Genomic DNA, 288,358 nt, shown 5'->3' with positions numbered 1-288,358 from the left:
CATATTTCCATAAACACGTAATTGTCAGTGCATAAATAAATATAGAAATATATTGATTACGTTACCTTGTTGTGCCAAGCATGCTACCTTGTAACTGAAAATGTACATATATCATCTCTCAAGGGACTCCAATTCCTTGACAAATCCAGCCATAACTAAAAATCAATAATTATTCTTGCATCATGCAGCATTAGCTTATGCCTTTATTCATGCCTTTACAAGATTAAAACTCAACATATGATCTCAAATATCAGCCTTAAGATAACAACCTGTCAAATACATGTTCATGAAACTAGCACATATCCACATAATGTTAGAAAAAATCAAGGTTAAGAAGACTTCTTGTATTCATGCAAAGCACTCATTCATTTGGAACTATGGTTTCCAACATATCCAAATGAATTCTTACCCAATTCTTTTCTTTTACCTTTTTCCTTGCTACGATTGAGCCTTATTATGTGCTATCACATCACCCAGCTGTTAGTTATATAAACGAATCAACTGTTACCTTGTCATGCTAATTACCAAGAATGTTGCCCTACAACTGTTCACACGCGCAGCCGCATGTTCTAAAGATTAAGACATCATGTCTATTAATTTGAAATCGACCTTTACCAAGACTAGTAACCACGTCATAGTCTGCAATCAACTCACAATCATTAGTCATAATACTACAACTAGCACCCACTTGCACTCAAGTGCATATAAGTTGTCTCAACACATATTATGTTAGTACAACTGTCTTAAAACAAAATCAATCTTCTTGTAATCTTACAGACACAGGTTCATATCATGCAATTAATCAAACATTCAAACCACATGTAAGCAAAACCCCTCACTATCCATGGTCCACACTAAGGTAGTAGGAGGAAGCTGCTAAAATGGCCAGATCTCAAATCTCCAATTATGGAAATGGGATCTTCAAAGCTCTACTAAACTTAACCACACTTGTGAAAACTTGTTTTTCATTTCTCATACATTTTGTACCTGAAAACATGCCACATAATCATGCCATTTTTTCGATTTTGTATATTTCATGTCAGGCCTCTACAGGGAGTCATGTGAATTATAGTCCCCTACTCTTCTTTTCATCCCTAATATTATACTTATTTCAAACATACCATGTTAGATAAACCAAATATAAGACATAATCAAAACCATACCTCAGTGTTGCTCAGGGAAGGCTATAACATCTGCACAAGTCAATCTAGATTAGTATGACACAATATCAAAAGTATATCTAATTGTACCTGAATACCATAACCATGACCATCTGCATAGGGTAGTATTGATTAGCATAATACATATAACATCAAGGTTTTAACTTCAATTACCATAATAATTATTATGTGTATGAACACAATGCATATAACATCAAGTTAATTACATGCATGACAATCTGATGCATGTGCATCTGAATGCATTGATCAACTAGCATATGTCATGCATATAACCACACAAAAAATAGAATGATAGACATGCATATAAAAACCATTAACCATCATAATTGTGTGTGAAACATACAAACCTTTATAACGATCTTGTTTTTACCTCGAGATCCAGTGTTGTAACCTTGCTCTGATAATCTGCATCTCCTGCTCTATCTCAATAAACATATCAACACCATGATGACACAAACTACATAATGACCACCATGATGCATGTCTGACATACTATGCATGCATAACCATATACATTTAGTCCATCGAGTGCAAGTCTTTGAACCGTGAAGCTATGATACCACTTTGTAGCCTCCTCCCACATTTAGCAAATTTCACAAGCCTGCCATGCAAAACATAAGACAAGTGTCACTATGAAATGACCTGACCTCCAAGATCTAGTCATGGAAGTGGGGCTGATATACAGACAACCTACAAACATCCCTCAAGAACTAGAGCCTACTCAGGGCCCTGCAAACCACCTGAGGTAATCAATCCTTGAGTTGGGGCTCTTTTTCACTACCTTGAGTCAACAACCACACCCACAACACTGCATGCATATGGTTATGAGGCTCCAACCACATGCATAAGCCTGCCATCATGCGGTTATGACCTTCAAGCCTCAATTTTTTGCCTGCAGTTCCAGGATTTGTGCCACTTTTCAGGATAGCCTCCAAACCACTACCTAGAACCACCTGTAACTTTCCAAAATCATAATTAGCATGATGAAAATGGAAATCATCCAAAATTGAAGCAATAAATTGACCCTTGGATGCCTAATCCACAATAGAAATATCGTGAAACACATGGAAAACATGTAAGCTACAGATCATGAATGCATATCTGATCATAAATTGATAGTAATCATCTGAGAATCAGCAAGAAGGTTCTAAGCACTCTCTAGCTAGCTGCAATAACACTTGTTAGCCCATGCATTCATCAACCATTCATTAGCTTATCAGAACATGAAAAGAACCATATATAGAATACATCATATAACCAGCATAGAAACCATGGAAAATCAGCCATAATATCAACATCATAAACAATACAAGTGTTCATAAATTACAATAGTAAATAGATCTTATTAACATATGAAAATGCCAACCAAATCAGGGACTTCCACGTACCACCCGACCACAGATTGGGTTAAACCAATTCTCTCTTTCATCTAATCACCCCCACGCCATATTCCAAGCATGAATGTGGGATATTATGGAATAAACCAAAAAAAACCATCCAGGGCTTCTAGAGGCCAAACCATCTCAACCTCAACCACAATGATTCCACCTATACGCTTTGAAAATCACTAACATCAGCCAGATCAGTCTCTACCCAAGTTTTCCAGGGCCCCGGGAACTAGTAACTCAACCCATAACCTTCCATGGCTCCAGAGTGTCTGTTCCAACCGTGGCTACATGGACTAGTAACTCAACCCTCTAAGGGCTTCAAAGTGTTTGTTCCAACCCATAGCCATAAGGAATGTGAGCACCAATCAGCAAAAACAAGTGGAAAAACCCACAACACCATGGCTATCCAGGAAATGTCAAGGCAAGGCTAAAACCCACTGTCAATCTAGGCAAGTCTCCATGCCAATAACAACACATAACCAGAGAATCACATGCATATACCATGCATCCAAAAATTAGCAAGGAAATCACACATGCAACATGTTACCTGCCAAGCAATCCAACTGTAATTTTTGATAAAATTGTTACTTGTGTTTTCCTGCTTTTGTTTGCCTTATTTCTCCAATCCAATTGAATTCCAAAGTTCTCCAAGAATGCTCCAATATTTCTTTAAGTGTGCAAGAGTTTGAGAAAATGAAAGAGGGCTCAACTCCAAAACTATCAAAAGGCTAAAACCAACAAAAAGTTGTGAACTAATCTTCATAAGCCTTTTTATCATTAAGGCCTTTATTTTCTTCATTTCCTTTCATTTTTCCTCTAATTTCCTTAACATGCAAATATGTGTCCCCTCACCTTGTTTTTCTCCTATTTTCCTTCATTTTCATAAATAAATGCCAATTATTTCCACTTTGTATTTGCCAATGCCTTGGCCAATTTCCATAGCCATTAATAAACCGAAAGTGATGCCCACTACAATGTTTGCCGACCTTTTATCTTGGATTATGTGTCCCATGACCTTGGTCTTATTTTAATTACATGGAAAATCAACTAAGGGTTGTTACATAGACTTAGTTACTGAGTCTAGGGAGATCCCTCTTGTCCATAAGAGAGACTGGTCTTGTAACACACATGAACTATTGTAGCGAGCTCTAATTCATGGGTGACATAGTTATTTTCATGCTCCTCAAGCGTCTTGGATTCAAAACAGATCACATGCTCCTTCTAAGTAATAACTCCACTCGTTCTATCTTTGCAATCATCTTTTCATACCATAAAACCTTCATTTGGGGTCAACAAAATTAAGAATGAGTGCATTAATAAGGAATTATTTTAACAATTAAAAGATATATCATTGCATTGGTGCCCATTCAAATTAAATTCCTTCCTTTTATAAATATGTAATGCAATAAAAAATCTTGGATTTTTTTTTTTATGAATATTATATAGTATGCAACAAGCCCCATGAATGGCCTTACATCAATTAGATTCTTAGGTGTAGGCCGCTCCTTAATAGTTTCAATCTTTTCTAGATCTATTGTTATTCCTTCCTCAAAGATGGTGTGCCCAAAATAATGAATCTGCATTTGATAAAAGGAACACTTAATTTCACATATAATTGATGCTCTCTTAGTACCATTTGTACCAATCCCAAGCACTCTTCATGCTCCTTCTCTAACTTAGAATAAATAAGAATGTATCTAGGAATATAATGACAAAATTATCCAAGTAATTTCAAAATATTCCATTCATTAAGCACATGAAGTCACCTAGTGTATTTGTTAGTCCAAATGGTACCACTACAACTTCACAGTTCCCCTACCCACTTTTGAAAGTTTTCTTATTAGTGTATTTATCGTGTATCCTTATCTAATGGTCGCCTAACCTTGGATATATCTTCAAAAATATATTTTCTCCTCTCAACTAATCAAAGAGGTCATTAATCTTGTTGAGGGATATTTATTTCTCACTTTGACCTTGTTTAGTTTTCAAAAATCAATGTATAGTTGCAAATTCCTATCTTTCTTCTTTAAAAAGAGTATTGGTGCTTTACTTGGGTGTATAGATCCATTCTTTAACAAGTATTATAATTAAATTTGCAGCTCATTCAAGTGTACACAATTTGCATGGAGTATTAGATACTGAATCAATTCTAGTAATCAAAATAATATCTCTTTTTGGTGGTAAACTTGATATCTTCCTAAATACCTACATACTCCTATAGCATTAGAAAGTCCTTAATATTTGGGCTTATACATTTTTCTATCTCTTCTACATGAGCTACATACAACTAAAACCCTTTCTTAAATCACATCTTTAGCTATAAGAATGAAATCTCCCTTATAGAAATGGGTCTAGGAATGCCTTTCACTATCATCTACTTTCCTTGTTTATTAAGACAAGTCAAAGTCTTATTATGACAATCTAGGACATCATAATATGCATCCAATTAGATTGTTCCAATAAAAACACTATGTGAACCAAGAGGTATTTATATGTTCATGTAAACAATAATGTTGACGCATCCATATCTAATGGGTAAAGCCTTTCGCAATGTGATTAGATTTCCTTTTATTTCCAGTAGCCAATTGAACCAACAATGAATTCTCATGCTTATTCTTTTCAACTGAAATCATTTAACCAAATTAGGTGCAATATAACTATGAATTGCTCTTAAATCTACTAAAAGTGAAATACATTGATTGGTAATATTAAATTCAATTTGTTCAAATCTCCCGTGGGTACGTAGGTTAGTCTTAATATAGAAAAAAAAAATATTAAATTCAATCTTAATCATGTTGGATTGATGCTTTTCATGTTGATTTTCTAAGACGTCATATATTCTTGGAATGTTCCTACCTACACCCTCTATTGTAGTTTCCTGATGCAAGTTGTGCACATTCCCCATTTCCTTCCTCTTATTAGAAGTATCTCTAGAAATGGTTTCCTTTACATCCCTACAATTTATTGGGCACCTTATGCACTTTCCCAAGTATTTGTCTATCTTAGACCTACACTGAGCTAGATAGCTCAACCGATATGCATTAGGATTATTCCTAAAGAAAGGAAGTTGAAATCCCTTCTTTCTTCACTATTGTTTTCCCTTTTTCCTATCTCTTGAATACTTCTAAAAATATACTCTTATTTTGCATTGACCATACAAGTATTTATCCTTCATTATCATCTCGTCAACAATATTAGGGTCATCAAACTAAATTTTATCTTTGTATAATGTAGGAAACCCACTTAGGAATCTATGTATGTTTGTATTATCAATTCAATATAGCTAACATACCTCAAGATCTTGAAAAAAATATTTTCATATTCTTCCATAGTCATATTTCCCATCTTGAGCTCAAAATATTCCTACATGTTCTTGTTATAGTAATGCTTAGAAATACATTATCATTGAAGATACTTTTCGAACAATTTCTAGGAACTTTTCCTCTCATTCATGTTCATAAGTCATGTCATCTAGTCCCACCAAATATAAGCTTCCCCTGTATATTGTATATACAGTTTTGGCTTCTAGTTTGGATGAATAATTATGAAACTAACATTGTTACCTTATTTCTAGCAACCAAGCTTCAACATCTTTTCACATCTTTTTTTCACCATCAAAGGTTGGTGGTTTGACCTTTCTACTATCTCCTTGCAATCGGTTTTTCTCGTACCTTCTCCTTTGTTTCTTGAACAAAGTTACTTCTAGGTTGTTTTGATATTCTTTGAATACATATGATTTCCTTTCTAAATGTGCTAGTGAGTAATGATGACTTCAAGTTCTAGTAGAACTTCTTGAGTGCTTGATATTCCGTAGTTTTCTCCTTTTCAATGAACTTTTCCTCCTTCCTCATACCTTGAAATTGATCCATGCTTCATTTATTTTTGAAAATTATTTAAGATATGTAGTAATTAATTGTTGAAATAATTCTTCTCCTATTAATCCTTCAACATCCTATCATTATCAATTCTACAATTCTATACCTCCATATTTAAGATCCTTAAATATTCTACTAGCTCCAATGACTCCATTCTCTTCCTATGCTAGTTAGAATCTATCATTTCTATGCTAATATTCATGCCTCTAACTTCTTAGTCATGGATTTTAGGTCTTTATACATCCACTATGTTTCCTCTTCAATAATATTCTTCAATTCCATTCTTTATTTTCCCTTGTTATAGTTATGGCTCTACAAGAAGTGTGCATGCCAATAAATGGTTATATACATTTCAATTTTTAGCATTTTCTTTCAAATGTTGGTAAACAAGCACTTCATTAGATTTATCAAACCAAGGCTATATGTTTCTTCCTCTTCCCAAGTCCTAAATATTTCTAAATAAATTCTCCAATAACTAAGTCATCAAATTATTCCCCTCTAAATTACCTTTCCAATGGTTACACCCATTTCCAAATTGGGCTTGTAAATTGGGTATGGATATATACACTCCTTTCTCCTCATGAACATTTTTTTAAACACATAGCCCATAGACGAAATTTTCCAAAAATATTCATAGACATAACTATGAAATTAAAGCATTTATTTATTTACCCCTCCACAAGTTACATATCTATTATAATGACCTTCTAATTGGGTAATTTTAATTTACTCAATTCAACATCTCCAAACTTAAAATATTATTTTCCCAATTATTGTTATGGTGAAAATTTGTTAAACACTTATCACACAAACTAAAAATATTCATAGATACCCTACTTCTAGCGCATATAGGCCTCATGCTTTAACCAATATCTTTTATACCATTTTGTAATATACCCAATACCCTTTGTGCACTTTACGAATATGGGGTGCAACTTTTGAATACCCAAATTCATGCCAAATTACCAAGGAACTAAACTCATTGTACTCTTGGTAACAATTTACCCTAAGTATGCATGACAATACAAATTTATGCAATATAATTGTAAATATTCAAGTATTCATGAAACCATGAATCGTAAATGTAGCTTAACATGAGCATTAAGAAGAAAAACATGAAACTAATTTAACGATGACATAAACCATAACAATTCACAAATACTTTTAGGAACACATTTATTTGTCAATAGGTTTCTAACGATTGTATGTAGAAGAGGGAGTTCCACCAAAACATATGCTCCCTACTACATAAGGTCTCACTACAATAGAGTTCAACCCAAAGTTAATGCTATGAATCCATGAGGATGCACTATTCCTATTGTTGGATCTAATATCTCTTCTCACGGCTCAATTCTCAACCTTGTGGTCAATAATTACACCTACAACAATTCCCAACCCACAATGTCTTCCACGTCAACTTGCAAAAGCCAAGGAAGGGGTTCCTCTTCTCTCTTCAATATCCCCTCAAGATATCTCACTTATCTTCAAAACTCTAGCACATACAAGCTAGGAAATCTCACTTCTAGGATTCCATGGAATTATCTAAATTTTAGTGAAGTTTCTCAATGACATCCTATACCATTCCATATACCACAGTTATCACTTAATTTGTGATTTTATCTTTCACAATTTGAACTAAATAAATACATAGAAATTCACTCAAGGAAAAATTTAAAATGTACTGAGGTAGGATCATATGGATTACCTCCCTAGGATAATGAATGTAATGTGTCCATAATAATGGAATATGCCTACTTTGTAATTAAAAGAAAACAATATAATAATAAGGGTTATTTGGCATAAGACCCCTAAGAATACTCTTGAGAAAGTATAAATACATGTGTATCACTATGTTGGAGACATGTTGGATTGCATTGTACTGTAGCAAGCATGGCTTGTGGAGTGATTCATTCCTTAAGGATCATTCTCTCAATATTATTGTGTTGTTTATGGTGAATTTCTTGGATACCTTTGGTGTTTTAGGGCTTACCTTGGAAGATTTATAGTGGATTCTCTCTTATATGTTTGGAGTTTTACTACAAGTGATATCATAACTCTTTCTTGGACACAAAGTGGGAGAAATTTTGGGTACAAAGTGGGAGAATTATTTTTCCTTTTGTTGAATTTTTAGGAAAAGAAGAGGATGACAACAATTGAATTTATCTCTAAAACTTTTAGTGAAAAATTGGGGAATCTAATTTGAGGACTAGTTCCTCTCAAAAAATACCCAATTTTAAAAGGAAATGTCCAAAATGGAGCCTAGGAAGTGAAGTTATCCATTTGTTTTATGGTTTTTTCAAGTGATGATCATGAAGTTTACAAATTATATGTACTTTGATAGAAGTCATAGATTTGAATCAAACTACTTCCAAAAGACTTAGAAAAGCTATGGCACAACATAAAATTTAAGACATACAACACAAGTTATGATCATTTTACATCTTTACCATCAAACCCTAAGTATGTAAGGCACCTCTATTGAACATTAAGTGATTCTCTTTGAAACCTTAGTTCAATTTTTTTTTTTTTCAAACAAGATATATTTTACAGGAAAATATGATGGTCCTAGTATTGAATAATACATACCAAAAAAAAAATGAATTCCAAATGGGGAAAGAACTCAAAATTGTTGGTATGTATGAATTTAAAAGATGATGCATTTATATGGTTGAAAATAGTTAAGAAAAAATATGTATGGGACATTCAAGATGAAGAATTTGAAAAACTATTTCTAGATGGGTGGTCTCATGTTTTGTAAATTGGGTTTATTTTGGGTGGTTTGTTATCCTCCCCACCTAGATTGAATCCTTGCCAATGACATGTTGAGATCATATCAAGTATATTGTTTTAAGGGCTTTGAGCCTTCTTGTTAGACGAAATTGAGCCCTAAAGAATATCTTACCCTTCCTTACAAACTAGAGGTTGGGGTGATTGGTTACATGGGAAAAAAATTGGTCTCACGTTGTAAAGAAGGATAAGAATAGAGCTAGGGATTCATCTTCATAGAAATAATTTATATTATAGGTTCATAGATGCATTCAACAAGAGAATTTTATTGTTTCCCTTAACCCTAGTTGTAAACATAATTTCATCAATGTTAACTTGGCTAAAAGATTGCAAGTTCCCACAAAGAATATTCAATGAACACGGGTTGAGGATAAATATATCATTTTTTTTAAGATTTGAATATTTCCATGGATAAATATTAATGCATTTAGATATTTATGCTATACATGGATGATGTGGATATTTTTTTGGGATATCCTTTGGTGGAATCATTTAGTACAATTGATATTAATGTTTAAAAGAAGGTTTTGAAGCTTTTGTACAAGAAAAATAAGATCAAATTGTAGGATATGTCTTTTCATAAGAAATAAGTGCCCAAGGATCCACATGAAGAAATCATTAAAGAGAGAATAATTACAATTCCTAATGGCATATCATATGAGGAGTCCCTAATTGAATCAAAAGAAGATATTACATATGCGCATGAATAAAATTCGATAGGAGGGCATGAAAAGGAAGATAAAGCTAACTACATGTTGAAGTGTCAAAGAAAGAAGAATCAAATTAAGAGTTCAAGATTGAGTTAAAATACAACCCTATAGAAGCACTTAAATAAAAACCCCGCGAAGGAGATAAAAAGGAAGTATCTAATGAAGTAAGTGTATCAAAGGAGCTACATGTTGAAGAATCAAAGGAAGAAGATCTGATAGATAAGGTTGTTATATATCACCACCCACACCACTCGGAGAAACAAAAATTAGCAAGACTAAGTGTAAACAAACCTACTGTGGATCAACAAGGGATCAAAAAGGTAACTGGTATGAAGGTACTGTTGAACCTCTATTTTGACATGATTTCACCTACCTTTTTTCTCCATGATTACCTATATTCATGTCCAATCCCTATAACAACATTGTCCATGCACACACATACATCAAAATTTTATTCCTAAGCGTGATAAGGTATAATGTCAATTAATTTGTATATTTCCTTTAATTTCAATATATTAAGAAGATTTAAATGATGTTTTTGTTGATGATGGTTATTGGTGAAGTTTAGTTCCTACTAGCCAAGTTCAATCCTGGATCTTATGTTACAGAGTGGAGTTTCTCTTATTGTCATGGCATAATTAAAACACGTGTTTCTTATAAATTAGAGGCCCAATATGGTTCATGTCATTGCATTAATGCTCAGGTCATTGTAAAGAAGCATGAGTCAAACTATGGTTGAAATCCGTAACAATCACAAGCATTCTGCACTACTTCAGATAGGTAGATTTGTGGCTTAATTTCCACATGAATGGAGATAAATGTTAATATTATAGAACATGGTGACTCACTAGTTGTTATCAAAGATTAAATTTAGTTTGGGAGTAATGGTCGAATCTTCACCAACCACTTTTCCAAAATTTTAGCAAAAATTTGGTACCAAACAAGAAGTCAACTTTTGCCTTGAATTGCGTGCAGTTGGAGGAAAACCTAGAGATTTGGAGACATGGGTTTTTTAATAATATCCCCAATTAAGTCTCCTATGAACCGTTTTTTTAAATTCATAGTGGATTGAAAGATCCGAAGGTTTTTCTAAAGGTGATATTTCCATATTTTCGGTACTTACCGATTTTCTAAAAATGCCTCTGTGAAATCAAATGACCAACTAGCTAAATATGGGATTGGTCAGGATGGGAACGAATACATCCAAATATTTTCCACTTGATATTTGTTATCTTCTCATGATTGTGATGGCCCAAAGAATTGTATATTTTTAATTTTGTCACATTGAATTTTGTAATTCTAGATAACAGTTCGGTTCTTGTTTATAGAACAAACTATATATTTGTATGAAGGATGGGAGCATAGGTTAGGAAGTAGAGAACAACACGTATCGGTGTCTTATCAAATGTAATTCTTTTTTTTTTAAAGAAATATAATATTTTTGAAAATATTTTGGGGTTATTCATACAAGTTTATCACTGAGCACGTTACAACATCCTACTCCTAAAGAAGGCAGGCCCCCTGTGACGCAGGTAAGTTCCCTCTGAGGACAGAGACAACCCCTCTAGCCCTAGAGTGGGTCTAGTCATAGCAAGACAAAGACAATAGCTAATTCCTTAAATAGTTATTGTTGAAGGGGCCTACCTTATACCGGTGTTTGATGAAGTCTTTGTCACGTCGCCTCAGCTATCGCTTTCTTCTCCTTAATGAATTATTCACCTGAAACAACATATGAAAATGACAAAACACATAATAGAGCACAACAACGAACTATCTACTTATAGAGTCAAGGAACCATAAGCTATCAACGTACATTTCATACATGATATAGGAAATAACCATTGATTGTATTAATATAAAAAACAGTAAAGCTTACAACCACGCCTTGATGTCGCAAGCTTCCTTGAAGGGTCCGATCAATGTGTATCCATAAGCATTCACTCTCAAAGGTCTCCTAGAAAGGTTGATGACTCTCTCTCACCCAAAAGCACAAGTATGAAACTAAGGCAATCACAACAAGGTTTCCTTCTTACAAAACCATTTCACACTATCAACCCACAACATGAAAGGTTATTCTCATACCTCACAAGTTATTGCTAGGCTATCAGCAATCCAAAATGTTAGCTATCAATCCAACAAACCAAGAACTAGCTAACTAAGAACTAGCTAACCCCCAAAACTAGTTGATCATAGTCATGGAGGATGCTTTTATAAGAGGAGGAGCCTCCATAAATGAGGGGAGAGGAAGCTTATCTTCAAGGGAGGTCACTCAAAAGGCGGAACCACCATCTCAAATGAGGAGAGGCAAACTTGTTTGACCCAACAACCAGCTCCATAACCATCTAAAAGTATTATGTTTGAACCAATTCGCCATATCTGGGTTGTCGCAGGTCAAACACTAAGACTCAAAGACGACGTCACAAGGCATCAGTTCATTCTGGGCTATCATCACAGGTAGGATACTGATGACCTGAAACGATTTTGAAACATGGGTAAAAAGGGGTCAACTTCAGGATTAATGAGCTTAGGTAATCTTCTTGAGTAATATGGAAGATTTGGACACATATTTTGGTATATGAAAAAGAGAATATGTCATTTAGGGACTGACTCTATCTAGGATCAGGGGATGCAGGGGTCGGTGACAAAATACTGTGTAACACCCCCCTTCGAGGAGGTAGTGCTACATGTTTAGGTATTAGCTTTACATTTAAGCTACAATTAGTTTTCCTCATGTTTCTGCATTTCCTTTCTTAACAAGCTTATGATTTCTACCTTTTTATTTTTCATCTCAACTTATGAAAATTGATGGAAACATAGTACATGTTTGGAAAATGATCTCAATGATCCTATTACATTACCACACTTGATCCAACTGAGTCCCATCTAATCTTCAAATCTTGAGAGAATTAATTGTGGTCTCTTTAAATTTGTATGCGAGTTTGATTTCCATCTTTCTTCAGTTTTATGTTTTCCAAACCTAGCTCTAGTCCTGCACATATTGTGCTTGTGCCTCATAATCTTACGAGCCCCCAAGTTGACAATTAACTGTTGGAATTAATGTGCAAATATTTTTCCCAACATTTTGGCATTGTTGTCGGGGAGGTGCTAAAGGGATTAAAGCATAGTTTTTTTCACAAATTTTCTGTGTGATCCTAGTTGCACAACAATTAGAGGGTGGAGAAAGAAGGTAAGAAGTGAATGAAGAGCCACACATCCACTTTGGTTTTGGGTCACTCCAAAATCTGGTTGTCTCTAATTGATTTTCTAGTTTATTTTTCATATGCATAGCATTAAAGGTAGGATACAAAGCTTTATTGTTCCCTTTCATGCAAGTGTGTTTTTCTTTCCTGTCAATGTGTTTACCTTTCCTGCAAGTGTGTTTGCCTTTCAAGTAAGGCCACCCATATCAACAGGATACTTGGTGACAACAGGGCCTTAGTAATATGATGTGTCCAATCCATGCCTTCTTTTGAATTTGATTTTGTGAGGAGTTTTTATTCTTGATATGTAGAAATTTTGAATAATAAACACTTATTCACATAGATTATCCCGATTATATAGTATTATAGAATACATTCACAATACATAATCTCCTCTATGTTGATCATCAATTTAGCAGCATTAAAAACAATGAAACATTAATCGCATGCACACATTAACACAGTATGTAACCCGGGGAAAGCATACAACTGAAAACCCCACACTATCTGTATATTATAATGATTGAGAACATGTAACAATAGATAGTACAATACTCCTCACAAGTACTCAGTACTCCTGTTACACACAAAACTAGCTCAGATCCGAACAAGTCACAAGTTCAAATCTCCTCCGCTGCTTTGCCTACCTCCACTGCACAATACTAGGTGAAAATCACGTGAGCATAGGTTATAATTCCTTGGTATTGGCCCACACTGCACAGTCCTCATTGGCATAACTCAATCCCATTGATTGTGCAAGATCTCATGCACAACTATAGTCACAACTGATATCAATCTCAACCTCTAACCCCTGTCTCCACTGAACTGTACATGCAGTGAATTAACTGATGTATTCTTCAGTTGCTTTATGAGTTAATAATTAGTGAATTAATTAATATTTAATTCACACAACTCATCACTAGTGTATTCTTTAGTTAGACTAAAATACAACTAGTTCAATCAAGTCAAACTGAACACAACTCCATCAACTCCACAATCAACTCCACCAAACTCAACTGCTTGAGTTCTAACTGAAATCCTGCATGCAATGGCTCAACTGACCCACAAAGAAAGCATATTTCCTTCTGAAAGCTGCATGTGCCACATCTGTAGCTCAAACTGAAGTGCTCCAAGAGGATAAGATAATTTTTATAGTCCAAATATTATTATGAGACAATAATATTCGACTGTTCTATTTTTAGCTTGGCAGTCTAAAAATAGAAACCTGCCTATATGTCTAAACATAGAAGTCCATCTATTTTTACCAACATGACCAATCATCCACAAATAACATACTGCAACTCATAGACCATGATCCATATGTCTAAAAATAGACATAGTCTAAAAATAGACTTTGCGCCAAAAATAGCCTCCGGGCCCACTTAGTGAAGGCGACTTCTTTCCACTAAGCTCCATCATCTTGTTGCATTCACAACACTCCCTCTCAACAAGATATGGATTATCAGCAACACCTATCCTGCCTCGGTGGTATTCGAATTTGCTCCTGGTGAGCGCCTTCATCAAGATATCAACATCTTGATCCTACGTTGGAATGTATGAAAGTAACATGATTCTCCACTGCACACAATCTCTGATATGATGGTACCTGATGTCAATGTGCTTAGATCTATCATGAAATACAGGATTAGCCGAGAGTTTAATGCAACTCTGGTTATCACAGTAAATCACAATAGGCTCGAAGTAAGAACCGAACAAACCGACCAGGATCTTCCTCATCCATAAAGCCTCGCATGCAGCCAAACTTACTGCCATATACTCGGCCTTTGCTGAACTGAGTGCCACGGATCTCTACTTCCTGTTGTACTAAGAAACTGTTGTCGACTCAATATTAAAGACCCCTCCTGATGTGCTCTTTATGTTCATTGGGCTCCCTGCCTAATCTGCATCCATGAAGCCACATAGCTTCACCTCATCCTCCTGTCTGTACCACAATCCATATCCCGATGTGCCTCTAAGATAACGCAATACATGCTTTCCTGCCTTCCAGAAGAGCTTGGTTGGCTTAACCATAGCTTGTGAAAGTTGGTTAACAGCATAGCGTATATTGGGTCGTGTATTGACCAGATACATAAGCGACCCCACCAATTGTCGATAAACAGTGGCATCCACTTCTTCTGCTGAAGTGGCATCCTCCTTCCTCCAACCTCCAGGAAGAGGAGTATCAACAGGCTTGCAGCCATGCATGTTGAACTTCTCCAGTATCTCCCGAGCATACTTACCCTGAGAAACAAATAGTCCATCACTGCGCTGCCAAATTTCCAATCCCAGGAAATAATGAAGGAGTCCCAAGTCCTTCATTTCAAACTCCTTAGCAAGATCATCCTTGCATGAAAGTATCAACGGCTCATCACCTGTTAGAATCAAATCATCTACATAAAGTACAATGATAAGCAACTTACCCTCCACCACAATCTGGTATAGGTTAGGATCCGCCTCACTCTTGGAGAATCCAAGTCTGGTGAAATAACTGTCTATCTGTGTGTACCAAGCACGTGGTGCTTGTTTCAACCCATACAGCACTCTCTTGAGCCTGCACACATGCAAATCGCTCTTGAATATCTTGAAACCTTCGGGCTATTCCATGTACACCTCCTCCTCAATGACTCCATTGAGGAACGCAGTCTTCACATCCATCTGATGAATGTGCCACCCCATTTGCGCTGAGAGAGCAAGAATCGTCCGTATGGAAGAATACCTTGCGACAGGTGCAAAGGTCTCCTCATAATCGATCCCCTCTATCTATGAAAAGCCTCGGGCAACAAATCTTGCCTTGTACTTCTCCACACTCTCGTTAGCTGCCTGCTTAACTTTGTAGATCCATCTCGAACCCACCATAAATTTCCCTTTCGGTCTTGGGACAATCTCCCATGCACTGTTTCTGACAATCGAATCATACTCTTCCACCATGGTGTCTACCCATGCGGGATCCTCAACAGCTTCCTCGAAAGAGGATGGCTCAGTCATAACACATTTTCTCATAAGATCCATGTATCCAGTGTACCGATCAGGTGACTGTCTTTGCCTGCGTTGAGCTGTAGGTGGTCCTACAACTTTCTCTGCATCTTGAGCCAGTCGCTTAGCTTCTGTCAAGCGCTTTCGCCCTCTGATAGTTGGCGCTGCATGAGTGGTCTCTTCCACTCCATGAACCTCGTCCTGTGACTGATCCACATCCTAAAGCTCATCCTTAGGAACTAATAGCTCCTCATCTGCATGCAAGTGTGGCTCCCTCTCAAGCGAACACTTCATGGCTTTCTCCTCCTAAAATTTTATATCCCGTCGCACAACAGTCTTACCACTGTCTGGAAAATACACACGATAGTTGTGGGGCGTATCAGTGTACCCCACAAATATCCCAACCTCTGGATTTAGCTCCAACTTCTTCCTGGCATCCTTCGTCACATGCATGTAAATGTTAGCACCAAAAATCCTCAAATGAGAAAGATCGAGCTTCTTACCAGAATAAGCCTCCTCGGGTGTACTCATGCCAAGTATCATGTGAGGACAACAGTTCTGCACATATACTACAGTATTGCATGCTTCCACCCACAAGTGAAGGGGTAGGCCCTGATGATGAAACATCGCCCGTGCAGCACCCACGATCGTTCTATTCTTCCGCTCAGCAACCCCGTTCTGCTGTGGGTTATGGGGAGCTATGAGCTCTCTTCGAATCCCTTCTGCACTGCAGAAATCCTTGAACTCGCCAAAGATGTATTCACCACCATTATCGCTCCTAAATGCCTTCACCTTCTTCCCCGACTCCTTCTCGACCAGTGCTTTGAACTCACAGAACTTTGAGTATGTCTCGCTCTTCTTCTGCATGAAGAAGATCCAGCACTTACGATAGAAATCATCAACAAAGATCACATAATACCTGTGTTTTGTTGTCAAAGCTATTGGAAAGGTCCACACAGGTCTGTGTGAATTCTCTCAAGGCTCGTCGTGGCGCAACTATCCTTCTCGTGAAAGGTGGCTTTCACAAACTTTCCCAAAATACAGCCCTTGCACTGATCTGACTGCGCAAGAGTGCCTTTAGGAAGCCCTGTAGTGATCTGTTGCAGTATCTTCAAGGATCCATGGTGAAGGTGACCCAATCTCCTGTGCCACAGCTCGCCATCATCCCAGCTCACCAATCCTTCTGCCTTGCATGCCATTGTTGCGCAGCCATCTACATGCAACTGGTAAAGGTTCCTCACTCGAACCCCTATCTTCCGGGTTTCTCCAGTTGTCTTGCTGCACAGGAAAGCCTTTCCCTCGCTGAAAACAACATCATATCCCTTGTCTTCTAACATCGCCACAGAGATAAGATTATTATTCAATCCTGTAACATGCATCACTTCCTTCAATACGAAGGGTTTACCAGACTCCCTCTCAAAGGAAATGGTATCGATACCGGTCGCACTGTATCTACCATCATCGCCCATCTCGATGTGCACTCCAAGATCTTTGTCCTCCAGATCAGAAAACAAATCTCGATCTCCTATCATGCGAAAAGACGCACCATTGTCCAAGAACCACACTAATCCCATCACACTTGAAACCAAGCCTGCAATCAATGAAAAATCAAGCTCAAACTATGCGGCTAGAGCCTCCCCTGCTGCAGATCCAGCAGCTTTCTTGTTCTTCTTCTTCTGCGGACAATTAGTGGCATAGTGTCTGTGCTGGTGACAGTGAAAGCACTTCACCTTGGACATGTCCTGCTTCTTGCCTTTTGCACCGGACTGAGAAGCCTTCTTGTTCTTCCCCTTCTTTGCTTTGGCAGCCAAAGCACAATTTTCTTCATCAATTCCCTTTGATGAAGATCTGTCCCTGGTATTCCGCCTGATCTCCTCCTACACAAGATCTAACCAAAGTCTTTCCCATCCTAGCAATTTCTCCCGATCATTGACATAGTCCTGATAGGAATGTCAACTCTTCGGAAGACCAAGGAGAGCCAAGCTCACCAAGTCCTCATCATCGACAGTCACCCCCACACTTCCTAGCTCATCCCTGCACTGAGTGAACTTCGTGAGATACTTGGGCATACTGTCTCCCTTCTTGCATTTGATGTTTCTAAGTTTATCTTTGAGCGCCAGCTTCCTCTGATCGCTCTTGCTTTGGAATAGATCTGTTAATGCTTTCCACATCAAGTATGGAGAAGCCTTTCCATGTAGGCTGGACACAATGTGATCCTTCACGCCCTCCAACAGAATCCTTCGACACTTTTCTGTCTTCTTTTGCCAAGCATCAACTTGCACAGTATCAGTAGGCTTTGGGACATCAGCCTCTATGAACTCCTTCAGCCCGTTATCATCCAACACTGCCTCCATCCTGTCCTTCCATGCAATATAGTTCGAGCCGCCCTCAAGAGCATACTCCAATCGCAATCCATTGAAAGACATTGCCACGTTGATACCAAGAAAACACTGCTGCAAATTCGAATTCCACCAGCTCCAAACTCAACCTTCTATGATCTAGAATTCGTGAGAACAAAGTATTTCTCATATATAGATTGACTGTATGGGCTTTTACTGGATATCTCACCTTCCAAAGGAAGGATGAATCCAGAGGCTACCTGGCCCGATTACAGACTCTGCCTGAAGAAATAAGATGTAAACACTTTTTGAATAATAGATCTGATGATCAACAGCTCTGATACCATGTAGAAATTTTGAATAATAAACACTTATTCACAGAGATTATCCCGATTATACACTATTGCGGAATACATGCACAATACATAATCTCCTCTACGTTGATCATCAATTTAGCAGCATTAAAAACAATGAAACATCAATCGCATGCACACATTAACACAGTATGTAACCCGGGGAAAGCATACAGCTGAAAACCCCACACTATCTGTATATTATAATGATTGAGAACATGTAACAATACATAGTACAATACTCCTCACAAGTACTTGGTACTATCTCCACCTGTTACACACAAAACTAGCTCAGATCCGAACAAGTCACAGGTTCAAATCTCCTCCGCTGCTTTGCCTGCCTCCACTGCACAATACTAGGTGAAAATGGCATGAGCACAGGTTATAATTCCTTAGTATTGGCCCACACTACGCAGTCCTCATTGGCATAACTCAATCCCATTGATTGTACAAGATCTCATGCACAACTATAGTCACAACTGATAGCAATCTCAACCTCTAACACCTGTCTCCACTGAACTGTACATGCACTGAGTTAACTGATGTATTCTTCAGTAGCTTTATGAGTTAATAATTAGTGAATTAATTAATATTTAATTCACACAACTCATCACTAGTGTATTCTTTAGTTAGACTAAAATACAACTAGTTCAATCAAGTCAAATTGAACACAACTCCATCAACTCCATAATCAACTCCACCAAACTCAACTGCTTGAGTTCTGACTGAAGTCCTGCATGCAATAGCTCAACTGACCCACAAAGAAAGTGTATTTCCTTCTGACATCTGCGTGTGCCACATCTGTAGCTCAAACTGAAGTGCTCCAAGAGGATAAGATAATGTTTATAGTCCAAATATTATTATGAGACAATAATATTCGACTGTTCTATTTTTAGCCTGGCAGTCTAAAAATAGAAACCTACCTATATGTCTAAAAATAGAAGTCCATATATTTTTACCAACATGACCAATCATCCACAAATAACATACTGCAACTCATAGACCATGATCCATATGTCTAAAAATAGACATAGTCTAAGAATAGACTTTGCGCCAAAATTAGCCTGCGGGCCCACTTAGTGAAGGCGACTTCTTTCCACTAAGCTCCATCATCTTGTTGCATTCTAAACATGATACACAAGAACCCCCAGACACCAAACACTAATCCATGTACAAGATAAGGATTAAAAAGATCAGCAAGAAAGATCAAGACAGGTTGGAGGAAGGATGTTACTTGATGAAATCTCCCAAATCTTGGTAGAAGTTGGACATATTTCTACAACCTAAGAAGAATAGATCTTGATAGCTATGAGGCATATAGCAGAGAAAACATTCCATGGCTGAAATGAAGAGGAACATATCAAGCAACCATGGAATATGTTTGAAGCAGAAATGGAAGAACTTCCACCAAGCACAACATCAGATCTTGTATACAATCAAGAGATCAACTATCAAGTTAATATGGTAGAAAAAGAGGTACAAGTCAAAGGAGATGAAGAAGAATATCAGGAGAGTTATGATTACATTGAGGAGTGGCTCCAAAAGGTATTCAAACCAAGGCACCACATCATCTTTCAACAAGTCTTGGCACCATCACAAGGAGATCAATTGGTTCTTCATGTTCAGGTACATGTCAAAGGTTATAATCTAAATCTGAATGTGAATTATTTTATGACCTTGTTGTGTACATGGCTCCATTGGAAATTCACCTATACTTGATTTTTCTTTTTCTGCTTTTTCAAGTAGGGTAGGGTAGTATAATAGTGGAGAAATGAATAAGCCAAGTTGTACAAGGCAGCCTAGCAGGGATTTAGTAGGAATATTATGGAGACAGGTTAGAAGTTGTTTATTTTTTCAAAATAATCACCATTCTTGATATTAACATCTATGGTTAAAAAGCTTGACAAAGTGAAATAGATATTTGAGTCATTGATCACAAGAAGTACACCAAGCTAACATGAAAAAGGTATAGGAACAAACAAACAAAAAATGTGACACAGGTACAGGAATAGGAAATTGAAATAACAGGTACTGGATCAGAAAATAACATTACTATGAGTATCAATGATATATCAAAATGATAACTTGAGGCATGGCTCTATTTGTTTCTTTCTTATTTTATTGAATGAAAAGGAAACAAATATTATAGAAACGATATCTTGCATGTTTATGGTCTGACCTTATTTGATCCATTCACTTCATATCTTGATGTTTCCCATCCTTACTTCTAATCATCATTTATCTATTTCCTTATATTAGTCTCATTTTTTCTACTTTTCCAATTCATATAACCATTAAGCCCTCATATATCAAAATACATGGTACAAACAAATACCCTGTCACATTTTTCTTGTGCAAATTCTAAGAGAGGGTTACTAAGAGTCCATGGGAAAGCCAAAGAACGAGTGTCATGAACCTAAGAGAAGTTCCCTGAGTATAATTCATGCAAGCGAAGGTTAATGGTATAGGGGTGGCATATTGTTTTTGCAAAATTCCAGGGATTCAATGGTAAGGTCGCCTTTCAATTGCAAGATATTTTGATGGTAGAGTGGCATGAATCAGATATCTAGTAGTAATAGTGAATGAATGAACCATTTCTCTAATTTTACATGGATGTCTTCCTTCAGACAGAAATCCAACACCTACACATTCGACGTTTAGTACTAGCATTTTCCAATACCAAAACATGTGGATTTCATCAACTTGAAGAAGAAATTTGGTTTAAAAACAAGGTTATTGACACGCAACAAAGCCTCGAATTTCTCAAGCCTGAGCATCATAATGTTAATTAGGAAAAATGATGCCTTGTTCTTGGATCAAATCAATGACGCATTATTTTCTTTCAACCTTCAAAAGCACCTAATTTGTGAGGGAATGTATGTTACTACATTTTTAGACTGATGCTTCGTGAATTTGATTCAAAGTAGAAAAACAATTTCCCATATTTTCTATTGAAGAACTTGCAAAAGATGTTACAAAAAGTTAAGAAAGAGGAACATCAATGAGAGAACATAAATCTAGGGAACTTGAATATTTTGGTTAGTGGATGATGACAGTTCAACAATTTTGACTAAAATTTTGGCTCATACTCAGAAGTTTTGTTTGCATGAGGACATGCAAAATGACCAGTGTGGGGGAATGTTGAGCCTCTATTTTGACATGATTTCACCTACCTTTTTTCTCCATGATTTCCTATATTCATGTCCAATCCCTATAAGACCATTGTCCATGTGCAAAAATACATAAAATTTGTAGTCCTATGCATGAGAAGGTATAATGTTAATTAATTTGCATATTCCTTTAATTTCAATATCTTAAGAATATTTAAATGAGATTTTGCTGACAATGTTTATTGGTGAAGTTCAGTTCCTACTAGCCAAGTTCAATACCAGAGCTTATGTTACAGAGTGGAGTTTATCTTGTTTCCATGGCATAATTCAGACACATGGTTCTTTTGAAGTAGAGGCCCAATATGGTTCATGTCACCATATTCACGCTTAGGTCATTGTAAAGAAGCATGAGTCAAACTATGGTTGAAATACGTAACAATTACATGCAATTTGCACTACTTCAAGTAGGTATATTTGTGGCTTAATTTCCACATGAATGGAGATAAATGTTAAGATTCTAGAACATGATGACTCATTAGTTGTTCTCCAAGATTCAATTTGGTTTGGGAGTAATGATCGGATCTTCACCAACCAATTTTCCAAATTTTTAGAAAAATTCTAGTACCAAACAAGAAGTCAACTTTTGTCTTGAGTTGCATGCAACTGGAGTCAAATCTTGAGTTTTGGGGACAATATTTTTTTCACAATATCCCTAATTAAGTTTCCTATGAATTGTTTTCCAAAATTCGTTGTGGATTGAGAGATCCAAAGGTTTTGTCTAAAAGTGATATTTCCATTTGGAACTTACCGATTTTATAAAAATGACTGTGAAATCAAACAACCAACTAGATAAATATGGGAATGGTCAGGATGGGAAAGAATACATCCAAATATTGTCCACTTGATCTTTGGTATATTCTCATGAGTGTGATGGCTCAACGAATTGTATATTCTTAATTCTACCACGTTGAATTTTGTAATTCTAGATAACAGCTATGTTCTTGTTTATAGAATAGACTATATATTTGTATGAAGGAGGGAGGATAGGTTAGGAAGTATAGAACAACAAGTATCAATGTCTGATAAAATGTAATTCTTTTTTTTGAAACAAATATAATATTTTCGAAAGTATTCTTGGGTTATTCTTACAAGTTTATCGCTAAGCAAGTTAAACTAGCTTGCTCTCAAAGAAGGAAGGGCCCCTTTCGAGGAAGAAATGCTACATGTTTAGGTATTAGATTTAAATTTCAGTTGCAATTAGTTTTCCTTGTGTTTCTGCATTATCTTTCTTAGCAAGTTTATAATTTATGCATTTTAGTTTTCATCTCAACTTATGAAAACTGATGGAAAACTGAGATGACTCTAGGTCAGCTAGTCATTCCAGAGCATCTAAAATGTTTTGTTTGTTTTTAAAGTTTTTCGATGACCAATGTTATGAATAATTTGAAAACAGGTGCTTAAGCCTTAACCATTACTAAGTTGGATGAAAGGGCTGCTATTTGTCTAGTTATAGTTAATTGATTTAAAATGAGTGAATAGTTGAATCTTGATGAAATACAACTTGCTAAATATTTAGACAGAATATTTGATTGGTTAAGAAAAGACTACAGGAAAATAATGTTTCCTGTAGAACAAAATATATTTAAATGAATGCAAATGGGTGTGACAATTAATTGATATAAACGAGTTTATAATAACATATAGTCTTATAAACTAGTCCCTAGTTATTGTTTATAACTTCACAGGGGATTTAACTCTGAATGATACTCAGTATGATCTTACTCAGATCTCTGCATAAAGACTTAAATATATGAAGAAAGACATAATGAAATAATCACATAAGAAAAACTTACTAGGAGAGAAACTATAAAAAGGAAAAGTAAGAATTATTTCTTTAACTTGAAGCAAATCTCCATCTCGGTTACAATTCTGTTCTCAAATTTCATCCAAGGTTTCAAACCTTAATAACTCGAAGGAGGAGTTATTTATACAAAAATTTCTTCTAGATATTTCCAAAACAAAAGAACAAAAATAGTACAAAACTATAGGAATTTCAAAACTGCTAAGTGCTGACACTATTCTTTAGGAATATGTTGATGATGTGGTCCCCAAAAAGTGCTTCCCATCTATCTTTTAGTTGTTGATGAAAGTTAATCGATAACTTCACACATGATCCAATCTGTCTTCACTTGGTATAGCAATATTTATCAATTTCCTATAAACTTCATCAACCTCGGTGTACTTCTCAAAAGTGGGTTTATTTACAAAAATGTGTTTAATCCCATGCTTAATAGTCAAGTCAAAATCACCCAGATGCGGGTGATTAGAAGGTCATTAATGTAGACAAGATAGGTAAATGGCAGGCAGTCGAGCCATATGGCCACCTGCGTCTCCTCTCATGCCAATTTATGGCACAACACTGTCAACATGTAGGCTCATTTACGCTGGGACTCAGATCGAGACAGCTGCAGCGGGCTTAAAATCATGGAGAACACGGACCAGAACACTTTCTCCCCCTCTCTGCTTAGATGCTCTTGCCCCCCCCCAGGTGGAGGAGCTGAACTCACGCACAGTCACTGGGCATCGTTGTTGGCTTCTTAGTTGTGTGGATTTGGGAAATGGGTTCCATTTCACCCAAACCACACAATGCATCCTGAATTCTGCTTCCAGGCTTAACAACAACAATAATCCCAGAGTGAATCACTCCTCACCAGGCCTTCATTCTGATTTTACCTCTGTCTTCCCAGCCCAAGACTATAATCGCCATTCTGCTAGCCACGCCATGACGCGAACTCGCCATAGGATGAGGAGTAGACGCGACAGCAGTCGAGGCCGTAGCACTTGCCCGTCCATCCCTGAACTGGGGACCCCTTCATCCACCCCCTCTTCTGATCAGTCCAGTGGTCATCTCACTGGCCATTACCCGCATACCCGCAGCGGCAGAGGACGGACACAGAACTCTGAGGCCAGAAGAATGAATGATGCCTTCCAAATGACTGGCCCTCTTGACCCCTCTTGCCACACTACCCAGTTCCATTTTCAGAGCACTTTGAATCGCCCCACCATTATCGCTACCATCACTGTGGTTTTCAGCGAAGATTTGAGTCAGCAGGAGGTGCAAGCTACTCGGACTCAGGGTACTGAACCAGAGGAAGAAAAGACCTACACCAGAGGGAAGGCAGAGATGACGTGCGACACGGGAGCTGACGAAAACATGGGAGCAGGCGAAAAGGCGAAGATAGCCTTGCTCAGGCGCAAAGCTGGACATGGTAGCACCCTGCATGGCGAGGATTTGGTTGGCGGCCAGCATGCAGTCGTTGGATGCTCGAGCGGCACGCAGGAGGTAGTTGGCAGCCGGGGAGGCACGTCCGCAGCGGTGGTGGAGGGGAATGACAACAGCTGTCGTATCGAGGAAGAGTCGGTGGACAGGGTGGACTACGGCTGTCGTATTGTGGAGGAGCCTCCACCAGATGCCTAGTGGGCCCTGCTTGATAGTTGTGCTATCCAAGTTCCAACTTGTTGTTTTTCCAATGACTTTTCATTCCACTTGTTTCATTTTGGCTGAGTTACACTCAGGTCCCCTGTATGGGCTTTTTATGTTTTTGTTTAAGATCTGGGACCCCTACGTGGGCATTGATTATGGCTACTTTCGGACTGGTTTCCCCTCGGTGGGCAATCATGCTTTTTGATTTTTGATTTCATACTGATATAACTTTCTTCAACACCGCAGAGGCCGGAGCCTCGCTGTACTTTTACCCCTTTCTTTTTTAATAGATTAGCCTTACTTAGAAGAAAAAAAATAGTCAAGTAAAAATCTAAATCTTCTAACATTTGTTTCCCTGTAATATGACCCTTTATGCCTGCAAAATTTGCTTTATCGGTTGCTATAGTATAAATCTTTAGGCATTATTCTTCCAAATTGATCAACCTGTCATTTAGGGCCACTAATCCTGGCAGTCCTCTCTGATTGAGTAAATTAAACATAAAATGAAACCTTTGAACAAAACTCTTCAAGGTTTGGCACTTAGTCTCTAACTGAGTCATAAGGTTCTTTTTTTGCAAAACCTTCTTGATCTCCAAAATGGTTTTTGTTCTGTCCAGAATTTCAATTTGCTCCAACTCGACCCTGGTTTTTGAATTAATAACTTTTATCATGTATGTAGCTTCACTTGGTTTGTCTTTAAGAAGTTGCTTCACTTCATCAATAGCTATCTGACATTTGTTTATAAGTTCCTCCTGCTCAAAAATAATTTGAATGGAGGGCCATACTTCAGTTATGGCCTAACTAATATCTTCCAAATGCTTTCCTTGGCTTGGGCCAAGGTTTGAGCCATTAATGAATCACTCTGAAACTCCTCTATTCTTTTGTTTAACCCATGGGTCTTCTGCATTTCTTCAACGTACAGAGTGTCATTTTTTATCTTTTGAGCTTCCAGATTTTTTAATTTCTTGAGAAGCCTTTCATTTTCTTATTTTTGGTGAGTCAACTCCTATAAGAGTTTATTCAAATATCCTACAGTTGATGTAGATTTTGTTGTGGCTGATGTCGATTCCCCTATTGTTCTAGACGCTGTAATAAGAATAATTGTGATGGGAGTTACAGCTAATTGAGTAAATTTCCCTTTTTCCTTAAGAAATTTCTCAATTTGTTCCTCCATAGTATTTATCTGTACATTCTGCTCAATGATCACTTTGAGCATTTCTTCCTTCTGATGTTCACTTTATGTTATCTCTTTGGTATGAGGGTCCTCTGTAGAAGGCAATTTGAGTTGCTTCCTCAATGTTGTAATATCTGTATTTTTCTTTTTGATAATATCTTCTGCAACTTTAACATCAGTGGGGTCATATCCAATTTTAATCACTAAGTATTCTAATGACCTGACCTTGTTATCCTTTGCTAAATATGATGTCTTTTCAATCTCAAATTGTGACTGCACATCTGATAGAGAAATTCTGAGTTTTGACGATGCAATAGCAGTATTAGTAATGGTAGAGAAAAGCACCTCACCAGATTGCCTATGCATGTCCATTTGATCAATTGGGTGTATCTGATTAGCATCAAAAGAAAATGCAGTCTTCTTGTAATCAGAAGAAACCTTGGGAAATAACATTGTTACCGATCAAATGAGAAATTGAACTGGTACCCGTTTTTTTGAGGTAGCAAAAAATCACCCGATTTTGAAAAGTGGTGATGCCAGAATACACTTTTTTTTTAGCATATTTTTGGCACTTTAAATTTTCTTATGTATCAAGTATGAATATTTTTTTCTTCAATGTTAGTAATTTTCATGTTGATTTTGAAAAGTGTTGATGCAGCATCAAGGATAATTTTAGGGGCGAATGTTCGCCCTTTGGCGAAATTAAGGGGTTTTAAATTTTTAGTGGGCGAATATTTTGTATCATAGTACATTTTTACAAATCACCTCAAATAGCCCACCTTATTTTAAGGGAGAGGGTAAAAAAGGTAAATTTAGCCCTTGAAATTGGGACTTACAACCTTCCATTCGCCCATTTTCAAGAATAGGTTTTATTTAAGTGAATCCTATGGGCCAAATACCATATTTATAAAAGAGGTATGGTAAATTAATAAAAATATAAATAAATGAGAGGTATGGTAAATAAATAAAACATTTTTTATATTTACTTCATAAGTCACCTTATATACATGTAAGGGTGTAAACAAATAAAAATATAAGTAAAGTGGAGGTATGGTAAATAAATAAAACGTCTTTTTATACTTACTCAAAAGGTATGGTAAATAAATATAAATATAAATAAACTAGACGTATCGTAAATAAATAAAACCTCTTTTTATATTTAGTCCATAACCCTCGTTCTATTTATGAAGGTTCAAGAAAGAGGTTTTATTTAAGTGAATCCTATGGGCCAAATACCATATTTGTAAAAGAGGTATGGTAAATTAATAAAAATATAAATAAACGAAAGGTATGGTAAAAAAATAAAAAAATAAAAAATTATATTTACTCCATAAGTCACCTTATATTTACGAACACTCAAAAAATGGGTTATATTTAGGTGAAACCTATGGCCAAAATACTATGGGACAAATACCATGGACTAGATTGTTATTAATACCATGCAAAAAACCATTATTAACCCTAATATTAGAATTAATAAAAATAAAAATGGCACATGGTATTGACCCATGGTATTCACCAAAATGGCACATGGTATTGACCCATGGTATTCACCTGGAATGTAGCCTATTTAAATGAGGGAATTAAACCAACATGTAGCCTATGCTAAGATTCACTAGGACTTTACAAAGTTTTATTATTTAGTGAAAGACTCGCCAAGATCTTACAAGATTTTATAATTGAGTAAAATATTCGCCATGCCTGGTGAGAGATTCGCCAAAAATATATATATACATATTATATTATTGATAAAATCGCCTTCCATTTTTCCTATATACCATGGAGATTCGCCCATTTATTATATTTGTAAATTTAGGGGGGGTTCTTAAAATTTTCCCTGTGCAGCATCAACACATTTTTTTAAATGTTAGTGATTTTCATGTTGATTATGAAAAGTGTTGATGCAGCATCAACACATTTTTTTAAATGGTAGTGATTTTCATGTTGAATTTGAAAAGTGTTGATGCAGCATCAACACATTTTTTTAGAGGGCTTATTTTTGACATTTTAAATTTGTTTATGTATCAAGTGTGAACATTTTTTTTTATTAGTGATTTTCATCTTGATTTTGAAAAGTGTTGATGACCATCAACCCTTTTTGTTTAAAGGGCTTAATTTTTACCCTTCAAATTTTCTAATGAATTAAGTGTGGATAATTTTTTTAAATGTTGGTGATTTTCATGTTACTTAAAAAATAAAAATAAAAATAAATTATATATATATATATATAATCAAATACAAAAAATATATAAACAAAAAACCTATAAAAATGTACAAAAAACAATAAAACATGACAAAAATAAAAATAATAAAAACGTGTTAGTAAAAAAAAAGAAAAAAAATAGTAAAAAAAAAATTAAAAAAGCATAAAACATAAAAATAAAAATAAAAAAACATGACCAAAAAAAAGCATAAAACATGTTAGTAATAAAATATAAACATCAAAATATTGATGATGATGATGATGAGGATGGTTAACATCCACTGAGACCAAACTTTGGTCTATCGAACCTAAAGAAACGAATTATTTAGTTTGATTTAAGATTTTATTCCTATGCTCAAAAAGCTTGGAGAGAAGCCTTCCGAGCTCACTATAATTTTGACATCGTAAAAGGCTAGGAAGGTCAGTATTGCAACAGAGATTTTAAAACTAAGATCTAATGTGGTTGTACGCGGGGCACTCTACGAGGAAGTGATTTTCATCCTCGATGTTCGTATTCTCACAGAGATGGCAGAACCTTTTCATCCTCGATGTTCGTATTCTCACAGAGATGGCAGAACCTTTCCATCCATGGTGTTTTAGGAACTTCCCAACGACCCGTTTCACTATGGAGCTCATGAGAGTTCATTCTAATCTTGGCTATATTATTTTTCTTCTTTGAGCTAGTTAAAATAGAGAGATACTTTTGATCTTCTAGGGTGGGGTTGATGACCTCCTTATAGTATCTTAATTTTCTTTTAGCTTCAAATCTTTCTCACATCACATTTTTTCTATAAACTTAGAAGTAACAATATTTGTAATGTTATTAATGTTTTGCAATGCAACATTCTCGTCGATCTCCCAATGGTTTAACCAGGCCCTGGTGTCTTTATACCAGCCTCGCTTGAGCCTTAGGTGGTTTTGGCTGGAATTTAAAGCTAGCTTAGGAAGTCTATGGTCTCCTATGTTATTGAATTTGTGCTTGTACAATAGAAGCCTAGTCATAGCTAGGCTCTCGATAGGGGAAATACCCACTTCTATTAGGAGAATAGGATAGGGTGTGTTGCTTTTAATTTTGAGGTTATACGTTATAAAACGCTTCTGGATTTGCTTAATATTTCTCCAAGATTCTCTAGAGATGCTACAACCCCAAACCTCACATCCATATAAGATAACAAAAGTGACTAAAGTTTCAAAGAGGAGCTTCTTTCTATCCCACATTACGAGGTTTGTCATTTTATAATTATTTTCAAGACCAAAATAAGCTTTCCACCCCCCATTAATCATTTTCTCAATGCTATAGTTCCAGTTGAGCTTGTGATGAATATAAATTCCTAGGTACTTGTAGGAAGATACTTCCTCCAAGTTACTATTGACATACATAAAATTAGCGGAAGTGTCCTTCTTGGACTTGATAATCATAAATTTTGTTTTTCCAGTATTAACAATCATACCCATGGTAGAGCATAAATCCTTAAGAAGTCTAAGTTGCTTATCAACATCAGATGGGCACCTTGTGAGAAGAACGATATCGTCAGCCTAGAGAAGAAGGATGATGACTATCCCAGCTAAGATCGTGCCAGCACATCCTGCTTCCTCTAAACAACCTTCTTGCTTGTCGATGTAAATGCCAAATAGGGTAGGGGAGAGGGGGCAACCTTGTTTAACTCCGATATTACATTTAATATCTTTCGACCACCCCTCATTACTCTTTAACTTGGAAATTACATTCTCGTATAACCTTATAGCGGCAGCTCTCAACTCAAAAGGAACCTTTAACTCTTCTAATATATTCCATAGGTTGTTTCTAGGAACCGTATTGAAAGGCTTTATAAAGTCCACAAAGCAACAAAAGGGATTGGATTTATCATTGCGGCATTCCTCCACAATGATCCTAAGCATAACGAGGTGGTCTGTTGTTGAGTGTTGCCTTCTAAAACCCGCTTGGCCTTTAGCCCGCTTACCTTCACTTTCAAGCCCTATGCTCAACTTATTTTCCAAAATAATACCATATAACTTGGCTAGGAGAAGGTTGATCATAATTGTCCCATAATTAGAGGGGTTATTTGTATCCCCACTTTTAAAAATAGGGATAATGAGGCTTTGAGTCCATGGTTTAGGGAACCCTTGCTTGACCGCTTGATTGAAAATCTTGTGGATGTGGAGTATGAGGACAGGACCTCCAATTTTTAGGATTTAAGCCTGGTAACCTTCAATGTCCCTAGCTTTCCCATTAACCAAACGATTAATCCCAAAATCAATGTCTTCTAATGAGAAAACTTCTTTTGTAGTGAGTAGGGTTTCAAAGTTATCCATGACATTTGGAGATTCATAAAGCTTTTTAAGATAGGAATTCCAGTCGTGTAAAGAAATTTAATTACTATCTTTAGTTTTCCTAGTTAGAATATGCCTCCAGAATTTCTTAGGAGCTACCTTAGAGAGGTGTAAGATATTCTCTTGTCTTTTACGAATATACTGCCTTTTTTTCCTTTTAGTTAGGGCTTTGTATATTTTTATCTTGTCAATTTTAAGAGATTCATCAACAACTTCCTTAATTGCTCTCCTCGCACTTTTACAATCTTTGTCATACCATGGGTTGGTTTTGCTATTTCTTTTATTACTTGAAACTTCAATTGAGAACTTGTTAATAGAATATGAGAGGGTTGTAGTAAAATTATGATAGAGTTCTTCTATGTTGTCTATACTAGATAAAGGAATCAAATTAGTTTTTAATTCATTTAGAAAGAGATCTTTTTTATTTCTATCAAAGATTAAGTTCTTTTGGCTATAAGTATTATCTTCTATGGGATCTCTATGCATGACAAAATTGAGAGTTATAAGTAAAGGTCTATGATCAGAGTCAGGCTTGTGGTCATTTAAGATGTCAAAATTTATTATTTCGTTATATAAAGGGAGATTGGAGATAACATAGTCTACCACGATTCTACCAAGCCCATGGATGCAGGTCATCTGGCTAGAATTGGGCCACTTCTTTAGATCGTTGCAAATTATGAGATCCTGAACACTACAGAGCTTGACTAGCTCTGACCCAAACAAATTCTCTTCGCGGTCTTCAGAGCTCCTTTTGAACCGGCTAGCCAGAGGAAGATCATCGTCTAACCAAAGCGGATTAGGGTTGGAATGATTTCTTAGAAGGATAGCTTGGTTGCTTGAAGTTCGAGCATTAAAGTCACCCATTAAAAGGATATTACCTTCATTCCTTAGGCTAGAAATATCATTCTATAAACCATTGTAAGGACTATTTTTATCTAGATTCTTTTTCTTATAGAAGTTAGAATTGATGGGGGGAATAACATATTGCTATGTATGTATTTTTATCATAAATGTCCGTAATCTCTATCCAACTATATTGGTTGTAAGGGTCATTTTTATAATTCAAATACAAAAAATAGATAAAAAAGGAAAAAAACAAAAACAAAAAAAAAATAAAAAAATGTAAAAATAAAAACCAAAATAAAAAAAAAATTGAATAAAAAATCAACAAAAAATAAATAAATATCAAAAAATAAATAAATTAATGAAAACTTTTAAAAATATATATATATAATTTAAAGAAAAAAAAAATTGAATGAACAATATAGATGGTCTCAGATCTCGCGCGTCGCTGATTCCTCTGCGAGTTCCCTCCTCCAACCCTTCTCACAACCATGGCTCCAGAGGGAGGCTCTGAGCCTCCTTCCTCCCTCCCCCCTGAGCTCCTGGAATTCAAGCAACTGGTGGGCGAATGCAGCAAGTGCCCAATTTCAGCCTCCCAGCAGAAGTTCCTCAAGAAGATGGAAGCAATCCCGACCATTGCTCTTCCAGCTGAAGAACCCTATTGTACTGCCCTGAATATTGCAGAAAGAGGACTCATCGGCTAGTTCACTGGGTTATGGCCATCACCAAAAGCCATCGAATTGTGGGTGCAACGCAACTGGAGACCGCTAGTTTCAAAAGGAATAAAATGCCACTTTGTCGGTAAGGATTATTTCATTTTCATCTTTTACTGCATTGAAGATAGGAACCTCATCTTTAGAAACTGGCCACACTTCATGGGTCCCCAGGGTCTATACCTGAACAAATGGACACCGGACTTCGATCTAGCCCAAGATTTGTCCTCAGCTATTCCTATTTGGGTGCACCTCCCTCATTTACCCTTGCACTGTTGGAGTTCGAAGACTTTAGAAACCATCAGAAACACCCTTGGAAAATACATTGACAGAGCAGACAGGAAGGGACAATACTCTTGTGCCAAAATTTGTGTCGAGGTTGATCTGGAAGTTGGGCTTCTAAAAGCCATAAAAATGACAGTGGCAGAATGGTCTCATGTGCAAGAATTGGATTACAATCAATTTCCCTTCAAGTGCAGGCATTTCCATGGATATGGGCACTTTGCAAGAAACTATAAAAAGAAAATTGAAGAAGAAGCAGAGAAAATGAAAGGAGACCAATGGACAACGGTGCAGAAGACGGCCTCATCAAAGTAGCACAGCAAACCGAGAGGGAAAGGGGCACAAGCGGGAACCATTGTGCCATCCATAGAGCTACAGCCGGAAGGGGCAGTACCCCCTAGAACAGACCTTCCCTCAAATTCCTTCGCAGCTCTCAGCACACAGGAAGAAACCCCTGTTACGGAAAGTGATGCAGAACAGCAGGCAAACCCCTCATTAATTGAGGAAGGAAACGCAGGGGCCTCCCCTGCCCAAAATGACTCCCTAGAAAGAGGCTCTCCGCCATCCTCTTATGAAAGACATGATAAGAAAGAAGCCCTCGGAATTGACAGGCTCATCAGAAGAGGAGACATTTGAAAAGCCCTCGTAGCGGGCAGGGAGGAAATCCCTCAAGGAAGCAAGAGAGGAAGAAGCAGAGAGGCAAAAAATGCAAGGAAGTAAGTCCAATCTAGAAATGTCCATAAGTCGAAATATCAGAGCACGGCCACCAAAGGGAGGCCTCTCCTCCACTACCCCAAATAAATAATGTGTATAGCCTCTTGGAACTGTAGAGGCCTTGGGAACCACATGAAGGCAACAACTATTAAAGATCTCATGAAAATAGAAACTCCAGAGATCCTCATGCTCCAAGAGACAAAAATAGAAGGGGAAGCCCTTCTTGAGTTAAGCAGAATGAACTGGAAGACCAAAGTTGGGATGGTTGTAAGTGCAAGGGGAACCTCAGGAGGACTTGCCATTGTCTAGATAGAGGAATTGTTCCAGTTGGAGAATTCCTTCTAGACTCAACATTGGATTTACACTGAGCTTCGACATAAAGCACGTAAGCTCACTCTCACCCTGTTTAATCTTTATGTTCCTATTCTTTACCTTGAGAAAAAAGAGTGTTGGCAAACACTTATCGATTTTGTAGACAGCTATTCTCCCATGAACATTGTAATAGCAGGAGATCTAAACATCGTTCTTGACCCAAAAGAAAAAAGAGGGGGTAACAATAGCAGAGATCCATTGCTACCCCTTGTGGAGGACATAATTTAGCAGTGGGATCTTCTTGATCTTAAACCCAAGAAGGGGAGATACACTTGGACCAACAACAGAACAGGGGTAGCCCACATCTCAGCCAGGCTCGACAGATTCCTAGTGCAGAGCACTCTTTTGATGGATAAGAGAATAGTATCAACGAGAATCCTACCAAAGCTCACCTCGGACCATAAACCCATCCTCTTACAACTAGATGAGGAAGAAAACCTGGGGCCTATACCGTTCCACTTCAGCCCTTTGTGGATAGAGCAGGAAGGGTTTATGGAAGTCATTGACAAGGCTTGGTCTATCACGGTCACCGGGTCACCCAGTTATGTTTGGGAGCAAAAAATAAAAGCAACCAAAGCAGCTTTGAAAGAGTGGGTCAAAACACCTCCCAACACCTTCACCACACATAGAAAAGAAATTGTCCAACAATTAGCAGATTTACAGTTGGAGATGGAGGACAAAGACATAACCACACATGAATTGGAGAAAGAACAAGTAGCCCAACTTGCTTCTTTCAGCTCTTTTAGAAAAGAAGAATAATTTTTTAGGCTTAAGTCCCGAAGCCTATGGTTGAAAGCAGGTGACCGAAACGTAGCTTTCTTCCACAAGCAGTTCAAAGCACGCCTCTCCCAGAATCACATCTCAGAAATCACCTCATCAGATGGGACACTCGTCAAAGGTTTTGCCCAAGTTTATTTAGCTATTGAAACTCACTTTCAACGGTTATACACAAAGGATGGAACAAGAGACGAGGCAATTTCCAATGACTTCCTCTCCCAGATCCCTTCCTTGGTTAATGAGGAGAATAACTCAAATCCTATGAAGCCCTTCACCGAGGAAGAAATTAGGAATGTAATTTGGGACATGGAGCCTCACAAAGCCCCAGGCCCAGATGGTTTCTCAGCACACTTCTACAGAGCTTGTTGGGAAATAATCAAATCTGACCTACTAAGAATGGCAAAGGCTTTTCAGAAAAAGGCTAAAGTGGGAGGCAGCACCAAATCCACCTTTCTCGCCCTAATATCCAAAGAAGTGAATCCGGCTACCTTTGACAGATTTAGACCCATTTCGCTATGTAATGTCTCTTACAAAATTCTTGCTAAATTGCTTGCAAACAGAATTAAACCTCTGCTAAGTAAGCTCATTTCTCCCAATCAAGGAGGGTTCGTAGCAGGAAGACATATTTTGGATAATGTGATACTTGTTCAAGAATCCATGAATTCCAGTCATCAGAGGAAGGAGCAAGGGATGTTGATCAAGTTGGATATGACCAACGCCTTTGATAGGGTAAAACTTTCATTCCTTTACAAAGTTCTACTCTCCTTTGGATTCAGCCCAGCTTTTGTGAACCTGATCAAGGCCTGCACTGACAAACGATGGATCACCTCGCTGGTTAATGGCTGACCTGCCTCTTATTTCCAAACTTCAAGGGGGATAAGGCAAGGATTCCTGCTATCTCCCTCTATGTACATAATAATGGTAGACACCTTGAGCAGGAAACTGATATTGGAAAGAAACAAAGGCACTCTCTCAGGCATCCGACCGACGACTGGATTAGAACCAATCAACCATGCCTTGTTAACAGAGGTTTCTCTTATGTTAGGAGGAGCTTCCACACGAATAGCAAAGGAATTCAATGGGACCCTACATAGCTTCTGTATCATTTCAAGAGCGCTTATTAATAAAAGAAAAATTGCAGTGTACAGTTGGAACACAGAGGAGAAAACCACACTCTGAATTGCTATAATTCTGGACTTTCCGAGCTATGCTTCCTGGGACAAAATTCAATACCTGGGACTGCCTTTAACTCTAGGAGCTAACCGAGCCTCACTCTAGGTTGAAGCCATCAACAGGATCAAAACCAAGATAGCTGCTTGGGGTGGACAGTGGCTTAACTACGCTAGCAAGTTAATCCTCATAAATTCTGTCCTTTCCTCTCTCCCTATCTATCAGGCCTCCTTCCTCTTGGCCCCAAAGACAATCACAGATCAGATTTCACAGCTGCTCAGAAACTTCTTATGGCAGGGATGCAAAGGAAACGAGAAGAAATTTCACTTAGTAAGTTGGGACAAAGTGAAAAGGCCAAAGCTAGAAGGAGGTCTTCAGATTAGAGACCCTGGCCTGGCCAACATTGCCTTAAGTGGCAAAATCCTTTGGCAGCTCTACTCCAATAAAAACCACCCAGTCAGCCAACTACTCTGGAATAAATACTTCAAAGGAACCTCATTGAGAAACCTCCAAGCGAACAGAGTTCCCAAAGGCACACTGCTTTGGAACCTTTGCAGAAAAGGGCTTGCCACGTTCCAAAACCAGCTTTACAGGGTGCCTAGAAATGTAATAAATATTATGATATGGCAAGATAAAATCATGGGCAATTCCCCCTTTGAACTCATAATGGAGTTAGCTTATTTCCGTGCCTAGCTCTCCCAACACAAATTGCACAGTCTAACCGACATTTCTACTTGGGACAGCCAAGGGAACTGGGAAGACTGGATCTTCCCCAACCTGTCAGCACATTTACTTCACCAAAAGCACCTTCTTTTGGATAAGTTGAAGGGCTCGGCACCAGTTAACCTACATACATCAAATCTCTGGAGATGGGGGAAGACATGGGTCTACACCCTTGTGCTTGGCTTTGCAGCCTTGCAATCCACACAAAATCAAGTTCTTAACCCTTCCATCTGGCAGTGCACATGGGACGCATACGGTGTACCCAAGGTGAATTTTTTCACTTGGTTACTTATCCATAGGAAAATGTTGACAGGTGAAAATCTTGCCCACAGAGGCATTATAAGGTTGTATTGGTGCATTTTGTGTAGATCAGCATCCGAAAACATGGATAGTAAGTTGCGCCTTTGCACAATCGGTATGGGATCTCGTCCTACATGGTCTCGATGCACCTGCACCTCTCCAGTGCACAGTCGTGGAACTCAGATCTGGCACTCCATTCCCAAGTTCATTTGATGGAAGCTTTGGCTCACTCGAAATAACTGGATATTCAACAATGTAACGTCCTCTCCCTTGTCTGTGGTAGCTAAAGCTAAGGCGTCCTTGATGGAAGCTCTAGGGAACTATCCCAGCAAGTTAGACGATACCCTGATAACTGAAGAACGAATCTGGCTAGGAACCCTTCTTGTTTGGGTCAACAAGAAAGTTCTTGCTCGCCCCACATTCAATCCTGCTTGGCGCATCAAAACACCAGATGCAGAGTTCCAAACCTAGTGGAAGAAGCAGGGAAAGGTAACCGTTTTCTTCGATGGTGCCTCTAAAGGTAATCCAAGGATCTCTGGTGCAAGTGGAGTGGTCTACTCTTAAGATGGCTCCCGTATACATAGCTACAACTGGGGGCTAGGACAGAGCACAAACAATCAGGCCGAAATTCTCGAGCTTCTTAAAGGTTGCCAGATCACTCAAGAGCATGGACACACAGCTCTTCAAGTCTTCGGGGACTCAGAGCTCTTGATAAATACATTAAACTCAGAAGAGCACCTTAGCAATATGGCTCTCAACAATACTCTCCAGAGGTTGCGCGTCCTGCTAGTTTTTTTTACCTCTTCCTCCTTCTTTCACATCCTCCGCAGCTCAAATAAGGAGGAAGATAACAAAGCCAACGAGGGATGCTGTCTGAATCAGGGGTGTCTCAAAAAAAACTTAGATGATCCCGTGTGGATCACCATTCCATAGCTCAGTAGCACTGCGCCAAGAAAAATATTCCCCGAGCATCCTTTGGATCTCAGTGATCAACGGTCCAAATTCAGCATCAAATGAACCTAATAGAACTATCGGAACCGACCGATGGAGCAAATCAAGGGTCATCGCTCGTGAAAGAGCGCAGAAGTTAACGCAACGAAAAGGTGGTTTTTTAACCTCGAGTGGTTTTTTAGGCGACATTAGCAGTGATAAGTGGTATCGTGAGCTTAGCTCCAATTCCACTAAGTGGAGGACACATAGCAACAGCGGAGTGTGGGGAAACCGCCTTATCGGGTGGTTAACCCACAGGTGTGTTATCGACTCGAAACAAACGAGAACCGTCGGATCTAACAAGAGTAGATCAATGGCGGAGGTTCAATATGCAAGTTGGCCAATCGAGGATCGGGGTTTGGTAGCGTCACGAGCTTTTGCGAAGGGCTGATGGGTGTGGACCCGATGTGGTTATGTGCGCGAGCCTAAAAAGATTGAAGTCCGACAGCTCAATCGCATATCGGATGCGAAGGAGGAGTGTTGTAAAGTGAGTCGCGAAGGTGCCGATTCCCGATTGCGATTAAGGTGGAACCTCAGAATGTGTGTCAAGATCGTACTAAGGCGAAAAGGATTGTTTTGCAAACATTTCCTTTATAATGGTTTATAAGGAATTAGCGTTGACGGAAGGCTTTATGTGTTATTTATATACATCCAATTTTAAAAGCCCCGATAAGTATTTAGGGGCCTTAACCATCGGGGGCCAATCGCATCGCTAAAAGACTTGGTCTTTGTTCCAACACCACCGACAGCTCTTCTCCGATGCGATTGCTTGGGGATCGCAATTCGCACCCTTTTGTGTCTTAAGGCGCCACTTTGTAAACTTCAATCGCCGATGCAAAGTTCTTTCAAGTCTCAAAACTTTGAAGGAAAGATTGATAGGCGTAGAAAGGTTTATTGAACTTAAGTCTCCTTGTAATGTCGGTTGATTAGGCTAAGGCCCAACTATTGATCTATAAATATATTAACCGTTCTTGTTAAAAAAAAAAAAAACAAACAAACAAACAAACAAAAAAAACAAACAAACAAAACAAAACAAAACAAAACAAACAAACAAACAAACAGACAAAACAAACAAAAAAACAAAACAAACAAAAAAACAAACAAACAAACAAAAAAACAAACAAAAAACAAAAACAAAAAAAAACAAGCAAACAAACATTTTCTTTTAAGTTAAAAAAAACAAAAAAAAAACAAAAAACAACAACAACAAAACCACAAAAACAACAACAACAACAACAATAAAAAAACAAAACAAAAAACATGAAATATTTACCAAATAAATAAATTAATTAAGAAAAAAAATTAAAATTAAAAAAGAATTAATTAAAATAATAAATTAAATAATTTAGATAAACAAAATTAAAAATAAAAGATAAAATAATATAAAAATTTAAGAATTACTTTTTTTTGAAATTAAAATTCTAAAAACAAACAAATAAGAGAAAAAATTAAAAATTAATTTAAATTAAAAAAAAAAAAAACAAAACAAAACACAAAACAAAAAAAAAAAGAAACAAACAAACAAAAACAAAAACAAAACAAAAAAACATCAAAAAACAAAAATTGAAAAAAAAATCAAAACAATTTAAATAAATTAATTAATTATAAAAATTAGAAAAATAAAATAAAATAAAATAAAATATTACAAAAAAATAAAAAATTATAATAATAATAATTGAAAAAAAAAACATTAATTTTTTTAAAATAAAACAGTTAAAAAATAAAATAAAATAAAAACAATCACCTGACCCCTCACTCCCCCCTACTCACCCTAGATCCCCCGTCACTCTCCCCCTACCCACCCTCGGCCCTACCCCCCTCCCCCCTCCTCTCCCCCTCGGCCCTCCCTCACCCCCCTCTCAACCCTTCCCCTCCATCCCACCACCCGACCGTTCCCCTCCCCTCTCCCCCCACGTTGCTAGGAGGCCGCTGGCTGGGGGCCCAAGCAGGGAGGGGAGGGTGGTGAGTGGGTGTCGGGGGAGGGTAGAGGGGGTGAGCGACAGGGGGGGGGAGGGGGCGGAGAGGGGACGGGTCGGGTGGCGGGAGGGAGGGGGAGGGCCGAGGGGGGAGGCGAGAGAGAAGGGAGGGAGGGCCCAGGCTGGAGGGGAGGTGGGAGTGGTCGGGAGAGGGGAGAGGTGAGGGATTGGGTGATTGTTTTTTTTTTTTTTTTTTTTTTTTAATTATTTTTTATTAATTTTATTTTTTTTTAATGTTTTTTGTAATTTTAATTTAATTTAATTTTTTATATTTGTTTTGATTTATTTTATTTTTTTAATTTGTTTTGAATTTTTTTTTGTAATATGTTTTGAACCCTTTTTTTTAATTGTTTTGGATTTTTTTAAAATTTTGTTTGTAAATTTATTTTTATTTTTTTATGATTTTATTTTATTTTATTTTATTTTATGTTATTGCTTTATTTTTATAATTTTAATTAAAAATAATAATAATAATTCTTAAATTTTTATTTTATTTTATCTTTTATTTTTAATTTTGTTAATTTAAATTACTTAATTTAAATATTTTTTTTATTTTGATTAATTCTTTTTCTAATTTTTTTTTTGGTAATTATTTTAAGCCTTTTTTTCTATTGAGATTTTTATTTTTTATTTCTTTTTTTATCTTTAAAAAAATGTTTTTAGATTTTTTTTTGTAGTTCAATTTGTTTTTCTTTAAATTATACGGTTTTTTTTTTTTTTTTCAATTTTTTTATTTTTACGAGTTAATTTTGGTTTTTTTCAACATTTTTATAGTTTTTTTTTATGTTTTATTACTAACATGTTTTATGTTTTTTTTAGGTCATGTTTTTTATTTTTATCTTTATTTTTATATTTTATGTTTTATTTTTACATTTTTATAGTTGTTCTGCTTTTTTGTTTGTTTCTCTTTAAGTTTTAAATTAAAATTTTACGCCTTTTTTATTATTTTTTTATTTATTTTACATGGTATGGTTAATTTTTTTTACATTTTATAGTTTTTTTTTGTCATTACTATATACTTTTCATATGAAATTTTTTTGTCATGTTTTTATTATGTTTTCTTACTTGTTACTATTTTCATTTTTTAATTTTTTTCAATATTTGAATTTCTGTTTTCTTTTGTATTTTTGTGTTTTATTTATTTATTTTTTTTCAATATTTGAATTTTTGTTTTCTTATGTATCTTTCAGATATATATATATATATATATATATATATATATATATATATATATATATATATATATATATATATATATATATATATATATATATCAGGGTCTCTGTCGATGTTTGTCTAGCAACCTGATCCCACTATGTGGAATTTGATAGTTGATTTTAAATTTTCCATTATAATGAATCGAGTCTACCGCACAATGTGTTAATTTCATGGTTGGTCTTTAAGTTTTCATTATAATGGGTTGAGCTCACCTACACTGCGTGTAGATTTGATAGTTGATTTTTTTTATTTTATTTTTTTTTGCAATGAATCAAGTTGTCTTAGGCTAAGATTTTAAAATCGCTATACATTTAACATTAAAAAAAAAATACCCTTGGTATAATAACTCTTTCATTCAGGTGTTTATTTTTAAAGTTTTTTAAGTCATAAACTTTTTCTATAATGTCATGCTTGAAATATTTTGAAAACTTGATTTTTTTTGTAGTCATAATCTTTGGTTTTAATTGCATGGTTGAAAAATTGTCAAGATTTTAATGTTTTTCTAAGTCATGATATTTTGTCTTCAATGCTATGGTTGAAAACATTACAATTTCAAAGTGTTTTAGAGTCAAGATATTTTATCTTTAACAACATTGATGGAAATAGTGGAATTATCAGACATGATATTATCTTTAACATCATGTCCGAGAATTGTTGGAATTTTATAGTTTTTCAAAGTCCGAATATTTTCTCTTTAACTCCATTGCTAAAAAATGTCAAAATTGTAACCCGGTTTTTTTTGTTATTCCACAATAAACAATTTTTTTAAGGGTGGTTTTTCATCCATTTTTTCAAAAAAAAATGGCTCGAGTACCCGTTTTGAGGTAATAGTTTCTGTTTCATCCGTAACTATGTTAAATGGCACTTGAGCCTGTAGAAAATCCATTTGCATTCTACCCTTTTCGTTGTCAAAAGCGATCAAAAACCTGTGTTGCGAAGTAGAAGTATGCTTCCAAAACTGTGCATAAGCATTTTCCTTTAAAGCTTCATTCTTCTGCTTAATTTCAAGGAAATTAGTGAAGATGTTTGGCTCCTCTGTTTCACTTGCTCCTACAAATTGGGTGATCTCTAACAATTTTTGTGAAGCTGAAGAAGAAGATGGAGTAGTGATTGTAGGTTCTTTTGTCCCTATAGATACCTATGAATCATCCAAATTGATGATGATATGCTCCTTCTGAGCCTGAGTAGTAGTAGTGCCTTTGGAGTCAATCCTTGATTTCTTCTAATAATGTATGAATTCCTTTTCTCCAACTGTTGATGATGAAGATCCTTCTCTGGGCCTCTTGTCTTGCTTGGTTTGAGAAGTAGGAGTCTGAAGAGTAGGCAGTAAAACCTGTTCTTCTGCTTATTGAAGTGTATTCTCCTCCCACTATTCTTGATTTCTATACTTCTCAATCTCTAGTCTTGGTGTATGATTATAAGATGTGGTTTTTAGTTGCACCCTTAAGTTTGAGATAATACTGAATGGGTCATAAGACCAGGTGAAGCTCGCTTGAAAACCCATATGTTTGAGTATTGCATCTGCTTCTAAATACGTTGATCTAGTATTACAAATAAATGATCCTACTTGTGCCTTTATCTTGAATTGAGATCTCCTCTTCCCTGAAATAAAATGAAGTTCATCCATATTAATCATTTGCCTAATATATTCTAGAGATAATATTCTCATTGGAACATATTTGGGCAGTTTATATGGAGCCAATTCGTAGCTATATACTCTAATCTATTGATAAATCTGGTAAAGATACCAGTGTGATGTTCTAACTTGATCATTGAGATGCATGATCCTTTTGATTTATGTACTGATCCTGGGTTCACTCTGGCTGCTGAGAAGTTGTGCAACTGGGTGAATGAAACAATCAATCAAGTCTGAAAATATGAATTGAGTTGAGTTCTTCCTAATTAGTGAGGTCCACTGTGTGACTGCTTGATTCACTTTTTGATCATCCTGCTTATGTAGAACAATAGGTAACATGTCTCCCTGCTAAAAAATAAACATATGTACTAGCACAAAGGAGTATTTAAACACTCCTTCAGTAGTGATGAATGATATTCATCAATTTCTCATGCATAGCTTCAGCCAAGAATTGACTGTAATTATACATGAAGGCAAGTTTGTTTTCTTTAGAGAAAATGGCCAGATAGCCTAGGATAGCTTCTTCTACCCATTGATTTGTTTGGTAGCCTAACAAGCAAGAAACTAGGTAAATGATGTATTTAGCTCTCTCACGGAACATGGATGTTGGATAAGGAGGATTCTTTTTAGGGAGATCAACATCTTTAGGGAGAAAGATCTCAAAAAAATTGAGCTCTTTGAGGGAAGGTGAGCTTATGATATAGGTCCATTAATACTGCAGTGGATAAAAAGCTAAGGGAAACATTTTTAGGCATCAGAAGCATTTTGTTAATGATTTCTAGGGTGATAAATATTAGAATGTCTCCATTCTAAGCTACCACAGTTCTCTGCAAGGGGTTATACTAAGCTTGGCACCACATGATTAGATCAGGAAAAGGATAGGTTTGAGGGAACATGTACAGAGGCAAAAGGGATTCCCATAGGTTTATGTCATCTTCAAAGTCAATGTTGGTTTGTTTAAGCCAATTGTGCAATTCGAACATGTCGAATTGACATTCTGTGTCTGTGATTTTAAAAGAGTGGTCAGCTAATGGGATGTGGTATAGGTCTAAGGCATCAGAGGCCTTTGGATTTCCTGTAATGCAGAAGAACTAGCAGATGATTGTCGTTCTTCTTAAGAGTCATGATAATAGAACTGTAATGAAGGATAAAAGGAAAAGGAACAGGGATACCTTCAGATGACGTGTATTGTTTGTAGGCTCGGCAGTGGCATAAACTATAAAAATAGGAACAATGAATTGAAACAGTGAAAAAGTAGTTTAGGAAAGCAGGCATGATTAGGTGAAGGAATTATATATAATCAGATTAGCTTACCATTACAGGAAAGTTGTTACTGATCAGAAAATTGGGCATTTAATGGAGGGAGATCAGCAACGGGAGGCAATAAATCGGTGGCAACGGATAAGCGGAAACGGATCGGCTACACGCAGCATACAATGGTTGGAAGTGGAAGGCGCGGGAGATGTTACCGTTAACGCGTATCGGGAGGAGCGGGAAGATGGATAGGTGAATTTCAGAGGGGGGGCATACCAATAAGCAGTAAGGTGTGAGGGGGGTGCGAAGCATGGAGGCAGTGACATGTTAGCAAGAGGGCCACGCAGGTAAAATGACTTTTCGCACCCCCTTTCCGTTATCACATATCATGGTGAGGGGGTGTGAAGTGGCTTCCCCGTTGTTGATCTGGGCGGGAAGCAGATCGTCGTCGCTTATTGCTCGCCTTTTAGCACTTGACAACAAATCACCTTTGACGTATATGACCTTGATTATAAAACATATAAATATTTATTTACAACAAATTAATCACCGTTTAAAATGTAATTAAATGCTAATAGAGAGTTGATCTAACTTCGGTGCATTTAGACTAACAGCCCTTATTTTCCTAATTCACTAATTAATCCTAATATAATACAACTTTGGCCAAATTTTGAGGATATTAAGCCATTAATTTATCCTATTTTATCCTATCTTCTAATGTTCGACCAAGTTTAAATAGTTTTGTGAACTTATTCACTAATCTAAAACATAAATTTAAATGATTTGATCAAGGTTAAATGGTTTGATCCTAATCAGAAGAAAAGGCGCATATAAACAAGTTGCGCACAAACCTTTATTTATTACAAATGCAATTTATTTCTATGAAGTGGCATTTAAACAAGCACACTTATACATTTTTCTTTTATTTTTTCTTTTGATGGGGTTATATTTCATCTCTTTTTTATTTTCTATTTTTTCATATTTCCATTTTTTCTTTATTTTTTTCATACCCTCTTTTATAAAATAAAAACTAACTTATCAAAAATAAATCATGTTACAACAGTGGCTCCAACTTGGGACTGCTTCCTCTTGCAGGTTGCAGAGAACTTGCAAATCCATGTGCCTTCTCCTCATGCTAATGGGGTCTGTGTTGAAACAAATATATGTTGCATGTAAATTAAACTCTCTGATATAATACAATGACAAATGAATGGAAACCTCTCAATACTAAATGTAGTGCTTCAAGTATTTCCCATTGATAGGCAATGAGGAATACTCTCCCTCCAAATTCTATAGAATGAAAGTGTTATTACCCTTAACCTCAGCAATGCTAAAAGGACCCAACCAGAGGTTGTCAAACTTGCCATGTTTCCCTTTGTCTTCTCTTCTAGCATCCCATCTTAGTACCAAATCACCTTCCCTGAAATCTCTTTCCCTAGCTTTCCTATCAAACAAGATTTTCATTTTACTCTGATATTTCTTAAGCTTGTAATGAACTTCATCTCTATCCTCATTTAATTCTATGATCTGATTTATTCTTCGAGAGAAGTCATCAAGCTCTTCATTTGACTCTTGTAAGAACTTCGTGACAAGAAAAGCTAAATGTGTGGGAAATATAGCTTATTTACCATAAACAAGCTGAAAAGGGGATTTACCGTTGATCTTTTGGGTGAAATCATGTTGGCCCAAAGTGCATTAATGAAATGACTGTTTTGATTCCTTTTATGATCCTCTAATGTTTTCTTTATAACTTTAACCAAACTTTTATTTGAGGACTCTCCCATTCCATTTCCCTGTGGATAGTATGGAGTAGAATGATGCAACAAGATCTAATATTTCTGACAGAACTCAATCATCTTAGTACTACTAAATGGTATTGCATTGTCTGTCGCTATTTGCCTGGGGCATCCAAATATAGACAATATATATTCTTCAATAAACATGATAATAATAGTATCAATTTCATTTCTTACTGGAATGGATTCTACCCATTTGGTAAAGTAATCTGTAGCAGTCAATATCCTTCTGTGTTGATTTCTTGATGGAGGATGAATTTCACCAATGAAATCCAATCCCCATTGAAGGAATGGTGCTCAGAATAATACTAGAACCAATGGAAGAGTTGTTAATCTCTGCTTTCCAGCAAAAATTTGACACTGTGTACAGCTCCTAACCTTTTCTTCCACCTGTGCAAATAGAGTAGGTCAATAAAACCCTACCTTTAAGATATTGTATGACGTAGCCCTCCAAGCATAGTGCCCTCCACAAATTCCTGCATGAAATTAATCAATGATCCCTTGTGTCTCATTTTCTATTAAGCAAAGTAAAAGGATGTTAAGATGATCCTTCCAATACATATTTGAATTTATAATACAATAATTTATAGTCTTCAACTTCAAAGTTTTACATTGATTTTTGCTGAATTCAGGTGGACATTCAAATTGTCTAAGAAAGTTCACAATATCAAAGTACCAATCTGATAATAAAAAAATTTCATCAATGTGAATTAGAATTGATTGATCTGTTGCAAAAGGTTCTTGTGGATTCTTCTCAGTTGGGCTCTCATAAGGTTCTTGTGGATTCTCCTGTGTGGGGTTTGCAGAAGGTTCTTGTGAGTTCTCCTCGGCTGGGATTTCAATATCTTGCAATTGGATTCAGCAAGGAGCTTAGTCAGGCCTTCACCTTTTACCAGCTTAGTAGTCTTGATGATGAGATCATACTCTAAAATATTAGTTATCCATATCCCTCTCCTTCCATCAGTATCAGGCTGAGTTAAAACGGTTTTGATAGCACTATTGGGTACATAGGCAATAATAGAAGAGTGAAGGAGATAGACTTTAAATGCTTTCAAAGCTTGAACTAAAGAATATGCCTGTGCGTCATACTTTAGCCCAACATCTCTCATAACTTTTCTAAAAAATGCAATGGGTTGGTCATCTCCATATTTATTCTTTTGCAAAAGAACAACAACTAAGGTATTTTCATAAGCAAAAGAAAATACATTGAAAGGTTTAGAGTAATCTGGACTGGCTAAGATGGGGGCTTATGTAATGGCCTTTTTAATCTGATCAAATGCATACCTAGTAGGAATAGTCCATTTAACTTCATGGTTCTTTTTCAACATATCAATTATGTCCTTAACTATTTCAGCATAATTAGGGATAAACCTTCTTAAAAAATTAATTTTCCCAAGGAAAGCTTGAACTTCCTTCTTGTTCCTTGGTAATATGAGTGCCTGAATTGCTGAGACTCTTTTAGGATCAATGACTACTCCTTATTTAGAAATGATGTGGTTGAGCAGTTTTCCTTCTTGGAGTGCAAACAAAGACTTCTTGGGATTAAGAGAAATCCCAAATTTTCTGCACCTGTCAAAAACCTTTCTCAAATGCTTTAAATGCTTTTCATCAGAATTGGAAAAAATAGTTAAATCATCTAAATAAATAACAACAAATTTGTTGGTCTTACCTACAAATGCTAGGTCCATAGCACGTTGAAATGTAGCTCCAGCGTTAGTTAACCCAAAAGGCATCCGGGCATACATGAATGTGCCCCAAGGAGTTGTGAATGCAGTTTTTTCTCTATCCTCTGGACTAACCATAATCTGATTATATCTAGAAAAACCATCTAACATGGGTATTCTATGGGCTCCTGAAACTTTCTGAAGTAATTCATCCATCTTAGGTAATGGATAATTATAGTTTAGGGAATATTTATTCAAATTCCTAAAATCCACACATAATATAATCTCACCGTTCTTTTTTCTCATTGGAACAGGATTGGCTACCCAATCAGAATATCTCAATGGAAGTATGATTTTAGCATCAAGTAGCTTCTTAAGTTCTTTTTCAATGACAGGAAGAAGGACATGATTAATTCACCTCAATTTTTGTTTGAAAGGTTTTGCCTCTGGTTTTAATGGAATTTTATGCTCAATAAGAGATGTACCATATGTTTTTTATTCATTATAAGACCAGGCAAAAACATCTTTGTAGGCTTTAAGGAGGGCTAAATATTTGCCTTTGGCTTCCATTGACAGGGGTGTAGAAATTTTAACATTTCTAATCGCTTCAAAACTTCCAATGTTATAAATTTCAATATTTTCCTCATGTGAATCATATAGTGTATTTTTGGGGACATCATTATGAAAGAGCTTCTCAAGAGGGATTAACCCTTTTGGAATAAAATTGTTAGGCAGTTGGATAATGTTACGATCAACAATTTTAGAGTCAAATTGTGGTGTTTGATTTTCGTTGTCAAGTTCAAGATTATCAAGTTGTTCTTCCTCAACTTGTAGGTTTGAGAATTCATCAATGACTTGCAAAAAGGATTTTAGTTGCTCGTCATCATCAAATATTTTCCAGTGCTTAATATTGTCAGGAATATATGGTCTATACTTGACTTGAATTTGATACCGGACAATCATTTTATCAAGAACTTTAAAGGACCTTGCAGAAACAACCAAGAAATCTGCATGCATGTTTTGATCTCTAGGAATAGCAGTAATTTTGAGTGTTGAAAATAAATTTTCAATTGAATCCCAAATCTAATTCCTATAAGATCTTAGTCTGGGGTGCTTAGTTCGACATTGATTCCTAGCTTGTTTGACAATAAGTTCAAAATCAATGTATACACTTAAATTCTGCACCTTAAGACTTCCTGCTAACTCCAATCCTAGCAAAATAGCTTCATACTCTACTACATTATTAGTTACATCGAATTCAAGTTTGTATGATTGGGTAATGTTTTCTTTATCTGGTGAAATTAATACAATTCTAGCTCCTGCTCCTTCCTTTGAGCAAGAACCATCAAAGTACAATTTCCAAATATCAGTTTCAATGGTTTTAGGTTGATCAACAATGTTTTCAATAGTAAGTTGAGTATTTTGTGAATTATTAACTGATAATTTAAAACACCCAAAGTCTTGGTCAACAACATAAATAGGATGATTCCTAGCTTGATTAGATTTACAAACAGTATTCATAAATCTAACTTCTCTGTATAACCTGAGATGCTCACCCCCATATACCAGAATAGTGGCATAAGACATATCCATTTGTAGGCTTCCTCCTAATTTAGCACAACAAGATCTTGATAACAACATGCCAAATTTGGGAGGGATGTCAGTGACTACAATGTCTAAAACCACACTTTTGACAGGGATCTGAGCTAAGGTAACCACCAAATCTTTAATAAGTCCAAGACAAGGTACTTTCTTGGAGTCAAAAGTGTAAAGATCATGGTAAGTTCTAGTGACTTCTAATTGCAGCTGGTCCATGATTACTTTAGGCATCATATTATGGGAAGCCCCAGAATCTAACATACAATTATATAACAGGAAATCATGAATTTTCAAAGTCACATAAAAAGGTGGTACATTCTCATCTATCATGTCAGAGCTACGACCAAAAACTACTAAGGGTTTTTCATCCTGTAGGCTTTTCATGTCCCCTTCAGCATCCACACTGGATGGCTGAATCCATTTAGAAACTTGGTCCTCATACCATGGGTTCTTTGACAGTTCAGCTAGGGGAATTAGTATTTTAACTCTTACCAGTTCTCTTTCAACATTAAAAGTAGTCAAAACAGTTTTATCAATTTGGCTTGTTTCAGCTGTTTGATTCAATGGTTGAATGATTGTTGTCTGGGTTTCAACAAATTTAATTTTAGGTTCATTTACAATGGGAATTTTTGTAGGTCTACCAGGCCCTGACCTAGGTCTTATATCATGTCTCCTATTAAATTTTGTAATCAGGAATTCATAAAAGGCCTGACATTTAGAAAATTGATGGTCTTCTTGATCTTGAGAAGACTGATTTAAAGAGTGAGAAACAATAGCATTATGTATAGATGAATGATCTAGATTATTTATATCTTCATAAATTAAAGGTCCAATGTCATCTCGTTGTTGGTTATCAATCATCACAGGGGGTTGGATTTGTTGATCAGTGTTTGGTCTCATCAAAATTTGAGTTTGAGGGACTCTTCTAAACTGATTTTGTGATCTAGCAGCAATTTGTTGTATCGTTCTAGGCTGAGTTTCAATTTTAGAAATCCTATTAAAAATATTTCTAAGTAATGATGTTATCTCATCTATCTTTTGATCACCGTTTTTGGTTTTTAAGGAAGACCCTTCTTCCTTAGCTTTCATTTTTCTTTCAACCTTGGCTCTGAGTTTAGATGATGTTGATCTATTAGCCTTAACTTCTATAGCATCAGTTTGCATGTCTTGTAAGGTAGGGGATGTCCTTTCCCTAAGCATGACTACAAATTCATCATCGAAGGCTTTGGAAAACCTAACTTTTGCTGCTGTAACTGGAGGTTTAAAATCAGGAGGCGTCTTATGATAAATTTATTGAATCGTTTAATGAAATCTTCCACTGGTTCTCCATGGTTTCTTTTAAGCTCTTCAAACTATGTAAGATAGTAAACTGGATCCTTTTTAACACCCCACTAATTCTTGAATATGGTAGTTAATTCATTCCAAGAATGAATTGAATTAGCTCTTAGTTATCTAAACCAAATCCTAACGTTTCCCTCTAAAGACTGAACAAATAATCGCATATATACATCCTCATTTTGTATGTTCATATTATCTGCAAAATCTAAAAAGGAAGCTTGATGATCTTCTGCAGACAAAACAGTTTCCCCATTAAACCTGGGTAGGTATTTCAAATACCCATCAAGAAAATTGTTGAGCTGGTTGGGAAGATACAAGGTTGCATACCTAGCTTGAATAATAGGTTGAAAGACTATATTTGAAGATAAAGAAAAGATGATTCAGTAGAAGAGGTAGGAGATGATGTAGTGGAGGATGAAGAGGAAGATGGTGAATCTGTGGGTGAAGATGGAGGTATAAAAGTAGGAGGATAAGAATGGGAAAGTGGAGGATCCCTAAAAGTTTTAAAAGGTGTTTTAATAACTAACTTTTGAACCTCTGTTTCAACCTATTCTTTATTTTCAAACAAAGGGTTTGAATATACAGAGAAGATTTCTTCAAGTTGGGCAAAAGTAGATGGAAATGTATAATGAATGGGGGAGATAAAATCAGTTAGCTTTAGCTCCGGTAAATGTACATATAGTTCTTCCTCTGACTTGGGTGAATCTGAAAATATTTCAGGGAGTTTGTATGATTCCAAAGATTGGACTAAGAGAGCTTACTGCAGATCAACTCCTTTAGAAAAGTTCTAAAACCCTAGGTGTTAGATCAGCGAAATCTAATTTGGATGGAACAGAACTAAAGGGATCAGAAGCTGAAATATATTCAGGTTGTAATGGTACAGAAGAAGAAGCAGAAGCTTCAAGTCTCCTTTTAAACAAGGCCTCTCTCACCAAACTCTCTGGATTAGATAAAGGAGAAAGAATTTGAGAGTCAGAGTGAGATCCAATATGTTTTGAAGGATTCATCTTGGTCTAAGTGAGATCTAGTACGTTCTAACCTACAATTTATGTATTCACCTTAGAGAAAAAGTCCTAATCATTGTCCTAGGGAAAATAGTTCAATTTGCGCTTCCCGGTAACGATGCCAGTCTGATGTTGTCCTATGAGATGACTCTAGGTCAGTTAGTCATGCCAGAGCATCTAAAATGTTTTGTTTGTTTTTGAAGTCTTTGGATGACCAATGTTATGAATAATTTGAAAACAGGTGCTTAAGCCTTAACAATTACTAAGTTGGATGAAACGGTTGCTATTTGTCTAGTTATAGTTAATTGATTTAAAATGAGTGAATAACAGAATCTTGATGAAATACAACTTGCTAAATATTCAGACAGAATATTTGATTGGTTATAAGAAAATAATACACAATAACAATGTTTCCTATAGAATAAAATATATTTAAATGAATGAAGATAGGTGTGAAAATTTATTGATATAGAGGAGTTTATAATAATAGATAGTCTTATAAAATAGTCCCTACTTATTGTTTATATATTCACAAGGGATTTAAGACTAACTGATACTCAGTATGATCTTACTCATATCTCTGCATAAAGACTTAAATATATGAAGAAAGACATAATGAAATAAGCACATAAGAAAAAATTACTAGGAGACAAACTATAGAAGGAAAATTCAAAATCCTTTCATTAACTTGAAGCAAATCTCCAGCTCGGTTACAATTTTGTTCTCAAAGCTCATCCAAGGGTTCAACCCTTAATAACTTGAAGGAGGAGTTATTTATACAAAAAGTTCTTCTAGATATTTTCAAAACAAAAATACAAAAATAGTACAAAACTATAGGAATTTCAAAACTGCTAAGTGCTGGCACTATTCTTTAGGAATTTGTTGATGATGTGGTCCCCAAAAAGTGTTGCCCAGTTGTCTTTCAGTTGTTGATGAAAGTTAATCGATAAATTCACACAAGTGATCCCATCTGTCTTCACTTGGTATAGCAAGATTTACCAATTTCCTGTAAACTTCATCAACCTCGGTGTACTTCTCAAAAGTGGGCTTATTTAAAAAAATGTGTTTAATCTCATGCTTAATTGTCAAGTCAAAATCTAAAGCTTCTAACATTTGTTTTCTTGTAATATGACCCTTTATGCCTGCAAAATTTTCTTTATCAATTCCTATAGTATAAAGCTTTTGGAAATATTCTTCCAAACTGATCAACTTGTCATTTGGGGCCACTAATCGTAACAATCCTCTTTGATTGAGTAAATTAAACTTGAAATGAAACCTTTGAACAGAAACCTTCAAGTTTTGGCACTTAGTCTCTAACTAAGTCATAAGGTTCTTTTTCTGCAAAACCTTCTTGAGCTCCAAAATGGTTTTTGTTATGTCTAGAATCTCAATCTGCTCCAACTCAGCCCTGGTTTTTGAATTAAGAACTATGATCATGTCTGTAGCTTCACTTGGTTTGTCTTTAATAATCATCAATAGCTATCTGACATTTGTTTACAATTTCCTCCTGATAAAAAATAATCTAAATGGAGGGCCATACTTTAGTTATGGCCTAACTAATATCTACCCAAATGCTTTCCTTATCTTGGGCCAAGGTTTGAGCCATTAATGACTCACTCTGCAACTTCTCTATTCTTCTTCAACGTACAGGGTGCCATTTTTTATCTTCTAAGCTTCTAGATCTTTAATTTTTTTGTGAAGCCTTTCATTTTCTTGTTTTTGGTGAGTCAACTCCTGTAAGAGTTTGTTCAAATCTCTTGCTGTTGATGTAGATTTTTTTGTGGCTGATGTCGATTCCCCTGCTATTTTGGACAGTGTAATAGGAATAGTTGTGATGGGAGCTATAGCTAACTGAGTAAATTGCTCTTTTTCCTTAAGCAATTTCTCAATTTTTTCCTCCATAGTCTTTATTTGTACATTCTGCTCAATTATCAGTTTGAGCATTTCTTCCTTGTGTTGTTCACTTTCTGCTATCTCCTTGGTCTGAGGGTCCTCTATAGAAGGAAGTTTGAGTTGCTTCCTCAATGCTGTAATATCTGCATTTTTCTTTTTGATAATATTTTCGGAAGCTTTAACATCAATAGGGTCATATCCAATTTTAATCACTAAGTCTTCTAATGACTTGACCCTATTATCCTTTGCTAAAGATGGTACCTTTTCAATCTTCAATTGTGTGATAGAGCAGTTCTGAGTTTTGACAATGCCATAGCAGTATTGGTCATGGTAGAGAGAATCATCTCACCAGACTGCCTATGCATGTCCATTTGATCAATTGGGTGTATCTAATTAGCATCAAAATAAAATAGTCTTCTTGTAATCATAAGAAGCCCTTGGAAATGGAACTTGAGCCTATAGAAAAGCCATTTTCATTCTACCATTTTTGTTTTCAAACGTTGTCAACAACCTGTGGTGTGAAGTAGAAGTCTACTTCCAAAACTGTGCATAAATATTTGCCTTTAAAGCTTCATTCTTCTGCTTAATTTCAAGGAAATTAGTGAAGATGTTTGGCTCCTTTGTTTCACTTACTCCTATAGATTAGGTGATCTCTAACAAATTTTGTGAAGCTGGAGAAGAAGATGGAGTACTGATTACAAGTTCTTTTGTCCCTATAGATATATGTGAATCATCCAAATTGATGATGATAGGCTCGTTTTGACCCTGAGTAGTAGTAGTGCCTTTGGATTCAATCCTCGATTTCTTCTGATAATGTATGAATTCATTTTCTCCAACTGTTGATGATGAAGATCCTTCTCTAGGCCTCTTGTCTTTCTTAGTTTGAGAAGAAGGAGTCTGAAGAGTAGAAGGAGGTACAACCTATTCTTCTGCTTCTTGAAGTGTGTTCTCCTCCCACTGTTCTTGATTTCTATACTTCTCAATCTCTGGTCTTGGTGTATGATTGTAATTAGGTGTGGTTTTGAGTTCCACCCTAAGTTTGAGATAATACTGAATAGGTCATAAGACCATGTGAAGCTCAGTTGAAAACCCATCTGTTTGAGTATTGCATCTGCTTCTAAACTTGTGGATCTAGTATTACAAAAAAATTATCCTACTTGTGCCTTCACATTGAACTGAGATATTCTCTTCCCTTAAATAAAATGAAGTTCATCCATATTAATCATTTGCCTAATATATTCCAAAGAGAAGATTCTCATTGGCACATATTTGGGCAATTTATATGGAGCCAATTCACAGCCATATACTCTAATCTCTGTATAGTTTTGGTAAAGATACCAATCTCTTGTTCTAACTTGATCACTAAGATGCAGGATCCTTTTGATTTCTGTACTGATCCTAGGTTCACTCTAGCTCCTGAGAAGATGTGCAACTGGGTGAATGAACAATCACTGAAGCCTAAAAATCTGAACTCGGTTGGGTTCTTCCTAATCAGTGAGGTCCACTGTGTGACTTCTTGATTCACTTGATGATTATCCTTCTTGTGTAGAACAATATGTAACCTGTCTCCCTACTAAAAAATAAACATATGTACTAGCACAGAGGAGTATTTAGACACTCCTTCAGTAGTGATATTCATCAATTGCTCATGCATATCTTCAGTTAAGAATTGACTGTAATTATACATGAAAGCAAGTTTGTTTTCTTTAGAGAAAATCGACAGATAACCTAGGATAGCTTCATCTACCCATTGATCTATTTGGTAGCCTAACAAGCAAGAAATTAGGGAGATGATGTGTTTAGTTCTCTCAAGGAACATGGATGTTGGATAAAGAGGATTCTTTTTAGGGAGCTGTTGTGGCCACCAACAACCCCCCTCTTTGTTTAGTATTAGCAATAACACTAAGCAAATGGGGACCCTTAATAAAAAATTCAAAAAACATTTTATAAAACTTTTTTGTATTCTACTCCTTGAAATTATGTCGCATCGCGTGGAGAAGATAAAACACCCCCTTATGAGCATAATAAAAACTGCGAAGAAGCGACACGAAATTCATCGCATCGCACACATTAAGAAGCGCTCTTAAATGAAAATCTTAAAAAATCTCCGACAGCCGATGTGCGACGTCGCATATCGCAATATCGCATAAGCAACACACAATGATTTAATGACTCACGTGATCTGCGATAAACGCGATCTGGCGATATCTGTGATCTACGATAAACGCGATCTGCGATCTGCAATAATCCGATCTGAAAAAATTTGCGATGACACATCTAGGTAATGCGATGACGCGATGCTGCTATTGCCCATCACAAATTTCCTCGGCTCAACATTCAAAAAAAGCTGTCTATAAACCAAAATTAGGCGCGCGCCTTAAAAGAAATTAATGAACATATGCCAAAGTGTCAATGAAGGACAGTTTTGTGTTTTTCGAAGAGTCAGTTCACGATGGGTGTCATGATTTTATACATTCATAGAGGTTAGAGCTTTCGTATCAGTATTTATTATCATTACTCTTTTCCTTTGCGTGAACTGCAGGAATGAAAAACAGGAAATAATATGAAGCAATGAGCAGGAAACATCTAAGGAAAAGGGGAAAGCGTCAATGCTCGGAGGATAGACAAGAGATGCCTTCATGAACGGATGTCGCATGCAACAGAACCACAGATTCCAGAGTATCACTCAACAGATGCTGAGGTCGATAGGTGATTCAGCATTCAGGGTCAGAAAGCTCACAAAAGCAGCATGTTTACAAAAAATCCTGAAACTTCTACCTGGTAAAGGAAAAAAGGCGCTAAAGAAGGAAAACGCACCAAAAAAGCTCAGATCAAAGAACAGAGGCAATTTTCGATGCGCGATTAGCACCTAGGGCTAATCGTGCATCACTAAGAAAATTGTTCAAAAAATCAAAGTCCCTAACTTGCTTAGTCATTCTCAATTCTGGAAACTGAAATAGCAAAAGCAGAAGCAGTTTGAGGGAAATTTGGGTTGTTGCTAAGTATATACGCAGTAAATTCGCCCAACCAGAAGATAATTCTCAAAAATATCTTCTAGTGTACTAAAAAGTGGTGCCAGCGCTTGCCATTTCTGTTTGCATAACTCAAACAAAAGCAAAAGGCAACCAGCCAACTCTTCCCAGGCGAATGTTGAATGCTCGCAACATTTAAGGAGCAAATGCAGAAATAGTTAGGAATTAGATTCAGTTTTTAGAAATAGTTTTTCTTTAGAAGAAGGGCGGTCATTTAAACCGTATCCTAAATTTATGTAATTAAGTTAATTAGTTAGCAGTATTTAAACCCTTCTCATGCATTTGGAGAAGGGTCCAGAAATTGTCAAAATACTTGTCCTCAGAACATGCACTTTTGCACCCTCGGAGGGGGTCTTTGATGAATGGATGGATCAAGGTTTATTAATTTTTGCATTTGATATCTGCTACTGATGTTGCACTTCTGTACTCTTAGTATATGTTAGAGTAAGGAGAGATAAATCATTGTTGCTTGAAGCTTATGAGTAGGATCAGTCATAAATGGTACTTTTATCTCTTGACCATTTCTGCTTATATTCTTAAAGTGGTATACAGTTTTAGTTGTTTATATGTTATTGCATGAATGTGTGAGTTACCATTTGGCACTTTTGTACGGTGGAGCCATTTATTTATGTCTGATATATGAATAACTTATTATGCGGTATGTTGTTCACAACTGTTTTGCCTAACTTTTTATGCAAAGTCGTTCATCTTAATTTATTTCTATTCTTATGATAGCTGAATGATCTTTATTACCAGTTATTGTTTGAAATCTCTTTAGATCGCATAATAGAAGAAATACACCCCGGGTTAGCATAGATTAGATGTGTTGTTTTTCATTAGATTACAATAGCATAGATTTAGTTTAAAAGTTTGAATTAGATTAGCTTTAAGTATTCTTAGATCAGCAACATCCAACTCTGCACACACACACACCCTTAGATTGGGAAACTGGTCCCATTATCCCTAGTCGGACCCACTATACCAAACAGATAAGGAGCTGCCAACCAAGGTCTGGACCGGGTGGGTATCCCCCTTGTTGTCGACCCAATTTTCGGGGCTTCAACATATCTGGCGCTAGAAGGAGGGCCCGAACTATGAATGGCACCTAAATCAAAATCTAGATACCATTCTGAGAGTAAATCGCCCTCATCAACTCCCCCGACTTTCTGGTTACGTTTAAATCCAGAGTCAGAAGTCGCTCGAGTATTAACCACTGCTACGCACCCTAATATTTCAGACCAATCTACCATTGAACCCCCTGAAGTTCAAACTCTGATTCACAAACTCCAGGGATTTTCCATTTCTACTCAGAGGTCTGATAAATCTCAAAGCAGTGTGACTTCGCAGTACAATCCTGCTCATCCCCTGACCAGATTAAAGAGTGAAAAATTTGGCATCCAGCCAACTGAATTGCCTCTCCCCACCAGGAAAAGAGCGAGGAAAACACCACAAGGGTCTGACAGTGAGACTCTTTCATCTACGTCGTCCATTTCAACTCCCTCACCGCGAAGTCAGCCACCCACATCTTCATCCCAAACCATCATCCATCTGCTTACTGGAACTCCCACAACCCCTCTTCAATCACCTACGATCATAGTGTACTCATCCTCCCAGCCACAGGGATCATATTCTGCACTTTCATTCACTAGAAACTCAACGATGGCCCAGTCTCCATGGAATAATCCTGGGGTAGTTTTAATGCCTCCACCCTTGAGTCAAATACCGGCCCATCCTGAGAAATGGCTACCCAAATTCAATCCAGAAGCAGGCATGCTAGCTGAAGAACACATAAACAATTTCATGCTTTCTGTCAATCTCAACGGAGTTACTAACGAAGATGTTGTTGTTCATATTTTTCCCTATACAATGCAAGGAACATCCGGGTCATGGTACTTTTCATTACCCTCCGGGTCTATCACAAGTTGGGACATTTTCCAAAGTCAATTCCTTACCAAGTTTGGTGATGATAGATCAACGGCAACATTAATCAATGACCTATCCAATCTTAAAGCCGAGGCTAGAGAACCCATCAAAGATTTCAATTTATGGTTCAATAAGATCCTCAACAAAATTCCCATTGCTTCCCAACCCAGCGAAGAATTACGATGTGAATGGTATATTACGGCCTTACCATCAAACTTAGCAATCTTCGTGGATAGGGCAAATAAAACAACCTTAGTTGAAAACTTGACAAAGGCGCTAGTAGTAGAGAAACGCGTAATAGCCCTGGAAAAGAGATCTGCGATAGAGGAACGCAAGTCTTAAAAAGTTACCTTCAAGGAAGACTACAAGAAGAAACAAACGAAAGACCCTTTCGATTTGGAAGGATTGCAAAAAGTATTAAAGACCATGTCCAATGAGATGATTGACATAAAAAAACAAGTAGCAGAAACTTCTTCGAAAAAGCCCTACAAAGCTTTTAAAAGAGGTCCTTCGATGGATGTGAAACCACCCAACGCTATTTCAAATGTCGAATCCGAAGAAGAGGAAGAAAAAGAGAATACCACTGAAGGGCATACTGATGACGAAGAAGTTGTGGAATTACAAGGAATGTGGGATTTCATCCTCCCACAAGAAGAAGATCAAGAAGCATTTCCTATTAGCACACAAAGCAAAAATCAACTTGATCCTCCCCAAACTACCCCTAAGCAGAAGAGCACAAGCTCTACAGCAAAAGATAAAGTCGCAACAAAAAAAACGACCACTAAAGCGACTCAACCTAGCCCGGTCCAATTAGATCAAACAACTCCATCAAAAACACTAATAGTGTCGGATGAAATGGAATACAACATTATTGACGACATGAAAAAGACTAGGGCTAATATTACCCTTTACGAATTGAGCAAATTGAAACATCAACAGAAGATAATGATGAAAGAATTACATGTCGTGCCTATTACATCTTTGCCTACAGCTGTAGCTTCCCACAACATGGGAAAACCTCCAACCAACGCGATTAATAAGATTGATCCTAATGACATTGCCTTGATTGGAGGAAGATCAAGGTCTCACACTCCCCCTTTCCTTCTCACTTATGAAATTTTCAATAAAAATGTGCACAATTGTTTGGTAGATTCTGGTGCTTCAACGAATATTTTACCCAGATCAATATGTGCCAAGTTAAATGTTCAACCACAAAAATCCGCAGTGCGCATAGTTCAGCTTGATCGATCTCAAGTCGAAGTGATTGGTGAACTTAATCAAGTAACCATAAGATTGTCATCCAACCCAAAGGTATGTCAAGTTATTGACATTCTAGTGGCTGATATCCCAGAATTCTATGGCTTGATTCTTAGCAGGGATTGGTCCAAAAAACTCCATGGATACTTTTCAACCGACTGGTCACACATGTGGTTACCCTATAATGGTAAACCGAATCAAATAAAGGTTGAACGAGAGTTACACCAGAAGTACATAGTAACGGAATTGGAGGGAGAAAATGAAGCAGTAGCGTATAACACCAGTATCATAGGCAATTACTCGGTAGATTCTTTTCTCGGCAATTTCGATGCTCATACATCACCTTACTTAGAAAATTCAGTTTTGTCCCAAGTCGAAAATTTTTCCCAAACTGATAATTCAAAGTGTGTTAATTTTGTAGATAAACCTGTAAATACATCTTTGTTTTGGAAATTGTATTTTGATGGCTCTGTTAGAGTCGGTCTAGTAGCCCTCCACCAGAGATCAAAGCTCTTTGCATTTCATGATTAGGTGTCCCATCAGTGTGATCATGTTGCATTCCGTTAGGCATGCCATAATCCCGGTGGAGGGAGTTTGTGCCTTTTATTCCCCTCTTGTTTGGCACTGCTGGTTCAGGTTTGTTTAAGTAAATAAAACCTTCAAAGGGTCATTCATCTTGCTTTAAGTTTCGTGGTCTTAGGTCTAGGGTTGAGTCCATTTTTGTCTTGAGAGGTCATAAAGGACCAGCAAGCCAGAGGGATGTTCTTCATAAAGCATCATTTCAACAATTCTCACTATTGTACAGCTAAATTTTCATCTTGTTTTCAAAAGTTTGTTTTTGAAAAACAAAGGTCATTATCTCGTTTTTTGTAAAAATTCTCAAAATTTCAAATTCTCCAAATGTCGAAGTGCAGCCTTGGTCACCTTTGCCAAAGCACCTTAGAAGCTATCCCTTCAAAAAATTTCAGAAGAAATCATCATTTCAACCAATTTTTCAAAGAAAAGAAACCAAAAGTCAGAGCCAATTAATTCAAAAAAGTGTCAAAACTCAAAACATTATAAAGTGGGTTTTGGGCAAGTAAAAATCTAAAGGAAGATTATAAAAGCACATCACTCTTCATTAGCAACTCATTTGCCTCTCACAAGCTAAGTGAATCCTTGCAAAGGCAATTTTAAGAGTTCTTGACCAAATTGGGCAGTTTCAGAGGCGCGCTACGCGTCAGGGAGGGCGCGCTACACGTCAGGGGGGCGCTACGCATCAGGCTGCCTTTCTCAGTGTTATTTTGCACGTGTGCTACGCGTCATAGGGGCGCTACGCGTTGGGTTTTCTGCTCAACAAACTGCCAGCAAGCTATCAAATCGACTTTTCTCTCAAGTAAATTGCAGGTAGGCCTCTCCTCCATGGCTAGATTTGGTTTTGCAAGATGAATGAGAAAATTAATATGTTTAAATGCCATGAAAATGATAAGTCAAAACCCTACATTGTTGTGGAAGATTTAAAGTCTAAATGGTGCTAGGGTTTCAAATTTTTTTTGCTGTCCAAGGTTGCCCATTTGTAATCTCTCTTTTCCCTCATTTTCATCACCATTCTCCTTCAATTTTTCTCATGAAATTTCATAATTCTCCTCTCTAAAATTCCTAAAACCTACTTAATTCCCAAACCCTACTTCACTTTAAAATCCCACAATTTTGTGATTTCCCATGTTGCCTTCCCTAAATTCCTTCTTTATGTTTATTGTCCCTAATTCCCTCATGTTCCCCTATCCCTAACAATTCCCTTGTATTTATGTCCCCTTGGTAACAACATTTGAAAAAGTCAAACAACAGTTAATTGGGTGCAAAGTCAGCAATACATTTCAGCCATCTTGCCTTCAAAACCATGTCAGAAACCGAATCAGATTATCAGCAAAGTTATGACAGTGATTCAACACCAGAGGTAGAAGTGCCAAGGAGGCATCATAAGGGTGGTAAGGGTGGTCGGCATGTCAGGGAGGAGCCCACTTCTTTGGCTCAATTTCAAGCTTGTCCACTTGCAATGACATGTTTTCAGTATCAATCATGCTTTGGATATTGTGAGAGGATCTCACAAATTCAACACCATAGAGAACTAGTCCGCTTGTTTGTCCTACATTTGCACAATGGCCATGTGAACCTTGCAGGAGTGGATTTCACCCTATCACCTGAAATTGTTGCTCAAGCCACCGGGATACCAAATGTTAGGGAAGAGAGGACCAAGAGCAGGTAGCTAGACAGATTTCATTATCAACCATACATCAAACCCGGATGCATGAGACACCTAACTGTTGTTTTTCCTTTCAGATTCCTAAGGGATGAGTATGCACCCTTGATGAGGCTCATTATGCGCTATTTCACTTGTGAGGGTAGATTTTCACGTTTATATTCGTACCATATCCATTTGTTGATGCATTTCACCCGAGTACGAATGATGAACATTCCATTTTTCATGTGCCGAAATATAGAGAAGATGGTGACCGTAGTGCAAAGGAAGAACCTCGCACAGCAACACAAAAGTATATATCATTATGCACTGATCGAGATCATAGTGATGCATCAGTTGGCACAGCAGGGTATTGCTTGGGAGGATTTCATTTCTCGCAACTTCTTTATGGTGCCACAACCACCTCCTGAGATTGTCCATGACGAAGGAGGGCCTTCACATCAGTTTGACATTCCTGAGCCCGAGCATGTCAGCGCTCCTCCATATGTTACATATCAAAGAGGCCACAGGGTCTTATTTGCATCTGCACGGCGAGTATTATCTCCACACCAGGTGGAAGGGGTCTCGCCTTCTTCATCAGCACAGCGAGTGTTATCTCCACATCAGGTGGAAGGGGCCTCGCTTTCAACAGCAGCACAGGTACAAGAGAGAGGCAAGCAGCCCATGATTGATGAAGGGCCATCAGGTGATCCAAACATAGATATTGTTGACCTTGATATCAGCTCTCCTAGCTTAGAGCTAAAGGAGATCATTCAGCAACAAAAGGTTGAAAATGACTTGTTGCAGCAAAAGTTGGAAATGAAAAATTGGACAATCACATACTTAGAGCAGTGCAACAAACAGTTGGAGGATGAGCGCACTCTTGATGAGTTGCGGAGGATCCGAGAAGACCGGAACTTGGCTCACAAGAGACTCGGTGATTTGACACCTATTGAGCAAGGGTCTATGCTCATTCGGGTGAATACCCAATTAGAGAAGTTGCTAGCCAAGGCAAACAGGGACAAAGATATGCTCCGCCACATGAAGAATCATTATTGGGCCCACATGCATGTGTGCAAAGCAAAAATGAAGGTACTCAAAGCAAGCTTGGCCAAGGCACTAAAACGGAGGAAAAGCCCCGATCCACTTCAGATTTTGGTTGAAGCCACCTTGAAGGAGAATAGTGCTCAATGATACACCTCTAGCTCAAATTTCAGGAAATTTGGAGCAATTTTGGTCAAATTTGAATTTTTTTTGCTAAAAACAGGTTTTTGCCCTCAACGCGTAGCGCGCCGCGTGCTACCCTTAAGTTGGGGAGGTCCATTTCACAAAAACTCAGAATTTGTGGATTTTTCATGACAAAATACACTTTTTTAGCCACTTCCAAGACATTTCATTGAGGTTTGGGCCCTCAAAAGGTCAAAAAACAAGCAAAAAATGACCTTCTGCCACTTTTTGGACACACAGGAAGCAGTCTTGGGAGATTGCATTTTTGGAGGGGCAAATGGCCACCAAATTGAGAAATTCCACTTGGACTGGGGAGTAGACATCTAGACCTTTCCAACAAGCCCACTTGTGCCTCATTTGGATGTCGGGAGGTGCTCCAAAAGTGGGCTCAAAGGCGCGCTACGCGTTGAGAAATGGCGTGCTACGCATCAGGACATTTTCTCAATTTTTCACCTTCAGCTCAGGAAAACGCAACATTTGACCAGTTTTGACTTTTTGGTGGGATTTTTCATCCTCCTTGATGTAATTTATGTAATTTTATGTTGACAAGACACTTTTTTGCCTATGCTAGAGGATTCATTCATAAAATAACAAAAAATTAATGAATGAATTGGTTCCTAACTTATAGAGGCAAGTTGTTTTGATTGCCTAGATTGTAGTGCTCAGTTTAGAATTGGTTGAAATAGCTCCTAGGATGATGAGCTCGACCCCTAAAGGCAAGGAAATGTGTTAGCTTGCCTATATTATGTACTTTCTTAGTCATTTTCATGGTTGGACTCTTGAGGGATAAGCTTAGACTGTTTTACACTTTGTATCTCTGCAATTTTGGCAAAGGAAAGACCAGGGTTTTGCAGCACTATTTGGGATTCCTGTGGTTATTTGTGTTGATGGTGTGTTTCTCTAATGTACTTGTAAGTTTGTTATGTGTATCATTTTCTTACTATTCTCTTCTGCAAATTAAGTAAATGAAGTGTTAAGGTAGAATTCATGGTTTCTATGCTCTGCCTTTAAGTTTGCTTAATATCAATGTTTTCATCTGTTTAAGGGGAACTCTCGATGGTTTCTTGCTATCCTTAGCTCCTCACCGGTCATATCCATCCATTCACTTATTTCAAAGGCATCAAGACAATCTCCTACCTTGCCCCAAAAAGACCTCTGCAAAAACTGTGTCTCATTCTCGCACCCAAAATTGCCGTGCTCAGTTTTCCAACAAAACCCTAAAAATTTAAAATCAATCTTTCCCCATTAGTTTACTAGCCTAAAATCAGTGTTCTTTATTGGTCATCTCAGCCCTTTGAAGACCTTTTGCCGAGATAGACCCGGAGAGAGCCCTCTCCTGTCCCCGTAGGGCTAGCTACGAGGCTAAGTGGTTTGATGTTGCCTTGGATTTTGTCTTTTTCAGCCTGAGGCCAAATTCAAGTGCTAACAGGCTCTAAATCTAACGAAGGAGCAGGAGCAGGATGCGTTCTGATTAGTCCAGAAGGAAATATGACCATGCTTACGTGCAGACTCGAATTCGATTGCACAAACAATACAGCAGAATATGAGGCCTTGGTGCAAGGCCTATACAAAGCAATCGGGTTGGACGTCAAGTATCTTCAAGTCTTCGGAGACTCTGAGATTGTTGTCAAACAGGTACGTAACACTATTCATTGCCTATCAAGTCATTTAAAACACTATCAATCTTTGGTGCAAGATCTGACTGAGCATTTCATAGCATTCAATATTTCTTCAATCCCGAGACTCCAAAACGCAAGCGCAGACCTTTTGGCTAACGTAGCCTCTAGGCTTATTCCCTCCGAAGAGTTTAGTCCAGATAGATTCTCAATAGAATTAATCTTTAGACCATCCATCCCTGACAACATTACAAATTGGAGAGTATTCAACGACGATCCTGATATTGTAAATTTCCTCACTTCCGAAGGATCCTACTCCAATCAGATAATTGACGAAGACCATCACGATCGACTAATACAACAAAATGGCATTGATAATGCTATACCTAAATCGGTGGTTAAGTTAGAAGACCTATACGATTTAAAAAATCGGTTTAAAAGGTCTACCAATTCACAGCTCTACAGTTCAACTCTGAACTACAAATTAGTAAACCTAGGAACCGACGATAAACCACAAAACATTAATCTAGGCATCGGCTTAGCCCCTGAAGAAAAACTAGCGTATATTCGTCTTTTGAGACAATATAAAAATTTCTTTGCCTGGAATTACGATGAGCTGAAGACGTACGACAATTATATCATTCAGCACACTATTCCTATGATTGACAACGAAAAACCTGTCCAACAGAAACTGAGAAAGATCCACCCCAATTTAGAAAATCAGATAAAAACCGAGCTAAATAAGTTGTTAAAAGCCAGAATAATTTTCCCCGTCAGACATTCCAAATGGGTCTCCAATATGGTACCCGTTAGAAAGAAAAACGGAGATATTAGAATCTGCATCGATTTTCGGAATCTCAACAAAGCCTGTCTAAAAGACAATTTTCCTCTCCCACCTATGGAGCTGATATTACAGGAGGTAGCAGGCTCAGAACTGATGTCTTTCTTGGATGGATTTTTAGGATATAATCAAGTGCTGATACATCTCGATGATCAGTTGAAAACCACATTCATAACTAAATGGGGCACATACGCATATCGGAAGATGCCATTTGGTTTGATCAATGTCGGTGCTACATTCCAGAGAGCCATGGACATCGCATTCAAGGGTTTAGTCAATAAATCCGTAGTAATTTATTTGGATGATATAACAGTGTACTCCAAGAAACGAAGCGACCATCTCAGAGACTTAAAACAGATCTTTCAACGATGTTTAAGGTATGGGATTTCACTTAACCCAAAGAAATCTTTTTTCGCACTAAGTGAAGGGAAACTTCTAGGATTCATAGTGTCAAAATCTGGTATTCACATCGAGCCTGACAGAATCAAAGAAATTTCTGAAATATCCCTACCTCATAATAAAAAAGCCATGCAATCTTTCCTTGGTCAAATCAATTTTGTAAAGAGATTTGTCCCAGATTTTTCACGAATTGTGTCTCCTTTACAAACCATGATTAAAAAGAAATCAAATTTCAAATGGGGTCAACATGAACATGAAGCATTCAACTTGATCAAACAAGCTATCATTAATGCTCCATCTTTAGCAACCCCGAATTTTTCAGAATCTTTTATCTTATACACATTTGCCTCAGAGAAATCATACGCTGCGATTCTAACTCAAGCAAATCAAGAAAAAGCGGAAGCTCCAATCGCATTTTTTAGCTCGAATTTACAAGGTGTTGAACTCAACTATTCAGACATGGAGAAACAGGCATATGTTGTTTTCAAAGCGGTCAAATATTTCAGACCTTTCTTACTTAAAACCCATACTAAGGTCATAGTACCGTTTCCAGCAGTAAGAAATCTTCTAGTACAGAAGGATGTGGGTGAGAAAAGAGCAAATTGGATCACTGCTTTACAGGAATACGACCTTGAGATCAAGCCAACAAACATTGTAAGAGGTCAAGGCTTCTGCAAAATGTTGGCCGGAGCATCGCAGATTTCTGAAAATTCATCTGAACAGGTACAACTGTATGAGGTAAGCCTAAACGATGCAGAATCATTATATGCTGACATCATTTATTACCTTAGGAACGGATATGCTCCATCACACCTAGATCACACTAAGAAAAGAGCTCTGAGATTGAAAGCTAAACAATATCAGCTCATAAATGATGTTCATTTTAGAAAGAATTATGATTCTGTTCTTCTTATATGTCTTGAGAAAACTGAAGCTGAAAAAGTTTTGCAGGAACTCCACGACGGACCAGCAGGCGGGCACTATGTTGGAGATGCTACTGCACATAAGATCTTACGTGCAGGATATTACTGGCCTACGTTGTTCAAAGACTCACACTGTTACGTAAGGAAATGTCAAGTCTGCCAAACAACTGCTGGAAGACAAAAGAAGCCGTCCCTACCACTACAGCCGGTAAACATCGAGCAACCATTCAGTCAGTGGGGCTTGGACATAATAGGTGAGATCGTTCCTCACTCTTCTAAGCAGCATAGATACATCCTCACGACAAAAGATTATTTTACTAAATGGGTAGAAGCAGTTCCTCTCAAGACAACTAATTCTGAAAATATTATTGAATTCATAGATCAATTTATAATCACTAGGTTTGGATTGCCAATGGATTTAATGTTTGATAATGCATCATACTTTTCTGGAAATGCAATGACTGAGTTTGCACTTAAAAGAGGGTTCAAACTGAAATATTCGGCCAACTACTATCCGCAAGGTAATGGGTTAGCTGAGTCAACAAATAAAAACCTAATCACGATTATTAAAAGAACAGTTGACCAGAACCAAAAGAATTGACACAAAGCTTTGGTAAATGCTTTATGGGCAGATAGAATAACGAAGAAAGCTTCAGTCGGCACTTCTCCCTTTAATTTAGTTTATGGGAAAGAAGTGGTTCTTCCAACTCACTTATTCATCCCCTCTTTGTCTTTAGTACAATACATCGTTGAAGTATCTACTTCCTCCATACAACTAAGACAAATGGAAATAATTAAATTAGAAGAACAATGAGAACAAGCTAAGAAAACCCATGCTCATCACCAAGCACTAATAAAATCCTCTTTCGATTCAAGCATAATGACCAGAAAAAGTTTTCAGATGGGAGATTTAGTTTTGAAATGGGATAAGGCTCATGAAGAAAAGGGCAAACATACGAAATTTCAAAAGATGTGGCTTGGTCCTTTTCAAATTGTTGAAGTCATAGGTCCATCAACATTTGTGTTGCGGGATTTAGCAGGTAGAAGGGATTCTTTTCCTGTTAATGGACAAATCCTTAAAATATAGTTTCCATAGAAGATTATTCTTCTATTTTTGTAGAATAGATTTTCTTTTCTTTTTCATAATAAAACCAATTGTGAGTGATTACTACAGGTATTTGCGGAAAAGACACCAATTCTCTTTCAGTTTTTGAGCTTTCGCTTGTATAAGTAGCAAAAAATTTTGAAAATCTGATTTTTATTATTGACAGATACAGTTAAAAACTTTAGCCTAGAGATGATACTAGTTTCAACTTCAAAATTTGATGAAAGCAACCTTTAGCGAAGGAATTGTTTTATATCAGCACAATGAAAGGTATCAATAGCAAAATAAGGCTTCTCTGTAAGACCGATGTTTTCAAACTCTATTATTGTCGTCCAGAGCTTTCTTAAGGAAAAACAATGACTTCCTCCCCGCTAAAGAAAATCGCAGCATTCAGAGGAACAATCCGAGAAACACTATATCTCAAAGAATAAGAGGTCTCATCACGAGCTGGCTTATCATGATCACAGATATTATAACTTGCTGACTTTGCCAATACTGTCCACCAAAACAGGGCAACGACTCAAGATTGTTGCAATCAAAAGGCAAGGGGTCTCATCACGAGCCAGCTTGTTTAGCAAAAGTATAAATCAAGTGAATGGTTGTGTCATAATTTTGGCTACCAAACCAAGACATTGTTCTTTGAGAATAAAAAAGGAAAGAGTGTCGATGTGGATTTTTCTTCGAAGGTTGTAGATAGCCTTAAGCAGGACAAAGGATCATTGCTGGGTAACAGATAACCCTGTCGAGGCTATGGACGCCTGCTGGCCGCAGAGGCTCTACCTACGACAAATGAGCATATTTTAAAGCCAGCACACAGAGAAGACTTTATTTTATCTTTAAAAAGACCAAGTAGTGGCTGATATAAGTACAAGAACAAGCCTGAGGAAGCAAACAATTAGAATAGAAAGAGGTTGAAACAAAATATCATTGATAGGATAAGGCATAATGTACTCTATCTGTCCATAACAAAGCTTAGATTTATGAAATTTTTTCTGTTTTGAAAGTTTAGAAAAATTCAATAGAAAAGCAGAGATAACTGGTTCTTCCAAGTGAATCGCCATTGTTGTGGCCACCAACAACCCCCCTCTTTGTTTAGTATTAGCAATAACACTAAGCAAATGGGGACCCTTAATAAAAAATTCAAAAAACATTTTATAAAACTTTTTTTATTTTACTCCTTGAAATTATGTCGCATCGCGTGGAGAAGATAAAACACCCCCTTATGAGCATAATAAAAACTGCGAAGAAGCGACGTGAAATTCATCACATCGCACACATTAAGAAGCGCTCTTAAATGAAAATCTTAAAAAATCTTCGACGGCCGATGTGCGACGTCACATATCGCAATATCGCATAAGCAGCACACAATGATTTAATGACTCACGCGATCTGCGATAAACGTGATCTGGTGATATCTGCGATCTGCGATAAACGCGATCTGGCGATATCTGCGATCTATGATAAACGCGATCTGGCGATATCTACGATCTGCGATAAACGCGATCTACGATAAACGTGATCTGCGATCTGCAATAATCCGATCTGAAAAAATTTGCGATGACACATCTAGGTAATGCGATGACGCGATGCTGCTATCGCCCATCGCAAATTTCCTCGGCTCAACATTCAAAAAAAGCTGTCTATAAACCAAAATTAGGTGTGCGCCTTAAAGGAAATTAATGAACATATGCCAAAGTGTCAGTGAAGGACAGTTTCGTGTTTTTCGAAGAGTCAGTTCGCGATGGATGTCATGATTTTATACATTCATAGAGGTTAGAGCTTTCGTGTCAGTATTTATTATCATTACTCTTTTCCTTTGCGTGAACTGCAGGAATGAAAAACAGGAAACAATATGAAGCAATGAGCAGGAAACATCTAAGGAAAAGGGGAAAGCGTCAATGCTCGGAGGATAAAGAAGAGATGCCTTCATGAACGGATGTCGCATGCAACAGAACCACAGATTCCAGCGTATCACTCAACAGATGCTGAGGTCGATAGGTGATTCAACATTCAGGGTCAGAAAGCTCACAAAAGCAGCATGTTTACAAAAAGTCCTGAAACTTCTACCCGGTAAAGGAAAAAAGGCGCTAAAGAAGGAAAACGCACCAGAAAAGCCCGGATCAAAGAACAGAGGCAGTTTTCTAGGCGCTAATCGCGCATCGCTAAGAAAATTGTTCAGAAAGCAAAGTCCCTAACTTGCTTAGTCATTCGCAATTCCGGAAACTAAAATAGCAAAATCAGAAGCAATTTGAGGGAAATTTGGGTTGTTGCCAAGTATATACGCAGTAAATTCGCCCAATCAGAAGATAATTCTAAAAAATATCTTCTAGTGTACCAAAAAGTGGTGACAGCGCTTGCCATTTCTGTTTGCATAACTCAAACAAAAGCAGAAGGCAACCAAGCGAATGTTGAATACTCGCAACATTTAAGGAGCAAATGCAGAAATAGTTAGGAATTAGATTCAGTTTTTAGAAATAGTTTTGCTTTAGAAGAAGGGCGGTCATTTAAACTGTATCCTAAATTTATGTAATTAAGTTAATTAGTTAGCAGTATTTAAACCCTTCTCATGCATTTGGAGAAGGGTCCAGAAATTTGTCAAAAAACTTGTCCTCAGAACATGCACTTTTGCACCCTCGGAGGGGGTCTTTGATGAATGGATGGATCAAGGTTTATTAATGTTTGCATTTGATATCTGCTACTGATGTTGCACTTCTGTACTCTTAGTAGATGTTAGAGCAAGGAGAGATAAATCATTGTTGCTTGAAGCTTATGAGTAGGATCAGTCATAAATGGTACTTTTATCTCTTGACCATTTCTGCTTATATTCTTAAAGTGATATACAGTTTTAGTTGTTTATATGTTATTGCATGAATGTGTGAGTTCCCATTTGACACTTTTGTACGGTGGAGCCATTTATTTATGTCTGATATATGAATAACTTATTATGTGATATGTTGTTCACAACTGTTTTGCCTAACTTTTTATGCAAAGTAGTTCATCTTAATTGATTTCTATTCTTATAATAGCTGAATGATCTTTATTACCAGTTATTGTTTGAAATCTCTTTAGATCGCATAATAGAAGAAATACACCCGGGGTTAGCATAGATTAGATGTGTTGTTTTTCATTAGATTACAATAGCATAGATTTAGTTTAAAAGTTTGAATTAGATTAGCTTTAAGTATTCTTAGATCAACAACATCCAACTCTGCACACACACACACCCTTAGATTGGGAAACTGGTCCCATTATCCCCAGTCGGACCCGCTATACCAAACAGATAAGGAGCTGCCAACCAAGGTCCGGACCGGGTGGGTATCCCCCTTGTTGTCGACCCAATTTTCAGGGCTTCAACAGGAGCTCAGCATATTCAAGGAGAAATATCTCAAAAATTTGAGCTCTTTGAGGGAAAGTGAGCTCATGATATAGGACCATTAATACTGCACTGGAGAAAATGCTAAGGGAATCATTTTCAGGGATCAAAATAATTTTTTTAATGATTTCTGTGGTGATAGATATCAAATTGTCTCCATTCTGAGCTACCATGGTTCTCTGCAAGGGGCTATACTTAGCTTGGCACCACATGATTAGATCAGGAAAAGGATAGCTTTAAGGGAACATGTACAGAGGCAAAAGGGATTCCCATAGGTTTATGTCATCTTCAAAGTCAATGTAGGTTTATTTAAGCCAATTGTGCAATTTGAACATGTCGAATTCACATTCTGTGTCTGTGATTTTAAAATATTGGTTAGCTAATGGGATGTGGTCCAGGTCTAAGGCATCAGAGGCCTTTGGGGTTTCTTGTAATGCAGAAGAACTGGTAGATGACTTATCTTTCTTCTTAGGAGCCATGATAACAGAACTATAATGAGGGATAAAAGGAAAAGGAACATGGATACCTCCAGATGACGTGTATCATTTATAGGCTCGATAGTGGCATAAAATATAAAAATAGGAACAATGAATTGAAACAATGAAAAAGAAGTTTAGGAAAGTAGGCATGATTGGGCGAGGGAATTATTTATAATCGGACTAGCTTACTGTTACAGGAATGTTGTTACTGATCGATAAATTGGGCATTTAATGGAGGGAGATTAGAAACGAGAGGCAATAAATCGGCAGAAACAGATCGGCGACACGCGGCATACAATGGTTAGAAGCGGAAGGCGTAGGAGATGTTACCGTTGACGAGGTATCATAAGGAACAAGAAGATGGACAGGTGGATTTCGGAAGGGGGGGTAGCGTTAAGCGGTAAGGCATGAGGGGGGTGCGAAGCATGGAGGCGATGACATGTTAGCAGGGACCCCGCATGGGTAAAACAAATTTTTGCACCCCCTGCCGTTATCACATATCATGGTGAGGGGGTGCGAAGTGGCTTCCCCGTTGTTGATCTATGTGGGGAAGCGGACCGTCGTCGCTTATTGCTCGCCTTTTAGTGCTTGACGAAAAATCACCTTTGTCGTATATGACTTTGACTATAAAACATATAAATGTTTATTTACAAAAAATTAATCACCATTTAAAAGGTAATTAAATGCTAATTGAAAGTTAAGCTAACTTCGGATCATTTAGACTAGCAACCCTTATTTTCCTAATTCACTAATTAATCCTAATCTAATGCAACTTTAGCCAAATTTTGAGAATCTTAGCCCATTAATTTATCATATTCTATCCTATCTTCTAATGTTCGACCAAGTTTAAACAGTTTGGTGAACTTATTCACTAATCTAAAACATAAATTTGAATGATTTGATCAAGGTTAAACAGTTTGATACAAATCAAAAGAGAAGGTTGTGGCATATAAACAAGTTGCACACAGACCTTTATTTATTACAAATGCAATTTATTTCTATGAAGTGGCATTTAAACAAGCACACTTATACATTTTTTAAATTTTATTTTTATGGGGTTTTATTTCATCTCTTTTTTATTTTCTATTTTTTCATATCTCCATTTTTTGTTTTTGTTTTTCATACCCTCTTTTATAAAATAAAATCTAACTTATAAAAAATAAAGCATGTTACAACAGGGGTCATCCAGATTCTTCTGTATTTTCTTCATTTCATCTTCTAATATTTTCAATTCAGTCATAACCCTGGTCATTTTATCAACTAGATCTTCTGAATCTGGTTGTACTAGAATTGTACAGACATGGGTATCCATCCTTTTTTTGCAAGCTAGCATTCAGTTCCTTCAAGGTAGCCACTTCATTGTTCCTCTCCAGTAATTCTTTGGTTAGAATCTCTTTTTCTTTTTCAACCTGGGCTACCTCTGGGGCCATAACATGTTCAACTATAGGCAACTTTAATTTCTTCCTCAACACTTGGATTTCTAACTTTGCCCCCTGCAAAATCTTCTGCACAACAAATCTATCCTCAGGATTTACCCCAATCTTGACAATTAATTTCTTCAATTCTTCATTTTGGGTATACAAGGCTCTGGAGTTTTCCTTTTCTAGCTTCAATTGATTAATTACCTTCCCCAATAAGGCCTCTATTTTTCTTGCTGCTAGTGATGTTTTTCTCAAATCACTATAGATTAGTTCTCCATTTTATCTTTGCAAATTGATTTTGTCAGGCAATAGAATATCACTTGAATACACAGTTAGATTCATAGTTTTCAAAAATGTTGCTAAGGAGACAGGCGAAGTAGAAGGATGAGAAAAGGACAATTTAAGTTGATTCCTTTCCAAATCCATGGCTGATAACAACCTGGTGTGGTACTCTGATTTTGATTGGGCTTCAAGCTGAGACACAACATTTTCCCTAATCTTCTTATTCTTTTCTTCAATTTGACCATATAACTCCTTCAAAACAAAAACAAAGCTATGTTGATTGTATTCAGGAACAAGAGAAGAAGGTGTGCATATCACTTCTCCCAATTGTAATTGGAAACCAGCTACAGTAGAGGAACTTTCTACCAGAGGCTCAGACTCCTTTTCTTTCTCATGTATCTTTGATTTCTTGGAACTATGAGTAGTTTCACCATCCAGCTCAATGATCTCTTCAATTCCTCTTTTTAATCCTTTTTCTGCAGGATGAGGAGTTTCAACCTCCATTCCCTTATGTGCTTCAGATTGACCACCATTAGCCAACTTTTCAATTTCTGGTCTTGGTTCATGTATATAAGGAGCATAATAATTCTCCACCCTTCTCCTCAAAATAATTTGATGAGGATCATATGGCCATTTATCTCCTTGCTAAAGATGCATATCTTGAAGCATTTCCTCAACTTCTTTCATAGCCTGTCTATTATTAACAATAAATGGCCCAACAGTTATGAGCAACTTGAATAAATGTCCCTTCTTTGCTGGTACAAAGTGAACTTGATCCACATTCAAACTTTGTCTAATGAACTCTAAAGCAAACAATCTCATTGGTACAAAAGAAGGAAGCATGTAAGGGGAAACCTATGCTCCATATAATCTAATCTCAACATAATCTTCAAACTGGAACCAATCCCCCACTTTGACATCCTTGCTGAGTTGTAAAAGGGATTGGGATTTTGGCAAGATGCATGGTGGAATTGAGTTGTTTATAATTGAGTAGGAAACTGACATAAAAGAGGTAGTGAAATATGAAAATCCCTCATGGTCAGGGTGAATTCTTATAGTATATGTCTAGTTTATCATTGATTGTTTCTTTTTATGCAAATCCATTATGTTCAAACCTAAATGCATGAATTTCTCTACATGGACATAGAGGAACAAGTAAATCAACAAAGATGGAAATCTGAAACAACCAGTAAGATTCAAATTTGACAATTGGGAATTCACTAGACCCTCCCAGAAATCTGGTATGTTAAGAGTCACTCTAGGCTGCATGACCAAATTAAACAATCCTATAACTACACGATCAATAGTAGAAGTATTTTATGTCCCAAAACCCTAAAAACTACTTGCAAAACTGGTTGAACATCTTCAACAAAACTATCTAGGGGGAACATAGTTGGTTCTAAAGGTAAAACATGTCCAACTGGCATGAGGTGGAAAGACAATTTAGCATAATTTCCTCCAAACAAGTTTTGGAACTCAGAAACTTTCTCAAAAAAAGAAGTATAATGTTATGAGGGTGGAAAATCAAGGGCCTGTTGGATTAACAAGGCAGAAACTTGGAAAATATTCTCCCCCAATGAATTCATCACAAAACATTTCTTAGGATACAAGGAAGAGACCAACCAAGTAATAAATTATGGATAGACATATGTTTGAGGAATAATGGTAGAAAATAGCCCTGATTTTACAACTACAGAGTATACAGGGGAGTTTAATTGGCCAGCTAAAATGTCTTGATAGAGTTCCATCATGTTCAACAAGCAGATAGAGTCAAAGATGTCTCTTTTTGTGTCCATAAGGGGAATGTGGGTGGAAGAACATGCCATAGAAACTTTCTTTGACATTTTGAATAATTGAGTGGGGTAGACACAACGAACAAATACCTGGAAGTTTTTAGATGACATTAGATTGCAAATTGATGACCTGGCGGATGCAAGTGTACTTGGGCATGCTCCAAAATGAACAACAAATAAGTGAGCTTTTAGCGTAAAAACAAGGTTTTATGGGTAAAAGGGAAAAAGCGAGGAAAAGCGAAATTAAATGAAGAGGTGATGGGTGTACATGATGATGACATGGATGACGTGGATGATGTGGCATTAATGACATGATGGAATGGGGTGACATGTCAAGTGACATGGAAATACCACATGTGCTTGCCATAGATCTCAATGGCACCCCCTTACCAATCACGGGAGCACCCATGGTGGTAAGTGAGCCCATTAGAGGGTGGTGTTACAAAAGATCTCCGCCATCGATCACGAAAAAGTGGTTTACCCGCTCACTTCTTTACAGAGGAACCCAAGGAGATAACGGTCACGCTTGTTGTGATGTCAGGTTTCTCCTGTGGGGAAGGCCCAACACCACTGTCAACATCGCATGCCAAATCTGCTCGACATTTAATTTTTGAAATTTGACTCCCATTGGGCCCCACCAAATCATATACATTATTGCGATCTTGCACTATCTCAAGCGAAAAGCAATTCCCCTTTATTATAAAACAAATCAACCTCCTATATAATCTTGATTTTACTTCGTGAGATTTTTTTACCTTTTTTTTGAATATATAATTTTTCTTTTCACATTTGGGACATAGTGAAAACGAGCTACAACATCTGGCTCCACCTATGGATAGCGTTTTGGAATAAAACACTAAGAACCACAGATCGATGCCTTCACCTCGGGCATGGATTCATATTATAGCTTAGAACATTACAATGAAAATTACACAGGGTACTTACAGTGGTAAAACCAGTATTTACAATGGAGGAAATTAACAATGCTCAATCGGCTGAAAGTATTGTCTTAAATATTGCCCATTAATAGGTATCTATAATAGTCCTCCATCTAGATTTTCCAGAATGAAAGTATTGTTAGATCTAGCTAATGTTATTTTGAAATTTCAAAACCACAGAGGATCAAACTTGCGATGCTTGCCTCTATCTTCCCTTCTTACATCCCATCTCAAGGCAAGGTCCTCAGGCTGAAAAAATATTTCTTTACCTTTTATGTCAAAAATGAGTTTCATATTTTCTTCATAGTTGATCAACTTGTTAATTACCTATTCTCTATTATCATTCAGTTCTATTAGTTGGTTAATCCTTAGAGTCAATGCATTGGGTTCCTCCTCAGCATCTTGAAAGAGTGCGGCTATGGTTTAGCTAACTGACTAGGGAAAAGAGATGTTACTTCATATGCTAATTCGAAACGTGACTTACCATTGGATCTTTTAGTACACTTTGTTTTCCCACAAGGCGAACTTCAACTAAGAATCCCAATTATTTTTTATTTTCTACAAATGTTTTCTTGAGTATCCTTAACAGAGATTTATTAGAGGATTCTGTTAACCAATTTCCTTGAGCAAAATAGGTGGTAGAATGAGAAAGAATAACATTGTAATTATGGAAGAAATTAATTAATTTTGCAGATTTGAATACTTGGGCATTGTTTATAACCAATTTCTTAGGGCATCCAAATATTCTTTAAGTATTTTCTTCCAAGAACTTGATCACCACGGTATTAGTTGCCTTCCTAGTTGGAATTGTTTCCACCCATTTTGTAAAGTAATCAGTGATTGTTAAAATCAACTCGTGTTGTCCACTGGAAGGTGGATTTATCTCCCATATGAAATCCAATCCCCACTACCTGAAAGGCTCTTCAACAAACACAGGAATTAATGGCAGTGGTGCTAACTTTTTCTTTTCAGCAAAAGGTTGGCACTTTTCACAACATCTAACCAATCTGTAAACATGTGAGAATAAAGTCAGCCAATAAAAACTAGCCTTAAAAATTTAATGTGTTGTTACCTTCTAATTATAATTTCCTCCACAAGCACATCCATGATACTCATTGAGAATCTCAATTGTTTCCCCTTCTGTAAAACAAAGTAGAAAAACACCAACAGGATCTCTCTAATATAACTGGCCATTTAATATGACATACTTTTGAGTTTTTAGTCTCAAGGTTTTTTACTTCACCTTGTCTAAACTAGTTGGACAGCTAAGAAATAGTAAGTATTGAACAATTTTTTTATACCAATTAGAAAAAATATATTTATATGCAATTCTATTGTCTTTTCTGTATCCCTTACCTTTTTTATCATTTGATTTTGATTCTACAATTTCTGAGAAGGGGGGTGAATTAGTATTCCTTAGCAATTGGCACTTTTAAATCTTTTCAGAGCATTAGCTAATCTTCAATTATTATTAATGTTTATGCAGTAATAATAGTAAATAAAAGAACACAATAAGCACGAGAATTTTAGGTGGAAAACCCCCTCCGGGTCAAAATCCACCGAATGCTTTTCTAATAAATTCTTTAATCTTTAGCCCCAACTGAAATGAAATAAACAACTTCCTAGAATTCTAGAAAATAATTCTTCTCCAACTCCCACTAGAAGGACGCCCCAACGCCCTGGTTTCTTCTGTAATCAACTGAATGGATGCCCCAACACCCCACAACTCACCCTAGCACCACCCTACCACCTTGAAGTGTTCACAGGCCCCAACCTGTAGGCGACTTCATTCACTGGCCTAACACCACTCTACCACCCTATAAAGACAAAAATTAAATACAAAAGTGTGGACTCCCATACTAGGGACAATGATCCACGATACAATATGATTTACAATGATTTTGACCTAACACCCAATCACACTATGACTTGCAACCCAACCATGACATCATCCCAATAGAGACTCCTATACCTCCCAATAATACCTTTTTGACTCTAGGAAGATTGACTCTTTTACAATAATGACTCTTCCAATGATGACACTTTTACAAATGACTCTTTTACAACTTTACAATGATGACTCTTAGTCTTGACACTTCTTCACAATATACGGATGGTTGTCATGTCTTCAAGGGATGTCCCGCTACAATGATTCCTTTGATTTGATACTTCTTATCTTGAATTATTGCTTGAAGTTGTACTTGAATCTTCCTCTACCTGCATGCAAAATTTGCCCGATGAAACCAATCCCAAAAACAAGACAAAATACCCTTCAACTTACATCTTCCTACAAAACACATGTAAGTGCATAATAATGAATAAATACAAATTAAAATTACAATGCATACCTGAAGTGTGCTTGTTAGTTTTGTTGTTGACTTGTCGCAGTAGTAGGCAAAGACACCCACTCTTGATATAGTCCTGGACTCTATGCAAGACTATATCCAAAGCTGACCTAAATATACACGCAATAAAAACTTATGACAGACCCTAGACTTGTGATGTACCAAGTTCTAAGTACAACAACATAAGCCATTCTATAAACTATGAAAAGACAAGTAACATGAACTTAAAACATCATATAGATTTAACAAACTTGGTGTAGCATCAAGAATATGTAGCATAAAATGTGTAGTATCAAGAATAGGACATTCGAAAAGCTAATTGTGACATATAGAGACATAGAGATATAACCAAGACATTGTATATACTTACGTTGTCCTGCAAAAACATATGCTAAAGATGATACTCAAAATTCAAATGTAAACACTAATCATACATACCTTGTTGTAGAAGACTCACCCTTGATTGTTGATGTGTGGTCCTTACTACAGTGATCCTTGAATGCATGTATTTTCTTGCGTTCTAGGAGCTTGATATTGAATCTATTATATCTATGTAATTTCGGATCTCTAGGGTCTGAAATTTTATCCTATGGCAACCCTTTGAGTCAGGTTTCCAACCCCACAACACTGATCAAGATTGGGTTCTTCAAGAAAGATTTATGCCCAATCTCCCACGATGACCTGATAATAGATTGGTTCAATAAAGCGAACTTGTACGAAGTTCCACATGTTACTGTTGCGACCTTCAGCTCTGAAAAAACTACTCAAAAAACTATAGTATGTCCCCTTTTTGTGACTACTTATGAAATTAGAATCCAATGCTTAAAGAGAAATTTATGACGATTTTCCCAACATCACTTGTTTGACATGGAATTTGGGAGCCTGCAAAAACCCTAACTGCCTCAATTCATATCTCCAATAATATAGTGAAAAAAATCTGAAATTTGGTCACCAAGATTTAAGATCAAATAGGTTTTAATTTTAGCTTTTGAAGCTTCACAGAAAAAGCGTGATAGCAAAAATTCCACGATGACCTGTTTGAAGCCACAAAATCCCTACTAGAGGAGGATATGAGGGTCATTATTTATATGACCGTTTTGAGGTTAGAGGGTCCTCAATAATTGAATTTTGGAGGGATTTTAGGAGAAAAAAAACATTATTAATTATTGACTATTCAATGACCACAAACAATTATGAGTACCATGCCACAACCCCATATGGTTTTAGCCCACTGACTACGGTTACTAATTTCAAACGAAAATAACTCTCAAACCGTGAAGAACTGGGAGGCATACCATATATCAACAAAAAAATCTCGACGATTAGAATCCATCGAGAATATATTTGACACAAAATAATATGAGTTTTCAAGTCAAAATTCCCTTGCAAGATCGAGGTAGCCCCTAGTTCTGCTTCGGTTGACATCAATGACAACCACTGATCAACAATATCCCCCTTTGGCATTGATGGCAACACAAGTACTCCCCCTACGTTTATGACACCTCTTCCTACTGCATTCTCTCCCCCTTTGTAATCAATGTCAAAGGCTGGGCTAACTCCCCCTGACAATCAATCATCCTGTAGACCTGTACACACCTCCACTCCCCTTTCTACTCAAGTAGATAAGAGAAAGAGTCTAATGAAAACTTGGGAGAATCCCAAGCTTTTGAAGAAGATACTCAAATGCTTCACGAGGTAATCGTTTGGTAAAGATGCAGCAATTTGTTCCTTTGTGCCAACATATTCAAGCTTGATATTCTTTTCGGTGACCTGCTGTCTAACGAAATAATATTTAATCAGAATGTGCTTTGTTTTGGAATGCATCACAGGATTCTTGGAGATACTGATGGCACTGGTGTTATCAAAAAATATGGGAATAGGCTCATCAAACTTTACTTGAAGATCTTGCAAAGTTTGTTTCATCTAGATAACTTATGTACGACAAGTTGTTGTCACGATATATTATGCTTCTGCTATGGATAACGAGATTGAAGATTGCTTTTCACTTAACCATGAAACAAGACAACCACCTAGATAGAATGTTGCTCCACTTGTACTCTTACGATCATAAACACTTCCTGCTCAATCTGCATCTGTATACTCTTGGATAACTTGATCATTTCCTTTGGGATACCAAAGACCATATTCTGTTGTGTCCTTAAGATATCGAAGAATTCTTTTGACGACAGTAGTATGAGATTATTTTGGTGCTGCTTGGAATATTGATACTTGTCAAACTGCCTGCATCGACACATCACGCCGGGAGGCTGGCACATATAGGAGACTACCAATCATGGATCTATACAACATTTGGTCCACATCCTTTGACGAATCTTCTAAGATTAACTTGCAACCTGTTATCATTGGGGTAAGGACTGGCTCGAAATCTTCCATCTGGAATTTTTTGAGCATTTCCTTGATGTACTTGGTTTGATATATGAATATTCCTTTATCCTACTGAGAAATTTGAAGCACAAAAAAGTATGTCATCTCGCCAAGAACAGACATTTCAAACTCGCTTTGCATTTTTGTGGCAAAGTCTTTACTTAATATGTCATCATTACTTCCAAAGACTATATCATCCACATATACCTCGATAATCGTTAGGTTATATTGATCCACTTTCACATAGAGATTGTTTTCAATGCATCCTTTCTGGAATCCTTATTGATGTAAATACCTATCAATATGAGCATACCAAGCCCTAGGAGCTTGCTTGAGACATATAGTGCCTTCTTTAATCTGCAAACATAATTTTATTTGTGTTATACATCAAAATGACTTCCTCATCAGCTCAGAGGGGAAAGACATGATGGTTGAAGCAATGACCAAGTTGACAAGCATTGTTTCCAGGCTAACGTTGCCTATACACTGACAACCTGCTTTATAAAGCTTCTCTGCAAGCCTAAGGGAGTTTTAGTGACCCCAGTAACTCTACTTTTTACTTCGGGGACAACATTAGTGAACCCTAATGAGGATCTAAGGGTCAAAGGAGCGAATTGACTAAGAAATATCCCTTCATTCTCTCCTAAATCTACTCAGAAAAGCAAGGAAATATCAAAGTTTTACATATTTGAGGGATTTCTAATCCTAATGAAGAAGGCAAAAGGGAAAGAGCTCAAAATATTAGCAACATCATTGCTTTTAACTAAGGAAACTCATGGAGAAACTTGGCAACCCTAACCTCGAATGCTACATAAGCAGAGCTAGGGCTATTGTGATAAAGGTCAGATCATTTGAAAGGATAACCTACTTTTTTGTCGAGAAAAGTCTAGGACCTAAACATAAGAAGTTGGTAAGAAGGGAGAGAGAGAGACAAGTTGGAGGGTTAAGGGAAGGTTTATGCAAACGATGGTTGTAATCACTCTTTCGACATTAATATAGAATTGTAGTTGTATTGTCTACTCTGTGGTGTTGGTACTATAATTCATTTATTTGTTTGTTTAATTCCTTTTAGCATGAATAACTTAGTTATGTGCAACTAAATGTCTTTTGTATATTCATGCATTAGTTGTCAAGGTTTTATGTTGTGATGACGCTTGTCTCTTCTATGTGCAGGACTTGTTCTAGAGCTGGCTCAGGGGACTTCCACCTAGCTGCATAGTGCTCTCCAACAAATCTACACAGAGACTCGAGGTAATGAATCTGTTTTGCTTTGATAGTTAGTTATTGAGTACGAACATGCATGTAGCTTTTTGACAGCTGCAGATAATCTTACAGTCTGCCAAGGGTCCCGGGAAGACCCTTGAGGGTTTCTTCATTCTCCATACACCGTGCATTTAATCCTATAGCAAAATTAGCGACCATACTGGGGACTACACTTTAGTTCCCGGTTTACCCAAAAAGTTCCTAGTTTCCTCCTCCTTCCAGACCTTCCTGTACTTCTTCATTCCTTTTTTGACCCATCAGGACCTTGCAACACTCTTCTTTCATTGCTCAGCCCTGGATCTAATCCCCACAGCCCCTTTTTGAAGTGTTTTCCCTCACTAACGCAGGTTAGCATTGTAAACAGAGCTTTATAAAGCTCTGTGGCTACATAAACAAAGAGTTAGTGCCTCCAGTAACTCTCCGTGGCCTCTAGCACGGAGCGTTAGTCACCCAATTTTTGATATACATCTGTGTCTGTGACCTCAAAGGGTTGGGAAAATTGCTTTTGGACTAATAAGGGATCTGTAGCTGTGTTTCGTTTGCAAGATTTGTGTCCTGAAAGAATTTTTTTTAGAAAATGTCTTTTCTTCTTAAAAAATTTTATTTTCATAAAAGAAAAAATAAAAATTATTTATTTTTTTCCTGCTTAGCTCGTTAAGTTCTGCATTATTCAGTTTCAGTAGTTGTTAGAGAGCATTGAAAATTTTTGTCGGTTATGCTAGTGTTGTAATGAATAGGATGCATGGAATGAATATTGAAGTATGAAAGACTCTCCCTTTGTAAAAAAATAGCTTATTCATCGAAATTGAAAATTTACAAGCATTGTCTTTTGCATGATTTGAGTTAGAGTCCCACCAAATATCACACGTCAACAACCCTACCGAAGACTCTAACAATGTACACTTAAAATATACCTAAAATCAATCAGTAACTCTTTCTAGAGCAAACATACAGTAGTTTAGGCTAGGATCTTGGGATGGGCAGTTTGAGTAAACTGCCCAAGATCATACACCAAAACTAGTGTCATTAAAAGAGATAAATCCTTTTGCACTCATACTATCGGGACCACTCCAGTAAAAGCGGAGCTAAATACAAGACAACATCGGATTGTAAGTGAAGGTAGCCCGCCTTCGCTTGCATCTCCTTTGGGTATTCTGTGTAACGGGGATCCCTTCGAGGATATCGGAGCTGAGTCAGGGACTCAGCTATCCTACCCACACAGCATACTGTCTGCAACTATGTCCCCCTCGGTAGTGTCTGTGTTCTGAGGTATCTTTAGTGGCCATACATTTAGGGACTAACACAAGGTGACTGGGGTGGGCTACCCTGGTACCTAACACAGACGTACCTACTCTGTCTTCAGTTTTTGGGAAGGTGCTCATCTTCACGAGAATACTTGGCCCCTCAATCTGAGGTTTGGCCAGCTCTCTCTGTTATTCATTATGATACTAGGTTTCATCTCCAGTGATCGTTGCTTATTAGACAGGGTCATTTCCCTCTTCTTGTTGATTGATTCGCTTAGTTTATTTTTTATTTTTTAGGTGCGAGAGTGTTATCATTGACACTTTAATAAACATCACCGTAAAAATTTATTGATAAAAATTATCGACCACCGTGGCTACATCCGGCCCTCGTCATCAATCTACATGATTGTTAGGACTCCCCCCACTCATTGTGGAGGATTCGTCGAGCTCCAGTGAATTAGATTCCCCATCTTCGGGAAATCAGTCTCCGAGATCTCACATAGAATCAGTTTGGACATCCGACGATTCAAGCTTACCAAAGGATTTCTTTACTGCAGGATTTCTTCCTCCATACAATCCTCTGATCACAAATCCGTTGGGCCCACTCTTGGTTCCCGTTGCATCTGTACCTCCTTTGTCTTTAGTTGGAACACTTCCACCCATCCTATTGATGACTAAAGGGTTGACACTTTTGGTCCCCCACCACTTCCCTAGTCGACAGTCAATACCACACCTTTGATGGCGAACCCTACTATCCCATTTGTCCCAGGTTCAACCCCTAACATGACACCCTCCACGAGTGGAACCCAGTCTATTCTGGGTTCCGCCCCTTTAGTGTCAAACTCTATACCTTCGACAAGTGCTACATACAACGCTCAATATAGCACCCTACTCGCAACCTCAAATGAGTCAAGGGGGCATTGCTTATCCTAGGGGCAACTCTATACCCCAGCCTAACAATCCCTATGGAAATCCACATTAAAATACCATACCCCAAGGCACCTACTATACCACACAACCTGTGTATAATATTGGGAATCACACGATGGGAGGACCACAAGGATCCTCAAGTCGCCTTGGTCCAATTCAGGGGCATCACACACTCTGCCTTTCTTGGAAACACTTGATATCCCCAACTTGTACAAACTTACAAATGACCCCATCTATCATAACTTACTTTGGCCGCCAACCCCACATAACATACCGACAGACATCCCTAAGTTCGAAGGGAAACAAGGGGAGGATCTGCATACACAAATCACCACCTATCATCTTTGGTGTGTTTCTAACTCCATGGTGGGTGATAGTATCCGGTTACGTCTTTTTCCCCACACCCTTACTGGCAATGCAGCCAAGTGGTACATCGAGTTACCATGCACGTCAGTCAATACCTTTGACGCTCTAGCGATGGAATTATTAAAGCACTTCTAGCTACCCATCCGCTATGAAACTGGGACAAAACTCCTCACTTCATTATGTCAGGATACTGCCACCCACATCTCTGATCATATACATGAATGGAGACATAGGCGGAGGTTAGTCAAAGCTCCCCTCCCAAACTATCTCTTAGCGAATTGGTTCTACAAGTCTCTACTCCCCCAAATCACTAAGGATGTCGCCTTAGGTGGTGCGGTCACAGAAGACCAATCCATACGTCGTGCCCAACACTTAGATCTGATATATTCGCAGTTTGGCACTCTATACGACGTAATTCCCAATGCCCCTCGCAACTCCAATGCTCCCGCTACTCAGCAACCCAGAGCGCATGCCGATGGGATTATCGGCGCAACCTCCGGGGCTACTGTAAAACAACTCAGTGGTCACATTGCCCAGATGTCAGTGGACCCCTCTACCAAATCGACTGCTCTTCCTACCACCGCGATCAACTCTGTGCAGTCTACGCAAAAACCTGGTGGTAAGAACAAGAAGAATAAGAAAAAGACCACTCCTTCTGAAGAGCAGTCAACAAAGTAACAAAACCAAAAGCAAAAGCTTGTTGCGTCCCCTGGCGATGGAAAGGATAAACCCGCAAAATTCCCTTGCAAAATCTGTGCACATGACCTATCGTTTCCCGTGTCTTCAGGAGTGCATAGATTTCATTGCTAAAAAGGACACTGGAAGGACCCTCGCTATCCTGAATAATCCTTTCCCCACTCAGCAGGGACAACACCTTATTGCAAACCAACCCCACCCCCGCAAGGGGGCAATGATTGTTCGCAACATCCTTCAGCTAGTGAAGGACCCTCTACCGTTTACACCTTTGAAACGGTAGACCTACAAACCAAAGCCAAATCTTATGGAGCTCTTGTCGCTCATGCAGAGGAACCCTCCTCAAGTCAAAACCCACTGCCACCTAACGATCTTCATATCGAAAGGTCAGTTGCTGACCTTGTGATTCGCCCCCCTAAAGGGGCACTTCGACGCACAATGCACAATACATCTACACGTGCCGCCCAAAACTACAACATTGTAGAAGACTTGGCGCAAGCGTCGTCGATTATGTCGACACTCAAAGTATTACAAACATGTCCAGCACAAAGGAAAGCTCTACTTTCAGCCATTGGTGGTAATGACCCACAGGATTCCATGTTTTCAATTTTCGACATGGAAAAGTGTAAACCTCCCCTTTCTCACCAGCTTTCATTTCAGGTGCAAATAGTTTCGAAAGGTAAAGGTATACATAGAATTGTCATTGATGAAGGTTCTTCTACCTATGTAACCTCGGCTTCATGTTGGCTCTCTTTGGGTTCTCCAACCCTGTCCTCGTTGTCTAATTCCCTTAAAGTTTTCGACGGCCACACTTTCATCCCAAAAGGTTACCTAGATAGCTACCCCATCACCTTGTATGGGAAAACGGTAATTGTAGACATCGAAGTCATAGATAAAAAGCTTGACTATAATCTCTTGTTGGGTCGCAATTGGACTTACACCATGACTGCCATTGTGTCTACTGTCTTTCGCATCATCCTATTTCCATTGGATGGAAAGGTAGTCACAGTGGACCAGTTGTCCTTTTTCACCCCTGATTATTCCCCTCTACCAAGCGGCTATGTACCCTTAGTAATTGATGTACCTGAATCTTACGTCAGTATCGGTACCGGTCTACTAAAGGCCTCTTCCCTGATGGGTTGTTTCCCTCTTCTACCGCCAGCGGTTCCACAAACGGTCAATATGGTTTCATCCATTCCTCACGAACCGACCGATCCTTGGATCCTACCGGCCCCTTCAGACATTGACACTTACGGAGAACAAATGCCGTTGTCACCAACTGAATTGGCCTACCAAGCCATTCAATCTGCATCTGAGTCTCTGGTCACTTTGGTCATGACCAACAGTACCACTGCCCCTCCCATAACTGCTCCTTCTTTCGATCCCCTCAATCAGGTCCTACCTACGGACGAAGCTATTAGAGATATCATGAGTTTAGAAGAGCGACCTTGGGAGGACTCGCACCATCGTGTTTTGATATCTGATTCAGACATGATGCCTCTTCAAATCCTGTCACCTGACGCACCTGAAATCATTTCCTCACCATATACGACTATCCAAACTTTGGACTCGAAAGGAAACATGGGCAATCTTTCAAAGACATTGCTCATCGATATCTCTATCAAGCCAGGCATCATGGAAAATATACATATTGGAGCCAACTGCAATCCTGAGGAAATTGCTAGCTTCACCTACCCTTTTAAAGACTTCTCTGATGTTTTCCCTTGGTCTTATGAGGATATACATGGAACGGACCCTTTTATTGTCAAGCATGAGCTCAAGAAAGATCGAGCATTCTTTTTATGGTATTTTTCTTGCTCGTTAATACGAAAAAACCTCGAGTCTCCTTCTTCGGGCTCGTTAAACTACCACAAAGAAGATCGAGCATTCTTTTTATGGTATTTTTCTTGCTCGTTAATCCAAAAAACCTCGAGTCTCCTTCTTTGGGCTCATTAAAATTCTACAAAGAAGATATGAGCATGTTCTTTTTTGGGACTTTTTCTTGCTCTTGAACTGAAAAATCCACGAGTTTTTCATTGTTGGGCTCGTTAAACACATACGACGATGGTCCAAGCAACTCTTTTTCGCTCTTTTTATAGCTCATTAAACTGAAAAAGATGATTAGAGCATTCTTTTTAGGCACTTTTTTCTCGCTCATAAAACTGGAAAAAAAAATCTCGAGTTTTTTCTTCAGGCTTGTTAAAAACTTATGAAGATGACCCGAGCATTATTTTAGGTACTTTTATCGCTCGTTAAATCGAAAAAACTTGATTTTTGTCACCGGGCTCGTTAAAAATATATGGCAACAACAAGAGCACTTTCTTTTTTTGGACCATTTCTCGCTCTTAAATCGAAAAATCCCCGAGTTTTTCCCTTCCTCGAGCTCGTTAAATCTACGAAGAAGGAATGAGCAGTTCTTTTACCTCTTTTTCCTTGCCCACTAAACTGAAAAAGATACTTTGAGTTTTCTTCATTTGACTTGTTAAAATTCGATGAAGGTATTGAGTTTGTCGTTGCGTGATTCATTAAAAATTCACAACGAATATCGAATTTAGTCTATCTCCTCATACTTGTAAAAAAATGAGGTCAACATCTATTGAGCATAGGTTTCTCTTTATCCAGACTCCATAGATTAACTCACAAAAAAGTAACCGATCTGGGTATACTATTAAATTTTTGTCGCTCTTGGTTAAAAACTATGACAAAGGGACCACCCTGGAGTTGTTCTTTACAATCTTTTTAGACTCTCTAAATGTGAAAAGACCATTGATTTGTCTCATCTGGACTCATTAAAATACACAAACGAGGTATAGAGTCACTCTTTTTACGATCCTTTTCAGACTCTTAAAACATGAAAAGATCGACGAGTTTGCCTATATAGACTCATTAAATTTAATCAGATAGGGCATAGAGTCGCTCTTTTTGCAGTCCTTTTCAGACTCTTAAAAAATGAAAATATCGATTAATTTACCTGTTTGGACTCACTAAACTAATCAGACGGGGAAAGTGGAAAATACAACTGTGTTTAATATTTGAAAGCATGGTTTGGCAGTAGTCGTTCCCTTGAACATGGCACTCCCTCAGATAAACCTTCCTTGTGACGGCCTCTCAATATGAATCTTACCATCCTATGAGTTTAGCCTAAATACCTCGATGTTCTTGCATCTCTATATCCTAACACTCTTTGGTGTTCATGAGTCTAGTGCTACATGGTTAAAACCATTGTCATGCCTTTTATTGTTCAAGGGTTAACCTTTTGTTTCCTCCATCAACCCATCAAGCATATCCTTTCATCATGCCCTCTGTCATTTTGACCCAATGTTGAAAGATTCCTCAAAAAACAAATCATTCTTGTCTCATTTCGTGTTGATTGATGTAGGACACATTATGGCCTATCTTTCGACAGGTCTCTTCCTATCGACTTCAACACTCTATCTAGGAAGACAACCCAGAAACACATTCAGTGCCTTGGTACTTGCAGACATTAGTGGCAGGTCACCTTGTGTTTGATCAAGGGTTCTCATTATTGGCTCCTGGTTAAGCGATTCTACGAGTGTTCGATGACAAAAACATTTTTCACACTTGCTAGATTGTACTGTGCATCTTGGAGACCATCACCATTATTGGTGGCCTTCCTCGCATCTGTTAACAGTCTCCATTATTGACTGGTAATCAGACGATTTCATGCATGTTCGACATCAATGTATATATTCACATGCATCGATCTATGTTGTTCAGTGAAGCGGAAATCAAGACCTTGGGTAGAGGCTTGCATCACTCAGCCTTGTTTCCTCTCCCAAGTTGCGTATATTGTTTTTTGGAGACAGCTCATCAGAATGATCCTATTATGACACTAGTTCCACATTGTGCTTATCGGCGGCCAGCATCGTCATATCTCTTTTATGAGAAAATCACTCTGACATAGCTACTGAGCGTGGGAATGCCCAACTCAGGACATGATTTTAGTTGTTTTATATATATGTGTTGTATCAGGTTTCCCATACCGCCCAAAGCTTCGATCCTCTCTCTCTTTTTGTCAAAGAAGAAACATAACAGTTAAGTAAAGTATTTCGGCCATCGTCGTAGCCTCTAATCTCACACTTTAGGGGGCATCTATTATACAGCAAAATGACCTCCTCATCAGCTCAGAGGGGAAAGACATGATGGTTGAAGCAATGACCAAGTTCACAAGCCTTGTTTCCAAGCTAACGCTGCCTATACACTGACAACCTGCTTTATAAAGCTTCTCTGCAAGCCTAAGGGAGTGTTAGTGACCCCAGTAACTCTACTTGTTACTTCGGGGACAACATTAGTGAACCCTAATGAGGATCTAAGGGTCAAAGGAGCGAATTGACTAAGAAATATCCCTACGTTCTCTCCTAAATCTACTCAGAAAAGCAAGGAAATATCAAAGTTTTACATATTTGAGGGATTTCTAATCCTAATGAAGAAGGCAAATGGGAAAGAACTCAAAATATTAGCAACATCATTGCTTTTACCTAAGGAAACTCATGGAGAAACTTTGCAACCCTAACCTCGAATGCTACATAAGCAGAGCTAGGGCTATTGTGATAAAGGTCAGATCATTTGAAAGGATAGCCTACTTTTTTGTCGAGCAAAGTCTAGGACCTAAACATAAGAAGTTGGTAAGAAGGGAGAGAGAGAGACAAGTTGGAGGGTTAAGGGAAGGTTTATGCAAACGATGGTTGTAATCACTCTTTCGACATTAATATAGAATTGTAGTTGTACTGTCTACTCTGTGGTGTTGGTACTATAATTCATTTATTTGTTTGTTCAATTCCTTTTAGCATGAATAACTTAGTTATGTGCAACTAAATGTCTTTTGTATATTCATGCATTAGTTGTCAATGTTTTATGTTGTGACGACGCTTGTCTCTTCTATGTGTAGGACTTGTTCTAGAGCTGGCTCAGGGGACTTCCACCTAGCTGCATAGTGCTCTCCAAAAAATCTACACAGAGACTCGAGGTAATGAATCTGTTTTGCTTTGATATTTAGTTATTGAGTACAGACATGCATGTAGCTTTGTGACAGCTGCAGATAATCTTACAGTCTGCCAAGGGTCCCGCGAAGACCCTTGAGGGTTTCTTCATTCTCCATACACCGTGCATTTAATCCTATAGCAAAATTAGCGACCATACTGGGGACTACACTTTAGTTCCCGATTTACCCAAAAAGTTCCTAGTTTCCTCCTCCTTCCAGACCTTCCTGTACTTCTTCATTCCTTTTTTGACCCATCAGGACCTTGCAACACTCTTCTTTCATTGCTCAGCCCTCGATCTAATCCCCACAACCCCTTTTTGAAGTGTTTTCCCTACATTCTCTCCTAAATCTACTAAAAAATGTAAGGAAACATCAAAGTTCGACCTATTTGAGGGATTTCTAATCCCAATGAAGAAGACAAATGGGAAAGAGCTCAAAATAATGGCAAAATATTTGCTTTTACCTAAGGAAACTCATGGAGAAACTTGGCAACCCTAACCTCGAATGCTACATAAGTAGAGCTAGGGCTATTGTGATAAAGGTCAGATCATTTGAAAGGATAGCTTACTTGATTATCGAGCAGGGTCTTAGACCTAAGCATAAGAAGTTGGTAAGAAGGGAGAGAAAGAGAGGAGTTGGAGGGGTAAGGGAACGTTGATGCAACCGATGGTTGTATTCACTCATTCGACATTAATATAGAACTGCAGTTGTATTGTCTACTCCGTCGTGTTGGTACTATAACTCATTTATTTGTTTGTTCAATGCCTTTTAGCAAGAGTATCTTAGTTATGTGCAATTAGATGTCTTTTGTATATTCATGCATTAATTGTCAAGGTTTTATGATGTTATTACACTTGTCTCTTCTATGTGCAGGACTTGATATGGAGTCGGATCAAGGGACTTCCACCTAGCTGCATAGTGCTCTCCAGCAAATCTACATGGAGACTAGAGGTAATGAATCTGTTTTGCTTTGATAGTTAGTTATTGAGTATGGACATGCAGGTAGCTTTGTGACAGCTACAAATAATCTTACAGTCTGCCAAGGGTCCCAAGAAGACCCTTGAGGGTTTCTTCATTCTCCATACACCATGCATTTAATCCTATAGCACTTTGTTAGTGAGAAGAAAACCTTCAAGTTTTTCAATGTAAACTTCTTCTTCCAATTCACCATTTAGAAAGGCTGACTTAACTCCCATTTGGTAGACCTTGATTTTTCTCAAGCATGCATATGCGAGAAACATCCCGATAGCTTCCATCCTGGAAACGAGAGAAAATGTTTCTTCAAAATTGATTTTTCAACTTGTGCATATCCTTTGCAGACTAATCTTGCTTTATTCCTAGTAACATGTAACCCTTCCACTGTTTTGCTCCCCTTAACCTATAGTGAAATTGCCATATTATTTAAACTACCTTCCTGTCAATCATAGAATTGTGCCATATATTGCCGCATAGACTCCTCCTCTACAAACATTAAGAAGTCAACAAGCCAAATTGTTCAAAATAGTGAGTCACCTAACAGGCCATCCTGACTTGAGTCATTATCTGAAGCAACTACTAATTCCTCATGACCTTTTGCTTTTACAAATCCTGAAAGCATAACTATTAAATCTTGGTTATCTACTTGGTCTTCCTATACTTGTTTCCTTTTCCATACCTTCTTATTCTTGAAATCTCGAGCCATGTACCAATAGTTATGACACTTGCAACATTTGATGTTATTCATAGAAGATTCTGTTTGGTGTTTATCTCGTGATCCTGCAAATTTGCTTCTAGGATTTTGCCGATAATAGTTGTACCTGTCTGGAACTTCACAATCCCTATCCATATGTACAAAATTGTTACATTTGTAACATTCGACATCATCTCTCAAATGATCAATTTTTTTGATATTATGTTGAGTTCTGGAATATTCATTTTTGAAGGATATCCTGGAATTATATTCATTCCAAACATACATGCGACATTCTGCAGCTCTATGTCCAAACCTTCCACGTGAATAACAATGACCATAAATGATAGGTTGGTACCTGGGGGGAAACCTTCTTCGAGGAATTTTCTTCCAAGGTTCTTCCTTCGAGTCTTGATCTCTTGATCTAGCTGGGGGATCTACCCTTTTTTCATATCCATCTTCTTTAGTTGTCATAGAAGAACTTGACTCTTTTTCGTATTTTTCTTTGTAACCAATACCAGTCTTGTCACTGTATGATCACTGGTTGCTGATGTGTTCGTCCAAAGCCTTTGAACTATTGGTGTAATCTTGAAGATTTTTTCCATTTTTTACTTCCTTTCGCAGAGAAACTATTTCAGCTTCCAATGCTTCTCTCTCCTTGTTTCTTTCCTTTACTTCTTTTCTGAGTGATTCTTCAATTCATTTGTATTCTTCAACCTTGATTTTAAGATTGAGGACATGTTCTCTTCAATCTTCAATTCATCATCAAGGGTGTTGACATGATTCTTCTCAGCTTTGAACTCTTTGATAACCTTGATCACTTCGTTTTGAAATTCAATCTTAGTCTTTTCTTCTTCTTCGTCTCCTTCTTCGTTAGTTGCCTCTTGCTTATTGTGCTTGGCCATAAACAATACTCTTCCATTGAATTATTCTTTGTTATCACTGTCTTCTTTAGATGAGGAACTATATTCTTTGGTGAAGAAACTTTTCTTAAACCATTTCTTCTTGCCTTGCTTGTTGAACTTCCTAGGACCTTTCTTTCCTTTCGTAACAGCCTCATTTTTGTGAGGACATTTGGCTACAAAATGCCCAACCTCATCACAATCAAAACATATTAATGGAAGTTTACCTTTGAATTTTATCGTACCTGTTCTCATTTTCTGCGTGAAGTAGGCAAACTCTTTATCTGAGAATTCTTCTTCATCTTCTTCCTTTTCCTCATCCTTCCAATTGCAAGTTTTTTCTTTTGGAGTATGCTTATCCTTATTATTCTTCTTGGATGCGGGAAATGTTGTTTCTAAGTGAGATTTGCCATCCTCTACTTCAATCCTCATTTCACGTGCCATAAGAATTCCATGGAATTCATCTATGCCGAGATTGGTCATATTCGATCTATCTTCTAAGATAGATGCCTTAGGATTAAATCTTGCTGGCAAGGTTCTGAGGATCTTTCGGACAATAATTTTTGTTTCAAAAAGTTCTCCAAAACCTTCCAAAGTATTTGTTGTTTCATCAACACGCTACAAGTATGCAACAATATCTTCATCTCCCCTCATTTTGAGTTGCTCAAATTTTGCCCTCAAAATTTGAAGCTTTGCTTCGTTCACCTTTGAGTCACCTGCATATATATTTTCAAGCTTTCCCCATACCTCTTTAACAGTTTTGCAACTAAATACCTTAAGATAAACATATTTGATAAGCCCACTGATAATAAGATATTTAGCCTTTGCATCATATACCATATTTTTCTTACCTTGTTCATCCTAGGTCGGTGTGAAGCATTTGTCAATTATTTCCCATACTTTGTATCCTTGCGCCCTTGTTTCTTCAATAATCAACTGAATGGATGCCCCAATACCCCACAACTCGCCCTAGCACCACCCTACCACCCTGAAGTGTTCACAGGCCCCAACCTGTAGGCGACTTCATTCACTTGCCTAGCACCACCCTACCACCCTATAAAGACAAAAAATAAATACATAAGTGTGGACTCCCGTGCTAGGAACAATGATCCATGATACAATATGATTTACAATGATTTTGACCGAACACCTAATCACACTATGAACTGCAACCCAACCATGACATCATCCCAACAGAGACTCCTATACCTCCCAATAATTCCTTTTCGACTCTAGGTAGATTGACTCTTTTACAATAATGACACTTCCAATGATGACACTTTTACAAATGACTCTTTTACAACTTTACAATGATGACTTTTGGCCTTGACACTTCTTCACAGTATACGGATGTCTGTCATGTATTCAAGGGATGTCCTCCTGCAATGCTTCCTTTGATTTGATACTTCTACTCTTGAATTCTTGCCTGAAGTTGTACTTGAATCTTCTTCTACCCGCATGCAAAATTTTCCTGGCAAAACCAATCCCAAAACAAAACAAAATACCCTTCAACTTACCTCGCATGCAAAACACATGTAAGTGCATAATAATGAATAAATACAAATTAAAATTACAATGCATACCTGAAGTGTGCTTGTCACTTTTGTTGTTGACTTGTTGTAGCAATAGACAAAGAATCCCACTCTTGATATAGGTCTGGACTCTATGTAAGACTATAAACAAAACTGACCTAAAGTGATATACAATAAAAACTGATGACATACCCTAGACTTGTGATGGACCAAGTTCTAAGTACAACAACAGAGACCATTCTATCAACTATGACAAGACAAGTAACATGAAATTACAACATCATATAGATTTAGCAAACTTGGTGTAGCATCAAGAATATGTATCATAAATTGTGTGGTATCAAGAATAGGACATCCGAAAAACTAATTGTGACATAAAGATATAACCGAGACACTGTATATACTTACGTTGTCCTACATGCCAAATATGATACTAAAAATTCAAATGTAAACACTAATCATACATACCTTATTGTAGGAGACTTACCCTTGACTGTTGATGTATGGTCCTTACTGCAATGATCCTTGAATGCATGTTTTTTCTTGCCTTCTAGGAGCTCAATATTCAATCTGTTGTATATATGTAATTTTGGATCTCCAGGGTCTGAAATTTCATCCTGCAGTAGCCCTATAATTCCTCTTTCTAACACCATAGTTATGATCAAGATTGGATTCTTCAAGAAAGAGTTACACCCAATATCCCACGATGACCATATTATAGACTAGTTCAGTAGAGAAAACTTGTACGAAGTGTCACATATCATTGTTGCGACCTTCATCCCTGAAAAAAAACTACTTAAAAAACTATAGTCCGTCTTATTTCTATGACTATTTACGAAATTTGAATCTAATGCTCAGAGAGAAAGCTATGATGATTTTCCCGACGTCACCTATTTGACATGGAATTCGGGAGCCTACAAAAACCCTCAATTCCTCGGATCATATCTCCGAACATATAGCGAACCAAGATCGAAAATTCGATCAAGAGGTTCATTAAGATTTCAGCTCAAATGAGTTTTAATTTCAACGTCTAAAGCTTCACATAAAAAAGGTGATAGCAAAAATTCCATGATGACCTATTTGAAGCCACAAAATCCCTACTAGAGGAGGATATGAGGGTCATTATTTATATGAATGTCTTGAGTTGAGAGGGTCCTCAACAAGTGAACGTTGGAGGGATTTTAGGAGCCAAAAAAAAATTATTAACTATTGACTATTCAATGACCACAACCAATTATGAGTGCCATGCCACAACCCCATAGGGTTTTAGCCCACTAACTGGGGTTACTAACTTCAAACGCAAATAACTCTCAAACCATGAAGAACTGGGAGGCATACCATATATCAACGGAAACATCTTGACGAGTAGAATCCATAGAGAAGATATTTGACACAAAATAATATGAGTTGTCAAGTCCAAATTCCCTTGCAATATCGGGGTAGCCCCTGGTGCTGCTTGGGTTAACATCAATGACAACCACTAATCAATAGTAATTTGCCTTTGTTAATATATTTGCTAATCCTTGTCCCTTTATTATTTTTTTTGGCGTCATACTCTTGAATCTTAGCTATCCACTTTCCTCTTCTTCCTTCAATGTCACCGTGTTTCAACGCATCCTTAACAGTTGAGTTTGGTACATATGTAGTGATTTGAGACTACAAGACATATGTTCTGAAAGCCTTCAAGGCTTTAACCAAAGCATAGGCTTGTTTCTCCAAAATGTTATACTTCAACTCAGCATCTCTCAATACCTTGTTGAAAAATGCTACTAGTTTCTCCTTATTGTCCTAATTTCTTTGTAAAAGAACAACTGCAACAGTAGAAGGTGAAGCAAAATAAAAAAATTGGAATGGTTTCTGGTAATCAGGACTTACCAAAATAAGTGCTTCTCCAAAATCCTTTTTAATTCTAGCAAAAGATTCCCTGGATGTTGGGGTCCATTTAACTTCTGCATCCTTCTTTAGCATATCAGTGATTTATTTAACAATCTCTGCATAATTGGGAATAAATCTCCTAAGAAAATTTATTCTTCCCAAGAAAACTTGAATTTCCTTTTTATTTCTAGGTAGAGCTACATTACTAATTGATTCTACTTCCTTTGGATCAACTTTGACTCCCTCCTTTGACACGATATGCCCCAAAAATTTCCCTTCTCTTAAAGAAAAATGAGACTTATTTGGATTTAGTGACAACCCATATTTTCTACACTTCTCAAATGTCCATTGAAGGTGTTTTAGATGATCTTCATATGATCTGGAAAACACTATGATATCATCTAAGTATATGACCAAAAATTTATTATTTTCTCCCACAAAGGCTATATCCATAGCCCTCTGAAAGGTTGCACCAACATTCATCAACCCAAATGGAATTTTTTCATACATAAAGGTTCCCCATGGAGTTGTGAAAGTTGTTTTCTTCTGATCATCTGGGTGCACTGCAATTTGATTATAACCTGAGAACCCATCAATCATGGATAGCCTTAAAGACCTTGTGACTCTCTGCAAAATATGATCCATTTTAGGAAGAGGGTAATTGTCCTTCAGTGAGGCTCTGTTCAGATTTTGGAAGTCTATACATAATCTGATTTCTCCATTTTTCTTCCTCATTGGTACTAAATTAGCAACCCAGTCTGAGTACCTCAAAGGAACAATTATTTTTTCCTACAACAATTTATTCACTTCCCTTTCTATAAAGGAACTATATCCCACTTATTCACATTATCTTGAGTCATTGAAAGCAAGTCGTAAACTTAAAGAGACTTCCTTTGACTCCCTTGACAAGAAGTTTGATGAAATGGAGAAGAATTTTGGGAAGAATACAACTCCTTAGTCTTCTGAAGAAGTTGCATGACTTGCACAAAAAGAGAAGAATCATGCACAAGATTCTTCTAGAGGAAAAGGTGGCTGAAGAGGAAGAGGAAGGAATAATTTTAGAGGCAAGGGGGCAGACATTTCCAAGGAGAAAGGTTTGATCTTCATTGCATATGATGTAAAAAAATGGACATGATGCTTCCACGGGTAAGCTGCCTTGGGACAAAATTGAGTAGGAAAAAAATGAAGAAAAAAGGTAAACACCTAATAAAGGGAAAGGAATAGCACCCGAGTCCACTCATTATGTTGTGGCATAGTGCAACATTGGAGTAACTGAAGACTTATTCAATGCTTCACTTGCTTCATGGAAAGATGCTTCGTTGCTTGGTTCAGGAGAAACTTGCCACATAACTTTCAGAAAATATTTCTTTGAAGAATTCACTAATAATGTTGATGGAGCAGTATACTTTTCAAACAAGTCAAAACTCAAACCATCAGGTCTTGGCACCATTAGGCTCAAACTTTCTGGTCTTCCAGACTTTCTTTTACATGATGTTTTATACCTCCTCGATTTGTAGAGAAACTTGTTGTGTTTGGTCCATATCCGAAAACAAGGATACTCCATTCGCATATTTGATGGCAAGGTTGAGGTTAGAAAAGCATCAGATGTCTCACCTGTCATGACTAGGATAGAAGAAGAAAGTCTTTGAAGCTGCAAGGAACCTCTGCTTGTGCACAAAACTTTTCATATAGTTCTCAATATGATGAAAGTACACTTTCATCAAGTCTTTTATGGCATGCTAGATTTGGACACTTGAACTATGATAGCCTTTGTTTGTTAAACAAAAATGGTGTTACTAGTTTGCCAAATATTCTTAGGAAACTTAAGTAATGTTATGCTTGTATCTTAGGAAAGCACAACAAACAATCCTTTCATGATTCTCAATCCAGAGCACATAGAAAACTTGAACTCATTCATTTTGATTTATGTGGCCCAATGCATGTTCCTTCTACAAATGGTAATAAATATATGATGACATTTATTGATGACTACCCCAGAATGTGTTGGGTTTATTTATTGAAGAAAAAATCTGAAGATTTTGAAACATTCAAGAACTTTCATGCATGGATTGAAAATGATGCACAATCTCATATTGGCTATATTTGTACTAATAATGAAAAATAATATCTTTCGAATGAATTTGAAAACTATCTTCGCCAGCATGGGATCAAACATCAAAAAACCGTGCCTTATAATCCCCAACAAAATGGAGTAGCTAAAAGAATGAACAAGACAATCTTAAATATGATACGTTTGATGATGTTTTTCAAGAATGTTAAGTTGATGTTTTGGGGTTATGTAGTTCTATGTGTTGTGTATATAAATAATAGGTGCCCATCTCATGCTATAAAAACAAGACTTCGTATGAAATGTGGTATGGCCACATTCCTTCGGTGAGGCATCTTAGGGTTTTTGGTTCCACCTGTTATGCCTTGATACCTAAAAAATAGAGAAACAAACTCAGTGAAAAGAGTCACACATGTATCTTCTTGGGGTACTCAAATACCTCCAAAGCATATCGTCTCTATGATGAAGTGAATAAGAAGTTTATAATATCTAGAGATGTGATCTTTCTTAAATCTTCCAAGACCAGCAATGTTGTTGAGCGACATCTTGATCGCTTGGATATATTCAAACATGAAAAGTATTTTCAAGAGTTTGATAATGAGATTCCACATCTTGAATGGGGGATCCATATACTAGATCAATATATGGAATCTCCTTCTGAAGCACTCTCTCCCCTAGATGAAGCTCCAACCACTGATGACACTTTGAGTGATGTGATTGACAGAATTGGGAGACTAAATCTTGATTCATCCCCATCTCAGTCAACTGAACATCTTGGGCCATCTCATAAATGTCCTCTAAAATGGCCTACAAAGACACTTGAAAGTGTTCGTCCTAATGAGGTTGGAAAGACAGGAACAAGAAGCTCAACCAGAAAGAATGGAGGTGTTGTAGATAATCCTAATTCACCTATTGATATGGATGTTTCTTATGATTTTGAACTGAATTTTTCTACATATTTCGAACCGAATTCCTTCAAATAAGTCAATTCTCACGATGAATGGAGAGAAGTGATGTAGAAAGAATATGATTCTTTAATAAAGAATGACACTTGGAAGCTAGTTGATCCTCCATTGTGAACCAAACCAATAGGCTGCAAGTGGGTCTTGCAAACAAGTATAAAGCAAATGGCTCACTTGAAAAGCATAAATCCAGGCTTGTGGCAAAAGGTTTTGCCCAAAATGAAGGGGTTGATTATGAGGAGACCTTGCCCCCACAACAAAATGGGTTACCATCTAGACACTTTTTGTCTTAGCGGAACAAAACTATTAGAAAGTCCATCAAATGGATGTAAAAACTACTTTCTTGAATGGATATTTGAAAGATAATGTTTTTATGTCCTAACTAGAAGGATTTGTTGTGAAGGGTCAGGAACATGAAGTATGCAAGCTTGTAAAATTCTTGTATGGCCTCAATAAAACACTACAAGCCTGGTACGAGAAATTGACTGAGCATATTATGAAACTAAATTTCAAACATTATGATCTTGATTATGCAACTTTGTTTATCAAGAAAGTTGGAAAAACAATTGTATATCTTTTGGTGTGTGTAGATGATCTTCTGATGACAGGGAAAAATGAGAACTACATTGCATCCATAAATAAAGAACTGAGGAAAGGTTTTGAAATAAAAAATTTGGGCTATGTTCACTACTCTCTTGGTATTTAAGTAACCCAACATCCAAAGTTTATATTCCTCTCTCAAAAGAAGTACATTGGAGATTTGTTGAACAAGTTTGGCATGATTGAGTGCAATCATTTGACTACTCCAATGGAACAGAATTTAAAGCTCACATCCACTGAAGGAAAAGAATTTGAGGATGTAACAAAGTATAAACAACTCGTAGGAAGTCTCAACTACTTGACTACTACCAGACCAAACATTTCATTTGTTGTTGGAATCCTCTCCAGGTTTATGCAAAAGCCTTGTGAGGGTCATTAGTCTGTTGCAAAAAGAGTTCTAAAGTACTTGAAGGGAACTCAAGACTTTGAATTCAAATTTTGATGGAGATAAAGAAACCATAGTATCTGCTTCATGTTATGTTATGAGTCTTGGATCAAGACCTATCTCCTGGAGGTCACGCAAACAATCAATTCCAGCAAATTCCACAACTTAGGCAAAATATGTGGCAGCAACTGAAGCAACAAAGGAAATTGTGTGGCTCAGGAAAATTCTGGAATATTTGCAAGAGAAACAATGCAGTTAACTCCTCTTTTGATTGATAACACTTATGCAATAAAGTTGGCCAAGAACCCAAAGTTCCATGATCGAACAAAGCACATCAATACACAATACCATTTGATTTGACATCATGTTAAGGCCAAAACAATCCACCTACATCATTGTTCCACAAATGAGCAAATTGTAGGCATCTTCACCAAAGTGTTTGGAAGGGAAAAGTTTGAAAGATTTAGAATGATGCTTGGACTCACCAAAATCCCTTTAGATTAAGGGGGGGAATGTTGATACCTAATCTTTAGGATTAGGGAAACCTATGTAAATATTGCAAATAGAAAAATAAAAGAAGTTGGAAGATGAAGAGACATTAGGAGATGAAACCCAATAGTCTCCCTGTCCTTTTATATATCCAAGCTTTCTCTTAATGCAAAATAACAATTATGTTTGTGGAGTTACTCTTAGCTTGAAAAAATTGAATAAATAACTAGGAAGGGATAGGGATGACCATGCTCGAGAGGAAGTCGCTTGACTGTTATAGAGTTATTCTATGATGATGGAATTCTTCATCCAAAGTTGGGAATCATCATAAAATTCTCACTAAAGAATCATGTTCTCGAGAGAAACATAGTACTCAATGAGTTGTAGGGGGGAAGATAACAACTTTGTAGAGAAAATCCCTCGAGAAGTATGGCAATACTTCTCTTCATAACAACTTTGTAAATTAGAAGTGGGAGAACTCCCCACACTAGACTCATAGGAATGAACAATATTCAGTTGAACGTCACCTAGTGAGCTCTCATAATGGATGGGAAGATGAACCAACAAAGCACTCAGGGTATTGTTTACAATTTTTGTTGTCATGTAATGCCCATGGAACTGCATTCCTCGATGGTTGATGTCATTATAGTTGTGGATTTCCTGGACTTAGGTCGTAATTTCCATGGCTGGCATTTGCAAAGAATAATTCTTCACATGCGAGAGACTCCAATGTACAAACTAGAAGATCACAATGTAATCAAAGTAGATGTGACTAGAGTGAGGGTTGCGAATGTGTTTAATGAACATGGCATATGTTTACAAGATGGACAACTCCTTATGTCAAGCATGACCTTGAATACCAACTATGGGGGCATGTTGCAATGTCCCTAAGTTAAATGGCTAGGTGGGAGGACGAAAATTCAACCCCCACCTTATCACACGCATAACACCCCATATGGTCATTTTTTAAATATTAAAATTTTATTTATTTTTTCATACATATACACACACACACACACACACACACACACACACACACATATTAAATTGTCTTTCTTGTTGTTGTCAAATCTTACTAGCGTGATTGGATTTCAAGGGTTTCATTCTATAAGGCGACTAATGTCTGAAGCTCTCTATACTTGAAAGGAGACTCTAAAACAAAATCCAATCATGTTAAGGGTTGGTGTGGCTTGAATCGAGTACGATCCCCAGATGATTTTGACAGTTAAGATTCCCTTGGTTCGTTCTTTTTTTATACCATAAAATAGTCTTGCAAGTCACAGAAAAACTAAAAAAAAGAATGTTGTCTCCCTATCTCTATCTCTCTCTCTCTCAAATGGAGATCGATGGTTTTTTTTTCTTTATTTTTTAAATTTAAATGTTTTGATCACAGGTTTGGAGCTCCTCCTACTCAAGTCAGTCGTAGTTGGGGGTTAACCCTGGTTGTGAGTAGGTCATTTGATGACTACTTAAACCCTCCCTTATCTCTTTATGCAACAATATGACATTGGAAGGGTTCATTTATCCTACAAATAGACAACTAAATCACGACCCTTCAGTTGGTGGGTCCCTAGGTGTGGTGTTAGTAGTGCAAGATCTCAAGGGTGGCATCCTTGGTTTTCTAGGAGGTTGTTAAAAAAATCTCCCTCTATATGGCCTTCTTCCTTCCCAATGGAAGAAGCACTTATTGCCTCCATTACCATGGGACTTGAAGCTAATGAAGAAGCATAAGCTCTTTGTGACCTTAGTTTAGTATGTCATTTTGAGGGATTTTGGGCTTGGCTAGTTATCTTCTTGGTTGGATCTCAAACTATTGGATTCAAGTGATTAAAAACAAAGTCTCCATCCATCCATGTGTGAAGAGTTTCTTTATCACTGAGCTTGATGTTGTCAAAGACATGGACCTGATTCCTAATTATGGTATATAGTTTTGGCGAAACTCGAGTCTATGCATGAGGCCTTGGTCTCTCTCATTCAATTATTTAAATAATTCTCTTTATTCTACAACTATTTGGGTGTGTCTCCAAAATCCGCCTTTTTCTTTTGGGTCCATCCTCCCTTCAATTCATTGGATCAACTCTCAAAAAATACCATCTTTCATCTTGTGAAGTTGAATGACATAGCATTTCAACATGTTCTCAAATATGAGTGGAAATGTATTCCAGTAGAGGGTTCCTAGCATAAATTATATTGATAGGTGAAAACTATTGTTTGTCACAAAAGTTGGACTACGAGACTATTTCTTTGGGATGGTACTTGTTTTGAAATAGGGCACATTGTAGCTCCTTGTCCTAAAGGGTTTAAGAAAAACATGAATATCAATGAAAATCAACCTAGTGGGTGGGTTCTTCAAAAGATCATCAGATAACCTCACATCTTACTAACGGGTCAACACAAGCAAAAACTTTGATCATACCTCAAGAAATTCAATAAGAATTGGTCACTCATAACTCAAAGATTGAGTACCTTGATTCCTATGATTGGGAGCAAGTAACTCAAATTAGTTTCGTCCCTTACATATGATGATTTGGGCCAATAGAGTCAAAGAAGTTGAGGCTCAAGAACAAGCAAATCCATTAGATAAAGATAATCTAAGTTTGACAGAAATAGTGAGGACTCTAGTAAATGGAAAAGAAATTTGGTCAAAAGTAAGGAAGAAGAAGAAATCGCTTTCCTCATCTCAACTTATGGTGACAAGAATTCAGGCGCACAATCCAGTATAATCATGTACTAATTTTGTCTCTTTTTATGCAAGCAATTTATGCAAGTTTACTCGTGTAAGAAAGTTTGGAATGTAGTTCTTTTGGGAATATGGCAAGACTGGAAATTGCTTGTACATAGTATTTTTAGAGTGGAAATAATTTGCTTTTCAAATTACAATACTTTGGCCGAAAGCCAATTTTGTACATCTCTATTGTGAGATTTGGCTACAACGTTTTAATTATTAGTATAAATTTCCCAGTTTTGGTTAAAATAAATAAAAATAAAATGTGTGTTTTTAAATTTTACATTTTCCCTCTTTAATTTAATTTTTTTGCTTCATTTTTTTGTTTGATAGTTTATATCTATCCTGAGATGACTCGCACAACATTATTTGGATTCCATGTATGTGTATAAACAGAAGTGCTTTTGTATATGTGCATTTTGGCTTTTGTAAATGCATACACAATAATAGGCTTCCATATACATACATTTACGAGCCAAAATGTGCATATATGAAATCAATATTCCATATATGCGCATATAAGAAAGCAAGGAGAAGGTATAGAGTTATTGATGAAGGCACCCTTGGAGGGGATGTAACTGCAAGCAACACCAACACCTACAACAACTAATTAAAGTCTGTAAGTGTTCCAAGAGCCTCAAGGGTTGCCACCTCAACAAAAGATTGAGTATGGGATTTAGCTATTGTCGAAGTCACCACTGTTGAAGATTGGGTTTTATAGTAAATCTATCATCGAAATAGATGGATTGAAGAAGCAACTGTAATAGTTGTTGGAGCAAGGAGTCATTAGACTTGGTACATGACCATGTTGTTCACCCATCACAATGGTGCCAAAGAAGGATGGAAATTAGAGAAAGTGCAATGACTATTATGGCTTGAACAAAATCATCATCAATAATAGATACATCTTGCCAAGGATTGATGAATTATTGGATAGATTGAAACAAGCCAAGTTCTTCACTAAGTTGGGCTTCAAATTAAGTTTCCATAAAGTGAGAATCAAATCAGAAAACAAGTGGAAGATATTGTTCAAGACAAGACAAGGTTTTTACAAATGGTTAGTGATGCCTTTAAGAGTATATAATGCACTTCCTACTTTCATGAGACCAAGGAATGATGTGCTATGTCCTTTTATTGACTTATTTGTAATAATATATATGGATGACAATACTAATATTCAATAATGCATGGAAAGATCACCTCTCACATGTGATACAAGCACTGGAGGCCTTAAAGAATACTTAATTGATTGTGAATTTATAGAAATGTGAGTTTGGAGAGACATCCTTGATATATCTTGAAAATACAATTGGTGGAGAAGAGCTAAGGGTGGATCTAGAGAAGATTGCATCCATCACTAAATGGCCTAGTCCCACCAGCCTGATAGAGGTCAAGAGTTTCATGAGGGTAGCACAAAGTGGAGGTGAGTTAATCACATGAGAGTTCAAGTTGGAGTTTGAACGCATCTCATCAATATGAGTAGGGGATTACAATAATTTATAATTTGTTTGGGATTTTGTGCTGATGAAATGGGTTGGCTATGGGCTTATCGTTTCTAGATCAAGATTTGTGATTAAATGGCACTTCATGCTTGGTGGGTACCCATGTATTCACTATGAATTGGGAAGTCCACATGAGCCGTCAATGAATTTGCTCACTTTAACTTTTGAAACCTGTCAGTCCTCTTTTTCATAAAAAATTTGCTATGTTTTTTTACTTCTTTACCTTTAAAAATGCCTTTTTCATCATTTACGATGATAATTTCCCATATTTTGCCTATATTAACACTTTCCCAAGGTATTTTTTATTGAATTTTTAATTTTTAAAATTTCATGTTATTAATTGCATTCTAAAATAAAATTGCATATTTTAGTGGATTTCATGAATCACTCTTCGTTGTTATATTTGCAGGTGGTCTAGGTGAAATATAGAACATCGGTTTTGATTATGAGTATCTTGAGATGGCGAGTCTCCTACTTTCTTGTCTCGAAACAACTTCGAGACCCCTAGTTAACATGTGGTCAATGTAGGCACTCTCGCAGTTAAAACGTAGCTTGAGTTACTAAAAAATCCTAGATTCGAGTCATAGAGATCCATGATTTGAGTGACCATCAAGGCCGATTGGATCAAATCTCACTCTTAGAATAGGATGTAACTAATTTAGAACTATATATATATATATATATATATATATATATATATATATATATAGATTTGGCTATTTTGTTAAATTTTTGCATATAAAGGCAAGTAAACTTGGCTTGCCAAAGCATGTTATTAGTTTAAAAACTTATATTTCGACTTGAGTGCTTGGAGTTGGATTTCAGACCTATTATTAGTCACTTTGATCAATTTATGGAGTGCTTTTGATGTTTCAACCTCTGGGTTTAAGTTAAGTGTGTCCATTTAAGCGATGGAGGCCCCCCATCACTCGAGCTAGTACACTCTATTTTTTTTGTGCATTACCCTGGTAAATACTTGTTATTTCATGTTGTTTTTCATCATTATTTCCATGTTTATCTTCACTGATTTCATCCTGTACATTCAACTTTAGATTTGGTTATGAAACTAGATTTTTGTTTATAAGCTTTAAAAGCTAGTTTTGGACTGTCATTTCCAATTGTTCTCTCCTAATTGTTTCATGACCGTAATACTCATTTTCTAGAGCTATTAATGTTGTCTTAATATATTTTTATTAGTTGGGTATTGAGTGCAAGGAAATTAAGCATAGTAGTCATATTCTTTCAATTTAGCATAACAATTATATTCTTTCAATTTTGCATAATAGTCATACTTGTTCGATTTTGCATCAACGGAATACATCATTTGATGGAGATGTAAATTAGTTATTGGTTGAATGTTTTGAGTAAATATTATAGTTATTATAAATTCTAGTAAGATATTAAATACTAGATACTAGATACTAGTCACTAGTCACTAATTACTAGTTCCTAGTTATTTATTTTAGACTTTGATTATATACTAGTTATCAGGGTATACATTGATTAGACATACTTATATTTGATTAGCATACCTTCGGTTTGATTAGATATACTTTGGTTTGAATAGCTTGGATATGCATTGGTTTGATTATCATAGTTATCATAGTTACATTTGAAGAGCTACATGACTATTCCATTGCGTCATCGAATTTGTATTCTTGCTCATAGCCCATGGTTTCCAATGTCATTTCTATTTTTTATTATCATAGATTAGTTGTTGTTTGAAAAATCAACCTAACTGACTAAAGTAACCAAGGCATTGTGGGTTCCATTCACCAACTTGCTAGGAGAAAAAGGCCCAAACCTCTTGAGAACTTTGTCTTTTTGCCTTGAATCTTTCAAACACCATAGTTCCTTGCTTTTGTTTATTGCTTTGCTAGGATAGACTAATGGTTTGAGAACATGCTAGCTAAATGGATGAGTAGAAGACTTTGAGTGACCACTCATACACACTCTAATAGATGGGGAAGGCCATAATGCATTCTCAACCTCTTAACTAGTATTGGGTCAAAATTGATTAAGTTGACTAAAAGACTATTGGAGTGTCCACTTGCCTCCATTGGCAAGAAAGGCCTTTGTGTATTAATCAATCTCTTTGATTGAAAACTCCTTTGACCATTTTTATTTCCCCATTTGAGTGAAAGCTTGACATTTTGAATATGATTGTGTAGAGACTTGAATTTGTGTGAGAAATATCAGTGTATGTCCAATGTAAAGTATTCTTAAGTCAAGTTGGTGTGATTTCCATTTAAAGCTTGGGTGTTTAGACTACAAGTTTTTTTTTCATGTTTCCTTAACTTAGTTGCTAGTTTTGTCTTATATTGACAACTATTATAACTTAACTCATTGCATACTATAGTGTGCATCGAAGTTTATGAACTTCGAATTGACATAAAAATCATGTCCTAGTTTAGATCACTAAGTTATTGTGACAAAACCCATATTGTTTTTATGAAAAAATTTGTTCATTCATATTGATATTTTTTTGAGCTAAACTCATTTTGGGTTCCCACTTTTTTCTCCTTAGTGATCTTAGGGGTTCATAGCTTTAGGATCCTCTACTCATAAAATTTTACGTCCTTTAAATCCATATTAGTAATTTTATACTTTAATACGAAATTCTCTATAATTCTAAATTAGTATTTATATTTTATGTAAATCTGTTGATAATTTGTTTTGTAATTGATGAACCAAAAACATCTAACAACATTTTTTTTATTTTCCTTTATTAGAAATCTTAAATGAAAATAACCATCATAATACAAAGATGAAAAATATTCCAATAGATAAACTTTGATGGAGAAAAGATGGAAACTAACTTATAAAGTTTATCACATTCCAGCTATGCATCATGTACCAATAATTAGGGTCCAATGATTTTGAGATGAAACAAAACATTCCATACTATTGTCTTGGAATTTTCATTTTCTTGAATTGTTCATACTTAGCTATATTAATTTTAATTTTAGTAAGGTCAATGTTTATGGCATTTATTAATTAAAGGTTACGGATCTTTGGCATTTGATTTTTATTCAACCAAAAGGCTAGTTGGGAGAACATTAAATCATTTGTGTCAAAATATAACATATTGAATTTGTTTGGATTGAAAAGTAAAGGTAAGGTCCCAAGATTGGAGATCATATTTGACTTCAACACGTGATAGCCTTTCCATGTTTTTTGGAAGGGTACTACAAATGTAGTAGTGTAAGGGGTCCATACCGATTGTGACTTATAAGGCAAAACCCAATCATTCCTAATCCATATTTGGAAGCACATGCTCAATGGATCCATGCAACTTTTTACATGTTAATTCACATGAGGGCATGATTTTAATCGATGTAGTATAATGGGCCAAGTTCTTCACTGTGTATGGAATAACCTCCATATGAAAGCAAAATGTTGTTATTGATTTAAAACTTTTGTCATGGTCTCTAATGAGATGGTTTTGGTAAGTCAATCTTGTTTACATAATACGATAAATTGAAATCATTGTGAAGGAATATTTCAGAGTCCTAGATATTTAAATTTTGGTTTACATGTTGTATAGACTATGACACTATTAATCGAATGGAAGAGCATGAAAGAGTTCTCTATGGAGAAAAAATATATTGACTTTTGACTTCCACTTAATTGTACACTATTGGTGAACTTTTTAATAACTTTAAATCATGACTCTGCATTCTCCAATATGAGTTTTTTTTGTTGTAACTAAATTTCTTTTAATTTCTATATGAGAACTTCATTAATTTTATTATTTTTTCAAGTGAAATAGATACACGCATAATAATAAAAAGAAATGATAATTATTTTTAGCTATGTTGATTTTCTTTTATTTTTCTAGTATTTTATTAAGCAATTATTAATTTTATTAATTTTTCAAGTGAAATAGATACACACATAATACTAAAAAAAATGATAATTATTTTTAATTATGTTAATTTTCTTTTCATTTTTCTAGTATTTTATTAAGCAATTATACTCTAGAAATTCAATCATACAGAAAGCAACAGAACATTAGAGATCACAATGTACAAAGAGAGCACAATATTTACCTTGTAAAAACTTATTAGGTAAAAAACCCAACAACCATTTTCAATAGAGAAATTCTTCTGTTCAACAAGAGACACACTTAGATTAATAGTCAACGACTAGGTCAAACTGACCTTCAACAATTATATGGTCAAACATGGTCTTCTCTCCCCAAGTCAAACCTTCCAATATGATCGAACACTCTGCCTTCTAATTTGCCCTAAACTGAATTTCGGCTCCTTGTTATGCCTCGAAACCCAAAAATTTCGGGCCCTGCAATTGGCCAGAATTTGAGCCCCTTGCAACAAAATTGCTCAGAAAAAGTGCGGCTTGTGAGAGAGAGAGACTATCCACATGTGCGAGCTTGAAAGAGAGAGAAAGAGATCCCATTCATCCTTCTTTTTGTCCTCCTTATCCCTCTTATCCTTCACTTGCTTATCCAAAAGATACTTGATAAGAGAGATGTGAATTGGTGTCTTGAGGAGGAGGTCAAACTGTCCTTATATAGTGACTAATGGGGTTGAATGGGCGTGTTTCTGCCTGGGCCAACTTGACTTGGAGGGAGGTCGAATTAACAAACTTGGAGCCAAAAATTTCAAATTCAAAAATTCAATTTTTCTTCTTTTAAAAGTCCAAATGGGACTTGACTCTAAATATATTTTTCTTTTGACTCTAGCATTTAAAATATGCTTTACAATAATAAATATAAATACATGAAGGGCCAAATATACATTATGAAGATCGACCATAGTTACAAAAATTAAACAAACTCGTTTCTTTAACTAGATTTTTCATCCTCTCAGTGGCTTTAGCCTTTTACTAATTTCTCAACAAATCAATGGAAAAAGTCATTTACTGTTTACGTTGTAATTGAATAGTCTAGATTCAGAGAATTATGTTTGATATGATATGGATATAATTTTATTTTATTTTTCCTACTAGTATCATGTGTCCTGCTATAGTATTTGGATCTAAATTTTTTGTGTGGGCATTATGCGAGGTCTCATGGTTGTAACCTTGATAAGGATATATATATATATATATATATATATATATATATATGCTTTTATAAATTTCATTTGAACAAAATAACAAATTTCTAATAATAAATACGATAGATGAGGGAGGGAATAAATACGATAGATGAGGGAGGGTTTGTGATTGGCTAAAACAATTGCAATTCATAATTTTAATTAACTAGACAATAATGTCTTACTTTTTACAAGGTTGCAAAAGAAAATAACAATCTAAAGCAAATTTATTATATAGATGACAATGATGCACATTAATTTAAGGATGTTAAAACACTTACTAAAACTCATTAAACCAATCTTCATAATTGTTGGAGCACTTTGATGCGTCTCTTCAAAATCCACCAAAGTGTTTCTTGGCCTACTATGAGTCCATCAAAGTCCTGAATTAGCGTGGGATCATTATTGAAGGAATTATCAACATTTCATAAAGAGAAAGAATGTTTGAGAAAATTCTTGTACAAAAGGATTGTATCACAAAGGGAAAGAATGTTTGAGAAAATTCTTGTACAAAAGGATTGTACTAAAGGAATGAGTACACTAAATGAGGTTTATCTTTACTAAATTGTGAAGATATTAAGTTGGATCTAGGCATGCATTATCAACTGTAACATGGAATTAAGATTGACCTCTAGACATTAATGATTGATAGATATTTTTTTCCATGTAGGGAAGAGTGAGATATTCTTCATGGCTTAAAGTTGTACAACAACAAGGTTCAAAGCCATTCAATAATATACTTGATATGAGCTTAATACATCACCTGCAAGAATTGAACATATGTGGGGAGGATAACAATCACTTGAGATATTTAAGACTAAGGTCAACAGATTATTGATTAATAGAAATATATGATTCAACTCAATGCCAAGATGATGCAAAAGAGAACACACTTATGACATTATCAAATGATGATCGACTTTTTGAATCCAATTGACTCGATTGCTAGATATTTAAGACCAAGGTCAACACTTTATTGATTAATAGAAATATATGATTCAACACAATGCCAAGATGATGCAAAAGAGAACACACTTGATGACAATATCAAATTCCTTGGATTTTCTGTAAGGTCGGTGCCCCATATTTTATGATTGACCTTGTTTCTTGAATCTTTCTTTGATTATTTTGAGTTTGAATTCTATCAGTTTACATTACTTGAATAATTTTATTTATGACATTGTTTCTCATAAGTTATATTTTTATTTATTAATATAGTCTTGACTCCATTATTTATTAATTGGGTCGTGATTCCTTTTGTTATTTTTGACTTCGCTCTTGTTTGAAGTCAGTTTGTTTTCTTTTTATATATATTTAACCCATTATATATTAGTTTGATCCTAATGATTATTGTTAAAAAATAAATAAAAAATATTATTTATAAACTAGTCGTTTATTATAGAAATTATAGAAATATATTATTTATAAACTAGCCGTTTATTATAGAAATTATAAAAATATATTATTTATAAACTAGCCATTTATTATAGCCCTTAATTGAACCAAGAGTATCTACATTGCTCTTTATTTATACTCGTGCCACGATCTGCTTCTTCATCTTGTCCTCATGATGGACCACACTCGATGGTTCAAAATACGTCGGCAAAATAATTTTCTATGCTTCTTCATCTTGTCCTCACGATGGATTACACTAGATGGTTCAAAATACGTTGGCAAAATAATTTCCTATGTGATTTCTACTGAAAAATTTCTTACTTAATATAAATTAATGATCGATTTTTTGAATTTATGAATACTATTCTTGGAAGAGATTTAAAATGCCCTACATTTTGAAACCGAGTCTACTATTGAAACCAAATTCATAAAAACTAAAATTCAAAGATTTACCGTCATAACAATGTCACACAGTGCATCTATAGTAAAGACACAAGTCACACCATCATTCCCATTTAAATATTATGCAAAAAAATAAAAGATTTTAAATATGCCTTGCTTAAAAAAAAAGCACACAAACATATACACTTTATTGCTCACATAATAAATTTTGCATCTCCAAACATTCTCTTTTTCAATAACAAAATGGATAAAGACACAAGTCACACCATCATTCTCATTTAAATATTATGAAAAAATGAAAGATCCAAACATTTTCTTTTTCAATAACAAAATAAACTAATAATTTAATAAAGACACACATCACACCATCATTCTCATTTAAAAATTATGAAAAAAAAATTCTAAATATATCTTGTTTAAAAAAAAGCACACAAACCTATACACTTTTTTGCTCACATAATAAATTTTACTCCAAACATTCTCTTTTTCAATAACAAAATGGACTAATAATGTACGTGTGAGATGTAGATGTATAGATTCATTTGAAAATAATTTTGATATATAAATTTTTTATTTAATTGTTTTTGTTAAACAATAGGTTTATTTTGTTTATCTTTTAAATTCATTTTTTTATATTTTTAATTTATTATAAGTAACTAATTTATATGTTTATTTTGTTTATTTTTTAAATTCATTTTTTTATATTTTCAATTTATTATAAGTAATTAATTTATATATTTATTTTAGATAAATTTGAAATATTTATAAAAATTTAAAAGCTAGAGAAGTTTAATAAATAATAAATATAAGAAATGAATAATTCAAATAATAAATCTCTAATTTTTATTAATTAAAAATTAATTAATTTCTAAATATTGGAAGAGAGATTGAGGATAGAAATCAATTTTGGAGGAATTGAACTATCCCAAAAGGCATCCAAACTGAACTTATGATTGTGGTGATAACATCTTAATTTTAAAGAAAAGGGATACTCACGCGGAGGAATTGCTTGGGGTTAAAAACGGCTTAAGGGCAAAAAAATTAAAAAATTCTTATAGTAGCAGTGTTTGAATCATGTTTTTAAAAACCTCCGAGCCACCCAAAATCTTGAAATTTGACCACTAGTTACAAAAAATCTTACCCGATTTTATCAAAAATTTCTTGCCAGATTTTAACACAATTTCCATGATTTTCAAAGCAAAAAAGCAGTGTATAAACTAAAACAATAAAAGGTCACATTATTTAATTTTTTTGTAAATTAGATTGAAATTAATCTTTAAAATTGGTGTACTCTAAACAAACTAACTGCTTTTTTACCCAAAATCATAAAAATTACCACAACATTTTGATAAAATCTAACCAAAATTTTGTACGACAATAAAAAGTCACATCATTATTATTATTATTTATTTTATTATTATTATTATTATTAAAAAAAAGATTGAAATTAATCTTTAAAATTGGTCACCTTTAAACCAACTAACTACTTTTTTACCCAAAATCATAAAAGTTACCACAACATTTTTGGTAAAATCTAACCAGAATTTTTGTAAATATCCTCCTTTTCTACACGAGTTTACCATACACTTTTCAAATGGAGTTGTCTATAATGTGACTTTTTGGAGATGGAGATTTGAGGTTAAATCTTGATTTGTTGCAGTTAAAATGGTTTTTTAACTGCATATTTGGATTCAGCACCCTGAAAAACCCCTTTGACGCTTTCATTGTGCAGAAACTAGCTATCAAACATGCGATTCCAATAAATTCCTGCCAGATTTAAACCGAAAAACCCGCCGAAAAGACTTTCAAAAAGTAGGGTTATAGACAACTGCTTTTCGGATTATTTGGGTGGGGTGGCAGCTAATTTACACACGCTTCTGACAAAAGTGACCAGTGTGAGGTCGACATAAACTGCTCCAGATCGGAGCGTCTGTCTGGACTAAAAATTATACACTGACAGAAAGGAAATGGAGCTTTGAAAAGAGAGGATAAGAAACAGCATAAAAAACCATGGTGACAATGCGCTCTGATAAAGGCTTTATGCAGTATGTATCATTAGGGTGTAGGAGGCGTATGTATGCCATCGCCGAGTCGGATAGATAAAAGATTAAATTGGGATGAATTTCTGTTCCAGATTTGGTGAGCAAAGATGGCATTCAATCTCTTAGTGGAGTGAGTCCCATCTCAAGACAGGTACGCATTTGGAACCTTGTGAACAAACAGTTTTTACCCTCACTGTCTTTTTCCTTTGCCTTCCATTTCCCACATTTCACTTGTATGTTAAACGCCTCTGTACCACAGCACGCAGACCTCGTCTCCCAAATTCTGCACCCAATACCAAACTTGCGGTATATCAGTGATATTGTTCCCCATCATTTCAAATAACAAAAAAGATAAGAAGAAAAGAAGATGGCTTCCGTGTTCACAATTGGTTTTTTAACGTACAGTAGGTTCGGCCGTTTTCAATTACACAGAGAATAAAATTATAAGAACTGGGTTGTAGGATGATTGCTCCTTGTAGCTTCTGCATTGAACATTTAAAGCAGCCGTTTCATCGCGGCATCATAATCCTTGGTCAATTTGTTTGCTATATCCAACCACTGGCTCTACTTATATATAGTCAGGAAGCCTTGAATATGGAGTGCATCCCGCGGTGGAGATGTCGAAAAAAGAGAACTTTCTTGCCTGGGAGCGGTAAAGCCTCTGGATAAGTTTCATCCAATAAGTAATTCCAGCGCTGAATGCATTCTAATGTTTACACACAAACGTATCTGTAAAACAAAAAAAATGAAATTTTATGATAAGTATTGGTTATACTTATTAATTGGGTTTGTCTTAAGTGGTTTTGAGGAATCATTGTTATCGTCTTACTCACCTTCAATTTGGAGGAATCATTGTTATCGTCTTACTCACGTTCGTTCAATTTCCGCAAGTGACAAGATGAGCTTTGATGTAATGGCTTTGAGCTTTGTTGTTGAGAATAAGACCGGAACATGTCTATTCCTCATATGAAATATAAAGATATCTTTCCACATAAAAAAATATTGGTGGTATTTATTGAGTAATAATATAACTAGATCCTAGCCCCTCGGGGCAGCTCAATTGGCGATGACCATGAAAATGAAGTCCTATGTCTGAGGAGGTTCAAAGTTCAATCTCCCTTGATTCAATTCCCCTGTGCTTGCGGAAGAGGCATACATAGGAACCTAGAGGTTATAGTGGTAGCGGTTGGAATCGACCCCGTGTCACGCGAGTAAGAGACCAACCCCGTTATCGTATTTATTGGGTAATAATGTAACTAGATCCTAGCCCCTCGGGGCAGCTCAATTGGCGATGAGGATGAAAATGAAGTCCTATGTGTGAGGAGGTTCAAAGTTCAATCTCCCCTGATTCAGTTCACTTGTGCTTGCGGAAGAGGCATACATAGGAACCTAGAGGTTATAGTGGTAGCAGTTGAAATCGACCCCGTGTCATGCGAGTAAGAGACCAACTCCGTTGTCGATTCCTCTAGATACAAAAAAAAAACAATGTAACTAGATCATGAGGAGCAGTAGTATTTTCGTAGGTAATGTTTTGTACATAGCTGCAATACATTATAAGGACTTGGATAGGATAGGTAAGATTCAACTGCAATACCGCTATCCTTCTTCACTTAAGTTGAAGCAAATTGTGTGAATTGTCATATTTGATGACTCAATGAAATAACATTATGCTGGAGTAGGAGATGGATTAAGCCAGACCAGAAACGTTTTTCTACAATCAGAATTCTTCCTGTTTTAAAATAAGAAATGCCGATTTGATGAATAGAATATTGAAATTTGAAAACAGGAAGGAACTCACCCATCTTTGGCATGTGGAATCCAGCAGTCCGCTACCTCTAGAAGCAAAATCAATCCCAATAGAGAAATTTGCTTGTGGGTCAAGAAAGAGTGAGGGGAATGGCAACCTCATTTATGTTGCTTAAAGGGATGACAGAGAACAGAGCTTGACCACAACAGAAACAGAGTTTTTTTGAAACAAATTCAGAGGCAAATGGGCCAGCTTCAAATGTTTGAATTTGAATTTGAGACAAAGCAGCAATTGAAACAACTGTCCTGTCGTATGGCTGCCAACTCAGCTACCCAAGGAAATCATACTGCAAAGGCATGCCTGGAATTTCACATCCCATTCACCTGTCAACTGAAAAATTTGATGATGGTCTTGCGTTTTCCATGCCTTTCATTTCATGTTTTACGCAAATTCATAGATGTCAATTTCTTTTGTATTGTGATATGTGAATTTCACCATTGCATTTTTTTCGTCTTCTTTAAATTTCAGCCATACATCTTCTTTAAATTTCGGCCATACAATTTTGGATAAAGGGGGTGCCCTGCTCACTCTCACAGACTTTGGTCTTATTATCCTAGCATGCTCCTACGTCAAGGAGTGCACCAGTGGCAATGCTACAGACGAAGACAATGGGAAGAATGAGAGCATGGAGGATATGTCAAAAGGTTTTAGATGAAAGGGTGAAATTAGAGTAACTGGGATTATGGTAGGGAATTAGGAGCTGAGTTCTGACCTTCATTGCCCAACCCACTTCTATGGTACCTGCAACAGTTAGCTAAAATCTCCATGATCACACTTGCTTTGTTGAACTTCTACACTTACTTTTTGGTATCATATATATAAGGTGGGGGTAAGGAATATTATTATTACATAGAAGATAGAGAAATTGGAGCAGTTTAGCACTTCAAAATCTGGAAGAAAGAGATGTATTATATATGAGTTGTAACCAGATGATATAAATTGAAAATTTGGTAGAGATTACGATGTGTAGTATTTTAGGACTGATAACTACACAGGCCGTTCAATTATAGTAGAAGCCATGTTATTGAAACCCTCTATAATTTCCCACAGATTTGTGTCCAAATCTATTAATGATGCAATCAAGGACTGAAAACACTATTGAATTTGTTGCCCACACTTGAATTTCACTTACTCCATTAATAAAATTAGGTCTAAAGTCCAAACTCCAAATCAAGTAACAAAAACCCAATAAACCCATGCTATTTTCCAGCGCTGCTATCACAATTTAGTCACCATGCTAGATGCATGATAGTTTGGAGTTACCTGTACTAGTTACTACACCTATACAAATTTATAATGAATATTGGAATTATTGAATATCGAATCGATAGTTTGAACATTTGTATGCTTGCCACATTTGACGTGCCAAATTTATCACCAATTGTCAAATACATTTCCAAGCGGAAAAAAAAGATCAGCATAATGTCGAATTCTAGGTATGGGCAGAGTCTTTTTAATTTACGGCGTGGCTTATGCCAAAATCAAAGGAAGATGTTGAAAACAACAGAGGACACTTAGATAAGATAAGATAAGATAAGATAATTATATTTATGTCCAACAAATGACCACAAAGTAGGTCAAAGGGATTGTTGAGTACGATGATGTCCATAAAATGTGGGAGAACCAAATGGTTTCCTATAAAAAATACAATGCATGAATATAATTGGTACAATGTAGGAACATAAAAGATACAATGTATGGAATGGCTTGACAAAGAGGATCATACCCATCTCTCCTAACATCCGAGACTGACTGAAGAGCATTGAAAGAAATTCCACAAAGTTCGCTGGCCTGATGAAGGGTCAGTGGGAGGTACGGACTGTCCAATAACTCGTTGTCTAGGGGAATTTGTGCACCACTGAGGTCTATAGGACCTAGTCCGTCTCCTAGGGACAGATCTGATATGGTTTAGCTACTGAGGTCTCATGTGGGAGGGTGAGGTCCCACGGATCCTCACTGGTCTAGAGTCTGGATATGAAACTGTATCAATCGTTCTCTTTGTGCCCCTATTTGGACTTTGAAGGTAGTACCCTGAAAAATGTCGTGATCCTTTGTGTGGGGTCTGTTCTGATAAGAGGCTGAAGAATATGTGCTCGAAACCTAAGAGCCTCTTGCATATATAGGGCCAAACATCTCTGATCAGGATACCTGAAAAAGTTTGTGAGGGTCTGAGAGTCTCTGAACAAGCAATGGAACCTTCCTCTGATCTCGTAGTAGATAGGGCATCCAAAAATGAAGTGCACCTCGGTCTCTACTTCCTGTAAATGACATACTTGACAAATTCTGTCTGGCCTATCAATCTGGTGGTCCGTCTCTACCCGAAGTCTATGAGAACCTACTCTGAATTGGCCTAGAGGAATGCGAAGAGCATGCATCCAGTGGTGAAACGTATACTGGGGTCAAATAATGAGCTTGTCTCTCAACTCCAAGAAGTGCTCAGTGTAGAAGGCCATCTTTGGGCGCAACCCTCCCGGAGGATTGACCTAAGTGACTTGGACGAACTGCCTGTAGATGTTCTCCCTGATGATCTTGTTCAACTCTTGTCTAGTAGGTAGAAGGTGACCGGGAGCGTCCAAGGAATATTGGAAAGGAGGGAAACGATCCAATTGAATGCCCACTGACTATAAGAGATCTGAAACTCGTGTAAACCAACATCTAGATTGGTCCGAGGGGGTAGGACAAGCAATATTCTCAGAAGAGCAATATACCAAGTAAGGGCAACGGTCCCTACTCTTTATCGAGTGTGCAAATCCCCGGATACGATGCAAGAATGAGACCAAACTGAAGACTGTCTCAAGGCGAAAGGGTTGAGCTCCAAACTCTGCAAGGATGATGTGCTAAGGTATTGTCTGTTTGCATCTAATGATGCGGCGGAGAAGAAGAGTTTGGACTCTCTCAATTGAAGCCCAATTCGACTCAAGTAAAGACGACCCCCAAATCTCTGAGCCATATAGAACAGTGGGACGAATCAAGGTGTCCATGAGGCTCATCTTGGACAAGATGTCCTGGAAGTGATGTTGAAAGCACTGTCTCTCGAGAAGGGCTAAGGATCCATATCCTTTGTTGATCTGAGGTTGAAGAGCTGGCCGCAAACTGAAGTGGGGACTTGAGAATTGCACCCCCAAGTACGTATACGTGCTGGTGATCTCAACCTCCTCCCCTCTGAATAGGAAGTGAAGGTCCAAAGTTTTCTTCACCCCATTGAAGATCATAACCTTGGTTTTACCTAGGTTGACCGTCAACTGTCGAAGATCGCAAAACAAAGCTAAGGCATCCAACTGCCTCTGTAATCCTTCTGGAGATGAGGAGAGGAGGACCACGTCGTCAGCAAAGAGTAGAATAGATATCATGACCTGGTGAAGAAGGCAACCATCAGTGTCCTGGATATGCTCGTGTAGAAAATATCCCAAGCAGGGTAGGGGAGGACTCATATAGACGCGTAATAGTTGTCAATAGGGTCGCCGAGATGCCAACAAAGGAAAAGGGCCAAATTGTTGTCCCTTTAGCCCACGAAGGATGGGTGGGACAAGCACAAGCATGGCTTGCAAGCACACACGAAAAAACAAGCGTTACCTCAAGACAAGCAACCAACGATGTTCCCGCCAAACACCAAACCCACTCCCCTAGAGACGCACCACAAAGTCCCACATTGCAATCGACACCCAACCAACCCGAACCAAAAAAGAAAACCCTTGCTATCAATGATCCTACCGCAGGTTCACCTACGGTAACCTTGTTATGGCTTCTCCTTCCTCTAAATGATAAGGTTCAATGAACTTCTCACGACGTCGATGGCGGCGAACCGCCATCGTCGACGCAATCCGAACACTTCATCGGATCATTCAATCGGTAGGAGCGACGGGCATGACCTGGTGAAGAAGGCAACCATCAGTGTCCTGGATATGCTCGTGTAGAAAATATCCCAAACAGGGTAGGGGAGGACTCATATAGACGCGTAATAGTTGTCAATAGGGTCGCCAAGATGCCAACAAAGGAAAATGGCCAAATTGTTGTCCCTTTAGCCCACGCCTTTATTTTACGAAAATATGTCTAAAATGGTGACATAACGTTCTCAGATATTTCAAAAGTTGATGCAATATTATAGTGCAGGAGCCCGAATGCATGTGACAATAATTTAATCAAGATGTATTTCCATCTTCAAAGTCGAAGACAGACATTGAAGCAGATGAGAGCTACACGGAAGGAAGGGAAGTTGAGTAGAGGAAATGCCCTTTAGAGAGAGAGAGATGTTGTGGCTTAAAGTTCATGGTGTTGTGTTGCCCCATATATTTGTGCTTTGAAGAAGGCAAATGCATAGTCAACGACAAGGGATTCCCATTAGTGGCGGCATTTTGAAAAGGTATACTCGATGCATTTCTTCCTTAATTGAAATCCATAGAGGTGGCACTTTTACCATGACAAAATAAAAATTATTTCTTTTAATGAGACTTTGATTAAATTCTGTGCGTGTGTGCACATATGGTGGTCAATGTTGGCTGGTGATTGGTCCTAGAAAATTATGCATCCTATCCATGCTTTGTTGTTAAAACTTAAAAAAAGAGGCCTTTAACAATGTTCTCGATCCCATAAAGGTTATAAATGGTGGAGACATTTTTTAGTTTTTTGATAAGATGTTCTCATTATTATTATATTCATGTGGAAGACATGCACTTCCCCATTCTAGGAAATTACAATGGAATTTAGCCAACTTAGACGACTCTAAAAGTGTAATGTCCTAGGGCTTCTTTTTCAACTAAGGTTTCCAACAAAAAATCAATAGGTTTTTGTGCATCCACACAATAACAAGTATCTCTTCACAAAATTCATAGAGTTTTGCAATAAAATTAGGGGACAAAAATATGATATTAAGCCACAGTGAACATAGTTGATTCCTTAACAACATCATTTTACACCGACCAAACAAGCTTGTGTTAACAAGAAGAAGTGTTTTTCCTTGCAAACATAGAGAAAAGCCATCCTAATATATTAAAACTTATGGGCACGTGTATTTGGTAATGAACAAAGCCAACAAACATTGATGGAATCATAAAGCAATCGTGGTCATTAATTCAACAATAATGCATGATCTTATCCTGCATGTTCAGGATGCAAATAATGCTTATGAAGCCCGGGAAACATTGGGGATTGTTACAATTGGCAACTAGGGCCAAACTCCATGTGGGTCATCTTATTAATGGCAGCTGATATTTTTTTTGGATCCCTCTCATCGAGAGGTGTAGGATTGATCTAAAGATCATCCGATTCCGATAAGTATTCATGGAGATATGAATTTATTTGTGTTATGGGACAATTCATCAAGGTTGGCCAGCAACCAAATAAACCCCACTTTTGCTCAACGTTTTAGTAGAAATAGAGGTGCCTTGAAAGTCATTTGGACACACATCCTCTTGGCGATCTCTTCTTCTCTACTTGTCTTTGGGTTTTGGTGGGAGGAGAGATCTAAAGAGGATACGCTGCCCTAGATCCTAACGCTATCATGGAGGAGATTTTAACGTAGTGAAGGAAGCCTACATAACACAGCAAGGAGAGATCTAATTGTTGGTCTAAAAGAGAAGCCCTACGCTGCCCTATACACAGCTCTATGGAGAGCCCTACGCTGCCCTATACATAGCTCTATTGGAGAGCCCCACACTGCCCTATAAACAACTATATTGGAGAGTCCTATGCTGCCCTATACACAACTCTATGGAGAACCCTATGCTGCCCTATACACAGCTCTATTGGAGAGCCCTACACTGCCCTATACACAACTCTATGGAGAGCACAACTCTATGGAGAGCCCTATGCTGCCCTATACACAGCTCTATTGGAGAGCCCTACGATGCCCTATACACAGCTCTATTGGAGAGCCCTACGCTGCCCTATACACAGCTCTATGGAGAGCCCTACGCTGCCTATACGTAGCTCTATGGAGAGCCCTACACTGCCCTATATGTAGCCCTATGGAGAAGCTCTGTGCTGCCCTAACTGCAATCCTCCAGGTGATATAAGGGAAGACTATTCAAGCATGCCCCAGTCATAGCCATGGAGGAAGGAAGGTTTGAAAGCGGCTTGTATGACATGGAGAAGAGTGCTGAAGGGTATACGTTGAAGTTTGTCCAGTAAGGCAGCATATGTTAAGACTGTGTTGATAATAGTATAGTCACTTGGATGGAGAAAACAATGATGATACATTGAAGCAGCATGATGTTGCAAGCAGCAGATATATTGCAACAACATGTTGATGAATGCTGCAGCATGATGGGTATATCGATGAAGTGTATCATAGCATAATGAGGGGCAGCACAATGGTGAGGTACAACAGTATGATATAGCAAATTCATAGTGCTGCTAGTATAACACATTGGGATAGCAGCATGATACTTAGTGCAGCAACTACAACTAGCATGCCAGGGACAACAAGCATGCTCAGGACAACAAGCAAGCAAGGGACAACAAGCTAGCTAGGTGCAACGAACACATAGGTTAGTATGGCAACATGGTGTAGCAATGGTACATGATGCAGTACAGTGATGGGTATCGTCATGATTGATGAAGCATGATGAGATGCAACTTTGTGATGATGAGTGCAGCACGGTGAGGTGTAGCATGATGACGAGATGCAACACGATGATAGGTGAAGGAGTCACCTTGGAGAATCAGTTGAAGTAGCTTGTCTTCAACTGATCTCATGTATCATCTTCTTAGAGATGATCTATGCTCTCATCTAGATAAGTCAAAGTGTTGACTTCAGTTGTAAATGTACTATCTCTCTCTTTCTCTGTCTATGCTGAACTATTGAAGAACATATAAGAATAATTGATCAAGGGTTTCCCCACATTGGGGTTTGTCCCTAGCTAGCGCCACATCTTGTATCCTCTTGTCTTGGCTTGTCTTCTGCGATTTATGTTTATGAAATAAATTGCTCTAGGCATAGAACATACCTAAACTTAACATGGAATCAGAGCTGAGGTGAAGACAAAGCCCAAGCAAGAGTGAAAGAGCAATCACTGAAGATAGTTGGAAAAGGACAAAAGGATCAGTGGATTCCTTATCCCTCTTCAAATTCACCAAGGGTGAAATCGAAGCAGAGAATATTATCAGAATAGCGTAGCGGAAGCTTCTGACGGCCTACCTAAAGATCACTTCATTGGGAAGTTCGGATCTAAGGGTGGAAGGAAAGGTAGATGCCTTGGTTGCAATAAGTTCAGCCATTGTGCGAAGAAGTGTCTGAATGGCAAGGACACATCACTTGATGATGATAACAATCATTCTAGGGACATCTTCAATGATGAGAGGAATGATAGGGAATGCAGGTCATCAAGGAAATGACCGACTCTTTAGAGAAAGCAAGGAACCCTAGGTATGAAAAATCAAATGTTGTTTCTGATAAGATAAAGAAGCGTTATCTTGTATTGGCCCTCTCTTTCAGATTCTTTGGGAATCTGGCTTATTGATTGTAGTGCTTCAAGGCACCTCATCGGATAGAAGGGTGCTCTCTCGAATTTGGTAGAGATGGAAACAACCGTGGGATTATACTTGGAGTCGATGCCACCTATCCCAGAAAGGGTATAGGGAATGCTACCCCTCAATTGAATGTGGGCAACTTAATTCATTTACAAGAATCTCTTTTATGTACGCGATCGCAAGAACCTATTGCCCATTTCGGCAATGGAAGTCAAAAGGTTTCATGGTGGCATTCATTGATGGAAAGGTACGTGTTTGGAAATATAATTTTCAAAGATGCTTTTATCTTTGAGTTCAGCGTTGGCAAGAAGTCCATTGGGGATCATGTCAGTTGACACATAATGCCGGAGGTCTGTAAGTCAGATGATGATTGGGATGCTTGAATTCAAAAGGAGCATGAAGGTACATGTCTGAGATGTATCGAAGGGAAAATCTTATAAGGGGACCATTCCCCTCATGTAGCAGGTCCACAGGTTTGGAACAACCCTAGGGGTTTGAGATTCATGATGGAGAATCTCATGTGTGCTGGTGGAAGAAAGCCCTCTATGGCTTGAAGCAGATCACCCTGGGTTTGATATGAGAGGATTGATAACTATTAGATGAAGCTGAGATTCACTAGGAGTGAAGTCAATCCAAACCATTGTTTGAAAGTTGTGGATGATAGACCTCTCATACCGACACCTTCTAAGGACGACCTATTTTTGACAAGTGCAGACCCTCTCACTTGCAGAAGTAAGAGGGAGTTGGATTCCGGATGTGGAATGGTAAACTGCAAGCCCGTGACTACCTCGAGGATCTTAACTTTCAAAAGTTATATGGAGATGATGTCGGACTAGATTTGGGAAATGCCTTTGAGTTTCATAAACTCATTTGCATTGATGTTCTTGGTGAACTTCCGTCCGGACATCTGTTTTGCAGTTAGCTTGGTGAGCTCATATTTGGTTGAGCCTCACTGGATTAGTGCTAAGAATCTTCTGATATATCTTCGGGGCACAATCTCTCATGGATTGAGATACACTGCCGGAAATATGAAGTTGCATGATTATTCGAATGTTGATTGGGCAGGTAGTGTGGAGGATCACTAGAGCACTTCTCAGTGCTGGTTCTCTTTGGGTTCTACTTCGATATCATGGATGAGCAGGAAGCAGAAGTCAGTTACTATAAGCACTGCTGAGACCGAATACATAGCTACGAGTATGATCTCGTATGAAGCTGCCTGGTTGTGGAAGCTCTTCAGTGAGCTGTTTGTACATATGATGAATACCACCGTTATCCTTTGTGACAACCAGGGGGGTTCGATTTTTGAGGAATCCCATATTCGATGATTGCTCCAGCAGATAGACATCATATACTACCTTATCTGGGATATGGTAAGTTGATGAGCAAGGAGGCTCCATCGCATTGAGACTGATGTACAGGTCGCAGACATTTTGTCAAAGCCCCGGGGAAAGGTCAAATCTGTGACTTTCCCGAATGACTTGGAGTCGTTGAGAGACCTTCTTATAAGGATCCCGCATGTTGCATGCATTGAGGTCTAGGAGCTCTCGGGGGCTTGGGGTACTTACTGGAGCGACAGACGACCACAAGACGACTCACCCTCCCTTGGTGGTAAGCTATGTACAGGGTGAAAGGTTCAACCATCCCTCGTGATACCCCGTGACGACTTTGGGACATGATGATTGGTTCTGCTGTGGGCCAGGATGATTAGTTCTCCTATGGCGATTGTTGGACAGGATGATTCGTTCTTCTGTGGGACAGGATGATTAGTTCTCTTGTGGGACAGGATGATTAGTTCTCTTGTCGAGGCATCCTACCCATGTAGTCTGGGACTAATGGGAAGTACCTCTCATCTGATCAATGAGCAGGGAAATGGGGTTAGGGACCATAATAGTACTATCGATGGACGCATCATTATATCTACCGTACTCCCTACTCCCTATGCTAAGATGACCTCCATTGATCTGGGATCAATGAAACTGATCTGTGATCAGTATGAGTGGTTTGAGACACTCTCTTGTGATATTTATCTGGGATCAATAAAACTGACTTCGAGTCAATAAGAGTGATATGACACACTCGCTTAAGATGAAACTGACTTCGGATCAGTGGAGAATGGTATGAGACATTCTCGATCAATTCTTTTTCTTCATGGTTCAGCAAAGCAGAGCTTAGCAGAGCAGAGCGGTGCAAGGCATTGATGGCAGAGATAGTACAGTCGGACATATGGATTAGTGGATGGAGTTCTCCCTAGTTGAGAGGGAGTGTTAAAATTGGCAACTAGGGCCAAACTCCATGTGGGTCATCTTATTAATGGCAACTGATATTTTTCTTGGATCCCTCTCGTTGAGAGGTGTAGGATTGATATAAAGATCATCCAATTCCGATAAGTATTCATGGAGATATGAATTTATTTGTGTTATGGGACAATTTGTCAAGGTTGGCTAGCAACCAAATAAACCCCACTTGTGCTCAACGTTTTACTATAAATAGAGGTGCCTTGAAAGTCATTTGGACACACATCCTCTTGGAGATCTGTTAATTTTATGGTATGTTCTATGCTTAGAGCAGTTTACTTATCTTTCTTATTATTATCCACAGATTAACAATCACATGTACATAAGTAAAGTGCAGATAGAACATTAAACGATCAACAAAAAACAAGCCAAGACAAGAGACACAAGATGTGGCGGCTAGCCAGGGACAAACCCCAATATGGGGAAATCCTTTGATCAAAACTTCTTTTATCTTCAATAATTCAGCAGAGAGAAATACTACATAAATCTGATTTACATCAGCAGCAGCAAACCCTAGATCAGCGACATCAGCATCATCGACATCAGTATCATCGACATCAGCCGGCATCATCATCACCGGCATCACCGACATCATCGGAATCACCAGCATCATCATCATCGACATCACCAGCATCATCGGCTTCACCGGCATCATCGGCTTCACCGGCATCATCGGCATCACCGACTTCACCAGCATCACCGGCTTCACTGGCATCATCGGCATCACTGGCTTCACCGGCCGGCATCATCGACTTCACCGGCATCACTGGCATCATCAACTTCATCGGCTTCACCGGTATCATCGGCATCACCGACATCATTGTCTTCACAGGCATCATCGACTTCACGGGCATCATCGACTTCAACTTAGGATCTCTCCTCCTATTATAAAACCCAAAGACAAGTAGAGAGAGGAAGAGATCCAAGTGTGTGTAGAAATGACTTGAAGTCCTCTTCTATTTATACTAAAACGTAGAGGTGGAATAGACATGACGTTTGGGCTTCTTGAGCCTACATAAGTTGTAGGTCGGCTTGATAATAATTCCATAATCAAAGTAAATTCATATCTCCATGAATACTTATCGAAATTGGATGATCTTTAGATCAATCCTACAACTCTCGACGAGAGGAATCTAATAAAAATATTATCAACCATGAATAAGATGACCCACATGAAGTTTGGCCTTAGTTGCCAATTTTAACACTCCCTCTCAACTAGGGAGAAATTCATCTGCAATCTGTCTGTTGGTCACTACTATTCATCCATCAAATGCACTGCCTTGTACAGCCTGACCCTTGTCCTGCTCTGATCTATTCTGCTTGTTCTGCTTTGTCTGAATTATGAAAAAGAAGAAATGATCGAGGATGTATCATATTGACTTAAAGTCAGTCTCAGAGTATGTACCACTGGTCCCAAACCAGTCTCAACCAACCCAAAGTCGTACCACTAGTCCCAGACCAGTATCATCCTCCACTGGCTCAAAGTCAGTCTCAGAGTGCGTACCACTGGTCCTAGACCAATCTCAACTGACCCGAAGTCAGCATCGTAGTAGGTACCACTCCTACCACTGGTCCCAGACCAGTATCGCAGTCTTAGAGAGTGTACCACTGGTCCCAGACCAGTATCGCAGTCTTAGAGAGTGTACCACTGGTCCCAGACCAGTCTCAACCGACCCGAAGTCAGCGTCCTACTTCATAGTATGTACCACTCTCACTGGTCCTAGACCAGTACTGCATTGACCAGAGGTTAGTCTCAGAGTATGTACCACTGGTCGCAGACTAGTCTCAACCGACCCGAGGTCAGGATCATAGTGGGTACAACTCCTACCACTGGTTCCAGACCAGTACCGCAGTCTCAGAGAGTGTACCACTAGTCCCAGACCAGTATCGTAATCTCAGAGAGTGTACCACTAGTCCTAGACCAATCTCAACCGACTCGAAGTCAGCATCATAGTATGTACCACTCTCACTGGTCCCAGACCAGTACTGCACTGACCAGAGGTCAGTCTCAGAGTATGTACCAATGGTCCCAGACTAGTCTCAACTGACCCGAAGTCAACATCATAGTAGGTACAACTCCTACCACTGGTCCCAGACCAGTATCACAGTCTCAGAGAGTGTACCTCTGATCCTGGACCAGTCTCAACCGACCCGAAGTCAGCGTCATAGTATGTACCACTCTCACTGGTCCCAGACCAGTACTACACTGACCAAAGGTCAGTCTCAGAGTATGTACCACTGGTCCCAGACCAGTCTCAACTGACCCGAAGTCAGCGTCATAGTAGGTACAACTCTTACCACTAGTTCCAAACAAGTATCATTGATCCCAGATCAATGAAGGTGATCCTAGCATAGGGAGTACGGTAGATACAACGATGCGTCCATTGGTACTACTATGGTCCCTATCCTCATTTCCTTGCTTATTGATCAGATGAGAGGTACTTCCCATGAGTCCCAGACTGCATGGGTAGGATGCCTTAACAGGAGAACTTAATCAATCCTGTCCTCACAGGAGAACTAATCATCCTGCTACACAATCTCCATGGAGAACACATCATCCAAGCCTCACAGGAGAGCTAATAAGCCTGTTACATAATCGTCATGGAGAACACATCATCCAGACCTCACAGGTGACAGGAGAACTAATCATCCTGCTACATAATCGTCACGGAGAACACATCATCCAGACCTCACAGGAGAACTAATCATCCTGCTACGCAATCGTCATGGAGAACACATCATCTAGACCTCACAGGAGAACTAATCATCCTGCTACACAGGAGAGCGAATCATCCTGTCCCACAAGAGAGCGAATCCTCTTGTTCCACAAGAGAGCGAATCATCTTGTTCACAGTGCACACCACAAGGAGAGGGTGAGTCACCCTGTGGTTGTATGTTGCTCTAGTAAGAACCGCAAGCCCCCAGAGCTCCCAGAGCTCAATGTATGCAACATGTAGGACCCTTTTACAAGGGTCTCTCGACAACTCCAAGTCGTTCGGGAAAATTACAAATTTGATCTTTCCCTGAGGCTCTGACATGTACATCATCTCAGTGCGATGGAGCCTCCTTGCTCATCGACTTACCATATCCCAGATAAGGCAGTATCTGCTGTCTATCTTCTAGAGCAATCATTGAATACGAGATTCCTCAATAATCGAATCCCACCTCTGGTTGTCAGAGAGAATCACAATGGTATTCATCATGTGTATTCACTGAAGAGTTTCCACAACCAGGCAACTTCATACGAGGTCACACTTGTAGTTATGTATCCGGTCTCGGCGGTACTTATAACAACTGATTTCTACTTCCTGCTCATCCATGATATAGCATAATCCAAAGAGAACCAGCACTGGGAAGTGCTCTAGTGATCCTCCACAATGCCTGCCTAGTCAGCGTTCGAATAATCATGCAGTTTTCATATTTCCAGCAGTGTATCTCAATCCGTGAGAGATTGTGCCCCAAAGATATCTCAAAGGATTCTTGGCACCAATCCAATGAGGCTCAACCAAATATGAGCTCACCATGCTAACTGTAAAACATATGTCTGGACAGAAGTTCACCAAGAACATCAACATGATAGAGTTTATGAAACTCAGAGGCATTTCCCAAATCTGGTCCAACATCACTACCATATAACTTCTGAAAGTTAATGTCCTTGAGGTAGTCACAGGCTTGTAGTTTATCATTCCACATTCGAAATCCAACTCCCTCTTCTGCAAATGAGAGGGTCTGCACCTGTTAGAAATAGGTCATCCTTATGAGGTGCCAGTATGAGAGCTCTATCATCCACAACCTTCAGGTAATGGTTTGGATCAGTTTCACTCCTAGTGAATCTCAACTTCATCAAACAGCTATCAATCCTCTCATAATACGCCAGGGGAGTTTTGCTTCAAGCCATAGAGGGCTTTCTTCCACCTGTATACATGAGATTCTCGTTCATGAATCTCAAACTCCACAAGTTGTTCCAAACCTGTGGACTTGCTACATGAGGGGAATGGTACCCTTGTAAGATTTTCCTTTGGTACATCTCAGACATGTACCTTCATGCTCTTTTTGAATTCAGGCATCCTTGTCACCATTTGACTCATAGACCTCCGGTGATGTGTCAATGGACATGGTCCCCAGTGGACTTCCCGCAACTTGATACAACCCTGAAATCAAAAACATCTTTGAAAAATTCTATTTTCAAACACGTACCTTTCCATCGATGAGTGCCACTTTGTAACCTTTGACTTCCATTGCTGAAATGGACACCAGGTTCTTCTTGCGATTAGGTACATAAAATAGATTCTCTAAATGAATCGAGTTACCTTCATTCAATTGAGGGGTAACATTCCCTACACCCTTAGATTTGAACTTCCCAATGAAGTGATCTTTAAGTGGGCCATCAGAAACTTCCGCTGCGCCATTTTGATAATATTTTGTGCTTCCACTTCACCCTCGATGAATTTGAACCCATTAATCCTTTTGTCTTGTCCCAACTGTTGTCGGTGATTGCTCTTTCACTCTTGCTTGGGCATTGTCTTCACCTCAGCTCTGATACCATGTTAATTTTATGTTATGTTCTATGCTTAGAGTAGTTTATTTATCTTTCTTATTATTATCCACAGATTAATAATCACATGTACATAAGTAAAGTGCAGATAGAACATTAAACGATCAACAGAAAACAAGCCAAGACAAGAGACACAAGATGTGGCGGCTAGCTAGGGACAAACCCCAATATGGGGAAACCCTTTGATCAAATCTGCTTTTATCTTCAATAATTTAGCAGAGACACATAGTACATAAATCTGATTTACATCAGCAGCAACAAACCCTAGATCAGCGGCATTGGCATCAGCGGCATCAGCATCAGCAGCATGAGCATCATCGGAATCAGCGACATCAGTATCATCGACATCAGCCGGCATCATCATCATCGGCATCACCGACATCAGCATCATCGGCATCATCGGCTTCACTGGCACCGACATCATCGGCATCACCGGCATCATCAGCTTCACCGACATCATCGGCATCATTGGCTTCACCTGGCATCATCGGCATCACCGGCATCATCAGCTTCACCTGGTATCATTGGCATCCCCGGCATCATCGGCTTCACCGGCATCATCGATTTCACCGACATCATCGGCATCACCGACATCATTGGCTTCATCGACATCATCAGCTTCACCAGCATCATCGGCATCAACAGCATCATCGGCTTCAACGACATCATCGGCATCATCGGCATCATCGGCTTCAACTTAGGATCTCTCCTCCTACTATAAAACCCAAAGACAAGTAGAGAGAGGAAGAGATCCAAGTGTGTGTAGAAATGACTTGAAGTCCTCTTCTATTTATACTAAAACGTAGAGGTGGAATAGACATGACGTTTGGGCTTCTTGAGCCTACATAAGTTGTAGGTTGGCTTGATAATAATTCCATATTCAAAGTAAATTCATATCTCCATGAATACTTATTGGAATCGGATGATCTTTAGATCAATCCTACACCTCTCGACGAGAGGAATCTAATAAAAATATTATCAGCCATGAATAAAATGACCCACATGAAGTTTGGCCCTAGTTGCCAATTTTAATAAGATCTCTTCCTCTCCACTTGTCTTTGGGTTTTGGTGGGAGGAGAGATCTAAAGAGGATACGTTGCCTTAGAGGATGGCCTAGATCCTAACGCTATCATGGAGGAGATTTTAACGCAGTGAAAGAAGCCTACATAACACAACAAGGAGAGATCTAATTGTTGGTCTAAAAGAGAAGCCCTACGTTGCCCTATACACAGCTCTATGGAGAGCCCTATGCTGCCCTATACACAGCTCTATTGGAGAGCCCTACGCTGCCCTATACACAACTCTATGGAGAGCCCTACGTTGCCCTATACACAGCTCTATTGGAGAGCCCTACGCTGCCTTATACACAACTCTATTGGAGAGCCCTACATTGCCCTATACACAGCTCTATGGAGAGCCCTACTGTAATATCCCGTTTCCGGGTTGCCCCTCAAACCCAAGTAAACTCCAACCAAACACGTCCAAATGATATAGTGACCAGCAAACTCAAAGTGATAAAAATAACAGTGGTACAACATATAATAATGTGAACATGAAATATAAGAAGATACTCAAGAAATGCAGAGAGAAATGCGAAGCCATTTTATTATACTGAGTAATGGAAAGAGTACAAGAGGTGATCAGACAAGTAGCACCTCGACTTGCACAAGGCAAGTGAAGAAATACACTCAGAATAGCAAAGGAATGGCCTCTCTCTGAACTGCGTCCAAGCTGCTGGAGAACTGCCGTGTTGCTGCCACTACTGGAAATCAAATGAGGATTTGGGGCTGTTCCCCTCCTTAGAAAATGCTGAAACTCTGGAATCTGACTCTACTCAAGAAACCCAGAAAAACCTAGAAAGCTTTTCTGAAATAGCCGACCCCCGAAAATCACCCCCTTGGGGATCTACGCTGTCCCTCAAGGCTCTGTGCTACCACTGAATGGAATCCTCCAAAACTCCACCTAAAACTCTGCCAAAATCCTCCAATATGCAAGGGTTGATCCCCTGCTCAATCTCCCAGCTCAAATCCTCCGCAAAACCCTCAATCCGGAACTCCCACCAAAAGAATTGCGTCCCTCTCTCAAGACTGTGCAGTTATCCAAAATGCTCAGTTCCTCCTCCCTCCAAAGATCAGTCCTACAAAAGACTACTGAAAACTACCTTGCCCGGGCAGGCACTCGAAGTCCCCCGGGGCTAAGGGTGAGATCTCCGAATGTAGACACTCGATGCACTAAACAGTGCTGTAGACCAGCTAAACAGCCAGCGTGCTCTAAGTCGAAGTGACTAGCTCAAATGCACATAATCGAATGACAAAATGAGGAGGCTCCCCTCTCCTTTATAACGTTGCTCTCTCTCAATCCCAAGGCCCACCTCCTCCAACGCAGTCCCTTTCTTGCCACGTGTTCCTTTCCATCTGTGCAGTCCCTCCAAGTGTCTGCGTGGGCCCCATCTCTGCATGGTCCTTTGGCCCCCTTGGCTCCCCTTTAAGTCACAACGTTGTGCTACTAGGAAGTGACTTTATTCTAAAGGTGAGTTATGTCCCCCTTTTCCTCACCTTTTTATTTATAAATAACTATAGGAGGCAAAATTGAGCAAAATTGAATATTCCAATTAGCCATGGCTAATTAGGAATATTACACCTACGCTGCCCTATACATAGCTCTATTGGAGAGTCCTATGCTTCCCTATACACAACTCTATTGGAGAGCCCTACGCTGCCCTACACACAGCTCTGTGGAGAGCCCTACGCTGCCCTATACATAGCTCTATGGAGAGCCCTACGTTGCCCTATACATAGCTCTATTGGAGAGCCCTATACTGCCCTATACACAGCTCTATTGGAGAGCCCTACGCTGCCCTATACATAGCTCTATTGGAGAACCCTACGCCGCCCTATACACAGCTCTATGGAGAGCCCTACGCTGCCCTATACACAACTCTACTGGAGAGCCTTACGTTGCCCTATGCGCAGCTCTATGGAGAGCCCTACGCTGCCCTATACGTTGCCCTATGGAGAAGCTCTGTGCTGCCCTAACTGTAGTCCTCCAGGTGATATAACGAAAGACTATTCAAGCATGCCCCAGTCATAGCCATGGAGGAAGGAAGGTATGAAAGCGGCTTGTATGACATGGAGAAGAGTGTTGAAGGGTATACGTTGAAGTCTATCCAGTAAGGTAGCATATGCTAGGACTGTGTTGATAATAGTACAGTCACTTGGATGGAGAAAACAATGATGATAAATTGAAGCAAAATGATGTTGCAAGCAGCAGATATATTGCAGCAGCATGTTGATGAATGCTGCAGCATGATGGGTACAACGATGAAGTGTATCATAGCATAATGAGGGGTAGCACAATGGTGAGGTACAACAGTATGATATAGCAAGTTCATAGTGCTGCTAGCATAACACATTGGGATAGCAGCATGATACTTAGTGCAACAAGTACAACTAGCATGCCAGGGACAACAAGCATGCTAGGGACAACAAGCAAGCAAGGGACAACAAGCTAGCTAGGTGCAGCGAACACATAGGTCAGGATGGCAACATGGTGTAGCAATGGCACATGATGCAGTACAGTGATGGGTACCGTCATGATTGATGAAGCATGATGAGATGCAACATTGTGATGATGAGTGCAGCATGGTGCAGCACAGTGAAGCGCAACATGATGACGAGATGCAGCACGATGATAGGTGAAGGAGTCACCTTGGAGAATCAGTTGAAGCAGCTTGTCTTCAACTAATCTCATGTATCATCTTCTTAGAAATGATCTATGCTCTCATCTAGATAAGTCAAAGTGTTGACTTCAATTGTAAATGTACTATCTCTCTCTCTTTGTTGAACTATTGAAGAACATATAAGAAGAATTGATCAAGGGTTTCACCACATTGGGGTTTATCCTTGGCTAGCGCCACATCTTGTGTCCTCTTGTCTTGGCTTGTCTTCTGCGATTTATTTTATATTTTATCTGTAATTTACTTTAATGCTGATGTGATTGCTAATCTGGAAAAGATATTGAGCTAATTATGAAAATTGAAATAAATTGCTCTAAGCATAGAAAATACCTAAACTTAATAGGGATCCTATATGAAACCTCAATTGAAACAAGAATTCTTTACTTGAAGAATCAATTGTATAGCTTGAAAATGCTACAAGTGGATGAGATAAATCAGTTTCACATAAACTAAATGTTGAAGAATGTAACTAGTGTCGGTCTTCATAATTGTATTTGAGTCATGATGTAATGTATTTGTTAAAAGAAAGAAAAATAATTTTATTATTAAAAGAAATTGACTTATTAAAGCATGGGAATGTTTTTAGGTAAAAGCCTCCATTGTAGGCTTCTAGGGTTTATGTCAAGTGTCCTTGTCCATTTCATAATGTAAAAGACCCTTCTTGGACTTCATATGTCAAGAAAGAAATCTATTTTTATGTACATTAGGTCTTCTAGGCCTCCTCCACCAAGTCGGTCTAATTGAGGGGCAAAATCTCCTATATAAAGGTAGCAACTCGACTTCATTTGGAGCACTCACTCGTCAAGTTCGATCTGCAATTTTTGGGATAAGAAAATGTGCGAAATTCAAGGGAAGAAGGGGAAAGGGCTAGCGAAGGAGAAAGAGGTCTCTATCAAGCACAAGAAGTCAAAATTCTCTCTCTCACACATGTGAAGCTGCTGAGCTGTTGGAAGGGTCGAAAATTGCAACCCTGAAGCTGGGCTGAAATTCTGTAGCCGGGGACCGTGAATCTATTGTTGGGGACCAAAATTCTAGATTGAAGCTACAACTGTGAAGCTAGTACTTGGAGACTTTGGCAAGAATCATCTACATGAAGGAAGGACTGACTTGGCGGAGGAGGAAGGTCTTTTGGTCTAGGGTCTTGGTCTATCTCAACTTGAATTTGCTAGTGGAAGAGTTTGATTGGGTTTTTCCCTATAGAGGGGTTTTAGCCTTGGATGAGTGCCTACATATGGTGTCATTGATTTTTGTGTTTTGTTTTGATGATTGCTTGATGGAACAAAGATAAAAGAACAACATAAGAAAGTTAATAAGAACATAAAGATATCACAACTAATTATCAACATAAGAAAATCTTTCTGCCTTTCTGATTTTCTAACGTTGTATCAGAGCTAAGGTGAAGAAGAAGGAAAAAGCCAGACTGAAGATCTATTGAAAGGAGAGATATAAGTAAAAAGGTTTCAAGGAAAAGTCACAAGGAGTAGAAGATAGCAATATGACAAACTCAATGAAGGGAGAAAACAAACTAGAAGGAGCCTCCAACTACAGGGCATGGAAAAAGAGGATAGATCTTATCCTCACTAAGCACAAAGTTTTGGACCTTGTTCAAGGAAAAGTCAAGAAGCCTACAGATGAAGCAAAGAAAGAGAAGTTCAGAGAAACCAAAATCTTGGCCATGAATCTAATAGTATATGGAGTAAAGGACAATCTAATTCCATACATATCCAACATAGACTCTGCTCAAGAAATGTATGAGGCTCTCTCCAAATTATTCACCATCAAGAACATTGGTCAAATAGCAAGCCTCAAGAATGAACTAAGGACAATAAGGATGACAAGAGACGATATTGTATCATCATACTTTGTAAGGATATCTAGAATAAGAGATGAACTCCAAGCAATACACAAAGTTGTAGTAGAAAATGAGCTCGTAATCGCTGCTCTTTTAGGACTACCAAAATCTTGTAGTGCTTTTTGTTAGGTTTTGGTAGCATCGTAAGTGCTCTAGCCTTGAAAATTGGTGGAGAGGTTAAGGCACATGAGTTCTAAAGAACCCATAAACGATTTGGTGAAATTCCACTCGGATTGTATTCTATTAAAATAATTAATATTTTTAATGGGGTTCCTAAGTCTAAACTTAGGGAAATTAAAATATTAATGGGTATTAATCAAAATATGGTTGAGAATGATCTAGAAGGCGGATCAAGTCACTTAATCTCGACCGTTGAAGACTCAACAGGAAAAGTATAAAATGGAGGCTTGGGGTTCATTTGGAAACACACACAGAGAGATTGAGGAAATCAATTTTTCTGAGGTAAGAAGTTCTCAGGAGGAAAATCGATTGGGGAGATCTTGCAGCTAAGGGGCAGAGAGAATCAGGGAGAAAGACTTTCCGGAAAATACAAAACAGAGAGGTGGAGAGAGCTTGCAGAGAGGCAACGCGGTAGCCGGGAGAGGTGACACAAAAAAGTTGTCTATCATGTAGAATCCAGAACTGCTGGAATAGCCAAAACTGCTGGAACAACGCAGTAGCAGAGAGAGATGACGCAGAAAAGCAGCCTGTCACGCAGAATCCAGAACTGCAGGAACAGTCGACAGAGCTGACGTAGAGGGCAGAGAAGGTGACGCAGGGCTGATGTAGAGCCAATGAAGAAATAGCCGGGTGTATCCAATCTTGTGCCGGATCGACCAGAATTATTCTGGGTGAAGTGAGGTAAAACTCACTCAGATTTTCCGCCATTGTTTTCTTTGTAAAGGATTGCTAGCTGAGCATCCTAGATTTGTATTCAGATATTTCTCCTGCATAATAATAAACGCTCAGAACTGTTGCACCGATTTTCCCGCATTAGGGTTTTCCGGGGACTTTTGTGTTCAAAAATAAGTGTATCCTATGTATCTTGTTCTTTGCTCTGTTTTTTTGTTTCATGAGATCAAATATTTAAGAAGTGTAGGCTGCAAAAGTAATTTTCTTCAGTATTCAGAAGAATAAATTGGTTAATGTATATTAAAAAAATCAAGTAGGTGAAGTAGATTCAGATTTGCTGTAGTAGGGGTTCCTTTGGGGTAAGAATTTTCACACATTTGCATTAGGAATTAGTAGTTGGAAGGATACTCCAACATTCAAGTGAAGACAAAGCCCAAGCAAGAGTGAAGCAAAGCAATCACTAAGGGAAGCTATTGGACAAGTCATTAGAACTAGTCCCAATGACGACCACACCTTTCTTCAAATCCGAGGACAAGCTCAAGGACAAATCCAACTATCATGCATGGAAGATGACTCTAGATTTGACATTAGAAGAAAATGATGTCGTGGACTATGTCAAAGGAAGAATAACAGAGCCTCCTCAAATGCATCTGCTACTGCATAAACCAAGTACAAGAAAGGCGAGGTTAAAGCTAAGAAGATTATTGTTGATTCTATTCATAAGCCTTTGGTTGCCCATATTCTGATTTGGAAACATCTAAGGAGATGTATGATAAACTGGTTGGGATGTTTAAGGTAAATAATGCAAATCAAGTTCTCTTTCTCAAGAACAAGTTGAAAGGCATCAAGATGGATATAGGAGAATCCATCCAATCCTACTTCATGAAGATTACGGAGATCAAGAATGATCTCCTATCTATTGGAGAAGTCATTGGTGATAGGGAGCTCACTCTTATTGCTGTTTGAGGCCTTAAAAGAGATTGGGATGTGTTTAACACTACCATCCTCAACAATGACATGATTCCGAGATTTGATGAATTATTGGCCAGACTCACTCAAGAAGAAAGAAGGATGATGGAAAGAGACAAGCCCTCAAATTGAAACAATTCTACCACCTTCTCTGCTCATTCTAAGAGAAGGAACAACGCTGGTCCAAGGAATCATGGACAAGGGTTCAAGCTATGATTCAAAGAAGGAAGAAAATGAAGATACTTTAATTGTAACAAGTTTGGCCACTTTGCTAGAGATTGTCTTCACAAAAAGGATACTCCAAGAGATGATGACAACAACAACAAAAACTACAAAGGCAATGACAATCAAAGGAACAACATGTTCAACAACAAAGGAAAGAGGAATGCTCCCACTGCTCGAAATGGAAATGGTTGTCCTCCCAAGAAGTTGAGAATCTCCAGGCCTGAAGAAGTTAATGTTGTAAAGCAAAAAGAATTTTATCTTATTTCTGCCCTCTCCATTGCCTCTCCTTCGGATACATTGGACCATTGGTTGATTGATAGTGGTGCCTCAAGGCACTTCACTAGGTATAAGGAAGCCCTCTCAAATTTGGTTGAAAAAAAGACAAATATGGAGATTATACTTGGGGATATTGCCACTTATCCCGTGAAAGGAATTGGGACTATTACTCTTCATTAAATCAAGGTCAAACTCTCCACTTACAAGAAGTGCTATATGTACTTGATTTGAAAAAGAACTTGGTTTCTATTTCTGCGTTGGAAGACAAAGGTTTTAGGGTGACATTTATTGATGGGAAGGTTCGTGTTTGGAAAAGGAACCCAAGAGATGCATTCACTCTTGGATTCAGGGCTGAAGGTCTCTATTAGGTTGGAGGAAGTTTGTTGGGAGCAATGACTTGTGATACTTCTCTTCAATCCGAATTATGGCACCGAAAATTTGCTAACCTTCATTTTAAAGCCCCATATGATGTAAGGAAGATGGTCACAGGTATGCCCGAATTCAATTTAAATCAGGAAGGTGTTTGTTAAGGATGTGAAGCTGGAAAACATACAAGGGGCCCATTCCCCTTAAGTGAGACTTAAACCACCAATATTCTTCAATTGGTCCATTTTGATCTATCAGGTATGTTACTCGTGACATCTTTGGATGGATATTTATACTATGCTATTTTTGTGGATGACTTCTCTTGCGAAACATGGATCTATTTCTTAAAGAAGAAGGTCAAAGTGTTCAAATTGTTCCTTTCTTTCTGTCAGGCCAGGCAGTAACTCCTCAAAGAAAAATTGATTCGTATGTGTTATTCCTTCAGGTAGGTTTATATACATGAGGGAGAGAATATTCACTTCATCTCCCGATGATTGTTCATATTACTTATTTATTTATTTACATTATATTCACCCAATCCTGATGATTAGGTGTCAAAATTCCCCCCCTAATCTGAAGGGATGTTGGTGAGTCCAAGCATCATTCTGAATCGTTCAAGTTTTTCTCTTCCAAGCGCTTTGGTGAAGATGTCTGCAATTTGCTCATTAGAGGAACAATGACGGAGATGGATTGTTTTGGCCTCAACATGATGTCGAATCAGATGATATTTAGTATTGATGTGCTTCTTTCGATCATGGAACTTTGGGTTCTTGGCCAACTTTATTGCAGAGGTATTGTCAATCATGAGTGGAGTTGATTGTACTTGTTTTACCTGCAAATCTTCAAGAATTTCCCTGAGCCACACAGTTTCTTTTGTTGCTTCAGCTGTTGCCACGTATTCTGCTTCTGTTGTGGAATCTGTTGGAACTGATTGTTTGCGTGATCTCCAGGAGACAACTCCTGATCCAAGACTCATAGCATATCCTGATGTAGATACCCCAGTTTCTTTGTCTCCATCGAAGTCTGAATCAGAGTATCCAATCAAGCTGAAGTTGTCCACCTGTGTATACTTGATTCCAAAGTCTTGAGTTCCCTTCAAGTACCTTAGAACTCTTTTTGCAGCAGACCTATGTCCCTCACAAAGCTTTTGCATAAACCTGGAGAGGATTCCAATAGCAAACGAAATGCCTGGTCTGGTAGTAGTTAGGTAGTTGAGACTTCCTACAAGTTGTCTATACTTTGTTGCATCCTCAAATTCTTTTCCTTCAATAGATGTGAGCTTTAAGTTTTGTTCCATTGGAGTAATAAGAGGATTGCATTCTGTCATGCCAAACCTGTTCAACAGATCTCCATTGTATTTCTTTTGAGAAAGAAATATGGACTTCGGATGTTGGGTTACTTCAATACCAAGATAGTAATGAACATAGCCCAAATTAGTCATTTCAAAACTTTTCCCCAATTCCTTCTTTATGGATGCAATGTAGCTTTCATTGTTCCCTGTCATTAAAAGATCATCTACATATACGACAAGATATACAACTGTTTTGCCAACTTTCTTGACAAATAAAGTTGCATCATCAAGATCATAATGTTTGAAATTGAGTTTCAGAAGATGCTTAATTAGTTTTTCATACTAGGCTCGCGGTGCTTGTTTGAGGCCATACAAGGACTTCACCAGTTTGCATACTTTATGTTCATGTCCTTTCACAACAAATCCTTCAGGCTGGGACATAAAAACGTTCTCTTTTAGATCGCCATTCAAGAAAGCAGTTTTTACATCCATTTGATGGACTTTCCAACCGTTCTGAGCTGCTAGGGCAAAGAGTGTTCGGATGGTAGCCCATTTTGCTGTGGGGGCAAAAGTCTCCTCATAATCGACCCCTTCCTTCTGTGCAAAACCTTTTGCCACAAGCCTAACTTTGTGCTTGTCAAGTGAGCCATCAACTTTATACTTGTTCTTGTAGACCCACTTGTAGCCAATTGGTTTGGTTCCTAATGGAAGATCAACCAACTTCCAAGTGCCGTTCTTTATGAGCGCATCATACTCCTTTTGCATCGCCTCTTTCTATTCATCACGAGAAGCAACTTCTTTGAAGGAAGTTGGTTCAAAATCTATAGACAAGTTCAATTCACAATCATAAGAGACATCCATATCAACATGTGAATTAGAGTCATCTACATCACCTCCATTTTGCCGGTTTGAATTTCTAATTCTTGTCTTTCCAACCTCATCAGGATGAACACTTTCAAGTGTCTTTGTCAGCCACTTTGGGGGACCTTTCTCAGATGGTCCAGGCTGCTCCGTTGATTGAGTTGTGACTGAATCAAGATTGAGTCTCCCAATTCTATCAATGACATCACTTAAAGCATCATCTGTTGTTGGAGTTTCATGCGGGGGAGACTGTTCTTCAGAAGAAGATTCCACATGTTGATCTAGTAAAGGAATCCCCCCTCCAAGATGTGGAATTTGATTATCAAATTCTTGAAATGATTTTGCTTTTGCGAATCTATCCAAGCGATCAAGTTGCCATTCAACAACATTGTCAGTTTTGGATGATTCAAGAAAAATTACATCCTTAGATACAACAAACTTTTTATTTACTTCATCATAGAGATGGTATGCTTTGGAGGTGTTTGAATACCCCAAGAAGATACACTTACGACTTCTAGCACCAAGTTTGTTTCTATGTACCTTTGGTATCAAGGCATAACAGGTGGAACCAAAGACTCTGAGATGCTTTACCGAAGGAACATGTCCATACCACATTTCATATGGAGTCTTGTTTTTGATAGCATTAGATGGACATCTATTCTTTATATATGCAACACATAGAACAACATCAGCCCAAAACATTATCTTTACATTTTTGAAGAAGAGCATGGATCGTACCATATTTAAGATTGTCCTATTCATTCTTTCAGCTACACCATTCTGTTGGGGATTATAAGGCATAGTTGTTTGATGTTTGATCCCATGTTGGCGAAGATAGTTTTCAAATTCATTTGATGTGTATTCTTTTCCATTATCAGTGCGAATAGATCCAATATGAGATTGTGCATCATTTTCAATCCATTTATAAAAATTCTCGAATGTTTGAAAAGCATCAAATTTGTTCTTCAATAAATAAACCCAACACATTTTGGTGTAGTCATCAATAAATGTCATCATATATTTATTTCCATTTGCAAAAGGAACATGCATTGGACCACATAAATCTGAATGAATGAGTTCAAGTTTTCTATGTGCTCTTGAATGTGAATCATGAAAAGACTGTTTGCTATGCTTTCCTAGAATGCAAGCATCACATTGCTTAAGTCTCCTAGGAATTGTAGGCAAACCAACAACACCATTTTTCTTCAACAAGCGGAGGTTGTCATAGTTCAAATGCCCAAATCTAGCATGCCATAATAAACTTGATGGAAGTGCACCTTCTTCATGATGAGAATTGTATGAGAAATGTTGTGCACGAGCAGAGGTTCCTTGCAGCTTGAGAAGCCTTTCTTCTTCTATTCCCCTCATGACAAGTGAGTGGTCAGATGCTTTTCTTACCTCAAGCTTGCCATTAAACATATGAATGGAATGACCTTGCTGGGGGATGTGGACCAAGGACAACAAGTTTCTCATGAGCTGTGGGAGATAGAGAACATGATGCAGAAGAAAGTTTGGAAGACCAGGCAATTGAACCTTGATTGTGCCAAGCACTGATGGCTTGATTTTTGATTGGTCTGCAAAGTATACTGCTCCATCAACATTGTCAGTAAATTCTTCAAAAAAATCTTTTCTATGAGTCATGTAGCAGGTTGCTCTTAAATCAAGTAACCAATCATTTTTCCAAGAGGCAAGTGAAGCATTAAATAAATCTTCATTTACTCCAGTATTACATTGTGCCACAACATAGTGAGCGGATTCAAGTGCTTTACCTTTGTCTGTATCATCAGTTTTACCTTTTTGTTGGTTTCTTTGCTGCTCAATTTTGTCCCATGGTAATTTGCATGTAGAGGCATCATGTGATCCATTTCTTTTGCAGCGTATGCAGTGCAAATCTGCCTTTTCTCCTTGAGAGTGTCTGCCCCCTTGCCTCTGAAATATCTTCCTTTTCCTCTTCGACCACCTCTTCCTCTTGAAGAATCTTGAGCAGGATGCTTTTCTTTATGAGCAAGGCACACAACCTCTTCAGAAGATTCAGGGGCTGTCTTCTTTCCAAAAGCTTTCTCTCTTTCAACAAACTTTTTCACAAGAGAGTCAAAGGTGATATCTTTGAGATTTCCATTTGCTTGCAATGACTCAAGATAATTGGAGTAAGTAGGATAAAGTGCCTTGAGAAAAGCGATAAGAGGAATATCCAATTCAACCTTAGTGGATTTGATATCATGCATTATAGACTTTACTTCAGATGCAAGAGCAAGAGGATCATTATTTTGCAGTTCAAGAGTGAAGAGTTTAATCATGAGTTGAACAACTTCAAGTGTTGAATGTGAGTCATAGAGTTCTTTCAACGTTTGTAAGGCTTAAAAAGCAGTTGAAAATGGCGAAATATGGCGACTCACCTCTTCATTTACAGATGCTGCGATTAATGCATAAGCTTTGTTGTTCTTGTTTTTCCAAATGACAGTTCTTTGTCTGAGGTAGGCTGTTCTGACTCTTTGTCTCCGTCTCTGACACACACCCCTTTCCACAACTCATTGAAAATGAGGGTGTGTTTTATCATCTGGGACCACTCAGGATAGTTCTCCTTGCCAGTGAGAACTATTCCCACAATGGATATGATTGAATGCATTCTGTAATAAAAAACTTCTGCTGCAAAATTTTACTCTTTATGGGAAAAAATATACATCTAATATGATGGGACAACAGATTCAAATGTCAATCCGCATTCATCTGGACAACGTTAAAGTATAGAATATGGCAGTGTTTAAACAGCACATATATGGCAGCGTTAAACAAGATCACTCCATTGATACATGGGAGAGCATACATTCAATGTACAACACAAATATCAATCTTCGCCTATTATTGTCAGGCCATAGTATTGCCAACAAAAGCGGCAAAAAATATATTCATTGTGTATACATCCAGAAAATCTCATCAACAACGAGAATAATCACAAAAAAAACACTGCTGCCAGAACACTGCATTACAACAATAGTGATATATCATGGAGCGATACCAGATCTCTGCTTCTCGCTGGTCCGACCTGCTCGCTGGAAATTTAGTGAGCTCAACGCTAGCAGCACAAACACAGTGTCCCCTTAAAGGGCATTCAATGCATAAAAAATTAAATGGCATTCAATGTACATGAGAACGTAGAACTACAAATATACATATGCACCATTAATATGCATACGCATCATCTGAAATTTCACAGTAGGGCATCTCACTGTAGCAGAGTCGGTTCACAAAAGCAAAGCCATTTTTTCTTCTGCATGGAATAATGCGGCTGCATGGAGGACCACTTGTTTCATACCGCACTTGGCGATCTGTTCGAAGAAGCCCTCATGTTTCACACAGGTATGGTGCGCAGCATTCCCTCAAACTTCAACAACACACTCTCTCATCTGCGTTCCTTCACGCTGATACCTAGACTATGGCATGAGTTTGAAAATCAAGGGCGGTAGACTGTACAGAGATGGGTGCAGGATTTCAGCCGAGGACGTTCAATCATGTGGAGAACGCCTTTTCCAAAATCGCCCTCTACACTGGAACGCTGTTGCCAGGTCAGAGGTGTCAGTTCTGAAATATGGGCAGAACAAGAAAATAGGCAGAAAATGGAGTTACAAGGGCAGGAGTACTAAAATTAGGATTGGCTCTAATACCATGTCTGGCTAGCAGTAACTCCTCAAAGCAAAATTGATTCGTATGTGTTATTCCTTCAGGTAGGTCTTCATTATATACATGAGGGAGAGACTGTTCACTTCATCTCTCGGTCACTGTTCATATTACTTATTTATTTATTTACATTATATTCACCAAATCTTGATGATTAGGTGTCAACACTTTCAAACCCTTGGTCGAGAATCAAACAGGGAAGAAGATCAAAATATTGAGGAGTGATAATGGGACTGAATATGAGTCAAATGAATTCAAAAACTATTGTAGAGAAGATGGCATTAAGAGGGAGACCACTACTGCATATACTATTGAACAAAATGGTGTTGCCGAAAGGAAGAATTGTATTGTCATAGAAGCCACCCGTGCTATGCTTCATGATCAAGGTCTACCGAAGTTCTTATGGGGAGAAGCTGCCAACACCGCTGTGTATGTTCAAAATAGATGCCCATATCATGCTTTGGACTTCAAGAGACCCGAAGAAGTTTTCACCGCTAGGAACCCTGATGTTTTTCATTTTAGAATTTTTGGTTGTTCTGTATATTTTCATGTGCTGAAAGAGAAAAGAAATAAACTAGATGCATCTGGGAAGAAAGGAACGTTTGTGGGGTACAATGAAACTTCAAAGGCATATAGAATCTATGTGCCTGGTCAAAGGGAAGTGGAATTAAGTCATGATGTCACTTTCGATGAAGATTCTGCTCTTAGAAAGATATGAGATCTTCCTATCCCTAGGAAGGACAATGATGGTGCTGATGCAGAAAAGCAGGATGAACCTCCATCTGATGAAGCGATACTTGATGTGGAAGGTCCGATGGATTCTAGTGATCCACCTCCTAGTGAGCCCTCTACTTCAAGAAAAGATCTTTGTGACCCAAAGATACTCTTGAAGATGCTAAGAAGCACATTGCACTGAGGGGGACATTTCGTAAAAGCAACAAGTCGAATAGGTATCAAGGGTACTTAGTGTGAAAATTCTTGAATCTAACACATTAGAAACCCTGTTGCAATTACTGGTTTACAATCTCCTACTTGTTCTTTAATTGCATAAACATCGAAGTAAACACTATTGCAGCGTTCACAAATATACAGATCATGCACTGAAATAAACTGAGACAATAACACAAGGGACATCGTTATTTTTAAACAATTGTCCCTGGAAAAACCCAATTCGTCAAAATCGGTGCAGCATATAGAGGGTTTGTATTATTAAGCGGATTTCGTGAATACAACTAGGGTGCCAGAAATGGCTCACCCAACAGAGAATTTCCTCGGCAGTAGTACCTTTATCTGGAGACAGATATTTTGGTAAATCAGCACCTGGATGATCAAACCCCACAGCAACTCCGACTGTTCCCTATGCTGGACAGCGAAAGCTGCTCCAAGCACTGCTCAGGAACTGCGTCACCCTATCCTGGCTTAAGATCTGCTGATCTGCTCCTAGTCTGCCCCACAAAATCTCCCAGCGCTGCCTTTGAAGCCCTCTATGAATTCTGTGTCAGCCTCTACAGCTTCTGCGTCAGCCTCTATGGCTTCTGCGTCCTCTGTGTCAGCTCCTACGACCATCAGCCCTTCTAAGGCCTGTGCTGTCTCTCCCGACACTTCACTGCCTCTCTGCTATGTATTCTTCAGCCTTGGATGGAAATCCCTTGCTGAACTGCCCCTCACTACAATTGATCACTAACTCAATTTCCTCAGCAAACCTCGCCCTAAAAAATCGAATTCTTGATCTCTCTTGGTGTATCTCCAACTGACCCTCAAGCCTCCTCTTATACTTTTCATGTTGACGATTCAATGACCGAGATTAAGTCCCTAATCAATGACTAAGATTAGAATTGGTTTGATCCTCGTCACTTAGAACTTTGTCAGCCATTTTATATTAAAACACATTAATATTTTTATTTTCCTAAGTTTAGACTTAGGAACTCATTAAAAACATTAATTATTTTAATATCTCTTCATCTAGGTGGAATTTCTCCAAACGATTTCTAGGTCTTGGAGATCTCATGTGCCTTAGCCTCTCCACCAAATTTCATGGCTAGAACACTTCCGATGCTACCAAAAATCAACACTCCCTCTTTGCGAGGAATGTGATCTAGCAATGCTTCACCATAGAAGCATCACACTAATCCTCCGCATCGGTCCTTTGTGCTGATGCTAGACCTGCTGCCCCACATCCACTGCATTGCTGCCCATGACACTGCCACTGCCACTACTACATCTGTACTGCAACTCCCTCTCAACATGCTGCACTGCCACTGCTAACTACTGCAACTCAGTTACTGAGAAGTAAGCAACTGACTTCTCCCAAACACTGACATCCTGGTCAGTGTGGAAGCCTCATGATGATGAAGCCACCTCTGCTGCTATCCTGTGCTCCCTCTGCTTCACTGCATTGCTGCAACCTCTTCTGTGCCTCTTGCAGTGCTGCAACCTCCACTGCGCTGCTACAGACTTCTGCACTCTAGCACTGCCTTGCTGCTCCATCACACCTTGCTCCACCCAACACCTGACATCATGCTACTGTTGTTAAGGGCTCCCGTAGTCGTATGTGATCCAAGAGTTTGGGCACCTCAGGATCTTGCCCCTTTTCTGTAGTCCTCTTGACTACAGCTCAATGTCTCCCCACCTCTTCTCTAGAGGCGCATGAGCACTCATGGCACAATTGTTATCAATTTCGACATCCTTATCTGCCTTTGCTGGAGTAGCCTTTGAGTCGGAAGCCTCTCCCTTGCCTTTCTTCCTGGGGCACTGAGAAGCATAATGTCCCAGCTCCCCACAGTTGAAGCATTTGACCTTGGAGATGTCTTTCTTCTTCCTCTTCTGAACCCCCTGCTGTCCCGCAGATGCTAGAGCTGTATCCTCCTCCTCTTTCTTGATTCGAACTCCCTTACCGCTACTCCCCGTCTTGGTCAATCTCTTGATCTCTTCTTATCAAAGAGCTGCCCACATCTCCTCCCAACTGGGGAGAGTCGCTTTGCCCAAGATGCTTTCGACAAACGTCTCCTAGTCCTCGGAGACTGCGTTTGGAGCAGTCTTGACCATGAACTTTGGATCCGGTGTAGACCCCACGGAAGTAAGCTGGTTGCGAATTCCTTGCAACTTGAGAAGGAACAAATCTATCTCCTCTCCTTTCTGCATCTGATATGACCTCAGCTGATTTCCTAATAACATCTTTCGTTGCACGGAAGAGCCTTGGTATAAGGTGGTCAACGTCTGCCACATCTCCCTTGCTGTGTTCTTCTCAGCAATATGTGGTATGACATGATCCTTAACCCCATTTAGGATCACGCATTTCGCTTTTGCCTCGGCCTCCTCATACTTCTCATTTGCATTAGGGTCAACTGGGAGAACTACGGTTTTCAAGGCATAGTCCTTGATGCGATGTTTATCTAGGATTGCCAGAATTCTGACCTTCCAGATAACAAAATTGGAAGCCCGTCCAATCTGTCTTGATCCCTCAATCCGTTTACTGCCATCTCTGCTCCTCTTCTCTAGACTCCCTCTGAGTCTTGATTTCCCTCTTGGAAATGCTCCGGCCAGCTGTGGAATTACTCCTCTCCAATCCTCTTTTGCCACTACAACTCGGATCTAGATTCCTTTGCTAGAAATCTGTCGAGGTAGTGCTTCTCTCTACCTTGTTTCAGTCTCCTTAGACACTGTTTTGTACTCACAGAAACAACGTCCCACCAGCTCCACAAATCAAAATTTGCTCAGCCCCTTAGCCCCAACAACTGAAGAATTCGAGCCCTTTTGGCTCTGCACAATCACAGTGAGAGCTGGATCAGCTCCTCCTGGCCACTGCGTCAATCCTTCCTGGCTCAGAAAGATGACTTCGCATTATATAAGCCTGATTTTCTTCCCTCTCCCTCTGCGCTGGCATGGACAGCTGACGCAGCTACTCGTGGGCTCCCCCAGCTACTGCGTCTTCCTCTCCCTGCTCAGAATGATGTAGGCATTGTGTGAGCCTCTGGGTCACACTCTCTGCACTGCGTCACTCCTCTCGCCTCTTCAGGTTTGGAACAACACTGTCACTTGGGATAGCTGCTTCTCTGCTGCAAATTCTCAAATTTTCTTGGCTGGTGTTTTCAGTCGCCTCTGATTTGTAATCGCTTCGATACCATGTGAAAATTCTTAAATCTAACACATCAGAAACCCCTATTGCAATTACTAGTTTACAATATCCTCCTTGTTCTTTACATTAACAAGTTATTTAATTGTAAAAAAATCAAAGTAAACACTATTGCAACCTTCACAAATATACAGATCATGCACTGAAATAAACTGAGACAATAACACAAGGGACACCGTTATTTTTGGACAATTGTCCCCGGAAAAACCCAATTCGGGAAAATCGATGCAGCATATAGAGGGTTTGTATTATTAAGCATATTTCGTGAATACAACTAGGGCGCCATAAATGGCTCACCCAACAGAGAATTTCCTCGGCAGTAGTACCTCTATCCAGAGACAGATATTCTGGCAAATTAGCGACCGGATGATCAAACCCCACAACGACTCCGTTTGTTCCCTATGCTGGACAACGAAAGTTGCTCCAAGCACTGCTCAAGAATTGCGTCACTCCTCCAGGAGCTGCGCACCTTATCCCGACTCATCATCTGCTGATCTGCTCGCAGTGTACCCCACAAAATCTCCTAGTGTTGCCTTTGAAGCCCTCTACGAATTTTGTGTCAGCCTCTACATCTTCTGCGTTAGCCTCTATGGCTTCTGCGTCCTTTGCGTGAGCTCCTACTGCCTCTGCGTCAACCCTTCTAGGGCCTGCGCTGTCTCTCCCGGCACTTTACTGCCTCTCTACTATGTATTCTTCAGCCTTGGATGGAAGTCTCTTTCTGAACTGCCCCTCACTGCAACTGATCACTAACTCGATTTCGTCAGCAGACCTCGTCCCAAAAAATCGAATTCTTGATCTCTCTTGTTGTATCTCCAACTGACCCTCAAGCCTCCTCTTATACTTTTCCTGTTGACGATTCAACGACCGAGATTAAGTCCCTAATCAACATCTAAGATTAGAACTGGCTTGATCCTCGTCACTTAGAACTTTCTCACCCATTTTATATTAATACACATTAATATTTTATTTTCCTAAGTTTAAACTTAGGGACCCATTAAAAACATTAATTATTTTAATATCTCTTCATCGGGGTAGAATTTATCCAAATGATTTCTGGGTCTTGGAGATCTCATATGCCTTAGCCTTTCCACCAAATTTCATGGCTAGAGCACTTCTGATGCTACCAAAAATCAACACTTAGCTGCCATGAGTACCATTGTATAATCTGAGCCTTGTACATTCGAAGAAGCCGTGAAACACCAAGTTTGGAAGGGTGCGATGAACGAGGAATATGAGTCGAACATGAAGAATGATGTCTGGGATGTGGTTCCTAGACCCGAAGAAAAGTCAGTGGTCACTTCAAAATGGCTTTACAAGATCAAACATGGAGCTGATGGGAGTGCTGAAAAGTTCAAGGCCAGATTTGTTGCTCGAGGCTTCTCTCAAAAGGAAGGAGTAGACAATGATGAGATATTTGCATTGGTTTCCCTATATACCACCATCTGTTTGATTATAGCCCTTGCTGCCTTGCAAGGGTGGATCCTGTTATCACCTGCCGCCTACACATACCTACAAGTTAGTGAGAAAAGCCTTCAACCCCACAAGGTGTGGTTGGTGGCAGGGAACTCAGAGAAGGGGATGTCACACTAATTCCGACTCTCTTCGTTTGAGCTATCTCTTAGGTTAGCTAATGGGGGTGGTCCCTAATGAAAAGTTTAAAAGATGTGAGTTTATAGGAGAGTATTATGGTGAAAATGGATTACTTTTAAGGATTTATGAACAAATATGATGTGAGCAACTTGAAATAACAATGTCAATCATTAATATGAAAAACCATAAAACTAGTGCCTTATAAGGAATTTGCTCAAAAAATTTAAAGATATATTTGTTCAAAGTAAAATGCACTGCTCTCAAAAGAGAGAGCAAAGTAACCTTGAAATATAAACAAAAGATTGTTAGCACAAGATATTGCAAGATACAAAAATGTATTTGAGATAATTAAATTTATGAATCAAAACATGTGAAACATATCTTGCCAAAACCCAACAATTAGTAGTTAATTTGGAAATGTAAAAAAAAGAAAAGAAATGCTAAACCAAGACATCAATATGAAATTAGACTTGAAACATGAAAATAAAACACTTGTTTGAAATGATTACAATACTTGCTTTTGGAATAGACTTTGCATATGAAAACTCAAACCATCAAGAGACCAATAAAGTAAATATAATGGAAAGTGTTCTTGGTTAATTTTATTAATTATCTCTACAATAAGATTACAATTTAACTCTTCAATCTTCAGACCTCACCCTCGCCTAAAGATATGGATTTTACAGTGATGAGTCTGTAGAGGAGTATAGGGTCCCTAAGATGTCTACTTCAACCAACTTATGTTGGAGGTAAAATTTTAAAGAGGTTTAGGGCCTTTTTATACTAAAATGCCTGGATGAAGTGCAAATTGTGTTAATTTCCCAATTTAAAATAATGCTACATGCAAATGCTTCAAAGAAAAATAAGATAGTTGCAAAACTTGAGAGACTAGAATGTAAATGAGTTCATATGTATTTGCACCATTAAATGGAAAATAGGCAAGTAAAATGGAATAGATTTCTTTAAACTGCACTTGTTTCAAATAAATGATAGCGCTCCAATAGTTTCTATGACATATAGCATTAATTGAACAAGCAGTGAAGCATATACTTGAAAAAATTATGAAACAATTAAAACTTGCGAAAATATGAAGTGTTTACACATAAGATAAGATTTGCTCAAGTTTACAATTTGGAAGCTTATGCATATGAGAATTTAAATACAAGATTAGTAAAAATTTGCATGTGGAGTGAAATGTGTTGATTTTAAGCATGCACAAAATGAAATTAAAAGCTAGAAAGCTAAGGAAAACTAGAAGCAAAATTTGTCTACTTACAAAAATCCCTCCTCTAAATAAGGAAGGGGGACGCCATGGGAAAAATCCCAAGCTCCCTCTAACAATTTTTTTATGTTTTATTAGCGCTAAAGCAGGTAAAAATGCCTATAAGAGGGTCCGCCTACAATATGAGAAAGATCTTTACAAAGATAGGAATCTAACAAAGCTAGACTTTTTCCCAAAAAATATAACAACAAACTTGAAGATGGAAAAAACTCTTCAAAAGAGATTCACAAGGCTTAAAAGGCCCACGACCTAGATGAGTTTGCAACTCTCTCCCAAGTGCTTATGGCCTCCCTAGAAATCAGTCTTTGGATAGTGTGAGGGGGTCCTGCATACACACGAGTGAGTAGTTTCCCAAAACTTCCCCTCAAGCTCCTTGCCACCCAATGCTCAAGCCTATGGGTTGCAAAACACAAAACCAATTGTTAGTGTGAAATTAGAAAAAAGAAACCAAAACTAAACTACAATTTAATATGAAAAATACTAGCTCAAGTAATGGGAGTGAACCCCCATAATTGCCTAGCTTTGGAAATGGCTATTGAATAGGAGATATAACTTTGAAAGAGCTAGAATCAAAGAAGCATTTTAAATTTAAATGGATGATCAAGTAGATATAGAGTAAGAAAACTCTTTTGCTCCTCGTTGGATGGAAGACTTGGAGCGAAAAAAAGGATTGAGTCTTGGATCCCTGTGACTTTAGGAGTGAGTTGATCTAATTGAAATTTCTCCCACTTCCAGATGGATTCCTGTACATAATACAAGAGATCTTTCCTATACACTTGAAAAAATATTAGTTTACAAAGGATTAGAGCAATACAATGAATAAGATAGACTAAACATTCCTCCTAAAATGAATTGGCAAGCTTATCCCTAGAATATTATAAATCAATGATATGTGCAAGATAGCTTGCACACATCAATCTAAACAAGATGACAAGTATAAACTAATATTAATTCAATATGCAAAATAAATTAAACACAATAGCAATAGCATGAAAGGACATCACCTCATAATGCCAAGATAACACTAGCTAGATAGCCCCAAAGCTTTGATTATATTAAGAAAGTATGCAAGTACAAAATGACAAAGTTTTCTCAAGTCCAATAGCTCATAACATGATACAATATGAGAGCACATAGCCTCATTATATAGAGAGTTGGGAGCAAATATCAGGACATAATACATGTGCGAATTGAACTTGGAGCAAATCCCAAGAAAGAGCAAGTCGAGTTCCAAGCGGAGATGACAAAGACGCCAAGGCAAATCGAATTCCTCATTGGCACCCAAGGAAAATTAATTTTCTTATATGGCATAGTAAACATATCCATGAGTGAACCAAAACAATGCGATAACTCCAATCAAACCAAATCAAATTCAAACCAATTGCCGCCACTTCAGATGATGATCCCAAAGATGCTCTGCGCAAATCCCTAGGAACTGCGTGATTTCCTGAAGTAAAACTCATAATCCTCCATGTGAAGTGCTAAGTGTAGAAGCAACTCGAGCTAACAGTGAGAGAACGCCCCACGAAATCCTCAGTCTAAATATTCTGTAGAATATTCCTTCAGTACATGAGTTCCTCTAATAAATTCGATTTTCCACATGTGCAACTACTACTTTATCTCTGAGAAATTTGATTTTGCCAAATAATGGTGTATTTATGATGCAGTGTGCTCAGTGATCTTCCACATGTCCATTGACTCAACTCTATGACTTAGGATAATTTCAAAGTCATTTCCATGTCATTCTGTCCTATGGAATAATCTATTTCTTTCTATTTTATTTAATTCTAGCTTAATTAAATGCCACAATTTCCACTAAACTTAGGAAATGTGGGTTTTGAGGGTTCAAAACACATTATTAACCCCTCAAAGTGTGTCATAGTAGAAAGTTGAGGGTGAGAGGTGTAATTTTTATTATTCATACTCCATACAACTTCTCTAGACTACACTTATTACAATTTCAATACAATTTTATTTGCAATTTTTGACCTGCGAGAAATCTAAAAAATTAAAAAATGACTACCTAGAGCTAACCAAATTCCACGATTTTTTTTGCGTGATTTAGTATGGTAATATACATCGACTCTAGACACTAAGATGTGTTAGGGGTTCAACCTTTGAACCATCACTCCGGCTTTAGGGTAAAAAGTGAGTGAAAAACCCTAAAAATTTATACGCCTCTGAAAAAGAAGGGATAATTAACGAGATAAAAAAAACGCTCCAAGGTGTACTCGTTTGTTGATCGAGTTCCAACATCCTAGGTCTGTTATAAACTGAAAACTCATCATTACTAGTATCACTTATTACAATTCCCCGTAGGGTGTGGAATTTGGGTACAAGAAAGATGATGAAAAAATAGAAGTAGAGTTAAAAATCTCTGTTGATTGATGATATCTGATGGTACAAGTGTCCTATGGATCATTCTTGGGCATGGAATCTTTCATATAATCATCAGGTGCCACTGTAGTGGTCAACAGAGCCTACACCAGATGGATGTCAAAACTACCATTCTTGCATGGTTCGCTTAAAGAGGAAGTCTATGTGAACAACCGGAGGGGTTCTGTGAAAATTTGGAAACCTCGAATCCCACTTCAACAACTGATTAAGTTTCTTCTATTTGTTAAATAACTTGAACAAATTATTTACTGCATCCTATGGTAAATATCGAAACGAATACACTGCAACCTTCACAAAACCAACACTGCGGAAGAAAAATAATGCTAGAAGAATAGAATTTCACACACATAAATAAAACTGTTATTTTTGGATCAATGTCCTCGTAAAAACCCAACTTGGGAAAACCGGTGCAACAACCGAGGGTTTTATTATTATGCATTAGTAAATTTTAATACAAATCTATGGATGCTTCAAATCTAGCAATCCATAGAGAGAAATGTCTGACAAAAGTCTAGTGAGAAAAATCTCACTCTCACTAGTGATCCGACACTGACCTTGGCTCAAGATGAGCTACTCTTTACTGCATATGTGCAGTCCTTGCGTCAGCCTACGCAGTTCTGCATCACACAACTCGGACCAACGTCTCTCTTGCTAACTGATTAATTGTTGTTTAGGAAATGGACTCTCCTAGCCTCTGGGCTCCCACTCCGGCTTCTGGCACTGAATCATTGCTTCTCCATAGCAAAATACGGCTTCCCCTCTGAAGCACTGCACTGCCTCTCTGTTTTGCGCTACCTCTCTATGGAACTCGCTCTCTCTGCTATGCACTCAGCAGATTGGAAAAATCTTCCTCCCGACGAAAAATATTCCTCTCGGCCTTACTATCCCTGCCCCTCTCTCACTACTTTGATCTTACTGAATCACCTCCGACAACACACAACTGCTACTCTGAAGATCGATTTCCTAGCAAAATCAAATTCCTTGGTGTCTCAAGTGTGTTTTCCAACCCCCATCAAATTTCTTCTTATAATCTTTTGTTGAGACATCAACGACCAAGATTAAAACATAATCGATGGCTAAGATTAACTAGAACTCGATCCATGTCTTCTTCTAGAAGATTCTCACCATGACTTCATTAATAATCTTTAATTAATCAATTTTCCTAAGTTTAGACTTAGGCACCATTAAAAAAAGATTAATTATTTTAATTAAGTCGACTCTAGGTGGAATTTCCAGAAACGATTCTGGGTTTTGGAGAATACATGAATTCTAGCCTCTCCACCAAAGTTCGTGGCTAGAACACAACTGATGCTACAAAAAATAACTCCCCCTCTTAGTGAGGAATGTGTTCTAGCGCTGCAACCCACTGAAGCAACACCCAGTCCCTGCACCACCTCCTGTCATGTTGCTGATGTCTAGCTATTGCTTCCCACCAACTACTGTGCAACTCTGATAAACACTGCATCTGTGCTGCTGCTGGCCTCGCTGAACTGCTGCCAATACTACATCTGCACTGCAACTCCCTCTCCATTTGTTGTTGCTGCAATTGCAACAACTGCAACTAAAAAACATCCAAAATACTGAATCAACTGTGATCAGTATAATGCATCTGTCACCCGAGTGTCTGACTGTTGCTAGTATCTACATTGTCACTGAAGAATCTGCCTTGTTGCTGACTCTGCACTGTGCCAACTGCACTGCTGCCAACTTTGCACTGCGCTCCCCAGCATCTGACTGCTACTAGTCTTTGCAGTTATCACTCTGGCATCAGACTGCATCAACTGTAATTGATCCATCCTGCCACTAAACACTGTGGCACCCCATAGCAAGGTATTGATCCATGAGGTGGACCTCCTCAAGCAACCTGCCCATCTTGTAGCTCTCTGGGGCTACAAAACCAAATCACCCCACCTCACTCCTGGAGGTATATTGGTCACCATGGTAAACTCTTTCTCCAATCTGGAGGACAACTTGTTGATCTCTGCGGATGCAGCTTGCTGATCCTGCTTCTCCTCCTTGCCCTTCTTTCTGAGAGGACATTGAGTGCTGTAGTGGCCAAGCTCACCACATCTGAAGCATTTTACCTTGGAAATGTCCTTCTTCCTGCGCTGCTCCTGCGTCCCCTTTGATGTGAGGGCCACATTTTCCTCTTCCTTTACTTGTTTCGTCCCACCGCTGCTGCTTTTGCTGCCAGTGATGGTGGTTTTCACCAAATCTCGCCTCATCTCCTCCTGCTGCAGATCAACCCACATACGATCCCAATCTGGCAACTTTTCTCTGCCTAGTATACTCTGGACGAAGACTTGCCATTCTTCGTAAACGTTGTTTAGAGCAAATTGCACCAATTTTGTAGGCTAAGGCGTTGACCCTATTGTAGACAGCTGGTCTCAAATATCTTGAAGCCTAGTGAGGAAGGGGTCTATGCGCTCCCCTTTCTACATCCTTGTGCATCTTAGCTTCTCCTCAAGATATATCCTCTGCTGCTCGAAAGATCCCTCTTATTGCGTAGCAAGTGTCTGCCACATCTGTTGGGCAGTATCTTTGCCAGCTATGTGAGACACCACGTGATCTCGAACCCCATTGAGAATCAACCTCTTTGCTTTCACCATCTCCTTCTTGTAGGCCTTCAACGGATCTGCATCTGCGGGTACAACTACCACACTATCGATGTAAGCTTTGAGATCATACTCATCTAGAAGACAGGAAATTCTTGCCTTCCAGATTACATAGTTGGACGCTCCCTCCAATTGATCCTGATCTCTCAGCCTTGTTGATGCCATCTTTACAAAAAATGTTGAATTCCTCCTCTTCTCCTCTGCGCAACTGCTGATTGGCTCTACGCACTCCCTCATGGAGTGGGCAAATCTACTCACAGCTATTGCTACTTTGCTAGGAAAAAATTGAACTTCTAGGCTAGAAGTCCCATGAGAAAAGAATTCCATCAGTGTGTGCTCTTCCTTCCCCCTGACGCTACATTGCACTAGCAAACTGCTGCAAAATAACTGCGTCCCAACTGAAGATCTGTTATGCAAGGAAAAACACTGTCTCCCTCTTCCTCTGGTAAGCTCTAATATGGAAAATCTAATTTCTCTGTCGACTCTCTCAGAGAAATAATTCTTCCTCAAAAATTGACCCTCTTGGCCCAAGGATTGCGCTGCCTCTTGAGGATTTCAAATTGCTGCCTCTACAGAGATTCGAAATTCCTCCTTCCTTCTGCTACTAAGCTCTTTGGCTTAAGATCTGTGCTCTGATACCATGTGAAAATTCGGAAACCCTGATTCCGACTGCAACAACTTATTAAATTTCTTCTATTTGTTAAATAACTTGAACATATTATTTACTGCATCATATGGTAAATACCGAAACTAATATACTGCAGCCTTCACAAATACAATACTGCAGAAGAAAAATAATGCTGGAAGAATAGAATCACAGACACATAACTAACACTGTTATTTTTGGACCAATGTCCCTGGAAAAACTCAACTTGGGAAAACCAGTGTAATAGCTGAGGATTTTATTATTATTTAGTAGTAAATCTGAGTACAAATCTATGGATGCTTCAAATCTAGCAATCCATACAGAGAAATGACTGATAGAAGTCTAGTAAGAAAAATCTCACTCTCACTGGTGATCCGCCATAGACCTTGGCTAAAGATGAGCTGCTCTTTGTTGCCTCTACCCAGTTCTGCGTCACACAACTCGGACCAACTTCTCTCTCGCTAACTGATCAACTGCTGTCTAGGAAATGGAATCTCCTGGCCTCCGGGCTCCCGCTCCAGTTTCTGGCACTGAATCATTGCTTCTCCCCAGCAAAATATGGCTTCCCCTCTAAAGCACTACGCTGCCTCTTTGTGGAACTCTCTGTCTCTCTGCCATGCACTCATTGGACTGGAAAATCTTCCTCCGACCTTACTATCCCTTCCCCTCTCTCACTGCTTCGATCTTACTGAATCACCTCTGGCAACACACAACTGCTACTTTGAAGATCTATTTCCCAGCAAAATTGAATTTCTTGGTGTCTCAAGTGTGTTCTCCAAACCCCATCGAATTTCTTCTTATATCTCTTGGTGAAACATCAATGACCAAGATTAAAACATAATCGATGGCTAAGATTAACAAGAACTCGATCCATGTCTTCTTTTAGAAGATTCTCACCATGACTTAATTAATACCCTTTAATTAATCAGTGTTCCTAAGTTTAGACTTAGGCACCATTAAAAAAGATTAATTATTTTAATTAAGTCGTCTCTAGGTGGAATTTCTAGAAACGATTTCTGGGTTTTGGAGAATACATGTATTCTGGCCTCTCCACCAAATTTCGAGGCTAGAACACAACCAATGCCACAAAAACTAATAGGTTCAAGGTTCAAGATCATGAGACACATGTATGCAGGTTGAAGAAAACCCTCTATGGGTTGAAGCAAGCCCCTAGGGCTTGGTATGAGAGGATAGATAACTATCTTATGAAGATGGGATTTACAAGGAGCAGTGCTAACCCGAACCTATACTTCGAGGCTGAAAAGGACAAACTTTTCATTCTGGTCCTTTATGTGGATGATCTCTTTTTGACAGTTGATGACCCTCTCATTCATCAATGCAAGAGAAAGTTGGCTTCCAAGTTCGAGACGAATACCTAGGACTGATGCATTACTTCCTAGGGTTGGAGGTCTGGCAAAAGCCTGGTGATATTTTCCTTTCTCAAGGAAAATACATTGTGAAGCTACTTGAGAGATGTGGGATGGTGGATTGCAAGTCCGTGACTACTCCGTTGGAACTCAACTTTAAGACGCTATGTGGAAGTGCTGCCTGGGCCCAGATTAGCAAACCCTACCAAGTATCGTTAACTTGTGGGGGTCATGATGTTCTTGGTCGACTCCCGTCCTGACATATGCTTCGTTGTGAATACATTGAGTCAATATATGGTCGAGCCTCATCACATTCATTGGATTGCTGCTAAGAATCTCTTGAGATATCTCCGGGGCACAATCCACTATGGACTGAGATACACTGCTAGGAATTTGAGGCTACATGGATATATAGATGTTGACTAGGCTGGCAGTGTGGTGGATCGTAAGAGCATGTCTGGGTGCTGCTTCTCTTTAGGGTCTGCTTCAATATCTTGGATGAGCAAGAAGTAAAAATCGGTTGCACTAAGCACTGCCGAGGCTGAATACGTTGCTGCGAGTATGGCATGTTGTGAAGCAGTTTGGTTGAGGAAGCTCTTCAGTGAGCTATTTGAGAACGTCCTGGATACCACTGTGATCTTCTGCGACAACCAAAGTGGGATTCATCTATCAGAGAATCCCGTGTTCCACGACCGCTCCAAGCACATTGATATTAGGTACCACTTTATCCGGGATATGGTACAACGGGGAGCAATAAGGCTCCAACACATTAGAACAAATGAGCAGGTCACAGACATTCTCATGAAGCCTTTGGGGAAGGTCAAATTCTTAACCCATGAGCTCAACAATTGCCACTCTAACAACTACCTAAGTCCATGAAGATGGTGCACACTGGGCTCCAACTTGGGCACTATCACGCTGTCCTCCAATAGAGCATAAATTCCCAATCCACTAGTCACACTTGTTCCACTCTCATGCTTCCTTCCAATAGACCACAAGTGACCAATTCTTGTTGTAGCTTCTTCTCGTGGTTAGGGCATCCAACCACCTAGGAAACCCTCCCTCTTGGCTACTAACAAATTTCCAGATTGTCCTCTCCTAGGACATCATCCACTAGCATCAAGTCAACCTTAACACATAATTACAATACATACCTAGTCCTGCTTAGCTTCCGCGTCACCTTGGTGTAGTATGCTACATATCCATGAAACCATGAGAAAAGAGACTCATAAATTAGGTCTGAGGCCAAGGCAAAACCCACAAGGGGAAAACATATAAATTCTTCCTTATGCGAGAGAGAGAGTTCAAGATACATAGGTACATCAGAAACATCATCAAGATAATAACCAAATCAATACCCAAGAATAAGAGATATGCCCAACAAAGTCCCATAGCCGTCCCTCAGATTTTCGGCCTCCTTATCTCCTCCTAAAATTCGCTGGATTAGAGGCACATAAGACAAGTTCGATGTGCCAAATGAGGAGGAACCCTTTCCTTTATATAGACTTCCAAGGGGGGTCAAATAGGTGTCTCTTGGGGCCCAACCGACCTAAATAACATGAGGCCAACTTGAACAATTTTGGAGGGAAAATTCAAATATTAAATTTCACAATTTCTTCTTTTTATTTTTGATAAGGGAAATACCGACCATGGTTACAATTTTCAATAGGTGACACGTCCTAGGTCAAAGCTTCAATTCATAGGTGTTTGTGATAATGTGGCAACTGAAGGGAAATGCTTCATGGCTAGGTGCTATGGTCATGGGACCAGTTGTGGAGGTCCATCATTTTGAGTGTATAGATATATGGAGGGAGCAATCGTGGAGGCATAAGTTACCTTTTTCCTTAGCCTGCTTTTTCCACCTCTTTGGTGTGCCTTTTACTTCTTTTTGATAATGTTATGATAAGGAGTATAGCTCATGTGTCCAAGGTTGCTTCTGATGATATAGCATTTATTTACCCCTTAATGATGAGTCAACGTCTCACTCATCAGGGTTGGAACATGCAAGGGTTCCTTATTTTGTGATGGAGCATCAAGTGCTTATGAACTAGGTGATATGAGGGGGTTAGAGCTCATGCTAGGCTTTTGCCCACACACTAATTAATATTTCAACCATCTCAACCATCTTTTGCATTTTGATTTTTCTTTTTCTTTCATTGTGGCCATTTTATGTTTTTTCCTTTCTTTTAGCTACATCAACCTCTAAGGCAAACTTTTCGGCCTTGACTCAAGGATGAGGATATGGAGGTGCTAATCCCAATGAACCAAGGACAACAAACCCGAAGGATGGATATGAAATTAGGGGAAAGGTGAAGAGTGGTAAGTATGGAGTGATTTTCGATACACTACTTCAATCCAAGTTTCCCAAGTAGTGCCCCTCCCATAACCATAAGGCCTTGGAGGAAGTCCCACTAGACTAGGGTCAAAAAAGCTAGCCCCCTTGGTAAGGTGAGAGAACAAGTTTACATTGAAGATCGGTCAATCATCCAATATCACCCCTTAATCCATGTTAAAATTCCCAAAACGTTAAGTAAAAGCACATGATTGTGAAATGGTTGATATTCTTGACTTTAAGTTTTAATACACAGGACGTCCATAGCAAAGTATCAATAGGCTTGCATGAGCTGGTGCCATTAGTTTCTCTTAATAGAATCTATATCATGATGCCAAAGTACTAAAAACATATACAATTTTATAATGATGATTATGGTGTCATCTTGGGTCCTAGATTGGTGCAATGGATAAGAGTTTTTGAAATGGTATAGATTTCACAAATGACACTTTTTTGAAATTCACGAATTGAGGGAATGAAGAACTGGCATATTTTTATATGGATGTTTGAGTAGGAATGAAAAGCTTCTAGACACTGCATACGAATGTTTGGGACTTCCAAATTTTCATTTTTTGTAACTGCTTTTTCTTTATTGTTTTATTAAGTATGCTTTCTTCTTTTGTTCTAGTTTCTAAGTAAAGGGAATTGCCAATGCCTAATTAAAAAACTACGGAAAATTTTAGTATAGAAATGATACTTTTCTAATGGGAATCTGCCAGCCAGCAAACATCTAGGAAGCATTTTCCAAAATGTTTGCTTACAAGAAAGTTCTAGGAAACTTATCCCAGAGGTTTCCCAAGGGTTTCTATGTAGTTTCTGTACTGGATTTGTTTCTAATATGGAAACAAACTCCATGTCAGAAGTCTTAGTTACATAGTGAAATTAGAACTGGCTGAATTCTTACACTTTGATAAGAAAAATACTGCTTAGTTTTCCATTTTCAACATGTACAACTATGTTGAATTGGTTGGCGACTAATTATTTTTTGAAATAAAGTAGTTCTGTGATGATGCATCCATGTTTCAGTACTGAAATTCCATGGTTTTTATTGTGTTATAGCCCCATTATATTTGGAAAAACCTGATTTAATTGATGTATGTATCGTATTTTTTCATGTACTGTTACGTATGTTTATTTTGTTTTTGATGAAAAATCTATGTTGAAGATGTGTTATAGAGCTAATATGATTAGAAAAACAGTGTTTTTCTTTAAAACAAGCTGTTGATATGCTTCAAATATTTGCAGGTAAGTTGAAAAGAGTATTCAAGTGCGAATAAATATGTTGTCCCTTTCAGAGGCAAAAAATGCAGAGGAGTGGGACTACAAAGGCGAAGGTGCAGCTAATGTAATTGTGCTCTACTGTGGTACATCACCAGATTTTGTATGGATCATACTTCAATCTTCTCAAATATCATTTTTATTGTTTCCATGATTTTGCTATGAAAATGATCATAAGTTTTATATATGAATCCATGATATCATTGTTAACATCATCTATATGTTGGTTTTGACCTTCTAGATGGATTTCTTGTCAGAGTTTCATGCAATACTATGGCATACAATAATACAGTGAAGAGAGAGTAATGATACTTAAGTTGTTTTATTCCACAATGTAATGTTCTTATACATATGTGAGATAGAGAGGCTATATTATTGTGAGTTGTGTAATGTCGAATAACTTTCTATGTAATCACCTAACTTAAGCTAAGATATAACTCATAATAATATAATAATCTCATGACACCTTTATTACAAAACGTGACATTATGATAAAAGGACATCGAGTACACTAATAAACCCCTAATCAATGTTATATTTATTGATATATTGCCTATATTATGAGTCATTCCCCAAGATGATAATATTGGTGATATTTTCTTTTGAAAATTTTGTGATAATTTTAGTAATTATCATGATTCAATGGGAAGTGTCGCCCTTGTCTGCGTCAATCTCACATTATAACTGGATTCTTGGTCTTTTAACCCTCATTTTGCAAAAGTGAGTTAGGGGATTGAGCTATGAGGATATTGTGACAATTTTCCATTGAGCAAACAAGGGGAAGTCCATTGTTTTCATTGCTATGATTCATATCATTGGATACATAATATTTGTTTTGGTGTAATTTTGTAATATCTTCTTAGGACATATTACTAGGGATAAATATCATATTTTATTATTGATGTGTGATGTATCTGTTATCCACCAAAAGTGGGTGACCCCATCGGATTTTTTTTTTTCCCATCCTCTCTTCCAGCTAGCCAGTTAGTAGCCCTTGACAACCACTACTAGCCGATGACGATGTGGCATTCATATCTCTGCAACATGCATTAGTGATATGTTTCCTCACCCATTTGGCAGGAGCACAAATTGGAAGGTGGGCTTCTAATCAAAAGGTACTTTATTCATTTTGCAATCGGGTGCTTATGCTTGTTTGTATTTGTGCATTTGACATGGATTACGGGGTGACCTAGAAGAAAGAGGAGTTTTCTCCATGATCTTGTTCTCTCACCTTAAATGGGGGGTTAACCTTTCATCCTAGTCCAATGGGACCTCCCCTAATGGCCCAATGGGTATAGGAGGGGAACTACATGCGAAACCCTGATTGAAATAGCGTGGTCCCATCTCTCCCTATTCTATACTTAACACATTCCATATTACATTATAAACCCTATATTCCACCTCCCTTCTTGGGGTTCAACTGACTGTTGGTTATCTAGGATTTGGCACCATACATCCTCATACTTGGGTAGGGCCCAAAGCTTTGCATTGGGAGGTTGATGCAACTAAAAGAACAAGAAAAGCATATGATGGCCACAAGCAAAAACAAAAGAAGATCAAAATGCAAAAGATGGCTGAGACACACTCATTAGCATGTGGGCAAAAAAAAAGCGTAGCATGAGTTCTAACTCACTCATTATGGCCATATCCCAGTTCTTGAGCACATGTTTCTCTTCATATTATGAGAAGGAGCCCTTGCATTTCCCAACCCCTGATGGGCAATGAGTTGTTTCATTATTAAGCGGATAATAATTGCTATACATAATACACAACAAGCTCTAACCCTTTGAGCTACGAGCAATACTGCAAAGAAAAATCAAGAAAAAGTAAAAGGTGCACAAAAGGGGTGAAAATACAAAGGCTGAGTTGGTAACTCATGCATCCACGATTGCTCCCTCCCCACATTTGTACACTTAGGATGCGGAGGCCATCATTGCTAGTCCCTTCCAGAATGGCACTTGGCCATGAGGTATTCTCCCCTTCGTTGAGCAATCCGCACATCTGTACACTTAGGATGTGTTGACAACTGGAGTGGCACTTGATGATTATATGAAGACTCCATGTCCAAGGATGATCTGGAGGACACTTGTATCATCAGATATCATTAGTCAACAGAGTTTTTTAACTCTACTTCTATTTTCTCATCATCTTTCTTGTACCTAGATTCCACACCCCGCGGGGAATTGTAATAAGTGATACTAGTAATGATGAGTTTTGAGTATGTAACAAGCCTAGGATGTTTGGAATCGATCAATAGACGAGTACACCTTGGATTGTTTTTTCCTTTTATCTGGTTAATTATCATTTTTTTCAGAGATGGATAATTTTCTGGGTTTTTTCATTTACTTTTTACCCCAAAGTCGGTGTGACAGTTTGAAAGTTGATCCCTTAGCACATCTTAGTGTCTAGAGTCGATGTATATTACCATACTAGATCACACAAAAAATTTTGTGGAATTTGGTTAGGTCTAGGTAGTCATTTTTTAATTTTTAGATTTTCCGCACTGCGGAAATTGCAATAAAAATTGTACTTGTAATGTAATAAGTGATGTCTAGAGAAGTTGTATGGGGTATGAGTAATGAAATTTGCACCTCTCACCCTCAAATTTCTACTATGACACACTTTGAGGGGTTAAAAATGTGTTTTTAACTCTCAAGACCCACTTTTCCCAAGTTTAGTGGGAAATCTGGCAATTAATTATGCCATAAATTAAATAAGTAGAGAAAAATAAATATCCACACATGCTAAACGTTGTGGAAATGAGGTGGAAATTTATGGGGGAGTTAAAGTGAAGTCCCAAGGTGATGTGGACTTCTAAAATCAAGGAAATGACATGTGCTCAAATCTAAGTTGCACGAAACGGGGAAACGGAAACGAGTTTCCGAAACGAAAAGCGATACGAAACGCGACCTCCCCAAATTTTGGAAACGGGGAAACGCGAATATATATATATATATATATTAAAAATATTTAAAAATTATTAATATATATATGTGCAATCATAAAGCATTAATGATACATTTACATTATATGATAATAATTTATTACATTTAAACATTAAGATTAAATTTACATCACATTTACTCATGAGTCATGAATAATCACATAATGAAAATAAAAATATAGGAACTGGAAAATCCAAAATCAGCCTTTATTTATATTAGTATATGAGGCTGCAAGTACAATAAAGACTATAAGGCTGCAAGAACTATAGAGACAAGTCACAAAAGACTAATCCTCATCATAACAATCCTCATCAAAAATAGAAGCAGCAGAATGCTCAACAGTGGATGGTGGTGCTGAAGAAGATGATGCTCTTTCTGCTGCTGAAATCTCTTTCTCCTGCTGCTGAAATCTACTTTGCTCACTGCTCAAAACACCCTAGCTGAAACAACTGCCAGTCTCCAAGAGAAACGACTTGCTGAATAGTGTGATGAGAGAATGAGACAAACTACTCTTTTATAACTTTAGAATAGGTTTCTAAAACATCCTGGAAACCCTAAAAAAATTTAAAAAAAAATTTAAAAATTAAAAAACAACTATTTTTTTGGGGAAACGTGGCCCGTATGGCCTGGAAACGCGTTTCCGGCCGTACGGCCACGTTTCCGTTTCGGGAAACGTGGCCGTACGGCCGGAAACGCGTTTCGTTTCGTTTCCCCTGGGGAAACGACCCCTAGGGCCACGTTTCCTGCAACTTAGGCTCAAATAAAATTGAATTTCTGGCATTAAATGAGAAAGCTGCTTACTTGGAAATTCGAATTTGTGAAGTTAATGCACATTTGGGAGGATTTGGGAGAATATTTGGTGGAGATTTTTGTGGGAAATTGTCTCCACATGGGTTACCACCCATATACACTTGCCATTCCATCATAAAATTCGAATTTGGCACATAAGAGAAGAAGAAAATGATGTCCACTTGCCAAAATTCGATTTTTACATTTGGCATTGGAACTCCATTCACAAATTCGAATTTCTCTTGGGATTGTCACCTCATGCCACTTGTTTAATCACTTCTACATTGGGATTGGCTCCCATAGTTCAATATAATAGAGCTTTGAGCTCTCATTTGTATAATATTGTTACTATCTATTGTGCTTGCGGAAGCGCTGCTGCCTTGTACACTTTCAGAAATATCAATAAAGACTTTGGGGTTTCATTCATGAGGTGTTCCTCCTTTGGGAGTATGATGAATTGTTGATCGTTGGTATAATTCCTTTTACTCATGCTTTGATCTAATTTGTTTCCATATGTTCTTGTAGATTTGTTAATGTAGAGCTATCTTGCATTGACATTTGATTTAGAAGTATGCTCTAGGTATAGAATGCTCTAGTTGGTTTTAAATAAATCTCTAAAGTTTCTTATTATTGTTTATTGCTAAATCTATATGGAACTAATTCTTGATTGAAATTTTGTAGAGGGAACATCTTGTTGGGATTGCAAAATCGAGCGTGAGGCAAAGTCGTTGGAGCGACCAAACCACTCTTGGTACATTCTTAAAGGAGCTCTCATTTGTTCTTTGAGTCTTCATAGTCTTATCTTACAAAGTTGTTTTGCAGGGGTTTTGGCACATAGCTTGTACACAAGGCGAGCATTTCTAAATTTAATCTCTTTTAAAAAGACATTGTACTTCATTTCTTTTGCTATCTAAGAGCTTGAAGATGGCTAAGCAAAGAAAAGAGTTTACTCTCACTCTTTAGCTTAGCCTTTTGTAAATTATAATTGTACATATACATTTTATCTTGTTGATTTTTTTCACTAATACTTAACTTATTTTGCAGTCATTGTTTGGATTGTTTGTTAACTCTTGTGTGGCAAATTTTGAAGAGCAACCTCCAGCGACATCTAACAAGTGTTTGCAGGACCTTTGGCAAGTGTTGGGGTTTGATTTCCAAGGATGCCATGAGCCCTTTTGAGGCTTATTTTTGCCAAAGTCGAGTTCACTAGAGGGCTGAACATTTTCCTCTTTAAGCCGTGGGAATTTGGAGGAAACTCACACCTTGTTTCCCTTGCATAAGTTTTGTGAGATCTTGTCACTACTTCTCAAGAAAGGAGGTCTAGTGTCCAAGTTTCAAGCAATTATTGTGAAGATTCTCCTTGAAGTTTAGTTAAGGACTTTGAAGGGCTCTCTTCTCATTGTAATATTAATAAAAGATCTAATTTGCGTATGGGAGCTTGGGATTTCTCCCATGGTATCCTATCTCCCCATTTAGAGGGAGGCTTCTCTTGGGTGAATTGACATTTGCATGGTTTAAGCTTTCATACTTCATCCATTTACATGCATGTTTTAAGTGGGAATTAACACAACCTCACTATCACATTTCATTAAGTTAAGGTTTGTTACAATTGCATTTGAGCTTTGCATTCTCTATCTCATTATTGCTTGAAGCTACAAGCTTACACTTTACTCTGGGCAATTCATCCTTTACATGCAAGCATTTTATATTCTTAACAAACTTTGATTCGTTTCCATTTACCTTGGTAAATTGTTTCATGAGCACTTGAATACATGCTTCAATTTTATGCTACATTGTTATCTTGGATATCGGAGCAATTTATTGTCATTGTCTATTTCAAACAAATTTTACTTTCAAGCAAATTACTTGTATCATTTTAATTCATTGATGAGACACATGAAACACTTGTAAGCTAATTTTATTCCTCCAATTGAAGCTATAATTGCAACTTTTGTTGAACATTATTTCATTTTCAAGCATTGCAATTCAATCTCTTTGAAGCATTTGCATGTTATTAGACCAAACAATGCGCAGCGGAAATAAAATTTAACCAACATACACAGCGCATTAAAAAACACAAAACCATAATACAGATTTAATGTGGTTCACCCAACCAATCTGGGCTACGTTGAAGCTTAGATACATTATCCTGTTCCAATTTATCATCTACATCTGAACTTTCAAGTGAGGATTCATTAAATTTAACATCTCTGTTAATGATGATCTTATGAGTAGTAGGATCCCACAATCTGTATCCCTTAGTCCCTGTTGACCACTACCGGTCAACTGCCCACAGCAGTTCACCCCCTTTTCTCTGCAAAAAGGGTAGCGCTTGATCGACATACCCATGCCATTCTACAGTCATCGACAACTTCATCAATTTATGTTGTAAACCCAGTCTGCATGTATAAATTGTAAATAATCTTAGCAGATATGAGTCATGTCTGTCAATTGCCTAGGTGGACCTAATTTTCTAAGTGATAATCTACGTCCCGGAAGGTTTTTCGTCTCACTGATCCATGATCGGCAGAGTTTTCCTTCAGCCTAACCCCAAAGCCAGGATGGATTTTGTTACTAGAATCTTAGGAGAATCCTAGTGTGTTAATCTGCTAGATTATAGTTGTGTCGCAGAACTGGGTGGTTTATGAGGGTCTATGTCAAAAGGGTTTTCCCCCCTTGGGATGTAAAGTTGAAAAAGTCATGATGTAAAGTGTCTTGAGGGATGAGAAATGTTTTAATCCCTTCATAAGTCCTAAGTCCTAGGTCCTAGGTAAATTTTCCCAAAAGCTAAGTTCAAGGATCCATTTAAAAAAAAAATATAAATAAAAAAAATAAAAAATAAAAAATAAAAAATAAAAAATAAAAAATAATAAAAAATAAACTAAAAAATAATAAAATAATAATATTTTGAGTAAATAAATGCAGAATTTCAATTTTTAATGCATTAAAAATTCGACGGATGAGATTAAGAGATATCTTGATCCTCATCGACGGTCGAGATCATCTTGACATGGATCACTTGAACTAGCTGTTGGGATCTTTTCCTTTAAATAGGGTGCTAGGGGTCATTTGAGATTATTCGATCTGTGAGTCTTGTGCTGAAGAAGCTCTCTTGTAATCTGTTTCTAGTTAATAAAAGAAGACTTTGGGGTTCAAATCTTGCTGGTGTTACTCTCTGGAAGTGCTGTGAGCTATTTTATTTTCTGCATATTTTGTTTTTCAGCCATTAATAACAACTTATTATAGAGTATTGTGAGCACAGGTATCTTGTTCACTTGCTAGGGTTTGAATGATATTAGGGTTTCTGGAGTAATGGCAGATATCTCCATTGCTTTTTGAAATCTAGTATTATTTTCTCTCTCTTTACTGATGGTTGAAGTGAGCTGTGCAGGAAACCATTACTGAAGAAGACCAGTGGGCGTTTGGGGAAGTTCTAGGCTGAACCAGCCAACTCCCACAAGCTTTTCTTTGCAGAGCCCAACTAGTTTTTACCCTGGGTACAGGGTTTTGAGAAATTCTTCAGGATTCTGGAGCTGGAAAAATTGAAAATTTTGTGATCTGGATTTTAAGCACTATTACTCTCATCCTGCTGCCATCGCTGCAATACTGCTTTCAGGCCAACTCTTTTTCTCTCGTCAGCAAACGATCCTAGCCATCCAAGTGACTGTCTTCACTCAACCATACGCTATTTTCCCGAATCTCTACGTATTCCCTTGCTTCCACACGTCCCCTCACTGCTGTTGCTTATGCTCCCATAAAATATTGCTGCAACCATCTATCGATCCCCTCTGCCCACTAATTACGCCTGTCTACGCACAAAACAAGGGAAAATGCGGTGAAATAAAACGCTGGTCAAAGGAGCAGCACAGCTGCATAAATTTAATCAATCATCCTTGATACATCAACTCTGCCGTTGAGGTTTCTCCAGACCTGCGTCTAAATCTGTGGTTTTGTCAGTGTTTTCACCATTTGCAAATACGCCCTTCTCCACTTGCAATTCTGCCGTGTGACTTTCTGCCGACAGAGGGAGCTGCTGAAACGCTTTGAAAGGGATCGCACTTTTGTTTGGTGGCATTACAGCTGAGGCATTCTCCGTGGGCCTGCACAAGGCAACAAGGACGCAGATACGCGTTGGTATGCTCTTGCACGCGTTGGTATCAGGATCATCGTATCGCTGTTTCATCTGCACACCCAAAACCGGCCCACAGGCCTGTCAAACACGCCGCCGTCACCAATCCGTCTTCAAATCTGAGCAGCAAAAGACAAGGAAAATCGAAATCTGTATGCGTGGGTAAGAGAACAGTAAATCGCGTTAATACGTTTTCGAGCTGTTGGATTGGTATAGCGCTGGAATGATCTTCATTTTTTGATACGGCTAGGAATTATGCGTAGGTAAAGCTTCATCGTTTTTTTTATTTAGGTTTTACGTTTCAGATTTAGTTAGGGTATTAATTTTTATTTATTTAGATTTAATTGTTTTATAATTAGAATTATATGCGTTTTAGTTTTGGTTTGTTTTATGTCATAAGGAAATAAATAAATAAAAAAAGAGAAATTCGATATCGTAGTATTTTTTGATTTGTATTAGATTTTCATTTTTTATTATTTTCTATAGACTAGGTTATATTAGATTTTATTTTAGGCTTTGTTTATTAAATTTAGATTTAGGTTTTGTTCAAATTTTAGTTTAATATTTATATTTTAATTTAGGTAGTTTAAATTTCTTTTAAATCATAAAAAATCATAAAAAATTTCAAAATTTTAAAATCATAAAAAAAAGGGTTTTCTTTTCTTTTAAAGTGTAGATTTAGATTTTAGGTTTCATTTAGTTTTATTTCTTAGCTTTAAATTTTTGCCGTATTTGAAAAGCATAAAAAATATTGTGGGAAATTTTTGCTAGGTTTAGTCTTGGCTCATCGCGTTTTATTTTTTTTCCTGCTGAGATTCAAATTTGTTGATGTGGAATGAATGTTTATCATTTTAGACAAGCCTGCACATGAATGATCATCTTAAAGATTAGCTGCATGAATATGATATCGGGTTAATGATTCATAATTGCGTGGTTGTTTAAAGCATTGAATCTTTTCAAATTTTTTTAATTGCTGGATATCGTTATTGAGCTTTAATCATTATAAAAAACTTTGTGATTTTAACATATATCTTGCACTATTCTAGTCATTTGATGATAAATGATTGCTACACATGGTTTACATTTCTGAAATATTTACTAAGTGATCGTTTAAAAATCAGACCCATAAGGCACTGGTCTCTTAATTTAACTAAATCAATTTAGTGATGGTTTCCTTTCGTGTCTCCCAAACCAACTGATTCACAGTTGGTCACTCATTTTCCTATAGGGTCCACCCCCCTTAGCCGTGGGAGACAGGCTTAAACGGAGAGATCGGGGATCAAGGTGACAGCCCCTGGTTTGAGCGTTGTCGTGTCAATCTGTGCGACAACAATCCCATCACCATATACAACAAAGATATATCTTTTTGATTTAGGATCTAATTTAGAACGCTGATGTTTTGGAACTAGAGCATATGCATCACAACCAAAAACTTTCAGTTTAGAATAATCACAAGGATGACCTTTCCATACCTCTTGAGGAATTTTGCATCCTATTGCAGTTGATGGTGATCTATTTATCAAATAGCAAGCTGTAGCAACCGCTTCTGTCCACAATTCCTTCTGCAAATTGGCGTTACTCAGCATACTTCTTGCTCTCTCTAAAAGAGTCCTATTCATGCGTTCAACAACTCCATTTTGCTGAGGAGTATACACAGTGGTTTTATTTCTTTCGATCCTAGCTTCTTTGCAATAATTATCAAATTCCTTTGAAGTAAACTCACCACCATTGTCAGTTCTTAAACATTTAATAGTTCTTCCAGTGATGTTTTCAACTAATGCTCTAAACTGTTTGAAAACTGTAAACACATCAGACTTCTTCTTTAACATGTAGACCCACACTTTTCTAGAGAAATCATCATTAAAAGATACAAAATATGACGAACCTCCATATAAGGTTGTAGGAGACGGACCCCTAACATCAGAATGGATATAATCAAGGATTCCCTTGCTAGTATGTTTTACAGTTTGAAACTTCTGCTTGCTTTGTTTCCCAAACAGACAATGTTTGCAGAAATCTAACTTAACAGACTTTAGGCTAGAAAGTAACTTACGATCAGATAAAATCTTTAATCCTCTTTCGCTCATATGGCCCAACCTTTGATGCCATAAACGAATAGAATTACTGTCGATTTCAGACACTATAGAAACATGATCTGACTCTGTTCTTCCTTCTAACTGAAAAAGATTTCCAACCTTCTTTGCTTTCATTACTAGTAAAATTCCTTTATAAATTTCAATTACTCCACCTTGAATAAAGGTTTTATATCCATTTGTGTCCAGTACTCCTAATGAAATGAGGTTTTTCCTTAGTTCAGGTACATGTCTTACATCAGTTAAAATTTTATTTGTCCCATCAAACATGTTAAGCTGAATGGTTCCAATTCCCACAATGTTCCATGTGACATCATTTCCCATGTAAACTACTCCATGATTGATTGGTTTATAAGTCTTAAACCATTCCCTATGAATACACATGTGATTTGATGCACCAGAATCTAACAGCCAATGTTGATCATGACTAGACAAATCAACTGATAACACTTCATCACTCATACTTGTCTTGGATGCCCAACCTGTATTTGTCGTGTTTGCTTCTTGCTTCGATGTTGAAGAGTCTTCTTTGGATGCTTTCTGTCTCTTCCAACAGTCCTTCTTCAAATGTCCCGATTTGCCACAAAACCAACACTTTACCTTACTCATTTTCCCTTTCGATTTTGAACGCGAGTCGCTGTGCTTACCGGAACGTATTTCTCTAGAACGACCTCTAGCCATCATTGCTTCTGATGTAGAGGTTTCAGAATTTGACCTCTTCCTTGTCTCTTCGGACAACAAAGCTCCAACAACATCATCAAATTCAAGGGTTTTTGATATACTTAGACTTATAGAAGTAACAAAATGATCCCATGACTCGGGAAACGAGCACAATAAAGTTATAGCTTTATCTTCTGATTCAACTTTTACTTCTATACTTTCTAATTGCACCAGAAGAGTATTAAAGACATTCAAATGATCAGTAATAGTTGTACCTTCCTTCATGCGCAGACTGTACAATTGTTGCTTCAGAAGAATCCTATTGGTTAAGGATTTTGTCATGTACAGCTTCTCCAGCTTTGTCCACAAACCAGCAACACTTTTCTCTAACACGATGTTAAACAAAACATCATCCGCCAAACACAGTCGAATACCGCTCAGAGCTCTTCCATCCAATTCATTCCATTCATCATCTGTCATGGTGTAAGGCTGTTTGGATTTTCCCAACAGCGCCTTCGCCATGCCTTGTTGCACAAGTAGATCATGCATTTTCACTTTCCAGATTTCGAAGTTATTTTTGCTATTGAACTTCTCGATCTCAAAACGAGCACTTTGAGTTTTTGCCATGTTGTAACAAACTGAATCTCCAATTCCAACTTAATAAATAAAGTTAATATCTAACAAAAAATGCCTTTGCCTTCTACTATGCTGCCTTTACCTTATCATACAATCCCTCTGCTGTACAAACTGCAGATTACAAATAAAAACAAATAACAAAATTGCAGTTTTACCAAAGCGATCCTCGCTTGGCGCGTTGGCGCTTCCTTGACAGCAGACAATCCGCGCCGGAACAAAAACGGTGCAAGTGACGAAAAATTGCCGCGCTTAAACCCGTCAATTCCGCGCCAATCGGGATACTAGCGCTCTGGCGTGAGTATTAAACTCGGATCCGCGCCACTGGCGCGTCTGTTCCAAAATAAAACGCGCCAACTCGATCACTGTCAGAAATTGGCGCGACTGTCTCTGCCGAACCCACTCCAATCGCCAAAACTCCACCTTCAGCAGATCTGTCACACGCACCGGCTCCACAACCAGAGACTTGTAGGTTATGGGCCCTCCACGCTTCCACTGCGCCGCTCTGATACCACTTGTTAGACCAAACAATGCGCAGCGGAAATAAAATTTAACCAACATACACAGCACATTAAAAAACACAAAACCATAACACACAGATTTAAAGTGGTTCACCCAACCAATCTGGGCTACGTCCACCAGAATAGAGGCATCGACAATTTTATTATTCAACAAGAGATTTCAACAATTTTAATTCTTCACACATACTCTCAGCTCACCCTATTTTCTCTACACTCTCTACACACACCCCAATCCTCTACGGGATTACATTTCTTATAGCTGGAGCATAAAACTGAATCATAAATTCCCTCACAACAAATATAGGATGCATTAACTCCTCCTCAAAAAATACTGGAGCTAATATACAACTATTCCTATTGTTGTCACATACATGAGATTTTTTTCAAACTTAATTAAAACAGAAAATCTCAACACATGTAGCATTATTTTAATTTGGGGAATTAACACAATTTGCATTTCATCTAGGCATTTTAGTGTAGGAAGGCCCCAAACTTCATTAAAATTTTACCTCCAACATAAGTTGGTTGAAGTAGACATCTTAGGGACTCTCTACTCTATTGACTCCTCACTGTGAGATCCATATCCTTGGGCTAGGGTGACGTCTGAGGATTGAAGAGTTAAATTGTAATCTTGTTGTAGAGATAATTAATAAAATTAATCAAGAGCACTTTCCATTACATTTACTTTACTTGTCTCTTGATTGTCTGAATTTTCATATGCAAAGTCTATTCCAAAAGAAAATATTGTAATCCTTTCAAACAAGTGCTTTCGTTTTATGCTTCAAGTCTAATTTCATATTGATGTCTTGGTTTAGCACTTTCTTTCTTTCACATTTCCAAGTTAATTACTAATTTTTGGGTTTTGGCAAGATATGTTTCACATGTTTTGATTTATAAAGTTGATTATTTCAACATCATTTGTATCTTACATATCTTGTGCTAACAATTTTTGTTTACATTTCAGGGTTACTTTGCTTTCTCTTTTGAGAGCATTGCATTTTACTTTGAGCAAATATATTTTTAATTTGTTGAGCAAATTCCTTATAAGGCACTGGTTTTATGGTTTTATGGTTTTTGTCATTGGCATTGTTATTTCAAGTTGCTCACATCTTATTTGCTCATAAATCCTAAAAAGTAATCCGTTTTCACTATAAGACTCTTTTAGAAACTCACATCTTTTAACTTAATTTTTTATTAGGGACCGCCCCCCTTAGATAACCTAGGAGATAGCTCAAACAGAGAGAGTCAGGATTAGTGTGACAACCCCTTCTCTGAGTTCCTTGCCACCAACCACACCTTGTGGGGTTGAAGGCTTTTCTCACTAACTTGTAGGTAGGTGTAAGTAGTAGGGTCAACAGGATGCAAAGCCCATCATTGCTGGTCCCTTTGACGATGGCACTTGGCTATGAAGTATTCTCCCCTTCGTTTCATCATTATTCACATGATACCTATCAATTGAAGGGTGGACCAAGGACATGCCACTTCCCCTTGGGAGCTGGAAACACCTAATAGGGTGGTCTATTAACCACTCCTACCTAGGGAGGTAACACCATTGTGAGTTCAAAACCTTAATTTTGGAAGGGGAGCCTTATTTGAAATGTCAAATTGCCTATTACTTTCAAGCTTGGTTCACTTAGATGCAAAAATGATTAAATGTACCTAATGATGTAGTTGCTAGCACTGGATATTGTGTGTAATTGTCAGGTGGTTCCACAACCATGGCTTGGGCAACTTAACTAGGGCCCAGGTCTTCCAGAGGAGCATATTGACACCCACAGGTGAGGCGTTGAGAGCCATCAGACTCTAAGCAACAATAGTGTAATGTTCCTCTCTAGAATAAGTTCCCTAAAGTTAATTTCACAATTTTGCGTTTTTGACTATTATGGGGGCCCACGAAATTTTGGGGATGGGACTTAAGAGATGGGGGCCGAAATAGTTTTGTTAATTGGATGTGGGGGCCGCACCCACATGTAATACATACCCCTTGAAGAGGGAAGTTGAAGTTGCCAAGGAAAGAGGTCGAAATGGTGGATGGAGGGACCCACATGGGAAGGAAAGTCAAAATTATAAATAGAAGGGGCATAGCAACTATTGGGGTGTTTTGTCAACTTAACTATTTTCTTGTTGCTCAAGCTGTTTCATTGGGTCACAGGTGCTACTTAGCATAGAGATTTCCAAGGGGAGAGACATTGGAGGGAGATTTGTGGAGATTTTGGGAGAATCTTTTAGCCATATATCTCAGCTAATTCGTGCTCCAGGAGGACGCAATAGAGGATCACGTGCCACTCATTTCAACCATTTTCCAGGGGGTGTTTTCCGGGAGAAATTAAGTGTAGCTTCTCCAGGGGAAGGCTAAGCCTTGTGAGGAGTTTTGGGGCTAGAGATTGTTGCTTTTGCGTAGATCAAAATTCTCTTCTCCAAGGCTTGCGTAGGACACTAATTTTGGGCACACGTGGGGAGTTGAGGAAGGGATTTTTTGGAGCTGGGTTGTGTAGGGTATTTGAGGAAGTCATCTGGGGGAGTGAAACCAATGTTGCACGAAGCGGGAGCGAAGCGGAAGCGTTTTTTGGAAGCGGGGACGCCGAAGCGTCATTTTCCAAAAATCTAGGAAGCGAAGCGTCCGCGGAAGCGTCTGCTATATATATATATATTTTATATTTTTTTGCCTTTATACTCAAAACAAACATCCCAAATACCAAATTAATTGTAGAAGACATGAAAACATGCATATTTTTGCATAAATCAAGATAGACATAACATCCATTGTACATTAATGATCTAGAATCTAGATTCTTCTCCTCTTGTCTAGCCTTTGCCTCTACCTCGATTGTCTAGGGATATTAGTCAACATTGCCCAATTTTGATCAAACTACCTAATTCAAGACTTAAAATATGGTAGAAAAAACTTAACATGTTTGATCGATGATTTTGACTTGATTGAAAGGTAATTTTTTGCTAAGGGCGTGCTGCGTGACAAAGGAGTTCAACAATTAACACCACCAACACCAGGGTACATATAGGGCTTGGTGCTCTTGATTAAATGCTAATCGCATACCTTCATACTTGATATAATCTAATGAAATGCCACAATCCCATTGATCCTGAATACCTGAAAACTGTTAAGTCTGCTGAATTTTGAATAGGATATGAAATTCTATTTTCTCCATATGAAGTCCAATGAGGCTGGAACCACTCTCAAACATTCTGAGTCATTTCATGGTAATGTTAAAAATTTAAGTAAAATGATGAAAATGAAAAATAAAGGAGAATGTCACTTTTACTTTAAGAATTTAACATTACCATGAGGGAGCATCTGCTATATTTATATTTTTTTTTGCTTTCATTTGTCACCCTAACCCAAGGTGGACCCACCCCCAACAAGCAAACTCACCTAAAATTTAAAAAAAATTTGAAAAAAAAAAACGATTTTCTAAATGCTTTTCCGGAAGCTTTTCTGGAAGCGTACGGAAGCGTCTGGGAAGCGCCGTACGAAGCGTGCTTCGGAAGCGCCAGCGCTTCCAAATTTCCAGGAAGCGTCTAAAAATTTCGGAAGCGCGCTTCCGGCCAAGCTTCCTAGGCGCTTCCGTATGGGACGCGCTTTGGGGCTTGGAACCGGGGGGGGGGCGCTTCGTGCAACACTGAGTGAAACTCAACATTTTGGAGTGATTGGAAGGCTGTTACAGTGATTTTCGAGGAAGGCCATATTTTCGAGGAAGGTAATACAGAAACAAACATACACACAAAATTCAACACATTGACACAGTTATTTTGGATTATTGTCCTCGGAAAAACCCAATGTGGGAAAACTGGTGCAGTAAGGGAGGATTTTATTATTTAGCAATCTTCTAGTACAACAGGGTGTCAAACTAGCTTACCCACAAATAGACAAAACTTCTTCTGGACCCACCGTAGGCCCTACTGACCTCTGCGTCAGCCTACTAAGGCTCTGCACAGCCTTTTTGGCCTTCTGTGTCACCCCTGTAGCCTCTGTGTGGATGACGCAGGCCTTGCTGGCTCTGCGCAGTCTCTGCTGCCTTTGCATGGCTTCCTTTGGCCTTGCGTCTGATTTCTTTTGCCTCTGCGCTGATCTCCCGCCTCTCTGTTCCGTACTTATTGCCTCTTGACTGCTCTCCAGACCACTGGTTCAATTTCTCAGCTAACCCTGTCCCAGAAATTGAACTGATTGGTCTCCCTCAGTGTGTTCTCCAAGTGACCCTCAAGCCTCCTCTTATACTTTTCCTGTTGACATCTCAACGGCCAAGATTAAGTCCCTAATCAACGACTAAGATTAGATCTGGCTTGATCCATGTCTTTTGGACCATTCTAACACAGATTCATATTAATACACATTAATATTTTATTTTTCCTAAGTTTAGACTTAGGGACTCCGTTAAAACTATTAACTATTTTAATATCTCCTGATCTGTTTAGAATGTGCCCAAACCCTTTCTGGGTATTGGATATGTCATGTGCCCCAACCTCTCCACCAACTTTTGTGGCTAGAGCACATCCGATGCTACCCCAAATCAACTATTAGAATATTCCTATTTAGTATTTAATGCTCATTCTTTTAGCTGTTGCTATTTTTATTCTTTTAGCAGTTTCTTAGATGAAACTGATTGTTTCCATATTCTACATAGAAACTTGATGTTTCAATTATTGTAAATATCTCTGTATTATTATTGAGCTTCAGCTTGCTCATGATTAATTAATTCATTGGAAATCCATATGCGTTGTTCGCACTGTTTTATGGTATCAGAGCACAGGGATTTTTTTTTCGAAATAATTTTTCATAGTTTGAAAAATTCAATAGTTCATTTCGAAACTGCTCTCAGGGTTTGTTTTTTTGTTTTCAAGCTGGTTGCTCACGAGCGTCAGAAGCTGAGTGTTATTTGACATTTCCGTTCCTCCCTTTATATTAAAGTCTCGTGCAGAAGGTCTGTCTCCGATATGCGCGTCGAATTCATTTGGATTCGAACAAATTTCTTGCCTCGTCCAGGGGTTGGAGCTGCCCGGATTTCCGCAATTGTCGAAAGATAACACCGTTGTAGAAATTGTGCGCTCACATACGTTGTATGTTTTGGTTGAGTGTTCGAACCTCAGAAAAGAAGTTTGCCGCTTCACACTTGGAGGGTTCTTGTCTTTCTGATATTCACATTTGTTGGGCGAGGGCTGGGCATAGAATTCGAACTTCCTATCGCTGCAAAGGAATGCTCCACGAAGTCCGACAGCCATTCTAGAACAAGAGGGAAAATCAAGTCTCCTTCATTGAAGAAAAGAGACGCAGACAGTGTGCTTGGCCATGTTCTGAGATTTAAACATCTTCGCTGATTGACGGCTTCCTTGGCAAACTATTCCGGTAAGCTGCCGCTTCTACGTAAATCGAAATCTCAAATTCTGATTTAATTATTCCGCCAAGCACGTATCTTTCCGTAACATCTCACCGGAAATGAACTGTAATTCTGGTTCTTCTCACGACATATTTCTATGAGCACATAGATGCGTCTGTTTGTCCAGCAGAGAGAGAAAATCAAGGATTTCAGTAACAGCTCATTTGCGTTTCTTAGACGGCAAAACGCATTCACAAAGGGTATTTTTTTCCTGTAGAAGAGTGATAAAATTGTAAAGCGGCATTATTTTTCTTGTCTTAGTCATGAATCCTTTACGCTTTCTGGCAAAATTTCATTAAATAAGCCGATATTTTCTGAGTCAAAATCTGTCGTTCAAAGCACTATCTTAAGCAGCAGAGTTTGGGAAGAAGTTCATTCAAGTAAATCAGCATTGTTATTACAGTAAAACAGAGGTTTTAACTTTCCAGAAATTTCGTGCCTCTTCATATCCGTCTTGAGTTTCCTGCCTATGCCTGTGGGCCCAATTTGTTGATTCTTCCTATCTAGTGTTTGTTTAAGAAAATTGTGCTTCTTACAGTAAATCAGTTTCCTTTGGGAATCATTTCATATTTATATCAGCATCTGTCAAATTTTGTCTGGATCAGCCAGCATCCGCATTGAAATCCGTGCAGGATTTTTTGTATTTTTCCATATCTTGGGAAACGTGCAGATGGCTTCGTTAACCAATCTCATGTTGGAAGGCAGTCAGGAACATTCCAAGCAGACAAAATCTTCCTTTTACGCCTTTATGGCTAAAAGGTCGTCAGATCATGTACCGTCTTCTGCTTGGTACATTGACTCTGGTGCATCACGTCATTTCTCTCACAGGCGTGACTGGTTTATTTACTTCTCACCTTTCAGTGATTCCGTGGTATTTGGTGGAGGTGAAAAGTACATAGTGGTTGGCAGAGGTACCGTTCAGATCCAGTCTGGTGGGCGCACACTCATCTTCTTGAATGTGTACTATGTTCCTGGTATGGAAATTAATCTGCTGTCTGTCAGCCAGATTATGAGGAATTCTCCTCAGCTTGATGTAGTGTTCAGTGCGCACAAGTGCTCCATTATTGACAGGGAGACTAGTCTAACAATTGCTGTTGGACTAGAGGACCATGGTCTATACAGGCTACTTGACACCGGTGACTCTCCAGAAGTGGTCTAGCAGCACGTGTCTCTCCCATCAGTACTCTATGGCATCAGCGATATGGGCATCTAAATATGCAGTATCTCTCTCAGCTCTCTCGGGAGGGACTTGTGTCAGGATTGTCTGATATTCAGACTCAGCAGTTGGGGGTATGCGGCGCCTGTCAAGCGGGAAAGCAACATCGGTCTTCATTCAAGGATGGAGAATCTTGGCGTGCATCTAAGGTACTCCAGTTACTTCATGCTGATATTTGTGGTCTTATGAATACAGCTTCTATCACTACTTGCAAATATTTTTTACTTATTGTAGATGATTTCAGTAGAAAGATGTGGGTGTATTTTCTAAAAAATAAATCTGATGCACTTAGTACCTTTCAGAAGTTTAAAACCTTAGTTGAAAAAGAGTCTGGCTGTAACATCATGACTCTTAGGACCGACAATGGGGGGGAATTTTGTTCTTCAGCTTTTACCAACTTCTGTGATATTCATGGCATCAAACGTCAGTTAACCACACCCTACACTCCTTAGCAGAACAGTGTTGTCGAGCGTTGCAACCGCACGGTTGTTGAAATGGCTCGTTCCATGTTACAACACAAGAGTGTTCCAAACAGATTTTGGGCTGAAGCAGTATTTACTGTTGTTTAACTTCTTAACCGATCACCCACTCAAGCTGTTACAGGGAAGACTCCTGAAGAGGTTTGGTCTGGCCGTAAGCCTAAGATCAGTCATCTCAAAGTATTTGGCTTAGTTGCATATGTTTGGATTTTAGCTGCTAAGCGCTCTAAGTTGGATTCCAAAAGCCAGAAACTCATGATGACAGGGTACAGTGATCATCACAAGGCCTATAGGCTGATAGATATAGCCACTGGTCGTCTTAGCTTCAGTCGGGATGTAGTATTTGATGAAGATAAAGGATTCTTTCAATCTTCTTCTTCTGAGCAGTGTTCTGAGGATCAACCTCACAGTGTTCTTCTTCCGGTCGGTCCACCTGATGGGAGGGATGATGTAGCATCAGTATTTGATATTATGATAATACTCTATCTGAGCTTCCTCCAGAAAATAACCCTCCTCTTGCGGCCTCTATTGCTCTTGAGTCTTCTCCACCTCCTCTTGATATTGGTTCCTCTACTCCTGATATTGGTTCTTCTACTCTTCGGCCTAAATGGTGGGCTAAAACCATTGGTGATCCCCGGGATGATGAGCTCCTTGAAGGTAGAACTTCTAGACATAAGAACAGACAACAGTCTGCAGTCAATTTTGCTCTTATGGCTAACCTACACAGTATTTTTGAGCCTCAAACCTATTCAGAGGCTAAGGGTACATCTGAGTGGGAACAGGCTATGGAAGCCGAATTCCAGAGTCTTCAGAAGAATCACACATGGACACTTTCTGATCTTCCTGCAGGGAAAAAGCCCATAGGCTGCAAATGGGTGTATAAAGTGAAATACAAAGCTGATGGAACCATAGACAAGTATAAAGCTCGTCTTGTGGCTCGAGGGTTCTCACAGAAGGAAGGCATCGACTATGAGGAGACTTTTGCTCCTACAGCCAAGATGAGTACCATAAGGCTTGTCCTTGCCCTAGCAGCTCAGTTCAATTGGAAAGTTCATCAGATGGATGTAAAGAGTGCTTTCCTAAATGGTGATCTCCAAGAAGAAGTCTACATGACGCAGCCTCCAGGATTCAAGGTTGCTGGTCAAGAACAGAAAGTGTGTCGGTTAGCTAAAGCAATCTATGGATTGAAACAAGCTCCTCGGGCTTGGTACATGAAAATTGATCAGTACCTGACAGATCAGGGTTTTCAGCGGAGCCCATCTGATGCAAACCTGTATATCAAGCATACTGGTGATGATATCTTGTTTGTGGTTGTCTATGTGGATGACCTTATCATTACTGGCAGCTTTGCACATTTGATCCATGGGATCAAACAAGATTTATGCAGAACTTTTGAGATGACAGACTTGGGACTTCTTCATTACTGTCTGGGGGTTGAAGTTTGGCAGATTGAAAATCAGATCTTTCTCTCTCTGTCCAAGTATGCCAAAAATCTTGTGGACAGGTTCAGAATGCAGGATTGCAAACCGGCCACGACTCCTATGGAACCAGGGCTCAAACTTTCAGCACAGTCATCCTCTCCCCTTGTGGATGAAACTTTATTCAGGCAATTAGTGGGCAGTCTCATCTATCTTACTGCTACCAGACCTGACATCAGTTTTGCAGTAAGCTACATTTCCCGCTTCATGTCAGCTCCTAAAGCTGATCATTGGAAAGCAGCAAAGCGTGTGCTACGATATGTGCGTGGCACTTCTGATTATGGTCTCCTATACACTCGAAGTTCCAAACCTATACTCAGTGGTTACATTGATTCTGACTGGGCCGGTTTGGTTGATGACCGTAAATCTACAGCTGGGTATGTGTTTAGTCTAGGATCCGGTGCTATTACTTGGACTAGTAAGAAGCAACAGGCAGTGGCTCTCTCCTCAATAGAAGCAGAGTATCGGGGAGCAGTTAAGGCATCCTGTGAGGCAGTTTGGCTTCGACGTATGCTTGCAGATATGCATGTTTCCCAGACAGGGCCTACTTCTTTGTTTTGTGATAATCAGGGAGTGCTCAAACTTGCCAAGAATCCAGTCTTTCATGAACGAACAAAGCATGTGGAAACTCATTGCCACTACATTCGCCAGCTTGTTGAAGACGGCTCAGTTCAGTTGCAATATGTTCCCACAACAGAGCAGCCTGCTGACATTTTCACCAAGCCTCTTGGTCCTGATAAATTTGTAAAATTCAGAGGGTCTATTGGTGTTGTAAATATATTGAGCATTAAGGGAGGGTATTAGAATATTCCTATTTAGTATTTAATGCTCATTCTTTTAGCTGTTGCTATTTTTATTCTTTTAGCAGTTTCTTAGATGAAACTAATTGTTTCCATATTCTACATAGAAACTTGATGTTTCTATTATTGTAAATATCTCTGTATTATTATTGAGCTTCAGCTTGCTCATGATTAATTAATTCATTGGAAATCCATATGCGTTGTTCGCACTGTTTTATCAACAAGATACTAAGATTCGATAATGGAGGAGAGTATACATCCAAGGAGATTATAGCATTCTATAAGGAATTAGGGATTAAGAGGGAGTTGATAGTCCCATATAATCCCAAACAAAATGGAGTTGCAAAACGAAAGAACCGATCCATTGAAGAAAGTGTAAAGGCGATGTTACATGATCAAGATCTACCAAAATTTCTGTGGGGAGAAGCCATGAAGACTGCAGTATATATTCAAAATCGAAGTCCCCACAGGTCACTGGACAATAGGACTCTCGAAGAAGTATTCACTGGGAAGAAGCCTACTGTAGATCATCTCCGAATCTTTGGGTGTCCCGTATATATTCATATACCAAAGGATAAAAGAAAGAAGCTAGATCCTTCAGGCATGAGAGGAATATAAGGCTTATAAAATCTAAATAAAGAAAGGACACCATATAGAAGTAAGTCTAGATGTCATATTTGACGAAAGTATCGCATTCAAGAAATCTAAGGAACTTCCCATGGACTCTGATGACGAAGAACTTCCAGTATTTGAAGAAGAAGTTAACAGGGAAGAAGAAGAATCTCATCATGAAGATGAGGGTCCCAGTGAACCCATTCAACCTGTGGTCCTCCTCGAATCAAGAAAGAGACCAAATTGGTTGAAGTCTACACTACTTGATGCAGAAGGTCATGGAGCAATGAAAGGTTCATTTAGAGAAAGCAAGAAACCCAAAATATATTCTGGGTATGCTGCATACATGACAAAACTAATAGAAGAAGAACCATCCACTTTTGAAGAAGTTGTCAACCATCAGGAATGGAAGGATTCCATGAATGAAGAGTATCAATCTATAATGAAGAATGGAGTTTGGGAAATTGTACCTAGGCCCGAAGACAAATCTGTGGTAACTTCCAAGTGGATCTACAAGATCAAACATGCGGCAAATGGAAGTATAGATAAGTATAAGGCAAGATTTGTGGCTAGGGGCTTCTCTCAACAAGAAGGCATCGACTATGAAGAGACATTTGCTCCGACAACAAGGTATACAATGATTTGTTCATTGGTCTCTCTAGTAGCATCGATGGGATGGAACATGCACCAAATGGATGTCAAGACTGCATTTCTGAATGGCACAATTGGTGAGGAAGTCTATATAGAGCAACGCTTGGGATTTGAAATTGAAGACAGAAAGGCATATGTTTGCAGATTGAAGAAAGCATTATATAGCCTCAAGCAAGCACAAAGGGCATGGTATGCTAGAATGGATGAATATCTTCAAAGAATAGGCTTCACGAAAACTTCTGTTGATCTGAATCTCTATATCAAGGTTGTAGATGGAGAACTTGTAATCATTCTTATGTATGTAGATGATCTTCTCTTGACAGGTGTAGAAGGTCGAATTGAAGAATGTAGGAAGCAACAACAACATAATTTGACATGAAAGATCTAGGGCTGATGCATTACTACTTGGGACTAGAAGTCCGGCAAGGACCTAATGAAGTTTATTTGGGTCAAGGAAAGTACATGATCAAGATGTTGAAGAGGTTTGACATGATGGATTGCAAACCTATGATCACATCAATGATCATAAACTTGAAGAGACTAAGGAGTTTCGAATTGAGTCTTGTGGATCCCTCCAAGTATAGAGAAATGATTGGCTCACTGATGTACTTGATGAACACTTGACCAGACATATGTTTTGTAGTAAACATTCTCAGTCAATTCCAAGTGGAGCCAAAGCATGATCATTGGATATCAACAAACCATCTACTGAAATATCTGCGAGGAACTATCCACTACTGCCTAAAATATGATAGGAGGAATGATGTCCACTTGATTGGATATATAGATTCTGAATGGGGAGGCAATGAGTAGGATGGAAGAAGCATTATGGGAGAATGTTTATGATCTCTTGGATAAGCAGAAAGAAAGACAGTTTCTTTGAGTAGTGTTGAGGCTAAGTATGTTGCAAGTTGTGAAGTAGAGAAGCGGTTTGGTTGAGGAAGCTGCTATCCGACCTATTGGAAGGACCGATGGATCCTACAGTGATACATTGTGATAACACCAATTGTATATGTTTATCTGAGGACCCAGTATTTCATGGAAAGACAAAGCATATAAACAACAAGTATCACTATATTTGAGAGCTAGTACAAAATGGTGTGTTGCAACTACAATATATCTCCATTGGTGAGCAAGTAGCTGACATATTGATGAAATCTCTTCCTAACAAGAAGCTTGTGTACTTGAGAAACAAACTTGTCTTGGTTAATATATCCTCCCTAATTGACAGGGAGAGATAGGCACGTCATTCTTGTCTTCACTTGGGAAGACAAAATGGAGGATTGGGTAACCATCTGACATTCGATACTCTTTGAGGATGTGGTAGGGCATCCAAGATAAGAGTGATCGTGCACCGATATTCTTTGAGGACTAGCTATCCAAGACAGGAATATTCCAAAGAAGGTTATACTCGGTGCACACTCGAGTGGAGTATGTACCTTGAGAGACTGATGATTTTGTCTATAATCATTTGTCTCGCCAACATTGTGCTATGATCTTGTGGAGAGATAGAGATATTAGTCAAGGCATTGCTATGCGACAATGCTGGTTGATATGATGCTAGACAGATGGGTTACCAATCCGACTCTTCTGATGAGGTCTTTGCAGATTGAAAATGTCCATGTACCTCTTAGTTAAGAGGGAGTGTTGAAAATGTGTAACTAGGTTCGGTTTTCATAAGTTTGAAATGTATTTTTGATTCTTGTAAATTATGAAATAAAAGAAAATTATTATTATTGTTTTTGGAGCATGGGTTTCATGCTCAAGGTATTTTATTTTATAGGTCAAGCACCCATTGAGTGCTTCTAGGGTTTGTCTTAGGTCAAGAAGTCAAAAGAGTCATTGTCATAAGTTGAAGACCCCACTAGCACAGTGTAACTTGTAAAGAAAATTATTTTTGTCTTTAAAAGTGTCGGAATACTCTCCAAGACCAAGTTGGCCAAAAGGAAGAGCCTTGTCCACCCTTGAAGAAGCTCCTATATATAGAAGAGGACTCATCCTCCTTGAAGACACTCACTCATCTCTCATTCTAGCGAAGGAAGAAGAAGGGAGAGGTAATGAAGGAGAAGAAGGACAAAGAAGTTTTATGTTTGGGCTATCTTTGTTGGGTTGTGTTATATTCTTTCCACGACTAGCCCACGTAGTTAACGGGGGGTTAGAAGGGGGGTGGAGCCCCCCTTTGTTGCGCTGATTGCGTAGTGGGGGGAGTCACAAGGGGTTTGAGGGGTGCAGGTAACCCCACTCTATGGGGTCTGGGGCAACGCCTCGAAAAATTTTGGTTTTGGACCCTATATTAGCCTTTAGGTTGAGCGGACCTACCTATGGTTTTGTGCATGTTTTTCGCACATGGTTTTGGACGCGATGGTTTTTGGTCCATGGTTTTGGACGCGATGGTTTTTGGTCCATGGTATTGGATGCTTTGGCATGTATAAACATGTATTGTAACATTGAAAGGAACATAGTGAAAAATCAAGCTGGTAGTCCCGGTTCTGAGATCTAGGGGAAAATCTCTGTGTATATGTGTTATGCTCTTGCATTGTTTATTTTCTGTGTTTTATGTGTTATGCTCTTGCATTGTTTATTTTCTGTGTTTTAAAATTCATATGCAGGGAATTTCTGTATAGGGTTAAAACTTACAATCTTTCTCTCACATATGCAACTAACCTAGGGCATCCTTCTACAAGTTCGATCTTGGAGAAAAGGAGGCAAAGAGGTCAAGCGAAGGTCACCAAGTGTCTCTCTCAAGCTCTAGAAGTCAGGGAAAAGCAAGCGATGGTTTGAGGAGGGCTCTAGAAGAAGATCGAAGTTCCCATGTGTGGCAGCATTAGTTGCTGGGGGCCGAAATTTCAGATCTGCAGTAGGAGGCTGAAAATCTTGCAGCAAAAGGTCAAGAAGGTGTCATTGGAAGAGATTTGACTGGGTTTGACTAGATCGAATTTGGCACATCACTCAAAGAGGTTGGTCTTGGTCGTGGAGGGCATTGGTCTCAGTCTTAAGGTCATGGAATTCATCGATTGAAGAACCTATAAGGAAGAGAAGAGATTTAGGGTTTTCTTCTCAAGAGAAAAGGTGTTGCTCTGGCTTGCAGCCTATATACTGTGTCATTTTGCTTTTGTTTTTGGTAGCTGTTTGATGCTTCACACATAATAATAAGGAACAAAGTTAATAAGTGAAAAGGAACCACAAGCAATTATCAAGTAAAGATAATTAATCACAATCATTGCCCTATTGAATTCTAAACAGGTACAACAATGAAAATAATAAAACTATAATGTTATGAAGTGTCATTGGATTTCATTTAAGTTTACCACATTCACGGGAAGACCCAAAAGTTATATCACCACATCCAAGTAACAACATATGCATGGAATATCAAAATAGAGCATGTTGAAACCAAACTGTACTATCCATAAGTCCATCTGTGAATTTGAGAGGTGAGCGTGGAGCATCTGATATACTACAGCTGAACTGGCATAATCATGTCTGATGGAGAAATTGCGGGATTCAACTGCTCGAGTCTAGAGAGTTTGGGCTAGAAAGGTCATGAAGTCAGCAACCATACATCCCCTCAAGGGTGCTTCTAAGGTAGTTACTCTTTGGGGGTTAACATCCACAATAAAATTCCAATTTTGGGAAAAAGGTAATCATGCTAATTGTGGTGATGTAAAATGGCTTTCGAGGTAGGGGAAGAGATTGTATGGTTGTTCATTTGATGCCATGGCCTATTCTATGGTATCGGCAATTTTATTAAAGATTCTGTTTTTATTTTTTACTAGTTGTAATTCTTATTGGTAATGTTACATTGCATTATTGTCCATCTCATATATAAGGTGACCTTTGACACATTTGATGTGTAATAGCTAGGGCTTGTTGGACAATTTCTATGTTGGAGGGTTTGTTGTTCTTAGGATTGAGCACATGCCACATAAATTGTAGCACTTTTTATTTTTTTGGATACAATTCTTCCTTTAACTATTAGTATGAACAAGAGAATATACAAAAAAGCTGGCCACAAAAGCCACCACAAGCACTGTCTAAGCTCTAACACAGGTCTTGTTACACGCCAAAAATGCCCATCACCCTAACACTGGTCCCTTGGGCATATATATAATATAAAAGTCCAATGTATATTGTTTAATTTTGTAGAAATCCATATATTTAGGTACTTCTTGTGGAAACCTATATTTTTACACTTGTCTCTCTTGCAGGTTGGAAAGGTACTACGTGTAAAGAAAGCTCCTATAAAGTTCCTCAAGGATAGTCACTTAAGAAACAAGGCTCCTGTTTTATCAGTTGAAGAGCAATCAATATGGTCAGGTTGGAAGGAAGTTGTTGAAGCAAACTCCAAGGAAATTCTGGCTCAAGCATATGTACAACATGTCATTGGCCCATTATTAGGTTCTCAGTATGTTGATCCTGGGGTATGTTGTGTGCCAGTCTTACTTTATGATTATTTTATAAACCACAAAAAATGATTGCTTAGAAATTCCTTTACGTTTCATGTTCATGTTGTATTTATTTTATGGTAAGGAACTGAACTGAGTGCATCTACTTTTAGACAGATATATCCATGAATCAAAGTTTTAAATGGAGTAAATTTCTTTTTTTCTCATATTCCTGAAGCACAAGCATATGACATAAAGTTCCATCAAGAAAACATAGGTCATTGCTAAATGTCAATGTGGAGATTTTTTGGAATCTGTGGGGTGGGGTGATCTTATTTTAAACTCGCTTGAAGACCTTATATTCCAGGATTATATGTTGGAATTCTAGCATCCTGACTAAATTTTTCTTAACTTGTTATCATATATAAAATGGGAAATATATTTTATCCTTTTTGAAAAATTTAGACTAATTTTTTTAGTTGTGCAAACAACCTTGAATTGGCCAAGAGAGCTACTTAACTAACCCAGTGATCTTATGGCCCAACTTGTCTCAGTTTATTCAAAATTTCCTGCAAGGCCCATTTCTCACCCTCTTCACATTGAAATGATATGTAGCTTCGGTACTTATTTCATGAAAAATTTCAGTCTTGTATATTTTAAACTCTACTGGACTTTTTCATTTTTGCCTGTTCAATTCTTCTCTAACAATGAACTCTTTATGGAAGGATTAAAGGTTGCGTTTTCATTCAACACAATACCAGAGACAGTGAACAATAAAATGTTTGAAATGGTTAACACATACGGATGTGCAGATATGTCAGACTTAATGACATATTTTCGTTTATCAATGTCATTCATAGGTGGTATATACATATACATTAACAAGGGGCGACATGTTGCATTATTCCCACAATTAATGACTTGTTTTATCATTAATATGATATTGTCCTAACTTATCGTCAACTTTTCCTGGCATAATACATCTAAGATTTATAAAATAAATATGAAATTTCTGACAAACACCCTTAATCTTGATTTCATTTTTAGTGTTTCCAAACAAGTTTTAAAATTTTAAGCACTCAAGCTTCACTTTTCTGAGTGCTTTGGTGAAAATGTTAGCTACTTGATATTGTGACTTGCGAAAAATAAGCTCTATCTCCTTATTCTGTGGCCCTTTGATGTAGTGACGATGAAAATCTATGTGTTTTGTTTTTGAATGAAAGTATGAAACATTGGATTCCTTGTCAGTTTTCTCACACAATGATTGTCACACTTCAAGATTTTTGGTCGCATTTGCTGTAACCTCAATACACTCATTATCCCACCTAATCAAGCTGTTTCATAAGTTGCTCTCACTGCTGTTTTCTATTCTTTTCATATTTGATTAAAGTGTCATCAAAGTTTGCTTTTTTATTTATCCAAGAAATTAGATCACTTCCAAGGTTGAAAACGTAACCTGATGGTTGATTTTTTGGCATCAACTTCTGCTCAATTTGTGTCCAAAAAACTGCTCAACCTGAATTAAATTTTAAAAAACAATTCCAAAATGCAAAGTACCTTTGATATACCTCACTACACTCTTTGTTGCATTCCAATGCAGCAACTCGGGACAGTTAAAAGATTTTCACAAAATACCTGCTGCATAGTTTATATTTGGTTTGGTTGTTGTAAGATGAATCAAATGCCCTAAAATTTGATAATATGTTGTTTCATTTACCACGGTTGACATATCATCTTTTGAAAGTTTCAATCCTACCTCCAGTGGTGTCTTATTGAATTGCAATTTTCTTCCCTGAGCTTCTAAATCAATTCTATTGGTACTTTGCTTGAGATAAAAATGTCCTAATCTCTTTTTCACTGAACTTCAATTCCTAACCAATAATATGATAATCCCAAATTTTCATATCAAAAGCTTTAAAGTTTACACATTACCTTTCTCTTCAACAATCAATCTGGTACTTTTACCTATGATTATCAAATTATCAATGTAAAGTACCATGACAATGATTTCACCTTCCTTTGGTTTGAAATAAAGATTGGGATTTGAATCAGTTCTTTTAAATGCAATGGATGTAATAAATTGATCAAACTTGCATATCATGCTCAAGGTCCTTGCTTCAAATTGTACAATGCTTGGCCTGTATGTTAAATTTTTGTAGCTATGGTCGGTCTTCATAATTTATATTTTAGCCCTTGTAATGTATAAAGAATTTGTAAGACATGTTCTTCATGTAGGTTTGATTATTTAGCCCTTGAAAGAATTATTGTAAGACATGTTCTTCATGTCATTTTGATTATTTAGCCCTTGAAAGAATTATTGTAAGACATGTTCTTCATGTCGGATTTAGAAGAGAAAATTTCGAAATTTGAATTTTGAAATTTTGGCTCCAAAATAGTTAAGTTGACCCTCCCTCAAGTCAAGTCAGCCACAGTGAAGAGACACCCATTTGCGAAAGCAGAACACTATATAAAGGCATTTGACATTCTCCACAAAGGCACCATTCAACCTTACACAAGAAAGAGGTTTATGAGCATCCAAGCGAAGGACAAGAAGGACGAAGATCTTTTTCTCTCTCTCTAGCTCACATTTCTCTCTGTAGACCTTGCACGTGTCAATTCTAGGCAACAGTTTCTAGACAGGCCAAAGTTGCAGGGCCAAAATTGCAGGGTCGAGTTGCAGAGCTAAATCGCAGGGCAGTTTGGAGGCTTGACTTGAGGGATTTGGACCAAGTTTGATCATAATCTTGGTTGGTCTGTTTGACCTCATAGTTGACTAGCAGCATTAGGTTCATCTCTTGTTGAACTGAATATTTTTTCTAAAAAAAGGTTGTTGGATTCCCCCCCTAAGTGGGTTTTCCCAGGGTAAATCTTGTGTTTACTTTGTGCATTGTGATCTCTACTATCCTTATGGTTTTATGGTTGAATTTCTGAAGTGTGATTGCTTATTGATAAACTAGAATTGTTAAAAGAAGATATATATCATTAGAAGTAATTATTGATATTTCAAAAATATTGTGCTTGTATTTATTGCACTTGAAAACTTAACATGGTATCAGAGGTTTGGTGACGAAAAGGACATTGAGATCACTCTTGAAGAATCTTTGGTAAGAGATCACTTGTGGAAAACCCTATATCTATATAATCTATTTGCTTGTCTATGACTATGGGTTCCCATATGAAGGAAGAAAACATATTAGAAGGAGCTACAAACTTAGGGCTTGGAAAACAAGGATTGGCCTTCTTCCAAAGGAAGATCTCTTGGGTATTGTGAAGGGTAAGGTCACTGAACTGGAAAAAGATGAAAATACAACTAGAAGTATTATTATAGATTCCGTCAGAGATCAATTGATTCCTTATATGGCAAATTTTGACTCTTCAAAGAAAATGTATAATGGCTCAATTGCATTGTAAAGTATCAACAATATTGGTCAAGCAATGACTTTGAAGGATGAGCTTCGTGATGTTAGAATGACAAGGAATGATACTATAACCTCATACTTTATGAGGATTTCTCAGTTGAGAGATCGACTTAAGCGATTGATGAAATAATTCCTGAAAAGGAACTAGTGACTACAACACTTAATGGTTTACCTAAATCATGGGATTCATTTGCAACAAGAATATGTGCCAGAAAAGATGTTCCAAAGTTTGAGGAACTATGGACTACTTGTACTCAATAAGAATCAAGACTCATGTCAAGAGGAATGATTCAAAGATATGAAGAAGGTGACTCTCAAGCTTATGCAGTGTGTTTCAAGAAAGGTGGAGGAAGAAAGAAGTTTCGCTTTCAAAGAAGAAATGGAGGAAGAAGAAATGAAGGAAAAAGACCTGAGAAGGAAGATCTGCTCCCTAAGGAAAGAGAGACATATCAAAAGATCAATGCTATCATTGTCATAAATTTGGTCATTGTAGAAGCGATTGTCTTGAAAGATTGAATGATAGAAAGAGGAAAGGAAACCAACATGCTACCACAGTAGACTTGGATGAACTTCCAAAGAAGGCTAAGAATGAAGATCCAGGGATAAAGAATTCTTCTATTTTTCTGTTCTGACTAGTTCTATTGTATAGAGTGAAGACTTGTGGCTAGTATATAGTGGTGCCTTAAGGCACATGACGGGAGATAGAGACAACCTCACAAGTTGATGGAAAGAAGATTAGCACAAAAGGTTGAACTTGGAGACAATAACAATTATGTAGTCAAAGGCATTGGGAAAACATCCATTGAGCTACAATGGGTAATAATGTTCATCTTAGCAATATATTTTATGTTCTCAGTCTAAAGAAGAATTTGGTTTCTATTTCATGCTTGGAAGATAAAGGAGATAGAGTAGCAATTGTTGATGGAAAAGTTCTTATTTGGCCTTGTTACACACCATTTTGTGGGTGATATCCCCAAGAGATTTTTTTTTTCTCCAAGATGGTCCTCAGCCGGCAACCGACAGCCCCTTATAGCAACCAGCTAGATCATTGTGCCATTTCTCTGCCACTTGAGCCAGCCATGTGGTCCCTCACCCATTTACCATGATCATATGTTTGAAGGTGGGGCTCCCGAACCTAAAGATATGCCTTATCATTTGGTAATTGAGTATTGTAGTTTGTTTATCATGGATACTTTTGGGCATGGATTAATGTGGGGATTCGGCGGAAAGAATGTGTTAGGTCTTTGCTCCTGTCCCCTAGACCCCTTTTGGATATTAACCTCAAATTCTAGTCCCATGGGATCTCTTTTTTGACCACATGGCTTTAGGGATGGTATTTCACGGGAAACCCTGATTTTGGTTGCATGGTCCCGCTCCCTTATCTGCTTATATTACCCCCTTTCCACTCATTATTACCCCATTCATCATTTCTCCCACTTGGGTCCACATTCCTCCACTGGGTCCACATAGGGATAGCTTGCCCCTTCGCGTTGCCCTCTGTAATATCCCCAATTTTGATTTTCAGTATTAGAGGTGAGTTTGGGAAGAGGACGCAATTTTGACATCGAGACTTAGGAGGAAAAGAGAATATTTCGTCTCTCGTGGAAAGTGGGGACCACAAGAAAGAGAAATTTGACCCAAGGAGGGAATTCACACTCTTGGAAGAGAGAGGAAAGAGAAGGGAGTGCGAATTAGGAGAGAGAGATAGAGAGTCGGGACCACAAGGAGAGAATGAGCCACGAATTATAAATAGAGCAAGAGGCACTCATTTTGGTCATTCATTCATCTATTTAGAAACTTGTCTTTGACATAGCATGCTTGAGCGTAAGGCAAGTCTACAAGTGTTGTTTAGCACACGAGTGTCTTCGAGCGGAAATATCAACCCTTTCTTCGATGGACTTCGAGTGCTAGCCCAAGGAGCGAGTTCCGTCTTTTTCCGATTGTTCTAGCAGTGGGAGTGCAAGTTTGTGTGGAGGAGACACTAGTAGCAGCGCAAGGATTGTGCAGTGCTTGGAGGAGACACACTTGGGAGTTGAGGAGTGAACGGAGTTTGGACCTAAAACTTGAGGTTGAGTTCGGGGAAGTGCTGCGGGTGCTTTTCTAGCATTTTGGCAAAGCAACAAATGCAACATTTGCTATAGGTTACATCTTTTGCTTGTGGAGGAGGGCCAAGCATTTGGGTTCAATTTTGGAGTGTCAAAACAAGGACAAACCCTTTCTGGGTTTTTCAGGTTTTTTGACAGACCTCAGAAATAATTTGGCAGAATTTTCTAGGCACATTTGAGGGGTCAAACAGGGGTCCCAATTCAAGCAGCAGCTAGAGGTGCTAGAGGAAATTTGAGCTGAAATTCCGAGGTCAACATTTGGCCAATTCCTTTGTGGGTTTTCGTGGGTTATTGGTGGAGAGGTCGGGGTTAATTTACCAGAATTTTCTAAGCACTGGAGGAAGCTCTAACAACAAATCTTCACACCTAGCAACGTATTTGTGGGCAATTCAGCACAGAGCTAGGAGATAGAGCAACAACATTTTTTTTTAGTGTGGTTCACGAACACCCTGGTCAGTGAGTGGTCGCTACGTCCACGGAAAAATCTGGGCTAATCGCCCCTCGGCCTACTCGCAAGACCTAACCTCAAGGGCTTTGAGCAGAATCGACCCTGTGACCTCCCGATGGCGAGGCACGGTTTTTGACCAACTGAGCTAACCCTTGGGTCTAGGAGATAGAGCAACAACATATTTGAGGGGGACTTCTTATTATTCATTTGGGCTTCGATAGCTTGCCTTGGGCAAGCCTAGGTGCACTCTTTTCAGCACCTCATTGTACCCTCTTCATATTATAATAAAATGGCTCAACAGTGCAGTTTTTGGCTTTAAAATGATGTTTTGATGCTTGAGTATTTTTCTGCGTATTTTTGGCTATGCTTGCTTCGTTTATCATTGTATATGTCCATTAGGATTATTACAATGATATTAGAGCATGATCTTGGCTCAGCCTATGGAAACCCTTCGTTCTATGACAAGACCAGAATAAAAAGCTAAGAAATCATGGAATCCAAAGAAAGGTTAGAATCAAACAACATGGTGATAACCTTGATTGAGGTGATTAGGATGCAACAAATGATGATTGATGTGGGGGAGAAATTGATTCATTCCGTAATTGAGAATCCAGACATGATTGCAACTGATGTGGAGTTATTGGGAGCAAACTGGGGGGCATACCAATCATTGGGTCATGGCATTCAAGTGTCCCTCTCTTCTTGGGAGTTTTGTGAACTAAGAGGCATGCACAAACCAATGGAGTTTCAGAGGTATTTTGCTGGGATGATGAGGATGATTCAAGAAGAAGACGAGAGAGTAGTTCAAGGAGCCATGGTTGGCAAGGAGACAGTTGACCATACACTCGTTGATGAGATGCCATCCGTTGTTGAGGTATCCATTGATGGATATCTCGGGTTTTGTCCGAGTTCTTAGGTGATAGTAGTGCACCAAAGGTTGATGAGGTGCCGGGGGACATCTCCCCTGTTGATGAGGAGCTAATAGGTATAGGGGCATCTAGATCTATGACAAAGGGCTAGCCATTGATGAGGGGCAACATAGAGACCACACGTTGGTATTCTAGCACAGTTCGCTTCAGCGGCGCACTGACAGGATCTACAACGTTATCAGCCCACCCCTACAATTGAGTTGAGGGAGGTAGAGTTGTCTAGACATACCAGAGGGGATGACCAGGTTAGCAGCACTATTGGGTCACCTTTTCCCATTGGAGAGAGGGAAACAGAGCTACCTAGTCAGATCTCATGTGTTGACCTGGATAGCAGGATGAGACGATTAGAGTTGCATAGGGTGTAACATCTGCATGTTGGGGTTGTTCTATGTGCAGGAGTTCATGCATTCGATCCCTCTCTTGGCATTGGATGGCGGGAGATTCTGAGTTGGTACCCTGTGGAGTGGGCTATGGAGATGGTGGTGGACCTAGGTGTAGCGCAGTAGGAGCTTCCAAGCACTGGGGATACCGACAACCCAAATTGGCATTGGGTTCCGGGTGGGACTACCTATCATTTCCCAGGTATGTCAGTTGGATACAACCTGGATGGTACAATTGACCTAGCAGTTGAGCATGCACATTTGCTAGGGGAGTCTCGGTCAACATCAGTGACCAACCAGTTTATGGACAAATTCCTTTGGTTGTCTTGGTATGACGTCTGTACATGGGATCATTGGGTGATCAACATACTCTGGCAGGAGTTTGTCAAAGGAGGTGACATTGGCAGGCCACTAGACAGTGCGTTGTATGGAGCTTGGGACTCTTCACTTTGGTGTGGGGCACAGAGGATGCAGAGGAGCAGCGCAGTGGTAGCATCACTGCTGACACACAAGGAGATTCACTTCTCGGATCCCTCAGGGGGGATTTGGAGTGATGCGATGGTGGAGGTGATGATATCGATGAAGTGTGGGCCAACACGTAGAGACACAGCTTTAGGCCATCAGATCGAGTGATGTGTGGGAGCATCTTGTATTGAGCAGTGGACTACAGGTGGACATGGAGATGCATGGTGATGTATCATATTGTGTTGGGTCGTGTTGTGCAGTAGGAGTGCCTTACATAACATTGAGTACACGTGGGGAGTGAATGGTGCCTTGATGCAGATAAGGCTTCGAGAGAGTTATCAGGAGATCCGAGGTAGAGAGAGTGTCATCCGTAGGATCACTCTTGAGCATTCCGACAGAATTTTGATCATACCCTTTGGGACATACTCGCCCATCATCCTCCATTGTTTCTTCCAGTCACAAAGTGTTTGTTTGTTTCCCTTTGACACTCTCCATTCAAGCAACAGGCATGGGAGGCTCACCCTAGACAGTTGGATGAGACATCGCATGTCATATGCTGGGGGGAGACTCTCCAGTTGAGACCCTTGGTAGGTGCATGAGTTGTCAAATACAGGCTTAGGGATGGCGTGGTTGATAGCCGAGGTAGCATATGTTCCACCCATGAGCTCACACTTTAGGAATGGTGGATGGTAGACTTCGCCTTCAGGAGTGTACCCAGACTCCAAAAAGTGTCTAGGTGTATCGCTAGGAGTTGGGGTAGCGGATTTCTCTGCGTGGTCTGGCAGGAGCAGGGTAGGTTCGCATGTGTGGGACATACTCTTGATACTTTGAGTCCACCCAAGGGATACATACAGGGGATAAAGATGAGGGCCAGATGGGTTCTAGCAGATAGCAGCGCTACGCATCGACATCCTACGAGGAGAGGGAGTTATGAGCTCCCCGTATGTTTGGTGGATCCAGAGACCTGGTTGGCGAGTGGATCACTTCCCTTTGTGATAAGCAGGGTCATGGAGAGGGTGATCCAGTTCACTTTGGGTTTGACACATGGGGGATCACCGAGACCTCCACGACATGGCGAGGCAGACTTATCTTGTTATGGCTGAGGGTCGAGATTGGCAGTGGAAGGGTAGATATTGGCATCATGGGGCTGGCCGGGCAGGATGAGCTTGGCTCTCACAGATCTTTTGCCACTAGGCCTCATGAGAGGAGGATACAATCTGCACAGGGTGGAGAGTATGTCATAACCAGAGTAGCATAACTTCAGCATGGTGGCACCTCTCTACGATTAGCAGGGGACTTGATCATAACTGCTCTTCACATCTCAATAACCTTTATGGATGAGCTAGCTACTATAGGAGGAGATCGAACAGATCTTCCATTGGGCTTTAGCGAGTCATCGATTGTGTGGGGAACTTCATTAGCATGGTAGGTGGGCCAGTGGGATGATATCAGGTGAAGCTCACATGAGCAAGACGCTATCTCTGCAGGGATTGGGTGGTATCTTCGAGGGTATACTTCTAGAGTGCATGGGATGGCCTACGTGGTAGGACAACTTCATGAGGAGTTGGGCATGGTGCTGCATTATCATGATCACCTACTCATTGATGGTATATAGAGGACTTCTTGTACTTATACCGGGCAAGATAGTGAGTGGAGCAAGGGGAACTTCAGGTGGGACAAGATGGATTGGGATCCTGGTATTCAGGGATTCTTTCATGTTAGGACAGTGCAAAGACCTAGGATGACTTAGTGGCACATTTGGGACCCCGGTATTACTGATGATGATAGGGGTGATCAACAGACAGAGGAGGCGCTGGTTTAGGCATTGTTTGAGGATAAGCAATTTTTGGTGGGGAGGACTGTAATATCCCCAATTTTGATTTTCAGCATTAGAGGTGAGTTTGGGAAGAGGACGCAATTCTGGCACCAGGACTTAGGAGGAAAAGAAAATATTGCGGCTCTAGTGGTAAGTGGGGACCTCAAGGAAGAAAAATTCGACCCAAGGAGGGAAGAGAGAGGAAAGAGAAGGGAGTGCGAATTAGGGGAGAGAGAGAGAGAGTGGAGACCAAAAGGAGAGGAGCCACGAATTATAAATAGAGCAAGAGACACTCATTTTAGTCATCCATTCATCTATTCATAAACTTGTCTTTGACATAGTACGCTTGAGCGGAAGCCAAGTTTGCAAGTGTTATTTAGCACATGAGTGTCTCTGAGCGAAGATCTCAACCCTTGCTTCGGTGGACTTCGAGTGCCAGCCCAAGGAGGGAGTTCCATCCTTTTCCTATTGTTCCAGCAGTGGGAGTGCGAGTTAGTGTGGAGGAGACACTAGCAGCATCGCAGAGACTGCATAGTGCTTGGAGGAGACACACTTGGGAGTTGAAGAGTGAAGGGAGCTTGAGCTTAAAACTTGAGGTTGAGTCCGGGGAAGTGTTGTGGGGGCTTTTCCAGCATTTTGGTGGAGTAGCAAATGCAACATTTGCTATAGGTTACATCTTTTGCTTGTGGAGGAGGGCCAAGCATTTGGGGTCAATTTTTGTGTGTCAAAACTAAGACAAACACTTTCTGGGCTTTTGACAGGGACTTCAGAAATATTTTGGCAGAGTTTCCTGGACAGATTTGAGGGGTCAAATAGGGGTCCCAATTCAAGTAGTAGCTAGAGGAGCTAGAGGAAATTTGGGCCAAAATTCCAAGGTCAACATTTGCCCAATTCCTTCGTGATTTTTTGTGGGTTATTGGTGGAGAGGCCGAGGTTAATTTCCCGAAATTTGCAGAGCACTGGAGGAGGCCCTAGCAGCAGATCTTCACACCCAATAGTGTATTTGTGGGCAGTTCAGCGCAAAGCCAGGAGATAGAGCAACAACATAGTTGAGGGGGGCTTTTTATTATTAATTTGGGCTTAGCTAACTTGCTTTGAGCAAGCCCAGGTGCACTCTTTCCAACACCTCATTTACCTTCTTCAATTATAATAAAATGGCTCAGTAGCACAATTTTTGGCTTTAAAATGGTGTTCTGATGCTTGAGTATTTTTCTGTGTGTTTTTGGCTATGTTTGCTTTGTTTATCATTATATATTTCCATTAGGATTATTACACCTTCACTTTGGGTCAGGCCTGGAATGATGCCCCAAAGGTTGATGCAGCTAAAAAGATAGATAAAGGCACATCTGGCCACATTCAACAGGAAAATGTACAACAAAATGCAAAAGATGGTCGGGACAAACACATTTAGCACATAGGCAAAAGCCAATACATGAGCTCTACCCCATCATCATGGCCATCACCTTGGTTCTTATTGATTTCTAGTAGCATCGGATGTGCTCTAAGTCTCAAAATTTGCAGGGAGGCTTAGACACATGCATTCTCCAATACCTAGCAATCGTTTTGGGAAATTCCACCCGTGGATAATTTTATTAAAATAATTAATTATTTTTAATGGGTCCTATTGCTCCTATCGCATACACCTACCTACAAGTCAGTGAGAAAAAACTTTCAACCCCACAATGTGTGATTAGTGATAGGGAACTAAGAGAAGGGGTTGTCACAGTGTTCCCGACTCTCTCCGTCTAATATATCCTAGGTTAGCTAAGGGGGATGGTCCCTAATGAAAAATTAAGTTAAAAGTGATATGAGGTTCTAGGAGTAAAGTTAATTTGGATTACTTGTAAAAAAATAACTTGTTTCCAAGAATTAAGCAAGCATATAAATGCGCAAATTTCAATGTATAGACGAATGCATTCAAGTAAATAACAATAACTAGCTCAAAAAATGGAATCAAGATACAATGATAGACAATTCAAATGTTAGACTAGAATAATCATATGAACACCAATTGCAACCATAAAGGAAATAGTACTTTGGAAGAAAATGCCCCAGATAACAAGATACATCAATTACTCATGAGCATAATGATCATCGAAGCAATAGCATGAAATAGATCTACACCAATGATCAATATTCTAAGTACAAGACAAATTAAATTGTTGCAAAAGTAAAAGACTCACAATACACCAATGATCAATATTCTAAGTACAAGAAAATTAAATTGTTGCAAAATTAAAAGATTCATAATACTTGCATCATAAATGCTTCTTGAAATGAAAAGAATGATATTTGCAAATGAAACTCAAAACACATCAAGATAGCAAAATGGGAAATTGCAAGTAAAGTAAAATGATGATGTAAATGTGCTCTTGGTTGATTTTATTAGTTAAAATCTAAAAGCAAGATTTCAATTAAACTCCAATCCTTAGACTTCACCCTCGCCCGAAAATTTGGATCTCACAGTGAGGAGTCAATAGAGGTGGAGGGTTCCTAAATGTCTATATAACCAACTTAAGTTGGAGGTTAATTTTGAATGAGGCTTTGGAAGCTTGTAAATGCAACTAATTTAATATCCCTACTATGTCATGCAAGTAAATTTGCAAAAGTTAAGTAAATGATAGAAATTGCCTTAAACACAAGATTGCATATACATGTAGGATTTGTGAAAAATATTTGCTTTGCCTTATGATAGTTTTGTGATTTACTCAGAAGCAAATAAAACTTGAGAGATGTTTTGCATGTAAGTAAATAACAATGCTTGTGATTAAGTGAACTCAAGATTGATTAACTTTGCAAAAGAAATGGACTTGAATTTGCAATATGAAATTAAAATGACTTATAGAAAATTAAGTTAATAAACATGTGAAGAGTAGATTGTTCAAAGTAAAGTGTTTGTAGCTTAAATCAACATATCAAATGGAGAATGCAAAACATTTAAGTTGAATTGTAGCAAACATATTTGAACAAAATAAAAATTTGATGAGTGAGGCTGTGTAAATTTTAAGCATGCAATTAAAATGGAAAATGAGAAGATGCAAAAGTTAATTCACTCACATGTTTCTCTCCCTAAATGGAGAGAAGGGATGCCATGGGTAAAACCCAAGATCCCTCAAGAAAAATAGATCTGTTATTAGCTTTTTACAATGAGTAGAAGGCCCCTTTAATGGGCTGCCCAAAAAATGGAAGAGACAATTACAAAATAAGAGTCTATAGGAACCAAGATTTCATTCCAAGATGTGGCAACAACAATGGCCAAGAAACAACTCTTGAAATTTGAAAATTACAAGTGCACAAAGGCCCACGACCAAGCTAATTTGCTGCTACCCAAGATTGCCCATGGCCTCCCTAAAGTTGATCCTCAAGTGCTTTTGGGGTCCTACAACAAATAGTTAAGAGTGTCAAACTTTAGCTTCCTCAATCCTGTTAACACAAAAGGTGAGCATAGTCCATAAATAGATCTGAATTTTCTGCAAAACCCACACACAAACTTAGTGTAAAACAAAGAGGAAAGTTAATAAATATAATGTACAAATATTCTACAAAATTTGGACTAAGGAATTGGAGTGAAACTCCAATTCTTGCCTAATTTTCAACATACTTTTTCGTAGCAAAATAAAATCGTTATTAGCACAAGAAATTGAAACAAATGATTTTAATTGAAATTGGATTTTGAAACACAAGTTAAAAACCAAGGATCCCTGCAACACAAAATCGTGAGATGAGGCCTTGGGAGATGACAAATGTGGATTCTTCAATGAACTTGCTCAAGAGTGAGATAATTCCTCCACGGATTTTCCATCATGCTTGAGGCTTGATCTAAGAGATGTCTCTACACAACTTCAAATAAATATTAGACCCACATGGGTTAAAAGAAATACAATGATAAAGAGACCTTAGAGATTTATTGGACAATCAACTAAAATTTTATCTGGAGCAAACTCTCAAATCCAAATGCCAATGTGAGATGACTGCACATTAACAATCTCTAAAAACATAATGGAAACTAATGAACACAATAACATAAATAGAAAATGAAACACAATGACCAAGATATTACCTTGCTAAAGAAGAATAACACCTCATATGTGAAACCCCAAAGTCTTTTATTGCAATAGAACATAAGTGTAGATAAGAGCAGCGTGTTATGAAACCAGCTCACAAAAAGATAGAAAAGAGAGATCCACGCCTTAGAATTCAACCTCTTCGAGGGGGAAACCTCCTTTACATTACATAAATGAGCAATTCTTTGATGATACAAATGAAAAGACCTCCTTTTTATATATAGGAGTCTAAGGAGTCATAACATAATCAAAGCCGACATAACAATAATAATGTAAGGGCACAATAATAACAACAGTGGGCTTCTATGTGGCACAATAGTAACAATATGGGCACTACATGGGTACATCAATATAATAAGTGGGTTGTACTAATAACGATAAGGGGTTACACTAGTAGTATAGGGGCCTAACATGCCCCTCTCCTTCAAAAAGCGTTGTCCTCAACGCTTGAGTAGTTCTTGATGCTTTTGTATAAAATTCTTGTCCTCCCATGTGGAATCTTTAGCGGGTAAGTTCTTCCACTTGATGAGATACTCTGAAATTGATCGATTTCGTAGTTGTCGAGTTCTTGTTTCTGTGACTGCTCTAGGTTCTAATATGATTTTTCCTTCCTCTTCAATTTCTGGCAATATTGTTTGAATTGGGATTTTTTGCAACTTTTGAATAAGTGGCCATACTTCTTCGTCCTTCTTCCATTCATCCCCTTGCTTCGTTTATCCAATCTGGTTGGATAATGGAAATAGCACAAAACAATTCTTCCACATCCTCATCCTTGAAGAGTCTTCCCATTCGGTAAGGTCACCATTTTTTAAGTGCATGTAGTATTGCCAACATTTCCTTCTCATAAATAGCTTGCTTGAGATGTAGCAGTAAAAATACCCAATCACCTACATTAAAACATTTTTCACTACGATGTTGATCTGCATGTTGTTTTGTTTGATTTTGCGCCGAAGTGGCGTTATCCTTAAAGGTTGGAGCACGTATTGTTGATGCTCGATGTGATCTTTTTCTGCTTGAACCTTTTTCTTCTTGATATGTCCTTCTATCTCTAGAGTTTGAGGAGTGGTAATTTTTTCCAATCCTTTACAAGATATGGTCGGATTCATTTCTTGATGCTCGATGTGATCTTTCACTTCTTGAACATTTTTCTTCTTGATATGTCCTTCTATCTTGATATAGTTTGAGGAGTGGTAATTTCGACCAATGAATTACAAAATATGGCTGGATTCATTTCTTCTTTCCTGATGTGATCTTTCATTTCTTGCACCTTTTTCTTCTTGATATGTCCTTCTATCTTGAGAGTTTGAGGAGTGGTAATTCTTGCCAATGCTTTACAAGATATGGTCTGATTCATTTCTTCTTTCTTTGGGGTGGGGTCTTGGTTTATATCTTCTTCTTTTGATGTTTCTTGATCCTTTTATTCCTCCTCTTCATATTCTATGTAAAATAATTTCTTCTCAACACACTTATGACCTTTAGTGCATTTGCTATCACAGTTGTAACAAAACCCTTTTTCTTCCAATTGTTGTGGTGTAACCCTTGTAGGTTGTGGAAGGTTAGGAGAAACAACACTTCCATCTTTATAGTTGTGAGGGGTACGCTTCATGGTTTCCATAATTTTGCTTTCCACCATGTCACAAAGCCCTTTTACTCTTTCCAATTGTTTTGATGTTGCTCTAAAGAAGGTGTTGCTCTTTGTATCCTCATAATGTACTATCATTTTCTCCGTGAAAATTGACTACAGAACAAGTTGTTTACGAGAACAAAGCCCTTCATACCATAAAAATTGATCCGGTTCTAAATATAAAGATGCAATACATACCTTTTGTAATAGTGGTACACCATGTAGATCAAAATATTGCTCCATTTGAAGTATCCAATTTACTGGATCCTTGCCATCAAACTTTCTCATCTTGCTTTTTCTTGATTTTAGGAGCTTGATCTTGAAACGACTGTAACTTTGTACTTTCGGATCTTTAAGTTCTGAAATTGTGACCTGTACTAGCCCTCTGTGTCCTCTTTCCAATGCCGCCAGTCTGATCCAAATTGGATTCTCCAAGAAAGAATTATGCACAATCTCCCAAGATGACCTGATTATAGACCTTTCCAGAAGAGCGAAATTGTATGAAGTGCCACGTGTCACCGTTTTGACCTTTGGCTCTGCAAAATATATACAAGAAACTACAGCCTATCCTCTTTCTGTAACTTCTTACAAAATTTCAATCCAATGCTCAGAGAGAAAGTTATGACGATTTTCCCCAGGTCACCTGTTTGGAATGTAATTCAGGACTCTGCAAAAAGACCAACTTCCTCAGATCATATCTCCGCAAATATAGTGCGAAAAGCTTTGAAATTCGGACCCGAGGTTCAGCGCGATTTCTTCTGAAATGGTTTTTTTTTTAGCTTTTAAAACGTCGCAGAAAAATAGTTATAGCGAAAATGCCACGATGACCTGTTTGGAGCAGCGAAACCCTAGAATCCAAAGCTCTGATACCAAATGTTATGAAACCAGCTCACAAAAAGATAGTAAAGAGAGATCCACGCCTTAGAATTCAGCCTCTTCAAGGGGGAAACCTCCTTTACATTACATAAATGAGCAATTCTTCGATGATACAAATGAAAAGACCTCCTTTCTATATATAGGAGTCTAAGGGGTCATAACATAATCAAAGCCGACATAACAATAATAATGTGAGGGCACAATAATAACAATAGTGGGCTTCTATGTGGCACAATAGTAACAATATGGGCACTACATGGGTACATCAGTATAATAAGTGGGTTGTACTAATAACAGTAAGGGGTTACACTAGTAGTATAGGGGCCTAACACAGCGATTCCCCAAACACAATAGCTCATTTTCAATTGATTAAATGAGAACTCAAGGCTCTATTATATAGAAATATGGGAGCCAATCTTAATGTAGAAGTGATTAAACAAGTGGCATGAGGTGACAATCCCAAAGAGAAATTCAAATTTGTTGAATGGAGTTCCAATGCCAAGTGTAAAAATCGAATTCTAGCAAGTGGACATCATTTTCTTCTTCCCTTATGTGTCAAATTTGAATTTACAAAAATCTCGAGCAAATATTCTCCCAAATCCTCCCAAATGTGCATTAACTTTACAAATTCGAATTTCCAAGTAAGCAACTTTCTCATTTAATGCCAGAAATTCGATTTTATTTGAGCACATGTTCTTTCCTTGATTTTAGGAGTCCACATCACCTTGGGACTTCACTTTAACTCCCCCATAATTTTCCACCTCATTTCCACAACATTTAGCATGTGTGGATATTTATTTTTCTCCATTTATTTAATTTTTGGCTTAATTAATTGCTAGATTTCCCACTAAACTTAGGAAAAGTGGATTTTGAGGGTTCAAAACACATTTTTAACTCCTCAAAGTGTGTCACAGTAGAAATTTCAGGGTGAGAGATGCAAATTTTATTACTCATAACCCATACAACTTCTCTAGACATCACTTGTTACATTAAAAATACAATTTTATTAGCAATTTCCACAGTGTCGAAAATCTAAAAATTTAAAAAATGACTACCTAGACCTAACCAAATTCCACGAATTTTTTTGTGTGATCTAGTATGGTAATATACATTGACTCTAAACACTAAGATGTGTTAGGGGCTCAACCTTCAAATCGTCACCCCGACTTTGGGGTAAAAAGTGAGTGAAAAATACCAGAAAATTATTTGCCTCTCAAAAAGAAGGGATAATTAACCAGATAAAAAAAACACTCCAAGATGTACTCGTTTGTTGATCGATTCCCAACATCCTAGGCCTGTTATGGACTCAAAACTCATAATTACTAGTATCACTTATTACAATTCCTTGTAGGGTGTGGAATCTGGGTACAAAAAAAATGATGAGAAGATAGAAGTAGAGTTAAAAAACTCCATTGACTGATGATATCTGATGGTACAAGTGCCCTCTGGATCATCTTTGGGCATGGAGTCTTTCATATAATCATCAGGTGTCATCCTAGTGATCAATATTTGGCTCCATATGGGGATGCATGCTAGATCTGAAGTGATAGTGTGCAAGAACTTAGAATCTGCATCCATCGATAATAGACATATATCAGCAGTATCCATTCAAAATATCATCAAATGAAATAAAGTACAGAAATTAAGAAACGGAAATTTATTCTAAGAGCATAAATGACAATTTATTCATGAAATAAAACTAATTAAACAAAAATGACAAGGGATAAGGTTAGAAATATGATACAAACAGATGCTCCATGGCATCAGATATTTTCTTTGTAGAACAATTTGAACAGTTGGCTGTTCACACGTAACTCAAGTGGTTCTCCATCCTAAGTGCTCAAATGGTAGGAATTTTGTCCCGCTGTTTCCCTGATAATGTATGGTCCAAGCCACAAACTGTCAAACTTACCATGATTACCTGGCTTTTCATTCCTGCTATCCCATAGCAAAACCATCTCACTGTTAGAAAACATTCTATTCTTAGATGATTTGTCAAAATTTCTTTTTACCTTAGATTGATTTTTACAACAATGCTCAAAGACTCTTCTTCTGGTTTCATCCAATTCTACAATTTGGTCAATCCTATGTTGCACAACATCTTTATTAGATGTAAAACTTTGTAGCAATTGGTAAGCTGGTAGCCTCAAATGCACATGAAGGGTAACATCCAAGCCATAAACTAACTCAAAGGGACTCTTCCCAGTAGAACTCTTCTTGGTTATCGTATGAGCCCACAAAGCATATTTGATTTTACTATCCCATGCTCGTTTGTTATCCCCTAATATCTTCTTTATTATGGTTATCAAATTCTTATTACTAGACTTTGCTAAGCCATTACCCTGAGGATAGTAGTTTGATGAATGGGATAAAACAATGCCATACTTAAAGCAAAATGATGAGAATTTAGCAGAGCTAAAAGCCTTGGCATTGTCAGTAGTAATCTTGGCAGGGACACCAAAACGAGTGATACTCTTATCTTCAAGAAAATCAATCACTACTTTGTCGGTGGCAAGTTTTGTAGGGATGGCCTCTACCCATTTAGTAAAATAATCAGTGGCAATTATAATCCATGAGTAGCCATTACTTGAATTTTCATTAAATTTCTCTATAAAATCTAGCCCACAATGTTGAAAGGGAGCCTCTAGGATCACAGGCTGAAGAGGCAAAGAAGCTAACTTCTGCTTCCCAGTGAATAATTGACAAGCTTGGCAACCTCTAACATAATTGTGTACATCAACAAAACTAGAAGGCCAAAAATAACTGGATCTCAAGATTTTTTGGGTAGTAGTCTTAGCAGCATAATGCCCTCCACAAAATCCTGAATGAAAGTCAGATAGAAGTTTTTTTGCTTCAACTTCATCAACACACCTAAGTATTATCCCCTTCAGATTTTTCCAACCTAGACCATCCTCCATAATGCAATACTTATTTTTTGTAAGCCTTAATGCTTTTCTCTTGTGGCCAACTAAATGGTTAGGACATGATAAGTTTTGCAAATAATAAATAATGTCTTTATACCATTCAAGTTGACCCAATCTTTGAATCTGATGAAACTGATTCCAAATCATTTTGACAAATCATTCCTATCGCTTTCTCATTTCCTTCAGTCAAGATTTTGGCCAATCCCTGGCCTTTCACAAGCTTGGTAGGTCTAATATCCAAATCATATTCTTGAATCTTCGAGACCCACCTAGCTCGAGTTCTTAAGCAATCCGCTTGGACTAAAATATCCTTTATAGCAGAGTGGGGAACAAATGCAATTATCCTAGAATACCCCACATAAACTCTGAAATGTTTAAGAGACTTGACTAAAGCATAAGCTTGCTTCTCCATGGTGCTATACTTCAACTTAGACCCTTGAAGGGACCTACTCATAAAAGCAATAGGTTGTTCATGCCCTTCATTATTCTTTTGAAGCAACACCCCAACAATAGCATCTTCAGATGCAAAAGAGAAAATCAAAAACTCCTTTGAATAATTAGGGCTCACTAGAACAGGTGCTTTGCCAATAGAATCCTTTATTTCCTAAAAACCTTTTCTACCCTCATTTCCCCAAACAAACTTAACATCTTTCTTTAAGAGGGTTTGGATGGGTTTGGCAATCTCAGCGTAATTTGGAATGAACCTTCTAAGAAAATTAATCTTTCCTAAGAAGGATTGAAGGGTTTTAGTATTATGAGGCAAAGAAATCTTTTGAATAGCCTCAACTCTTTCAGGGTCAATCTTGATCCCATCCTTTGAAATGATGTGACCAAAGAACTTCCCTTCAGTCACTCCAAAAATATATTTAGCAGGATTTAAGGATATTCCATACTCTACACCTATCAAAAATTTGCCTTAGGTGGTCTATATGGGAAATTCCATTTTTAGAAAAAACAGTTAAATCATCTTGATAGATCTCAATAAATTTCCCAATTAGACCCTTAAAGGTATAGTCCATAGCCCTTTGAAAAGTTTCTCCAACGTTCGTTAATCCAAAAGGCATCCTCAAATATTCAAAAGTACCCCATGGTATGGTGAATATTGTCTTATGTCTATCCTTCTTCTTCACCAAGACTTGGTTGTATCCTGAAAATCCATCTAATAAAGACATCATTCTAGATCTTGTTACTCTTTGCAATAATGTTTCCATATTAGGTAAAGGGTAATTATCTTTTTTACAAGCTAAATTAAGATTTCAAAAATTTAGACATAGCCTGATTGATCCATTCTTCTTCCTTACAATAACCAAGTTTGAACACCATGTGGAATGCCTAGTGTGAGCAATAATACCAGCCTGAAGCATCTTTTGCAATTCTTTTTGCACCAAGGGAACTAACTTAGGATTGATTTGCCTAAGTTTCTGCCTAAAGGGTTTGGAATTTTCATCCTTAAGAGGGATAATATGTTCCATAACATCTTCCCTATAACCTTTCAACCCATCATATGAAAAAGCCAAAACATCTCTATATTCATGAAGTAAATTTATTAAATTATTCCTTTCTTGCTCATTGGTACCCTTACCTATTTTAATAATCTTTGGATCATGAGGGGTACCAATATTCACTTCAATGAGTTCCCTTGGGTCAATTTTCTTATCATCTTTTCTCTTTGAAGCATCATGTTTGTCAAACATTTGCTCCAAGGCTACACGTTCCCTAGGAGTGGGATTTGTCACCACATTACACTCCTCATAATCACATCCTTCCTCTTTGTAGCCAGCCTTAAATTTAGAAAATTCCTCCATGTTATTTAAAAAATGAACCACTCGGCTTATTAAAGATTTGCCAATGCTCAAGATTATTAGGAACTGATGGCATAAATATAATCTCCATCTTAAATTTATCATGCATCAAGTTCTCTCCAAGCTGTAATGTAGATGCAACAACAACTAGCTCATCAACTTGTTTATTTCCTTCCCTAGGAATTGCTTGAAGGTCTAATGCATCAAAATATTCCATATTATCCCAAACAACATTTCCATACTTCTTTAATCTATCATTCTTGCATGCAAATTGATTCTTAGTTTGAAGAATGACTAGATCAAAATCCCCCTTGATACTAAGCAACTTTATCCTCAAGTCTTTTGCCAACTCAAGACCCAACAATAGAGCCTCATACTTTGCTACATTATTGGTTGCATTGAATTCCAATCTATAGGCAAACTTGAATATGTGACCAAGTGGGGAGGTAAGGACAATTCCAACACCCTTACCATACCTAGAATGGGCACCATCAAAATTCATGTGCCAAACTCCATCTTTCTTACAATCTACATCTTTCTCCGAAGGAGGAAAAGAATTAGCTAGGATAACATAGTTTCCCAAGTTATCAGATTCATACACAATTTCATTATGAGGCTCCTTGGGATTTTCTATATGAAACTTTCTCTCCAATTCCCGATCCAATCTAACCATGATTCCCTCACTATTAGGGATGGTAACATAACTTAAATCCATTTGCAAACTACTCCCAATATCAGCGCCCCACTTTCTAGACAATAACATCCCCCAAGCATCAGGGACATCAATCACCACAATATCCATGGTGATCATAATGTCAGGATGTACAACTAAGTGGACTTGAAGATCTTTTATCAAACCAAAAACTTCAATGATCTTTGAATCCATTGCACAAATGTTGTGGTAAGGTCTAGAAATCTTCAAAAACTAACTGATTCATGACTTTCTTAGTCATAACACAAGATGATGCCCCAGATTCAAACATGCAATTGTGTAAAAGCATTCCATTGACCAACATAGTGATGAAAAAAGGTTGGTGGTCTCTGTTATCTCTACACATATCACTACTTTGCAGAGTGATAGGGGCATCCTCATATCTATCCTTAGAAAAATTAGACATTTCTTTTCCATTGGGAGCATCAATGGCTTTCAACAATTTATATCTTTGGGAGGGAATCTTCATGATTTCAGTGACAGGAACTAAAATCTTAGCATTATTAATCCATCCTCCCAAGTCAATATTCAATTTCGATGTGGGTGGAGTGAAAGATTTACTATGATTTCTTTCTTTATTCTTTCCTCTTTCCTTATCCTTGGCTATCTCTAAAATATGAGTTGATGAAGGCTTCTTTCCATATAACTCAGTGATCCTATCCAAATCTTCAAAAAAATTTATACTATAGGAGGATGGAGACTTTTTATTTACCTTCTTACTACTCTCCATAACTCCCATCCAATTTTCCAAGGACAAATGATGCTCTTTTCCAACTACATTGATTTGCTCACTTGTTCTCACCATATCTCCTTCTAGGATCCTTCTTGCATAAGGACAAGTGAGTTCATCATGCATGTTATCACAAGGTCTACAATAAGGTATGGAATCATTAACTAAGTTTGTAGACTCAAGTGGATTAGGTGGCCTATGGTCATTGGGAGGTCCTCTCTTTTGCCATCTATCATTTCCTCTATTTGGGTCCTGGGAATCTCCCACCTTGATTTCTTTCCATGGCCACTAATTGATTTTGGATAGCATTCATTTGACTGGTGTGATTTGCCTGCATACTCTTGATGAGTTGGGTTAACTCGAATCATGTGTAGTCTCTTCTCTGGCCTTGCCTTTGGAATCATTTGGTTTCGATGGCCGTCTAGTGAAACCAGGAAGTTCAGACTTTCCTCATTGCTTTCTAGCCTTTTCCATTTTTAAGGCTTCAGTTTGAGCTACACCTAAATTCACAAGCTCCTTCCTCTTCAACTCATAAGTAGTGTCAACACCAAAAGCATCCAGATATGAGTATAAAAGAAATTCATCAGGAGGTTTAACAATAGCAGGCATGCTTTTTACTAATCCATTGAATCTTTTGTTAAACTCCTCCGTGGTTTCATTTTCATTTTTCTTCATATTGCTAATGGCGTTGATCAAATATCTATTTTCCTTCTTCTCTCCAAACTTATCTAAAAATGCAGTTAGAATGGCTTGTAAAGAGTTATATGAGTTAGCAGGTTGCTCAGTGATGTTGATTTGGAGTAGTATCGGATGTGCTCTAGCCATGAAAATTGGTGGAGAGGCTAAAGCACATGAGATCTCCAAAATGCAGAAGTAGTTTGGGGAAATTCCACCCGGTTAGAGAGATATTAAAATAATTAATATTTTTAATGGGTTCCTAAGTCTAAACTTGGGAAAATAAAAATATTAATGGGTATTAATATAAAACTGGGTGAGAAGGTTCTAAATGACATGGATCAAGCCAAATCTAATCTTAGCCATTGATTAGGGACTTAATCTCAGCTGTTGAAGACTCAACAGAAAAAGTATAAGAGGAAGCTTGAAGGTAAGTTGGAGACACACCAAAACTAATCAGTTAGTTCGATTTTCTGGAGCGGGGCTTGCTGAGAAAATTCGAGCTAGTGGTCTGTTGCAGTGAGGGGCAGTGAGTACTGATCCGGATTTAAACAGGGATGCAACAAATTACAGAGATAACCATAAGCACAGAGATACAACAGAAATAATACTTCATTTCATTATTGTAAAATACTGAAATATGCTTACAAACAGAAATAGAAATAAACCAGCTAGGGCGATGGTAGCTTATCTTTGAGAAGAGATGTGGCAGCTGCATGCCTCTGAACTGTCTTACAATGAGGTTCAAAGGCCTATTTATTGTTGAGAAATAGTGGAAAACCTTAAACATCCAAAAACCTAACCTTAGGAGATGAAGCGCCAAACTATGGGCCTTGTTTTGGGTAAATTGGTACATCAACTTCCCGGGGTCGTAACTTTGGCGTACGATCTCCGTTTGACACGCACAATACCTCGTTAGAAATAACTATTCAAGGACTACAACTTTGGGATGAGAAACATCAGTTCATGGACCCCTGTTGCTCCTAGTTTTCCCACAAAACGTTGTTTAGGGCCTCAAAACGGCTCCGGAAGTTCGGGACTCGAAAAACTGCTAAAAATAGTAAACTGTGCTACAATTAAGAAAACTGAAAAACCGAAAGAGATAGTTGTGGGGGTCCAAGTGGGATAGGTAGGTGGCCACCAACATCCACCTGGATCATTCCTCCCCCCTTAGGACGCAATGGTCCCCATTGCGTTGAGTTCCTCCATGAGGTGAGGAAACTTGTGTTAAACTTGGTCCCTGGTGAGCTGTTCTGCAACCTCTGTTATGTCCAGTAATGGTGAGAAGCATAGTCGAGGGTGGTCCACATTGAACACTCAGTGCAAGCGAAGGAATGGGGGAATGCTATGCTCCAAAGCATTGTTTTTCACAACCTTGGTAATGGTGTAAGGACCATATCGGAGTGGTCTGAGCTTTTGATGGGCTCTTGTAAGACGTTCTTTCTGTAGCTGCAACTAGACTTTGTCGCCCACCTGAAACTTGTGTGGCACTTGATGTTGATCATGTCGCTGCTTGTACTTGGCATTTTCCACAATGGAGTGACGATAGATCGGCTCATTGGGTAGAGGTGCTCCGGAAGTCAGATCGAACGAATGCTTGACCTGACAGTGCAACGATACCCCTGTCAGTGAGGAGAAGATGTCCCTGTCTTCTTTCATGATCAGATCCACCTGCTTCTGCTGCGTGGTGGATTCCTTCACAGGGGCCATGGATGTGGCTACGATCTTCCCCTTACTTTTAGGGTGAACCAGACAAAAAATAAATTTCCTAGCCTGGGAGATGATCTTACTGCCTTTCTTAGCAGAGATTAAAGAAGTGGCGGTAGGTGGGGCTACCTCCGGTATCCTGTATAATGTATTACACAAAGAAATAATAATAGTGCGAGGCCTTGACTCATAAACAACATGTTACCTCCACAAGTATGGTTGGCCTAATAATACATCACAAACATCAAGCGGTGCAAAATCACACAATACCTCATCTGTGAAGGGCTTGATGTTGTAGGGAAGGTGACACTGCTAGCGGACTCGAAGATCTCGTCCTTGGTGAAGCCACCCGATGCTGTACGGTTGCGGGTGTGGTATGGTCGGTAGTCCCAACCGCTTCATGACCTCTGTTGAAATGAGGTTCTTTTGGTTGTCACTGTTGACAATGAATTGCAGTGGCGAACCCTTCACCCACATCTGTGAGTGGAAAAGATGTTCCCCCTCCTCTATATCTTCAGGCTCAATCTTCTGAACCTTGGCGGTGGCAACAGTGGCATTGGGCTCCACATCAATGATTTGCTTCCCTTTGTCATACCCCTTGTCAGGTTCTGACTCAGGGTCGGAATATGCATCTGATTTTGAAGCCTTCAACTCGGCCACCAGCGACTGCTTGGTTCGACACTCACTTGTGTTATGAGTGGGGCTCTTATGGAACTCACACCACTTTCCCGTGTCCTTCTTTGATTTCATGGTGTTGTTCTTTTCTTGCGGCCTCGGCGGGTTGTCTTGGGTCACCCCGCCTTGGCTTTGTCCTTGGTTCTTCAGATTTGCAGATCCAAATTCTCTCCTCTTTTGTTTAAACTTCTGCTCGATCTTGACAGTGTATCGGTATGTTGTGCCGAGCGAGGAGATGTTCAGGAACTCCATCTCGTCTTGGATGTATCTATGTAGACAACCGCGGTATTTGAGTACCAAATGCAGTTCAGAATCCTTGATACCCAATTTTGTGCGAAGGGTATGAAAAATATTTGTGAACTTCGACACATCTTGGTCCCTTCCCTACCGCAGCGTGGTCCACTTTATGTATTTGTCCTCATAGCTCTTGATAGGGTAGTACTACTCCTTGATGGCATCCCGGAATGAATTCCAAGTAGGTGCGGTTGAAAATAGTGAGCTCGTACTTTCATCCTTTTACTCGCAGTAGATTTCCCACCAGTCCTTGACGTGGGGAGCTGCTTTGAAAAGTGCAAAGGTGATCTTTTCCCAACTGGAAAATTCATGAACAGAAAAATAAACATCTAGCAAATTTAACCATTTATCTATAGCATTTGCGTCTATCTGACCCTTGAATATGGGGATTTCAAAGTTAACTTGTACCTTAAAGGGTGTGGCGTTTCCAGCGTAGCTGTTGGAAGTAGATGTGTTGCCCTTGGGTAGCCGCTGAAGGATTTGGGCAAAGTTTTCCATCATCGCGTTCTTTTGTCGCTCGAGGGCCTCTTCGAGCAAGATTTTGATAGGATCTCTTGCTCCCTCGTCTTTCCTTTCATCCGCCATGGGAGGCAGTTGGGATTTGCGAGGTTGGTCTTGCAAAGGTTCGACCAATTCAAGACCTAACTCCTTATATCCCGACCTCGTTGGGGACATGCAAAGAAAAACAAAGAAAAAGCAGACTGCTCTGATACCATTGATCCAGATTTAAACAGGAACGCAACAAATTACAGAGATAATCATAAGCATAGAGATGCAACAGAAATAATACTGCATTTCATTAATGTAAAATACTGAAATATGCTTACAAACAGAAATGGAAATAAACCAGCTAGGGTGATGGTAGCTTATCTCTGAGAAGAGACGTGGCGGCTACATGCTTCTGAATTGTCTTACAATGAGGCTCGAAAGCCTATTTATTGTTGAGAAACAATGGAGAACCCTAACCATCCAAAAACCTAACCATAGGAGATGAAGCGCCAAACTATGGGCCTCGTTTTGGATAAATTGGTACATCAACTTCCAGGGGTCGTAACTTTGGCATACGATCTCCATTTGATGCACACAATACCTCGTTAGAAAGATCTATTCGAGGAATACAACTTTGGGATGAACAATAAGTATATATGGATTTATGTTGCTCCCAGTTTTCCAAAAAACGTCGTTTAGGGCCTCAAAATCAGTGTTGATAATATCGCCGATATTTCGGCGATATTCGTAAATATCGCGCGATTTTCTGTGAAACGAGATTTCGGCAGGAAAAAATCGCGATATTTTATAGTTTCGAATTTATCGCGATATGCACGAGATTTCGGCGATATTTTCCCAAATAGCGCGAGACGACCATAAATATCGCCGGCAGCCTTTATAAAATGGGTTTAGGGTTTTCGTTTCACCATTTCGGTTTCGTGAGAGCTGGAGACGCTGCGAACGGTGGCTGCGGAGGGTTTGAAGTTTGAAGCACCGCTGCGGAGGGTTAACAACTTTACAGGTATGCCGGATGCTGGTTATATCAAGATTCAATATGAATACACTACTCCCACATTCATTATACTCCAGTCTACTACCAATATGCAGCTCAGGAAACGAAGAAACTCGTCCAGCAATGTGATAAGGAAGTTGTTCTGTCTAGGAACTCAAGCTGCCTTTATGAAAAGAAAACCGAACCCTAGAAGCCCTCTGTCTGCTGCCACGATATGGACGGTCACTTTAAACTTAAAGTTCCATGTAACATTCTGAGGTTTCAAACCATTTCGTTAAACCTTAGAACAGATTTGGGATTGTTTGAACTTTGACGTCTGCCTTATGCTCTAGACTCTAGAGTCTATAGTATTGCACTTAATTCATCGTTTATATATAGAGTCTGTAATGCAATTGCATGGCACATGCAAATGCTTATCTTTTTCTGTTCTTGACAGATCACATTATATTCATGAAGAACAATACATGGGTTCCACTTCTATGCAAGATAGATATCAGATGACATGTAACCTGCTTCAACCAGCAATCGGGATTGGCTTGCTGTGATTCTCAGTCCATTCTCAAATTCGAACAAGACTGATCATCTGATTTTGGCCCACCTTTAATTCATCTTTCTTCACTGGGACTAAGAGTGAAGAAAAACAAGCTTGAGAAATTCTAAAATAGGAGTTCTGTAATAGCCTCATTGGTGACCCTCTCCCAGGTAACACTGAACACATACAACAATTTTAGCAAAGGGATCATCAGGTGTCAATCCATGTGCGTGCAAATTTAAAATGCACTGTGCATATAAGAATCCCTATTGTACCTAATTCTAGAGAAACAATTAGAATACATAAACTCAATCCAGATTCAGGAATAATAGCTCCCCACAATTAACATTAAGCTGTAAAAATTCTATTTTGGCCTTCTTAGAAATGGAAGTACATGGAGAGGTATCAAATATTGAAAACATAAAAGGGATTGCGAGAATTAGAATATGAAAAGAAGATATGATGGAAAGGAAATATAAGGAAATAAATTGGCATCGCTATTCTATCAGGAATTAGACGGTTCATGTTGGAGAGAGGATCCTTCCACCCAACAACTATCCAAAGGAATGAATGCCAAAGCACCCCAGTAAGGATGAGAAAGTATACTTCTTGCTTTCATTCTCCAATTTCAGTGTTCTTTTTTTCACTTTTGAACATGAACACAAAAATTACACCTAAACACTCAAATACAATTCACCAGTCATTTCTGGCTGATCCATGCTTCTTTAGGCGTGAAGTTTCTCACTGCTTTTGTTGACTTCTATTCAACAGATACACTACTGTATGCACTGTTTCAGCCCAAAAACTCTTTTGTCAGATTCTTACCCTTGGGCATTGTTTTCCTATAATGCATCTTATTTGGTTAATGAACAGAAAAATGATGCATCATATAGTCTTCTATTACTGAGTCACAACATAGACATGTAAGTTTCCCCTTCCAACAAAGGCGGCAAAGGCGATAGGTCTGCTTTGGCACCCATAGAGAACTATCAGCTCAAGAATGATTCTTGTCATCTGTATAATTGTTTTGCCATTCCTCTCTACAACACTATTCTGCTGAGTTTAAGATCGAGCTACTTGACTATAAATGTCATGAGACTTAAAGTTCCTGCAAATATCTTTGGATGTATATTGATATTCACCTATTAAAAATTTAATTTTCTTTCAAGACCTTTGGATTTTTCTTGTAGAACTTTGTTAAAGTTTAGTCCATTTGTCTTTGAAGAATGAGGATTTGATATTGAGACCTGCACCCATGGAATTTCGTAAATTCGTATTACTTATTAAGTTATTAAGTTACTAATTCCAAATTTTTTTTGGTGCTGTAGGTTTCCTTTTGAGTTAGCCCACTACAAAATACAAATATGCCAAAAAACTTGGACCCATTTTGGGAGTATGGGATCCCTGATGGTGGGACAAATCGTGCATATCTTTCATGCAAATTGTGTGGGGACAAGATGACAGGTGGGGTTACACGACTGAAATACCATCTTGCTAGACTCCCTGGACATGATGTTGGCATTTGTAAAGTTTCTAGTCCGGAGCTTATACGAAAAGCTATTGAGGCAATTGAAGAAAAGGAGAGAAAGAAGGAAGAGGCGGAAAGAAACAAAGCTGAACGTGCAGGTAGATCTTTTGGGATATCTTCTCCTGATTATGATGTTCAGGGTAGTGGTCCTACTGGCGCTAGTGGGAGGGGCTCCACAACTGGCACACCATCACATGCTAGTGTGAATGCGAGGTCATCATTTTTTGTTCCACGAACAGGAGCTGGAGCACAACCTGGCATAAAATCGCTTGTCAAAAAAAAGGAGAAGGAAGAAGCAGATAGAGTCATGGGGAGGTGTATTTATTGGAGCGACTTACCTCTCAGCATCACAAAAACCAATCCATTTTGGCAACCAATGTGTGATGCTATTGCTGTTGTGGGCCCAGGGTACAAAAGTGCCACATATGAGGAGTTGCGGGGGCCAATTCTTCAAGCAGAAAAAGAGGACATCAACTCTAGATTGGCGGAGTTGAAACAGACATGGGAAGTCACTGGATGCACAGTGATGTCTGATGGTTGGACAGATAGGAAGGGTAGGACCCTTCTAAATTTCTTGGTACATTGTCCTAAAGGTACCATGTTTATTAAATCGTTGGATGCATCAGAACATATCAAAGATGCAGCAACGATATGTGAGTTGTTAGATGGGTTCATTCAGGAGATTGGTGTGCAGAATGTGGTGCAAGTCGTAACAGACAATGCAGCTAATTATGTGTCTGCCGGCAGAATGCTTATGGAGAGGCATCCCACATTGTTCTGGACTCCATGTGCAGCGCATTGTCTTGATTTGTTGCTTGAGGATATGGGGAAACTCTCCTTCATCAAGGAGGCAGTTGATATGGCTAGGAGCATCCCCAAGTTTATTTATAACCATGCTTTGGTTCTTAGCCTTATGAGGAGGTTCACTAGAAACAAGGAGTTGCGGCGTCCTGCCATCACACGTTTTGCCACAACCTTTATTACTCTTCAGTCTTTGCTTCGATGTCAGTACGAGTTGAAGCAAATGTTTGTGTCTAATGATTGGCGTGGTTGTAGATACAGCAGGAGCCCTGATGGGAAAGCCATTGAAAAAATGGTGTACTCTGAGACATTTTGGCGTGGAGTAGAAGAAGCATGTGCAGTTAGCGAACCTATAGTAAAGGTTCTTAGATTGGTGGATGGAGAGAAGCCTGCAATGCCTTATTTGTATGAGGGCATGGATAGGGCCAAGGAGGCCATTCGTTCCTATTATGCAGACAAGGGTTCTGCTGGCCTTAATAGGCAGATGATGTTATGGGATGTGATCGATAGTCGGTGGACAGGGATGCTTCATCGACCCATTCATGCAGCAGCACTCTTCCTCAACCCTGCATTTGCATACAAATGCAAGTTTCGTTTTGATGGCGAGGTGATGGAAGGGCTCCATACCTGTATTCAGAGGATGGTACCTGATTCTGAGCTTCGTAGCAAAATCAAGCGCGAGGTACAGAGTTATCAGGATTGTGTTGGCCTATTTGGCTTTGATGATGCCATTAAGGAAAGGGCCCTCTTCATGCCACGTAAGTGACAAGTCATCACTCATTAGAAATTAGAAATTTGAATTTAATTATGTTTTAACTTTTAAGTTTTTGAATTTTTTATTTCATTATTTTGTTGTAGATCTTTGGTGGCGAAGCTATGGTGCACGGGCACCAAATTTGCAAAATTTGGCTATACGAATCTTGAGTCAAACATGTAGCTCTTCAGGGTGTGAGCGCAATTGGAGTGTATTTGAGAAAATACACGCCAAAAAGCGCAACAGGTATAACTTTGAACTCAAGCCTTCAGTTGAGCAATTACACTTATTGTAATTTTTAATTTTTAATTTATGACCTTCAAGTGTCAAGAGTCAAGAGTCAAGACTCATTACTTTTTTTGACACTCTTACAGGTTGGAGTTCGCACGCCTCAACGATTTGGTGTATGTGCATTACAACATCCGACTTCGAGTGAGGCAAATAGAATCACCAGTGGATCCAGATGCCATTTCCTTAGACAATATTGATGTATTGTCTCCGTGGAGGGTGGAGTCTCAGGAGCCCATATTGGAGGAGTCACCTTCATGGTTGGAGGAGCCAGTGGCAGATGATCCATTAGAGCAGGGGCAGCAAGAGGAGGACTCGGAGTCAGAGGAGCAGCAGCACTTAGAGGAGGAGCAGGAGGAGCTGGAGGAGGACACTGCGGGAGCATCAGCATCAACACCATCTGCTATAGATATAGGAGAGCATAGCTCCATGCCTATCACTCATTATTTGACATTAGGTGCAGAGGCAGTGTCAGGGCCTTCTACTACTAGGGGCAGGCCTGACAAACAGCCCATCATGTTTTCCCGTAAAAGGGGGAGAGGGCAGTAGATAGATAGCTGCTAGTTTTATTTGTTATGCTACATGTAACTCATGATGATGAGATACTTTTATTATTATATGTGATGTTATTTTGTATTGGTTCTCCACATTTGAGTCCTTGAATGGACAATTATCAGGGATTAGCACGATTTGGTATCGCCTTTGATATATCATTTCTATTTGACATCATATATATCAGTGTTTTCTTCATATTTATGTGCCAATGTGTTTAACTTTAAACTTTAAACTTTATTTCATGTTGTTATTGCTTTATATGTTTAAAAATCTGAAAAAAAATGAATATATTATGCATTTTTTATGCTTGCTTTTGTTGTTTAAATTCTGAACATGAAGATGTTGCTTTAAAAATTAAAATAGTTTCTTGAGTGTTTGCTGGGCACTGTATAGTTATACTCATTTAATGCCAATTTTTTGTTTTTTTTGTGCCCTAGGTTTGAATAAGTTCACTACAAATGTCAAATATGCCAAAAGCCTTGGACCCATTTTGGGAGTATGGGGAGGCTGTTGGTGGGGCAAATCAGGCATATATATCATGCAACTTGTGTGGGACCAAGATGTCAGGAGGGATTACACGATTGAAATACCATCTGGCTAAACTCTCTGCATATGATGCAGCAGATGTGATGCCTTGTATGGTTTCTAGTGCAGAGGTTATACAAAAAGCTCGTGAAGCAATTGCTGAACAAGACAGAAAGAAAGCTGCTAGGGAGAGGCCAATGGTCTCAGATAGATAGCTGCTAGTTTTATTTGTTTTGCAACTTTTGCTACATATAAGTTTATAACTGATGATGATGAAATACTTTTAAACTTTTATATATGTGATGTTGTTTTGTTTGAGTCCTTGATTGGACAATTATCACTATCAGGGATCAGCAGGATATGTGATGTTATTTTAATTTTTGTTTGAGTCCTTGATTGGACAATTATCAATTTATCACTATCAGGGATCAGCAGGATTTGGTATCGCCTTTGAAGTTTGATGTATCATTTCTATTTGACATCATATATATCAGTGTTTTCTTCATATTTATGTGCCAATGTGTTTATTTCATGTTGTTATTGCTTTATATGTTTAGAAATCTGAAAAAAAATGAATATATTATGCATTTTTTATGCTTGCCGATATTTGCCGATATTTTGCCGATATTTCCGATAAGATATTTTCCGGACCCTCGCCGATATTTTCCCGATACCGATATTATCAACACTGCTCAAAATGGCTCCAGAAGTTCAGGACCCAAAAAACTGCTAAAAATAGTAAACTGTGCTACAATTAAGGAAACTGAAAAACTAAAAAGACAATTGTGGGGGTCCAAGTGGGATAGGCAGGTGGCCACCAACATCCACCTGGATCAAGTACATAACAGAGAGACAGGGATAGTGCCAACGCAGAGACCAAAGAGGTTGACGCAAAGGTAGTTAGAGCTACGTAGAGACAGCTGGGGACTGCGTAGAGGCAGAGAGGCTTGCGTGGGTGACGCAGAGGGGCCAAGAGCTGACGCAGAGAGCCAGGAGGCTGACGCAGAGGTTTCAAGAGCTACGCTGAGGCTAGTAAGGCTGACGCAGGGCCAAGAGGAAGCGCCCAAAGGATTTTCGTGGGGTAGACTAGACCTGAGAGGCTGAATATCTATCTTCGAGAAGAGGTATTACTGCCATGTAACAACCTTTGTTGGGTGAGCCATTTTTGGCACCCTAGTTGTACTCAAGAATCTGCATAATGATAAAACCCTCAGAAATGCTGCATCGGTTTTCTTGCATTAGGTTTTCCGGGGACGATTGTCCAAAATAACGGTGTCCCTTATGTGTTTGTCTGTTATTTTCAGTTATTGATCTGTAGATGGTTGAGACTGCATTTGTGTTTATTTTCAGTATTTATATGGTTAAATAATTTGTTGAGTAATAAATAAGTAGGAGAAATAAACGAGATAATGGAGGAAGAATTACTAACGTGTTAGACTTAGAAATTTCAACATGGTATCAGAGCGTTGCAGATCACAGGAGAGTTGAAGGCACCAGTTGAAATCAGAAAATCTGCAGCAGAAACGGCTGTCCCGAGAGACAGAAGCTATTCCTAAGCAGAAAGCAACAAAGGAGGAGTGACGCGGAGGGCCTGCGTCATCAGTTTAAACCAGAGAGAAGGCCAATGCAGAAGCAGTGAGAAGCAGAAGAGGCTCACAAAGAGCCATGTCATCCTGCTCAGCCAGGTAGGCCAGAGGAGCTATTCAGCCTTGCCGGGATTGCGCAGAGCTAAGTGGCTCAGTTTCTTCAGCTGCTAGGGCCTAGGAGCTGTGGGCAAATTGTGGATTGTGAAGCTGGTGGGGTGTTGTTGCTGTCGAAGCAGAACAATACCTAATGGGACAGAACTAATGTAGAGGGAGTCGCTACCTAGGCGGATTTCTATCCAAGAAATCCAGATCCGATCGAAGATGAGTGATTCGACTGTTGGCAGAAGGATTTCCAAGAGGGAAATTGAGACTCAGAGAGAGTCTAGGAGAGGATTCCAAGAGGGAAATCGAGACTCAGAGGGAGTCTAGAAGAGAACTTCCAGGAGGGAAGTAGAGACTCAAAGGGAGTCAAAGAGAAGAGTGGAGATGGCAATGAACGGATTGAGGGATCAGGACAGGTTGGATGGGGCATCCAACTTTGTCATCTGGAAGGCCAGGATCCTGTCTGTTGTGGATAGACATCACATCAAGGCCTTCGCCTTGAGAACCGTGGTTATCCTAGTCAACCCAGCTGATAACGAAAGGTGTGAGGATGCAATGGACAAGGTAAAGTGCATAATCCTTGATGGGGTCAAGGATCATGTAGTTTAGCATATTGTCGAGAAGAATACGACAAAGGAGACGTGGGATACCTTGACAACATTGTATCAAGGCACTTCCATGCAGAGGAGGATGCTACTAGAGAATCAACTACAATCGTATCAAATGCAGAAGGCGGAGCAGATAGATCTATTCCTCAACAAGTTGCAGGAGATTCAGGACCAACTTACTTCCATAGGGGCCACATCGGATTAGGAGTTCATGGTGAGGACCGCCCTGAACGCAGTCTCTGTGGAGTGGGAGACATTTGTCCAGAGCATTTTGGATAGAGCGAATCTTCCAGGTTGGGAAGAGATGTGGGCAACTCTTCGCCAAGAAGAGATCAGACGACTGACCAAGATGGGAATTAGCAGCAAAGGAGGTCGAATCAAGAAAGAGGGGAAGAGGATGCGACTCTGGCATCTGCGGGACAGCAAGGGAAGAGTAAGAAGAAGGACATCTCCAAGATAAAGTGCTTCCATTGTGGGGAGTTGGGTCATTATGCAATCCAGTGTTCTAGGTAGAAGAATAAGGGAGAGGCTTCTGACTCCAAGGCAACGCCGACTAAGGCGGAGAAGGAAGTAGAGACTGATGACGACTGTGCCATGAATGCTCATGCACCTCTAGAGAAGAGGTGAGGTGACATCGAGCTGTCGTCAGGAGAACTACAGGAGATGTGGGGCAGGATCCTTGAGGTACCCAAACTCTTGGATCATATCTGGCTACGGTAGCCCCGAGTGACAATAGCAGGATGACGGATGTCGGTAGAAGCAAGATTTGGATGGAGCGACATAACAGTGCTAGAGTGCAGGGATTTGTAGTAGCACAGTGGAGGTTGCAGTAGTGCGAGAGGCAAAAAGGTGTTTGCAGCAATGCGAGAGGCACAGAGTTGTTGCAGCAACACAAAGGTAGCAGAGGGAGCACAGGATAGCAGCAGAGGGAGCTTTAGCATCAAGAGGGCTTCTAGCCTGACGAGGATGCCAGTAGTTGGGTAGATCAGTTACTTACTTCTCAGTAACTGAGTTGCAGTGCAACGATTAACAACGATAGTGCTATGGGCAACACGATGCAGCATGATGAGAAAGAGCTGCAGTGCAGATGCAGTGTTGGGAGAAAGGACTAGCAACAACACAGATGCAGGGGGAGCTGCAGTACAAATGTAGCAGTGGCAGTGGTAGAGCCATGGGCAGTAGTACAGGAGGCAACAGTGCAGAGGATGTTGGACAACAGGCCAAGCATCAACGCAGGTACCGGTGTCGGATGATCAGTGTGATGTTCAGTGGTGGAGCATTACTAGAGCACATTCCTCGCTAAGAGAGAGTGTTGATTTGGGGTAGCATCAAATGTGCTCTAGCCATGAAAATTAGTGGAGAGGCCAAAGCACATGAGATCTCCAAAACCCATAAATAGTTTGGGGAAATTCCACCCGGTTAGAGAGATATTAAAATAATTAATATATTTAATGGGTTCCTAAATCTAAACTTAGGAAAATAAAAATATTAATTGGTATTAATATAAAACTGGGCGAGAAGGTTCTAAATGACATGGATCAAGCCAAATCTGACCTTAGCCGTTGATTAGGGACTTAATCTCGGCGGTTGAAGACTCAACAGAAAAAATATAAGAGGAGGCTTGAGGGTCAATTGGAGAACCACCAAAACTGATCAGTTAGTCCGATTTTCTGGAGCGAGGCTTGCTGAGAAAATTCGAGCTAGTGGTCTGTTGTAGCGAAGGGCAGTGAGTACATAGCAGAGAGGCAGGGATAGTGCCAGAGGGTTAGCGCAGAGACCGAAGAGGTTGACGCAGAGGCAGCTAGAGGTACGCAGAGGCAATAGGAGCTATGCGGAGGTAGTTGGGTATTGCGCAGAGGCAGAGAGGCTTGTGTGGGTGACGTAGAGGGGCCAAGAGTTGACGCAGAGGCTTCAGGAGCTATGCTGAAGTTAGCAGGGTTGACGCAAGGCCAAGAGGAAGCATCAGAAGGATTTTCGTGGGGTAGACTAGAGCTAAGGCTGAATATCTGTCTCCGAGAAGAGGTATTACTGCCCTGTAACAATCTCTGTTGGGTGAGCCATTTCTGGCACCCTGGTTGTACTCAAGAATCTGCATAATAATAAAACCTTCAGAACTGCTGCATCGGTTTTCTTGCATTGAGTTTTTCCGGGGACGATTGTCCAAAAATAACGGTGTCCCTTGTGTGTTTGTCTGTTATCTTCAGTTGTTGATCTGTAGATGGTTGAGATTGCATTTGTGTTTATTTTCAGTATTTATATGGTTAAATAACTTGTTGAGTAATAAACAAGTAGGAGAAATAAACCAGATAATGCAGGAAGAATTTCTAACGTGTTAGACTTTGAAATTTCAACAAGGGAGCCAATCAAGAGCATCCTCTTCTAAAGATAAAACAAAAAGTTTCATCTTCACATCCTCATAATTAGCAGTGTTACGCCATTTAAAGATATAAACATTAAATTTTTTCACATGTGATGTAGCACTAATGGCATTGTTACCTTGAAAGGAAGACAACTTTTCAATAGTCTTGTCAGGGATATTGTGAGGATAGCCATTTATGTTAGTGAAGTCACAAGGAGCAAAAAGACCATTCATGATGCTAGACTCTACTCGTTCTTGAAAAAGCAAATGAATATCAGAAATAGCCTCTTGCCGAAGACTAGCGAGAGCTCTACTATGAGAAAGTCTATTCAACCTCTCTCTAAAAACCCTTTCAAGATCAGGAGAGGGATTACCTACACCACTTGAATTTTTCTTAGTAGAGACTCTTGCAAAATTTGGATTGAGTGGGGTCACCACTTGAGCAAGAATCTAAATCTAAAGTTCAAAAATGCTAAAAACAAAAGGTTAGTTGATTTCCCAAGTATAAGAAATCTTGTCCCCGGAAACGACGCCAAAAATGTTATCACCTACCGCCTACACCTACCTACAAGTCAGTGAGAAAAACCTTCAATCCCACAAGGTGTGGTTGGTGGCAGGGAACTCAAAGAAGGGGCTGTCAAACTAATTGTCTCTCTCCGTTTGAGCTATCTCCTAGGTTAGCTAAGGTGGGTGGTACCTAATGAAAAAGTTAAGTTAAGAAGATGTGAGTTTCTAGGAGAATTGTTAGAGTTAAATAGATTATTTCTTTAAGATTTATAAGAAAAAACAAATATGAGCAATAACCATCAATACATAAGATAAGCATGAAATACATAAACAACCAGTGCCTTCAGAGATCTTCTCTTTAAGAAATGAAATTTATATTTTCTTAAAATGAAGTGAAATGCTTTCAAATGGAAAGCCAAAGTAATTCCGAAAAGTGAAACAATAAATTGTTAGCACAAGATATTATGAATGCTTGTAAGATGAATAAGTCTACAAATCAAAGCATGGAAACTATCTTTCTCAAAAAGATACAATTAGAAATCTACTTGTGAGAATGAGATGATAAAAAGAACTCAAATGTTAGACCAAGATGACAACATGCAATTAAGTTTGCAACCCCAAAATAATAGTACTTGAAAGTGAAATCAACCATTCATGACAATATGCAATTAAACCAAAAGATAAGCCAATTTCCAAGTACAAGAAAATTAAACTTGTTACAAAATTAAAAGAGATTACAATGTTTGCATCCAAAGTGCATCTTGAAATAAGATTTGCATGTAAGGCTTTAAACCATAAAGATAGCAAGAAATTTAAGAACTTTGCAAACAAAGCAAATGTAATGGAATGTTGTTCTTGGTTCATTTTATTAATTAGTGCTAAGACAAAGTTACAATTGAACTCTAGTCCTCAGACCTCATCTTCGCCTAAATATTTGGATATCACAATGAAGAGTCAATAGAGGTAGAGAGTCTTTAAAAAGTTGATTCAACCAACTTAAGTTGGAGGTAAGTTTTAGTGATGCTTGGGGGCCTGTAAATAAATTAACCAAACAATGCGAATTAACTTCTACTTGAAATGTACTTGCTTGACATGAAATAAAATGTTACTTTATGAAGAAAATTTGTCCAAATACTTGATGCATGTAAAATGTATTTAATGGTGAAGCATAAGTAAACTTGGAACTATGTTCAAGCCAAATAAGATCAAGTAAAAAGTGATTGCATGCAAAAAATCTGAACTTGTTATGGATTTAAACATGTAGTAGACTAAATTAAAGTGCATGCAAAATGAGTGTCATGCATGTCGTGTTAATTTCCCAATTAGATGATATGCATGCAAATTGAAATAAACCAACAAAATCAAACCATCAAGTCTCTCCAGAAGGTGGAGAGATAGGGATACCAATGGGTAAAACCCACGCTCCCAAAGTCAGAAATTTTATTAGTTGTTACAAGAAGGAAAAGACAATGAACTCTTCTCTAAAATCAAAGGAAAGTCTTAACAAATTGACATCAAACCATAGACCTTTCATTGCTGAAATTTTTTGAAATTTGAGGCCCACAAAGGTTCAACAAAATGTAGATTTTTTGAAAAAGAAAAAGAGAAGATCATCCTCCTCTATGGCCACGGCCAAGAGAGAGAAAGAGATGGCCAAAATGAACTCAGCCTCCCTCAAGAAGAACACGACTTTATCCAAGATGAATTCTGCCCAAAAGTGGAAGTAATCACTAAATCTGAGCCCCCAGGTCCTGCATGCGAAATCCCGCAAGTAGCTGCAAGAGAATATGCTAGAAACAATCTACAACAACAAATGTTAGCTCAAGATAATTACAAAGTATGTTACAAAAATAATTTACAAGAGGCTAGGCCAAAGAGTATGAGCAAGCTCACCTCTTTGACTAGCCATGACTTAGATCTTTGAAATAATGATGATAAATCCCGCAAGTAGCTGCAAGAGAACAGGTTAGAAACAATCTACAACAACAAATGTTAGCTCAAGATAATTACAAAGTATGTTACAAAAATAATCTACAAGAGGCTAGGCCAAAGAGTATGAGCAAGCTCTCCTCTTTGACTAGCCATGACTTAGATCTTTGAAATAACCAGATATTGATAAATGACGTAAATATGTAAAAATAAAACTTTCCAAGTTTGATATCTTGATGCAAGAAATAAAAGCTTTAAGAAACTTGAAAGAATCTCTGCAAGACACAAACAAGATATAGATGAGACTTTGAAATTCAAAACATGCGGGTCATCCTTGAATATTTTTTAAGAAAGGGTTGACTCTTCCGAGAATTTCCGCTCACGCTTGAAAAGATTGACCAAATAATGATTCATCTACAAAACTTCATCACAAATCATTAAATCGACATGAAATTAAATAAGTGCAGTGGAAAGATTTCCCAGAGATACATCTATTATCCATTAGAAGATATCTTTTCTTAAAGAAAATAATTAATTCTTATGCTAATATGAGATAGATGCATACTAACATAACTTGAAACAAGCATGAAAGAAACAATGACATGAAAATATAAATAGAAGCATAACAACAAGTCAAGAATTTACCACACATGCAAGGAGAAGAACACCATCACGCTTTACACCAAAGACTATTGTATTATATTGCAAGTAGTGAATACAATCCTGCAAAGTCTCCTCAAGCACAATAGTTCGTATTACATTATACAATATGAGAGCATATAACCTCATTATATAGAGAGTTGGGAGCGAATCCCAAGGAAGAATGCATGTGAGAATTGAACTTGGAGCAAATCCCAAGGAAAGATAAGTCAAGTTCGATGTGGATATGATAGAGACACCAGAGCAAAATCGAATTCCATATGTGCACATAAAGGGAAATTGAATTCCATATATGGCATAGTAAACTCATCCATGAGTGAATCCAAGTACCGTGATAACTCCTGTCAACAAATGCAAACTCGAACCAAGTGATGCCACATATGTAGATGATCCCAAGATAGCTTTGTGCAGGTCCCCAGGAACTGCGTGATTCCTCCATGTGCAACTCGTAGTTTGGCCAAGTGAAACTTGTAATCCTCAAGAGTGGAGTGCTAAGAGTAGAAGAAAATGAGATAACTATGAGATGAGGCCCCACATAATCTTCAGTCCAAATATACCATAGAATATTCCTTCAGTGCATGAGCTCCTCTAATAAATTTGATTTTCCACATGTGCAATTGCTGCTTTATCTCTGGGAAATTTGATTTTATGAAATAATGGTGTATTTATGATGCAGTGTGCTCAGTCATCTTCCACGTCTGTTGACTCAACTCTTTGACTTAGGATAATTTCCAATTCATTGTCATTCTGTTACATGGAATAATTTATTTCTCTCTATTCTATTTAATTCTAGCCTAATTAAAATTTAAAAGCCAAAATTTCCACTAAACTTAGGAAATGTGGGTTTTGAGGGTCCAAAACACATAGTAGAAATTTGAGGGTGAGAGGTGTAATTTTTATTACTCATTCCCCATACAACTTCTCTATACTACACTTATTACAATTTAAATACAATTTTATTTGCAATTTTTGACCTGTGGGAAATCTAAAAAATTAAAAAATGACTACCTAGACCTAACCAAATTCCATGAAATTTTTTGTGTGATCTAGTATGGTAATATACATCGACTCTAGACACTAAGATGTGTTAGGGGCTCAACCTTCAAACTGTCACCCCGACTTTGGGGTAAAAAGTGAGTGAAAAAAGCCAAAAAATTATCCGCCTCTGAAAAAGAAGGGATAATCAACCAGATAAAAAAAAACACTCAAATGTATACTCGTTTGTTGATCAAGTCCCAACATCCTAGGCTTGCTACAGACTCAAAACTCATTATTACTAGTATCACTTAGTACAATTCCCCATAGGGTGTGGAATCTGGGTACAAAAAAGATGATGAGAAGATAGAAGTAGAGTTAAAAAACTCTATTGACTAATGATATCTGATGGTACAAGTGTCCTCTGGATCATCCTTGGGCATGGAGTCTTTCATATAATCATCAGATGTGATCCTAGTGATCAACAGGTCCAACCCCTCATCCATCGCTTTTGAGGGTCTTACTCTTCATTGTGGCACCCATGGACTTCATTATGCCTCTTAGAGGGCCCTACGACATGCATAGATTATTATTTGACCTATTGAGAGGCTTATTCTTTCATTGATGAGCTAGTTTGGTGGGCTTATCACCAAAAGTTGGATTATTAGAACATTATTTTATTTTTGGGGCTTATGTAGTCCAAGGAGGCTAATTCGAACTCCTCATTAGTGGATAAATACAAGTGAGATGAGTTCATTATCTCATCATCACTTTGGATTGGATCTTTTCTCTTTCTTGAGAATTTCGCACTTTTTCTAGAGGATGAATTGAAACTTTATGGATTAATTTTGATGTGTGGATATTGGTCTCTCTTAACTTGGAGCTTCTCTTTTGTCTATTGTGGATGGTTGGATATATTTTGTTACATGTAAGTGCATGCTTTTATTCATATTCTTGTTTTTATTTCGTCATATACATTGGACTTGGATTTTCGCTATTTTTAGGGTTAATTGCTGCATGCATTTACTGCTTTAAATTGTGGATTTTTGTCTCTATTATAGCATCTTTCGATGTATGGGCCGTGTAATTTGAACGAAATCTCCTAGGGGTAATTTTATGAACGAATTGACCTTGATAAGCCATCTTGTTTTCCACATCAAACTATAAAAGTTGCAAGATTGCTTCTCTTTGAACTAAAGGGCTAGCGAGGTAGTCTTGAGGCCTCCTTGACTGGGAATCAAAGATCCTCACTCATATTCATCATAGACACCATTCTCCGAAGACTAAGTCACTGATCTGCCAAGAGGTGGTCACCTAAAATCATATCTTTTCACCTTTTCCCAGGTCTATCCAAGTTGGGTCCCCTAGGGCATCATTTTTTCCGGCAAACTAACCATCCAAAAAATTCGTTCTCTTAGGGTCTCCTGTGCTGGTGTTTCCTCAAGACCTCCTCAAAACTTGAGGCCATTTCGACGTTGGAATTGTGAGAAAAGCCAAGCCCTCAAGGAGCTAAATCAACTTTCCGATTTTGAATGATGGCCTAGAAAAATAATTGTTGCTTCAAACCCTTAAGCTATCACCTGCACAAATGAAAATAAGAAAACCCAAGAGCCCAATATATACAAAAATTGAAATAAAACCCAAATAATCATTTACAAAATTTAAAATTAAAATACAAGGATTAGAAAAATTATATACAAATATTTACAATATTTACAAAATAAATTTTGCCCTCAATAACATGTAAATTTCGTTATAGCACAAGAAAGATCAATTTTTTTTGAGATTTTAAAATGAATGATGTGTGTAAATATATGTCCAATCAAATCGCTTCTGCAAAGTACCATGCAAAATGAAAGTTCAGAATCCAAAGAAGGTCAATTCTTCCCAATTGTTTGTGAACTTGGATACCAAGGGTTAGTGTACCTTTAGATCTCTATTTCAAACTTAAAAATAAATTGTTAGATCATAATATATTTAGATCTGTAGATCTAAACCCAACACCTAAGGCAAGATACCTGTACCAATAGATGTTCCGTCATGCAACAAATGAAATAACAATTTTATGAAGAACATATAATATAGAGCATAAAAATCACTAGCACATACCATAGATCAGCAGATAGAAGAACACCATGAAATTGAAACCCCAAAGTCTTTCTATTATGAGAAATACAATTCCAACAGAGCAAGGCTCAATACATGCGTTACAGATTACATCATCCAAAGATGAGATGAGGAGCTCAATAACTTCCTTATATAAAAAATGAGAGAATAGAACCCCTCCAAGTGGAAACAATGGCTAGTTGGCTTGATCCTCCTCAAAATAATCCTATCCGTTGATCTTCCCTTGAAAATAATTTGATCTCTATCGTTGATTTTTTATTCTTGAGGAAAAATTCGAATTTCTATTTAAACCTATTTTTTATCAATCCAAAAATTAATATTTTGGAATAATATCTTAAAAAAATTGACTTTGACTTAACCTCTAAGGTCCAAGGGGTCAAATTTTCTTAGAAAATCCATTTTTCCCTCGGTGGAGGACCTCCAAAAATTAATTCATTTTTGACTCACGAATTTTTTATTATTCTCCATTTGGAGAGAATTTAATTACCTTCAAAAAAAAATTGACTCAAATTTAATTAATTTTTTGGCTTAAGATTTTATTTAAATTTGCCAAAAAATTAATTAAATGATTGGAGGGGATTAATTATTTTTTCCACTGTCAAATATTTTAGCCATGGTGTGTATGAGTAACCATGCGCTAAAATATTTTATACATCAAGATATTACAAATTAATTCAACCCTTAGAAGGCGAAATACACATTGACCCTTAAGACACTGCCCAATTCTGTGACACAATATGATCTAGTATGAAACCAAGTGTGTTTATAATAAAATAATTTAGCCATGGTGTCTAACTATGAGTAACCATGCACTAAAATATTCCTAAACACACTTTTACATAGACTTGATAAACACTAAGACTCACCTAAGACCTTGTCAATGAATTCCACCCTAGCTTTGGGGTTATAACTGGAAGAAAAACTTTGCCGATTATCCGTGTTTACAAACACACATAATTCGGGGAGGTTAAAAAACTTCTTAGGATGAAATCCTTTGACAAAAATCATAAGCTTACCTAGGTGTTATTACATGGGTTAATGGTCATACTAACATCATTTACAATAAACTTTGTAGAAATTGGGTTTATAATGATAAAACTGGAAACCGAATGATGATAATGATCCTTGAAAAAATTTGTATGCTGCTTTGTACTCTGCCTTTTGGACTGTTGACAAAGTGTGGTCAACATCTGGCTCTACTTGGGGACATGTTGCTTCGCTTGAAGGAATGTGAGAATCTAGAATCTTGTATCCAAAAAAACAAAGTAACATCAAATAGATATCCGCTCAAAATCAAAATCATCATGTATACATCATTGAATATATAGAACATCTACTAGAATATAAAACCTATTCTAACAATATGAAAGATGAAGACATAAAATATAAATACTGAAATAAAAAACTAACTAATGACAGGGATAAAATTCTATCTAATGACGGACATAAAATCTATATGAGGGAGTAGGGTTAGAGATACTATACAAAAGGTGCCCCATGGCATGAGATGTTCTCAATGAAGTGCATATTGAGCATCTACTGACTTTTAGGCAGATCCATGGGTTGCTTCTCTGATGTGCCATACCTATATCGTAGGCCTCTGTCTTATGTGAATGTCATGTTGCTCTTGGCCATTAGATGTATCACAGTTTTTCCTTTTTCTTTTCAAATTTCTAACTTGTGGAAGCTTGACCCTGTTGATCACTAATGATTCTTCTTTTATATCCCTTTTTTCTCTTTTCTCTTCTTGGTAGATTGTGATGATGATGCAATCAATGTAGATCTCTCTATTTGATCCTGAAAATCCTTAGATTGAAAATTTGAGGTGTCCAAAGCTTCTGTGATATCCTTCTTGTCATTTTGTATCTCCTCTGTCATTGGTGTTCCATCAATGTGTTCTTCATTTAACCATTTCTCAAGGGAGTCAACAACTTCCTCATAATAAGATGAATTTTGCTTCAGTGGACTAGGAGGCTCATAATCTGTCAAATCTATCAAAAGTTCCTCAGGTATTAAACACCTGCCATATGATCTATGTTGGAGCTTAGGAACTTGTGATTTTTTCATTTCCTCCAGTTTATTCTGAAGGGTGATTTGACCATTCCTTATGGCTTTCATTTCCTTGGCATGATTCTCTTACATGAAACTCATCTCTTTGGTATGATTAGCAATTAATTTCGCTTGATTGAGTTCCATGTTCTTAATTACTTGTGCTTGATTCTTTATTACCTGTGTGTGCTTTGTTTCCATCGCAACCAAATGATTTTGGATAGTGGTCATCTGATTAGAATGATTAGCTTCCATGGCTTCTATTGCTTGCATGTGATTCATTTCCATGGTTTTAATGAGTTGAACCTAACTGCGTTGCATATGGATATCATCAATATTCATTGTTTTCAAAAAATAACCATAGATAGAGAGAATAATGATAGGGCAAGAGGTGAACTCACACAAGATCTAGGTCTTCTCCTATATCCTTAACCATTTGAATTAATTTTTTGATAAGTTGACAATCAGTTCCTTAAGTTTTATCCTTAATCTCTTCAACTCTACTTCTTTGTGGCTCATTCTTGTTCTTAAGCGGATGCCCATCTCCATATTTTTCCTCAAAGGCATAAATGATTGATTTGAAAGTGTTAATCTATGTTGTCATTGATGTCAATATAGAGTGTTTGTGATGGCAAATTCTTTGATACATGATTGCCCATTGATGCCCATTTATCATAATGCTCATAGTGATGAAAGTTTGCTATATGATGATATGATGAGATGGAGGACAATTGAACAGCAAATGACGCAGAGGGTCGATTGAACAACAAATGACGCAAGAGGTCAATTGAACAACAAATGACGCAGGGGGTCAATTGATCAGCTATTGAACAACAATTTAACAACAAATGACGCAATAGATCTAGTAAAGCAACAGGAGCAAGAAACCAAAGAGTAAGATGAAGAGTTTATTGAAAGCCATCAAAGAAACAAGTCATCGAAGCAAGAGAAGCGGGTTATCGCATATGCCCAAAGGTAAGTGTTATCGAAAGAACAAAGAGCAACAACGATAACAGAGGAGTAAGAAAGAAAACTATCAGAAGAGAGGAAGAGTGAAGAAAAGTCACAGGAGCAACAACTATCATAAGAGCGGGGTAGGAATGGACTTCCTTGATCGTGGTTGAAGTCCCGCACTCAATCCTAGCTGTCGATCTCATAGTCAACCCTTAGATCATGGTCAACTGCGGGGGTTAAGGCTGTTTTTAATCCATGTGCCAGTCGAAGTCCCGTAAACCGTCAATTGCGATAAGGTTGTGGACCTGACGGGTTTATTAACAACCGCTTAAGATCATATCACATCCGCTCTGTTGGCCGTAGGGGATCAAATATGTTATGAGAAGACCTCTAGAAGTTGCGATTGCAATTAAAGGTGATGACGTGGCATGTGGGACCTCCATATGGGTAACGTATCTCGGGCATCTATCACAGAGAAGAGGTAACAATTCACAACTCGTGAACTTGAAGGAATAGAGGAAGTTAGAAGGTCAAGCGAACGAAAGAAGAAGTCGAAAGGTCGAGAAGCCAAAAGTCTGGCAGATGATGAAGGTACAAAAGAAGCCGAAGATCGAGTGAGAGAAAAAAAAGTAAGCAGAAGGACAGAAGTAAGCCATAGGTCCAGCAGGACAGAAGGAAGCCGAAGGTCCAGCAGGACAGAAGGAAGCCAAAGGTCCAACAGGACAGAAGGAAGCCGAAGGTCCAGCAGGACAGGAGGAAGCTGAAGGACGAAGCAATTTTGTTGATTGGGTTAATCTTTGAAAGGCTCGGACCTGTGATGAATTAATCAAGTACATAACGCAACCTGAAGAACAATTTTGTGAAGGGGAAAAATAAAGTTTCATCTGACATTGTTTGAAGGGAGCAGTAGCCAGCACCAGCATTGAAGCGTTTGTGAGTCTGTTCTGGGAAGTAAGAGATCGCGATAGCAAGAACAGTGAGAAGCAGTCATGCTTGAAACAGTTACCACAACAGTAAAGAACAAAGACTTGAAAAAAAAGAATTTCTTTTGTGCATACATTGAGGCTTAGCGCAGATATCTTGTTGGAAAGCTTCAACAAATCTTGGAAACATTATTGGAGATCATGATGCCTATTTGAAATCATCATGAGGTAACTTTGCAGACTCTGTTAGGGAAATATGAAGAGTTGTGAATACTCCATATGAAGACAAGCTATCATTGATGTAGCAGTGAAGGTGTAGATAGACAAAATTCAGTGAAGAAGATGTTGGGAGCAGAGAATAACTACCAAACATATCTAGACAATATATAGCAGAGGGTTGAAGCCCGTGGGGTTGGTGCCTCAGAATTGGAAGGATTGGTGCCCTTGGAGTTGGTGCTCCTAAATCCAAGGTTGGTGTCTTGACAAGACAGGGTTGGTGCTCTGGAGGTTGGAGCCTCACAAAAAGTCCAAGTTGTTGCTTGGAAACTGGTTGGAGCCCTATATATATTGTACTTGATTTATTGTAAAGATTTTATTAATAAAATCATTTATTCCTATTGTTCATTTTGTGTTCTAAATATAAATGATTTAACTGGCAAAAATAACAATTGAAAAGGAATACTGATTCACCCCCCCCCACCCAGTATTTCCAATAGAAAGAATCAAAAGTATTGTCAGGTAACTCCAAAAACCAATCCATAGGAGCACTATTCAAGGTGACAATAAAAAGCCTCATCTTTACATTCTCATAGTTAGTATATGGGGGATACTTGCTCACACAAAGGCTGAAATTCTCGAGGTGAGTCTCAGCGTCATTACCTTGAAAAAGAGGTAACTCATCAATGGCCTTGCTGACCCCATTCGGAAACGCATGTGGATAACCTAGAATGTTGGTAAAGTGAAAGGGGGCAAACAAGTCCCCGATGACTCGCTTTAGGGCAACATGAGTGAAAATTTCAAAACTGAAATCATATCGTAGCAATTGGAATTAATTCTTCTAACTGTTAATTAATTTAACAATTTATTTGCTACGACAAATACCAAATTAATGATACTGCAACCTTCACAAATAAAACTGCGGAAATAAATAGCTTTGGAAACTGAGAAAACACTAGGGCACAATAAAAAAGACATCATTATTTTTGGACAAAAGTCCCCAGAAAAACCCAACTTGGGAAAACTGGAGCAACAGTTGAGGGTTTTTATTATTATGCAGCAGTGAAATTTTGAGTACAATTTATGGATGCCCAACTGCCAATCCAAACAACAAGAAAATCTGGCCAAAATTATTTAAGGGAATTTCCCTTCTTCCACAAGCAACCCTGACACAACTTCCCTTCAAGAAAATTTGTCCTCCTGGACCCTATGCGTCAGTCTTTGCGTAGTGCTTGCGCAGACCCTTTGATGTCTAAGCCCGAAACTGCCTTTGATGAAGTCGTTCTGCCCGTCTCTACTGAGGAAATTGATTCTTCGGCCCTTTGGAAGACTTTCCTAGCCTCTGGAAGCTGAATTGATTTTCTAAAGCAACTGCGCATTCCTTTGCACTGCCTCACTGGGAATAACTCGACCTCCTTGTTGCTGCCTCACGGGGAATAACTCGGCCTCCTTGCTGCTGCCTCTCTGAATCTTACAAACCTCCTCCAAATCACTGTATCTGCCTCTCACTGTCTCTGCTTCCTCACTGAAGCTCGAACTCTCCGGCGACTGACTGTTGCTATTCTAGAAAATCGAATTCTCCAAGTGACTCTGGTGTGTTCTCCATCACCACATGGATCCCTTCTTATATCTCCCTGTTGGGACTCCAACGTCCAAGATTAAATCTAATCGATGACTCAGATCATTTCTAGATCGATCTGTGTGAGTTTCTAGAGAATTTCACCTTGAATTAATTAATTTTGATTAATTAACCAGTTTTCCTAAGTTTAGACTTAGGAAACATTAAAAAAATTGGTTAATAATCTAATTAAGTCATCTCTAGGTAGAATTTTCGTAAACGATTTTTGGGTTTTGGAGATCTCATGTATTCTAGCATTTCCACCAAATTTCGTTGCTAGAACACATTTGATGCTACAAAAAAATAACAAGGAGCTAATGGATATCTGAGAGAGATCCTTGTTCAAGAAAAACAAGAAGTCCGTAGGAGCTAATGGATGTCGGAGAGAGATCCTTGTTAAAAAAACAAGGAGTTCGCAAGAAGGGAGCTTGTAGCGAAAATTCCTGTAAAAAATGAAAGAAGTGGAGTCGCCACCTGAACATGAACCTAACTCTAAAATCTATAAAGCGAAGAACCGAAAGGTTAGTCAAGAACCAAATGTTAGTTAAAGGAGAATGGGAAATTTCAAAACACAGGGAACAAAATTTTTTATTTAGGAGGATCAAGGAAAAGAGAAACAAGGATATCAAAGAAGGTTTGATGTCTGTGAAAAAGGAGTTGTCTACTAGAAGCAACCCATTTAGATGAACTTTGGGAGCCCTTTCAGGATTAGGAGCAGGTTTAACTAAGGTACGAGGATACCTTCTAGTATAGGCCCCTGTGGTAGGATGAATAAGTGGAGTCACCACCCAAACAAGAAACTAAACTAAATGTCCAAGTGCTAGGAATGCGTGGATCAAAAAAGATGAGTGAGACTAAGGATGAAAAGATTATACCCTGGTGCGAGAATATGCCGGGGTGTTGCTGGATTAAATGAAGGATGAAAAACCAAAAATGATGTAAAGAAGAGGATGTCATCAAAGCTTTGGGAACAAGATAAACCTATCCCCGACAACGGCGCCAGAAAATGTTGTCGCCCAAATTGTACAGGTGAATGCGACAACGACTTAAGGTGGGGGCTATCACTTTGATCGCTGCCCTCTCTGTTTAAGTTGTCTCCCTAAGGCAGGCTATGGGGGCAGTCCCTATGAAATGTGAGAATGAAAAACTTGTTCGGAAATTGACAATTTCAGGGGACACAACTGAATAGCTGTCATGTTCCTTTTTCTAGTTTCCCTTATGGTGTGGTCGGGATGGACTTCCATGGTTGGACCCAGCTAGGTCATAGGAGCAAGTTTACTCCATCAACGGGCCTAGGAGCTTCTAGAGGGGCTTTATGGTGTTTTGAGGAGTTTCTTTGGGATCTGATGACATTCGATTAGAATATTCCATCATCTAGATTCTACACAACTTGCCTCTTGTTCCATTGCATTCTGACAACTTTCGGAAAACAAGATTATTATGGAGCCTAACTCAATTAATTATGCTTAAGGTGGCATTACGGGAGGAATACTTGACGAAACACCTTAGTGTAATAGCTCGTTGGAATCATAATGTGAAGATTTATAGGATGAGATGGTGGAAGTGACTTTCGGTGGCCTGAGGAGAAATGGTGGTTGATTTACCATTTTCCCGAATTAAAAAGGTATTGTAATTAAAATAAAAGGAGGGGAAAGGTACTAGTGATTAAAATAATAATAAAGTAAAGGCTTCTAGAGGGGCCCATCAAATCTATAAAAAGAGGAGGAGAAGACCATTTGGGGACATCTTGGATTGTTGTTATTTTCTATTGATGAGGTTTTGAGAACCTAGTTCCCAATTTCTAAACCCCAGGACGGAAACCCTCGGGTGTGCTATTGGGTGTTGGACGAAAACCCAACACCCTTGAGGATATTTCACTCAGAAATCTCACAGTGCTTCATTGGAGTTTGGAGAGAGCAGGTTTGCACTAGCAGCATGTTCATTGTTGCGGGGATCACATAGAGCTCCCATTTGGGCAATATTTTTAGTTACAGTTTGGAGGCCGGATTAGCATTGTAGCAGAATATTTGGAGTTCTTCTCAGCTATTGTTTTGGCTTGTAAACTTTCTTCCATATTATAGTAAAATAGAGCCGAGTTCCTTGTTGCAACATTATTGGTTGTTTCTTGTGTTGTTGAATTTTCTGGTGATTTTCTCTTAAATGGGCGAAATTTTTGGTTCCAAAATTTGGCAAAATTTTTTGTTTGGTACATTACAGTGGTATCAAAGTTGGTGTTCCTGCCAACCCGAGGGTTTAATTTGCAAATCAATTTCAAGCCAAATTTTGAAAGGACAAGTTCAAGGGTTTTTAATGTGCCAGGTTTATCAAGCTCACAATTGTCTGCAAATTTGTCGCACAAATGTCCTACAAAATCTCTGGCAAATTGTTGTAGGCACAATAAAATTTCGACAAATTGGCGCATTTAATGGAGATGAATTATTAGAATGGTGAAATTATTTTTAGAAGGAAAATATCATATTGTAAACTTTATCAAAGGCAAAATCATTTTATAAGCCAAAATGTTGATTTGTTAAAAGCATGGAGGAATAGCATGGGCCCTGGCATATTATTTCATGAAGGTCGTAAGTATTGGTGGATACATTAATTTAAAAAGTTGGAGCAGTAAATGTTATGAGGGTCAGTTTGGGTAAAGGGAAATTATTTCAAAAACCGAAGTTGAGCACATTGGTAGGATCCAAAGCATATTTTTCCTAAAGACGTGGTCAACCCGAGTTATTCTGCTATCCTGTGCAGAGACATTTGTCTTCATAAGAACTTGAGACATTTCACACCAAGATTCAAGCCCAGTTAAGCCACCTTTGGAGTAATAACTCAAGCTTCCCTCATTTCGTTGGTCGAATCATTGGAATCAAAGCAAATTTGACATGTCGAAAATTAAAAATTAAAGAGCCCGAGAACCTAGAGGCCGCGAGCAAATTTCTTTGGGAACAGAGACTTGGGTTGAAGAAAGAAATGGGGAGGGATTCTAGTCAATGGTAGGACAATTCCTTGTCTGTCACTGAACAAATTGTGGGAGCATATACACAATTCGTACCCCATCACTTTCTTGTTGGACGAGACTTAGTCGGACGATATTCCCATATCTCTACTGTTAGATGAGTTTCCTCAAGCCCAATATCTTATTACATGATATATATGAGAGCCCATGGCTCTAGTATATAGAGAGTTGGGAGCAAATCCCAATGAAGAATGACAATGACAAATGGCATTGAAGCCAATCTCAATGTAGAAGTGATTAAACAAGTGGCATGCGGTGACAATCCCAAAGAGAAATTCGAATTTGTTGAATAGAGCTCCAATGCCAAGTGTAAAAATCGAATTTTGGCAAGTGGACATCATTTTCTTCTTCCCTTATGTGTCAAATTCGAATTTTATGATAGAATGACAAGTGTATATGGGTGGTGACCCATGTGGGGAAAATTTCCCGCAAAAATATCCACCAAATATTCTCCCAAATCCTCCCAAATGTGCATTAACTTCACACATTCGAATTTCCAAGTAAGCAACTTTCTCCTTTAATGCCAGAAATTCGATTTTATTTGAGCACATGTCCTTTCCTTGATTTTAGGAGTCCACATCACCTTGGGACTTCACTTTAGCTCCCCCATAATTTTCCACCTCATTTCCACAACATTTAGCATATGTGGATATTTATTTTTCTCCATTTATTTAATTTCTGGCTTAATTAATTGCGAGATTTCCCACTAAACTTAGGAAAAGTGGGTTTTGAGGGTTCAAAACACATTTTTAACCCATCAAAGTGTGTCATAGTAGAAAGTTGAGGGTGAAAGGTGCAAATTTAATTACTCATACCCCATACAACTTCTTTGGACATCACTTATTACATCAGAAGTACAATTTTATTAGCAATTTCCGCAGTGCGGAAAATCTAAAAAATTAAAAAATAACTACCTAGACTTAACCAAATTCCACAATTTTTTTTGTGTGATCTAGTATGGTAATATACATCGACTCTAGACACTAAGATGTGTTAGGGTCTCGATCTTCAAACTGTCAACCCGGCTTTGGGGTAAAACGTGAGTGAAAAAACCCAGAAAATTATCTGCCTCTGAAAAAGAAGGGATAATTCACCAAATTAAAAAAACACTCCAAGGTGTACTCGTTTCCTGATTGATTCCCAACATCCTAGGCCTGTTACATACTCAAAAACTCATCATTACTAGTATCACTTATTACAATTCCCCGTAGGGTGTGGAATCTGGGTATAAGAAAGATGATGAGAAGATAGAAGTAGAGTTTAAAAAACTTTGTTGACTGATGATATTTGATGGTACAAGTCTCCTCTGGATCATCCTTGGGCATGGAGTCTTTCATATATTCATCATATGCCACTCCAATGGTCAACAAGCACTACTCAAGGCAACAGTGTTTTGTTTTCTGCTCATCCATGAGACCATAGATGATTCCAGACTAAAACATCCTCCTGTAGTGCTTCTTCCATTTTGTTCACTTCCTGCCCAGTCAGAATTTGTATAACCAATCAATTGAACATTATTCCTTCTATCATATTTCAGATAATAATTGATAGTTCCATGCAGATTCTTAGGATATGTTTTGCTGCTATCCAATGATCATGCTTCGGCTCCACTTGGAATTGACTAAGTATATTTACTGCAAAACATATGTCTGGACGATTATTCACCTAGTACATTAATGAGCCAATCAATTGTCTATATTTGGAAGGATCCATAGGGCATGATTCATAACTCCTTAGTCTTTTCAAGTTTGTGATCATTGGAGTAGTCATCTCCTTACAATCCATCATGTTGAACTTATTCAGAATCTCGATCATGTACTTTCCTTGACCTAAATAGACTTCATTAGGTTCTTGCTAGACTTCTAGTCCTAGATAGTAATGCATCAGCCTTAGATCCTTCATGTCAAATTCTGCTACCAATTGCTTCTTACATTTTTCAATTCGACCTTCTACACTTGTTAAGAGAAGATCATCTACATATTGAAGAATGATTACAGGTTCATTGTTTACAACCTTAATATAGAGGTTTGAGTCAGCATTTTTTTTTGTGAAGCCTAGTCTTTGTAGATATGCATCCATTCTAGTATGCCATGTCCTTGGTGCTTGCTTGAGGCCATGTAATGCTTTCTTTAAGATGCAAACATATGCCTTCCTATCTTTGATTTTGAATCCCAAGGGTTGTTCTATATAGACTTCTTCATCTATTGTGCCATTTAGAAACACAGTCTTGACATCCATTTGGTGGATGTTTCATCCCATCAATGCTGCCAGAGAGACTAATGATCGAATTGTTGTGTATCTTGCTATTGGAGCAAACGTTTCTTCATAGTCGATGCCTTCAAGGTGAGAGAAACCTCTTGCCACAAATCTTGCTTTATACTTGTCTATGCTTCCATCGGATGCATGCTTGATCTTATAGATCCACTTGGAAGTAACTACAAATTTGCCTTCAGGCCTCAGTATGATCTCCCATACTCCATTCTTCATTATAGATTGATATTCTTCATTCATGGCATCTTTCCATTCTTGATGTTCTATAGCCTCTTCGAAAGTGGATGGTTCTGCTTCTATTAATTTTGTCATCTATGCAGCATACCCAAAGTATCTCTTTGGTCTTTTACTTTCTCTAAATGATCTTGAGTTACTCCATGACCTTCTGCATCAAGTAGTGTAGACTTCAACCAATTAGGTCTTTTCCTTGTTTCTTGAGTGACCATAGGTTGAATAGGTTCACTAGGTCCTTCTTCATCATGGTGAGATCCTTCTTCTTTGTCAACTTCTTCCTCAAACATAGGAAGTTCTTCGTCATTAGAATCTACAGAGAGTTCTTTTGATTTTTTGAATGCTATGCTTTCATCAAATATGACATCACGACTAAATTTAATGTGATGTCCATCTTTCATATAGATTCTATAGGCTTTTGATGAGTTACTATACCCAACAAATATACCTTTCACATCGAAAGGATCCAACTTCTTTCTTTTGTCTTTTGGTATATGAATGTACACATGACATCCAAAGATTCAGAGATGATCGACAAATGGTTTCTTCCCAGTGAACACTTCTTCAGGAGTTTTGTTGTCTAGAGATCTGTGAGGACATCAATTTTGTATGTTGACTGCTGCCTTAGTTGGCTCACCCCATAGAAACTTCGGTAGATCTTGATCATGTATCATTTCTTTTACTCTTTCTTCAATGGCCCTGTTCTTTCTTTCTGCAAGTCCATTTTGTTCGGGATTGTATGGAACTATCAACTTCCTCTTAATCTTCAATTCCTTATAGAATGCTATGATCTCCTTAGATGTATATTCTCCTCCATTATCAGATCTTAGTATTTTGATCTTTCTTTTTGTAAGGTTCTCCACTTAAGCTTTGAATTCTTGAAATTTAGTGAATAGTTCATCCTTGGTTTTCATTAAGTAAACCCAGGTCTTTCTTGAGTGATCATCTATAATGTGACATAATAAAGATGTCCTCCAAGTGACTTTGGAGTCATAGGGCCACATACATCCGAGAGAATGAGATCCAAGATTTCTTTCGACCATGAAGCACTGCTTCCAAATGGTTTCTTGGTATTTTTGCCTATTTCACATCCTTTGCAGTCACCTTCACGATCCTCCTTTAGTATTGGTATTCCATCTACTATAGAATTTAGGGTTGGAAGAATTTTGAAGATGACCAAACCTTCTATGCCAAAGTTCACATGGACTAATCCCAGTGTGAACTAGGGCATGATTTACAGGAGATATTAATATGTAGAGTCTTCTTTCTTGGATACCAATTATTTTAGCTTTTTCTATGCTTGAGTCTTTTGCCCAAACAACTACTTTTCCATCAATGAATGCTACTTTATCTCCTTTATCTTCTAAGCTTGAAATAGAAAGTAGATTTTTGTGCAAACCTGGAACAAACAATATGTTGTTGAGGTGGATGTTGTTTCCATCTTCTAGCTTTATGGATGATGATCCAATGCCTTTCACAAGATAGCTCTTGTTGTCTCCAAGTTCCACAGAGTATGTGGATTTTCCTTTTGATAAGGTCTTCAGTTGGTGAGAGTGACTAGTCATGTGCCTTGATGCACCGCTATCAATTACCCAAATGTCTTCGTCTTGAAATGTTCCAGAGAGAGCAAAGAAGAGTCCTTCATCTTTTTCTATGATTGATTCCTTCTTTGAAGAGAATATGAGACTCCATACCTCTTCGATGCTTTTCTTGAGATGGCTTGCAATCCTTTCAATGAACTTCTTCATTGTAGAGGAGATCTTCATGATGCCCTTAGATAACCAAAGCTCTGATTCCATGTTGAGAATTCAGTAGGGCAATGTATATGTTAATTCTCTTAACTTGATAACTACTTGTGTTAGCTTTTTACTTATTAGCTTTGATCTTTGTTAGTTCAATATGAAATACATCAAACAACTACCAAAACAGTAAGAACAATGACATAATATGTAGGCTCCAAGCCAGGGCCAAAACCCCTCCTCTTGAGGGGAAAACCCATAAAATCTCTTCTTATATTTTAGATCTTTCAATTGACGAATACCATGACCTAGACTCAGAGAAGTACCCTCCAAGATCAAGTCTTCCTCGACCTCTTGTTGCAATATCTTTGACCTCCCCAGTAAATCCGAAATTCTGCCCCAACAACTGCTGCTGCTTCACTAGGAGACTTCGATCTCCCTCTTGCTGCTCTTCCCTTGACCTCGCTTGCCTTGATTTGAGTCTTAGGGCTAGTAGGAAACCCTAAGAGACCTTCGCTTGCCTTCTTTCTCTTCCTGCTTCCAAAATCAAACTTCTAGACTTCCCCAGTGCAAAAACCCTAACTTCGCATTTCTAGAAGAAAGTAGAGAGACCCAAAAACACGTTGACTTCTTCTGCGCACTTCTTTGTCCTTCTGCCGCTTCCTTCTTCGTATGAAAGATGAGTGAGTGAATGATCCAAATGGAGGACAAGTTCCTCTTATATATAGGCTTCCTTCAAGGGTGGACATGTCTCTTCACTTAGGTCAACTTGACAGCTCATGTAGGCCGACTTGATCTTGGAGGTATTTTGACATTTTCAAGACAAAATAAATTTTCTTTTACAATTTACAATGTGCCCATAGGGTCTTCCATATATGACAATGACTCTTATACCTAGGACAAACCCTAAAAGCACTCAATGGGTGCTTGACCTATAAAATAAAAGAACTTGAGCATGAAACCCATGCTCCAATAATAATAATAATAATAATTTCTTTTTCATTTTGTATATACAAGAATACATTTCATACTAATGAAAATCGATCCTTGTTACACATTTTTCAACATTAAAATGGTATTTTAATAAAATAAAAGGAGGGAAAAGGTACTAGTGATTAAAATAATAATAAAGTAAAGGCTTCTAGAGGGGTCCATCAGGGCTATAAAAAGAGGAGACCATTTGGGGACATCTTGGATTGTTGCTATTTTCTATTGATGAGGTTTGGAGAACCTAGTTCTCAACTTCTAAGCCGTAGGATGGAAACCCTCAGGTGTGCTATTGGGCGTTGGACGAAAACCCAACACCCTTGAGGAGATTTCATTCAAAAATCTCACAGTGTTTCATTGGAGTTTGGAGAGAGCAGTTTTGCAGTAGCAACTTGTGCATTGGAGCGGGGGTCACATAGAGCTCCCATTTGGGCGATATTTTCAGTTACAGTTTGGAGGCCGGATTAGCATTGCAACAGAGTATTTGGAGGTATTCTCAGCTATTGTTTTGGCATGTAACCTTTCTTCCATATTATATTAAAATAAATCTAAGTTCCTTCTTGCAACATTATTGGTTGTTTCTTGTGTTGTTGAATTTTCTGGTGATTTTCTCTTAAATGTGCGAAATTTTTATATGAAGAATTGTGGTTCTGGAAAGTGGCAAAATTTTCTATTTGGTACATTACATCAGCCTAGTAGCTTGGTTAATGATGATTGGCAAGTTTAATTATTAGCACTATTTAATTAGATTAGTGAGAGACCAGTGCCTTATGGAGTCAATTTACTTGCACAATGTAGATTAATGTCCAAGTTATCGGATGAACAATTGTTGCTAAGATGAAATTTCTCCTATATGAGATGCGACACCTAGACCTATGTGATATGCAAAACCTTGGTAAATTTTAGATTAAATGCCTATTTAAGTGAGTCCTCTCTCTCAACTGTTTTAAAGTTAGTCTCGAGTGTAGGTTGTGGAGAGAAACCAATGGGTATACAAGGTCAAGCATGCAGTGGATTACAGCATTGAAAAATATAAGGTGAGATTTGTGGCTAGAGGTTTTTACCTAAAAAGAGAGAGAAGACCATGATGAGACTTTTGCTTCGGTTACCAAATACACTACAACTAAATCCACTATTTCAATTGCTTATTCTATGGGTTGGAATTTAAATCAAATGGAGGTAAAGATTGTTTTTTTTAATGGCATGACTAAAGAAGAAGTGTACTTGGAGCAACCTGAATGTTTTTAGATCCATGGTAGAGAGTCTCACGTTTGTTGGTTGAAGAATGCCTTGGATGGACTTAAGCAAGCACCAGGAGCTTGGTATACACGAATTGACAATTATCTGACGAGACTTTGTTTCTCCAAAAGCGATGTTGATCCAAACCTGTACTTCAAGGTCGAGAAGAATGAACTTGTAATCCTATTATTTTATGTTGATGACTTATTTCTGACAGGTATGGAGCATCTGATTATTCGGTGTAAGAGGGAGCTAGCTTTCGAATTTCATATGAAGGATATTGGATTGATGAACTATTATTTGGGGCTAAAAGTATGACAAAAAGCTTGAAGAAAGCTTTCTTGTTCAAGGAAAATATATTATCAAGATCCTATAGAAGTTTGGTATGATGGATTGCAAGTCGATGTCGACTCCCATGGTTACAAATCTGAAAGAGATAAGAAACTCTGAGTCAATGTTGCAAGAAGCGGGAACATTTTTTGGAATCAAGGACGCGGAAGCGTCATTTACCAAAAATCTAGGAAGCGAAACGTCTCGGAAGCGTCTACTATATATATATATATATATATATATATATATATATATATATATATATATATATATATATATATATTATTTTTTTGCATTTATATTTAAAAAAACCATCCAAAATACCAAATTAGTTGTAGAAGAAATGAAAACATGCATAGTTTTACATAAATCAAGATAGATATGGCATCCATGATTCCATTGTACATCAATGATTACTTATTTGAGCATTAACCATCTAGATTCTAGCAATTACAAACATACATCAATTTTTTAAGCATATCATAAAACATAAAACATTTAGAAGATAAAATCATCAAACATTCAAGTAACTTATCTAGCAAGTGAGCAACTGTTAACATGAGTCATGTCCAAAATTCAAATAATAATGTTTACAAAATAGGCCATTTGGCCACCACCAAGACTCAAGTATACATTGAACTAGGAAGAGTAAGACAGGAAAGTTCAAATTCACAATAAGACTACAAGTCTAATTTATGACAAAAGTAGTAAACTATGAATATATCTACTAATCTCTCCTCCTTCCCCCACAAACAATACGTGAGCCTCCACGTGGTGGAAATGAAGAAGATGGTGGCTCTGGAAGTTATGGTAGTGGAACTGATGAAGATGAATTCCCTGCTGTTGGTGTTGAAGCATGGAACCTAGGAACCAAGGGATCAGATGGCGGTGGCATCTCAACTCGATCATCATCATCTTGGATAAGAGCATCCTCCAATTGCTCTAATCACATCCTCCAATTACTCTAATCACAACACTCCATCCTCCAAATTGGGCTCCTCTAGATTTTTGTCCCAAACCTTAAGGTCTTTATTAGACTTTGCATCATCACAGTAATGGGACAACAATCGCAAGTTGTAGTGAACATAAACCAAGCTCTCATTCCGGTCTAAATTTAACTTGTTCCTTTTAACAATGTGGATGAAAGAGTAAGAGCTCCAACACCTCTCTGCAGAAGAAGTGTTTATCCCCTGTGATAGCACCTGCAATGCCAAAGTTTGTAGAAGTGGAGTAGCACCTCCATGCATGTTCCACCACTCAAGAGAAGATAAATCCTCTCTATCTCTAATTGGCATGCTTCCAAATGGACCAATGCTAAACGTATAGTTGCTCAAATGTTCTCATAGCATGGCAGACTCCTCATCATCAGGGACAAATTTAACTAATACTTTCATATAACTGGATAGAACCCCTGGATCTAGGTTTGGTTTTCTCCTACTCCCCCCTCCTAGGTGTTGGTGTTAAAAGCCATGATGAATGATAATATTAGGTGTCAGAACATATGCTAAGGCATGCAATGGAATGTTTAGCATATCCCATCGTTTTTCCACCTCTGCACGAATATAATTGTACAAGGTGATTCTCTAGGTTCAGCGATGTCTTTAATCTACCCCAACATGCTATCCATTTGCCCATACACCTCCCCAATTATTGGTCGATCTCAATCTACACGCTTGATCATGTAATAAGTTGGTTTAGTGAATTGCAAAACATATTTAATCTGTGACCAAAAGTCACTATCAGGAATAGTTTGTCTCACCTTCACTAGCCGCCTAAAGGTGAGGTAATAACTTGCAAATCTTGTTTTTGCAAGTTTAAGCAATTGCAACTTGGAGTAAGTGCCATAAAGTAGTTTCCCCTTCTATGCACTTTGATAAATTTACTGAGTTGCTTCCCTCTCTTTTAAAGCTCATTAATCCATCCACATTCTTTATGTTTCACAATGTAATGCATCAAAAGGTTCAATGTGTGCACCAAGCACCTAGACCAAAAGATGTGTGGATGAGTACGCTCAATAATTTTTCCTACTGCATTATCAGTGATCACTTGAACCACATTATTAGGACCAACATCTTTGATTGATTACAATAGGAGATTGCAATGTTTTGGGAAGTTGCACTGATAGAGGATTAATGACATGCAATAAACATTGAACAACTAACAGAAACACCAAGAACATTTATTCAATGTTGGTTTCTAACATTTGTCCACCCATCTGATACAATTGATACCCCACAATCCACCCTCTCATTTCTAAAACATGTCAAAGCTCTTTGAACATTTTCTTTTTCTCTTTCTAATAATGTTCTAGCTTTCTCATAGTTGGAGCTCTTGTATCCTTTTGGGGCTTCATTGATGGCCTTAACCATATCATGCCAATAGGGAGAACAAAGAACATTGAATGTGTTATGCGAGATTTACGATTGCGGACAAAAGCATCTCTCCTAGGTCGGTGGCTAACCTAGAACAACAAAGAGACAAGGAACACAATGCTTTTCCTTAAAGTAAATAGATGACGGAGTGAGGCCTACTTGGAATCCTTTGCACACTTCGCTCCTTCTTTAGCTTGGAAGCTTCAATTCCAACTCCAAATGCCAAAATTAGAACCTGCACAATCAGATAACACAAGCCAAGAAACTGTGAGATCTATGCAGTATCATCTAAATACTTTGTTTAATAATTCAACATGGTATTGAAATATGTGAAATAACAACATCACATATAGGAAAACAATGAATTCTTTGCATTCATATAAATGGAAGGAGATTACAACCATAAGTAGTAGTTGATCTTGTAGAAGAGCTCCTCCAGGTTGTTGACTTGTCCTTTCCTTGTCACAATATGCACCTCCAATCACCCTAAATGCATGAGATAATAACCACTCACAACAGTGACATAAGGGCATAATTACTCTCCAAAAGTCAACCCCCAAAATTAACCAGGTGCTTGTGGAATGAAGTAAATATATAGGAAGGAGAGGTAGTTCATGAATTGTTATCCATTTACCAATCTAGGCTTGAGATCTAAAAGTGATGGGAGGATGAGCACAAGGGATAAGATGGTGATTTCTCCAAGGTGGAATGAGATAGGATTCAAATGTTTATCCAAGGTAAATGGTTGAAACAACCTTTGGAAGTTTCTGGAAGAGGAAGCTTCGGAAATTTATTTATTTTTTCCCGAATTTCTAGAATCAATGCACCCCCACAGTTATGCAGGTTGTGTGAAAATTTGGATGCCCAAATTTCGACTGCAACAACTAATTACATTTCTCCTATTTGTTAATTACTAAACCAAATTATTTATTGTTTCTTACAGTAAACACTGAAACAAATACACTATAGCCTTCGCCATTTAAATAAAATACGGAATCAAGAAACTGAACTAGAAAGAAATACAACACATCTACACAGTTATTTTTGGACAAATTTTCTCGGAAAAACCCTATGCTGGAAAACCAGTGTAGCAACTCTGAGGGTTTTATTATTATGCAGTAGTAATTTCTGAATACAATCTCTGGGTGCCTTCCCGTCAATTCAGTTACAGAGAATATCACTAACAGAGAGATAAGTGAGGTTACCTCACACTATCAATGGAAGTCTTAGTTGATCCAGCCACTGAATGAATTGCCTCTGACTGTCTCTGCGCTGCCTCTGCGCAGTCACTGCGTCAACCCAATGTCACACCCTGTGGGGACTGCGTCACTCCTCTCGACTGATTGATTTGCCTCTGAGATTCTGCCTTTTGCTCTCCTGGTCTCACACCCCAGTTTCCAGCTACAGAAATTGATCTCCTCAACAAATTTTCGGACTTCCTCAAGGCTTTGTGCTGCCTCTACGTGGCCCTGCATGGCTTTGCGTTAGCCTCTCTGGCTTTGTGCTGCCTTTGCTGGATCTCTCTCTCTCTTCTCTGCTAAGTATTCTCCACCCAGGAAAGATTTCCCTTAGAATACTATCCCCGCCCCTCACTGCAAAAGATCACTATCGAAAATCTCTTCGGTAACTGCTCTGCTTCTAAAAATCGAACTTCTAATCTCCCCGCTGTGTGTTCTCCAAGTTCCCCTCAAGCCTTTTCTTATATCTTTCTGTTGGACAACCAAAGGCCCAGATTAACTTCTAATCAATGACTTAGATAATTTTGGCTTGATCCTCGTCTTCGTCTAGAAGTTTCACCCACAGTTTGATTAATACCCATTAATTATTTTAATTTCCCAAGTTTAGACTTAGGGTCCCATTAAAAATAATTAATTATTTTAATTAAACTGTCTCCGTGTGGAATTTCCCAATGATGTAAGTTTTTAATAGACGCGAGAGAAACCACCAATGGTGTTAATGGCTTTCAAGGTACTATAGTACAATTCATATGGTGTGAATAAATGAATTGATGTCGAACACCACACAGAATCTTTCGATCGAAGGCCATTGATGTAAACTTGTTTCCGAGAGCGAGGAAACTTGCCATTTGATGTATGCAAGCACCAAGGTACCAGAGGTGTATTTCTAAGTCAACTCCCTAGATGATGTGCAAATGTCGACAGGAAGCGACCTGTCGCAGGAGGGCCTTGATGTACCCCCGATCAACGACACGAAACAGGTCTCATGATTGAGACAAACTGATTAGAATGATGTTGACATGGAACTAGATCAAGAAAGACAGACATGAAATGAAGGCTTAAAAGTATTGTAGCAGAGATTAATTGAATGAGTTATCTTGAACACACCAACGACACTGAATGGAGTTGGCAACATTGATCCTGTTATCACAATAAACTTCGTTTTTTTAAATTTTTAGAAAATGTTGACAGTTGCAGTGTTAGCATTTAAATTGTAATAAACAGGGAAAATTTTTGATAGTGGGGCTATCAATGTTTTTTGCAATGCGATATGGTCTTGCGAAGGAATTCGCTGACAACGAGTGTAGCAACATTTTCCATTTTGGCTAACAAGCCAATTATCAGCGTCAAAACCAGTGTTCAAATTCAAAAAGTGATGACTGTGCTGACCACGTCAGCGTCAGCATTTTCACTTAAATGTATCTCCATCTGTTTCGAGAGGGTAAAAGTACATGTTAAATCATTTTTCCTCCGTTGCAATGAATGAACATCATTTAACATCACTTTACCATATGATACAAATTTATTCGTAATCATAACCTGAAATGATGTGATTATTCACGCGCCATGTTGGCTGCGTGGGGCCTGATCTAGGTTCAACATTAGTTAGCCAAACAAATCCCTACACTACTAGCCCTTTCGGCATCAGCCCGCGGAGTGTAGACCGAAGTCTCATTGGAAGCAGTATGGGGGATGATGGAACCAAGTTTCCACACCTTGAGATGGTCGTGATGTCGGTTTATTTTTTATGTTCTTTCTTTCACGCAGGTCGTTAAGTTTGAGGGCTCTGTCTAGCTAGCCCTTTATTCTGCCCTTTGGTACCTTCGCGAAGGGGTACGATTGACCTTTGCGCAACCCTAATTTGCGGTTCAGGTACTTTCGCGCTGCTAGGGCAGCGTATTGTGCAGATTCCTGAATTATCTTAAGTGTCTTACTTATCTTATTAAACGATCACGGTTAGCGCCACGTAAACAAATATTCTTACTTGCGTTCGATTAACCAACATAATTACATACATTCGCACATTACATAAGCATTGTAAATGAAATTCATACACAATATGACAAGATGCATTAACAGGAAACAAAGACACAGAATTTGTAGAATGCTTCTCTTTATTGATATCTTCAGATGATTACAGACTCTATCCGCCTTGCGCACACAGCTGCAGGGGTCCGCGCACTCAGTTGCGGACTTCCACCCTAGGCCTCTGCGCACTCAGTTGCAGAGCCTCTACCTATGCTAAGACCCGAAACTTAGACTTCTAAAGACTTCCTCCTTATTGCTCAAGACTTATTACTTCTTTCAAAACTACTTAGAGCTTACTTAGCTCTTTTTATACAATCCCATGGTCCACGGACCATGGGTAGATCTTTACAGCCGACTTTACACTTTACAAAATAAGGGTGGACAACCCTTTATGACTCATGACACCTTCGCACTCCGCGACCACAAAATGCGGAGACTTTACGACCTTATTACAAAATTTGACCCAAAACATGGGTGGTTAGCCCCAAAACTGTCCTTGGGGGATCCTGTTCCCAATAGGCCCCCAACACAAACATTGTGACTCATCCTTGAGTCACTTTGCAGGTGCAGAGATCTTAGCGTGAAGACCTCCCAGCTCAACCTGTATGACTGCAACCTCGGCAGTGCACTGTGCGGCCGTCTGCTTCGCGTCTTCAACCATCTGCTCGATCACTACACTTGAAATGTCAGCTTGAAGCTTTTGCTGAGTTGCTTGCAGAATCACAAGCTTTCCTTCAATAGAGGTCGTAACCATGTAAGCCTCATCCAGCCAGGGCTTCAGTCGCGCCTTCAGCACTGCTTCCTTGTGTTGCACTGCATCCACTTGTTCTTTCAGCTGCTTGGCCTCCTGCAGCTTTGCCAGTCTCTGTGTGAGCGCGACGATTTGCATTGTGCCTTTGACCTTATCATAGTGCTGCTGTAGCTCGCGTGTTTCTGTCTCCAGTCGCTATACATTAGGGTCCTCCTGCAAGCTCGTCAGGACCTCGAACGACTGTTCAAAGAGTTGTGTGCAGTCCGCTACTACACTGTCAACTGCCGCTATTGCCTCTGTGACAGCGGTTGCACGCTACTCCTTTATTTCTAGTAGAGTTGAAGACTGGGCCTTCAACTGTTATTTGATGATTCGTAGGTTCAACTCCAATTGAACCCTCGCCATTTCTGTACGAGCGTTGTGCACCCTTGTAGCCAGCGTGCGGACGCGTACCCCGACTGGTTCTTCCTCAGGAATGGCCAACTCTGGGACCATTCGGCATGCCTCCTCCACAACGTGAAGTATACGCTGATTTTGGTCAGTCGCCTCGGTCATGGCGGCGATGGCAGAGTCTCGTTGTAGTGCCATTTGCTTATTGTTAATCCGCTGCTCGTTGATCACTTATAGAGCATGATGCTCACGAGCCCTCAACTCCGCAATTATTCCATCCTGCAATAGGTGGAGCGCCTCGCCAGGGAGCGCTGCCAGATTCAACCCTACTCCCTTGAGGGCACTGACAGTGGGCCTGTTAGCTTCATTCTCCATGGTTAGTACTCCATCGAGCAACACTATCACGTTGGAGACCTTTGCGCATAGCATCTCGGCAGCTTTTGAAGTGCCAATGGCAAGGCTGGTGGACACCATGCCAGCCTGTGACGCGTGGGTCTGTAGCTCCTGCAGACTTGTCTGGATAGCCCCCGATATTAGTTGTTGCTGCTGTTCAAAATGTTGTAGGGCCTCCGCGGTGACACCTCACACCGTGTTTCCAATTTCGTGCAAGTCGCTCTCTGTGAGGGTGATTGGGTCCAACGACGTCTTAGTGGCCTTGGATTTCTTCCTGGACCCTCCTTTCTCTTGCTCCCTTGGACGTTTGATGCAAGCGGACATTGCCTGTGGGTCCGCGTCGTGCTGCTTTGTTTGCTCGTCTGTCTCTTCTTCTGTTTCGAGTGAAGGCGACCTCGCGCCTTTGTCAGAGCCCCGCTCTGTTCCACTTGTTTGCTTCTTTGTCTGTTGAGTGGCATCGCGCTCTGCCTGGGCCTTATCACTGACCTCCTCCTTCCTCTTTTCGGCCAATTGCATCATCTTCAGCTTGGCCTCCTTCTTGCACTACATGGCGGACTTGCTCCCTCCCACCGCTAAGTCTGTTGTAGTGCGCCATTCTGCCGGCCAACGATCAAGTACTACATCAATGGCATCATTCGTTGCTAGGTAAGGCAAGTCATACCATGTCTGCGCAGGGTCCTTCCGCGCCCTGATGGACACATGGTGAAAATTTGCCTTAAACTCCGCGTAGCCTTGCAGGTTGGCAAACACCGTAGGCGACAACTGCGGTTTGCGATTGATGGCCATGCGGATGTTCATCTCCATCAAGATCCAGAAGATCTTGCTATCCTTGATGCGTTGCACATCTTTGGTCGTCCACAGCAAAGCGTACTTCGCTTCTTCTGGTAGGTCTGGGCCCCAATGTTTTAAAACTCCGACTCCGCCGAGGGTCGACTTCGACTCCAACTCCGACTAGGTCGACTCGATTTCAATGACTCGATCGTTGTAAAAAATACATTAAATATTTATTTTTTTTTATAAAAAAACATAATTTTAAAGATTTTCATTCATGTTTCCAAACACATAGCATTAGAATATAGATAGAAGACAACATATGATGATGATCAAAGTAGGCTCATGAATATATCCATTATATCAAAATGGCACCTAGTGCACTGTCCAATACATACATGATCATGATATAGAGATCAAAACAAAAACACATAACCAAGGAGGCTAGAAATGGCCTCTACAACAAAAGTAAACTGTGACCAATACTACTGGCTACTGCCAGAGGAGCCAAGATCATGTGGATCAATCTCTAGATCATCATCAGAGTCAGACAGGGGGCCCCATGGCTCCTCCTCATCATCATCTCCAACTGCAACTGTAGAAGTGGTAGCACTAGCAGGCTGTGCAGCAGCTGCAAGCTAAGATAGACAAGATATGCACTTCTGTCGTGGTTGAGCAGAGGAAGCGCCTGCAACTGGAGGACTTGTTGGCTGTGAGGCTGAAGCTGGTACAAGTGGATCAAGATCTGGATTCAACTGAACATTATGTTGAATGATGCTATCGTCTGTAATTCATAACCGATATCCTCATCAGAAGCAAACTCTGTTGGATGAATCTCCACTACCCAATCTGATGTTGGATCAATATCTTCCAACATAATGGGATCTGAATTAGGTCTTTTGTTCAACAATTAGTTGCGCCTAAGCTGGAGGTTTTATTGGACATATACTAGATCATTTAACCGTTTTTGATCCAAACGATTTCTCTTCTTTGTGTGAATCTTCTCAATGAGAGACCAATTGCGCTCACACCCAGTAGCACTGCAAGTTTGACTCAAAATACGAATTGCAAACTTCCGCAATTCAAGACAATGGCTACCAAAAGCCTCCCACCATTGTGCTACAAAAAACATAGGAGTGTAATGAGTTAGCTGAACAAAATTACAAATTATATCCAACTTTCAAATTATAAACGATTTAACAAAATAAGTATTAAGAATTTGAAAATTGAAATTTTTGTTTACCTGGCTCATCTGCTTCCCTTGCAATCTTTGCTAGGTTCTTCCTAAATGTACCTGAGGCATTGGTGAAGGTTGTGACCTGTCGGTGTATCTCCTGCTGATCACACTCCAATGGGATCATGCGATCAATGCAGTCAATTAGTCCATCTCTAACCTCCCCCCTCAAAGCTCTTGTCGCCTTAGCTATATAATGATACCATGGGTTCAAAAAATACCCAGCTGCATGTATAGGGCGATGGAGTTGATTGTTCCATCTTTCATCAATGATTGCGCAAATGGGCCCATACATAGCCACTTTATCCTTGTATGCCCTCTTTATTTGCTCCTTTGCTTGATCCATAGCCTCATAAATGAAGCCCATAGCCAATCTTTCCCCATCCACCAACCGCAACACCTTAACAAGTGGCTCAGCAAGCTTCACAATCTTTGATGCCTTTCTCCAAAATATTTCTTCATTAACTTTCTTTTTCAATTCTTTGCCTTCCAGTTTGTGAGACCACTGGCTTAGATTCCATTCTTCACTAGAAAAAATCTTTTGCAAGTTTCTATGTTGTGAAAGCATAGATTGCAATGTCAAAAAATTAGTAGCAAATCTAGTGATGGCAGGCCTAATAATATCCCTGCCCCTTGTATGTTTTCTCATGAGGCTCAAAATCCATGAATGATTGTAGATAAATTTTGTTATGCTTTTGGCATGATCTACAATGTTTTTGACCCAATCTAATTTGTCAATATCCTCAAGCATGAGGTCTATGCAATGTGCAACACATGGGGTCCAAAAGATGGTCCTGTGCTTTTCCTCTAACAGTTTACCAGCAAGAACATAGTTAGAGGCATTATTTGTGATGACTTGAACAACATTAGCCACCCCCACCTCCTCAACAACCTCATCCAATAGTTGAAACAACAATTGCCCATCTTTTACCTTATCAGATGCATCAACTAATTTTAGAAACATGGTTCCCTGTGGGCAGAAGATAAGAAATTTTATGATGGTACAGTTTCTTTGATCAGTCCATCCATCTGACATAATGGTACATCCTGATCTTGCCCATGAGTCCTTGAAATCTTTCAAATAGTCATTAATGGATAAAATTTCTTTTTGCAAACGATACCCCCTTAGCTCATGCATAGTAGAGCCTTTGAAGCCTTTTCCAGCAGCATGTATGGCATCAAACATAGGCTCATAATATGGTGAACGGGAAGCATTGAAAGGGATATTAGCATCATCCCACCATCTAGCTATGTAATCACAAGCAGTCTCCCTCAATTCTTTCTTCCAATGGTCATCTAAAGTGGGCTGCATTTGACTTCTACTAGCTTGAGGACCATGTGAATCTGATGGAGAGGAGGGAGTGAAATAACTTTTGATATTCATATCACCCTTTTTCATTTTACCCTTTCCCTTTTCTTGAATAGACTCAAAAGAGGGAGGAACATATCAGAAGGGTTTGGATGCATCAGTACAAGGGATAGAGGAAGAACCCTCAAAATCAAAATGGGGGTTGGTAGCTAGCATTTTTTGTATATTCCTCTTCCTCCCAATTTCAGCCTCTAACACTTTTTGCCTAGCCTTATCTTCTTTAAACTTCTTAAAGCTGGCTAACAAATCCTTCCTAATCTCCCCAGTTTCTGGTGAGGTACATGGAGTAATTTGGTCTCTAATCCCCGCCAAGTGTTGTTTCAGCCTATTAATGCCCCCAGGTCCTTCTTTAATTTTCCTAAGGAAAAATTTGCAATGCATTTGACTATCAACCATTTCAACATATGCCCAAGCAGCATCTTTCACTGTAGGTGCCATTTTTTGACTTGGAAATGAAAGCAAAAAATCTGAAAATGAAAACGAAAAAAAACATTGATTCAATGTTCATTTCTTTCACAAAAAACACTCTATAGGATTTCAAGATTTCCACATAAAATTTAATAAGCAAAAACAGATTTCTACAAGTAAAAAAAATACATCCAGGCACAAACTGCCTCCTCAAGCTTGCTCCAAGAAACCAACTCCTCAATGCTGCTCCAAATGGCTGCCTAAGAAGCTCCTCACTCCAGCTACAATGCTTGCCCAAGACTCCTCACTGCTGCTCCAAAGACAAACTCAACAACTCCTCACAAACTCATTGAAATTCTCACTCAAATGCATGAGATGGCTATGAGGAAATGAGAGGGGTTGGGTGAGTTAAATAGGGTTTAAGAGAGGGGAATGGACCCCAAAGACCAAATAAACAAAAAATAAATTGCTTTGGAGTCCCCCACACATAACATTTAAAAAAAACGTAGTTTTTATGGGTTACTGGGCCGCTGTACGCAAACCGGTCAAGTTAATACGGACTCGGCCGAGCTGGCTGGGTTAATACCGAGTCGACCGAGTTGTTAGACAACCTGGCCGGCTCGATATTAACCCGGCCAGCCGAACCGTTTCCTAGGTCGGGTCAGTGTTGGGAGGTCTGGCTTGGACCAACTTGGCTGAGTTAGTTCTTAGCCGGTTGTTTTTAAAAACACTAGGTCTAGCGCAACCAAAGGGAATTCACTGTCCTTTGGCAGCTCTCATGCTACTAGCACAATAGACAGCAAGAGCCACGTGTAGTGGAACGTCTTGCTGAGCTCTTGTGCCTCACAACAGTTCGGTAGGAAGTCTCCGTGGAGATAGTCTGCCCAATCGGATTGGACTCTTTCGGCGCACTAGGCTGCTACTGCTAGCGCAATGACAGGTGTCGACACCTCATTGGCGTGACACTTCCTCATTACCTTCCCCGCCAAAATTTGTGTAGCCACTTTTACAGCAGGGTCACTGATGCTTGATATGGCATATCCACGTGACTTCTTCACAAGCTTAAATTTCTCTTTCATGGCCTCCGTGAGGGCCTGCTCGCCACCTTTTCTACCAAACATCACGGCCGAATTTTCTCCTGTATAAGGCAGCCGCGTGATTCTGTGGACCAATTTGATAGTGATGGGTATTGGCTCCTCCAGCCACAGACACCCATCATGCACCAAGCATAGCAACTGCTTGACAACCAAGACTGTAATCGGGTTGCAGTTGTAGTGCGACACCCATAGCAGGTTGAGCAGACCTGCCTTGTCTACTCCTTTGAGCCACCTCCGTGGCTCCAATGCGGTTATCCCAGTGGTTGCATCGATAATGCGGCGCAATAGTTGCTTGGTCACCAAGTGTGGGAAGTTCTCATGGTCAACCAAGTCCCAGTCTTCGAGTTTTAACAGAGGGACCTGCCCCAAGCGCGATCCTTCGAAGACAATCTCATCCGGCAGTAGAGGGGTTTGCAAGGGGACCTTGGTCTCATTGATATCTTTTGGCACCTTGGTCTTGCCCTTGCGCGGAGGGACGTACTTAGGCAACTGAGTGATAAGGTCAACACCTTAGGCTTCAACTTCCTCCACATCTATCCCCACATCCTCATCATCCATCGGGATGTCTTCGATTTCTTCCTCCTTCGGCTCCAGATTGATGGCTTTGCCCATTTCCTATGCGGTGGGCTTGTGATTCGGTGGGTTTCTTCTCGGCTATGCGCGCACCGATATTGCAGGCTGCTTGCCCTTCTTATCCTTCACGCTCTCCTTGGTTGGGGTCAACTTTGGTCTCGGTGTCCTTGGTGATTTGGGGACTTCCGCTAATACTTCAGCAACCTCTGGAGCAACTTCTTTTGCCTCCATAACAATTTCCGGCACCGACTCCTCTGTTGTCACTGCTTCGGTATCTATGGCTTCTGCGGGTGCCAACATGATGTTCTGCAATAACTCCTATGTCACCTTCGGCAATGTCTCAAATACTGAACTGGCTATCAGAGCTTCAAAGTTCTCGCGGTTCATGTGTGCCTGAGAGCTCAACAACTCAATTCTCAAAATGCCAAGTGTTTTTCGCTGGGCAGCCACCTGTAATTTATAGGGCATTTTGAATTCAAATCCGACTGTTCCCCCCACATTTGGTTCATTAATGCCGGATTGGCAGCAGATTTTCAAGGATCTGACCCATAAATTTCGTCTTAAATGCTGACTGCCCGCTCCATTTGGCCACATTTCTACCATCAAATCATGAATAGTGACTTTAACGGTCACTTTCTGGCCGACCTGCGCGATTTGTCCCTGGGTAGTGCAGCTCCCTTCGCACTGTTGCGAACCCCGTGACACTTCCCTGCTTCGCACAATCCTCCAATCGCGCAGCTTCCCAACCCGAGCAGTGTAGTTTATAGTCTCGCGCCTCCTTTTAGCTGCCTGGAGCGCTAAGACTATGCTACCTTCATATAGTCACATGGCCGGACCACCGGTGTATGGCTTCAATCGACTGCCATTCACCTTTCCTGGGAAGGGATCTCCATTCAATTTGACCAACTGAACTGCTCCTCCGTTGGTAATCTCCTTAATGACATAGGGCCCTAACCAGTACATTCTGAATTTCCCTGGAAATTTATCAAACTTGCTGTCATATAACAAAACCAAGTCATTTACCTTAAAGGTGTGCAGCTTAATGTGCCGATCATGCCATGATTTTTCGCACTGCTTTTGGACCTGTTGGTGAAATCCAACTAGAAATCTTTCTTCCTCAAGCTCAGCCAGCTGCGCGAGCCTCTCCTCCAAGGCTCCGCGATTCGTCATACCCGTGAGTGTCGCTATGCACAGCACCGCAGACAAGGCACAATGTATTCCATGGGCATCATCGCTTCAACACCATATAAAAGCCTAAAGGGTGTTTGTCCAGTCAACTTCTTGCATGTCGTCCGATAGGCCCATAGTACTACGGGTATGCATAGGTCCCAATCAATTCGCTGAGCGTTGCAAACCTTGGTCAACGCGTTTTCCAGCACTTTATTGAATGCTTCCACCTCCCGTTAGCTTGCAGGTGATAAGGCGTACACTACTGGTGATATACCTGAAATTCCTCCGTCAACACGCTGATCGTCTCATTCAGAAAGTGCGTATCGTAATCGCTCATCAAAATCTTTGGACACCCAAATCGCGTCAGTACATACTCAAAGAGGAACTTTGCAGCAGTCACGCTTATACAATCCTTTACAGGCTATGGCTCCGCCCATCGATCCAAATACTCTATCGTATTGATAATGTACCTTGCTCCCGTCTTCTTCCCTTGGGGCTGGATGGGTCCCACAAAACCTATCGCCCATTTCTCAAAGGGTTGCAACATCATCTGTGGATTCAGAGGCAATTCATTCCTTCGCGATGGCTTGCCAGTCCTTTGACACACATCGCACGCCTTGCAGTAAGTTTTCGAGTCCTGGTGGAGGGTTGGCCACCACAACCCTGTGCGTAGAATCTTTTGCACAGTTGCTCTCTCTGCATAATGTCCTCCCGCGGCACCCCCATGAGTGTTCGCGAGGATACTGCTCCTTTCAAATACGCTACATATCGTCACAATATCTCATCGGACCCCATTTTGTACAGATTCCCGGCAATGACAGAAAGGTCTGCTGCGCGCACCACTAACTCCTTCTGCTGGACGGTGTAACCTTCCGGCACAATTCCTATCATTAGAAAGTGTATGATATCTTCAAAATGACCATCTACAACGCGCACTGCAAATAGCTGCGCGTCAGGCAATCCCTCCTCCAAATTAGTGGGCTCTTCTCCTGTTTCGATGCGCGATAGATGGTCTAGTCCTGCGTTCAGTCATCCAGGTTTCAGAATAACTTCAAAATCATACTCCCGGAGCAATAACAACCACCTGCAGATTCTCCCCCCAAACACAGGGTTATTGACTAGGTATTTCAACGCAGAATGATCCATATACATCTTAAAATGACCACCCAGCAAATAGTGTCTAAACTTCCGGAGCACATATACCATGGCTAACCCTTCGCACTCAGTGGTGGAATAGTTCTTCTCCACCTTGGATAACCTTTTGCTTGCGAACATTATAGGATGGTCCAAGTCTCCTCCGCCAGCCTGTGTCAGTACTGCTCCCAGCGTTATACATGATGCGTCGACATGTACATGAAACTCCTTCTTCCAATTCGGGAAGACTAAAATCGGCGCGGTGACCATCTTTTCTTTCAATACATCCAAGCTTTTCTTACAGTCCTTGTTCCAGCAGAATGTGACATCCTTTTTCAACAACTTCTCCATAAGCGCGGTGATTTGGGCATAGCCTTTGATAAACTTTTTGTAATATCCAGTATGTCCTAGGGTTGCGTGCAACTGTTTCACACTTCTTGGCGCTTCTAAGTTAAGTATCACCGTGATTTTCGCAGGATCTACCATGAATCCCTGTCTACAAACCACATGACCCAACAGAGTCCCAAAAGGAACACAAAACAGGCATTTCTTCAGATTGAACGTGATCTGATATCTTCGATAGGTATCTCGCATCAAGCGCAAACTTGCCACATGGCGTTTCACTAGCCCAAACACAGTCTAGTCATCAAAGTACACTTCTAGAAACTTGTGAATAAATTCCTTGAACGCAACAATGACTACGCGCGAAAAAATCCCAGGTGCATTCTTCAATGAGAAAGGCATTATAGTGTACTGAAAACACCCCTACTCAATCACGAAGGTCTTCTTGCTCCTATCCTTCGACCCAGAGAACCCATCAGTGAAGGAATATGCTTCCTGGCCACCTACATTGTCCAACACTTCATCAGTGAACGGAGTCAGGAAAGGATCATGTACACAAGCGTCATTCAACTTCCTGAGATCTACACATATCCTTATTTCATCCTTCTGCTTCTTTTCCTGTACCACCATTGGGCTTACCCAATCAGATTCTTCTACGGGCTCAATGATGTCTGCTGCGAGCATCTTGTCTAGCTCTAAGCAGACCTTCTCCTTATACTTCGGATTGAGACGGTAAGGTCTTTGCTTAACCAGTTTCGTGTCAAGCTTCAACGTGATCTTCATAACACCCAGGTCTCCTATTATCCCTTTTAGATCCGTAAACTTGGTAGGGAACAAATCCTGGTATTCGCGGAGCAATTCAACAACCTTATCCACCGTCGCCTCATCCCCGTAATCTCTAATCTTCGCGAATTCAGGCTCAGCCTCCGTACCAATATTTACTTGTTTCATTTTTAGGGGCGCAGTTATATCGAGATTCTCAATCTGCGGTCCCTCAACTTTGCGGTGACCTTCTGTTTTAGGGATGTTAATCTTTCGCGGATCCTCATCTTCTTCTTCAACGGTCACGTTATAGCATTCCAGTGCGTGACTCAGCTAAGTAGTCCAATCAGGTTGAATCAGGTCCAAAGGATCCTGTGGTATTCTAAAGATTGTTGCTTTTACTTCTTGTAACGCCTCGTCAATATAGTCAAACCCGTCTTCAAAGCTGAATGTCATTATGAATCCTTTGCACACAATATCCCATTCACCTGTACCATGGCGGAGCTCCGTTTCTAAGTACTAGTTCATCGGGATGACATCCAAGGTGTGATAGAACAAGTGCACCCATTCAGGTTGGGGCTTCGCTCCATAAGCCTCGGTCCATTTGGCCAAGTGTGCGTGCGAATCATCCTTCCTGTCATATTTGTCTGTTATTTGTACCTTTGGCTTCCCAAAGCGTGTTCTCATCATCCTCCTACATTCGCGCCAATCATCAAAGCTACCCTTGTGTGTACCCCACCATCTTGTGGGCGTAGCGCGCAGTGCCCAGTCCAAAGCTTGGAAGCGCTTCTTTTCTGGTACCTCCCTCTCAAATGCGTCCAAAAATACATCTACATCATTCAGGCCATCATAAGTGGGCAAATTTCTTACCTCTGACAACACAGCGCAGCGATCGGGTCATCATGTTACAACTTAGCATGGTTACTTCATGTAACTGATTCTGCCAGCGCTCTAATTCTTCATCAAAGTCCGAGGTGCAGGAACTCTCGCGATCCCATGTAATTCGTCCATCCACTATTGGATTCACCCAATCTTGGTCTTGCGTTGTTATCTTATATATACAGTCTAAATCGCCATCGCTCTCATAATTGCGGACTGGTTCAGTATAGCGCGATCCTTCAGTAGGTTCTAGGGGTACTATTACGCAGAGCGATTTCTTCTCAAATATCATCTTTCGCTTCTTTAGGTTGATTACCCCATTCATATCAGTAGCCCAATTGATGCCAAGGAGTGCAGGGTAGGGGTTGTTGTTATCCACAATTTCTATTACTTCGAAGTTAGCCAACGCGTTCACACCTTCAATATCTATAATCACCCCTTGCAACCGCCCCATGGGATGATCTTCTACTAATTTTCCATCCTTAACTGAATCAGAGACCACTGCAGCGCGAGTCTTCCCATTCGTTCCCAAGTCTGTTTTGGTAGGACGTTCGCGTATGACTCCAGATCCAAAATAACCTGATCCATTTCATACTCTCCTATCTGTGCGGTCAGTCTCATCTCTCGTCCTGTCCTTGTTTTATGCTTACCAATCTTTCGTACTATGTGCGGTTCGCCTGGAGTGTTTCCGACGCATCTATTTATAAGCTCCCGTAATCCCTTCATGGCCTTGCTATCGTGTAGCAGCTTCATGTAGGTCTCTAGGAAGGTCATAAGCATAGAAGGGTCCATCTCCTGATCTGGCTTATACTTGTTCCCTGAGGTGGAGGCCTCAGCGAAGCTCTTCTTTGCTTCTATGAACGTTTCGCATGCGTGCTCCAAATCAAATTAAGCCTCCTTCGCTAGAGCTTCGCGAACCCATGCGCTGTCTTCAGACTGTTTCCCCTTATCATCCCCTATTGCAATTCCACTTCGAAGCACTATATTCACATTTGGATCCTCTTCACGAGGCTTAGACTTCATCATCTGCAGGGTCTGAGTCGGCTGAGGTGGTAACGCCTCTGTCACGTATCCTCGTTATCAACGTAGGATAGTCCTTCGTTTCATGATTAAATAGAGTGCAATATTTGCACGACGAACGCGTTGGGTTAGTACAATCGCGGGCGTAGTGTCTTGGTCCTCCGCAATCGTAGCAGATTAGTTGTCCACGACCTCTGCCAAGTCCTCCTCCGCCTTGGCCTCATCCGCGCCCCTGAAAGCCTATTCGCACCATCCCCGCTCTTTGGTCAGGGGGGCGCGTTTCTGCTTGAACCCTATAGGCGGGTGTTCTATCCATCATCAATTCATAGCTTCTGCAGTTGGCTCGTCATGCCCTACTGACCTATGGAAGTTGCAGAGCAGTTGTTGTGGTGTTTGTACAAACTTCTGCAACAAATGACAGTTATCCGTCGTATGTCTTCCTGCTATCTAACATATAGTGCACCACAACGTAGGCCCCGTGCTCAGTCCTGCTTGAGCTTCCGGCCTCAAAGGCATCAGTCCTCCTCCTATAATATAGTTTGCAAAGATCGGGCAATGGTCTTTGTCATGTCCCTGACCTTTACATTTCAGGCACCATAACTCTTTGCGCAACTCTGGTTAAACTGCTCTGTCTTGCTTCAAACTTTGCATTTCAAGGCAAAGAGTTTGCAACTGCTCATGGATCTGCTGAACCCCCAGATTCGGATCCTGCATCGGTGTTTCATGCAGCCTCATTGCAATCTCCAAGGCCTCTGCCTGGGTCGTTATCTTCTGTTGTGACAGTGCAACCCTTAGGTGTGGTAGGAGTGAAGCTACGAACCACTCACGGTGTTGTCCATTTGTTAAGTTCATATTAGCTTTGCGGATTTTACACTTCAACCTCTGATCTAATTCCCAAGGTGTCTTGCTTGGTTTCATCGCGATTTCCTTGAACCCCACAATCAACTATGCCTCAGATTTAGGCCTACTGAATTCTTTATTCAACGCGGTCTGGATGTCCGCCACCCCAGCGTTTGGGTTATCATTAGAGTACTTGATGTACCAGGTTAGCGCGCAATCCTGCAAAGCACTAACCAATGTTGCCTTCTTCATGTGATCATTTGTGACGCCCTGAGCTTCCCATACAGCTTTCACGACGAACCAGAACTGGTCTGGGTCCTCATTTCCCAAGCCTTTAAACAAAGGCAACTTCACTGAATTTGCCATGCTGAACTGCGGTGGAGGCAGTGGTGGTATGGGTGAAGTCACAGGTGATGGTGGTGAAGTTGGAGGTGGTGTGGGTGGAGGTGGCAGTCGCGGGAATCCTTATCTTATTAACTGAATAGCACTTCGCGGAGAAGCCTGCGCTACTCCCTCTTCGTCACCCAATGGAGGTGAAATCAATGGACTATATTCATGACCCTTTCTTCCTTCGTTCCTATAATTCTTTCCACTTCGCGTAGCTCTGAACATCAAGGTAACTGCATAACACGTTTTTCGCACAATAACACCTTAATCCAGGCATTCAAAGACTTCAAGTACTTACCTCGCAAACCTTTGAAAAAGCGTCGCTTCGCCTCGTTGTAGCTGACTGAGATATCGACCGCGAGTTTAGTCACAAATCCTCCTATGATGCGATCGAGCCAATGATCGACAGTGTGGGTGATCTTATCCTCAAATGCTTCCAATCTTTGTACTAACTCTGGGGTCCAGACAATAGGACTGTCAAGTCTCCACCTTCCTTGGCTATCCGCTAGCTTTGCGATCCACTCGTATAGCTCAACCGGAAAGGAAAAGAAAAAGATCTCATGGATCTCTGTATATAGGTACCTGTCAAGCCACTGTTCCTTGGTGGTTTGGGTGAAGTCGTAGGTGATGGTGGTGAAGTTGGAGGTGGCGCAGCTGGAGGTGGCAGTCGCGAGAATCCTTGTCTTATTAACTGAATAGCACTTCACGAAGAAGCCTGCGGTACTCCCTCTTCGTGACCCAATGGAGGTGAAATCAATGGACTATATTCAAGACCCTTTCTTCTTTCGTTCCTGTAATTCTTTCCACTTCGTGTAGCTCCGAACATCAAGGTAGTTGCATAACCTGTTTTTCGCACAATAACATCTTAATCCAAGTATTCAAAGACTTCAAGTACTTACCTCACAGACCTTTGAAAAGGTGTCGCTCCGCCTCGATGTCGCTGACTGAGGTATCGATCACGAATTCAGTCACAAATCCTCCTATGATGCGATCAAGCCAATGATCGACAACGTAGACGATCTTATCCTCAGATGCTTCCAATCTTTGTACTAACTCCGAGGTCCAGACAATAGGACCGTCAAGTCTCCACCTTCCTTGGCTATCCGCTAGCTTCGCGATCCACTCGTATAGCTCATCCAGAAAGGAAAAGAAAAAGATCTCGTGGATCTTTGTAAATAGGTGCCTGTCCAGCCATTGTTCCTTTGTTAGTTGTGGATTTTTGTTCTCCTGCACCGCGAATTCGTGGATCTTCCTATCCAACCAGTCTCTGATCTCTTTCTTAGTTGGATTCCAGTGATACGACATCACAGATCTCTTATGCAGATTCCGGTCCCAGCAACGGAACCATTTGTTGGCTGGTGGGGCCTGACCTAGGTTCAACGTTAGTTAGGCAAACAAATCCTTACGCTACTGGCCCTTTTGGCATCAGCCCGCGGGGCGCGGACCGAAGTCTCACCTGAAGCAGTATGGGGGGATGTTGGAACCAAGTTTCTGCACCCTGAGATGGCCGTGATGTCGGTTTATTCCTTCTATTCCTGCTTTCGTGCAGGTCATTAAGTTCGAGGGCTTTGTCTGTTTAGCCCTTTATTCCACCCTTTGGTACCTCCGCCAAGGGGTACGATTGACCTTCGCGTAGCCCTAATGTGCGGTTCAGGTACTTTCGCGTTGCTAAGGCAGCATATTGTGCAGATTCCCAAATTATCTTAAGTGTCTTACTTATCTTATTAAACGATCACAGTTAGCGCCGCATAAACAGATATTCTTTTTGCGTTCGATTAACCAACGTAATTACATACATACGCACATTATATAAGCATTGTAAATGAAATTCATACACAATATGACAAGATGCATTAACAGAAAATAAAGACACAGAATTTGTAGAATGCTTCTCTTTATTGATATCTTCAGATGATTACTGACTCTATTTTCCCTACGCACACAGCTGCAGGGGTTTGCACACTCAGCTGCGGACTTCCACCTTTGGCCTCTGCGCACTCAGCTACAGAGCCTCTACCTACGCTAAGACCCGAAACTTAGACTTCTAAAGACTTCCTCCTTATTGCTCAAGACTTCTTACTTCTTCCAAAACTACTTAGAGCGAGCTTACTTATCTCTTTTTATACAATCCCATGGTCTGCGAACCATGGGTAGATCTTTACAGTCGACTTTACACTTTACAAAATAAGGGCGGACAACCTTTTATGACTCATGACACCTTTGTGCTCCACGACCACAAAATGTAGAGACTTTACAACTTTATTACAAAATTTGATAAAAAACATGGGCATTTAGCCCCAAAACTGTCTTTGGGGGATCCCATTCCCAACACGCCACCTATGTTATCTCAACCGCATGCCAAAGTTACTTCACCTTGTCCCGTAAGCAGTTTGTTGGTGTTAGTTCGAGATTCTTTACACTTGGCATTGGGAATTGTTTTGTTCACAGGGATTTAGGATCGAATCCCAGGAAGACCACGCAGCAAAATGGGGAGAGGAGGTAAGATGAACTGGTTCAAGCCCAAAGCGCCAGATTTGCTGGATATTTACCCCGAAATTCTTCGGTTGTTTCAGCAGGCAGGCTGGAGCGAATTCTTCCACCATTGTACTGACTACCATGATCTTGTGGCTCAGTCTTTTGCGCAGGGGTTCGATGGGAACCATGTGGAGGTGGGAGGCTTTTCATTTGCAGTTACAGAGAAAACCATTGTTGAGGCCACAACCTTACCAGCAGACGGTGAGAAGATTTTTCACAGTCATATTTTGGCAGGGATTAATGTCCCTTTCTTCTTCAAAGAAGAATTCAGAGGGCAAAATTGGAGGGTTGGAGTTCGAAAGGAGTGGCTGCAGGACCAATGGCATGTCCCTTTACGCCTTTGTCAACAATATTTTACGTGTGAAGGCCGGTTTAATCGAGTAAACCTCTACCATTTTTACTTTCTCGCACATCTTGCTGGTCAGATTAGAATCAATCCATGTTTTTATTTGTTAGAGAGCCTTAAACATATGGAAGCTAGGTTCAAGGCCCGCACTAATCCCTCTTCTCACTTTATATACCACAAAGCCCTGATAAAATTGATAATAGAAAGCCAGCTAGTTAAGGCAGAAAGAACCTAGAATCATTTCCTTTTTTGAGGAGGTTTTCAACCTAATTAAGAGAAGAAGAGGCAGACCACAGACTGCCAAAAAGGGAAGAAAAGCTAAAAATCAAGCTCCTATTGAGCCCCCTCCCAGCCAAGAAAACCTAGTGGTTCCATCTACATCATCTGGTCCGAAGATCCCTAAAGTTTACTAGAGGAAAAGTGCCCGGCTTCATAAACCAAACCTTGTACTCCTTGTGAACTCACCTGTTGATGTTGGCTCTTCCCATGCTACAACTCCACCTTCCAGAATTTCCCTTACAGACACAACTAAAACGGAGGACCCTAGGGGCAAAGAACCAGAGGTGAAAAGCATAGAGTGGAGACACTGCTTATGGTCTTCAAGAGCGATAATAGACATACCAGGCCAACAAACAAGTTAAGATACAAAATCAATCTCAAAAATAACCGGGAGTTGGCCAAGGAGGTGATTAACGTTGACAACATGCCGCTGAAGGACCTCATTATTAACAGGAAGAAGGCTACAGGCTCTAAGAAGAGCCGAAGTAGAGAAGCTCTGACAAGGGACCCATGGAGACAAGGAAGAGCAAAAAGCAGAGATTGGAGAAGGTAGATGTATTGCTCAAGGCTGCTAGTACCCTCATCTAAGATGCTTGGGTATTAAACTTAGATTTTTTGCCTACCTATCTCATGAAACAAAGTTTTCACTTTATCGCTGACAGTCGGCCTTATAGCTTTTGTGTGCAACATAACGGTCGGGAGAGCTGATATTCCCATCGTCAGCATTTTTGATAAGGTTGACAAAGCCACTGCTAGTTATTTTGGGGTGAAAACTATGTATGCCAGTTGACAGAAACGATAGAGGGAAATGCTGAAATTAGCTTGTTAGTGATTTTGGAGCAAAGAGGGAGCACTGACATCTCCGTTGTCAGCGATATTCAAATAGGTGAAAATGTTGACCCTCTGGTTGTCAGTGATTTTGAAATCAGGCGGAAATGAAAATGTTGACAATCAGCCTGCCAACAAAAACCACAAACATAAAACCATTGAAGTCGAAAGCAACAATATCAACGTTTTTCCAGCAAATCTAAAGGAAAGGGGGATGAACAGAAAAGCGGTTTTGGAGGAGTTTTGGGACTGATATGTAGAGGTACCTGTTTTGTCAGCTAGGATGTTGAGCCACCAAATAGGGACTTGTTTCTTTTTCCAAGGAAGACAGTTTGAGAGATATTTTACTTCACCTAGATATCAACATATTTTCCTATAGCTATTTTAGGAAAAACAAAATATATTTAAGTTTTATATTTTACATGCATGAACTTGAAAAATATTTTAGATATCTCAGATTTTTGTAATTAATATGGAGACTATTATTTTGCAAATAGTTTATGTAAGTTCTATAAAACAGTTTATGAAAAATGAAGGAGGGTTGGAATTTTATCAAAAAACATATTTTGCATTCTGATATATTTGAGTTGCCTTGAATATATTTGCAGTTTTTAATGAGTAATTTGTATGAAACTCATGTGCTGTAGTTCCCTGTCAGTCTTCCTTTTTGTAATACAAACTTTCTTTCATGATCGAAAATGTTAGTTTCTAAGATTGGATTTCATTTATGCTCCTTTCTCTTATTATCAACCATTAGTATTTGTTAATACAATTAGCTATAAACTCTGTCTCACTTCACTTTTCTTCTTCCAATTTCCCGAAGAGTCAAACGATTTGCTGCTATCATGCTTTTTATAGCCTGCTCATTAGATCTGTAACCTCACTTGTTTAGAACTGGACTCCATGCCCAATGGTATGCTTTGTAAACTGCCCAACCAATTTCATCCTATGATCTAAATCTAGCCACCAATCATAGATCATAGAGTAATTGAGTTTTACGGAGAGATTCCTCTCCGGGTTAAAGGGCTAGCTTTTAACCTAAAAGAAGTTTGAGGTTACTTTAGAGTTTTTCCTGCAGTCAGGGTTTTCCCTAAGTGATAACAGACCCAAAACCGAAATGGAGGCTCTAAAAGTGGTATGATAACCAAAAGACAAGCAGATTACTCAACCCAATAGCCACGCAGATGAAGTGGAAGAGTGTCGTGTTCAAGAGCGACTCGCTGCCATTAGCAAAATGGAATCCCTTGTTTTTCCAATTTCCCCAACCATATTGGTCAATACCTCTTTCTTTTTTAACAAGTTTGGGGAGGATAACATATGCTTGATTTGTAAGTTCATCTTTCGGATGAATCGCTCTGAGTATATTAACGAACTCTATGTTAAGTTTAGGTATGTTCTATGCTTAGAGCAATTTATTTAAATTTTCACAATTAGCTGAATATCTTTTCTAGAGTAGCAATCACATCAGCATTAAAGTAAACTACATATAGAACATAAACATAAATCGCTGAAGACAAGCCAAGACAAGAGCACACAAGATGTGGCGCTAGCCAGGGACTAACCCCAATGTGGGGAAACCCTTGATCAATTCTTCTTATATGTTCTTCAATAGTTCAGCACAGAGAGAGAGAGAGAGATAGTACATTTACAACAGAAGTCAACACTTTGACTTATCTAGATAAGAACATAGATCATCTCTAAAAATATGATACATGAGATCAGTTGAAGACATGGTGCTTCAAGTGATTCTCCAAGGTGACTCCTTCACCTATGATTGTGCTGCATCTCGTCATCATGTTGCACCTCATCGTGCAACACCATGTTGCACATGCTTGTTGTCCCATTGTGCCACTGTTTCACAATGTCATGGCTGTCCCGTTGTGCCACTACTACACAATGTCATGGCTATCCCATTGTGCTTTGCCATACCATAGCAGCACCATGAATTTGCTGCACTAAATACCCATGTACCATATCACTATGTACAACCACCAATTTGGCTCCCACAGTCTGCCCAACAATTTGGTTCAAACTGGTCCTCATCTAGGATCCAACGCCTACAAGAGATGTAATAGACAACATTCCTTAGCTCACTGTATTGAGGTCTGATATGTTTGCAACAAACTGGTTAGGGCTTCCTAACAGTTCTTGTTAGACCCCTCCAATCAGCTCCTAAGGCCTCCTACAATTGCGGTCTTCCCTTCTAAGCTTGCTGCTCCAACACACTGTCCTTAAGGCTAATTCCTAGCCCCAAGACTCTCCAATTAGCCCTTTGATTACATCAGAATAGGCCTCGGTCGCTTGTTGTAGCAACTGCTGCCCTAGATCATAGGAAGACAACCCTCAAACTCGTCACAAATAGCCCAGATCTTACTTACACAATTCAGCCCTCCTGCTTGGTTGTGTAGCCCTCAAAACAGTGATGAAAAGGCTACAAACCTAGCCTTTTCTCCTTCGCTGAGGTGCCTACTAACCTGCAGCTTGAACATAAGATCTCCTCTCCAAAATTCGAGTTCTCCTTCTTATGTCTTCTCCAAATCACGCTGTCTAGAATTTCCTCGGCCTCCCTAACAGCCAGGTTAGGACAGCATATAGGATCGCTGTGTCATCCCTTATTACCTAGGGCACCTAACCCTCCTTGACTGTGTGTGTGAGTCTTCTTTAGATTAGCGTAGATAGATCCTTCCTTGACTTCGGCTAGGTGTCATGGCCTCTTTAGGACATCATTTAGATCTCTCCTCCATAGTTGTGTTGAGAGCTAGATCATCCTCCTTAGGACTGCGGCTAGGGCATTAACTTTAGAACTGTGTTTAGGGCTTCCTCTTTAGGACTGCATTTAGGGATCCTACTCCTAGATTTCTCTTCCACTAAAACCCAAGACAAGTGGAGAGAAATCAAGAGTCATCTCCTTTTATATTAAAACGTTGAGCACATGTGGGTGTTATTTAGTGGTTGGCTGACCTTGACGAATTGTCTTATAACACAAATAAATTCATAACTCCATGAATACTTATTGAAATCGGATGATCTTTAGATCAATCCTACACCTCTCGATGAGAGGGATCCAAGAAAAATATCAGTTTCCATAAATAAGATGACCCACATGGAGTTTGGCCCTAGTTGCCAATTTTAACACCCTAAGAAGGAGTGGTTCGACCTCGCCATGTTTGACAAGTCCATTGTTGTTTGATGTTTTTACGAGTCCAACGAAGGTAAAACTTGACATCTTTTTCATGTTTAGAGAGTTTGAAAAAGAGGCAAAAAAGAAAACTCCAAATGTCCCTTTTTGTAGGTAGTCCCTTAGGTCCGAAAAGGTAGAAAACAATACCAAGAGAACCTCTTAGCCATGTTTGACTAAGGTATTCCTTTTTCGTAGCTAGTTTATCTCAGTCCGGAAAAGGTTAAACTTATACTGAGTAGACGTCTTTTCATTTACTTTTATGAGTTCAAAAAGACAAGTGCTCGACAATCTTTTCATATTTTGGGAGTCTGAAAAGAGCTGAAAGAAGACTCTGCTTGGAGGAATGAGTGGTATAAAGGGTAGCAACTCGTTCCAGTCATGATGGAATTGGTCAAAACATGCAAAGTTCAAGAGGCTAGCTAATAAGACCACTCGTTGTAGTGGTTCCTCAGACAAGGGTAAAATAATTGTTAAAATTGGCAACTAGGGCCAAACTCCATGTGGGTCATCTTATTTATGGCAGCTGATATTTTTCTTGGATCCCTCTCATCAAGGGGTGTAGGATTGATCTAAAGATCATCCGATTTCGATAAGTATTCATGGAGATATGAATTTATTTGTGTTATGGGACAATTCGTCAAGGTCGGCCAGCAACTAAAATGCCCCCTCTTGTGCTCCACGTTTTTGTTATAGCTCTGATACCACTTGTTATAGATCTAATATGAAAATATAAAACAATGCAAATAAACCCAGGAATAATATGAAATGATTCTTTACCACTTGTTATAGCTTTGATACCACTTGTTATAGATCTAACCTAGAAATAAATGAAAACATACCAATATACCCAATAACTGTAGATAACACCAGAAATAACAAGATCTCAAAATAGATAGAAATGCTTCACTTTATTGATATCAAAACCCTTAAGGTAGGGAAACACCATACATTCACTCCTTTAGGAAGGAGAACACTCCACAGGCCATATGCCTGTTCATACAATAATCCTTGACAGTATTCCAGATCTGCAATTAGATTTTGTAGAACTTGCACCAGGACGTCCAGATCTGCGCCGCAAACTCGCTGCCCCGAAAAGTTGTTTGCAACCCCATTGATTTTTAAATCAACGATATCTCCTTCATCCGGACTCCCATTCGACCGATTTTTTTTTTGAAATTGGGTATTTTTTCACATAGAATCCAGATCTGCAATTAGATTTTGCAGATCTTGCACCAACACGTACAGATCTGATCTACAAACTCGCCGCCCCCGAAATCCTGCAAAAAAAAAAAAAAAATTCTCTGCTTTTTTTTGCCCAAGAAAGTGCTCTGATACCACTTGTTATAGATTTGATCTAAAAATATAAGATAATACAAATAAACCCAAGAATAACAAGATCTGAATATAGATGGAAATGATTCGCTTTATTGATCAGAACCCTTAAGGTAGGGCAACACCATACTTCACTCCTTAAGGAAGGAGAACACTCCACAAGCCATATGCCTGTTCATACAATAATCCTTGACACCCCTCCATGTGGAGTCTCTAGCCTCTATATAGGCCTCATACATAAAATACCATGGGTCATTACCATGGTTCTCTCATACTATTGAACTAATACCATAGGCCCATTACATTATTACTAACTACTTGTGGTCCCTTACATGATATGGGTTAACCACCTTATTTATTACTATGGCCCATCCCATTATTACCTTGGGTACCTCCCTTTGTACCCCATATTATCCCCCCTAGGTATATAATAGTTTGGTATAAATACAAGTGCCTTGCAAGTCATTTGTACACATAACTCTCTTGAGATTTCTTCTTCTCCATTTGTTTTGGATTTTAGTGGAAAGAAGAATCACTAAGGGATAAACGTTGTCCTAAAGGATGCCCTAAGCGCAGTCCTAGATGATGCCCTAGCAGCTCTACGCATGACCTAGATCTAGGACACGGTCAGCCCTAATCCAATATGCTATCAAGGAAGACACAGTCATATTATGAAGAAGACAACCCTAATCCTCTACGCTGTCAAGGAAGACAACCCTCATCTACTATGCTGTCCCAAGGGTGACCCTAATCGCAATTATGGAGATGCCCTAAATACACAGCCATGGAAATGAAGGCAGAAACCCTAGCCACAGGTCTAAGGAGGAGAGATGCCCTAATCTTAGTTGCTACACTGCCTAATGGAGATGGTACCTAAACGTTGTCTTAGAAGAGAAGTTCTACACAAGTAATGCCCTCGCTGTCATGGAGCTCTCACACTTAAACGCTGAGGTAAAGAAGCCACCTCCAGCTATCCTTAACGTTGTTCTCTAACTGCTGTTTTGATTGTCATAGATTGTTGTCTTAATGGAAGCCTATTGCTGTCACCTAAATGCTGAGAGGAGAAGACATTGGCATTGCTATGTGCTAGGCCGCAGGCCATAGCACTATAGCTAGCCACCTTGAATATGACAGCTGGATGTATAATGCAACATAGTGCACAATGGGACAGCAATGGTACAATGGTACAATAATGTGACAGCAATGGAACATGGTGCAGCATATGGTACAACAATTGTCAATGGCATATAGTGCACAATGTGACAACAATGGAACATGGTACAACAATGGTACAATGGTACATCAATGTGACAACAGTGAAGCATGGTGGAACCATGATGCATGGACAACAAGACAACAAGGCTGCCATATGCCCAGAACAACAACGTTTTGGGCGTGATTGTTAGGTACAACAGTGCAACAGTACAACTAGGACAACTAGGCAATGGTACATATATATTTGGAGCAGCGTAAGTATGTTATGTTGTTGTAGGGACAACAACAATGCTGGGTTGCTGTAAGTATATTGAGATAACAAGTCGTGATGGGACATCAGTACTAGCAACAATGATATTGTGCCACAATGTTCAATGGGACAGCAACATGATGAGACAGAACAATGATGGGACTGCCATGTCATTGTGCAGCAGTGGCACAATGGGACAACAAGCATGGATAGCTATGCAAGCGCATGAGACATGCTGTATGAAAACATGGTTCAACCATGGCACATGGGACAGTCGTGCAACATTAGGTACAACAGTCATGAGGTTAAGCATTGTGATGATGGGTGCAACATGGTGTAGCACGGTGAGGTGCAGCATGATGACGAGATGCAACATGATGATAGGTGAAGGAGTCACCTTGGAGAATCAGTTGAAGCAACATGTCTTCAACTGATCTCATGTATCATCTTCTTAGAAATGATCTATGCTCTTATTTAGATAAGTCAAAATGTTGACTTCTGTTGTAAATGTACTATCTCTCTCTCTCGCTCTCTCCGCTGAACTATTGAAGAACATATAAGAAGAATTGATCAAGGGTTTCCCCACATTGGGGTTTGTCCCTGGCTAGTGCCACATCTTGTGTCCTCTTGTCTTGGCTTGTCTTCTGCAATTTATGTTTATGTTCTATCTGCAGTTTACCTTAATGCTGATGTGATTGCTAATATGGAAAAGATATTGAGCTAACTGTGAAAATTGAGATAAATTGCTCTAAGCATAGAACATACCTAAAATTAACATGGTATCAGGGGTGAGGTGAAGACAAAGCCCAAGCAAGAGTGAAAGAGCAATCACCGAAGACAGTTGGGAAAGGACAAAAGACTCAATGGGTTCTTCATCCCTCTTCTAATTCACCAAAGGTGAAGTCGAAGCAGAGAACATTATTAGAATGACGCAGCTGAAACTTCTGATGGCCTATAGATCACTTCAATGGGAAGTCCGGATCTAAGGGTGGAAGGAAAGGAAGATGCCTTGTTTGTAATAACTTCAGCCATTATGCGAAGGAGTGTTCGAATGGTAGGGACACATCACTTGATGATGATAACAATCATTCCCGGGACATCTTCAATGATCAAAGGAATGATAGGTAATGCAGGTCATCAAGGAAACAACCGACTCTTCAAAGAAAGAAAGGAACTCCAGGTATGAAGAATCAAATGTTATTTCTGACAAGATAAAGCAACATTATCTTATATTGGCCTTCTCCTCTAGACTCTTTGGAATCTGGTTTATTGATTGTAGTGCTTCAAGGCACTTCATCAGATAGAAGGGTGCTCTCTCTAATTTGGTAGAGATGGAAACAATTGTGGAATTATACTTGGAGCCGATGCCACCTATCCCAGAAAGGGTGTAGGGAATATTACCCCTCAATTGAATAAGGGTAACTCGATTCATTTACAGAATCTCTTTTATGTACTTGATCGCAAGAAGAATCTGGTTTCCATTTCGGCAATGGAAGTCAAAGGTTTCAGGGTGGCATTCATCGATGGAAAGGTATGTGTTTGAAAATAGAATTTTCTAAGATGCTTTTACTCATGGGTTCAAGGTTGGAAATTTGTATCAAGTTGCAGGATGGTCCATTGGGGACCATGTCAGTTGTCACATCTCATCTATAGCACTGGAGGTCTACTTATTATGGGGCCCTACTCGATGTGAGTCAGATGGTGACAGGAATGCCTGAATTCAAGAAGAGCATGAAGGTACATGTCCGAGATGTACCAAAGGAAAATATTACAAGGGGACCATTCCCCTCATGTAGCAAGTCCACAGGTTTGGAACAACCCGAGGGGTTTGAGATTCATGATCGAGAATCTCATGTGTGCAGGTGGAAGAAAGCCCTCTATGGCTTGAAGCAAAACACCCTGGGCTTAGTATGAGAGGATTGATAGCTATTTGATGAAGTTGAGATTCACTAGGAGTGAAGCCGATCCAAACCATTGCTCGAAGGTTGTGGATGATAGACCTCTCATACCGACACCTTCTGAGGACGACCTATTTCTGACAGGTGCAGACCCTCTCATTTGCAGAAGTAAGAGGGAGTTGGATTTCGGATGTGGAATGGTAAATTGCAAGCCCGTGACTACCTTGAGGATCTTAACTTTCAGAGGTTATTGGTAGTGATGCCAGACCAAATTTGGGAATGCCTTTGAGTTTCATAAACTCATTTGCATTGATGTTCATGGTGAACTTCCGTCCGAACATATGTTTTGCAGTTAGCATGATGAGCTCATATATGGTTGAGCCTCACTGGATTGGTGCCAAGAATCTTCTGAGATATCTTCGAGGCATAATCTCTCATGAACTGAGATACACTGCCAAAAATGTGAAGCTGCATGATTATTCGAATGTTGACTAAGCAGGCAGTGTGGAGGATCTTAAGAGCACTTCTGAGTGCTGATTCTCTTTGGGTTCTACTCGATATCCTGGATGAGCAGGAAGAAGAAGACGGTTGCTTTGAGCACCGCTGAGACCGAATACATAGCTATGAGTATGACCTCGTGTGAAGTTGCCTAGTTACGGGAGCTCTTTAGTGAACTGTTTGTACACATGATGGATGCCACCATGATCTTCTGTCATCCAGGGGGGGATTCGATAGTTGAGGAATCTTGTATTCTATGTTTGCTCTAGTATATAGACATCAGATGCTACCTTATCTGGGATATGGTACGTCGATGAGCGAGGAGGCTCTATCGCATTGACACTGATGTACAGGTTGCAGACATTCTGTCAAAGCCCCAGGGAAAGGTCAAATTTGTGACTTTTCCGAACGAATTGGAGTCATTGAGAGACCTTCTTATGAGGGTCTTGCATGTTGCATGCATTGAGCTCTAGGAGCTCTTGGGGGCTTGGGGTACTACTGGAGCAATGCGCGACCATAAGGCGACTCACCCTCCCCCAATGGTGCGTTGTGTACAGGATGAATGGCTCAACCTTCCCCTGTGATACCCCGAGGCGACTTAGGGACAGGATGAATGGTTCTTCTGTCGAGGCATCCTACCCATGCAGTCTAAGACTCATGGGAAGTACCTCTCATTTGGCGATTCACCGTGTGTCAAGATGTTGACCCAAAGTATGGTGGATCAAGACATCAAATAAATGCATTTCCACATAAACATGTAAAGAAAGCTAATATATAATATGTATATGAAGTCTAGTGCTACATCACATATCAAAATAGTGAATCAACTGCTGAATCTTTAGTCTTGTCTCAGTCTCAACTCTCGATTCAAAATATCAACAAAAAAATAATAAAGTTTATCATGAGTCATCTACATGTCATAAAGTAATCAGTCACTGAGATCCTCTGCCCCTTTTACGGGAATAGGGAATGGCTTTGCCTTTTCCTCTAGAGGAAGAAGGCCTAACCCCTGGGGATACAAATGGACTTAGTCGTCCTCTAGAAGCCAATAAAAGAGGTGTCCTTTGTCCTATGTTGTTGCTGCCCATCCTAGATGGTGTCACCTCCTCCTCATCATCCTCCCCCTACTCTGCCTCCTAACCCTGAGGTTGCTCCTCCTCCTCTACCTCTGGCTCTCCCTCCCCTGCAAGTATTACCTCCTCTACCGCTAGCGCCTTTGGATCCACATCTAACCAATCAGGGATAGAGTCTATGGTCGGCCTCTCAATCTCGACCCTCCATGCAACGCTGGTATCAATATTGTCTAATGAGATGGCTTCCACATCAAGTGTTTTCTGAAGTTGTCTCACTCACAATTGAAGATTGTAGTAGACGTAGACCATGTCATTGAGGTGTTGGGACTCCAATTTGTATTAGGGTCATAGATTGTAAATTAGTACTTAGAAAATTTAAGTATTAAAAATTAATCAAATGATTTCAAAAAATTAACTTGAATTTCTTTTTACCTGTTGCACTTTTTGCTGTGTATTTTGTCAAATACACTCGAGTTGCACTCACAGCCAGAGGAACTGCATGTTTGGCTGAGCACTCAAATGGCAAGATTTTGGAGATGGGGTACTTTGCCACCATAGCTTCTCCACCAAGCATCTACAAGTTAAAAAAAAATTGAGAAACATAAAAAAGTTAAAACATTGAAATTCTAAACTTGAAAGTTTGAAACAAATTGAAGCTTACCTAGCATTTTGGTCGTCCTATTCTTAATAGCCATGTTAAAACCAAATGTGCCACCTGCCATGCTATATACCTCCATTTCTTTAGAAATATCTTCATGTTCTTGCTTAGATGCCACCATCCTCTCAACTCAAGTGAAGAATCCATCCATCACCTTGGCATCAAATCTGAAACCACAGGAGTAAGCAAATGTGGAGTTGAGGTAGATACCTGCAACATGAATGGGGCGATGGAGGGTATTGTTCCATCGCTCATCAATCCCTCTCCATATGACCTGTTGTTTCTCTAACCCCTCATCTCCCTTATTTTCATAATAAGCATGAATGGCTTATTTGGCCCTAGGCCTCATACAAGTAGCCCATTGCGGGTTTGTCTCCATCAACCAACCGAAGAACCCTTACCAAAGGTTCTGAAATGGCACACACCTCCTCTACTCCTGCCCAAAAGCTCTGATCATATGAAACTAGTCTGCATATGCCCTCTCCCTCTGGTTTGCGGCTAATAGATAAAGCACGCCAATCCTGTGAAAGAAACATGTTCTTCACATCCCACATAGAATTCAACAGAGACTAAAGAGATATGAAAGTAGTGGCAAATCGTGTAATGGCAGGACGCACCAACTCTTTGTTGTTGGTGAATATTCTCATCAAGCTAAGCACAAATGCATGATTATATATAAATTTTGTTATGCTCCTGGATGATTCAACAATATCCCTCACAAGAGGAATCTTACCTATATCCTCCAACATCAAGTCAATACAATGAGCAACACAAGGTGTCCAAAACAAGTTAGGATACCTCTCCATAAGCAACTTGCCAGTTGCAACATAATTTGCAGCATTGTCCGTTATGACTTGGAAAACATTTCGTTTCATGGGCCTACTTCCTGAATGAAGATGTCCAACAACTCACATAATAAATGTGCATCTTTAATGTGTGCAGATGCATCAACAAAATTCATAAACATTGTCCCCTTGGGACAACTAACCAAGAAGTTAAGAGTCCTACCCTTCTGGTCAGTCCAAACATCTGACATGACTGTGCATCCAGTGTGTTCCCATGATGCCCTAAACTCCTCCAATCTAGAAGTGCAATCAGTGTTTTCATCTTGAAGAAGAGACCCTCTCAATTATGCAAAGGTAGGGGCTTTGTACCCCGGGCCAACGACAACAAAAACATCAAACATAGGTTGGTAGAATGGGTTTGTCTTGGCAATGTTGAAAGGAACATCACTCCATAGAAGACACTTACTGACCAACTTGTCAGCTTCTGCCTTTTCCTTTTTTTAAGTGCTGATTTGATGCCAGGTTGTGCACCAGGTGTGGTTATCGGAACAAAAAAAGTTGAGAAAGATGAGGAGTTGGGACATGTGGGTGTGGAAGGTGATGCTGAACAACCACTCTCACTCTCCCCCACTTGAGGCCCCTACAAGTTGGATTTTTAGTGTTGTCTTGGTGTCTTTGCCCTCCTCTTTTTCCATCAACGATTTAATGGCTTGACAAATGATTTCTGGAGATGGATCTAGGCAAAGGGTTACATTTGCCCTGGAATTTGCCACAAATGGAATATTAATCTATTGATACCCCCTGACTTATAGCTTGCCACACAACTTGCAAGTCAAATACTTTCTATTGACCCCCCAGATTCGGGTATAGTATTAGGTTCACCATATTCCCACAAAGGGTCGAAAAGCCTTGGCATTTTGTTTGAAACTTTGAACTTGAATTTGAACCTGGGCACAAAAAAAATTGAAAAAAAGTAGAAATCGTCCATCATATAAGAAGCAAACATAAATGTAATTGTTGATTTTAAATTTCAAATGCTTCTTCTCACTCACTTGAACACACTCAGATTCACTAAACAAGGGTTTGAATTTTTGTCATTTGATTCTTGAAAGGTGAAGTTTTGCTTCAATCTAGATTCTAGACAATGTTTTGATTCAAAATTCTAAGCAAAAATAAGATAAAAACAAACCTAATAGAATTAGAGAAAGATTTAAGAAGCATTTGTGTAACAAAGACTAAGAGAGAAATTAAAATACATACCTGGCAGCAACAAATCGGCACTTGAATCTCTCACGTTGAGCAGTGGACAAATCTCCAAATCCCGACCACAAAACCAGCAAATCTCCTCCTCTTGGGCAATGGTATGCACCTCATCTCTCCACAGGGACGAATGGGAGTAAAAACAGCGAAAAATGATGGGTTTTTTTTTCCACTTTTCCATCTCTTATCCGCAGCTTGGGAAGTCTCGGCGACTTTTTGGGTCGACTCCTGATTAAATCGGGACTTTTACAATTTAATCCCGATTTTTTTAGGAGTGAAAAAATTGGCAAAAAATCGGCTGATTTAATCAGCCAGCCAAAAAAATCGAGTTTTGGGGATTTAATCCCGACTTTTTCCACACTAATAAATGGCTTTTGATTTTTCACCTTGAGCTTACAATGGTGATGAATGTTGAACTGAAAAATGTATGTACCCGTGCTGATGAGAGGTTTAACAGGACCTTACCATTTTCTTATGGCCGCTTTATCATAATCTTGCTGGCCTTGTAATGATGCAGGGAAATCCACAGATTTTCACATCATTAGGAGTGGTCTCAGGGTGTCCATTATGCCTTCATGCCATATATTTGTTTCCATTTGATTTGATTTGAAGTGACCCAATACTTCTTCCATTTGCTATGGTATCAGTGATTTTGCAATGATTGTGCGATGTTGAGGATCGGATTCATTTACATGGAGGTTGAGGCATCTACTAACATATGCTACTCTCCTTTATCTCACCAACATTACTTGAGGCATTAGTGTTGAGAGTTTCCATTTCGTATGTTGCTTCTAAAGGCTTCCAGGAGATAAAAGCACCATTTCTCTTATTTTATATTCAAGTTATTTTGAAGCACTCTCGTCTTTGGCATCTATGTAACACTTTTAGAATCCCATCACTGCCAGTGGTTATTAATGAACATTACTAAATATTTCATTCATTTCAGAAAATGTGCTTTGTCCAGTTCAGGAAAGAAAAGGACTAGTTAGCCTCTGTTTTTTTTCTAATAATTGTTGTGTTTCCATATTTTCCCTTGTATTTCTTTACACATTTCATTTTTCTTTAGCCTATGGGTAGAGGGGTAACATTAATATGTTGCCTTCACGCAAGCTTAGGAAGCATGGATAGATTATATTTTGATTTGTATTATGCTATCTGATATCACCTACCTTTGACTTGTTTGTATTGAAAATGGCTATTTGACTTAGATAGGATTTCATTGTTGATTGTGGTTTATTTTCTCCAATTTCTACGTTCTGAGATATATATGACTTGTTGTGACAGACACTTATTCATGTTTCAGAAGGGTTCTTAGAAGCCTTGGAACAAAAAATCTCTAATAAACGTCCTGCATGGAGGATTGAAGATGCCAAGATTGATACCCAAAGTGACTTTGCACTTCTTATGTCAGATCATTCATTGTCTTTAAGAGGTATGGAATTGTGTAATTGTTAATAGTTCTATGTTTCCCTCTTCATTTTAACAGTCAAAATTTCTGTCTTTTTTGTCTTATGAATAATATAGATTTTGTCTTTTGATTTTAATTTATATTCAACTTTTGTATTTATATAAAAATATGAGATTTGTTTTTTGATTCACCAATTATCTTAGTCTCTGCTAAATCATGTTCCGGATAGCAGTTACTTTCATACGACATCAATCACCTCTTAGAGACCTCTATTCCTACCTTTTAAAATTTACTGACAAGTGGAAAACTAACGCTGAAATACAAGATTCTCATAAACGGATCAGGATTTCAAACTAACTGACAAAAGCAACATTGTTACTCTTGTAACTGGGCCAAAGTTGCTCTTTGTTCAATGATGGACATGTTCCGACATTGTCTTTGCCAGTTCTTCCACCTCATAGCTGTAAGAGAAGGTTAGACTTACATTGAAAATAACTATCACTTTAAACTTTTCCTGTGTTTTCAGATTTCAGTCTCACATTTTCAGTGTATTGATGCTGTCAGTGTTTGAATGGGTTCTTACGTCTGCTTCAGTAGCATGAAATTGAGATGATGTTGATATCTGTATCATTTCATATCATTTTGCTGTGTACTTCAATCCGTACCTGTATGCTAGACTGTTATTATGGTTTGTACCAAAGGTGCCTCACTATTCTGAATTACTTATTATTAGTGTTTATTTAGGAAATATTGCATTTATATTTGCCAAGGATTCCCACTCTTTACATTTCATCAGACTCCTTGGCTCTACAAACTCATCTTTTATCCTAGAAAGCAAAGCTTCTGTTACTGAAGTTAAAATTCTTAATAAATTTTTAGGGACATGTTCCTGCTAACTCAAATTTATATCTATAAGATTACACATAAAGTAATGCAGAATTGCAGAGAAAAAGATAATTGATTGTATTATAACACCATAAAAAATTATATGTACATCATAACTATCACAACAGAGAGGCAATCCATGAAGGAAACTAACATTACATAACTAAACAACTCATAGTAAATAAGTTTATAATCTCTAAGTTGAATCATTTATTACTAACTGAGAACTTAAAAGTACCAAGATATTTACAGTGTACACTATAAAGTACGTTACAAATATGACCATTATATTACATACATTTTATTAACCTCCTTTAATGGAGCCACTGATAAACTTGGCATCAAGTAAACTTTATTACCAACAATTAATAAATCAGAATGTCTGGCTGATTACATTTAGCTCTATTCTACAAGCATATTCGACCTTGTACACCCATCATTAAGAATTCATCACTGTCCACAAATCTTTATGTACGTGTGCATGAGTTCAAATTTAACATATGGCCAGCAGAATTGAGCAAATTGCAATATAAAAACATTCTGGCAAATTAGTTGCATGCCAAATCGATGTTTTTCTACAATGAGAACATATTTCTCAATAAGCTAAAAAATTATTGGCCATAGTTTACATCTAATATGGCCTATCACGACCATATAAATGGTAAATTCCAACCCTGCTACCACATTATGGTGTTTTAGACATCACATAATTGTTTGTGGAAGTTGGATGTTAGAACCTTTCTTTGTCCTGTTTTTATACTGACTATATAATTGTGAATTTACAGGTCCTAGTGACACCACTCCGTGTATCTCAATAGAGATTAAGGTAACGTTTTTCTATTTATGTGAAAACATCTTTTACATGTAGTTGAAAATTCTGACAATCATGAAATTAAAATCTCAGTCCTTTGAAACCTAGTGCTTTTCTGTTCGGTTCTGCAAACACTAAGAAAATTAGAAATATAGTTGTCAATACCCAATTTTGAGGTGGTTTTCTTTCAGTATGCTAGCCATTAATCTGGTGATGGCTTCCTTATTTATAACATTTTTCTTGACCGTCATTTTAAAAAAGGCAGCCAAAATGTGGCTTTCTTCCTTCTTCAAGGTTCATATCAGAAGAGAATCACATAAAGAGGCTTGTATCCCGTTTTGCCATGCATCAGCATCTGAAATTTTCTGAACAGAAGGTGAGATTTAACTCAAATTCCCTTAAAAATGCAATTTAATTGTTTGATTCTTTTTTAGACTGTATTTTGTCTATTTTCTTGTTTCACGAGTCATTTTAGCAGAACGGCTGTCTTCATGTCAGTCTTATCTTTGATTATTTCGCATTTCAGATATCATGCATCAGTAAATATTCACCACTAGACTTGTTCTCTGAATCACATGATAGAATACATCGAGCCATTGAGGGACTCTTTGAAACTCCTCAGAATAATTTACGGATATTCTTGAATGGTTCATTAGTATTTGGTGGATTGGGAGGCTATGCGGAGCAAGAGTTGTGTGATGGTCCTATCGTTAACTCTCTTGCTAGAGAGCTAGAAGACACCCTTGAGAATGTAATTGCATGCCAAAGTGGAGAGAGGGTGAAATTTTTTAAGGATCTTGTCACAGAAACTCTTCTTAGAACTAGAATATTGAGTCAGCTCCTTGAAGTCCAGAAGATGGATATGTATGACATTGAAGGTGCAATCCATGCATATTATAATGTCATTCAGGTGCCATGCCATGTATGCACTCATTCTGTAAGCAAAGCAGGGAATTTAAATCAGGCTGAAAAGATTGAAATCAATCCAGATGAACCTATAGAGAAAGATATGCAGGAAAAAAATTCTGATTTACATTTTCCTTATTCAACGACTGAATCATTGTCAGAAGAACCTATGGAAAAACATACTCAGGGAAATTTTTCCTATTTATATACTCCAAAGAATGAATGTTCTCATCTACATTCTCTTTCAATTGAAGAAAGCAGAAGAATTGTCCGTGATTATCTTCTAGCCACAACTGCAAAGGACTGCAGTCTGATGCTCACTTTTCAGCCGGTGGCTCATTATTCTACAGAGGTGAATGCACTCGACGGAAATGATGTAATATACTTGTCATCATCTAAACAAGCATTCCGATACAAGGTGTGAATCCTGAAAATTGATTATTGATTCATTTGCTTAAAGTTAATGGGTAAAGCCCATTAAATTTTCTTGTCTATAAAAACATATGATCCCTTGTGTCATGTTCAGGACTTGTCTAATCAAGGGGGCTATCTTATGAAACCATGATCATTTCCTTAAATAATTTGTAATTTGTAATTCGTATATAATTTAACTTTTGACCATGGCGAAATTTGCAGGCAAAATTCATAGACTTGGATTTGAAACACTTGAAGAAGATGATCCACTACTACAAACTTGATCAGAATATAGTGAATTGTTACACCAGGACACATGAAGGAATAACTCTCGAAAATTAGAACGATGCCAAACTGTATGTGTTATGACGTATATTAGGTCTCTTTACATGTCAATACTGTTATCTTCAAAACATATAAGATTTTATAACTCATGAAATTTTTCAGCAGATACAAGTAACTGGTGGATTCTGCTAGTACAAATGGTTCTGCAGCTTCAACTTTGTGCATTGATTTGTGATTAAGGGGAACATATGCTAGAAAATTGTGGCTCCTCCAGCATCCAAAATTCAAACAAGAATAGTCATACCTTTATAGCTGAGACATTCTATGTTTTATGGAATTCATAATGTGCTGCTCGTTGTGTCAGTTCCTCATGAAATGCTTTGGAACTGTAACTCATGCTAACGGAAGGGACAGATATTTGCACAAAACAATCTAATAATTTGCAGATATTTTGGTGGCATTTTATACGATCAAAACAATCTAATAATTTGCAGATATTTTGGCGGCATTTTTCAAATTTCATGAATCAAGTAGTACTAAATAGTGCTTGTGTTTTCTTTTTAATTTTTTTGGGGGAAAGAATCATGCAGCCAATTTCAAGGTCCATGATTCCTTCTAATGCAATAAGGAAGGTTCCAAAGATAATTGAGATGTTTCCAATTCTTATATAATTAGTTTGAGTCCCTCTCCTTTTTACCATCTTAGATAGTTATAGATTTGTGTCGCTCCAACATTAATGCAATAAGGTTGGTTCCAAAGATATTTGAGAAATTTCCAATTCTTATGTAGTTAGTTTGAGTCCGTCTTCTTTTTACCATCTTAGATAGTTATAGATTTGTGTTGCTCCAACATTAATGCAATAAGGAATGTTCCAAAGATATTTGAGAAATTTCCAATTCTTATATAGATAGTTTGAGTCCCTCTTCCTTTTACCATCATAGATAGTTATAAATTTGTCTCTCTCCAACATTAAAAGAACAAAGACTTTGGCAAATAAGCATTAAGGTTTTTCAGTTATAGATTTGTTCCCCTATAAGCTCCTCTAAGTAGAGAGAAATTTGTCTTGTACCACATTCTGTGAAATATGCTTTTAATTTCTCAGCAAGGATAGTTGTT

The 288,358-nt window shown here is 38.8% G+C and overlaps 2 protein-coding genes across 4 annotated transcripts; both read left to right on the top strand.

Moving 5' to 3' along the window:
- Positions 1-113,858: 113,858 nt before the first annotated feature.
- LOC149153871 (inositol-pentakisphosphate 2-kinase-like) lies at positions 113,859-287,750 on the top strand. Of its 3 annotated transcripts, none has more exons than XM_089438004.1 (9): positions 113,859-114,184; positions 161,866-161,965; positions 188,503-188,715; positions 283,818-283,965; positions 285,612-285,652; positions 285,903-286,013; positions 286,164-286,961; positions 287,180-287,313; positions 287,408-287,750. In XM_089438004.1, the coding sequence occupies exons 2-8, from the start codon at positions 161,900-161,902 to the stop codon at positions 287,297-287,299; spliced, it is 1,497 nt and encodes a 498-aa protein (XP_089294130.1). In that variant the 5' UTR covers positions 113,859-114,184; positions 161,866-161,899; the 3' UTR covers positions 287,300-287,313; positions 287,408-287,750. The 3 variants fall into 3 exon arrangements, with proteins under 3 accessions (XP_089294130.1, XP_089294128.1, XP_089294129.1); XM_089438002.1 differs by having other exon boundaries at positions 113,862-114,184; positions 161,866-162,001; XM_089438003.1 differs by having other exon boundaries at positions 113,862-114,184; positions 161,866-162,001; positions 287,405-287,750.
- Positions 211,719-220,484, top strand: LOC149153872 (uncharacterized). The gene is made up of 3 exons (XM_089439350.1): positions 211,719-211,749; positions 219,545-219,686; positions 219,815-220,484. The coding sequence occupies exons 1-3, from the start codon at positions 211,719-211,721 to the stop codon at positions 220,275-220,277; spliced, it is 636 nt and encodes a 211-aa protein (XP_089295476.1). The 3' UTR covers positions 220,278-220,484.
- Positions 287,751-288,358: the final 608 nt, after the last annotated feature.

This window comes from Pinus tabuliformis, chromosome 9, assembly GCF_031772625.1.
Source record: "Pinus tabuliformis cultivar Carrire ecotype Pingquan chromosome 9, CPIR1, whole genome shotgun sequence".
Classification (NCBI taxonomy): Eukaryota; Viridiplantae; Streptophyta; class Pinopsida; order Pinales; family Pinaceae; genus Pinus; species Pinus tabuliformis.
The sequence above is the reverse complement of the archived record's forward strand: the minus strand, read 5'-3'. Positions and strand labels throughout refer to the sequence as shown.

What these genes read in the sequence shown, in the direction of transcription:
- LOC149153871 (XM_089438002.1), top strand. Translation starts at nt 161,900, where the DNA reads ATGTTGTCCCTTTCAGAGGCAAAAAATGCAGAGGAGTGGGACTACAAA. An exon ending in CTCAGTATGTTGATCCTGGG is followed by an intron (nt 188,716 to 283,817) that starts GTATGTTGTGTG and finishes TTGTTGTGACAG; the next exon opens with ACACTTATTCATGTTTCAGA. An exon ending in GTATCTCAATAGAGATTAAG is followed by an intron (nt 285,653 to 285,902) that starts GTAACGTTTTTC and finishes TAAAAAAGGCAG; the next exon opens with CCAAAATGTGGCTTTCTTCC.
- LOC149153872 (XM_089439350.1), top strand. Translation starts at nt 211,719, where the DNA reads ATGGCTTGTAAAGAGTTATATGAGTTAGCAG. An exon ending in AGAGTTATATGAGTTAGCAG is followed by an intron (nt 211,750 to 219,544) that starts GTTGCTCAGTGA and finishes ATTTTGTTGTAG; the next exon opens with ATCTTTGGTGGCGAAGCTAT. An exon ending in CACGCCAAAAAGCGCAACAG is followed by an intron (nt 219,687 to 219,814) that starts GTATAACTTTGA and finishes ACACTCTTACAG; the next exon opens with GTTGGAGTTCGCACGCCTCA.